The sequence below is a fragment of the Podarcis muralis genome, chromosome 12 (genome assembly GCF_964188315.1).
Source record: "Podarcis muralis chromosome 12, rPodMur119.hap1.1, whole genome shotgun sequence".
Lineage (NCBI taxonomy): Eukaryota > Metazoa > Chordata > Lepidosauria > Squamata > Lacertidae > Podarcis > Podarcis muralis.
In genome coordinates, this window is record NC_135666.1 from 30,348,551 (window position 1) to 30,636,908 (window position 288,358).

A 288,358-nucleotide genomic window follows, 5' to 3' on the forward strand; every position below is an offset into this window, starting at 1 on the left:
ATCCAGCAAGCCTCTTCTTCTCTTCTGGCAAGGAAGGACCAGTTGCCCACCACCTGCTATTATGAAGGATTTTATGAAGCTTTTTTGCCTGTTTCATAACAGCCACAAAACCGAGCCATAACATAAAGCAAGGGAGAGGATAGAGAAGCTTCCTTGGCGTGGCACTGTGCTCTGGTTGCAGATGAGCAAGCCACTGCAGCAGCTTAGGGTGATACATTGGGTCGTTGTGGCTTCCATTGTCATTTAACTCAATGAAGCGAAATCGGCATAAAGTCGCAATTCCAAGGAGACACAGTAGGGAGTAAGCCCCATTGAACTCAGGCTGGGTTTACTTCTCTCGGTAAACATGGTGGGATTGAGCTGTCAGTTGTACCGTTTTACTTCATTGGGTTGTGGATCGGGCTGCCTCTTATTACAAAATAAAACGGTATATTCTTGGTCTTCTTAGGTGGTAAATGCTAATTGTGTAGTAGATTAAAGAGGCGGCAAGAGGGCACAGCTTGTATAATGATATCACACTTACAACCTTCTCTTAGGTATGCAGATTTCCCTGCACAGAACCATAGAATTGCAGAGTTGGAAGGGACCTGAGGGTCATCAAGTCCAACCCCCTGCAATGCAGGAATCTTTTTGTCCAACGTGGGTCTTGAACCCCTGACCCTGAGATTGAATGTCTCATGATCTACCAAGTGAGCCATCCCATATGCTCTAGATAAAAGTTGCTTGTTCAACAGGCGATACACCTGGTAGTCATCTTTGATGATAGGATAGGCCTGGTTTGGGAGCTCCAGCTGGTGCAGAATGACGCAACCAGACTGCCATTGGGGGCGCATGGCCAACAGAGAATGTGGCACCATTGTTAAAACATCTGTACTGGCTACCCATCTACTGGTAGTATTGTGGTTTCCTTAATTGTATACAGTTTTATTATATACATAAAGCAAACAGCAGCTTTGCTGTTTGCTTTATGTATATATTATTGTGAGCTGCTTTGAACTCAACATTTGTTGTTGGAAAAGTGGAATACAAATATTAAATCAACATCAAACCAAAATCCTGTGGGAGTGAGTTCCATAGTTTACCTAAATGCTGAGTGAAGAAGTACTTCCTTTTATCTGTTTGGAATCTTGTTCAGATTTGTTAGATGTCCATGTGTTCCAGAATTATGAGAGAGGGCAACAAAACTTTTCTCTATCTACTTTCTCCATGCCATGCATAATTCCATAAACTTCTAACATGTCACCTCTTTCTTAACTAAAAAGTCCCAGATTCTGAAACCTTTCTTCAGAACATTGTCACTCCATTCCCTTTATCATTTTGGCTGTTCTTTTCTGAACCTTTTCCAACCTCACAATACCCTTTTTGAGGTGAAGCAACCAGAACTGTGGACAGTATTCCAAATACACTTGTACCATAGATTAGTATAACAGCCTTATGATGCCATCGGTCTTGTTTTCAATTCCTTTCCCAATGATCCCCAGCATGGAATTTGCCTTTCTCACAGCTGCTACACTCTGGGATCAGCATCTCCATTGAGCTATCTGCTACAATGCCAGAGTCCCACTTCTGGTCAGTCATGAGTCACAACCAGCTCAGACCCCATGAGCACTTTTTTTTGCCCATTAGAACAGGGCACTTGGGTGGGACTACAGCAAGCCCTATTACCTTTTCAGCTTCTGACGCCTCTTCTTCCCAGTCTTCTGCCTCTGACCACTCATAGTAGTCCTACCACCATCACTCTGAGCCTTTCCCCCTTCATGGTTCCCCAGCTGGTTCTTCTCGCCACTCTTCTGCGTCCAACCAGTCCATAACATCTCCTTGCTTACAACCATTCAAACATAAGCACAGTCAAGGTCAGTCTCATCCTCCTTAATTTCACCATTGCCTTGATAAAACACAACATGGAGAAGGGTGGGGACAAAAACAGCATTAGTTGGGTTTACCTATCATTGACACCACCTCTGCCTGACATTGGCTTCATCTACTCTTGTCCTCCCTGCCTTCACCCAATGGGCAGCAGTCTCCACTGGTGGTCAAGCATCCACTTTGCATGCTGAAGGCCCCTCATATCTCCAGGAATGGTTGGGACAGACCTTTGCCTAAAACCCTAGAGAGACATTGCTGTAGGCACTGCTGTAAATGGACCCATTGTCTAATTCCAAGGCAACTTCCAAATCTCCTCTGACCCTCCTGTCCTTCTGTGCTAAGATATAAGACACTTTCCATTTAAACTTGCATTTCTTCAGTAATAGAGGCAGACTCCAGGGTTTTTTTTGCTCACTTCCCAAGATTGTTTCCCCCCCCCCCCCCACAAAAGGATAGGAATGAAAAGTTACTCTAGATTTTCACACAACTTAACTTCCCAGCTGCTTCATTGTTGTGATTCTCCCTTGAAGTCAATGAAGCTAAACTGATTTAAATCTGGTCTGTAGTTCTGAATTATACAGATTGTCTCATTCCCCCTTCTTTTTGAGCTCACTTCAGAGACCAATTTAAATCAGAATGCCTGGAACGATATAGGCACACTTCAGCAGTCCATTGCAATCACTGAAGCTTACTTCCAAGTAAACACCCCTGCTCTCCAATTCCAAAGCTAGGCAAACACATTTTTTAAAAAGGGTTTCCAAAAGGCATCTCCGTTTTCTCCATTGGAGGGGGAAATGGCATGGGTGATATGGCACACATCTCTTCATTTAAATCCGAGGTGTGGAACCTGCAGCCTTCTGATTGTTGGACTCTAGCTCCCATCAGCCCCAGCCCAATGACCAATGGCTAGGGATGATGGGAGTTGTAGTCCAGCGTTGCAACTGAACATCTTCAATGCATAAGGCATTCAGGTGGACCAGGAGACCTCATCCAGCCTGCCAAACTTTCCCTGGCGGCCCACTTTGCGGGGATGAGTAGATTTATTGCCCTTTTCACCATAGCACTGGGCTGGGCAGAGACGTTTCTGCCCAGTCCAGCGCTATGATGGGGATGCAGATAATCCCTCCCACTCCACCATGATATCACGTTAACGGATGGAGTGGGGGAAGGGACATTTGTCATTCTCCCTGCTAGAGTGCTTCAGCAGCAGAGTGGAGAAGAGGGAGATGGAGAGGAAATTTGCTTTCCACTCCAGCACCCTAATGGGAAGGGACACTTTTCCTGCATGCAGGTACCATTGCCTGCCTGCATGTGCACAATTGTCTGTCTGTCCATCTGTGCATGCGTGCATTGTGTGTGTGAGGCTGAGTGTGGGTCACTCACACCCACTTTGACAATCTCTTTTTTGCTCTGGCCGTACCCACGGTTGGCTTGTCAAAGGGTTGGGCAAGAGCAAATGTGGTCCTTGCGGGTGGGGGGTGTTGGCCACTTCTGATTCAAATAGAATTCTGTGCTTGCCTTAACAATCCTGTGCATGTGATGTTAAGAGAGCCAGGAAGATGTGAGGGTTACAGTGGGGGACGAGGACTGAAGAGACCCAGGTTCAAATGACTACGCCATGGTGATCTCTGGGGTGACCATGGGCCAGGCACCAGTTCCATGTCTAACCCACCTCATCAGGTTGTTGCGAATATAGAAGGAAGGAAGATTTTGGTGTGCTACCACAATTATTCAAAACACTATGTTTCTGGTGGCATGTCAAAAGCTGAATTCAGTGCCTGGGTATAGCATGTACACAACCTGTCTGACACTGGCTGACACAATTAAAAGGATTGTATTTTACTTTTAAATCAATGACAAGCAGCCTACGCTTTTCTCACCATGAGGCAATGTCTGGCAACAATTCAGGTCAACAGCCAGTTTGAAATTGTGCCAAGAGCCATTTGACTCCTATTGCACCATTGGATGATTAAGAATTTTTCAGCTTTCATTCGACTCAATTTTCTAGTCCTCGTGGTTTGTTCAATAAGATTAAAAGTGCAAGGAAATATTTGCTAAAAAGAAACATAGACACAATACAGAGCTATTGAAAATGGTCCTAGGAGAATGCATACAAATCACTCTAAGTACCCAGGGAAATGTCCATGTAAATATAATATTAATCACTACAATATTTTACTGCAGGGGTGGAAACCTGTGGCAGGGAATTCCAGTATTGAAGGTGTGGACTAGACAAGATCCCTTCTAACTCTAGGAATCTAAATAGGACCTTTAAAATGTTGCCTTGTGGAATGCTCCTGTTCTGGGTTCCAGCCACTCCATTCCATGGCCCCTCCCCAGCAGTCAGCCAGCCAGCATTTAGGGACCACTGAGCATGCTCAGTCCGCATGTGGCTGCTTTGGGAGAGTTCCCTCTCCCTTTTTTGTTTTTCTTCCACTCCTATAGCTCAGTCAGTAGAGCATGAGACTCTTAACCTCAGGGTTGTGGGTTTGAGCCCTAGACTGGACAAAACAACCACCACCTCCAAGGGAGTGGATGACCCTCGTGATCCCTTCCAACTCTACAATTCTATGATCTAATAAATATTTTTTTGTACTTCTGCAAAAGCCTTGGGTTCCCTCGAAGCTGCTGATACAGTACCTCATTCTTGTGTGTGACCGTTCTGGCCACATGAGCAGTGACATCATGACCTGAACTTTGGAAATAGTAGGAATGATGGCTTATTTTATCAACTTGACTTCCTGTCATTGATCAGTGACTCTTACTTTTTCCCAAGGAGAGGGAAGTTCATCTACCCTTTAGTGGTGAGGGATATTAGCTTGGCCATTACCCAGGGCTCTTAGGAACATGAAATAGACAAGGCTGGAGCTTGACTGTACAAATTAAGTTGTTTTCTGGTGGGTTCAGGGCGCCAGAATAGGGGGTTCCACACTCAAGGCTGAGAAAAGTCCCCATCATGGCCTTCATCCTGGTCACATCCAGATTCCAGCACAGTTTATCTTAAAGGCCTTTAAATCACCAATCAGCGTTTTTTTATTACAATGTTCTGAAGCAAGGCCTCTGAGTTGAAACAATATTTTAGAGATTAGTATCAAAATGTCAAGCGGAGGTATTAATCACCCCGACGTGTTCCAAGGGAGCAGGTACTTGGCAGGACAAATGAAGTCCTTTTCTTTTCTGCTAGAGCATTCATGGGATGACTGTCTCCTGGTTTCCTCCTTTGGAAGATGATAAATCACAGCCTTCATCAACAAGTAATGAGAGGAGGCTGAGACTCGGCTTGTTAGACTTTACCCAAGCAAATGCCAGACTCCCACAGCTTCAAAGGCTGGGACTCTGGTTTTTAACAAAATTATTGTGATTATTTCAAAGGCCAAGGATTGCCCTTTTCCCTTCCCCACTCCCCCTCACTCTGAAGCCGTTTTGTCCCACCAGCAGGTATGAAAGATCATGATAATAAGAAAGCAGGTACCTCTCATTCCAGGCATCAAGGATGAAGATAGTCAGATGCAGTGCAGGGTGATGATGTATGTCCCGGGTAAAGATTATCTATCATCTATCTATCTATCATCTATCTATCATCTATCTATCTATCTATCTATCTATCTATCTATCTATCTATCTATCATCTATCTATCTATCTATCTATCTATCTATCTATCTATCTATCTATCTATCTACAGATCCACAACATATATTTAAAGCCCATCCAATTTACACCAAATGCACATGACTTTTCCTCCAAAGGATTCCTGGGAACTGTAGTCTGTCAAGTATGCTGGGAATTGTAGCTCGGTGAGAGGGAAACTGCAGTTCCCAGGATTCTTTGGGGGGAAGTCGTGTGCTTTAAACTCATGGCTGCCTACAAACCATGCATTTACAGCACATGGCTTCTCCCAAGGATCTCAATGAGCTACAGTTCCCAGACTCTTAACAAACTACAGTTCCCAAGTTCCTCTGGGGAAGTCATGTGCTTTAAATGTATGCACATGTATGTAAATGTATGTAGGACCTATTTTGCTAAGGCAAAGGTGGCCAGTCCATGAAGCTCCAGTTTTGGTCATCCACCAACCCCAACAAGCATGGTCAACATCCAGGGGGTGGGAACTGTAGTCTATCAACTCTGGAAGGGCCACAGGTTCCTCAGCCCAGCCCCAGGATGATGCAGCTCTTCCAGGTCTCAGGCAGAGATCACCTGCAACCCAGTGTTAGGCAGAGTTGCCCATAATTGGACCTAGGCTTTTATATGCACACCCCAGGGATATTCTAGATCGCTTTTATTCTGGGATAGTCCCATGGTGAGTGGGAAAAACCATCTGAGCAGATGTACACAAGTCAGACATTTTAATAATAATAATAATAATAATAATAATAATAATAATAATAATGGGAAAGAGCCAAAAATGAGAGCTGCCTGAAAAACACAACAATCTAAATATTGGGTTTTACAATGCTTTCTAGGCAAGGTTTTCTGTTTGTTTTAGAAAGAGCAGTGGGATTTTGTGTAGCCGAACAGCAAGTGTGTGATTTATTAGGTCTTTCTGGCCACTTAGCTGATATCCAATATGCACCCGGCTACAACAAACACCCAGTGCAATCTTATACATTTCGGCTCGGAAGTCCCACCTGAGTTCAGTGGTACTAACTCTTGAGTAACTATAGGTAACAATCTGTGACAAGCCTGGGGCATGGGCATGTTAGGGGCGGCAGGCTTTTTGTTAGGGGGGGCAGAACCTCGGTTTGCTATGTATTTTTATTGATTTTTATTGATTTAGGGGGGAGCAGCTGCCCCCCTGCCCCCCTTGGCTACGTCCATGTCTTCGGGAGTGGAAAAGAGAGATAAACATCCCTCCAAAATCAAGATGTGACATCCACACTCATAGATTAATGGCTTCTTACCAGCTTTCCCTCTCTCACAAACACTTTTTACTTATGAATTACAACCCATAATCACTAATCATTTTTTAAAAACCCCCACCTGATGCATAGACATACACTTACAGTGAATATATTTGAGGGATTACTCTATAGTACAGGACTCCAGAATGGTGCTATGGGAGAACTGATGTGTGGTACGCTATCTTAAGTTTGAGACTCCTTTAAACAGCCTCCCCCCCAAAGGCATTGACTGGTGATTCCATAAACTACGGAACTCCTTCCCACAAGATGGCCACCAGTTCCGATGTCTTTGAAAGAGGATTGAACAAATTCACGGAGAAGTTTGTCAGAGGCTACTAGCCATGATGTCGGAGGCAGTCAATGCTTCTGAATACCAGCTGCTGGAAGGGGGAGAGTCTTGTGTTCGAGTCCTGCTTGAGGGTTTAGTAGGGACATATGGGTGCCCACTATGAGAACAGGACGCTGGACCAGAGGGGCCGTGGGCGTGATCCAGCTTGGGGAGAGGTGTGTATATACTGGGCAAGGAGAGAGGGTTTATTTTTCATTCCATTCTTTCAGTGCTCTTCCATGGCTTCAACGCTCTTCTCTGACTGAAGCCAGGGTTATCATCTCCCTGGCTTGAGCGGAGCACAGAAGCAGGCGAGGTAATGATTCCGAAGTAACTAACGCGGAGTTAAAGCGAGTTAGGGGAGGCCTCTGAGCCCGCCGGAGGAGTGTGCTATAGGGAGGGCAGCGAGACACATCCGTGCCCTCAGAAATCCAAATTCCCAAGTGCGCACTCCGTCCGTCCCCCCAGTCTCTCAATTCCCGCCCCGCCCTGGAAAAAAAGGCAGTCCCTCTGTCTCGGAAGAGACGGCATCTCTCTCTCTCTCTCTCTCTCTCTCTCTCTCTCTCTCTCTCTCTCTCTCTCTCTCTCTCTCTCTCCTCTCCTGGCCCTGTAACCCAACTTCTCTTATCTCGGGTGCCAGACTTCACGCCCCATTTCTCCAGCCATCTCGCAGCCCCTGCAGTCATCTCCAGGAAACCATCGGAAGGCATCAAGCTCCTCTTTCAAGTGCTTTATTATTTGTGCGGGAGCCAAGGGCGACGTCATTATTCATATTCATGGGATATTAATTGCTATTGAAGAAGAAGAGGAAGGAAGGAAGGAAGGAAAGCCGGAGCCTGGACGGGGTGTGTGTGTGTGTTTATGTGCGCGTTGAAGAGTGGAAAGCGACGCAAACTCTCCTGCTGTCTTTCTTTCTCCCTCTCCCTCCTTCCTGCCAGGGCGTCCTTTTCCTCCTCCCTCCGCAGCCGCGGAGCTCCGCGTGCGGAGGGAGCCCCCTAGCGGCAGGGCAGCGCGCCGCAGCGCGCCTTGGCACGGCTCTGATTCGTCGCCCGCCAGCCAGCCAGCCAGCCGGTCGGACTTGGAGAGGCTGGGACGCGGCTGCCTCTCTCGCAAGTCTCGCCGATTCTTCTTCTTTTCTCTCTCGCTCCTCCTCGCAGCTGGAATGACTCTCGGACAGCGCTCGAGGCGGCTTTTCGGCGCTTCTCCTCCTCCAGCGCCGGCCTCCTTCTGCAGCCTCGCTTTGCCCTGGAAGGGATGATCGGCCGAGGGCTTTGCAGCTGGGCTGCTTGATCCCTTGTCCAAAGTTTAAAAGAAGAAGGAGGCAACAAGGAGCAGCTCCCGCTTAGCCAAGAAGTCCTTCTTCTTATTTTTTTGCAAGAGACAAATCGCTCGGCACGCCCGGACTGCCTCTGTGCCAAGACAGAGACGCTAGGAAGCGGTCGTGCGCTCCGGGCCGCCTTCTTCTCCTCCCTCCTTGGCGAAGTTTCCTGCCGCCGTGCCCGTCCGCGGGGCGCCTCCCTTGCGCAGGCTGGCTCCGCGGGGGCGCCTGTTTCCGCGGGACCCCGCTGGCCACAGCATGGAGCAGCAGCAGCAGCAGCCGCGCCGAGGCGGGGATCCTCGCGCAGCCCTGGGCGCTGCTGCCGAGACCCTGTAGCTTGCTTGCTTCCCTCTCTCCTCGCCTCGCCGCTCCTCTTCCCATGGACTATTGCCAGAGATCGGCGCCTGCTTTCGGACCCTCCATGCAGTAGGTAGCCCCCTCTACTCTTGTTTTTGTGGGTGGTGGGGAGGAAGGAAATCGGATCTGATTTTCCTTCCCTTTTTTTTGTTGGGAAGGAAACGAGGGGCTCCGCCGTGGGTTGAGGGCGAGCTGGCGGAGGCAGAGACGGGAGTTGGGAGACGGGCGAGGGATCTGTGCGCGCGCGCGTTTGCGCGGAGACGGGGCGCGGGAAGGAGGCGTATGTGCGCGCCCGAGCACCCCTTGGCACCTCTGGGGCACCTTTAGCCTGGAGCCTGGATCTGGGGCTTGATCCGAGACCTAAACTAAGCTCCATCCCTCGCCCCCTCCGCCTTTACTTTCCACGCGCCTGGCTGCGTGTGAGTCTCTCTCTCTCTCTGATATCTGGGGTGGCTGCGCTGGCGATGATGCACCAGCCGTCCCCATCTTCCTTACAAGAATAAGCAGTCAGCTCTGGACCCCCACCCCGCCCCTGCCCAGTCCTGTCATTCCGCACCTCCCTTGCTCCGGAGTCACTCCGCAGCTTAGGGGTAGTAGCTTGGTCCGCGCGGCGCGAAGCCCTTCTCACCCCGCCCTCTGCCCTGTAAATGGATTAACTCTGATCTGAGTCCTTCATCGCTCAGCGCCCCCCCCCCCACTTCCCTGCCCTCTCCGGGTCCGTGTGTGTGTGTCTGTGTCGCGCCCCTCCCTCTGCTCTCTCTCTCCCCCCCCCCCACCTCGAAGCCCTCACCTCGCGTTTTGCGGTCATGGAGTCTATAATTTCCTTTTTGGTCTAGGCTGGCGCGAGCTCTCCTGGTTCTATAAAGTGGATGTCAGGTGGATCTATGTTCCTGGAGGAACAAAGAGCAAGCGAAGGCAACGCTGTGGAAGTTTGAGCTGGGAGGATGCAGCCTGTGTACTGGTACGCGGTGCTTCTGTTGCAACCGGCACTCTACCTGGTAAGTTTTGCAAGGAGCCTCCCTCCCTCCCGCTTTCTCTCTCCCCCCCGCCCCGCACACTAACTTGGGCTGGTTTGGGTGGAGGGCAGAAGAACCCCGAGCAAAGGCCTTGCGGCTCGCCTCACTTATTCACGAGTAGACCCACTGGCTCCAGCCCTACCGAGCCAAAGGGTGGAGAGGCTGTCTTGAGAGACTCCTTCCAGCTTTCTCCCCTCGTCTCCGTCTCCCGTGGGGTGTGTTTTCCCATTTTTTATTCATTTGTTGGTGGACGGAGTGCGCGTTTTGGGTGACTGTGGGTTCGACGGAAGTTTGGCAACCTTACTGTAGGCGTGCGAGAAGGTGAGAAGATCAATTCAAGGACGTTGCCACAGCGTCTCTTGGAAAGCTTGACGAGCGGGGCTTGGCAGGGGTGGTTAGGAGAGAGAACTCCGGCAAAACTTTTTTCTTCCACGATCTACCCAATTGGAGCTCCATCCGTTCATACGGGAGACCAAGCCGGCGGTCTAAAAAAAAAAAAAAAAAAGAGTCCAGTGTAGACAGCAAGGTGTAATACCCGGGGTCTCCCTTTGACACCCGCTAGAGCTAGTTCAAATCCGCGAGGGACCCCTCCTGCCCGATCATAAACTCTGTAAAGTGACAACTTGGGCTATGTCGTGGGTATCTCACCTCCTCTATCTGTCTAGCTCCTTGTGACCCCTGGTGGGTGGGGGGGTCAGTTGGTGCGTCCCCAAGGTGTCTTCAGCACTCCACGGGACAGGAGGGGAAGTTTTTGGTGGCGCCGGCGATCCAGGTGATGAGAGGAGGGGATCGCTCTCACGGTCACTGTTGTGCCAGCACACGCACACCCTTTAGGGGGCTTTTCCGTCATGCACAGGTGTCAACACCCAGGTATAGACACCACCTAGCACTTACCGCACTCCCCCCCCCCCCGGGCCGCGTAAAACCAAACCACCTAAATGCCACTGAATCAGTCCCGTGGCACAAACAGATGACCAGAGGGGACGCGAAACCACACGACCTGGGATCTTTTCCTCCTGGGATCCAGCTCACAACGATCCACAGATAAACACAGAGACCGTCATCTGCTTTCTGAGCAAGGGGATCGAGAGTGACCGGCTTTCAGGTTGGAAAAACGGTCTAGGATCAGGCCGGACGGGGAATAATGAAAAAGAAGCGCCTGGTGCTGGCTGAAAAAAATGGTGTGGTTCTACAAGCATACAAACCTTGAAAACCAACCGGGGCAACTCGTTTTTTGTTTTTTTTTACCCTCTCTGTAAGAAGCCTCTTCCTTGCGCTGTTGGCCTGCGGTTGCAGCTCTTGGCCGCTGGAGGGCGCTGCGCGCCAGTCTCAGCCCCGCTCAGGACACCTTGGGGGGGGGGGGAAGCAGGTGAACGCAGGGGCAGCCCTTGCAGACGGGAACAAGCGCTCTGGCGTGCCATCGCCTGCTGTAACACTGCCTTCCCCCTACAAATGGACCGGAGCCACAGTTTAGAAGTCAAGAAGTCTTGGGGATTTATTTATTTTTAAGAAGAAGAAAATTGTTCTGGTTTCTAGTCATTCTGATTCTGACCCCCCCCACCCCCCAAAATAGAGGTGAGGATGGAGGCCCCTCTAAGATCCGCATAACGATGTCAATAATTAACCCCCCCCCCCATGTTGTTTGGGGGCCAGCGACCCAGGAAGCCTTGACAGGCTACGCATCCTTGAAAGGGTCGTTCGGTCACCTGGGGGGGGGGGATGTTGTGTGTGCGCCTGGCGCCATTGCACCGCTCTCTGATTTATTTATTTTTAAATAGGTGGGGGCCAGAGAACTCCGACACACGTAATCTCTCTCATCCAGGCGCAAGATCAATAAGCTGCGTGGTTCTCTCCCCCTCTTCCTCCTCCCGCCCTGGGTTTGTTGGCACTTAAACTCTTTCCCACTCATGGCAACAACGGCGCGGGATTTATTCTAATGCGCGGCAGGCTGAAAACAAGCGCATTAATTCTCCTTTAATTGTAAACTGGGAGCATTTGAAAACCATTCAGTGTGCAAATTATGCTGATTCAATTACCGTTTAGTTACAGACTTCATTACCTGAATGCCTTCTCTCCCCCCCCCCCCCCACCAACCAGGATTTGGCAAGCGGGGGAAAGAAGAGGAAGGGAAAGAAAGAGTTTTCAAAACAATGCGAAATGTGACTGAATGCAAATTGAAAATCAGCAACAGTTTAGGGCGGTTGTCAGCTGAGAGAGGGCTTCGTATAGGATTCGGCAGGCTGATCTACGACTTTGTTTGCAAGTCGATATAGTAGCCCGTTGATACTTGCTCTGCATATTCCTTGAGTTTTCCTAGGGACTAACTATCCTGTGCTAAACCTGATATTAGCCGTCAACCGCGAAGCTTTGATTTAAAGCTTTAATCAACCACAGGAACAGGTGTTAGGTTTTGCTTCTTCCTAGATGGATCTATAGGGTGGCAGGATAGGACCGCCTTGTAGAATTGAAGCCAGATGGAGTGAGGGAGGCGAAAACGGAGAGATCCGTTTTCATAGAGAATCGGTTTACGCTTGGGACGTATAAACACAGCGTAGATGGAACAGGATCCCAAATCTGTGTTTCTGGGGGATTCGGGCGATAGGAATACTTTTTCTTTCTTTTTTTAAAGAATACGTTTACCTCTCAGTAGCAGGACGTGGGAGAAGCTAGTCTGGATCTCACCGTTCCCCACCTCTGTCAACTGCATTGCAACCACACTGCAGTCAGTCGGTGCGACGCCCGTGCTTTTGTATTTAGTGTGGACAGGAATCCGGGCCACTCCGCCTGGCAATGGCAAGAGGTCACCGCTGAAACAGACGGAACTCAAATGACTAGGAATGTGTGGACAGGCCTGGTGGATGATATGGATTCAGTTAAACCCAAGAATGCTTTTGTCAGTGACTCTCCGGATCGCTGCTGTCCTTCTTAGATTGTTTAAAGGGAATTCACGAAACGGTCCCAGTTCAACAAGCTTTAAGGTTTCTTTGGCCTACTCGCGATTCTCTCGATATCTGCTTGGACCTGTTTGGGGCTTAAAACATATTTCTGATTTCTTTATACAATTGGGCGATAGGAACCCCAAGAGTATGCTGAGTAGCTGAGCTGTTTATCTTAGGGCCTCCCCCACCCCTTAAACCGATTTTCTTCCTATGGGTTTTTGGAGTCTACCCCCTCCCCCCAGTTTTAAAAATGCCAAAGAACTTATGCAGCAAACATGCCTGTATATGAACACAGACGGTCATATATATTGTGGTTGACCTTGACGCTTCCAGTGGTGGAAGAGAATGAGATGGATTATTGGAGCGCTGGAATAATTCCTAAACGGCAACTGGAGTCTGATGTCATTTCTGGACATTTTCCAGTAGAGTCCTAGAATGGAACTTGTGTGTGATGTATATAGTAGCTATAAATAGATCTATGCGCTCCATACCCTGATATGTGATAATATAATGTAGGTTCTATATACAGCTCACAGGTTAAGGTATAGAACGGTTTATAGAGAGACATTCAGAGAGAGCATGACAACACATCATATACTATCTGTTTCATATATGAAACGCACACACATGTATCTATTTGCAATGTGTGGCTGTATAAAATGTGCCTGTACATCTACAATGCTATATTATCTGTCCCAGACACACTACTCGAAATTATACGTTTAAGCATCCTAGTATGTGGCACGTTTTTACTGGAAGAGAAATCCCTCTGACTTCAATGGGACTTGCCGTCAAGTCAATCTACACAGGACCGCTGGCTAAACTCAGGATTGCTTCCAAGCTGATTTTAAACTCTTTCATATGTATCCCAAACACAAGAAGCAAATTTCTGTGAAACCGGTTGGACTTTTTCATTAATATTATTGCTTTAAATCTATGCGTTCGCATCGCTGATCTGAGTGGGATTTAAACCGGCGCGCTGGCTTGTGTGAACTAGGCTGTTGGCGATGTTTTGGTTTAGAGCGATCAATATGCTTCAGAAGCATTGTGTGTGTCTGTGGCAGCTACTCCCCTCTTTTTTTTCTTCCTTGAAGGGGTGAGGGAGGAGGCAAAGGAAAGCGGAGGCCGTAGCTGAGAACATTTCTCTCCGGGATGGGCTCCAAGTCTGGCCAAAGGTGCGGGCGGCGCTATCCCTCCTATTTTGACACTTGCCGGTTACTCCAGAAATCATCTTGTTAAGAGCGGGTCAAAACAGCGAGATCGCTTCTCTTGCCAATGGCACAAGAATAACTTGCTTTCTGTACTACATATTTGGGACGGGAAGGCCCACATTTTCGGAGAATTGCATGCAAATATTTAAAGCACCGGGGCGTGCTTTTCCATCGCACATTTGGCGCGGGGTGGCCTTAGGAGTCGGTTGACACAACACTTGTTTTGTTCTAGATGTCCAGTGCGGTCGTGTGAATGAACCGCGGATTTTTAAAAAACCCTGGTCGTGCCAAGCCACCCAAACCGACCTCTTCGCTCGATAAACCCCTGATCTCGCAAAGATTTCTCTCCAGAGCTAATTGTTCACAGGAAGGCGCGAAAGGACAGGTGGAAGTTGGGTGGGTGAGTGGAGGAAGACCATTTGATCTGTCTTTCATTTCCTCTCTCCTACATTTAGTTTAGGCCGTGTATCTACCACTCTCGAACCTTGAAGCAACGTACCCTGTCGGGGTAAATTGCATTTATTACTGTACTTAGGAGTGCGCGCCTGTGCGTCCAAGGCTGAATTACTCCACAGCTTGATTCAAAGCCCAATGAAGCCAGCGACACCCCTGTTTCAGCTCCATGCTCAAATTCTGAGCTGTCATCCCCAACATGACTTGGCGGTAGACAGTTTCGCTGTGTATCCCACACCTTTGCTTGGAATTAAACCCTATGGACTTCAAGTGAAACTTCTGAGTAAGTGCGTTTAGCACCGCACCTATCATACATATTTAGGAACACCAAAACTCCGTTTAGCTCTCATGGTTGGACTCGAAGACCTCAAGGCCACCCAACGGGACGTCCATCCCAGAACCTGGTCTTTCCTGGGTGACGGATGGGTTTGCATAGGAGAGAGGCAGAGGGAGGGAGGAATGGAAAGGGAGGGAGGAAGAGGTTTCTGATCCAGAATCATAAACTGGTGTAAGAAACGGGAGGAAATGTGCATTCTTGAAAACACTCGACTGTATTAGGTTATTGACTATTCCACATATCTGTATGAGTCTCTCTCTCTCTCTCTCTCTCTCTCTCTCTCTCTCTCTCTCTCTCTCTCTGTGTGTGTGTGTGTGTGTAACACCAGGCAGCATCGTGTACCTTCTTCTATATGAATTGCGAAGATTACCCAGCTTACCTGTTTAACCTCAGGGTTTGAATGAAGTGTACATACGTATTCCTGATTCATGCCGTTTTGGGATGGCCTGTTGCTAAAGCAAGGTGCATGTTGTGCTGTGAGAGACAAGCCGAGGGCTGGTGGTGGTGTCACTCAGAATGCCTTAAGACTCGCGACTGCCTCTATTACCTGCTCCCCAGCTGCAGATTCTAGTGTTGGTGTCGCTCTGTTCAGTCTGGCCTCTGTTCAGTCTGGTCATTTTTTTCTTCCTGGTAAACGTCAACCTAAGGGCGAAATGTGCCCATCCTTCCTCCTTCTTCCAAGCTAGGTAAGCAGCTCCCTCAGACTGCAGGGAGACCATCCCCAACCAGGCAAGCATTGTCCTCCACTAACCATTCTTTACACGGGTTTTCAAAGGGTTTTTCTGTTCTTTCTTGGCGCTGAAAGCATTTGGCTATTACTGGCTTGTTTCCCCCGCTCTTCCTTCTTATTGAAGCGATTTGCTGTACTTTGCAGGTGGAAAAAGAAAGATCAAAACAACTCGTGGCGCTGCTTGTATATTGGGCATCTCACACAACACGGTGGCAACAATTTGTTTTCATTTATTTGTGTTGGGAAGTTTGGGGCGAAAGAAAGAAAGAAAGAAAGAAAGAAAGAAAGAAAGAAAGAAAGAAAGACGCAGCTTAAATTCTCTAGGAGCAGAAATCTCCTAGGAAGACTCTTGAGTTTGAACAATGTAGCAACAGGAGACAGGCATGCGTATGTAGAAAATGATCTGTCTAGGACTATGGGTACATGGTGATTGCGTATTCCTACATATACAACACGTGCACACGAGCTATTTAGACTCAACACATGCTGTAGGATACAGGTTGTCTTATATCTAAACTGATCAATATACTCTTTCTGTATCCTCTCAATGTCTTGCTTTTATACCAGGAAATCCATGTAAATTCTCACAATCAACAGAACCACCCCAGCACGCTCTCGCCGTCTCTTTTTGAGGATAAATTGGAGCATTTTCTTTGAGTTTTATTTCTTTGGGGTCTTATTTACGTCTTCTTATTCACCTTATTTCACCCCCTCTTCTGAATCAAGCGGTTTATCGTAAATATGCAGTGAGACTGTGGGATATATATATATAATATCAGGGTGGACCAACTTCCACCATCGCATAGGCCCATTGATTCCAACGGAGCCTACTCCTAAGTAAAACTCCAAGCGGCTCGAGCCTTGATAAGGTTACTTGGTGGAAGCAAGCCCCACGGTGTTCGGTGTGGGGCTTACTCCCGAATTAGTTCCCGGGATACTGCAGCCGAAGACCAGCCGATGTTATCTCTGTTAACACCCACCTTTTAAAAATGGGGCCTGGGGACGGAAGGTTAGTTTTCCAGGTGTGTTAACATCGCCTCTTTCTCTTCTAAATCAGCACAGACTCGGGTACCTGAAGGAGCACTGAGGCGAACTGGGCTAGCCCCCCTCTCTATCCCGCCCCCACAACCATTTTGAATGTTCAGAGAGGGGTCCCTACTTCTACAGAGACAGCAGCTCCATCTAAGTGATTAGCTAAATCTTCCGAGCTAGGAGTAATGAGAAGCTCATTTCAGCCCTTGTGTAGCCCGCCTTGCCTCTAGACTGAATATTATTATTATTATTATTATTATTATTATTATTATTAATAGAAAAGCCAGTTTCCTTATTAGCGATGGCAGTCAGAGGCTAAGCAGGTTAGTCACCCCCTTGCTGGGAATCGCCAATTTCGCAAGCTCTGTCCCCCACCCCGTTTAGGATCTCTTGTTCCGTCCTTCCTTCCTCCTAGTAGTAGTTTGGGCGAATCTCGCCGGGTGATTTGCCAGCCAGTTTAACTCACAACCGGCTCTTGTAAGTCAGCATTTAAAGCACCCCCCTGGGTGCTTGGTAAATAGGACTTGAGCCATTTTTTATGCGGCAGATTGACATGTTGACGACTCTGCTTGGAGGAAGCTTCTTCCTCCTCGCTCCCCCCTCTTTTTTTTTTTTTTGCAAAAGCTTGGCAAGCACTTCATCAAGGATAAAAAGGTTCTGCCGTAAGGATGTCACTCAATTTATTGTGAAAGTCGAATGAATTACGTTTAATGAAAGTGCTCCCCCGATGAATATTACCAGCCATTTCCTGAGTTGGCTCTGTCAGATTGATGGGAGGAAATGCCAGGCGGCCTCCCTGCCTCCACTACCACCAAGATCTCCAGCCACAATGACGGACGCGAGCTAATCGAGGGCTGCTGCTTCTATTACGCATAGGATCGAGAGGGCGGAGGATTCCCAATACGATGCGCAAGTTAACAAGGCGACGTTCCATTTCGCCTCCATTAGAGCTTCGATCCTGCCCATCGTCAGTCGTTGCACCAACTTCCGTGGGACTGTTTTGCTTCTGGGTGAATATATGAGGTTGTGGAAATTCTATGCTTGCTGACACTTCCAGCCAGCCAGCCAACCCAATCTATAAACCGGGATTTGGCACCTCCCCTCTCCAATTTTTTTTTTTTTTTTGAGAAGTTCTACCGAAGACATCTGGCAGGTTCAGAGTACACAGTGGCACTCGCTTCCCGATAAACTTAGCCTGTATGCAGCGATGCCTGGCTCAAGTACGCAAGGTGGGAAGGCACGCTCTATGTGAGAGCGGAGTAAACACAGGCCAGTCTAAGGTAGAGGGTTTGAATGTGTGGCTGGCTTCCCCAGAAGTTCTCAAGCGTTGGCGTCTTATCTCACTAAGTACTGCAAAAGGCCCGTCCACATATAAATCGCCCGAATACATTGATTTAATCGGAACGAGCTCCCATAGTGGGCCTTTCACAAACCATGGGACTTGCTCCCGTGTAAATGCGGAGAAAATCGAGCTTGCACATCCCATTGACTTCACAATGGTTGACGCATTGGTCCTGGTAGTTCTGGCTTGTAGTTATTGGGAATAGAGCTCCAAGCCAATGTATGGAGATGGAGATGATTGTCCTATTGGCTTCTATGGACTTTTCTCTCTCAAACATTCCCTCCCTTGATATGAGGTCCCTTCACTCCTTTTACTTGAATGTAGCCCTCCCACTTCAACAAGGATTGAAGCCCAAATTGCGTCTGCTTATCCGAGTTGTGAATAAGACCAAATATTCCTTTGGGATTTCACACTTAGGAGTGAGTCCCATTGTGGACGGTTGGATTTACTTCTGAGTAAACCTGCACAGAATTGGGCGGCACAGGTCTTAAAACATGCTAGTTTTCCTGGGCCTATTTCCATTTTGTCTGATGTATGCGGGCACTGAGAGTGTCAATACTTTTCTTTCATGGAAGTGTGTTCAGCACTGTAGCCTTCTTAGACATAGAAACACCCCAGTCCTACTTAAGTAAAATGCTTAGGTTTGCTGCTTTACTTGGAAGTACGGTAAGATCTACTGAAATCCATGGCACTTGCTTTCAACTATGCATAATCTGCGTAATGAGTTTAAACCGGGCATTGCTGCTTAACAGGTTTGTTGCTTTGTTTGCTACTGAACCTTCTGTAAAACAGAAAGAAAGAAAGAAAGAAAGAAAGAAAGAGCGCGCTTTCCCACCGGGATATCGTTGCCGGTGTGATGCAATGCCGCAATAGTTTAGGGTGAAATCTTGAGTACCCTTATTCGGAGCTCTGATGAATAATGCCCAAAGGTTTTGCTTCCTCGCAACACATGAACACCCCAAGCCTAAATCAATTTACTTGGAAGTAAGTCCTATTGTAACCAAGGGAATTTACTTCCATTTGAAGAAGTTAGGCTTCGGATAACTGCGTGCTTCTGAAAATCAAGTTCCACTGGAACTTTTTCACTAACGCTCCATGCGAGTTATGTGTTCAAACGATTGTTGCGTTAGATTCCATCACCACAAAAGGGAAGAAAACGAAGGAAGGAAGGAAGGAAGGGAGGGAGGGAGGGAGGGAGGGAGGGAGGGAGGGAGGAAGGGAGAAGTCCTAGCAGGGATCCATACTAGTATTACAATTCAGCTAGCTGCTCGAACTGGGATTTCCAGTATCCTCAGTGTCAAAGCTTAGAGAGAGGCTGTTCCTTTTTCTGTCCCAACCTTTCGGGGTTTCCCGAGATCTTAAGTGAGGCAGAAAAAGGTATCCACTCTCCGAAGTGACACCCGCTTAGACTTAACATGCTGAGAGTTACTGGTACTGAAGTCTGCCCTCTCCCCACCTCTCCTTCTCTTTCCCAAAGGGGCTGGCTCAAACCACAACCCTCTTAAGAGCGGCACACAAAACTTCCAAGCCAAATAAGCTACTCTGCTTTTTACCAGATGGGGGAGTGTCGAACGCAAGGGTAGTCAATGGTGCCGTGTAAATCACAGTTCTTTGTTAGGAACACCTGACTACAGAACCCAGGAACCAATGGATGATTCTTAAACGGAACGTATCATTCTTTACTCATAGTATTAAAGAGATCAGCTAATCAACCACTGCTGTTCATTCCAAGTCTTTCTTTACTCTTCTTACTCTTTATTTTCTGCCCTTTATTGAGCGAGAGGAATAGCTTTCTCCAATCTTTATATCTCTTTTTTTCTTTCTTTCTCATAGAACCTAATATTCAGAACCAACTCTTTTTTCCAGACCTGTACAAACTATTTGTTCAGGTAGTGGGCTTAAATATATGTTCTTCAGGTTTATTGCTGTGCGTGTGCCTACAGAACTTGTCTCGAGAAGACTTTCCACTGAAACTCTGAACTCTTTTGACTGCTTGAAGACAAGTGTATGTTGCCTTCTCATCTATAAAGAGTGAACACCTTATCCGCAGAGGAACGCCTCTTTTTAAATGTTCCATTTTTTGTAGTCTTGGATAGGTTTCCACAAAAGGCGATTTCCTTTACCCAGCGTCGCTTCAGAGTTACAAAACAGGTGTCTCATGTGTACGCAAGCTTTTGAGTTGTGCAGATCTCTTCGTCATTTCTTACAAACACCTAGCTCGGAGTAACCTGGCAGGTTGACGGCTCTTGTACTAAAATTATGTGGGTTTTGTGTTTTATTGGTTTTTTTAAAAAAAACCTATTCCAGGTTTTAGTCACCAACACTATATCAAAGGTAGACTCTTTGCTATGCATATCTTTAGCCAGTCAGTTCCAGTCATTTATGCTGTATTAGCATGCCGAGTTTTCAGGCAGAGATGGAAATGGATATTTCTCTTAGCACCTGGGAGGGACAAGAGAAGTCACCCTATAGGTTTGAAATATACTGTAGTATATTTTCCTTAGTTTTGCTACATTGACAACTTCTTATCTTTCCTTGTATTCGGATTATGTTAAAGCAGTTGGGGCAGAGCTTTAAAAAAATTGTCTTAAGGTGGTGGAGCAATGGTTCAGAAGTTCAGAAAGTCCGTTCTCCTGCTCCTAGCCACTCTGGTGTACCTCGCCTCTTTTTTGCTTTTCTGATGGAACTAAGCAACAATGCTCACAGAATGGCTATTTTCAGGACCTTGGAGAGCTCCACGCGCAACACAGCTCCACACGCCCTGACAGGAGTTCGTTTCATCTTTAGGACCCTGGACAGCATCTAACAGTTCTTGAACGGCCACAGTAGTGACCTACCCATTCAAGCTCTCCCTCAGCGACATTTGCGGTAGAGACCTTTGCAGTAACCTTTCATGTTCATGGCGCTTTCTAGCTCACCGCGTAGTAACTCCAGGCGAGTTAACAAAGCAGCCCTCCAGCGCCCGACCTCTCGCTTCGGAAACAAAGAAGGCGAATAACTGAGATTGATGTCTCATTAGCGATCGATGCTATTTTATGTGAAGCGAATGGAATAATAATAATAATAATAATAATAATAATAATAATAATAATAATAATAAGAAGGAAGCCTTAAGGAAGCTTCCCCCCAACTCCCCCCACTCTAACAGAAACCCTTCCTTTTTTGAACGTCTTTTGGGCAACAGAGCAGGATTTTCTCTCTAAATAAGGGAGATAGCTGGGTGCCTGCAGCCTCCACCCACCATTTGGTAATGGCACTTCTCAGTTTAAGTTACGTTGCTTTCCAGAACCAAAAGGGAGACTGTAATTCACACGTAATGGAAGAGAAAACTCTCTGGGGAACAGGATTTGTGCATTTGCTCTTTCCTGACTAACCGGCTCCTCTTAAAAGCAGATGGGCGAGAAACAAGGTTGACTACTTGCTATGAAAAGCGCCTCCGTTGAAAGGATCCGGCGCGAATAGAAAGGTGGGGGGACTTAATATTTATTATGGACTGGAGGACAGCGTCACACTGTTAGGAATGGTGAGAAGTGTAGGTTCCTTTTATCTTTTTTATGTTTTGACAGATTTTTTTATTTTTAACAAAAAAAACTTTAATACGTTGAAAAAATTCACCTGGAAGTTTATTGACAGTGAAATATTCACCGAAGTCTACACACACACACACACACACACACACAGTATTCGATCACTTGCACCAACGAAAGTCGATGAATGACCCTCCTGGTGACCTCTTCCTAAGCCAACCTGTCTCTTGACCCAGTCCTTAATAACAGCTGTTAATAAATTAATTATCCCACCCCAGCATTTAAAAACACAAACAAACAAACAAACAAACAGGAATGCAAGAACTCTCATTTGATTCTTAGCCAAGCCCTTGGGATTGTGCCATAAGGATACTATTTGTAATGGGCTAGCCATACTGATCGGCGCAAACAAGCAAACAAACCAACCCCGAGCCCATTTATGTGTTTGCCCAATTAACTTAAACATAAGCGATAGTTTTTTTGGCGTTCCTACGAGCTTCGCCTTCCTCGGTTAAGTAAGAGATAATCATTGACTTTGCCCCTCGATGGCATAAATCCCCACTTAATATTGACAGAGCTGTCCCCCAGGGTTTTGCTCGCGGAGAAGCGGTTGTCGATAAAACACAGGAAAGTTGACAAGGAAGGTGTAACTGCATGAGTGATGGGAAGCCTTACAAGAAAGAGCGGTGGTGGGAATAGATTGGGCCGCGCTTTAAATCAGGCTTATTCAAAGACCCACGAAGAATACGTAGGAGAGCTTTTTTTGGGGTGGGGGGGTGGGGGTAGCGCGGAGCCAGGCGAAGCTGGCGCCGAGTGTCTGCTTAAACACTTTAGCACCTTGCTGATTCATGGATCCGGGAGGTGAAGGAACAGCTGGGGACGCAGCCTCGATGCTCAAGGCCTGTGTCTCCGCCGTCGACTCTGGGTACATCTCTATCTTTGAAACGGGGAGAACAGCGGCTTCCGTAGCCGAGATGGCTGTCGTGAGGCTCAACGCCTCGAAAGTCGCCACGCGGTTTACTGATTCAGTAAGATTTTTATGTACTTATTATTCCTTTTTATATATTAAAAATGTTTTATCCTCTTATCACTCCTCCCCCAAACCCAGGGTGTTTTACATTACAGGATCTGTAAGTCAGGCCTGCGAACTTGAATAAAATATTGGGGGGGGGGGGGGGGAAGAGTAAGTGTCACCCTGCATAATGGATCACAAGAAAGGGCTCACCCATACCATTTGAATGTCAATGCCCATCAACTTTTTTTTTGGGGGGGGAGGCCCCCTCAAATATTTTATGGAGGGGGCCAAAGGGACCACGGCCCCTGGGAGTTGGCTCCTATGTGTAACGTTGTCTTCACAACAACCTTGCGAGGTAGGTTAGGCCGCGGAGGCACAAGCTAACTCAGCCAGCTACAGGGCTGAGAGGGCTTTAAACTGCGGGGGGTCTCCTTGGGTCTGGTTCGACCTCCTGACCCCCAGCTGACTGTGATTCCACTAGTTTTAATCATGACCACTAGTTTTAATGCGCATCATTTTAGATACCAGGAGCATACATAGCCTATACGAAGACATTGGTCCCGACCTGTCCTTATAGGTTTGCAACACAATGGATGGGGGCGAAGGTAAGATCTGAACCCGGCTCTTCTGCGCGCTTTATCTAGCGAACCAAACTCCTCTGGCCTCGCCATCAATCTTCTGTTTGCCTTAGTACGTACTCAAAGCGCCATCCCCCCCCCCCCCCCGCTGCTATTATCCAGGGAGAGACTTGGCGTCGCCAGTTAAGTCTCCGTCCTCTCCTCCGGTCCTTTCTCCCCCCGGAAGGCAGTTAGCTTTGCCTTGTCGCGTTATCTGCTGGCAGGTTCTGGATCCACTCGTAGATTGTCTTTCTCGTTGATGAGGCCTGTCACTTAACCGGGGGGGGGGCGGCGGCGGGACGAGCTTTCTTCAATTGCTCCACTACAGGCTGGTTGCCCACTTCTTATTAGCAGCGTGCGCTAGATGGTTGGCTAAGCCCTCCACGCACAAAGGCGACCCCCGCCGCCGCCAGTCCGTCGTTTGCATATGTGTAAAAGGGCAGAAAACAATGAGAGAGACTGCTGCATCGCTCGCGTTGGAGTCCTCTGCATCAAATGGCAAAGCCGTTTGGCTCCTCCATATTCCAGGCTCAATGAATTGCAACGATTATTGAAGAACAAAAGCTCGGGCGACTCGCCTTCCCCGCTTCTTTTCCTGCTGAACTTTAAAAGTCATTCTAATGCAAATATTTCTGCATTATTCCGCCTGCCTGTTTCCCTAAAAGCTCGCTTGGGGAGGGGAGGAATCTTGGACTCCGTTCTTCATTTGAGCATCACATCCGCTGTGAAATAGATAGCCAGGCCTCACCGGCACAGGAAGCACATTTCTTGGGGAGGTGGCGGTGGCAATGGGAGTTGTTTGGTGGCTCTGAAATTTAAGACAGGAACTCAAACTTTCTTGCGGATAAACTGCAAGGGCTTGAAAAGAAACTCTTCATTGTGCTGAATCTGTGTCCAAAGGTAAATGGAAATTAGGATAGGGGTTCTGGATTACTTCTGGCAAGAGGACAGCAGGTGTACCTCCTTTTCAATCAGCTGCTGTGTTTTGGATTCTGCTGTTACGTTTCTATTAATTTTATATTGACCATCTCTTTCTATGGAAGCGCCATTGGATCTTTATTTCCAAGGGGGAATCTGGGCCAAGCGCCTGGGAAAGCCTCTCCCCCTTCCCAAAGATCCTAGGCCTTTTCCTTTAGGCACAAGGGTTGAGTGGTGAGTGCTGTTGCACTCAGGTTTTCTTGCAGGCTTCTCAAAGGAATCTGGCTGGCCACTGTGAGAACAGGATGCTGGATTAGACGGGTTATTGGTCTGATCCAGCACAGGCTCTTCTTACAACCACATATTAATCTATCCCAGGGCATGGTCTGGAGATAAATCTGTACCTGACCAGATGCTTAGTTCTGGAGTGGGTGGCAATTTGCCTGGATTCTTGTATGCAGCAAGGTGAGAGATGGCAGATGTGATAATAGTCCTCCATAATAGGCTTGTATTCAGTACTGGATTTACCTATAAGCTAAACAAGCTATAGCTTAGGGCCCCACTCTCTTGGGGCCCCCAAAAAATTAAAGAAAAAAACACATTTGTAAAATATAAGATAAAAAACAAATAAAATAAAACCTACATGCAGCAACAGTGTTTTGTGTTGTGTAGGCTCCTATGATGTAAGTCATGGGCCCCGCCTGCTAGCCTGCTCCCTAAAATATCACTGGTTCCCTCATTTCTATATATATAGGGTGCCTGCATTCTGCATGGACTGGTTGCATGGCAACATGGGCAAATGGCTTTAGATACCTATTAGGTCCATACATTACTATATAGCATATATTCAACACAAAAAACAGTGGCAATTTGTTGTTGACAAAGGACAGCTGGACATATAAAGGGCCTCATTACCTTCAGTAGCTTAGGGCCTCCTCAAACCTAAATCCGGCCCTGCTTGTATTCAGTGCTGGTCATAGTCAGAGCAGACCCACTGAAATTAGTGGACAACTAACAAATTAATTTCCATAGGTTTACTCAGCTTATAGCTTAGTTCTTAGCTGGATACAACCCTGTGGAACACCTTCCTCTCCAAATAGGATTTGGAGTTTTCGCCAGGGCTTTTGGTTGAATATTTATCTCCTCTGCACTTGGCATTTTAATTTGTACTTGACGCTGGGGATTGTTTGATGCAGGTTTTAACCATGTAGTATGATATTCATTTCATAGAATTTTAGAAACATAGAATTGTAGAGTTGGAAGGTGCCCTGAGGATCATCTAGTCCAACCCCCTGCAATGTAGAAATATGCAGCTGTCCCAAACAGAGGTCGAACCTGCAACCTTGGCGTCATCAGCACTATGCTCCAACTTCAGAATGTTTTGATTGTTGCAAAAACTGCGGCAAAAACTTGTTGGGGAGGCGTATTGCCTGAAAACCTAAGAAATAATAAATAAGACAAGATGATGCAGCTACTTTGCTGAAGTCCAGCAGATCTGAGCTTGGATGGGAGACCATTAAGGAAGTCAGTGTATATTGCCTTTGATGGCCTTTGGAGTTTAAAAACATCAGAAAAACCAAAGCTGTGCTCTGAAATGGAATCTCTTTTACCACTCCTTGCTAAAATGAAACAACAGTATAGTTAATTTCTATCCTTTTTAAAAAATGTGGAACTTGTTTTTATTATCTAGGAAGCAGGCTGCTATTGTCAATCTGTTTATCATCATATGTAGTTTTAAAAGCCACTCTTGATTGAACTGTTTGCCCATCAACTCTTCTGTTAAGCTATCTTGTCAAGAAATGCTGCCACAGGCCTCCAGGTATATAAAAAAGCTGGCGTAAAGTTAATGGACTGCCTTATATATTTACAATCTCAACCATAGTGCCAGAACTCTTTTCAGAGCAATATATGTATTTAAAATAGGTGCAATATAAAAGTTGCATATTCAGGTTTGCCACTCAATCAACAGCCATAAAAACAACGTTGTCAAGTGTTAAATATCAGACTGTGTGTAATTTCACAATCATTTACCCAAGTTGTTCATAGCGTATTGCTGTTCTGTAACTTGTCAAAATTATTTTAAAAATACATTTATGCAGGAAATCATGAGCATATTAATATGTATCTTATAGTGATAATTATAACCTACTGTAGTTTGGTGGTTTTTTTTTTTTAAATGAGGAATACAACTGTTGACTTAATGAATCTTATGGATGTACTTTGGCATGAAGCAAAGCAAATACATTGTTAGAGTAAAAAGTGGGGAGGGAAAGAACACAAGGCTGATCAAGACACCATTTTCACATATGGGTTCAGTTTTGCAAACCAGGCCACATAATGAGCACCATAATATAAACGTCAGCTCAGTTCACAGAACTGGCTTATACCTACAAAACACACTGAGTTATTTGATTTTCCAAGATCTTTTGTTTCAACTCTCCAACATCAGAAAGTCCCACTGCATACGTTGGTGTGGGTAAGAATGTGGGATGGGAAAGGTTAGGATTAAGGAAGTAGCTGGACAGGCAAGTGTCACATTCTAAATTTTTGTCCGTAATTAAATGCTGGTGCAAAGAGTTGTGGCTTAGAAAGTGAGTGACATTGCTACTGCTACTAATACACTACACCATGTCCATGGGCCAGTTGATACAGCTAGTTGCTCCTCCTATACTGTATAACAGTTTTCAGGAGTGTGTAGAACTACCAGTGGACTCATGACCTGGCTGAGTTCAATTGGAAGAACCAATTGTATGATGCCTTAGACTTCAGGCGGGTTGCAAGCCTGCTAGCAGTCTTTTGTGCTCCGGAAGCCCATTGTGTGCAAGTTACGAACCCCATCATTGCCATAACACTGATGTTACAAAATGCAGAGCTGGGCTGGAGGATGATACTTCCCTTGCACCATCAAAAACTAGGATCTTTATATCAATGAGGGTTGAACCCACTGAGGAAACTCCACTGACCTTTCTGAAAGCAAAAATGGGTGGAGTGATAACAGGGGAGATCTGCTGCGGTATAAGTTTTGAACCCTTTGCTCACTAAGCCTCTGACAGTTGGGAGCACAGTATTGCAGTGGTTCCCACTTCTTCTAGAACGTCTGTTATCAGAAAGTAGCTGGGTGGGACTTCTGCTTACCCTAATGGCAAGTATGATGTGAGGTTCCTCAGGATTCCATCTTGTCCCCTATGCTATTTAATATATATAGAAACCACTGGGAGGTGTAATCTGGGGATTTGAAGTGTGGTGCTGCATGTATGAAGAGGACACCCATCTCTACATTGAGCTTTGTCTCCCCATTCCATGTGATTCAGGAGAAGCTGTACAAGTGCTGGACCAATGACTGGAAAAAGTGATGGTCTGAATGAGGGTCAACCAACTGAGACTGATTTATGATAAAATGGAAGTACTGTGGGTAAGTGGTAACTAGGGAGGTGTTCTGGATGGAGTAGCACACCCCCTGAAGGAACAGGTGCATAGCCTGGGGGTTCTCCTTAATCTGAAACTGACAGTAGAGACCTAGATGCCATAAGTGACAAGGAGCACCCATATTCAGCTCTGGTTGGGTCACTAGCTACAATCATTCCTGGACAGGGATAACATGACTTCAGTAGCCCACACTCTCATAACAGATTAGAGAACTGGGCCAAAACAAACAAGATGAACTTTAACAGGGAGAAATGTAAAGTATTGCACTTGGGCAAAAAAAATGAGAGGCACAAATACAAGATGGGTGACACCTGGCTTGAGAGCAGTACATGTGAAAAGGATCTAGGAGTCTTGGTTGACCACAAACTTGACATGAGCCAACAGTGTGACGCGGCAGCTAAAAAAGCCAATGCAATTCTGGGCTGCATCAATAGGAGTATAGCATCTAGATCAAGGGAAGTAATAGTGCCACTGTATTCTGCTCTGGTCAGACCTCACCTGGAGTACTGTGTCCAGTTCTGGGCACCACAGTTCAAGAAGGACACTGACAAACTGGAACGTGTCCAGAGGAGGGCAACCAAAATGGTCAAAGGCCTGGAAACGATGCCTTATGAGGAACGGCTAAGGGAGCTGGGCATGTTTAGCCTGGAGAAGAGGAGGTTAAGGGGTGATATGATAGCCATGTTCAAATATATAAAAGGATGTCATATAGAGGAGGGAGAAAGGTTGTTTTCTGCTGCTCCAGAGAAGCGGACACGGAGCAATGGATCCAAACTACAAGAAAGAAGATTCCACCTAAACATTAGGAAGAACTTCCTGACAGTAAGAGCTGTTCAACAGTGGAATTTGCTGCCAAGGAGTGTGGTGGAGTCTCCTTCTTTGGAGGTCTTTAAGCAGAGGCTTGACAACCATATGTCAGGAGTGCTCTGATGGTGTTTCCTGCTTGGCAGGGGGTTGGACTCGATGGCCCTTGTGGTCTATTCCAACTCTATGATTCTATGATTCTATAACTTTTGAACTATTGCAGTGTGCTTGACATGGGCTATCCTAGGGGATGGTGTGGAAGCTGCACCATCAGAATGCTGCTGCCTGGTTATTTGGGGCAGATGGGATTATATAGTACTGGATGCTTGTATGTTATCGGGCTCAATTCAAGGTGTTGGTTCTAGTGTTCAAAGCCGCAAACAACTAAGGCCAGAATACTTTATCACCTCTCTCAATACTTGCTGGCCCATGGTTTGAGATCAGCTGGAGAAGCCCTCCTTCTGGTCCCATCAATGGGCATGGTCTGTAGAGTGGTGACACAAGGCAAGAGCTTCTCTGTGGTGCATCTCCATTGTGGAAGCCCCTCCTGGGGAATGCCAGTTTTCTCCTGCTTTGACAGTTTTTTGAAAAAATATCAATTGAAGATGTGTTTATTTATGCGAGCCTTTGGCACATACCCCTGCCCGAAGCCCAGTCGTGTCCGACTCTAGGGTTGTGCGCTCATCTCACTCTAGAGGCCGGGAGCCGGCGCCTAGTGAGTCCTCTAGTGAGGACACTTCCAGGTCACGTGGCCAGCATGACGAAGCTGCTCTGGTGAGCCAGCACCAGCGCAGCACACGGAAACGCCGTTTACCTTCCCGCTATAAAGCGGTACCTATTTATCTACTTGCACCCGGGGGTGCTTTCGAACTGCTAGGTGGGCAGGAGCTGGGACCGAAGGACGGGAGCTCACCCCGCCGCGGGGATTCGAGCCACCGACCATGCGATCAGCAAGTCCTAGGCACTGAGGTTTTACCCACAGCGCCACCCGCGTCCCCTTTGGCACATAGTGGATTTTATCTGCTCAGGTGTTTTCGTTATTTGTTGTGTCTGCTATTTTATGTCTTTGTTTGTAATTTGCTGTTTCATGCCCTTGAGTTTTTGATATAGGTTCCTAGCTACTGATTCAATTATGATTTTATCATGATTGTATTTTTGCAGTTGTTTTTAGCTACCCTAGACTCTTAAGGGAGGAAGGGGGGAATAGGATGATGATGATGATTAAATAGTCATAGTTTTATGGCATCACTGAGCCTAAAAGGAAACAGTTGTTCACTAATGTGGATACAGAATTTATAACATAAGGCCTGGGCAGTTCATTACTGCACCAGTAATGTCTGCAAAAATGGGGGGTAGTGGGACTACATTGGGGAAAACCACATGTTTTCTTTCCATGCAAGCAGTCCCAGAGTGACTTTAACACACCATGTGATTCTTTCACCATGATTCTTTCATACAGAAATCGAAGTGACTGCTCCACTACAGTGATAACATATGACTTTGGTTTTGGAGGTTAGTAAGTGTTGGCGCTGTGGGTAAAAGCCTCAGCGCCTAGGGCTTGCTGATCGAAAGGTTGGCAGTTCGAATCCCCGCGGCGGGGTGAGCTCCCATTGCTCAGTCCCAGCGCCTGCCAACCTAGCAGTTCGAAAGCACCCCCGGGTGCAAGTAGATAAATAGGGACCGCTTTCTAGTGGGAAGGTAAACGGCGTTCCGTGTGTTGCGCTGGCTCGCCATATGCAGCTTTGTCATGCTGGCCACGTGACCCGGAAGTGTCTTCGGACAGCGCTGGCCCCTGGCCTCTTGAGTGAGATGGGCGTACAACCCCAGAGTCTGGCAAGACTGGCCCGTACGGGCAGGGGTACCTTTCCCTTTACCTTTAAGTGTTAGAATTAGGTCTGTGTCTTAGATTTATTTATATACGCCCAAAGGTTGTTCTTTCATTTTCTGCTTTGAATTTCAAGGAGCGATCTGTGAAGTTAATTACTTTGCAGCTTACGCAACATAATATATTAAAATGTAATCCAGAAAGATGCACCATAGAACTTCACTTTATAGCATGGCTTGGAGGATGTGCTCACTTCAAGCTAAAACCCCCCCCCTCAAATGCTATTTATATAGTATTTATGCTGGCATGTATAGTGAAGTTTACCTGGGAGATTTGCAATGAGTTTAAATAATTAGGTCACTCAGATAGCTGAGATTTAGATACAGGGGTTTCTGCTGTACGTCTTTGATTAGTGTGCAGATTTTCAGTGCTGCAATTAGGCAATTTTAGACTCTGGACTTAATGACCTTATGCACCCACCTCCTTTAGATGTTAATGTGCATTACTTCACTTCAAAATGTGAAAAGCCAGCCCTGCTGTATTTTAGGGTCCCATTGCTCTTTCTACTAGGGGGGGCCTGGACTTCTGAGCTGATGGCACCACTGTTTATTTTGCCATGCGTCATAAAGCATGATGTGGGTCTTCTATGGAGGCATCAGCTCCTCCCTGGCCCATTCCTACCTCGTGTGTTGTTCGTTGTGATTGTCATTGGAAATGGAATTATGACTTCCAAATCACCCTCATCCTCCAATAAGCCATGCTAGACTGTGTGTGTAGTAGAAAATAGGTAGGCAGGCAACCATGGCTGCTAACATACAATGCATAATCCACAAGAGAAAGCTAGATAATACATTTCACACTTTCACAAATAAACCCGTTGGCCAAAATATCAATGTGCAGGCATCATTCCCTTGTTTTTGAGTGTCACCATTTTTAAGCCCATCTCTGATATACCAGTCTTCCATTTTGGATTTACATAGTAAAGGTAAAGGTACCCCTGCCCATACAGGCCAGTCTTGACAGACTCTGGGGTTGTGCGCCCATCTCACTTAAGAGGCCAGGGGCCAGCGCTGTCCGGAGACACTTCCGGGTCACGTGGCCAGCGTGACGAAGCTGCTCTGGCGAGCCAGCGCAGCAGACGGAACGCCATTTACCTTCCCGCTGGTAAGCAGTCCCTATTTATCTACTTGCACCCGGGGGTGCTTTCGAACTGCTAGGTTGGCAGGCGCTGGGACTGAACGACGGGAGCGCACCCTGCTGCGGGGATTCGAACCGCCGACCATACGATCGGCAAGTCCTAGGCGCTGAGGTTTTACCCACAATACAGGCTTATTTAGAGGAAAGTGTACAAAGTGGGCCTAAAAAGTTGAAATGCTTCCACCAACAGATCTGCTAAAAGGCTCGGCTGTTGTAATCTCAGGCTGAGGCCCGATTGATTTCTCAGTAGTTGATTGTTCCCATTGTTAAACTTCTTTGCTGTTTTGCGGTGCATTTGGTGTGAGAGCTCTATAGGTGGTGTTTGACTTTAGGGGGTGCATTCACTTGCACAGCCCATCATTTGCTGCTGCAGCCATGACCAAAAGAACAGGGGCATCCTATTGAACCCTTTGTGCATGCGTGTGAAATCTAGCCCATGTTGGCTCTGTTAAGTCCCTGCACAGGTGCTTTTTTCCCCGCTCGAAGTTTGTGTGTGCCTTTTTAGTTTAATGCAACTGACGCAGCCATTTGTATGTATGTAACCTGAAGCGTCTGTAACCCGAGGTACCACTGTAATAGTAATTTTATTATTTATACCCCACCCATCTGACTGGGTTGTCCCAGCCACCCTGGGTGGCTTCCAACATATATAAAAACATAATAAAACATTAAACATTAAAAGACTTCCCAATACAGGGCTGCCTTCAGATGTCTTCTAAAGGTTGTATAGTTACCAGTAGTGGAGCAACTGGGGGGCACCATGGGCAGCACTGGAGTTGCAGGGCACCCCAGCCTCTGCCTCCTTCCTGGTCGCCCTCCAGCTGAGGGGGAGGCAGCGGGCGGACTTCCTGCAGACTCTGTACTGCGCGCTCTGGCCCAGCTTGTCCTGCCCAGTGGGTGCTAGCCCCGCCCATGGCAGCTCGCCCTGCCCCTGTGCGCTGCACACATGCAGGGCACACACATTGTCCCGGGCACCCAAGTGGTTAGCTATGCCACTGATAGTAACTTATCTCCTTGGCTCGGGGTCGCATAACTCCATACCCCCAACATTTCTCTGATGAAAATAGGGACGTCCAGTGCTATTTTTCTAGAAAGAACAACAAACTTCTCCCTTGTTCTCTGAGAATGGAACTGGTGCCCACCTGATGGGCGTCAGAACTGAGCTCCAGTGAGCTCTGGCTGAAATAAAGCTAAGGAAAAGTGGGACATTCTAGGATCAAATCAGAAACTCGGATGACTTCTGGAAATCTGGGACTGTCCCTGGAAAATAGGGACACTGCATCCATTCAAATTAAAGCAGATGGTTTCAGAGATCATTGTTTGATGTACCTATGACCTCCTACATACATGCACATAGAATGACACAAAAGCCACTTCATGGGTGGGCAGTGTAAATGAAGTAGTAGTGTTGGTGGACTGAGTCATGTAGATCTTTCCAACTTAATCAGTACAGTGGTACCTCGGGTTACAGACGCTTCAGGTTACAGACTCTGCTAACCCAGAAATAGCACCTCGGCTTAAGAACTTTGCTTCAGGATGAGAACAGAAATTGTGTGGTGGCGGTGGTGTGGTTTGTCGGCAGTGGGAGGCCCCATTAGCTAAAGTGGTACCTCAGGTTAAGAACAGTTTCAGGTTAAGAACGGACCTCTGGAACGAATTAAGTTCTTAACCCGAGGTACCACTGTATTCCAAAAACATTCAGAGGCCCAGTCAAAATCCAAATAGAGCAGGTGTCTGGAACCTTTGCCCCAGATGTTGCTGAAGTACAGTCCGCATTAGCCCCATGAGCATGGGCAACAGTCAGGGGTGAGGGGAGATGAAGTTCAGATACACCTGGTGGACCAAATGTTCCCCACATTTGAAGCAGAGATAGGTCTAGCATGCGATGAATGGACATGTAGGGATTCCTCTCCAGCTAGAGAAGAAAATTAGAGACTCACTGTCACTAGATAAACTCCAAATGCATTGGCAGAGGGATGGAGATAGCCTTGCTTCATTGTAGTCTTGTACTGTGTATGACCTTGAAAAAGCTTAGCTGTGCCTTAGGGGGTAAAAATTTAAGTATTCCTTGCTGAAGCAGTCTCATCTTTCAGCTTTATGTGGATTTAAAAATGTAAATAAAATTGCTCGTGGTAAATGGTATACATGAAGGTCACACTTACATCCGCCGTAAAAAGATTCAAACATAACCATTTGATCCATCAGTGGTTCAGCAGACAATAAGGCCATTCTCTTGGTTTCTAGTAATCTATTTTTAAGCGCTTTATGGGCCAATATTTATGTGCCTGCTTCCCAGTTTGGGAAATAAGAAATCCAAAATAAACCTTTAAGAACTTCATTGTGGATGTATTTATAGCCCGGCTTGCCAGCGTGTCAAGCAGTGAACTTTTTAAAATGCCAGGCCTTTTCGGATTACATTTTCTTAGTTGCAAAAATGGCAGTACAGAATATTTGCAGAGATAGGAGGAGCAGCAGCCTTTGAAAGATTTTGAGCATTCTCTAGTAGACTTGAAAAGGAAGAAAAGCTTCAGTGTGCCTATAATTCTTTATTCTCTCTGCAGCAGGTTAGACACTCTGGCTGTGCCATTCTCTTCTGTTACCTGGCAAAAGCAAAATATTTCCACAGGTAGCATCTACAACATGTTCCTTAACTGGATCACATGGTAGCTGAGGAAATGATTCCATGGATGTTTTAGGACTTTAGGGGATATAGTGTTGCTTTTCGTCTCTTACATGATCAGCTGATAGACCGAGAGGATACTCCAGGGTAGATTGCACACACTTGTTGTGGGCAAGATCCCATTTATTTATTTCATTCGGGTTTAAATGACCAGAGTCCCTTGATGATTAAACACACACACATACACATGATCTGTAACAAAAGGGTACAGTGTGGTGTGCTTAGGCAGCCAGCCATGGCCCCCTCCAGGATACTCAACCCCCCCCCCCATCTTTCTGTTTTTCATTTCTCTTTTCCAACATTCTGTTGAACCTGAGCTTCATCACTCTGCATTTGACTGTGGGCTTTTAGGGGGGTTGCCCCTTAGTTTTTTTGGTTTTTAAAAAGATTTTTGTGCCCCCCCAAAACTCTCACTTTCTCTGTGTTCTCTCTCCTTACTCAACTCCTTTCTGTTTTCTGCTTCTTTCTTTTCTCTGTCTTTTTCCTTCTCTACCAGCCAGTGCAATTTTTCTCCTCTACTTTTTGAATTGGCCTTGTTCTCTCAGCAGGCAGTTTTAGTAAGTGGCCTTACCTTTACAGATTCGATTTCTGCTCCCCCTTCTTTTCTCTGCATGATTACACAGTTTGTAGTCTTGCTGGTTTTCTTGGGGTGTGTGTATTCTCTCATTGTTATCTGCAAAACTCGGGGTTCCTCTTCTGCCTGGCTGGTTCTCTTTTGGTTATATAACTACCAGCACATACCCCCTAAGTTCTCTATTAGAAGGAATGGTGAGAATCAACGTTTCATAGAGGATCAATATGTTTGCGGTAATTTTTTTTAAAAAAACTTGTATCAACTTACCAGCTTTAAGGCTCATAAGGTGGAAAAGAGAAATGTGGAGCAAATAGAGAAGGAAGCTTGGGCTTAGTTTCTTGAGCAATCAAAAAGGAGAAGAAGATCAATAATAGAATTGTAGAATTGGAAGGTACCATGAGGGCCACCTAGTTTAGCCCCCTGCAATGCATGCCGTGATCCAAATCAGCATGGGATTATAATGTGTACAAAGTGCCCACAAATCTCTACCACCTGCACAGAGCTCATCACAGTGCTGGAGAGAATGGGGAAACCTATTCTAATAGGAATGGTTTTTTGTGTGAAAGTGTGCATATCAGAGAGAAGGTCTTCGAGTTTTGACATGGGCCACACCTTCAAAGATCTCCCCATGCAGAGCCTGTAACAGTAAAGTCCTTGCATGAAGACTGTTCTACCTCAATTAGGAAATTTGCATCAGCCACTTGCTTAGAGTTGAGCGATGTTCCATTCTGGCAAATGAAGAGACAATCTATCAACGTGAATATCAGTCAATATAAAAGGAGATCTGTAACGTATACAACTAGGAACATTTCACCCACAATTAACAATAGGCAAGTTCAAAAAGGGAAATTTAAATGGAGTTGGAAGCATCTACTAGAGACTGAAGCAGCATGGGGCAGAAATGCCATGAAAAGGGGCATTGATTCTTTCCACTAATGATTTCTTTTTAAATGGATTTTTCTCTCTTCTCTTTATTTCATTTCACATTGATGCTTTTACATACTATTACGTGATTTTGCAGCTGACTTCTCCAGAATCAAGCACGTTGTATTTTCAACCAGGGAAGTCGTCTTCTTCTTTGGCGATCACTCGTAGCCGAATAAGATTGTCTTCCAGGAACACGGTTTGAACAGTGAGTCTGTAAGTGACTGTGGAGGTCAATTCTGGATCCACAAGTCCTTCCAGAGTGGAGACAAGTAGACTAGTATGGAAGAAGGTTAGGTAGATGATGCAAAAGGAAAATAGGGTTTCATGCCCCCTCCCCCCACAATCTCTGAGCGGTGTGACATTCCACAGGTGCTCGGTGCTTACCCAGGGTCTGTGTTTCCTTTGGAAATGAGGCACAGCAGAGACTGTGGTGTCTTTCTGATATATGGTTTATTTACACACATTTATCCTATGCAGTGATGGAGCATATGCCTGTGATGCCTGGGGCAGGTGCACGGGGCGCCCCTCTGTGGGGAACAGGGCTTGGAGGGCGCCCTCCTGGATGCCACAGTTTAGGGTAGGAGAAGGGCAGGGAAGCTGCTGCCCACCCTCCCGCTGCTCTCCACCACTGGGTCAGGCCTGACCTGGCGGCTGAGGCAGAGCTGCTGCCTGCAGCTGGGCGTGCGCAGCCGCAGCTGAGGTGGGATGCTCTCCACCAGGTGTGAGGTGCCTCACAGCTAAGGAGGGTGGGTGGCAGCATTGCCACTGACTCTCTTGCTCTCTGCTATTGGGTCAAACCTGACCAGGCGAAGGAGCCGCTGCGGTGAGGCACACCTCACCACGGCTGAGGAAGGTCAGAAGTGGTAGAGTTCTGCCTCCAGGCGTGAGGTGTGCTGTGGCCAAGGAGGGTGGGTGGCGGTGCCTGACCCGGGGGGGCGGAGCTGCACCAGGCACAAGTGCTGCAGTCAAGGCACAGCTCATTCTGGCACTGAGCCAGGCTTTGATGAAGAAGCCTGCTGTGGGGGACACCTGTTTGGGCCCCCTCTCAAAATTGTGCCCAGGGTCATGCCCCACCCAGCACCTCCCACGCTATGCCTCTGATTCTATGATTCTATAAAGAATCATGAGAACCTGAGCCTAGATGGAGGGGTGACATCCTTACATTGCCAGCAGGCCCTGTCTCTCTCATAGTGGCCATGGGGGATCCCAAACTGTGGGAACCCATGGTGCCCTGACCCCTCCCTTTCTCCAGTTTTCAAACTGCTTGCAAAACACGCCTGTCCTTTCCACCTTGCATCATTGCCCACTGCAATTCTGACTCCCCTCCCAACTCTCGCATTGTATTTTGCTCATTCTCCGAAGTATAGGGCACTTAGTATTAGCCTTGCTGTTGGCTTATCTCCCTGCCTTTGCTCCCTGCTAATGGCCTATCTTGTGGACGCGGGTGGCGCTGTGGTCTAAAGCACAGAGCCTAGGGCTTGCCAATCAGAAGGCCGGTGGTTCGAATCCCTGTGATGGGGTGAGCTCCCGTTGTTTGGTCCCAGCTCCTGCCCACCTAGCAGTTCGAAAGCATGTCAAGTGCAAGTAGATAAATAGGTACCGCTCCGGCGGGAAGGTAAACGGCATTTCTGTGCGCTGCTCTGGTTCGCAGAAGCAGCTTAGTCATGCTGGCCACATGACCCGGAAGCTGTCTGCGGACAAATGCTGGCTCCCTCAGCCTATAGAGCGAGATGAGCACTGCAACCTCAGAGTCATCTGCGACTGGACCTAATGGTCAGGGGTACCTTTACCTTTACCTTTAATGGCCCATCTTAGTGGGCATTATCAGGCTGGCTGTTGTTATTTCCAAACCTTGCTAGATGCAGAGATTTAGAGGTTGGCTTAAATTCTAACTCTTTTCTGTTTCCAGGAATTTAGGGGAGCCTTGCAACCCACAAATCCATAACAGTAGCCTTAGGTTAGAAATGTTCATTCTGCCATCAGACTTTAATAGTAGACTATTCCCCTTAGCCATAATTGGTCAAGACTGCAGATTGTCGCTATACTGTGCTTTATCTCTCTGAGTAGCTGTTCCAGACTGGTCTTCAGAAATCTTTAAACTTGACCCAGACCCCTTCGACTCTTCTTTCATCTAGGATTCTGAAGCACAGCAATTAGGAGGGTGCATTCTGCTGATGCAAAGGAATCCTGGCTGGGAGTTGCTCTTAATTAATTAACTCTGCAAAAGGGTCAGAAGAACACAGGATTCATTCCTATTTAAAAGTGAGGAACCTCAAGGAAGCAAGCACCTTTGGGAATATTTTTCTACATTCACCTACATGGGTCAGAGTAGTCATATGGCTTCAGGTCCTACATGGAAGGATTCCGGGCTTTTGCAGTGCAAATCAGCTATTCAGTGAACACAAAACTGTGCAAGATTAATGTTTATGATGGTTGCTAATCACATTCACATCCTCAGTGTAGCATACATATTTTGCTTTTTTAAACCGCTTCCCTTGTCACAACAGCCTGTGAAATAGGTTAGGCTGAGAAATTGTAACAGGCCCAAGAACTGATGAGCTTTATGACTTTGACAGGATTTGAACCTAAATTTCTAAAGTTTGCATACAGTGGATTGGCTCAATTCAGATGTCACAACAAGCGATGGGGTTTAAAACCCACACCATTGTTTGACTTTCCAAATATATAACAAGCAAACCATGGTTTAGGGTTATTTGACTGCTTCCGTTTTATGTCTTCATAGCATTCAGCTCCATAAATTTACAAGCTCATTCATGTATCCATTTTACAGCAATATCTGGAGACAGAGCGATGGCCACAGCTATGGTTTAAAAACTCAGACATCACAATAGACCATAGTTAGCATAAACCACTATGATTTGCAAATCTACTTCAAACTATAGTTTCTGATTCTAGTTAATCAACTGACAGCAAACCTCAGTTTAGATAGGATAACAAACCATGGTTACATTTTCTTCATGGTGGTTTGGTGTGAAGTTGGAACATCATAATCACAAAACCACATTGGATTGGGCCAGAGTGCCCCATCTGTTTCATGGGCAGCTTCCTCTGTTTGATTTTAATATGGTGCAAATGCTTTCACACTAACATCAGTGGATGCAGGAAGGGTTAAGCAGCCTCCTGCTTGGTACTTCTCTCAGGCAAATCAAACTCTCTTTAGCTGCTCTGCAGTGATGTAATGGTTGTCAGATTCTCAATATGCCATTGAAAGCGTGGCTTAGTTAGGCCTTCAAAAAAGGTTTAAGGCGCGTGACATAAGTCACGGACAGTTCCCATTTTAGTGCCATCAACAATGCCTGCTCATAACTTGTGTCAGGATTTGTGTCCCTTTCCTCCCGCCTCGATTTTTGAAAGTAGACATGGCTGGCAAAGCTACAGAAAGAATTACCAAACACACTGGCTCAGGGGAATGCTTAATCTGACTACCAGGCTGCCTGTTCGCAGCGGAGAGCAAAGCTTCTCTTCTCAGGCAAACAGTTTGAACAGTTTTGTAAGCCTTTGTAAGCCTCTCTGTGCAGCAAGGAAGGTGTCACAAGGCAAGAGCCTCACTCCCCCCCCACCCCCATTGGCTCACAAAACTGTAAAGATGGTTAACAATCACAATGCCTGTGAAAAGGAAAGTGGGAGGAAATTGGTGTCTTAACAGCATCTGGATTGGAAGCACCCTTAGTTTTGGAATCTGAATGCAAGCGGAACATTTCGTACGTTATGGATGCTGTATCTATATTAGCAGGAGTGTAGTGGAGCTGGAATGTGTGTAGTGTTTATGTACTGAAGTTCTCTCCCTGGGCCAGCAGGGGGATACTGTAGATAGTTATGCAAATAAGGGATCGAAAGTGACGTTCAGTGATTGGATAGTTTTAGAAAATTGTTACAGTTACGTTGTACTGGAGCTCTATATAAGCAGGCTGACTGAACCCTTCTGTTCAGTTCTGTTCTGGCCTGTGAATAAACAAGAGCTGTTTGAAGAATCTCTGTGTCGTCTGATATGTTCACCCACAACTTAACATGTAGAGCACAGTTCTGGTACTGCTTTCATAGTAGCAGTAACTACTTTCACTGGTAGAGCTAAGAACCTGGAAGTTGCCTTGCTGGACATCTGGTCCATCTAACTCAGTATTGTCTACACAATGGCTCTCCAGGGTTTCAGGCAAGGATGTCTCCTATGATCTCAGGAAATAGGGCTGGGGAAGATCTCTAGAGTCTCTACCAGAGATCATGGAGAAGTGCCACCTCCAATCAGAGCTGCTGATACTGGGCTAGATGGACCAGTGATTTGCCTTAGTGTAAGAGACATTCACCAGCTCTTGAAAGTGGCAATTTACTAGAGCATCTATCTTCATTTAACTAATTTCTTTACTTTTCACTTTCTGTTTAAACTTTACAAAATCTTTAATGTAAATTTAATGCCACTCTCTGACAGCAACAGAGAGAGTCTGTGTTTATTCACTGACCTACAGGTTAAAAGCTCTGTGGCAAATTACCAGCCTCAAACACCATGCCTCTCAGCTTAGTATTTATATTCACTGCCATTTTCTGAGAGTGCTGTGGGAATTCTGGAAGCCATGCAATTCCATTTTCAAAAAAAAGCTTTGCTTATTTTTCAAGCCTATACAGCTTCTTAAAGATGTGACCTTTTGCTACAACAAATTTTCAGAAGGGGGAAAAAAATACACCCTTGTTTTATTTTTGCAGCATTTCCCTTTCAATGAGAAATGTCATTAAATAGACAAGTGCAAATATAAATTAAGAAAGATTACTGGACTGAACCAAAGTCTGTTTGCATCATCTTCTTATCCATGTTTATTCAGAAGTCCTGTTGAGTTCAATGTGGCTTACTTGTCTCAAGTAAGAGTTCACTGTAAGATCACATCCACAGCATACATTAACAACGCTCATATCTTTAACAGTCATGCCTACCCCAAATCTTTTCCCCCTATGGATGCTATGTTATATGAAATATTAATGCAGTACAGTGGTACCTCAGGTTACAGATGCTTCAGGTTACAGACTCCGTTAACCCAGAAATAGTACCTCGGGTTAAGAACTTTGCTTCAGGATGAGAACAGAAATCGCGCGGTGGGGCAGTGGGAGGCCCCATTACTAAAGTGGTGCTCCAGGTTAAGAACAGTTTCAGGTTAAGAACGGACCTCCAGAATGAATTAAGTTCTTAACCCGAGGTACCACTGTATATAATTCTCCCTTTCCCCTCTATAGTGTGTGTGTGTGTGTATATACATATACATATGCTGTAAGTAGCTTGGAGACCTTTAGGTGACAAGCGACTAATAAGTCTAATAAATGAAAATGAAATTACACGAAGTGTGGTTTGTTCAGGGTGCTGACCACACAGAACTACAATTCCCAGCACCCTCAACAAATTCTAGCTCCCATAATTACCCATGACTGTTAAAGTAGTATAAGAATCTCTTTGATCCTTGCCATTCCTGGCTTTTGAATTCTATTAGAGGGGGACTGGGCATGTGGATCTAGGAGCTACCGGGGCCTTCTGTTTCAGTCCTTGGGGTTTGGGCTGTGGGGGTTCCCCAAGGTTCTGTTTTGTCCCTCATGCTGCTTAAGATTTACATGAAACCATTGGGAGAAGCCATCTGGAGCTTTGGGCCAAATTCTACCAATATGACACTCAGCTTTACCTCTCTTTCCCATCTACTCATCCCATGGAGGCTGTTGAATTTCTTAACTGGTGCCTGGAGGCAGCCCTGGGATGGATGGGAGTAAACAAGCTCAAACTTAATCCAGACAAGGTGGAGGTGCTGTTGGTTGGCAATGGGATGCTGTGGGTGTAGGTTTGCAACTGGTCTTGCACTCACCTTGAAAGTCATTGCTCACAGCTTGGGAGTGCTTCTGTACACAGTAGGGACTGGGGAGGTTCAGGTGGCCAGAGGTGATTTTGGCCAATTTTTATGGACTCACCAGCTATGATCCTGCCTGGAAAGAATGGACCTCACCTCAGTTATCCATGCATTAGTGACATCCAGACTGGAATACTGTCTAATGATCACCACCAATGTGGATGGCTTTCAAAGAGGATTAGACAAATTCCTGGAGGAGAAGTCTGTCGATGTCTACTAGCCATGATGGAGACAATGTTCTGCCCTCCATGGTTGGAGGTAATATGCTTCTGAATACCAGCTACTGTAAACTGGAGAGGAGGGTGCTCTTGTGCTGAGGCCCTGCTTGCAGGCTTCCCATAGGTATCTTGTTGGCCACTGTGGGAACAGGATGTTGGACTAGATGGTGTGATGTTAACATAAGAGAGAGTGCTGGAGGGAAATAGTTAAACAGGTTGCCCAGTCAGGACCCGGTGTGTGTGTGTGTGTGTGTGTGTGTGTGTGTGTGTGTGTGGAGTCAGTGGGACTATAAAACCAGTTCTGGGAAGAGTTTGCTGGTGGGTAGTTGGTTGGATTTAGTGGGTTGGCTGGTTGGGAAAGGCAGCTGGTAATAGAGAGACGTGGGTGGCGCTGTGGGTAAAAGCCTCAGCGCCTAGGGCTTGCTGATCGAAAGGTCGGCGGTTCGAATCCCCGCGGCGGGGTGCGCTCCCGCTGCTCAGTCCCAGCGCCTGCCAACCTAGCAGTTCGAAAGCACCCTCAGGTGCAAGTAGATAAATAGGGACCGCTTACCAGCGGGAAGGTAAACGGCGTTCCGTGTGCTGCGCTGGCTCGCCAGATGCAGCTTGTCACGCTGGTCACATGACCCAGAAGTGTCTCCGGACAGCGCTGGCCCCCGGCCTCTTAAGTGAGATGGGCGCACAACCCTAGAGTCTGTCAAGACTGGCCCGTACGGGCAGGGGTACCTTTACCTTTACCTTTAATAGAGAGACAGGGCAGTGGGTTCTTGAATGTGGGGAGGTAGAAGAGATAGAGAGAGGAAAATAAGACTAAGAAAGTGAAGAGCAACAACGTTTGGAATGCTGTAAAAGTTTTGTTTGTGTCTGAAATAAAATACACTCTTCTTTATTAATTGAGAAGCTGACTGAAACTGAAGTGATTTTACCAGGGAGGACCTGGGTTGGTGGCAGCGGATTAGTGGTGTACGGGTCAATAGTCCGTGAGACGACCAGGGGCTCCGTACGAACGCCACAGATGGGCCATTGGCCTGATCCAGCAGGCTCTTCTTACATTCTTAGGTATCGTGGGGCTGCCTTTAAAAATGGTCCAATAACTACAACTGGTAGAAAATGCTGCTGCCCTGCTGAAGCCAGGAAGCCAGAACGTATTACACCTTTATTATTTCAGTTGCACTGGCTGCACAGTGTGTTTTTGGGACCATTCTAGAGTGCTAGTGATATCCTTTAAAGCACTAAATGGTTTGGGACCAGGCTACCTAAAGACTCATAACCTTACACACGAAGAAAATGACTCCCATCTTTGATACTAACTTTTGGTTGTTTGACCTCCTTGGTCATGGGCTCAGGAAACACATAGACACCGGGTATGAACTGCACAATTTTGTTCCAGGACCTTACTTGTCATTGGTCTAGTATCAATGGATTTTAGTTATTTTCCATAGATTCATCACATTTTTTAAAATAAAAAAATCTGTCTAAGCTGGTGTGCATCACATCTTGTGCTAGTGTATTCCATCAGCTAATTATGCATGGGGGGGGGGGAGAGAGTACCTTCTATAAATCATGCAGAAATGCAAATGCAGATCTGAACCACTGATTTTTTAAATGAAAAGTCTCCTGTAAAATATGAGTGTGCCTTTTATCATTTACAGCATGCTGTACAGTAGAATGAATGTGCATTTCGTACTTGGATAGCCAGATCCTGGCAAAATGGCATTTCGTGAGAAGTGGCACTGCAGGCTGCATTATTGCACATTCTTCTCTGCTATGTCTCTATGTGTGTGCACATGATAAGGAGCTGTGGCAGATCCCAGTGCTCTGGCAGATGTACCTTTGAATTATACACGATATGCCCTTACATTGCGTGTGTATGTATACCATGTATAAATGAAAAAAGAGTATGGTGAGTAGAGCATGCACAATGGGAGTCTTGGCGTTTCAGAAAAAAATGGTTCCATGTTAAGCCCAGATGGTGGGTGTGCCATAATGGTGAAGGATTAGGTGAAGATCCATCTGAACTCTCATGACTTTATCCTCCTAGGAAGACAAAGTTGGCGCTATTTCTGTAGCATGTGAATGGATGTGTTTATATGAGTCAGGTGCTGCTGTAATTTTGTTGGGTCTCCTCTCACGGGATCAAACACTTGCTTGCTACTCCCAGGTTCAGTTAAGATTTTTCTTTTGCTGTAGTTGTGGTGTGGCAGCTGGTTCCTAGTGGCCTCTTTGCACTCGATAGTGGTAATTTAGACGCCTGAAAGATTGTGGGTAGGGTGGGTCCTTTTGGTATGGATCCTTCCCATTTGAGCGTTCTTCTTCTTTCTTCTTTGGCGATCACTCGTAGCCGAGTAAGATTGTCTTCCAAAACAGGGTTTTAGCAGTGAGTCTGTAAGTGACTGTGGAGGCCAATTCTGGATCCACATGTCCTTCCACAGTGGGGACATAGTTTTCCAGACAGGAGTTGATCATGGTGAGGGTTTGCCAAGTGTGCCTTCCTCTTAGCACGTTTCTCCCTTTAGTCCTGAGTTTGAGCGTCTTCAAAGCCCACAACACGTTTGGGAAAGGCTGTTCTCCAATTGGAGCGCTCACAGGCCTGTGTTTCCCAGTTGTCGGTGTTTATACATTTTTTAAAGATTTGCCTTGAGAGAGTCTTTAAAACTCTTTTGTTGACCACTAGCACTACGCTTTCCATTTTAAAGTTTGGAATAGAGTAGTTGCTTTGGAAGACGATAATCAGGTATCTGTACAACATGACCAGGCCAAGAAAGTTGATGTTGAAGAACCACTGCTTTGATCACTACACTCCAATCAGGTGCTGATTGGGTGGGAAGAGCCCATGTGATGGATCATGTTACATTTCCAGGAGAGGGGCAAAGTCAAGGGGAAAGGACTCCCATGCGGATGCAGTAACAAAGAAGACTCCCTTGGTTCTAGAGCAGGGGATTTAATGTTGAGTGAACATAGAAAACCTGGTTTCAAACCTCTGCCAGCTGATGAAGATTGTTCAGTGCTCTTCGTCAAGTCACTACCTAAGCAGCAACTTCTTAATCATGCTTTCCAATAACTAAAAACATAGGATCTTGTAATGAAGGCAGGGTAACAAATCCATTCATTCTTTTAATAAAAAAATAAAACGGCAGAGAGAAATATGATATATGGATTCTTAACGCATTGTGGAAACATAGCCTTCATATTTTAAATGAGGTTTCTGATTGTTGGGGCTAGGATTAATGCAGTAAAAATGTCTTCAATGCATTTTTCTTCTTAATGAAACAACGAGGGAAAGAGAATTAGCGATATTTATCTTGTGTGCAATTTCAGTGATTCCACAAATGGAAACAAAATACCTTTTTGTGGAGACTATTGAAGAGGTGGCAAGACTGTTTATATTCCAATCATCTAACATTCCTAGGGATGAATCACAGTAATAAAACACACAAAAATAATTGGATTATTCAATAAGGCAATTGCCGTTTCATCAAGAATGACAAAATAAATAAATAAATAGAAACCCTTGAGTTCTTTGGGGTTAGAAAATGTGTCTGAACCTTAGGACTTGTGCCAGTCTTATATTGCCAGTGGGGCTTCCTAGACTGTTGAACTTCCTAGAATAGACTTTCCAATTGTATAGCAGGAAGACTGTGACCAGGTGTACTCTGGTGTGGACAATGAGTAAGGTCATCTTCATAACATACATTTAAAGCACTATGATGCCACTTTGAAGAGTCGTGGCTTTTCCTGGAGCATCCTGGGATGTGTAGGTAAGGGTGCTGAGAGTTGCTAGGAGACCCCTGTTCCCTTCACAGAGCTATAATTCCCAGAGTTCCCGGTGAAGAGGAATTGATTCCTAAACCACATTGGGAATTATAGCTCTGGGAATCTCCTCACAATTCTCAACACCCTTAACAAAAGACACCTTTCAGAATTCTTTATGGGGAAGCCGTGATTGTTTAAAGTGGTATCATAGTTGTTGGCATCTGTCTGTCTCGGGAGACAATGGAGGAGTGTGCCTTTGGGGGTGAGGTCAAGCTGTTGGCAGGTTGCAGCACCTGCTGTGGTTGTAGAGACTGATATGGGAGAGACATGTTTTGTTGCAGATGGGGCAGATGAAGGTGTCCAGTTGTGCTGCTGCAGATGCACCATGGCATTTCTTCTCTCTGTGCTCCTCCCAGTGGTCATTTCTCTTCTGGTCATTGCTGTGGAAACACACCATAGTGCTTGGATACACATATCATAGTGCTTTCAGTGTACGGTGTATTTAATGTATTTGAATGGGATAGCTCAGTTGATTAGAGCATGGTGCCGATAATGCCAAGGTCGCAGGTTTGATTCCTGTATGGGACAGCTGCATATTCCTGCATTGCAGAGAGTTGGTGTGCTGGTCCCGAGGGTTAACCATGTGGCGAGGTCCGAGTCCAGTCCAAGGTCAAGGGTGCGGGATGGAGGCTGTCCGTCAAAGCTGAAGTGGGGTCCAAGGCAGGGAGTCGGGTGAGGTCAGGAATTCTGGCAGGAGAGCAGGACAGGGTGCAGGCAGGAACAGGCTACCAACAATGTCGCTCCCGCAACCTGGGACTGGGCTGGCTGGCTTTTATCTGCCCTGAGGCATAGGGCGGCCCCGGTCCACAGGTGACTCGCCTCTCCTGGCCTGGAGGCGAGCCCTCCTCCTGTGGGAACTTAGTTCTCTCTGCCCTGAGCCTCTGCAGCTCAGGAGAGGCTGGAGGGTTACCAGACCCAGAGGCAACCTCAGCTTCCCCTAAGGGGGCTGAGAGTGGAGCACCTGCAGGCAATGGGTCCTCCATCACCTCAGGAGCCAGAGCAGACTCAGCTGGTGCCTGCACCTGAGGATCCAGCACAGGTGAGGACCCTTCAGGCTCATGCCCCAGCCCCGGCTCAGCTGGTTCTGGAGGCGGGGACTCCTGTGCAGGCTGGGATTCCTCAGGTTCAGCCTCCGAGTCTGAATCCCAGGCCATCACAGTTGGACTAGATGATCCTCAGAGTCCCTTCCAATTCTACAATTCTATGGAATATGGCCTTAGATGGATCAATGGTCAATGATCTGACTAAGTTTTTTTATAAATAATTTTTATTGAATGATTTTATGTTACAAAAAACATTACAACCATACTACCACAAAATATAATTGAGAAATAAAAATTACATACATCAGTATTTTGTTTGTTATTTGTTATTTACCGTCTGACTAAGTTTAAGGCAACTTCCTATGTTTATCATCTTTATCATGTTGTGACTTAGAGGTCTGAAACACAAGCTCTGTTATTTCATTATTTATTGGAATTATTTATAAGCCACCCAATTAACTGTGTCCTCTGGGCAGTTCACAAAATCTAAACATCAATAAAACACAAATACAATCAAAGCTAAAAACAATTGATATAGAACAAACTGTACTGGCACAAAGATCTCATAAAATCCTTTAAAAACTGTCATGAGGCAGCAGAAGATAATAAAACGATAAAAACAGCATACGTATCAAAACACCATTTGTTGATTATATAGAAGAGCTGGGAGAATAAAGAGGTCTTCAGCTAGTACCCAAAATATTCTAAATCACATTGGAATGCCTCATGGAAAGCAATTCATGAATGAAATAAAGAACAATAATGAATAATAATGGGTTACAACCCGGTTTTTCTCAGAGCAGACCTACTTAAATGAATGGACCCCTGTCCATTTTCAATGCCTTTGCTCTGAGTAGGACCTCATCCACACTATTCCTTTAAAGCAGCACCATGCCAATTTAAGCAGTGATGCCTTCCTTGCAAAGAATCCTGGGAACTGTAGTTTGTTAAGGGTGCTGAAAGTTGTTAAGAGACCCATATTCCACACACAGAGCTACAATTGTCACCATGGCTTTAAAAGTCATAGAATTTCAGAGCTGGAAACATGGGCATCACCAAGGGGGGAAGCTGCCCCCCCCCAAATCAAGAGATCAAGTAAAACAATAGAAATACTTAACTAGTTAAGGTAAAGGCAAAAGGTAAAGGACCCCTGGATGATTAAATCCAGTCAAAGGCGACTATGGGGTGGGGCACTCATCTCGTTCTTTCTTTCTTTCTTTCTTTCTTTCTTTCTTTCTTTCTTTCTTTCTTTCTTTCTTTCTTTCTTTCCAATCTCTTATATCATATGACACATTTCATATAGCATATCTCATATAACATATACATATCCACAGACAGCTTTCCGGATCATGTGTGGCCAGCATGACTAAACTGCTTCTGGCACAATGGAACACTGTGACGGAAGCCAGAGCGCATGGAAACCCTGTTTACCTTCCCGCCACAGTGGTACCTATTTATCTACTTGCACTGGTGTGCTTTTGAACTGCTAGGTTGGCAGGAGCTGGGACAGAGCAACGGGAGCTCACTCCGTTGTGGGGATTCAAACCGCCGACCTTCCATCCAGCAAGCCCAAGAAGCTCAGTGGTTTAGACCACAGCCTCACCTGTGTCCCTAAATACTTAACTAACTGACCAATCACATCGGTTTTGCCCTGGCTACGCCCATGGCTGGAAGGTACCCCAAGGTTCATCTAGTCCAATCCCCTGCAATGCACAAATCCTGCCCACAGCTGTCCCTGAGGAAACTCAAACTACCAACTTTCTGGTTAACAGCCAGACACACTGACCTATTGCACCACAGGGACCTCAATAAATCCCTCTTTCCAAAGAACTCTCAGAATTGTATCTCTCTGTGGGAAATAGGGGCCTTCTAACAATTCCCAGGACTCATAAGAAACTACAGTTCCCATGATTCCTTGAGGGAAGCCGCGACTGTATGATGCTGTTTAAAATGTATAGTGCAGATGGGACCTCGGCCAGGGATTGGGTGCAACCCAACAACATCTCTGGACAGGGCATTCCATAACTAGGGTGCCACCACGAAAAAGGCCCTTCCGCTGGCAGCCACCTCAGTTCGTTGGGTGCAGAAACCTGAATAATAGTTTCACTGCTCTTTGGATCCTAGCCAAAGAAGTGATACAGAAATTTGTCTTTTGTTCTGGCAGCCTTTCAGAACCTAAGAGCCCTGGCCCCATGTTTTGGACCACAACTCCCATTATCCTTGGCCACTGAACATGGTTCCTGGGGCTGATGGGAGTTGGCAATCCAAGCACCAGGTTGGGAAAAGCTTTATTACAGAATTTAAACATGGGCTTTCCCCCCCAGCCGAAACGCATCAGAACTCATTTCCAGCACTTCTCAGGTGGGTGCCATTGCTATTATAAGAGAACGAGGGAGGTGTTCACGATGAGTTCAGGCACCTCTTTTTCTAGAAAAGTAGCACTGGTCTTATGCACAGTAGTTTTTCTCGAAATCCCCGGAGACAGGGTTAGAAGAGCCCAGGATACTTTGCACCAGAAGAAACAAGCTGGAACTTGGAGGGTCATATGTCCACTCTTAGCATCACCTTCCTGAAACAAACCAAATGAGAAAAATCGGCATTGATCGCAACATTCTGGCGCGAGCGAGCCGTTCTCCCCGGCCGTATTAATGTCATGCTGATTTTTTCATTTATTTCCTAAAGCCGCGTGGCTCCCCTACCATGTCGAAAGCCCTAATAAATAAATAACGAAGCATTAAACGGCTCAGTGTGTGCCGGGAAACACCAATCTTTTTCCTTTTCCTTTTTTTAAAAAAACCGGAACCTTTCCAACCTGCCCTCGGTGGCTCTGCCCTGAGCCGATAGCAGAGACAGGTTGGCCCCTCAACTACAGCTTCCTCCCTCTGCTCTCCCTGTCTGGGACCGAGCTCTCCTGGAGAATTAATTACAATAAAGAAGGTCTCTCAGCCCCGAAGGCCTCCTCTCAGGTCACGGTTCGGCTCTTCGGCAAAGCAGGGTGGAAATGCTTGCACTTCGGCAGCCTGCAGGTCTGTTGACACATAGATAGATGGGGTCTAATTTCCAGCCTCGTGCTACAATCTCCCCTAAGCCTCCGAATTTTCCACTTTAGCAGAGGGCATAGGTAAAGTTTGCCATGGCAGGCTACGCTGCATGATTTCCATCGTGACAGCCTTGGTTTGTTTCTCCACATTGCGCATCTCCCGATGACAGATGCTATGAACACATCACAGCATTTCCTTATCAAAATGTGGGTTTTAAATAATATTTTTTGACGCGGGGGTCTGGTTGCTTGGTCATCATATCAAATTGCTTGTCAGCGTGTTGTTGTTGTTGTTTTTTGAGAGCCCTCTGTTTGCAGTGGTGAGATGGATGCCTTTGAGTGGAAAAGAGATCTGCACGTTTCACTGCTGGACAGGCTCTCACTGTGCTGAAGTGAATGGCAGATTTTCTTACCACTTCCTTCTAGGGAAGGAAATTCAGTGGGGAAGGGATGTAGCTCAATGGCAGAGCATCTGCTGTGCAGGCAGAAGGCTTCAGGTTCAATTCCCTGCAGCTCCATGTAGGCCTGGGGGTGTCCCCAGTCCGATGTCCTGACATGCTGCTTCCAGTCAGTGTAGACAATGTGGAGGGAAATGGACCAGTAGTCTGCTTCCTTCGTTCTTAAGTGTTGTTCCTTAGGAGCGGCCACCGAGACCACTGGTCCTTAAAGACCTACATTGGCTCCCAGTATGTTTCCGAGCACAATTCAAAGTGTTGATGCTGACCTTTAAAGCCCTAAATGGCCTCGGCCCAGTATACCTGAAGGAGCATCTCCACACCCATCGTTCTACCTGGACACTGAGGACCAGCAGTGAGGGCCGTCTGGCGGTCCCCTCACTCCAAGAAGCAAAGCTACAGGGAACCAGGCAGAGGGCCTTCTTGGTAGTGGCACCCACCCTGTGGAACACCCTCCCATCAGATGTCAAGGAAAGAAAAAACTATCCGACTTTTAGAAGAGATCTGAAGGCAGCCTTGTTTAGGGAAGTTTTTAATATTTGATGTTTTATTGTGCTTTTCATATTCTGTTATGAGTGCCCAGAGTGGCTAGGGAAACCCAACCAGATGGACGGGGTATGTATGTATGTATGTATGTATGTATGTATGTATGTATAAATAAATAAATAAATATTATGTTCAGGGATACAGGTTAGACAGGGGTAAAACCCCAGTACCACTTGTTGGGGAATAGCACTAGAAGAGACCTCCGCTGGACTTCCGTGTCTGGGCAGAACGATGGAGGTGGAGACGCTCCTTCAGGTATACTGGGATGAGGCTGTGTAGGGCTTTAAAGGACAGCACCAACACTTTGAACTGTACTCGGAAATGTACTGGGACCTGCTTATGGGCAGTGGTGGACTTTGTGGTCTCAAATTTCAGCAGCACCCAGTGAGATGGCAAATTTCAGTGCCCCCGCCTCTTGCCTTCCATTCTGCATCCCGTTAAAGTTCCATTCTTCCATTCCATTATAGTTGTGGTGACCCCTTGTGGTGCTCCCAAGGCTCCACACCCAGTGCAACCAAACGGATTGCATTCCCCTAAATCTGCCTCTGCCTAAGGTGCATGTAAGGCTCAGTATACTGTTCTATGTGAAACAACTGATTTGATGCAATAGAGCTCATATTATGTACTCCCCATTTGCTTCAGTGGGGGAAAATAAAGTGGCACGCACCTACTAGTGGCCAGGAAATGAACTGCAACGCTCAGTTCTAACAACAACCTTTCGCATATGTGGCGATTCTACAGGGCATAGATTCCAAATGAGGGAGCTGAATTAACTTTAGTGAGATTCTTTGTTACATTTTAGGTGCTGGTCCAAGATTTTGCAGAACCTTTTCCACACCCACCCACCTCTCTGTCTGCCTGTATACATGGCTCCAAGGAGACCATTCAGTATTAAAATCCGTAACTCTGAAGGAGAATGGTTTTGTAGCTGTTGAAATTTCATTTTGTTAGGTGGACATGAAGAGCTCTGTGTAAAGAATCACCCTCTAGAGGGGATTTGCAGTGAATGGCAAGCAAGTCTATTAGGATGAAAAGCCAGAATGATACTACATATTTTTGAACTGCATTCACTTGTGCCTTATCTACTGCCTGCATGATTCTAGAGTGAGAAAGGGACTGGGGCAAAGTAGCTTTTGAGATGGGCATTAAGAGATTCCTACATGTATTGTGAAAGGATGCTTATGTCAGACTCAATATCCCATCCCCACCCCCCTGCTCCAAGTACTGTAATTCTCCTTCCCACTTTGTCATTTGGGACCATAGCTTTTGTGCATGCGAACGGCTCCAGGTTCAATCAAAAGATCTTTGATAAAAAGACTGGGAGAGACTTCTTGCCTGGTTGCGTTGGAAAGCTGTTGCCAGGCAGAGTAGACTCTGCTGGCTGTATGGACCAGTGGGCTTAGGATAAGGGGCAAAAAATAATAATCATACTATGCAGTTCTTCAAAATAGTGTCCAATTTTATTTGGAAGGAAAAGCAACTGGGGACCCACAAACCATTTCCCTCCCCCACCCCCACAACCCAGCTGCTATTCTCCCCCCCAAAAGGTACAGTTTTATGGTAGTATTGCACCTTTGTGGTCAAACTTGAGTGAGGGCATTGGGTAGGAAACTGGTGCAGAACCCTGATCCATATTGAGAGCACATCTGTGCGGCTCCCTTTCCTCTGAAATAAAAGTTGACAGCTTAAGTGTGCTGAAAAGCATGTCTAATGCAGCAAATAGGGTACCTTCATGTCTATGAGTGGACAAACTGGAATATTTTTCTTTTTAACCAGTCAGCAACCAGATAACTCATATGGTTAGAGCATGGTGCTGATAATGTCAAAGTTGCAGGTGGTTGTTGGACTCCAACTCCCATCAACCCTCATTAGCATGGTGAGTGGTTGGAGCTGATGAGAATTGTAGTCCAACAACTTCCAGAGGCCATGGGTTCTTCATTCCCATGGAGAAATAGAGAATGGAGAAAGAACAATCAATTCAAGCCATCTCTCTGATCCCTTCACATAAACTGGTAACCTAAAGATGGAGGCCAAGAAGTGTGGGAAGAAATCGTAGCTCTGAAAACTGAGCTCCAAGGGTAGTGAGATATCTATTCATAACAGTAATACCTTCTGATTTCCAAAGCATGTGAATAATAAAATCCTAAAACTGTCAAATTCAGCTTTTCTTTTTTTTTATTAAAAAAGTTCCTATGAGTGTTCTGAGCTTAAACACTTGCGTCTAGAATTGACTAATCACAGGATATTTTGTGGAAGACATGAATTACAGCCTGTCATTCTTGGTAATCAGGATTTATTACTGAATCACACAGCAAATTTGGTGACACATTAGATGATATATATTTTTTACATCCTATAAAGATGGATGCTACTTATTCTACTTGAGTTACATATCTATAATTTCTGAAAATTCTAGAATATTTTGCTGTATTTTTCAAAGTTCTAGTGTAGAACTCAGACTTCAAACAAACAAACAAACAAATCTAGGAAAGTAAAGGAACTTGTGAAACTTCCAGATGTTTTGGGACCCCAGCTCCCATCAGCTCCAGCTGGCATGTCCAATGGCCAGGCCAATGGACACACAGTAAAACTACTAGCTATGGAGATCACTCTGGTCCTGTTTTTGAGCTTCTCATATAGGTTTGGTTGGCCACTTAAGAACAGGATGCTGGGACAGATAGGCCACTGTTCTTTATGATGATGGGAGTGCTAGTCCAACAACATCTAGAGGGCCACAGGTTCCCCACCCCTGTCCTATAGGAAGGGTCAAAGTTCAGTGGGAGAGCACATGTTTTGCATGCAAAATGTTCCAGTTCCAGGGTTTTGCATCTCCAGCTAGGGCTTTGAAAGACTCCTCTCTGAAACCACTGTCAGTGGAGGATGTACTAAGCAAGGTGGACCAATTGTCTGACTTCGACTAGGGCAGCTTCTTTGTCACCTTCCTCATCTCAGTGCTGGGGAAGGTCCCAGCTTCCATCCCCAGCATCTCCAGGTATGGATGGAAATGTTCCCTTTCCAAAATCCATTATTGTAAACCATACTGTGCTAGGTGGACCAATGGTTTGACTCAGCCTTCTATGCTCCTATCTGTAACAGGAGCCTGCCTGGCTAATAAAGGGAGTAGAGGTTTCAACTGGTCCCTACTCAAGGGAAAAACAGACTGATCAGAAATCCAACCAGATGAAGTCTCTTGGGCATCTCCAAAAGAAAATGAAAGTGCAGAGAGTGCATTTAACTGTTCTCTTTATCACGTGCTGCCACTGAGGAAAACCTTGCAGGACCTGGCAAAGCAGTCATAATACAGTCCCTGGATCCTGCAAGGTTTGAACCCTCTTGTAGGATTAGTTCCAGTCTTCACAATACATGCAGTAATCATAGGGTAGCACTTGACTACCTGAAAACACACCCTAATTTTACTTGTGTTCTTTTAGGGAGGAAATGTAGCACATAACTGTCCCCCTGAGCCTGACCAAACAAGTTAATTTAAAACAGTAGATTTCATTCAACCTTTATAGGAAGAGCAATCCAATTTCACATTTCGCAATCATAAAACAAAAACAGCCCTCCTCCCCTAATTTATATCCCTTTAGGAGAGGGTGATAATTGTGGTGGTTTGAAACTGTTTAACAAACGGGATTAATTGAAGCTGATTGTTTAGGTTTATACAGCACATCAAAGAACAGAAGAGGCAGACATTTTAGTTAGGGCTTAAGGAAGAATGATTGTTGAAAGGCATTTAATAAGGTATGATATGCCCACATTCTGATTTACAGTTCCCCTTGTGTCTTTCTTTATGCTGTCTTAACTTGGTGTGAATTACATAGTCTATAATTATTATTTTATTTTATTATAAAAGTTAAAAAGAAAGAAAATAGTTCAGTAACCCAGACTTGTGAATCAGCACTCTGCCAGCACATCCAAAGGGAAAGCTGTACTAATCTCTGGTAAATGGAACAATACAAGAAAGAGACAGAGTGCCCTGGGACTCTTGCAAGCAGCTAGGACAAGCGACAGATCCATCTTCAAAGATGACCAAGCCTATAGCGCTGGATGCCAATGTGCTAAGCTTAAAATGAGAGGAGAAAAGGTGGGATGGGAATTCTGGCAAGAGGAACATCGGTGCCTTTGGGCCGGCTTCCTCACCAGAGCAGAAACCACAGCACATCACCAGACTATGTTTAGTATAGGATATAGCTTGAAGGTGTGTGATGCAATCACCGTGCTGAAGCTAAGCAGGTCTGCGTCTGGGAGACCCCTGGGGAGAAGCCAATGCACTAGTCTACACTAGTGGCCACAATTGTGGAAACCTTTTGGGAAAAGTGTATTTCTGTGGCTTGATGGCTCATAACACCACTTTTCTTTGGGAGTGATACCATAAAATTATATATCAATGGAAAGATAATTGAATGATGAATGTAATGCAACAAAGTTTGTTCAAGTATCTGTATTCTATCAAATGTTATAGCCAAATAACAAGAAACAGGAAGCATCCCTCATTTGAATGTAGCCAATGAGCATGAGTGTTTAGAGAGCCAATCAGGTGTTATGAGCCATCAAACCTCGGAGATACACTTTCCCCAAAAGTTTTCCATAATTTTAGCCACTAGTGTAATTGAGCTCCAGGTGGGATACAAAGAGGATATAAAAAACTTGGTGTAAGCTGCAAGAAAATGTTGTAGCATGGAGTGCTGCTATTCAGAGCTCTAGCATTTCCATTGCATCCCCACCCCCAACAACAAGTCAGCACTCCATGCGCTCTGAACATGATCAGTCTAGAATAGTCTGTTTTGTTTCCACACCCACCCCTGGGTCCATCACCTGCAAACCTCAGAGTTCCTTGAAGACTAGTGATACCTTCTGCTAGTGCATGAAGGCTGCCATTTTGGCTTCATAAGCAACAGTGCTCAGAGTCTGAAAACTGGAAACTGAAGTTAAACTGATAAATATAATAGTTCTTAGACTTGCAACACTATGGCTAGGGATGTGGTGTTCAATCCATGATTCTGTGATTGTACTTCTTCCAAATTGGGTATTGCTCACAACTCTGGGATTTAATATTGATGGACAGCCCATTTCTGAGTTGAAGCATGGCTTTGCAATCAACCCAGCATAGTTTTATTGCATATGCAATGTTGATAGAACGTGGTTAGAGGCATCTGATGACACAGGGCAACTTCTGAAATGATACTTTTGTTTAATGTAATTTAGAGCAGCCTTTCTCAACCTTGGGTCCCCAGATGTTGCTGGACTACAACTCCCATCATCCCTAGCTAGCAGGACTAGTGGTCAGGGATGATGGGAGTTGTCCCATCTGGGGACACAAGGTTGAGAAAGGTTGAATTAGAGTGACACTTGGCACTTCTTCTGTAGGATGGGTGGGATTGTTGACAATTGTTTGCTGCTCTTTCGTATTAATAAGTGAATCCCCCCCCCCACAAAACACAAATTTGGTACTGGGAACAGAATTTGGCATCCTAATAAAAGGGGCGCTTCTAGATTTTAAGGGCTGATAAGCTATCCTTGAAAGTACATGTCCATTGCCTAGTAAAATCTCTAAAGTGCAAGAGGGTCTGAGTAGGTTTTCATGTGGTCAGAGGCAGCTAGGGCTTTAGTGCCCAGGATTGTACCTTACCCTCCCAATTGGCCATGGAAGGCTTAAAGCTGGTCAGGAACCTAGACAAGAACTTTATTGTTTCCTTCCATGTAGAAACAAAAACAGGAAGCTCCTGACTCCTTGCAGACAAAATTAAGTCCAGTGCCAACTAGTGGCCAGACTATAGAGTGACATCATCCCCACACTACTGCCCAGCAGAGGCAGTAAAACTTATGCAGCGCAAGTCAAAATATGCACATGTACTTGATTTTCATATTTTATTTGGGTTGCAGAATTAAGCTTTTCTTTGTCAGCTCTGAACCTGGGCTTTTAAGGCACAGCATATGCCTTTTTTATCTTCAGAGTACACCTGCTCTGACGATACCTGTTTCCATAGTTAATTTCCTAGACACAATGAATGTTTTTTTCTCTTGAAAGCAGCTGAGTGGGTCTATGCCAAAAGCAGAAATGCCTCTGCTTAATTCAATGTTACTGCACTGATAAAAAGAAAAGAAATCAAAGCCCCCTTCCCCCATGCCTGGTCTCTTTTAAGTTAACTGAAAGAACAGCACTGCCCACCCCCACTCCCCAACAACTGTAACTCACAGATCTGAGAAATAACCTTGCTGCTTATTACATATGTAAATCTGAGCACTCCTGGTAACTGTGTCATCGTTTTCTTGAGTCACGTGCATCTTTGGCTGCGCTGGGATTCTCAGGTGGGACTTGGGAGTGGAAGTTCTCCCTTTGGGAATGCACAGGAATGGTTGCAACTATGCCAGGCTCGCAAAATAATTCATAGCTGATGTATGGGATTTGATGCATCGTGCGAACACCAGGGGACATTTTGTGGCATCCAAACATGTATCCTGTGTAACTGTCCTCAGAAACCGGCCCCTTGGGTGGTGGGAGGTAACAAAGAAACTAAACCAATTAATGAGAAAGCTGTACCAGAAATAGGACATCTGTGAGAATGTTAGTAGGCTTCTCGGGATATTTCAGCTCTCGAGGGTAATCAAGAAGGCAGGGCAGTGACTGAGGAGCTTAACTGTTTTTTTCCATTGACCTAGAACAGTGAGAACTGAGGGTAACAGACTTACAGTGGGGTTATCCTTTTGAATGCAGTGAAAGCGGGGTACCAGTCAGAGTCAGAGCGATTAGTCTTCAAGGCATCGTAGAATTAAACCCTGAGATCAAGACTACTACATGGCAATATCTCTAAACAGTGGTACAAAATATTAGGGCCATTAAACACAAGGTGCCATTTATCAATCAAAATTACTGCCGTCTCAGAGGATTTGTCAATGGTGAATGGGGAAAAGATATGATCAGATCAGGCTGTTCTTAACACCTAACATTTCACAAGCTGCAGGCTGTAATTGTCACACATCTTTTTGGGGGCTCCTGAGGGTTTCTGGCGCCTCTCACATAATGCAACTAATCCACACCTAATGACCCACCTAAGTGGTACTCAGGATATCACTCAAGAAATCACTCAAGATATCCCTCAAGCAATTAAGGAACAAAAGAAGAAAAGGCACACTAGCCTGGGAACTTCCTCTCTGCCCAGTACATTGGAGGCCACACCTCCTCAACAGTATTTATAGGAACTCAAACACTGAGATCCTGCTCTGTTCCAGTAACAAGAAGCCGAAAGCACCAGCCTGAAGATGACGAGTGAGACCTCGTCGAAACGTCGCCTAGACACCCCAACTTTTACACGGGAAGATACCCGAGGACACCAAAACCTGCATTCCTGTACCCGTGAAAATCTACGAAAGCATATATATATATATATATAGTGTGTGTGTGTGTGTATGAAACACTCACCCACACCCACACCCACACTGTATAGCTTAGATCCTACCTATGTCACCCAATTTCCACTTGGTTGGCTCCAGACTTGGTCATGTTTAGAGCACACCTATGGACATCAATGAGACATAAGTTAGTCCTGGTGAACTGTCATGTGCATTTATTGATTATATCCATATAAACTGGCTGTTGTGGGATTCTCATGCATATGTCATGTGCATATATTGATTATATCCATATAAACTGGCTGTTGTGGTCAGCAGGAGTTAGACTCCAGCTGAAACTGCACAAGTGTGATCCCAGCCTCATCACGGAGGTCTTCAGGGGAGTCGCTGTCCATGGTCTCCCATGGCTCAGATGCACAGCTCCCATCTACTAGCCATTCATTCAGTATCACAGGCCCAATTTTATGGAACTCCCTTCCAGTTGTGGTCAGAAGTCCCTACTGGACTTCTAGCACCTACTATATATTTTCTTGTTCCAGCAGCCATCTTTAGAGTTAGGGCCTAGCTGGCCCAGGCTAGCTGGGAGGCCAACCTTGGCATGTTCCCCTACCAAAATCACAGCAAGAGCCTCCGATTTGGCTAGGATCCTGTGCCGGAATGTGATTAGCATGAGAGTTAATCCAGCCCTGGCTTCAATGGCAACTTTCTCTCTGATTCTGAAGGAGAAAGAACATTTCTGCAGCATTAATCGAGCACATCAGACCTTCAGGAAGAGTGACATTGCTCACATCAACCTCTCCTTAAGATGCTGCAAAATGAACATCCGCTGTCTCCTGTGACATCTCCTCTTCTTGAGCTCCTTCCAGACTGCGATTGTCCACGTCATGACTAATTCTTGCTTGTCTACTGATGAGAGAGAGAGAGAGAGAGAGAGAGAGAGAGAGAGAGAGAGAGAGAGAGAGAGAGGAAGAGACAATAAAGGCAGGATTCTGTAAGAACAAGGGTCATTAGTCACAACAGAACCACATTCATCTAAGGAAGGCATGGAATTAAAGAGAGATGCTGAATGAATCAGGCAACTGTCTGGAGCAAAAACTTGGCAACCCTAACTGAGGAAAGCAAAGACTGCCCATAAAACAAGCAGCAGATATTGCTGCCCTGAGGCAGTCAAACTCTACTCTTCTTCAGTTCATATATTTCCCTCTGTAGTTCTAAGGGGCTTCAGAGTGACAGGCAGCATCAGGGGTGGTGGTAGCTATTATTATTTACTTTTATTGTACACTGGCTGGAAGAGAGTGGTGAGGAGGCCACATCTGTGGTGCACCCACAATTAAAACGCAAGTTGTTCCTAAGAGGCTACCATCGCACATATGAGGAGAGAGAATGTGAAGCACTTTGGACCCTTGAAAGCAGCTGTTGCAGAGTCCTCAAGGTATGAGGAACCAAGAAGCTGCTCAGAGAAGCCATTGTTTGAAAATGTTTTACATGACAGTCTCACATGGAGAAACAAATGACTCAACTAACCCAGCATCCTATTTCTGAGGGGGTGGCAGCCTGATGCCTGTTTGAGAGCCACACCCTCTCTGTCCTGAAAGCTCTTCTCCCAAAGAGCTACAAATTCCTAATGGAAGAGTTCTCCTCTGTGTTATAAATGTAAATATATCTGTACACATATCTGAAAAGCTGGTGCAGTGTAGTGTTTATTGTGGTGGACTGGGACCAGCAAGCTCACTTAGTAGCTTTGGGTGAATCTGTATCCCTCAACCTAATCTACACCACAGGGTTGCAGATGACATTCATGTGCACCAAATGTTCATCTCATGCTTGTGGGAAGGCAGTTCATAGAATCATAGACTTGTAGAGTTGGAAGGGACCCTGAGGACTGTCTAGTCCATCCTTCTGCAGTGCAGGAATATGCAGCTGTCCCATATGGGGATCAAACCTGCAACCTTGGCATTATCAGTACCACACTCTAACCAACTGAGTTATCCAGGCCCTGCCACCGCCATTGTATCCCAGTGCAGTGACTACCTAAGGCAATGGTGAACTGGGACATTTCTAGATATCTCTTTACTACTCAGCATATAAAATAGCAAAGTTGTGTATATTTTAAGACTTGAAAGCATATACAGAATAAAATACCGGGAGGAGGAAGCAGTTAGGTGAGACAGAGGCTCTGTCACTGAACTACAGACCCTCCTGTACGTGGTGAAGGGAGCGAGGCTAATGAGCCTGAGCATTGATTTAGGGTACTCCCAGTTGACTTGTTCATTGAACATTTTTTCTGGTTTGGTTGCAGGGAGATATGATGACACTGGCTATATAATGAACATTCATTCTGATGTGCTTGCGGGGAGGTTGGATCATCAAAGCCAATGGCATTTCCTCATCACTTTCCTTACTGCAACAAGTCCAGTCTTCTGGGGAAGTGTCTCTGTTGTGCAAGAGCTCCCTATCAACTACAATTGTGCAACCTGCATTTGCTAGTTGGTAGAGCATGAGACTCTTAATCTCAGGGTCATAAGTTTGAGCCCCACGTTGGGCAAATGATTCTACAATTCTATGAATCCCACCTGAAAATAGTGACAGTCTGGATGTGCCCTTAGGGCTCATCCATGCTGTTTCTTGAGTCATACAGTAGTATCTCTGGTTATTAACTTAATTCGTTCCAGAGGTCCGTTCTTAAGCAGAAACTGTTCATAACCTAAGGTACCACTTTAGCTAATGGGGTCTCCTGCTGCCACTGCACGATTTCTGTTCTCATCCTGAAGTAAAGTTCTTAACCCGAGGAACTACTTCTGGGTTAGCGGAGTCTGTAACCCGAAGTGTTTGTAACCCGAGGTGTTTCTAAACCAAGGTACCACTGTATTTTGATTGTATTGTGTACCAATTAATTCTCCCGGGTCTGAGTGCTTTTGTTGTTGTTCTGCTGCTGTGTCCTGTTAAAATCTAATGTTACCCTCTGATGTTACCTTTTCATTGAATGCTGTGGCTTTAGAGGCTCTCATTCTGATCAAGTGGCTTCAGTTCACGTGCAGAAAATCCGTACAAGTGGAGTCTCTTCTAGTTATGTCAGCATCGTGAAATGCACAGTGAAATCGTATCTACAGAATATTTCTCAACAGGGAGGGGAACCGGACAGCCTCTGCTAGCTTGATGTATTATTGTATGTTCACCAGTTTGAATGGATGCTTAGGAGCATAGTCTCTTAAGTGGCAATGAATCAGTGCTGAAACAGAAAATGCCCTCATTCAGTGCAATGCATTGTTATGGCGTTCTGCATTTTCAGCGGCGATGTTTTGTCTGAGAATGCCTCTGCTAAGTTGAAGCAGCTGCACAGCAGTTTTGCAGCACTTAGGTGTCATTCCTGTGCTCACTGCTTTCACTCAGGTGAACTTGCTGCTTCATCATCTCAAGGAGTCTAGAGCTAGCTGAGCTGAAAGATGAGCTAAGCAGTGATTCATTAAGATCCCACCAAGGGCCGGCCCTGCCTTAAGACAGAGGGATCCTCCACACTTCCATCTGTCTCAGGATTTCTAGTCACAGGTCTGAGAGGTTTGTGTTGTTTTGTCGCACCACTTTCCCTTGCAAAACCCACAGTTTACTTCTGAATTAGTTGGGTTTTCTGTGTATTGACATTTGTTCTGATTCAGCAGCATACAGTGGGTTTTTCTGGAGAAAGCTGTGGGTCAAAACAGTGGACCCAAAACTGGACCATGGTTAGAAATCAGAGGGCAAATGGAATAAACTGTGGGACAAAGGCAGGTATGGTTGAGCCCAGAGTGAGGCAGATGTCTCAGGTAGGAATGGTGGACCCATCAAAACCTGGTCTCAGTTCTCAGAGAAGAGGGGATGAAGTTTCTCCCACTCAGGGCTGTCTTTAGGGGTGGGTGAACTGGCCTTGGGCATTGACCTGAGCTCATTTCCCCCCACCCCCATGTACAGACCTAGGGTGGCAAAAAACAAGTGTCTGTACCAAGCTGGGTGTGTTTGTGTGCCAAGCTGAGACAAAAAAAGGGCAAAAGACTCCTGGACAGTTAAGTCCAGTCAAATGCAACTATGGGGTGCAGCGCTCATCTCGCTTCAGGCCAAGGGAGCCGACGTTTGTCCACAGACAGCTTTCTGGGTCATGTGGTCAGCATGACTAAACCGCTAGTGGCACACGGAGGACCGTGATGGAAACCAGAGCGCACGGAAATGCTGTTTACCTTCCCGCCGGTGTTATATGGTCTTGGCGGCCACTCCCAGTCACCAGTCTAGCTGCCGCATTCTGGATTAATTGTAGTTTCAGAATCACCTTCAAAGGTAGTCCCACATGGAGCGCATTGCAGTAGTCCAAGCGAGAGATAACCAGAGCATGCACCACTCTGGCGAGACAGTCCGCGGGCAGGTAGGGTCTCAGCCTGCGTACCAGGTGGAGCTGATGAACAGCTGCCCTGGATACAGAACTGACCTGCGCCTCCATGGACAGCTGTGAGTCCAGAATGACTCCCAGGCTGCGCACCTGGTCCTTCAGGGGCACAGTTACCCCATTCAGGACCAGGGAGTGTTCCATACCTGCCTACCTCTTGTCCCCCCAAAACCGTACTTCTGTCTTGTCAGGATTCAACCTCAATCTGTTAGCCACCATCCATCCTCCAACCGCCTCCAGACACTCACACAGGACCTTCACCGCCTTCACTGGTACTCACTTCTTTCTTTTGCTGTGCATGGTAACCCTTTTTTTTGGTAAATAATTTTTATTAATTTTCAATTACAGTTGTACCTTGGAAGTTGAACAGGATCTGTTCCAGAAGTCTGTTTGACTTCCAAAATATCTGACTTCCAAAGCACAGTTTCTGATTGGTTGCAGGAAGCTGCGGAAGCCACATTGGACGTTCAGTTTCCAAAAGAACATTCGAAAACTGGAACACTCACTTCTGTTTTTTGATCGTTCGGGAGCCGGAACATTCGACTCCCAAGGCATTCGGGAGCCGAGGTATGACTGTACTAAAATCCAACATAAACCACATTTTATCAATCTCAAATTACAATTCAAATTCAAAAATATAGCAATTATAAAGCCAATTATACACTATGTGGGGCCTCCTGTGTGTTAGATTTCAAGGTGAAATGGTTTTATTTCATCCTGTTTTCGAAATCTTAATTAATCCAATTACATTCAGTCTTGATCTTAATCCCTTGCATGGCAGCCATTTTGTGCTGGCAGCCACAACACTTTTATCATGGTCATCCCTTATATTTTTTTTAACCCAAAAAGCACAGTTTGCTGTGTCTAGCTGCCCTAGTCCTGCTCCTCCTCCACAGCATGCATTCACTGAGCACATGAAGAATTTGTCTAAAAAAGGGCTTTAGTGGAGTCTTTTTCTAGGTACATTAGCACCAATGTTTCAGTTAATGGCCAAGAGGGAAAATGGAATGCAGGATAAATGGTTTCAAGATGGCTCCTATTGTGCTAATGCCTCATTTTCTGTTTAATTGTTTACCTGCTAGGGAGCATTCTAAGGATACAGGGGGGAGGGGAGAGGAACTCTGAATACTGATGCCAGTCACTCATACAAACCAAATTTTAATAAGGCACACAGAAAAGACTAGAAATGGGGGGCAAAAAATGGGGTGTGTGTGTGATTTACTAGGGAAAGGCGTGAGCTGCTTTGAGACAAATGGTGAAAAGCGGAATCTAAACTTTAATAATAATAATAGTAATAATTGGAGATGGATAAATAGGAACAGCTGGAGTGTGTGGTGTACCTTTTAAAACATCTGTATTATAGGTTGTGGAATAGCAGTGGCAATTATGGTTTGGGAGTGGGTACTGGGGCTGTCACCCACCCCTGGGATGTGTCTAGGGCACTCACAATCTCATTAGCCTAGAATGTGAATTCAGATTAATTACTCTGCTTTCATTTAATTTCCAATTTAATGGGGCACTTCAGAGTTTTAACAGCAATTTTTTGTTGTTGTTTCAAGGGGTTAATACTTGGACTGCCAGCAGAAGCTGTTTTTGGTCTTGAGTACTTTGAAGGCTGCATCAACATAGTCTCTGAATTTAGTCTGCAGTGGAAATGCCTGATCAATCCAGATTTTTACATTTTAGCAGACACCAGTCTCCATCACAGCATTAGAGAAGTCAATAGTTAGTGGACATCTCATTAAGCACTTCACACAGGCATGCTGTGACTATTTTGGATCGCATATCACAGTTCCAGCTGACAGTCGAGATCCAATTAAAAAGTAAATGAATTCTCATAAATTGTTGCTACATGGTTTGGAGTTTTATTCTTCCGCCGTTTGGTTTCTCTCTCTCCACCCCACCCTCCATTTCTCGCTTTAATTAAGTACTTACGAATATGAAAAGCCTCCTCCCCTATACATTTATTTGGAAGTAAGTCCTGTTGATTTTAGCGGAACATTCGTCTGAGCAAATGCTGCAGGATTAGAGGCTATGACCGCTTTTGGAAAGCTCTTGGTTAGATTTCAGCTCCAGCTGAATGAATAACTCTGATCTCTCAGCATGCTAACTGCTTTTGACTGGTCCTCATTGTCAAAACGGAGCATTGTGCTGGTCTCTGGGGACAGAAAAGAAGAAAGAATTAAGGAAAGAAAGAAAGAGAAAATATCCATATGAAAACTGTGCTGGAATCTTTCAACTTACAATGTATCTGTAATATGCATTTATTACACTGCTGCCAACGTGATTAGTGAATGAGCACAAATGTTGGCTAAATCAGTCTTGGAAAACTAGAGTTACAAATGATTAACACAAATATATTTATTAAACTCATTTTGTTCCTTGTTTTGTTAATTGCAGCTAATGCCTGCCCTTTCTAGCCTCAATGCATACATTTGAGGCTTGCTTCGGAAATCTCATTGCCGTAAAGGCAGTCTCCCCCAAAGTGGTGCCTTCCAGATGTTTTGGACTACAACTCCCATCAGACCAGCTGGCATGGCTATGCTGGCAGGGGCTGATGGGAATCTGAAGGTGGGAGAACCCAGAGGTGGTCTTCAGAGGGTGATCTTAACATATGGGTAGGTTCATGCAGGAAAGCGTGGTATCCCAAGCAATGTAGGGTTTTACTACAACACAAGGTTGGGGAAATGTGGCCTTCCAGATGTTGTTGGACTCCCATCAGCCCCAGTTAGCAGAGCCAATAAAATGATAAGGAATGCCTGGGAGTTGGAGTCCAACAACATCTGGAGGGCCACATGTTAGCCACCCTTTCTGTAATACTTAGCAGCATTCCTTTTCACTGTGCTTTTCACCAGCACAGCTGAAGATCTTGAGCGGTCTTCAAAGGCAGTCTCACCTGCAGCATAGTGCAGTAGTCAAAGTGCAGTAGACAAACCTAAACATTACTATACCTGAAGGGGCGTCTCCACCCCCATCGTTCAGGCTGAGGTTCAGTTCCGAAGGCCTTTTGGTGGTTCCCTCCCTGCGAGAAGTGAGGTTGCAGGAAACCAGGCAGAGGGCCTTCTGGGTAGAGGCACACGCCCTGTGGAACGCCCTCCCATCAGATGTCAAGGAAATAAACAAATATCCAACTTTTAGAAGACATCTGAAGGCAGCCCTGTTTAGGGAAGTTTTTGATGATTGATGTTTTATCGTGTTTTTAATATTCTGTTGGGATCTGCCCAGAGTAGCTGGGGAAACCCAGCCAGATGGGCGGAGTATAAATAATAAATTATTATTATTAAATTATTATTACTAGAGCATGAGCAACGCTTTCCAGGTAACATCTGCCTGGGTTAGTCAGCCAGGATTGAAAGCTCTCCCTGGCTCAAGACAGGATTCACAGCCAATGCTTCCCTTTTTATATCCCTTATCCAGCCACGTTTCTCTCATGGCATAAAGGTTATCCACATGAAACTACTATAAGTCACCTGCCCTTATAGCTGGGTTAGAGGAAGCTCCCATAGGCCATTTTACCATCTGGCTGAGTTACATGATACTTCTGCAGGTCATTTATCCACATGATTGCTTCAGAAAATAAAAAGAGTAAGCTTGGTTTATGCGCACCTCTCTGCAGAGGTCACTGTATCATAATTAGGGTGGCAGCTTTCATGGCACCTCCTGTTCTATGTTAGTGTGAAATGTAAGTAGCTGCAAGATAGATTAATGCAGAATGGATACCACAAAAATAGAGGGCCTTTAGCTCTGGTTGTTACAATCACATCTGGGAAGACAGGACCATATTTTCCCGTCTACAAGATCCCCCCATGTATAAGACACCCCCTATTTTTGGGGACTCTGATTTAAGAAAATGGGGGGGGAGATGGCCCCCATGTATAAGACGCCCCCCAAATTTTGGACATTTGTTAAGGGGAAAAAACCTAGTCTTATACATGGAAAAATACGGTATTTTACAGGACATAGTGGCCAGGGGTGGCTCCACCTTTGTAGTAGTAGTAGTAGTAGTAGTAGTAATAATAACAACAATAATAAATTTTTATTGGTTATATGCCCCAGCCACTCTGAACGACTCCTAACAAAATATTAAAAACACAATAAAACACCAACCATTAAAAACTTCCTTGTACAGGGCTGTCTTCAGATGTCTTCTAAAAGTCGTGTAGTTGTTTATCTCCTTGACATCTGTTGGGAGGGCATTCCACAGGGCGGGCGCCACTACCAAGAAGACCCTCTGACTGGTTCTCTGTAACTTCACTTATCGCAGTGAGGGAACCGCCAGAAGGCCCTCAGAGGTGGACCTCAGTGTCCGAGCTGACCAATGAGGGGTGTAGGTCCCTTGGGCAAAATACGCTCTTCCTTTGTTGATGACAGTGGCGGTCCTTGGTGCCTCAAATTTCAGCGGCGTCCTGTGTGGCATCAAAATCTGGTGCCCCCACCTCTCGTATCCTGTTGGATGTCATAGCTGCAGTGCCCCTGAGGCTCAGCACTTAGTGTGACCAAACTGGTAGTTCACCACAAAATCCGCCTTTGTTGGCTGGCTTACATACAACAAACATAAGGAACACAGGGAGCTGCCTTGTATTGGCTCATCTATTTCTTTATTGTTGCCACAGTCTCCATGATTTCAGACAGGGGTCTCTCCCAGCCCTTCTTGGAGATGCTGGGGCCTCCTGAATGTCCTAACAAGGAACTCCAAGCTTTGCAGAAGTAGAAAAAGAAATAAAAACACAAGTAGCAAATCACCAACCCATTGAAAACAACAACAAAAGGACTGAGCATGTTCTGTGACCACTATGGGCCACAGAATGTCAGCAAATGGAAAACTGAGAGGGGAAAGTGAATTGGCGTCCTTGAGCCTCACATAGCATCCCCGAAGAAGCCATGGTTTGATGGCTTGAGCCCTGAGTAGGAGCAGAGCTGCCAGAGGCGAGGCTATACTGCAGCACTTCATTGCAGGCCCCACTTATATACCAGGCATACTGAGGTGGCCTTGCTGCCCGAAGCTGGTGAATCTCTGTGATACTTGAACTCAAGGAGTCACAGGCAGTGAATCTGTGCCGACTAAATTACTGACGGGCAGCGGCTTCTATGTACTCTGGGAAGCGAAAAGCAAACTCTGACAACTGGCTGCAAAGGGCAGCTTCTTGACAACTATTGTCAATCTTTATTTAATCTACCTTGCTCATCTATTGTGTGAACTTGCAGCTCATGTATTGTGTGACTGGGGGGGGGGGGGAACACCACGATTCACCAGGCTGTGTACATTATAGAGAACAAGCTTTTTTTCAATCAGTCCTGGGAAATTAAGGCCATATTTTTCTGGTGATTTGCTGGATTTACACACACACACACACACACACACACACACACACACACACACCCCAGGTCAGATATTCGCATTATGATGCTGCCAGTGTGGTTGTCACTCTCCAGTTTTTTGTTTTTTTTTAACGCTCCATGGTCAGCGTCTTTTATCTGCTGTGCCCTTCAATTACTGACAGAAACTGCACATGAGTGCTCTGAGCAGAAATGTTCCATTTGTAAATCACCATACAATGATGAAGCGAGCACAGCTACTGTGACCAGAGCTTAATGAGATATGGTAGGGTGGTCCATTGACATTGATGGAGATTTCTGAACTTCTGGCTTAAGTAGTTTTGCAGTGTCTAAAAAGACTGCAGTGTTATTAGCAAATACATGTATCGGAGCAAAGAGAATTTTACTTTCACTGGAGACAGAATGTGGAATTTTTGTGGATGTTGTCGTTTCAACCATGATTTGCCACCCAAAAGAAGATATATGTCTGTTGTGCGTGTGTGCACACACCTATGTGTAATATGAGCTGAAGATTCATTTATGTATCATTTATTCAATCTGAGTAGTACAGTATATCCATTCTCAGGTAGACCATGAAAAACAAATATGAAAATGCTTATCTTCCACCTGACACAATTTCTGCCCTTAAAGTGGATGGGGGGGAAGCAACCCCCCCTATAAAATAGGTCATCAGTAAATTAAGCACATAAAGATCAGAGGTGAGATAATGAGCTCATTTGCATGAGAGGCAGGATTTGTTTAAAACTTTGCAACATTAACTAGGAGTGGATTCCCCATTTAAATGGAGCAATCTGAATTAATGACTTTAAATCAAAAGGCAACCCCTTTTTCATCAACTCACAATTAATCTCTAGATAACTCTGCAACGTTCATGCAGTCAGCATTTTTATTTATTTTTTACTTTGCATCTGCTAGAAGTGAAGTTTGGAGATGGTCATGCCGGGTCACTGTTCAGCTACCCAGATGTTTTTATTCTTAGCAGCTTGAATGAGTCTGAGTAAATGGTACTTTTAAGAGATTTTGATGAAACTGGGAAGGGGTTGTAGACCTAAAGCGGAAGTATTGATGGTTGGCTTGCCAACCAGTTGAGCCTGCTCAAAAAGCTATTTTTCTTTCCGCTGGCACAGCACGAATCACAGCGCTGTGTAAACAAAGTTTGTCTTCTAAAACAGGAGGGACAGAAACAAGAGTAGCTGGGCGAGTCCTTGTGCTGCGTGGCTCACGGTTAATTACTCTGCAGCCCTTTCATTTCTCGGTAATGTCAATGGCAAATCCTCATATAGGATGCAGTGTACAAAACAAAGCAAAAATTAAAAATGGGGAGATGGAATCCACGGAAGCTTGGATAATTCACAGTATTTTCATGTAGGGATGGAAATTCACCTTGCTTGAAGCCCCGAGGAACTACCAGGCAATGTGGACAGCCCTGAGCAACATAGACCAATGGTTGGATGACCCAGAATTCTAATGTTTCTGTAAGTTTTGAAGAGGCATTTAAATGTTATTATTGCCTCTGCTTCCCAAATTCCATGAGAGAGAGGTTACACAGAATGCAGGAGGAGGAAAAGAATAGGTAGATATAGTGCTCCCCCCGGGGTACTCAAGGATATGCAGTACCGGCACCCCTCTCTCTTTCATTTAAAAGTATGACATTTACTGTAACAAGTTCATCGCAAATACCGGCACCTATTTTTCTAGGAAAAAAGCACTGGGTAGATGGATGGGTTGAAGCTTGGACTGGAAGTTCTCCCTGTCATGGACATATTTACACTCCAACGCTTTGCACAGATGGACCTCAGTTAGACGTCTTAATAGTAGTAGTAGTAGTAGTAGTAATAATAATAATAATAATAATAATAATAATAATAATAATAATAATAATACCCCACCCATCTGGCTGGGTTTCCCTAGCCACTCTGGGCAGCTCCAAATAGAATATTAAAACACGATAAAATGTCAAACAAAGCTTTATTGTGGAAATGAGAGTTGAGACCAGTTCATCTGATGCAAGTGACCTCCAGTTCATGAAGGTTTCTGCTGTGATAAATGTTTTGGCCTTCAAGATGCCACAAGGCACTCTCTCTCTCTCTCTCTCTCTCTGGTTTTGCTGCAGCAGACTCACCCAGCCACCCCTCTAGAAATGGTTCCCCTCTGGATATGGGTAATATCAATGCTGCCAGCCAAGGATGAAAGAGCTCAATTGATGTTCTTTCTTTTCTACTCCAGGGGGGTATTAAAAGCAGTGGTGTAGTGGAGCAGGAACACATGGTGAAGGTGGGGAGGAGAATCATCATCATCATCATCATCATCATCATCATCATCATCATCGTCATAAATTATTTATACCCCACCCATCTGGCTGGGTTTCCTCAAGTCATTCTCGGCAACTCCCAAGAGAATTAAAGACACAATAAAAAAATCAGGCATTAAAAACTTCCCTAAACAGGGCTGCCTTCAGAAGTCTTCTAAAAGCTAGGTAGTTGTTTATTTCCTTGGGATCTGATGGAAGGGCGTTCCACAGGGTGGGCGCCACTACTGAGAAGGCCCTCTGCCTGGTTCCCTGCAACCTCACTTCTCGCAGTGAGGGAACTACCAGAAGCCCCTCAGCGCTGGACCTAGGTGTCCGGGCTGAATGATGGGGTTGGAGATGCTCCTTCAGGTATACTGGGCCGAGGCTGTTTAGGGCTTTAAAGGTCAGTGCCAACACTTTGAATTGTGCTCGGAAACATACTGGGAGCCAATGAAGGTCTTTCAGGACTGGTGTTATATGGACTTGGCAGCTACTCCCAGTCACCAGTCTAGCTGCCGCATTCTGGATTAGTTGTAGTTTCCGGGTCACCTTCAAAGGTAGCCCCACATAGAGTGCATTGCAGTAGTTAACTGTGTAGAACCACCTTGCCCAGGAATCAGCATTTCATTTTGACTGGAATCTGGCAAACATATAGCCAAAGAATAGCATGTTAGTGTTGGAAGGTTCTCTTCTACAAGTCTTCCTGAAATTAATGGTAACTGCTCAACAGTTGCTACTTGGTAGATACAAAATCTCCCACAAGTATCTCCTACACAGATTTACAGCAGAAGCCTCTGCATGCCTATGCGGAAGTATGCTCCATTGAATTCAATGAGGCTTACTGTCAGATAAGTCTTTATAGGATTGCGGCCTTAGGAGCTGTAAAATCACAAAGGCATTATGAGTCAGCAGTGTAATGATGTGCCACAAAAGAGCGAGTCCTGTTTTAAGTTTGAGTTAAAGGAGCAGAGCATTATTTCTGTCATATCAAACGCAAGTTCCCATGTCTTGGAAATAGCATTTTCAAGATCAATAATTGGCAGTTGTTTACATTTGGGGGTACTTCTGCAAGACTATTTAACTAAGTGAAAATGTAAGGTAGGGGGATCACCTTGTGACAGCAAGTTTCTGCCACATGAATGTGGAACTGTATGCTGTATGTAAGCGATGGAGGGGAAGATTTGGACAGAGGCGTAGGAAAGTCAGGTGGTATCCGGTGCGGAAAATTTCTTGTCACCCCCCATTGATTTTTATTTTTTTTTTGGCCTGCAAAAATGGTTTTACGTTATTTCATATTTTCTTACAAAGCAATGTGGATTCTGGGCCTCTGATAACAAGTAGGTGACTATGGACAGATACTTAAATCTACAGGATGGATTGTGTTTTGGCTTGTTTTATTTTATTTATATTTATTGTTTATTTATTTAATAAAATTTATTTTAAAAAACCTGCAAAGTGGTTTACCAAAACAAAAAACAAACAAAAAACCCCCCACAGGAGTAAAATCAAGAAAAATCAGCTGCGCAGGGGGCAGGGTGAAGGCAAGGCAAGGCCTAATCTACTTGGCCTAGTCTCATTTTCTTCACATAGGCCGACTTTCCAGGACCCATGAAGCCCAGTGGAGGGTAGGGGAGTAGGGTAGTTCATAAAAAAACTTTTTTTTTTTAAAAACTGCCTGCTCCAAAGGTCTTATCTTACTAAACTAGGGATTATATAGCTATATCTGAAATTTCATGCATATCAGTTAATATCTTGACCCTGCTCCACTGAATTGAAATTTCAGCCTTCACGACATAGGAAAACAGCCAAGTAAACAGCTATTTTCATGGAGGAGGGTCAAGATGTTAACTGATATGCATGAAATTTCATATATAGCTATATAATCCCTAGTGTAGTAAGATAAGACCTTCGGAGCAGGCATTTTCAAAATAAAGATTTTTATGAACCGCCCTAGTAGGGCAGTAATTGTTCCTTGATAATTTGTCACCCCCCTCCATGATGGCACCTGGGGCAGACCGCTCCCCTGCCCCCCTTTCCTAAGCCACTGGATTTGGAAAGAGGCAAGTGAGCAGTTTGCCACCTTCTGTTATTTCCCTACACCTCTTGGCTCAAACCCTTAGCAATTCGCAAGAGCTTTGTCCCCATAGCTGTTGCCTGATCTGCAGCTGCAGGAAATGCTCAGGATTTAACGTACCACAAGGAAGGACATTTCGTCAATGGCATTTGCACTTTTCAGATACAAAACTGAGGGCAAAGTCCAACCATCTGATCCAATGCAAATGAGGGAAGAGATGAGTTTGGGTTTTACCGTGAATCCAGTGGGACCTGACGAACGCTCCCCTGAGTGATTGTTTTATTCCTGTGCGCCTTCCATTTCGCATTCAATTTAACCAGCCAAATAAACAAAGCATAATCTCGTTTGGTGCATACCTCAGTGCTGGCACTTGCACAGCACCTAATGTGCCAGCTGCTTCTTTGTTTATTTCTTCTTGCTGTATTAATGGATTACACATCACTCTCATTACTTAGTGAAAGGACAAAAAAGAACGCTCTGGATGTGCGGATGGGGAAATGGTGTGGCATGGTAGGGAGAGCAGAAGATAAGGAGCTTGGATGTCTGTGTTCGGCAGGTGTATTTTTGTTTTAAAAAGAATATGTACTCTTGCCTGTATGCAAGCCCAGGGAGGGATGTCCACTATATTTTGTTTATGTGTGCAGGTGCTGTTTAAATTCTGCCTTCACAAAGACCTCCATCACAAAGAATGCTAGATGCCCCAGCATGGGAGCCAACTCCCAGGGACCGAGGTCCCTGTGGCCCCCCCAATAAAATATTTGAGGGGGCTGCCCCCTCAAAGTTAATGGGCATTGGCATTCAAATGGTGTGCGTGCACCATGTCATGCATGTGCTTGATTATATCTCCAATATTTTATTCATATTGGTCCCCCAATATTTTATTCAAGTTGACAGCATGCACCCCATCTTTTTCACATTCAAGCAGTAGAGGCTGTTTCATGAGTGCATATGGGACCCTCAACCTGCCTGCCATCTCACTTACAAACAGTCTGGGGGGCAGCACTGCCTGTGAGCTTGCTCCTCCTTCAGTCTCAGCATTGTCCTTGCAGAACTCGGCAGGGAGAAGGACTGGGGCAAGGACAGAACTGGCTGTGCCTGTCATCGGCTCTGATTCCACATGATGTTGGACTCCATGCCTTCCGCTACCAGCCATGATGACTCTGCCTCCGTAGTCAGTAATGCTTTTGAATAACAGCTGCTGGAAACCATAAAGGGACAGAATGCTCTTGTGCTCAGATCCTACTTGATGGTTTCCCATAGGCTTCTAGGTGGCCACTGCTAGAACAAAATGATGGATTAGATGTGCCATTGACCTGACCCATCAGGCTCTTCTTATATTCTTACACCTTACCTCATGGATGCTGGTCACCACTGCATCCTAGGCAGACCCAGAGTTTGGAAAGTTGATTTATGAAAGCAGCTAGTTCCAGCTCAAGTTCAACATGTCCATAAAGGAACAAGTTCCATTTTCGCTTTACAAAACAAGCTAGTTTGGTTTATATTGAATTCACGGTTCCATTCATGTTCATCCAAATGATCCTCAGCAATTTTTTTACAATCTGCTGTGCTGAAGACTACAAAACCCCCATCAACACACACACACACACACACACACATACACACACACACACACACACACACACAGGAATGTGAATTGTTTAATGTATTTCCCCCAACAATGATGACCTTTAAGCTTGAAGACCCAAAAAGTCTATAGAGTAAAACACACACCTGAAAGAGCATGAATTTGAAGATGAACTAGAAATCATTCAAAGTTCTACCTGAAAGTGAATTCTGATTTGTACATTATTGGGAATGATGCGGCAGCGCATGCAACCAGCACCACTGTCATGGATCCCAAGAGCTTACATCTTCTCATGTGGCTAGGGAAAACCACGTGGATGTCTTCTATCCTGGAAGCACATGGCCCATTAGTGGTATGTGCTGTCAGAGTGGAACAAAACCACCTAATCTACTCTAAACAGGCGGGGCAAAAGTTGTAAACATTTCCCAGAGAAGCATGACCTAAGAGCTATCATGGATGAGAACAACCACATCACTGCAGTTAATGGTTGAACGGGACTAATGTCTCCTTGCTTATTTCTCCTTATCCCACTATACAGTATTAGTAGTGGTAGTTTTTAATGTCCTTTTCTTATTTCCCCTCTATTTTCTGTTTAGGTCTCTGGAGTCAATGTGGAATGACACATTTTCCAATTAGAAAGGAAAAAGGTAGTGGATGGAAAGGGTATCTTCCCTTCCTCCACTCCTGCAGCAAGGCCACTGCCCTGCCTTACATGAGGATGAGCTATCATGCCTCTCGCTCTGGTTTGGGACTAGCACTCTCATCTCTAGAGAGCCAGCGTACTATAGTAGTTAGAGCCAGCCTTTCTCAACCTTGGGTCCCCAGCTGTTGTTGGACTACAACTCCCATCAACCCTGATCACTGGCCCTGCCAGCTAGGGATGATGGGGACCCATGTTTGAGAAAGGCTGCGTTAGTGTGTAAAGCTAAGACCTGGGTAGTAGACTAGGTCAATCCTTCAAAATCAAAGTTACCTGAATTTTGTGATGCCGTTCTCCAATGAGTGTTTACAATAATGCATATATTAGAGAGGAATCGCCAATCAGCTTCAGTCCATACCTGCTCCTTTGAAAGTCTTCAGTTTTTCTTATGATACATTTCTACAGTGTTTTAATTTTTTAATTTTTTTAAAAAATCATGGTGGCAAGAGATTATCAGTCTTAAGGAGAGGAAGCGTTTAGCTCATTCTAGCGCTTGACAACTGAAGCTGTGCAATTTCGTCACATGTGCCCCACCGTCTAACTCTTTAATATTTAAATGGACCCAGCTCATGAATAAATATCAGCAGGCTTGCGATTAAACATTTATGAGCTGATTATTTGCAAAACACCTAAGAACGACTCTCCACCCTATACGTTACACAGGAAATGCAGGAAAACATGCATGTAGGTGTGTGAACACGAGGCAAAGGGGCTTTCAAAAGGAAAAGAAGCGAAAAGAAGCATTATTGCCATTGTTTGTTACTGGCTTCTCTCCCCCAGACTGCATGCTTTACTGCTTATTATAATATGAAAAGATTATCTTACTAGGGTAATGGACAATAAATTTTTTGTAATTCATCCTAATAAGCATGAATGGTAACCCGCATGCCTTGGACATTTCCATCCAGGCATAATTTATCCCTATCTTTGGCGGCAAAAACAGTGCAGATCTCTTAACTGAGTCCCTGACAGATGGTTTAAGCTTCGCTCCCCCCCTTTGCAGGATTCCATTTCCAATCATTTTGCCCATATTGCAAAATTGGCCTTGAAAAAGGGTAAAGAGTTGTTATGCTGCATTAACATCCCTCCTGAATTGCTCGCTGTGAAGGGCACGAGAAAAAACCAAGGAAATCAAAAGAGGAATGCTTTTTAAAGTGTGCCTTTGAAAGTTACAAATGTTCAACACATTGAGGATTGTAGATTATATCACAATTTTCCATTTACATTTGAATGCTGCCACATTAAGGGCAGTAATGAAAACACAAACACCCCTCGGTACCTTGGTTCATAAGCCACTTGGATGGCATTCATAATACCAGGGAAAAAATGCTAAAAATTGCTGTAATTTGGGAAGGCTTCCTATAGTCTTAAAATCCTGCTGTTCAGCTCCACCGCTGGTTCTCAGATGAACAGAGATTTTTGTGGAGGCTTTCAAGTTTTTCCCCCCTTTCCCTTTTTGCTACCAGCTCATATAATGAAAGCACTCCGATATCTGCATTCATTTTCCGAGGAACATGAATTGATCACATTCACCATGCCATTCCCCCCCCCCATTTTTCTTTTGCAGCTTCAGCTGACTGACTTCTTCATATAAAAGTGCTGTTCTTTTCTTCTCGTCGCCTTTTAGTTTATGATCAAAATCAATGAGGACTGAAGCTTTCAACAGCCATCTATAAAATGCAATTACTGTATACAACACACAGTAAAACTCCTGTGGTGTATATGTTGAGACATAATTTATGCCACTTACCTCCAGAGTGGTATTGATCTTCCTGGCCGAATGTCTTACAAAAGGGCCCTTGAGTGTAAGCTCAAGGAAATATGTGGTTATTGGGATTGATCTCAAATTTGATTAATAATGAGCTATTGCCTGAACTCTGCTCTCTTCAACATTGTGTGTGTGTGTGTGTGTGTGTGTGTGTGAGAGAGAGAGAGAGAGAGAGAGAGAGAGAGAGAGACCTGACCATATGCCTTTGATTTTGTTTTTCTACATGGATGCCATATGGTGGGATGACTGCTGTCACCGTTCTGCCATTGTTGCATCCTCACCGATGGAAGTCGGTGGAATGCTTGATGGATGGAAATGGAAGGGACATGTCAAGACCCCTTTTCTCACCACAGTTGGCAGCTAAGCAATCTTGGGTGGGATGGTTTGCATGTCCTTTAACAAAAGCACAGGACTTTAAGGTGCTCCTAGTTTCACATAGCTCAAAACAAAAGGCAGAACCTAAGTGTACTGGATTGTCCTTGTGCTCTGACAGTGACTGGTTGAGCTGGTGTGATAGCTTAGAATGTTTCAGTTGCTCAGGAAACAAAGTAGTGCCCAGTCCAGCTTCTATGAGGGAAGGAAAAGCTGTCAGTTTGACTAGAATTAAAACATCACACAGGATGACCCAGGAACATGAAGTGACACTGGGAGTTAGGGAAACTTAAGGAGCAAGTAGAGACAGTCCCTTTTTTCTGGGGTGGACACAGGGGTACGCACACCCCTAAACAGTTTGTGAATCTAAGTTTGGCCTCATTGAGGGGCAGTATTTCAATAGGAGTAGGCAAATGAGAGGACCCTATTTTATTTTTTAAAAGCACTGAGTAGAGGCAAGAAGAAACAAAGGAAGGATGCAGAGTAGGCAATGGACTGTGAAAGAGGAACCCAAAGGCTAAAGAGCAAGGCTTGAGATAAAAGGTCAAAGACTTAGGAAACTGAGGCAAGACAGGAAGAGCTGAGCAGGGAGTTCTAGAGCAATTTCACAGCACTTAAAGATGGGGAAGAATTGGGAGGGAAGGTGGGAGATAGAGAGAGGAGTCCTACAGGGGTGAGGGGGTGCTTAAGGAAGAGAGTCAAAGTGGGCAGTGGTCTCAAAAGCAGGAACCAGAGAAAACAATGGGTGGTGGGAAAAGGGAAGTGAAGGAAGGAGGTAGCAAGTTTTGAGACAATGAGGGTCTATGACTATTGGTAGAGGAACCCCCCCCCCCCATGATAGGTAACAGAAGAAGCTAAGATGCTAGGTTGCTGCATCTAGACTCTAACTGGGAAATCCTACCAGTAACCCCAGCTTCTTCTGTCATTGTAGCATTGTGCTTGATGATCCTATGAGTAATGAGCTAAACTGATTTAGTTTGCCAGCTAAAGCAACATTTTTTTTACATGCCATTCAAGGGCAGCAAAATACCTGTTATTTAATTTATTTTTATACTTTTTAGCAGCAGTGGGATACTCTAGTTTCCCGTTCCAAATGTATTGAGCCAATGTTGGAAGCCTTTGACCCATCAGGGAATTCAGTGGAGGCCTCAGCTAGGAAGAGCACTGGGGTAACTGAGAAAAGGTTTTACCTGGTACGTCAAGCTTAGGTGGTAGGAATGTGTTAGGAGATCCAGTGTGGTGTAGTGGTTAAGAGCGGTAGACTCGTAATCTGGTGAACCGGGTTCGCTTCCCCGCTCCTCCACATGCAGCTGCTGGGTGACCTTGGGCTAGTCACACTTCTCTGAAGTCTCTCAGCCCCACTCACCTCACAGAGTGTTTGTTGTGGGGGAGGAAGGGAAAGGAGAATGTTAGCTGCTTTGAGACTCCTTCGGGTAGTGATAAAGCGGGATATCAAATCTAAACTCTTCTAGGGGAAGAATACTGAGTCACCTTTCTCAACCTGGTACTCTCCAAATTTTGGATACCAATGGACCACCAGGGAATATTTTATAGGCAGGATCAGGCCCACGGGTTCACCCCCTCAGTTTGAAATGAGGGGCAGAGCTATTGAATACATTCATGCATTTTGTATTCAATATGTTCAATGCTGAACTCCAACTCCCATCTTCCCTGACCCATGGTCATGGTGGCTGAGGCTTATGGGAGTTGGAGTACAGCAATATCAGGAGGGCACCAAGTTGGGGGAAGGTTATTTTAGACAGAAGTGAGGCAGAGCTACTACACTACCTTCTCAGCAGGTGGGTCCCTGTTGCTTACTGGGATGGAGAAAGGGAGGATTGAGGTGACGGGGAGGACATTAAAGTGTGAACGTTCACATGTAAAGGATAGCAAATGTGCAATAGATTTACCACCCCCGGTGTTTCATTGTTAGACAATTGACTTACATGACAGGCAGGAATATTCTGAGATAAGATTTCAGGAGAAATCTACAGTTATTGAACGCAAATTCACCTGCAGCCTCCATGGCAAGGATGATTGCAGTGTTGAGGTTCTATTGTCCAAAAGTGACAAAGAGAGAGGATGTTTTAGTTAGATACCTTTTTGAAATTCTAGTCGTGGAGGAATCGCTGAGCAATGAAACATTTTATTTGCAAAGAACAAACCTCTATTACTTGATCTCTCAGTACCTAGTCTTAGGTAAATTCTTCAAATAAAAGACTGCGGGGCAAAGTCACTAAGCTGACAGTTTCCATTTCAAAGTCCATGTTCCCTGGGATTTCTGGACAACTGGTGGTAATTTGCTGTATTGTGTGGGAAAATACTGTGTATTAAAAAAGAGTGAGGGTTCCAGGGGAGGCCAATTCACTTTGGTCATGGTCTCACGGAGTTGGTTAAACCTCGCCCTTATACAATTATGCCTTACGCTTCAGTCTTGTTGTGAATGTAATGCTCCTATTGGGATTTGAAATTAATTGCCTATTGTGAACACATTACAGCTGACAAACATTACAGCATGGTCAAGAGTGCAATAAAAACAACACAATTTGGAAATGAAAAAGGTTAGGCTTCCTTTTTATTTTAAAAATAATCTATTCATTTTAGGAGAAAAGTCATTGGTGATATAATTTAGACATTTTTTTCTGAAAGAAATGGCAAGGATATTTTCTTCTTCCTCTACCTCTTCTTTATTACTACAGAAATGTCAGATATTTCGTTTAAGGGTTTATGCTAGCTTGTAAGAATGGGCTGTATTGGCAGGCAGTGCAAATCAAGGGATGGGAATAAAGATGGAGTGTGATTTTAGAGTTTTAATTGGATAATGAATGGTCCAGCTCTTGGGCCTGAATCCAAAACCATGTGAAACATGGGGCAGAGACACATTGACACAGAGCATGGTGAGACAGAGGCTTATTTTCATTGAAAAGCAGTTGTGTGTTGAGACCTTTAAACCTCCCCCCTGAAATAAATTCAGACAAGACTCAAATTTGGGTTTGGTTTTTGGCAGAATTTAGGCCACAACTTTATTGATAACAGCAAGTGACTGGTTGCATAGGCTCTGGTTCGACTAGCTCCCTGACCCAGGGCACCAGCATAGATCAGCCTTCGATAAGCGGAAAGCCGGGAGCAGGCTATCTCCACCACCCAAATGCCCCCCCTGGACTCAGGCACGGGCACAACCCTCTCACAGGGTTGACCAAACCATCGAGTCCCTGGATTCCTTTAACGGAATACCCTTCACATAGGGATGGTGAGAGCGTTCTCCCATCCCTATCACCTGAACCAGAGCCTACCCGCAACCTTACAAGTTGTGACGATTTGCTACGCGGCAGGTGAAACCCAAATGGCACCAGCGAATCATCCGAATGGGGTAAATTCCTGCCGTGCCCCTGTACCGATGACAGACGACACACGACGGCATAGCAAGGTCAAGCGCACAAGCCCTAAATATAGGGAGAGTTGGGCGGGTGTTCTGATGCACGCACCAAAAGAGGAAGCGCTGGGTCATGTGCATAGGTATATATAGGTCCCTTGATCCGTTTAGCCTGTGTCCCATTGGTCTGATTGAACCCTGCATCAAGAGACCTACCAATCGGGTGTTGTGGCTATCCAAACGTACCCACCCACAACACAGGGTTAGGCTGCCAGGTCCCACCGAAACACGTGCCCTCTTTAAGGGAGGACCTGATCTCTTTCATATCACATGGAAGATTGCTTTTGAGGAAAGTTTCAAATGAAGGTTGTAAGTTAGTATTCTGGTCCACTGTGTCCACTGAGCTAGGCCAAGCTTCCTGCTGTCAATCTAAACAGGGGCAGACTTGGGTAATATGCCTCATGCCATACCCTCCAACATTTCTCCTTTTTGTTTAATTTTTTAAAAAATCATTTTTATTTGATTTATAACATAAATGTATAGCAAAACCACATACATATCCATATAAAGAGATTTCTCTGAATCTTGAGACTTTCCCCCATCCCCTCCATGGGTCCTATTGTCAACGTTTTCAACTGCATATGATTTCATAATCTATATTTTATATCTATCCATATTGTCCATAGTATTTGTTATGTTACAAGTGAGATTAAAATTCTGCTAATGTTTTCAACTGCTTACAGTGGTCTCCTAAATAAATTATAATTTCCCCCCATTATTTCTTGAAGTTTTTGTCTTCTCGGTCCCTGTTTTGCCATTTCAGCGTAGTCCAACATTTCTCCATAAAAATAGGAATGTTCTATTCCATAATAATAATAATTTTATTATTTATACCCCGCCCATCTGACTGTGTTGTCCCAGCCACACTGGGCGGATTCCGACATACATAAAACATAATAAAACTATATAGGGCTGCCTTCAGATGTCTTCTAAAGGTTGTATAGTTACTTACCACCTTGGCTCAGGGGTTGCATAACTTCACACCCGCCAACATTTTGTGGATGAAAATAGGGATGTCCTAAGGAAAAGCCAGACATTCCAGGATCAAATCAGAAACTGGGATGGCTTCTGTAAATCCAGGACTGTCCCTGGAAAATAGGGACACTTGGAGGGCCTGTTATGCAAGCCCATAATTTGACACACACACACCCAGCCCTTGCACTGCCTTCCCAAAACTGAGGGGGAACGGTGGGATATAAATGTAATAATAAAGAAATAAAAAATGTCCCCTAGCTCTGTGGTAGGTTTTTCCATGCAGTAGCATCTTTGAGAACAGTTCACATGGAAAAATGAAAAAACAAAAACAAAAAAAACCTCTGAGTCCAAAGGAATCTGTGTGTGAATTCCATCATTATGAAGCCAGAAGTGAAGCAAATTCGATGCAATCTGCTCCTTTCCCATTCTTACTACAGGATACCTTTCTGTGGTATACATTTCCCCCCAGCATGTGTGTGGTGAGGAGATTCAGCATAATAAAAATTGGGAACAAAGCTACAGAAATGAGTATTATAAACTCCTCAGCCCTCAGAAATAGCAGCTTGTTAGGGTCAGATGAAAATTTGCTGGCATGTATAAATTAGGGGTAGATTTGCATAAGCAATAAAGCCGTCTGTGATACCTATACTTATTGTCTTAAATAACTTGGAAATTGGTCTAAAATTACCTCAGGGATAAAGGAAAAGACAGCTTGACTGCCTTTCAAGATGAAAATATGCTAAAGGCGAAAATCATTAGAAATCTCCCAGAAGCCCCAAAGAGTCTCAAGGAGGACTTGTTCTGGCGACTCCGAGGGCAATTTCTGACATTTGCTTTTTCTTTGAACAAGCACCTGTCAGCTCATGTGTATTTTAAAATTCTGTCAGCCAAGTATGTTTACTGCCCTCGAATCACACAATTCACCCCGCTGCAGTTATCTTGTCAGTGTCACTGCACTGAGGTTGCGTGACATCGTTTGCCATTCTCCCGGCCTTTGTCTTCTGAATTCGTGTTCAAAACGAACCAGAGCCCACTCGCTTTGGCCTCACAGCTTGGAGAGCGAGAGTGCATGCATGGGAGGAAAGATCGCAGGCAAACGGATGCTTATGCCATGTGATGTGTGTGTGTGTGTGTGTGTGTTGCATCAAAGGTGACTCGGAATAAGAGTGTTTGGCCCCTTAAATCTGTATTAAGGAATCAGGACAAAAATGACACTTGCTGCAAGCTCTCTAATTTGCATTCAGCTTCTTTTCTGGATAATCTCCTTGACCCATATATCCCCATCCAGCTGCTTCTATCTGCAGAATTTGCACTTTTGCAACTGCCACATAAGGTCTGTGCCACCCTTGCAATGAATGGATTCTTCCGTGTGGCAGCACCAACTTTCTGGAGCTCCCTGCCCAGTAATATGAGGCAGGAACCTTCGGTATATTGTTTTGCACACCTGCTAAAAACTTATTTGCTTAGGCAAACCTATCCAGACATGTAATTTTAACGTGTAATTTCATTTCATTTCATTACCTCTATTTTTAAAAGAGTGCTCATTTTACTAATATTTTGGTAAACTTTAGGTCAACTTGTGTCTAATGTTTGCCTTTATCCATATTTTTTATGAGTTGAGTAATTTATATTGTTTTATGCAGGCATAGGCAAACTCTGGCCTTCCAGATGTTTGGGACTACAATTCCCATCATCCCTGACCACTGGTCCTGTTAGCTAGGGATGATGGGAATTGTAGTCCCAAACATCTGGAAGGCCGGAGTTTGCTTATGCCTGGTTTTATGTAAACTGCTTAGAGGTTTCAGATGATTAAGCAGTATATAAATCCTGTTAAGCAAATGATCTTAAAGAGACAATATTGCACTTCCTCCCCCTGCGGAGCCTTTGTATTTATTTCACTCTAGGGCATCCTTCCTCCAAGAAGCCTCAGCTCATAAAAACGGTTCCCTCTTTCCCAGCTTGATCCTCATAACAATTCTCTGAAGTCAGTTAGGCTGAAAGATGGTGACGGAGTCCCACCCCCAGTGGTGCAGTGATCATGGATGGTGGTGGGGTGGGCAAAGATGTTATTATTTCTGCAGCAAGGGAGCTTTTTAGCTCCCGTATGTGCCAAAGCGAAGCATTTGGGAGCACTGAAAACACAAGGCGCTTCAGTTTCAAGATGATGGTGTGCAAGTTCTTCTATGTACAATGGAAAAAATGAGTCACTCCAAATGAAGTTACTGTATGTGCATAGAAAATAGCAGATCTAGTCAAAAGGCCGCACATATCACATAGTGATATTCATTAATTGTTGCAATGCATTCTTTACTATTATTAAAATATCATGGAATCATAGAATATTAGATTTGGAAGGGACCCAAGGGTCATCTAGTTCAACCCCCCGCAATGCAGGATTCTTGCATCCATGGCAGATGGCCACCCAACCTCTGCTTAAAAACCTCCAAAGAAGGAGAGTCCACCACCTCTCTTGGGAATCTGTTCCACTGCTTAGGGTCAGAAAACTTTTCGAATGTTTAGTCAGAATCTCCTTTCTTGTAACTTAAAGCTATTGGTTCAAGTCCTACCCTCCAGAGCAGGAGAAAACAAGCTTGTTCCCTCTTCTATGTGACAGCCGTTAAGATATTTGAAGATGGCTACCATAACTCCTCTCAGTCTCCTCTTTTCCAGGCAAAACATACCCAGCTCCTTCAAGCACTTCTCTTAAGGCTTAATTTCCATTTCTTCTTCTTCTTCTTCTTCTTCTTCTTCTTCTTCTTCTTCTTCTTCTTCTTCTTCTTCTTCTTCTTCTTCGTGTTGTTGTTGTTAAATTATATGATTATTGTATAACCTTAGAAGGTTATATAATCTTTGAAGCGGTGTAGCTGTGTGGTGGTGGATGAAACTTCCATAAATGCACTACTAAATTTGCCACTAAACTACTCTCTCTGTCTCCCCCATTACCGTACAACACTGACTTAGTAAAATTGCAACTAGCAGAGATGTTATTTAAGAAGAGCGTGGGAGAAAGAAGCCTTTTCTCCTCCCTTTCTCTGTTTCAGATCTCATCTGATTATTCATCAGGAGCCTCTGTATTTTTGGTTTAACTTGCTCTGTTTTAGACACAGTCTATTATTATGATAAATAATCAAATGGGCCTCTGTACTTCCCAGGAAAGGCAAGCCTACAGTGCCTTTTGCTTTAAAAATAACCCTTGTTGCATATGCAGTTCTTTGTTTCCATTGGTTTATATATAAAACTAGGAAACCCATCCTTTAACTTAAAGGAGTTTGGAGCTTCTAGGGATGTCCATATATTCCATGCAGGGTTTGACCCTGCAACAGGCAGGGGAATGTTTTGGAAGTCTGGTCCTGAGCCAGGGCAGAGGCTACACAAGAGGTCAGGCACTAATGCCACTGCTTAGGAAATCAAACCCTGCATGAGACCGGCCTGTCATATCCATAGTTTGACAGCTGCCAAACTGGATCCCAAAGTGACCGTGTTGGGTTGACTTCTTTCGAAGGAGATGACAGAGACATGGCCTTAGGGGGAGCATTGTGGCAGCCTTCCAATTACAGAAGTATGAGGAAAACTAAGCTGATACTGAGGCAGTATTTGAGTCAGCGCCACCGGACTCCCAATCCATGCACTGACAGCAGCTGCATTTGTATATCTCTTATGGCTTTCAGTTGAAGGAAGGAATAATCTCTAAAACAGATCTCCTGCCATTCTAGCCAAGTTTTCATTTCAGGGAGCCTTCTGTTTAACAGGTCGGTCCTATCAAAGACAGCAAAAGAGCCTTGTGGCACCCTTAAAGGTGGCAGACACTTCTTATGGTGGAAGCTTTATGGTGGAAACGAGAGTTGAGACCAGTTCATCTGATGCAAGTGACCTCCAGTTCATGAAGGTTTCTGCTATGATAAATGTTTTGGCCTTCAAGATGCCACAAGGCGTTCTCTCTCTCTCTCTCTCTCTCTTTGGTTTTGCTGCAGCAGACTCACCCAGCCACCCCTCTAGAAATGGTTCCCCTCTGGATATGGGTAATATCAATGCTGCCAGCCAAGGATGAAAGAGCTCAATTGATGTTCTTTCTTTTCTACTCCAGGGGGGGATTAAAAGCAGTGGTGTAGTGGAGCAGGAACACATGGTGAAGGTGGGGAGGAGAATCATCATCATCATCATCATCATAAATTATTTATACCCCGCCCATCTGGCTGGGTTTCCTCAATTCACTCTGGGCAACTCCCAAGAGAATTAAAGACACAATAAAAAAATCAGGCATTAAAAACTTCCCTAAACAGGGCTGCCTTCAGATGTCTTCTAAAAGTCAGATAGTTGTTTATTTCCTTGACATCTCATGGGAGGGCGTTCCACAGGGTGGGCGCCATTACCGAGAAGGCCCTCTGCCTGGTTCCCTGTAACCTCACTTCTCACAGTGAGGAAACTGCCAGAAGGCCCTCGGAGCTGGACCTCATTGTCCAGGCTGAACAATGGGGGTGGAGATGCTCCTTCAGGTATACTGGGCTGAGACTGTTTAGGACTTTAAAGGTCAGCACCAACACTTTGAATTGTGCTTGGAAATGTACTGGGAGCCAATGAAGGTCTTTCAGGACCAGTGTTATATCGTCTTGGCCGCCACTCCCAGTGACCATTCTAGCTGCCACATTCTGGATTAGAATGGAGCTCTAGTGCTTTTTTCACAGTAGGAGCTGTGACATAATTTGCTGGAGCAGTCTTTGCCAGGGTTGGTTGAAGCCTGATGGTTGATGGGGAGGACAGGATTGGGCTGGCACATTATCATTTTGTTAGGTGGGCTAGACTTAGACAGTGACTGACCCAAAGTTCCCATTGAGGTAAACTTGGTGTAAATGTATCAGCAGTGACACCAGATCTTGGTCTTATGAGGCTCTCATCCTCTCAAGATCAGGAAATGTTTGTGTGTGGGGAATGGGAAAAGAACTTTGTAAGTCTAGGATGGATCTGGACCAGGTAAACATTCTGATTTCCAATTGTCAGGCACATTGAAAATCTCAAGATGTTCCATCTGCTTACAGGTGACAATTACTACCTGCAGAAGATAAAAAAGAGGAGATTTTGGAAATGTCTCTGTAGATCTAGGGACTATTGTATAATTCTGCTTTATTACATGCCTCGAAAAACTAGTTCCATCCACAAGCAAAATGAACGAGGCCTCCTGAACTGTTCATCACACATCAGAAAGAGGCAAGAGGGGCTGATAGCCTTTGGCCTTTATTAGCCTCAATGGCAGGCGAGAGCCTTCAGACTTATTACAAGAACAAGCCCTATAATTGCAGTGGCAATAAAGTATGTTTTTGATAGGATGAAACCTAACACACAGGAGGGCATTTATTTCAGTTATGCAAAGAATGGAGATGGGAAGCTAAAAAGATACTCACAACACATGATTTGAGAAGTGTCCGCTTATATGAATACAGGAAAGGGTTATCAACATGATCAAAGGAGAAAAGCTAAAGCTTTGGGGTCTTCTTTTTGTTGTTGTTCGGGGGAAAAATATCTAAAGGGACATGATAGTGTTTATAAAATTACACACATGGGATGATATCCTCCTAAGTCATGCTTAAAATCAAATCTTGTCACTTTATTCCTGTGATTTTCTGGGTTAAGTGGGTTGCAAACAGACCCCCCCCCCCCCCGGAATCAAATAGCACAGAAATGATCACTAAACATGTGTTATACAGTGGTGCCTTGCAAGACGAAATTAATCCGTTCCGCGAGTCTCTTCGTCTTGCGGTTTTTTTCGTCTTGCGAAGCACGGCTATTAGCGGCTTAGCGGCTATTAGCGGCTTAGCGGCTATTAACGGCTTAGCGGCTATTAACGGCTTAGCGGCTTTAAGAAAAAGGAAACAAACTCGCAAGAACTCGCAAGATGTTTCGTCTTGCTAAGCAAGCCCATAGGGAAATTCGTCTTGCGAAGCACCTCAAAAAACGGAAAACTCTTTTGTCTAGCGAGTTTTTCGTCTTGCGAGGCATTCGTCTTGCGGGGCACCACTGTATTCTATTAGTTTTCCAGCAATGGTTTTAAGACATGTGAAAGCTCAATATACAGTGGTACCTCGGGTTACATACGCTTCAGGTTACATACGCTTCAGGTTACAGACTCCGCTAACCCAGAAATAGTTCCTCGGGTTAAGAACTTTGCTTCAGGATGAGAACAGAAATTGTGCTCCGGCGGCACGGCAGCGGCAGGAGGCCCCATTAGCTAAAGTGGTGCTTCAGGTTAAGAACAGTTTCAGGTTAAGAACGGACCGTCGGAATGAATTAAGTACTTAACCTGAGGTACCACTGTAATGCAGAAATTAACAGGGAAATGGAATAAACAGACATGTGAATGCAGCACTGGTTTACACCGACAGTGACTCACCAGGGGACATTGCCAGACTTACCTAGAGCTGCTAGCAATTGAATCTGGGACCCTCTGTAAAGCAGACACTCTACCACTGAGTGAGGTGAGCACATTGTGCGTGTGGCAGTTGCCGCGGAATATTGAGGGGCCCCGGTCCCCTCCTTGAAAATTGGGGTGGGGGTTGGCGCCCTTGCCTCTAAATGTTTCGGTTCAACCTTGCCCAGAGCTGCGGGCAAAGCTTTCCTTACTGAAGATCTTGGTCTTAGATTTGCCCACCTCACACATTTGAATGTACTGTACTGAGATGACTAAGCTGATATTAAGTTAACAAAGCCCAGCAAGCAGATTGCAACATACATTTGGCTTGAAAGCTCATTTCCCTGGATCCTTTTGAGGCAGCGCTATCGGAAAGCAGCTGGTGAGCTTTATCCACAATAAGAAATCTGGAGGTGGTTTCCTCATGGCTGGATCAGCCTCTAAGTAGTAATGAAACCCTGAGCAAATAGGAAAAAAGAAAACCCACCACGATTTGCATTTTTAAGCCCAGCACCAGTCCGATCTGCTGGTACAGTGAGCAGGGAGGAAGTGTTCACTGAGTTTCTCTAATTCTAATTAGACATTTTGTTCGGGGTTACATAAGGAAAGGAGGAGGAGGAGGAAGGAAAAATACATGTGGTGTGTTATTCGCAGCTCATTTTCCTCCAACCTAGACTGATATAATTGGCATCATAGAGTTGGTGTAGAGTGGTGGTTGAAATATTAAGATTAAAATGTACTAATCATACATGTGGCTGTCACCAAAGCATACTAAGAATGTAGTTTGCCCATCACAGCAGCCTTTACAAACTGAAGTTCCTAGGAACTTTCCTTTGGGCACAAGCCCTTGATGGAATACATGCATAAACACAGATTTTGAAACAGCAAAAACACTGACTAAAGAATCTTTGGGTAGGGAGAACTCTCTGCAGAAAGGATTAAACTCTTATGACTCTAGCTTCTGGCTTGGAAAACTGTCAGTGTGCCAGAGGATTTTTAAAAACCAGGACCTCAGAACTTGACGGTGTTACGGCGATGCATTGACAGGTGGTGAAGAGTACTCAAGCCAGACAAAGACATCTGCTGTTGATGTCAATACTACAATAGTCAGTCTGTAAGCAATAAAGCACAAGGCAGAAATTGCTCTTTGACTAGAGAAAGGAGAGTGTCGGGGATCTGTAAAATATGATGTGAAATCTGAAGGCATTGAGTAACAGGGTTTAGGCAACAGGAGACAACATGTAATCTAAACACTCCGTATAATAAGCTGGAAAAGTATAATGTGAGTTTTGCCCCTTGGACTGAAAGTGCTTATAACAGTTTTTTTTTTAAATATGTACTAGAATTTTATGTGGAATTTCTGGGCATAATAATAATATATCTTGAAATTGCACATATCAATGTCAAATCACAGCATCTGATATGATGGGGGTATGAAGGAGCTGAGTGGGCTTGTGCAGAAATCTTGGTAGTCTGCTTCAGTGTTCTCCAAGCTGGTGCCCTCCAGATGTTTTTGGACTATCAGCTGCAGCCAACCTAGCCAATGGTCAGGGATGATGAGAATTGTAGTTAAGCAATATCTGGAGGTGAACACCTTGGCTACTCCAGTATATAGGATATCAGAGACTCATGAAATAAATAAGGGATATGTAGTCCCATCCAAGGACTTTCCAGGGCTCCGTCCTGTATACTAACATTCATGTATTTCTGGAGAGGAAAAGGGGTTAGAACTTGGAAAGACTGGAGTTGGAGGAAGGAATATAGCTCAGTGAAAGAGCCCATTGTTTTGCATGTAGAAGGTCCCAAATGGGAAAAAATGCTTCTTGAAACCCTGGAAATCATTGCCAGGCAGTTTAGGTGGTGCTGAGCTAGACGGCTCTATGGTCTGACTTGGGATAAGGCAGTGTCTTATGTTCCTGTAAAGTCCATTTGTTTGATTAGGGAAATTACAAGTAAATGGCGGTCAACGACCAGAACATATCTGGTGACACCTGGGGAAGGCGAGAGCCATTTTTTGCAAAGAGATCTCTCCCTTTCCACCCAGTGTGAAGTATAATGCAGTTTTGGTCTATGTATGAAATGACAGTCGGAGACAGAGAGAAAAAGAAAGAGAAAGTGAACAAAATTTTAGTTCTGGAAGACAAAGGACATTTTTGGAGTTGCCTAGGCTTCTTTTCCAGGGCAAGGGATTTGCTCTCTGTAGCAGTGTTAAGCTATGTATGCTCACATTGCATGTTTGCAAATAAATCCAATTATTAGAAAATACTATAATTCTCCACCCTTTCCCAAAGAGGCCAAATCCAGGGAAGAGTCTGCCCCTGGGATGTCTCTTCACTTGGGGCAGTGGGACATGGGATGGAATGGAATTGTGTAACAATATTAAGTTCCTGCTTTGGGAAGAGTGTTCAAACGTTAAATAAATTCTCATTCTTTATTTTCTACATGGTAGAACCCGGTTGAAATATGACCTTGGATAGCATGTATTTTGAGGATAGCTCTTACTGGGTTTTTTTGGCAGGTGGAGATGGGGAGGAGGTGCAGCGACGGTGATCCCTTCCAAATCTCACGGACCAATAGCACCAAAGGGAGAAGTCACTTTCCTCAGTTCTCTAGATTTATGACTGGCTCGCTTCTTTGTTAAAGAAGGAAGGGTATCATTAACTGGCTGACATCTAAATTACTGGCCATTTGAGAACACCTCGTGGAGACGAATGAACGCAGCATCCAAGAGACATCTCTGTATCAATCACACTCAGTTCACATTTTTTGAGTTCAATCTGCAGCCGTGACAGCTACAAATTTGCTTTGAAAAAATAAAATGAAATGAAATAAACAAAAGCTGAGACTCTGGAGAACAAGATAGCCACTTTAGAGAAGTGCCAGCATGCCACAATCTATGCAAATGTCTGATTTGAAAGGAGGAAGGATTTTGCTATTGCAAAGCAGAAACAGGAGTTTCTATCCTGACAAAGATACCCTTTCAGTAGGGTGCAAAAAGATTCATTTCCTGATATTCTGTGGAAAGGCTGCTGTCTGCCGGTGTCTGAGGAGAGGGGCAGGGGAAACTATGTGTTGTATTAATGATGCACAGCTGTCATCAAAACCAGCAACCTCACCTTGAATAATTTCCCTTAACGATCATGTGCTTCCCTGCTCCATTGTGTTATCAATGGCTGGTGTTGCCAGGTGATGAGGAAACGCATAGTGTAATGTTGTATCCAATGCAGGACTAAGTTAAAGCCACTTAGCAGTACACTTATTCTGACGGTGAACATTTTTGCACCCATGGAGCATCTTTATGAAAGACAATGAATAAGAAGGCTGTTGGCTGGTTGCACCATAGATTTTACAATCTGTTGTGCATGCATGGATCTCTCCAGATAAATTGAAATGGTAGGTGGCCAAGCAAAGTATGGTAGAAAGAGTTGTAGCTCAGTGGTGGAGCATCCCCTGCCATCTCCAAGTAGTGCTGGAGGAGCAGCTGCTGGTCAGTGTAGGCAATAATGAACTAGATGAATCAATGGCTTGACTCAGTATAAGACAACCTTCTATGTCCCTAAAGTGAAAGAGAGGGGAAGGGGCAGATGGTGTCAGGACTTGGGCCCCATCAGTCAGCTTTTAACAATACAGTGATACCCCTCCGGAAAGGTTCTTTCACATAGAATCATAGAATCATAGAATCATAGAATCATAGAGTTGGAAGAGACCACAAGGGCCATCGAGTCCAACCCCCTGCCAAGCAGGAAACACCATCAGACCACTCCTGACATATGGTTGTCAAGCCTCTGCTTAAAGACCTCCAAAGAAGGAGACTCCACCACACTCCTTGGCAGCAAATTCCACTGTCGAACAGCTCTTACTGTCAGGAAGTTCTTCCTAATGTTTAGGTGGAATCTTCTTTCTTGTAGTTTGGATCCATTGCTCCGTGTCCGCTTCTCTGGAGCAGCAGAAAACAGCCTTTCTCCCTCCTCTATGTGACATCCTTTTATATATTTGAACATGGCTATCATATCACCCCTTAACCTCCTCTTCTCCAGGCTAAACATGCCCAGCTCCCTTAGCCGTTCCTCATAAGGCATCATTTCCAGGCCTTTGACCATTTTGGTTGCCCTCCTCTGGACACGTTCCAGTTTGTCAGTGTCCTTCTTGAACTGTGGTGCCCAGAACTGGACACAGTACTCCAGGTGAGGTCTGACCAGAGCAGAATACAGTGGCACTATTACTTCCCTTGATCTAGATGCTATACTCCTATTGATGAGGCCCAGAATTGCATTGGCTTTTTTAGCTGCCGCGTCACACTGTTGGCTCATGTCAAGTTTGTGGTCAACCAAGACTCCTAGATCCTTTTCACATGTACTGCTCTCAAGCCAGGTGTCACCCATCTTGTATTTGTGCCTCTCATTTTTTTTGCCCAAGTGCAATACTTTACATTTCTCCCTGTTAAAATTCATCTTGTTTGTTTTGGCCCAGTTCTCTAATCTGTCAAGGTCGTTTTGAAGTGTGATCCTGTCCTCTGGGGTGTTAGCCACCCCTCCCAGTTTGGTGTCATCTGCAAATTTGATCAGGATGCCCTTGAGTCCATCATCCAAGTCGTTGATAAAGATGTTGAATAAGACCGGGCCCAAGACAGAACCCTGTGGCACCCCACTAGTCACTCTTCTCCAGGATGAGTGCCATAGGGAATTTTCTTTGGTGGTATTTTATCAGATTGCTGTAGATTTTCATATGGCAAAGTGGCTGTATCTCCCCTCTTCATTTTCTCTGATGGGGAAATCATTATAATTACTACCTGAGATGCCAGTTGCCTTCAACACTGTTTGGAATGCTATGATGGAAGCCTGCTATATTTGGACCTGAGACATATTTCTTCAGCATATGTTGACATTTTGTGCACGAGGTTATTGAATTTCCAAAGTGGCATGTTTTCCAACACGGGACATCTGTGCTGAGAGACAATGTTTGTGAAGTGTAAACATAAATTTAATTGAATGTGCAATAAATATATTGATGTAGCAATGCTTTTTCACATTAAAAATAATGAGTCACAGCCCTGCTCACCCTACTTCACATCAATTAGCTGCTTTTTTCCAACACGTCTTCTATGCCCAACATACATCTTGAGTACATGTGCTAAAGCTAGGGTTTCCAATGTTGAAGGCATTTTTTCACAGTTTCTGTTTTCTTATTCCTTAGTTTGCTGCATAAAATAACTTCTTCACGCAGCACATAGTTAAACTATGGATCTCACTATCAACAGGAGGCAGTGATGGCCACCAACTTAGAATTTTTTAAGAGAGGATTGGACAAATCCTCATAGAGGAAGTCAAATGTTCTGAAGCTACAATGCAAACTGTTTGTTCTGTGAAGTAGGGCACCCACTGAGAAGATAAATCAACTCATTGAGTAGGGAAGACCAACATTTTAACCTGATAACAACTTGATGGATAGAACTGAATCATGCAAAGCACGGTGCATAAAGTTAAGATTTGCAATGAAAATCCATAGCATTAAATTTCAAAGGAGCAGGAATCATTTAAACATTCCGCCTCTTTTCTTATTGATCCTGATGGTTTCCTCAATTATTTCTCACCCTTGAAAGGAGATGGGTGGTCAGTAGGCACCTACCCTTTCTTCTCAGAGATCCATGGCTTCCAGAAGCTGAAGTGAATTGGTGCTGACAATAGCCCTAATCATGGATTAGTCATGATGATTAGACGCTTGAGTTAAACCACCCACCAAGACACCGGTCCTGTTCAACTCAGTTAAGTTTTCTTGACAATTAAAAATTCTGTTTTTAGTACTGTTTTTCTTGTAAGCACCGTTGTGGGTGTCCCTGGCCTAAAAGGCAAGGTAGACATGTTTCGAATGGCTTTTCATTTCGTTCTATTTATTTCATAAAAAATATACACTGCTTGATTGTAAAAACAACAACAACACACCCCTCCAAGTGGTTTATTTAGTGCACACAAGAGTTGAGTGGGCAACATCAAGAATATCTATTAAATATCCTCACTCCCAGTGGCCTCTAGAACTGACTACAAATGTGCAAGATCTTTCCAGTGTGCCAGTGTGGTGTAGTGGTTAAGAGCGGTAGACTCATAATCTGGGGAACCGGGTTCGCGTCCCCGCTCCTCTACATGCAGCTGCTGGGTGACTTTGGGCTAGTCACACTTCTCTGAAGTCTCTCAGCCTCACTCACCTCACAGAGTGTTTGTTGTGGGGGAGGAAGGGAAAGGAGAATGTTAGCCGCTTTGAGACTCCTTCGGGCAGTGATAAAGCGGGATATCAAATCCAAACTCTTCTTCTTCTATTATACCTGTTGCTTTGTATTATAACTGTAAGCTGTAGAATGGCTTACATGCTTGCAAACACTAATGCACTGAGAATTTATGGATGAGGCACTGTGAAAGTGAAATATAGTCCCCCCCAATCAATAGGTTAATTAAAGGTCTATTTTGTAAAATGCATGTGCAGGCACACCCTCCCCCTCTCACAGTTCTATATTATTGATTATTTTCACAGTTACAGCACAACCAATGGTACATATCAAGCATTTCAGAGATGCAATGATTTCATTCATATGCAAGAAGGAACATATACCAACATTTTAGATACTATTCCTCACCCCCTCATCTAATCCCAGGCAGCAAAGCAAACTGGCAGCACTTAACATGATTATATCAACTTCTCACACAGGTTCACTTCTAGCCAAGGGAGCTGATGTGAAGAGTCAATTCGCCAGGGCTAATTATACTGATGGAGGAAAAGTTGCCTTTCTTTTGTGCTTCCTGTGGATAAAAGCCCTGTTTTGCACACTCTCTGGTTTTACCCCAAAAGACTGCACAGAAAGGTTAGGAGTCTTTGATGCAATTTAATGACAATAATGTTGATGGCACAGGCTTCATTAGCTGATGCTGTGATCAGGTATTAAGCATGAGTACCTCTATGGCTTTCTGTATAATTTAACCACAAATGGTCCCTTGCTGAGTTCCTGTTCCTATGGCAGTTTGTGCCCTCGGCGTCTAGTAAGGCCCAAAGCCAATGTTACTGATGTGGCATGGTGACCACTTTGCTGTGGCCCAATAACATGCAGAACTAAGAATGCTTGCACATGGGGATCTTGCGTGTGGTTCAGGCAAATTGCCCTGTATTCCCACAGCTGCACTATTCCAAGGAAGGAGCATGGGTGTGAAGCCATGCTCAGTTACTAGGCTGGATAAGTTAATGGCAGATCCTAAAGAGCACATTTGTGATCAAAATGGTTACGGAGCTATAGCTACATCTGTATTTTAGCTTGGTTTCTAGGGAGGATGAGGATGCTGGTGTAGTAATGGTATCATTCACGCAACTGTATCAATGTGGAACCAGGCAGAGGGTCTTCTGGGTAGTGGCGCCCACCTTGTGCAACGCCCTCCTGTCAAATGTCAAGGAAATAATCAACACTCTGACTTTTAGAAGACATCTGAAGGCAGCCCTGTACAGTGGCACCCTGGGTTACAGACGCTTCAGGTTACAGACTCCGCTAACCCAGAAATAGTACCTCGGGTTAAGAACTTTGCTTCAGGATGAGAACAGAAATCACGTGGCGGTGGTGCAGTGGCAGCGGGAAGCCCCATTAGCTAAAGTGGTACCTCAGGTTAAGAACAATTCCAGGTTAAGAATGGACCTCCAGAATGAATTAAGTTCTTAACCCGAGGTACCACTGTATAGGGAAGTTTTTAAATGTCTGATGGTTTCTTAATTATTTGGAAGCTGCCCAGAGTGACTGGGGCAACCCAGTCAGATGGGTGGGGTATAAACAGCAGCAGCAGCAACAACGACAACATAATGCACCTGTCCATTAAGTTATGAACCAAAGGCTGCATTCTGGGTGCTGTTGCCTCCAGAAGTGATGTGGGTGTTGAATGAACAGGGCATAAGAACAAAAGCAACGTTATTTTATCAAGAGTTATTTGTATTCAGAAAGTTGTTGTTATTGTTGTTATATTAATTTAAACACGTTCATATGCTGCTTGCTGAAACAAACAAACAAATAAACCCCTCAGGGGGTTGTACAAGGAAATATGGGAACAAAAATAAATTATAACCCCAAATTACAACCCATTAAAAACCAAAGTGCATGAATAACAAGTAGCGAAAACAAGTCAATAAAAGTCATCACTAAAAACTGGCTGATAACAAGACCAGCAAATGCTTCAGTGAATGGGCAAGGCTTTAAAAAGTGCCCCAAAGAGGGCTATGTTTGACCTCCATTGTCAGAGGCAGTGCACTTCTGAATGTCAGTTTCTGTGAACTGCAAGTGGGGAGAGTTCTGTTGTGTTCAGGCCCTGTTTGCTTGCTTCCTATGGGCATCTGGTTGGCCTCTGTGAGAACAGGATGTTGCACCAGATGGGTCATTGGCCGGATCCTGCACGGCTCTTATGTTCCTATGATATCATGGGTGGTTTTTGTTCTACCCCAGGGGGTGGAACCAAGATGTCAGAAAGTTCAGTGTATCATGAAATACTTTGAAACTTTTCAGTTTGGTACTTTTTACCAGGATTATTGATGAAATTATCTGTATTCCTAGTGGCATGTAAAAGAAAAGATAGACATGCTTTTTATGGTTTCTCTTCCTTGTTAGTTTTTACGTCTGATCGTATTCAGCCAGGAAAAGTGTTTTCTTACTTCTTTTGTATTTGCAGTTCATGTTTGTTCATTAAACATGAAAAGAAATCCAATCCAATCTATAGTTACAAAAAGAGAAAATGAGGGGAACCAGAGTAGTAGATTGTAGTTTATTGTATCTGTGTTAAAATGTTAATTGTATGATTATAGTTCCAAACTCCCATTTCCTATCTTGGGAACTGACGTCTGGCTTTGCTGCAGAGATGAAGCAGAGAAAAAGCAAAGGTGTCTCTCAATGCCTGCAACTAGCTCCTATTCTTAAATTGGTGGTATTTGTCTTTTATCAGAATCTGCCCATCTTGAAATATGAGATTGGGAAATGTCAGCGGCTATATTTTCCCCCATGGCTGGAGAAATCTCTTTCTCATGTAATGCTGCCCTCATGAAATAAATAAATAGTGAGCAACTCTGCTAAGTTTCTCCAGAAACACACACACACACACACACACACACACACACACACACACACACACACTTAAACCTTTTTTCAAGTGGGGTAAAATCAACCCAGAGTGCACATTTCATTTGCACAGAGGTAGACCTACAAGATATGGCAAGATGGTGGCTGTATGTGCACCATGCATTTAATGTACATACCCCCAAGAATCCTGGGAACTGTAGTTTACCCCTCACTGAGCTATACTTTCCTGTACCTTTAACAAACTACAATTCCCAGCATTCTTGGGGTTGTGCGATTTAAATGTGATTTAAATGTATGGGTTGAACACAGCCTCTGCCCCCAAATTTCAGTCACTTACCATTTACAGTTGTATTTTTGTACACAAAAAGAACCTGGGATGACAATGATGACAACAATATTTCAACTAGTATGTTGAGTTTTGCCATTGGTGTGCCTTTTATTTTAGTTTTAGCCCAGCCCTTGTTAATGTATTGGGGTTAAAAGCGGGGGGCATGCGCTTTTTCAGGCAAAAAAACTGATCCAGGGCAGCAGGCACGACTTTGTGTTGTGTTGTTTTACTTCCCTGAGATGCCCTGGAATTTGCCTGGAGGTAGTAAGTGTCAGTTTCATTGTCTCTGTTTAAGAATTAATGCATCCTGGTAAAACAAAACAAAACAATGATAGCCATGCGGCTTTTCAAACAAAATGTGGGACCCCTCAATATATTATTCTCATTGTGGTTTCATGATTATTTGTGCTCGTGATGGTATCATGGCTGTTTATACATGACCCCACTTTTCAATGATAATTTGAGGTTATATGTTAGTGATTAAGTTTTAATTTATATATTTTTAACTGTTGCTATATCTGTAGTGTCCCTGTTATACCTAATTGCAAATTCAAATGTATCCCTATCGTGTTTTATGACTTCATTGATATTGTATGTGAGCTGGAACTGGTCTGTGACCGAAATAATAGGTTCAATTCAATTCAATTCAATTCAATATGGTTTGTACCACCTAAAATGTCAGGGTGGACATCCTGCTTCATGTCTAAGCAATGCACATCCAGTAACATCCTGCTAGAATCCTGTAATTTTTCATACTGCAAATGTTCCAGGGTTGTTGTTTTTGTCTGTCTGTCCTTTGCTGCACTGTACTGCAGCAGCACCCCAGCCGACATCAATAATGTGGTCACACTGAGGAAACGTCAAACAACAAATAATAAAGTGAAGTGAAGGGCAGATGGCCCAGTAGAAACATACCACTATTGTGCTATTATTATGCCAATAACCTGTTGCTGGATACATCTGCGAAGCAAACACCAGTTTGGAGGGGGGGCCCTGATGTAGAGAACAGACTTAACATGGGCAAGAAGTGGGAGTAAGAAACAGAAGGAAGCTGTCGTTCTAATTTCTACCAGATTGTGGGGATAGTCTGAAAAACAATTTACTGGTAGAACGCATGTATTGCCTGCTAAGGTCTTAAGACAGACTTTCCTTCTGCTTCAAATACAGTATTTTCAAAAACAATCAATCCTTGGCATCTGCCCAGGTAGAATGAGAAAAGGCTTGTCTGGAACCCCGAGGAACCACCAACAGTCAGTATAGACCAGGCAGAGGCAAACTCTGCCCTCCAGATGTTTTGGGACTACAACTCCTATTATCCCTAGTTAACAGGACCAGTAGTCAGGGATGATGGGAACTGTAGTCCCAAAACATCTGGAGGGCCAAGTTTGCCTATGCATGGTATAGGCAATACTGAACTCAGCTTTATGGGCCAAAGGTCTAATTTAGATAATGCTTGGAAGATATGCCTTAAGAAAAAGTTTGGTGGGCTACGATTGGGTAGTTAGCACTGGAAACCATCTGGAAGATTTGCTTTTTTTGTTCTTTGACTGCCAGCTGGCAGAAGAGCATTTGCTGAAGAAAAAAGTGGCAGGAGATTAAGGCTTTGTATCAGCCCATCGGCTGCCAACTGGGAGACGGATTTGCAAAGGGACATGGAGCCCCTGTGGGAAAAGACAGGGATAGTGAAAGTGTCTGACAGCAGAGGAGGGAAACTCAGAATTGTTCTACCGCTTCAAAGGCAGATTTCTTGAGCAGAAGTAGTTCACAGATAAAATTCTCCAGAGGAGCATAAAAGTCTTGGCATCTGTACTCTGTTTTGGGAACGAGCCTATCTGTGTTGCCTAATGAATCAGGAATCAAAACCTTGGCTTGCATTACTGTGATGATTCCTTATCCCGCTAGAGTCTCTTATCAAAATGTGGTCTCATTAAGTTCAAGTGGCACTTTTCGACTTACCATTTAAAATGTGTTGAACTAACTTAGAGGAAATGAAATCTAATTGCTTCAAAATTCCAGCTAAGTTCACGCGGCAGCCGAGAGATTTGACCAAGATTTTCTCTATTATGCTTACAAAATGAGCGTGCAACGTTGAGCTGGGTCAGCTATTCCTTTTGCTGGCTGGTGCTTGTTCACAAAAATGCTTTCAGAGGTGGAGACTCACAGAACTTAGTGGATCAAGTTCTGTAGGCAGATGGAGTTCCAAATCAGCAAAGTACCTTACTAGCTTTGGCTAATGAGACTGTGATAGCTCTCTCTGGACCAGGACAGCCTGACCACTGTCATCCATGTGCTGATAACTTCCCCAATCTCTGTGTGGCTGCCCTTTCAGTTGGCCTGGAAGCTGCAGCTAGTGCTCAATGCCTAGGGCAGAATCATGTTACACTCCTGCTGAAGAATTGGACTGGCTGTCATTTAGCTACTAGGCTAAATTCAAGCTGGTGTACAAAGCCTTAATCACTTGAGGGCCAGACTACCTAAAACAGGGGTTGCTGTGGTCCTTCAACCACCAGTGGTCCATGAGCTTCATTGAGGTGGCCCATAGACATCCTGGTTTTTAAAATTGTATTTTATGGCTACTTTTATCTCTTGTATTTTACTGTGTTATCTGAATTCTATGGGATACAAATTGTAGTCTAATAAGGGTTGACACGGTGCTAATGCATTGGCAGGAGCACTGGATTAGTTCCAGTGGTGCATTTACCCCTCGCCAACCTCCTTGGCACCTTCACACTTCCCCTCTCCCTCCTGGTTAGCAACAGTGACTCACCTGCTGGGAAGCTAGCATAGTAGTTCTCCCCCTGCCACTTCTGATCAAGGGGTTGGAACAACTCCCGTATGCAAAGAAGGGTTGCAACCAGTGCTATTTTTCTAGGGAAAATGGTGCTGGAACTCACCACAAACACCTCCTTTGTTCTCTTAGAATGGAAATGGCACCTACCAGAGAGGTGCCAGAACTGAGTTCCAGCAAGTTCTGGCTGAAAAAAAGCCCTGGTTGCAACATTTGGGGCTTTTTAGTTTAGAGAAATGGTGAGCAAGGGGGAACACGACAGAGTTGAGTTGTAGAAGATAAGGCAAGGCGTGAAGAAAGTGGAGAAAGAGCTGTTTTTCCATGCTCATAGTTCTAGTACTCAGGGCCATTCAATGAAGCCAAATGTAAGTCAATTTGGTACAGCCCTAGTGGATTCTAAACTATGGTTAGCACAAACCATTGTTTGATGTGATGTCTGGATCAAGCAATTAATATCTGCATTAGTGAAGAACATTTCAAAATGGAGCTGCATTATTGCGAAGTTATTCCAGGTTGTGGGCTGAATGCCAATGCCAATGGACTTTCCTATGATGTACAAGAAGTCTCTCTCTCTCTCTCTCTCTCTCTCTCTCTCTCTCTCTCTCTCTCTCACTTTAGAAGGCTAATAAAAAGTATGTTGGCTATATCAACTTTTTGACTTGTCCCATGCAGTACTTTAAACACTGCTCACAAGGAGAATGAAGCTGCAAGATTTAGCCTGTTTCGTCTCTTGAAAATACAACAATTTGAAACTGCCATTGTCTATGAGCACTAAATCTGTTTTGCGTAAATCCCATGATTTGCAGAAGAATGAAACCTCAGTAAACTGGAGAAGGAATAATGATTTGTGGAGCTCTACAGGAGGTCTTAATCCCAAGTCCAACTGTAATACCACTCACTGTTTCATAAATTGTGTCCCTATGCATTTATCCCAGCAAAAGCCAATAGTTAGTATCTAATTATAGAGGCCCAACATGGTTCACACACTGAGGTTTCCAAGCAGGACTGTTACCAAATGAAAGGAATCAGCTGAAACCCTGTACAGAATATAATTTTCTCCCACCTGGTTTCAAATGGCATTAGCAGAACAAATCAGATATTGAGGTGAAAGATAAACATTTCTGAGACATGGGTCTCAAAACGTGCATAACATCAAGCACAATACAAAAAAATAGCATTTTGCTATATAATCTATAAATCCCATCTCCAATTCTCCTCAAAATTGTCTTATAGTTCTTAACATGACCAGATCCCATTGATAATAACAGAACTAACTTTTGCATTGATGTAGCAGGAAATGGTATTATTATTATTATTATTATTATTATTATTATTAGAGAAACTTTTCTTGAACTAAGGAAACTTTGCAGCTGTTCAGGTTATAGAACGGAGTTACAATTTTCAAGGAACAGCTTATTGTATTGTTGCATCAGCTAAGCTCTGATTGCTGTAATAATCCCATAATGATATATTAACCAACTTTGCCTGGGCTTCAATTTCAGGATTTGTTTTAACTATCTAACATTTTTGGAGAAAAGAACCCAAACTCTTGTTTTAGGAAGAAGAGGGAAATCTGGGCCTATTAATGTTTAAACTGTACTTGGAATTAGCTCAGGAGGAACAGGGTCCTGCAATTATAAAAAGGCAGCAATCACAGCGGGACAAAAGACAACCCCATGCAGTCATTTTTCAATACTTCGGAAAGAAAAAGGAACCGAATAAATAAAGGCAACAATCCAACTGGCAGCAGTGGCAAAGAGGCTGCTTGTGTGTAGGGCAGTCATGGAGAAATGAGGAGCTTCCACAGATGTGTGAGTGGAAGAGAGATGCACAGCACAGAGAGAAGCTATGGAGAGTCAAATAAGATGGCCGATCACATCAAAACAGTGTCCCTGCTGTATCCTTCTGGTACAGCTCTGTGAAAGGGAGAACAGTTTCCTTTTCATTAAGGCTAGGCACTGAAGCTGAAATAAGCTTGTGGAGAGCCAGGAGTTCTGTTTCATTTGGAAGCGGTTTAGGTCAGGAAAGGAAGGGCTTGGACTTTCACGTGGTGGAAACTTTGGGGTGAACTTCAGTGTCAGATTGGCCTTAGGTTTGGGCAGAACCTTGAGCAAGAAACCCACAATTGCCCCCTTCAGCCACTTGCATGCGTGCATGTGAAAGACCTGTCCTTTTCCTAGAGATAATACGCTGCTTATTCATTGCTGCACTGGTGCTGTGGTCTAAACCACTGAGCATCCTGGGCTTGCTGATCGGAAGGTCGGCGGTTCGAATCCCCGTGACAGAGTGAGCTCCCGTTGCTCTGTCCCAGCTCCTGCCAACCTAGCAGTTCGAAAGCATGCCAGTGTAAGTAGATAAATGGGTACTGCTGTAGCGGGAAGGTAAACAGTGTTTCTGTGCGCTCTGGCACTTGTCACGGTCCTCCGTGTCCCAGTAGTGGTTTAGTCATGCTGGCCACATGACCCAGAAAACTGTCTGTGGACAAACGACAGCTTCCTCGGCCTGAAAGTGAGATGAGCAGCGCAACCCCATAGTCACCTTTGACTGGACTTAACCATCCAGGGGTCCTTTACCTTTACCTTTATAATATTATTATTATTATTATTATTATTATTATTATTATTATTATTACCACCATGCCCTTTCCCCAGACCAGGACTCAAGGTGGCTTACACAAGTGAAAAGAATGTGGATAAAACATAAATCTGAAAATGTATAGAAAAGAATAGTTAATTAAACTATAATGGAATTAAAACAATATAAAAGCAAATTATTAAACTACAGATAGTAGAAACAGCACAGCAGTATTAAGATGCAATTCCTAACCCCCCCCCCAAACAGTCAGTTCTCCAAAGCGTGTGAGAATAAAACAGACTTCACCTGCTGGCAGAAGGACAACAAGGAGAGACAACAGTCTTACTTCTCCAGCATTGGGGAAGCTAGTGCCCTCTAGTGGTTGCTCCCATCACCTCTTGACCACATGGCCAATGGTCAAGCACAGGTGTGGCCAAACTTGGCCCTCCAGATGTTTTGGGACTACAATTCCCATCATCCCTGACCACTGGTCCTGTTAGCTAGGGATGATGGGAGTTGTAGTCCCAAAACATCTGGAGGGCCACGTTTGGCCATGCCTGGTCAAGCATGATAGGAGTTGACATCCAGGAATATCTGGAGTGCCATAGCTTTTCCAAGAGCTCTGTGCCACAGCAGCCACAGAAATGTGAGCTCCTATGGAAAGGTGAGATATTAACTATAGAATCATAGAATTGTAGAGTTGGAAATAACACCAACTGCCATCTAGTCCAACCCCCTGCAATAGAGGAATCCACCAGTCATTTGAGAGGCATGTCTCAGGTAATTATAGTCTGGATTTGTCACCTATCCCTACTTTAATTCAGAAGCAGATCTATTTGTGTAAAATCAGCACGCAAATTTAAATAATAATGCTAAATAAATAAACTTTATGGTTCTTTTACTCTTGCCTACTGCAACCTGGTGCCTTCCAGATGTTTTGGACCACAACTCCTTTTAGCCCTAGCTAGCTGGTCCGTACAGTAAAAGCTATGGTTTTCCCAGTAGTGATGTATGGAAGTGAAAGCTGGACCATAAAGAAGGCTGATCGCCGAAGAATTGATGCTTTTGAATTATTGTACTGGAGGAGACTCTTGAGAGTCCCATGGACTGCAAGAAGATCAAGCCTATCCATTCTTAAGGAAATCAGCCCTTAGTGCTCACTGGAAGGACAGATCGTGAAGCTGAGGCTCCAATACTTTGGCCACCTCATGAGAAGTGAAGACTCCCTGGAAAAGACCCTGATGTTGGGAAAGATGGAGGGCACAAGGAGAAGGGGACGACAGAGGACGAGATGGTTGGACAGTGTTCTCGAAGCTACCAGCATGAGTTTGACCAAACTGCGGGAGGCAGTGGAAGACAGGAGTGCCTCTGGTCCATGGGGTCACGAAGAGTCGGACACGACTAAACGACTAAACAACAACAGCTGGGTCAACTGTTAGTATTAGCAGTATCTCAGTGGTAGAGCATCTTCTCTGTTCCTGGTTCAATTCTCAGCATCTCCAGGAAGGGCCGCCTGAAATCCTGGAGAGCTGTTCCCAGTCAATGTAAGCAACACTGAATTAGATGGACCAATGGTCTGACTCTGTATAAGGCAGCTTCTGACATTCCTTATGTTGGGAGTCCTAGTCCACAGTATCTGGTGTGCAGCAGCTTGGGGAAACCTGCCTTACTCCTTCTGAAGAATATGCTACAACAACAGCTTTCTTTCAACCCCATGAAGATAACCTGCCTCTCCTCACTGGTCCATTGCCAGGGATGTGTTTGCATGTCACTCACCATTATTTCCAGTGGTGTACTGTACCGTCATACAGAAGCCATCTGATTCTGTAGATAAACAGCATTATTTGTTTTGTACTTATTATTTGATCACTTACTGCTATGGCCCCTTTCTTTTCATGCTTTCAAGGTCTGAAATGTATTATATATATATATCAGAGGTAGGTGAGAAATCAATAAAACATTCAAATGCAAACATCTCAAAGTACAAAAAGAGAACTTCAAACAGAGAGGTGAGGATGTTGTGAGAAGCGATTGTTACAATACACTTTAAAAATGTCTGTTGGGTTCCTCGAGAACTATGGATTGGTGGAGATATGCATCCAGTCTCTTTCTTCTGCTTCTGGCACTTAGAATAAGTTTCAGGGCACATTATGCTTTGTTCAAGTAACTGGGAAACATAGTTGTATTGTTGGAAAACTAAGTGGGGAGTCCTTTATATATAGTTCTCCAAAAGACAGAAAAGCTTGATGCAGAACCAAAGCCATTTCTCTTTGTGTACAAAAATGGAGTGTAGCATTCCATCGTCCGGAAGCTATCTGATTTTGTAGATAAATAGCGAAGAGTCATACAACCAACCTGGTGGGAACAGTAAATATCAGAATTAAAGATAAAGAAAACACCTGCTTTTTTTTTGCTGTAAACTGGGTGGGGGTGGAGGATGCTCTGTATAGATTGGAATGGTTTTGTTTTGATTCACCGCAGCAAACTCATTGAAGGTTGCTGTCATATTGCTTTTGCCTTCCCTTCTGAAGGATATCCTTTAGACAGACATGTAGGGGAAGGAGCCTGTATTGAGACGACAGGAGATAGGATTTCAACACGAGCCACTGAGATTTGTGAGACTAGAGATGATACCCAGAAAAAGGCTGAGATGCAACCAGAAGGTTGAAAAGACATTTGGATTGTTGTGGCAGAAATTTGCTTTAAGCACATTCCAACCCTCTTCAATTTCAATCAAGCACCTGGACAAGGTGGCTGGCTGGTTATATAGATCCTATGCAATGGTTATCTTTGTGGGATGGCAGATTTTCCCCTTTCATGCCAGGACCTCCCATCATCCCAAATTACGGAAGGGGACAAAAATGCAAAACTCAGCATCGGTCATTGAATCAAAACCCCCATTGACCTGAGTTATTCATTGTAGGTGTTGTGACAGTAGACAATAGTGACATAGATAACTAGTTTTGAGAGGCAGGAGCCTTATGAGATATTTAAAGGACCATTTGGTCCTTCAACCAACCAATCAGTCACTGTTTACAGTAGAAAATTTGCCCTAAACGTCCTTGGCTCAGTATATCTGAAGGAGTGTCTCCACCTCCATCATTCAGCCTGAGATCCAGCACCAAGGGCCTTCTGGCGGTTCCCTTACTGCGAGAAGTGAAGTAGCAGGGAACCAGGCAGAGGGCTTTCTCAGTAGTGGCGCCCAGCCCGGGAACGCCCTCCCATCAGATGTCAAGGAAATAAACAACTATCTGACTTTTAGAAGACATCTGAGGGCAGCCCTGTTTAGGGAACAGGAAGCCGCCCAGAGTGGCTGGGGAAACCAGATGGGCGGGGTATAAATAATAAATTATTATTTCACTGGCCTGGCTTAACATTCTCTATCTGCCAGTGCAAGGGCTGTTCTGTGTGCTAAACTTATGTATTTTCTCACCTATCATTTTAATAATTGTCGGCTATCTGGAAATGGAAAAAAGAAATCTCTCCTACTACCAAAAGTGGAAAAGATGGTGGGAAAGCTTTGCTTTCATATCTTCATCTGCATATATTGTAATTTTGACTTTTGAACGGAGCAGCATTGATAGAGACATCAATGAAGATGAATAAATATTGAACTGCACAAAATCAGTTAGAAAGATTTCCCTTCTTCCCCAACCTCTTACTTAAGACAAGGCAGAAAAAATAGCTTTTATCCATTCTGTTGATAATCGTTTCCCCTTCAATGGTTTTTCAGCTATAGTCAATATTTAGAAACTGACACTTTTTTCCCACCCTAGGACTTAAGACCAGGATTGCTAGCTTTGGAAATTTTGTTTCTGTGAGCTCTGCTCTCGCTCTCTCTCTCTCTCTCTCTCTCTCTCTCTCTCTCTCTCTCTCTCTGTGTGTGTTTGGGGTTTGGGGTTTCAGTCTATTCTGATGTTTTGGTAACTCTCACAAAGGCCACAAAGCTGGTGAAATGGTGCAGGGGAAAGTGGCCCTAGGTAGGGAGAGAGAAGAAATTCAACCCCATTTGCATTAAAAGGCAAACCTACCTGCTTTGAAGTTCCCAAAACAATACACAGCCACCCTTTGAAATTCACGCTCCCCTGAATTTTGCAATGTGATTCTGCATCCAAGCAAATGTGTGCCAACATGCCATATAATGAATATTATATAAAATGAATATTATTGGGGAAATGACAAAAATGCATTATAGTAGGCAGAAATGCTTTACAAAAACATGTATATTTGGATAAATCCACATTAAATGTTGATGAATTATTGGGATTTTTTTAAATAAAAAAAATTGCAAACAGATATGGAAATGTGGAGAACTGAAGTTCAGTAAAATGAAAAACAGAGAGAAATCAGGACTGATAGATTGACCCTTTCCTAGCAGATAGGAGACTGCTCTTTGGTTCCAGTGACTGAAACCAACAGAAGAGGATTCTGAACCCAACATACTTTATGTCTTCAGCACATAGGATTTCTTTAAATTGCTAGCATGGGACATTTGTGTACAAGAGCTGGATTGGGTCCATGGCATGAGATGGAAGTAATGTTACCGTAGTCCCTCATCCCCGCTGTGGTACCAATCCAAATTGGAACTCACACACCAGTTATTTGTAAAGGGAGGTAAGCTCAGTAGCGAAGTTCCCTTTTGCATGGATGTCATCCAAATTATGTGGTAAATGTTTGTAAAACCTCAGACTCTAGAAAACATATATTTTACCACCTTGTTTTCAAACTGAATACTGCATTTAGAGGAAGGATGGGCTATAATTATGCTGTAAGTTATCAAACAAACAGCACATGCGAAATGAGATCAGATACCTTATTTTGGAGGAGAACGCTGGTGTAAAATGAATGCATTTTTGTTGGAAACAGCCTTGAGGTAAAATGTGGGATCTTATAGCACAGATGTGCACATCCCTACTTCAAATCATGCTTTTTAATTTTCAGTGTCCCAGTGGGACACAAGCCATAGCTGTTCATCACATCAAGCCGTAGTGAAGCTTCCTTGTCTGAACCGAGCCAAGGAGTAAAATAATAATGTTTATTAGATAAGAAGTTAGCTTTCACTTGCTTCAATAGCTCATAAGGACATTTATATGGAGAGGTCAGTGATATGCAATTCTATCTAAATTTAACTATATTATTGGTGAAAAGCTTAATAAATGAATAGCCCTGCTATTCGATACATGAATAACTGCACACCTTATTTACTGATGAGTACACTTACAGCTGCCATGTGTTATCCAATCTTCAATTACTATGTAAGGATTAATTATATACCAGCGAATATTGTGCCACCAACTCCTGGTTTTATTGTGAGATCCAGTACCTGGATGAATCTAATAACTGCAACATAAAGTTCATTATCTTTAAACTTATCACCATGTTGATCTTTGCTAACTTTTGAAATAGGAGGAGGTGGTTGTGAGGAAGGTGGGTGGTTCTCACAGAACATCTACCTTGCATGGAGTGCAGGAAATGAGATTTTCATTATTATTCTGCAGATTCATAAAGTTCCTATCATGCCCTTCAAATAAGCAGGAGGCTCCTGCAAGAGTGGACCTGAATGCAACTGCCCATATTCTGCCTGTTAAAAATATATAATTAAAAATGGCTCGTTCTTGTGAACATGATTAGCTTGCCTCCTTGTTCATTGCCTTGGTATAGGGTTGTTTATAATAGAGCTGGTGCTTTATACATGTCTGCCCCAAAGTAAGCTCCATTGGGACCTACTCTGAGGACAATAGCACAGGAAGCTTACTCTGAGGACAGTAGCACAGGGAGCCAGGATGATACACCCCTGATGTTGCTAGACCACAACTCCCACCATCCCAGGTTATTGGCCATGCTGGCTGGGGTCCATGAGAGTAGTTGTTCAGCAATATTTGGAGGGCACCACGTTGGCTATCTCTGGTGTGTGGGTTTGCAGCTTACGTATCAGTTCACATAAGCAAAGGCTCAAAGGGTTTTATTTCCTTAATCTGCATCCCACTGGGAGCATTGATAGTTTGTACTCAAACCCATTTTCATGCAGGAGGTTTTCTCATTAGTTGCTCTGCTGTTGTTTCTCAGTATGTATGTATGAAAGCTACAAATACAGTCAAGTCACATCATCAACACATTTTACTTGTGTGAATTCAATTTTATGCACTTGGCTGCAGCTCCATTTCAGCCTTTTTCTTCTGCCTGTGTCTCTCTCTGCCTGCCTCCCACCTCCTTCAAGTCACTCACATGTGGAAGATTGAGGTTAGCCAGTGGAAACGCTTTCCCCTCCCCTCCCCAGTCAGGAAAAAGGTAATTTTGGCTAAATGCAATTTGCTCATATACCCACAATCTTCAGAACTAAAGCCTAATAATAATAATAATAATAATAATAATAATAATAATAATACTGTAATAATAATAACCCACCTATCTGGCTGGGTTTCCCCAGCCACTCTGTATTATGTGACTCACCTGTATATGTATCTTACTATCCTATATTTGTGTAAGTATGTCATGATGTTACAGCTTGTGTGGTTGCTGACAGATGGGACTGCCACCTGGGTGGAAATGGAGGGAAAGTCTTTCTACCCTTCATATCGCAGGCAAAATGGGTGAGCAAAGGAGAGAATGAAAGTCTTTTCTTGGGCTTCTCTCAGTGGTGGCTGGTCCAAGGTAAAGGGGGAGGGGGTTGATGAGAGCCGAGGGTTGTTGGTGAGGTCCAAGGGAAGGGAGCTGGCAGCTGGGTGAGGTCTAAGGGGAGGGAATCAGAGGTTGGCAGGGGGTGAGGGCAGGGCCGTCTTAAGCATATCGGGCGCTGTGGTACAAAGCTCCCTCTGGCACCCCCCTTTTCCCAGAGTTTTTTTTAGGGAGGACAGCACCCCTGGCAGGGCTGGAGGAGGCGGGCAGTGGCTGGAGGCGAAGAGGCGGAAGCTGGACGCTGTACCTCCCGGCTCAGCTGGCTGCTTCATGCCACGGTGGCCATGGCAGATGGAGGCTCTGGGCATGGCGCTGCTTCGGCGTGGCATGGTGGAGGCCGGAGAGGGTGGCGAGCTGATGCCGGGAGGCGCTGCTTCCAGCCTCCGCCTCTTCCCTGGCGCCCTCCAGAACTTGGCGCCCTGCGCTACTAGCCTCTATGGGTAAGATGCCCCTGGGTGAGGGGCAGGTGAGGATGGGGGAGTAGGTGGGATTGCTGAGCAAAGTGAGCAGGTGCACAGCCCATATTATGTATGTGTGTACATTTGAATAGAGGTGACTTATGCTATGACCATTGGTACATTTAGTTCAGTATTGTCTACACTGACTGGCAGTCTTTCCTAGTCCTTTCTGGAGATGTTGAGAATTGAAACTGGGACCTTCTGTGTGCAAAGCATGTGCTAGAGCTCCTTGGCATATAATACATATCTATATGCATATTATTTTAAATACAGAACTGGAGGTCTAATCACACCCTACCATAATGCAACACAGGGCATATTTGAAGAAGCAGTTGTTTGGCTTGGCTTTGCTTTAGAGATCCTATCTGGAAAATGCAATATCTGATGCAGGCAAATTATGATGCCTAATGCTGTGTGGTAGCAGTAGGAGTCAATCGTTGTGGTTTGTGTCTGATTTTAGTGGGTGAATGTTGTGTATCTCTGCTGATCCTGCTGTTTGAGCCTGCTGATTTGATTATAAACTTGATGCATTGTATTTGATTTGTGTTCTTCTCTGGTTGTATTTTAACATGTCATTTGCTGCTTTATGGACCAAAGTGCAGAATACAAAGAAATAATAATAATAATAATAATAATAATAATAATAGCAGCAATGCTGTAACTTGTCACTACTGTGGTACCTCGGGTTACATACACTTCAGGTTACATACGCTTCAGGTTACAGACTCCGCTAACTCAGAAATAGTGCTTCAGGTTAAGAACTTTGCTTCAGGATGAGAACAGAAATCATGCTCCAGCGACGCGGCAGCAGCAGGAGGCCCCATTAGCTGAAGTGGTGCTTCATGTTAAGAACAGTTTCAGGTTAAGAACGGACCTCCGGAACGAATTAAGTACTTAACCCGAGGTACCACTGTATTAGCAGTTGGTGTTAGAAGGAATAGTGTGTGCCGCTGTGCATTCACAGGTTCCTGTTTGATGTGCTACATGTCTGAGGCATTTTCTCACTGGTCCCTTTCCAGATAACTAGTCACAGAAAGTGAACCACAAAGAATGATTTTCTAAAACACACCCTAATTGTCATTTTCATGGCATTATATGCCCACAGTATCTCAAAACTTTCTACAGTTTGCATGTGGCCAGAACATTTACCAGTGTAAATAGTTCTGTCACTTGGTATTTGGCCATTCAATTTGCTAATGGCTTAGTATAATGCAACAATATATTGAAGCCTGCATTCCCAAGAAATGCAAAAAAAGACCCCATAGATGGTCAACTTCTAGAAGACGCCAGCTTGGGAAAGGTGGCTAGACCCCATCACTTGGAAGCAAGTCCCCCTTTGAATTCAGTGATGTTTACTCCCACGTAACCATGCATAAGGCGGATGGAGGTTTCCTTAATTTAGACATCCTTGTGCTCCTTAATACTCCTTTCATTACAAAAGCATTTTGTGCCCTCCAAAAAGTAAAAAAATAAAAACCTGGGTAATCGGATTTCAGCTGGGTCTGGGCTGATAATGATTGAGATAGTGGCAAGTGCAGAGTTGTCAGAGAGTAGTACAAAATCCAGGGGAATGAAGAAAAGAAGGAAATAGACAGTGATTGGAAGGACAGAGATAATAGGATGCCTTAGGCCAGTTGTAACTCACATGGACCTAATGTGTGTGTGTGTGGAGGGAGGGGAGAAGAATGTCTTAAAACCAGGGGGAGCAGGAAATGGGAGGCAGAGAGCCAAATGAAACAAGTCTCACTTGAAGTATTTTTGCCATTTGTTTTCTGAAGTAGTGTGACCTTTACTATGAAATCATCCGCCAGCCTGCTGTGGAACCAGCATCCCTGGGCTCGCCTCTACCAGAAAGCCATGGATATTTCATGCTGGATCAGGCACTTAATGCATTATCTAATACATAACATAAGGCATGCAAACTGTCACCACTAGCCCTTCCTTTCCCCCTCCCTCTCTTGCAGATCTTTGCTAAGGTTAATGCTTTTGTAAATGAATGTCATTGTTCTGATGAATTCCCCACGAAGCTAAACAATTCCGTCGCTCCTTTGTTATGGTACTCTTGTTTTATCCCACTTCTAAAGCTCAACACGAAGCGAGTTCACATGCTCTTCTTTCTCATAAGAGATCAAAGATAAATGGAAGGAACCGTTCAGCAAGGCACAAACTCTGGACCTGTGTTCACGGTTTACAAAAGCAAACACCTGACATGTAGCTGCCACAAAGATGCGCTTTTAAAAGAGAACATTTCATGCAATCTGCTGTGCTGCTTAATGTAGGTCTTGGGTTCTGAAAGCTATGACACCCTTGCTACTCCCGATGATCTTTTAGACCAATGGATTCCAAACCTCTTCTGTGGGATCTGCACAGGCTGCCTATAGGTTTAAGGTGTTAAGTCTAACATACAAAGCCTTCAACAACTTGGGACCTAGATACTTGGTGGAATACCTCTCCTCATATCATTGACCCAGGCCTTGAGGTTAGTGGAGGTGTATTGCCCCACTGTGGGTGTAGCTCCCTGTGTGGTGATGTGGAACATGGCCCTCTCTGTTGTGGCTGGAATTTCTATGCCCTGGAGGCATAGATGGCCGCAACATGGTTTGGATTCCATCACCTGGTGTTCTCCAAAGCCTTTGGAGCATTTGATGAGGGTGCTCTGAGCTTGGGTTTTTCTGTTCTGCAGCATTCACTGTTTTCTGAGGTTGTGCTTGATAATATAAAGGTAAAGGACCCCTGGATGGTTAAGTCCAGTCAAAGGTGACTGTGGGGTTGTGGTGCTCATCTCGCTTTCAGGTCAAGGGAGTCGGCATTTGTCCACAGACAGCTTTCTGGGTCATGTGGCCAGCATGACTAAACCGCTTCTGGCACAACAGAACACTGTGACGAAAACCAGAGCACACAGAAATGCCATTTACCTTCCTGCCTCAGCGGTACCTATTTATCTATTTGCACTGGTGTGCTTTTGAACTGCTAGGTTGGCAGGAGCTGGGACAGAGCAATGGAAGCTCACTCTGTTGTGGGGATTCAAACCGCTGACCTTCTGATTGGGAAGCCCAAGAGGTTCAGTTGTTTAGACCGCAGTGCCACCCACATCCCCGTGTTGATTTATTGGCCACTTTAAGAGCAGGATCCTGGACTAGATGGGGCATTGGCCTGAAACAGCAGGACTCTTCTTATATTCTTCTGTTTTTATTTGTTAAATCACTTTGAGATGTTTCATAGACAGCAATTGATAAATGATTTATTTTATTTTTTAATTATTTTTAATTATTTTTTCATTAATAACAATCCAATGGAGGCCACCTTAATACAATGCCAAATCACAATACAATCAAAAGAGCCAATTAAACAATTTCAAATTAAACATTTTTGGATGACTTCCCATGTTCCGGCTATCAGGGGTTGATGTTATTCCTTGATCCTGCGCCAATTTTCTTAATTAATCCAAGTTCCACAATTCCGATCTTAATCCTTTGTTCTAGCAGCCACTGATATGATGACTTTCTACTGCATTTAATAAATCCAAATCCATTAACTTGCAGAGGGACTTTATATCCTGTAGCTATGTGAAATATTTGTTTACCTTCTTCATTTCCTTCATGTTGTAATCAGTCAATTTTCTTCAACATTGCCCCTCCTTCGAAAGCTCATTTCTAGGTGTGTCACAGCTCCATTTTGCCTCTCTGAAACCAAAAGCAGAAAGAAGTCCGGCCGCGACTTCTGGCTTACTTTCAGTGTTTATATCCTTATTTCTTCTAATGAGCTGGTGTCTCACCAAAACCATCATAAATCAGAACTAGAGCTCTCTTTAGTTGGCAATGTTAACAAATCATCACAGTATTTCACACAGTCTATTCTTTCAAGCACTCCGTAAAGAAAATTATAAGTTTTTGTTGAATCCCTCTTGCATTCCATATATAGTTGTAATCCATTAGTAATTTCCTTCCATTATTAATTGGTTCTTTTCAGTGAAGGTTTGCTGATTCCTAGCACAGCAAAAATAATGTATAAAGAGAACAAAGGCTCCCTTCACTTACGTAGCATTCCAAGTATGATGACCAGAGTCCTCTTCAAATCAAAACCTTGGCACTCAGTGGCTGATTCATTTTGCAGGTTATCGTTCTCCTTCTTCCCAAACACGTCTGTTTCTTAAGTCCAAATACAGATACATCTTAAAATAAACAGAGATATCTCCGCTCATGGCTACTGCATCGAGGAGTTTCCAATACGTGCAGTGCTATGCCCTCTGTGTCCCTGCCCCACATTCCATTGGAACAAGAAGCAGCTATCGAACCATCTGTGAGAGAAAGCTCTCCCCTCCTGACCGGGGTAGGTGGAGCTTGCAAGGATAATGACTCCCAAATTATCCTTGATTAACCGCACGGCTGGCATCCGCTACCATGGGATCGGCAGTTCGCCATGGCGGCTGCGCCAGAAGGCCATAAACAATTTTTAAAATAAACTAAACTAAAAATCTGGTACTGGAAGCCAAGAGCGTCTGGGTACAGAAGCCCCACGGTCTTGTAGTTGTATGCGAAGGACCAGTGGTGGATGGTACCCATTGAGACTGGTATGGCAGAAGGTGGTGAGCTCAACAGTAAGTGGCACCAGAGCCAATGGCAGGCAGAGTCAACTAATTCTGCCTTTGCTGCTATCTTCCTCTCTGCTGAGTTCTACAAGGGCAACACTGGGACTATGGAGGAGGAAGATGATAGGCAGTGCTATCTCCTTGGTTGCTTGTATGTAAGAAGGCAAGCAAGTGGAGGATGGCTGAGGGCAGACTGAGGTTGGGGAAGGGTTGTAGCTCAGTGGCAGAACATCTGATTTGCAGGCAGAAGATCCCAGGTTCGATCCCTGGCATCTCTAGATAGGATTGCTGCTCCCTGAAACCCTAGAGAGCTCCTGCCAGTCAGTGTAGACAATACAGAGCTAGATGGACCAAGAGTCTGACTCACAATAAGGCAGCTTTCTATGTTCCTATGGTGGGACAGTGCCATAGTTACCCTTGTGGAGCAGTTTCCACTGAGAAGGACTCTTGGTTTCATGTTAGGAGATACAGTGGTACCTCGGGTTAAGTACTTAATTCGTTCCCGAGGTCCGTTCTTAACCTGAAACTGTTCTTAACCTGAAGCACCACTTTAGCTAATGGGGCCTCCCGCTGCCACTGCGCCGCCGGAGCATGATTTCTGTTCTCATCCTGAAGAAAAGTTCTTAACCAGAAGCACTATTTTTGGGTTAGCGGAGTCTGTAACCTGAAGCGTATGTAACCTGAAGCATATGTAACCCGAGGTACCACTGTATTTGCTTGAACAGGAAAACTGATGTTAGAATGACACTACAGCCCACAACTTCTTACCTCCGTGGGAAAATTAGGTCTCAGGCAGGGGTGTGATTTTGAAAGCAGCCAGCTCCCCGCCACTGGAGTGGCACAACCTGATAAGCGGACGACCTCATCTCAGAGACTGAAACTAACCCCTTCGCTTATCTTCCTAGCCATTCAGTTGAGAAATAGGCAATTTGCTGCCCTCAAATTCCCGAGTCGAGGAATGGTGTCACATTTTTGTGCTTCCAAAATTTCTTCCAGTACCTACAAATATTTTTTCACATATGGCTCACAAAAAAATTGAAAAAAATGGCTAAGCTTCTGGAAGTCAGCCTGTGATGATTACATACCCTGCCAATCCCAGGAGAAATAGACCAATAATAGTCCTGCACAATTACAACTGCCAGGAAAGAAAGAGGAGAGAGCGAGAGCAGCCAGCAACCTCCAATATAATGAGGCACACCAGTTTCCTGGTCGTATTATAAAATAACCCTTGAGGAAAGAGAAGCAAGAGCCGCCACCAACAGCATCCATAGTGCAGGAAAACTGAAATCACATGTATTGATTTGTGTGATGCTAAGTGATATTATGTGAATGCTCTGATAATGGGCAAATCCACAAACTTGTTGGGCTGAAGTGTTGTCTAACTGAAGGCATTTGGACAGAGGCAGTTTTAAAGGGGGGGGGGGAATGGAAGTGTTTTAGTGGTTGCGAGACACCTGTGTGCACAAACAAAGGTTGTGTTTGGGTAGCACAAGAAACTATGGTTTGCCATGGTGGAACGAGCCTAGTCTTCCCCTGTGTGGCAGAATTCTTTCTCCCCCTTCTCCCTTCAGTGTGGCTGTGAGGAGGATACCAGAGGTTACTAAAGCATCCAGTTTTAAGTATCCACAGTTTTGTGTTATGTTCAAACTCTAAATCGTGGTTAACCTTTTTCCATGGCTTGACTGAAACAACCCAGCTTTTTAACCTGCATCTTGAAGTTGGCTTGTTCCACATAAGCCATAGTGAAGATTAAACTCTGTTGGCCAGGTTCTGGTGATAAGGCGAGCTGCAGTTTATAAAAGCAGCAGCAGCAGCAGCTTCCAAACTCCTCCTTGAGGACATGGCAGAAGAAGAGGATGGAGCCTGGGTGAAGCTAGGTTCATTCTCATAATGATAAATCATGCTTTATCTTGATGTCCGAACACAGCCAATGTGTTTGTATGTGTGTCTCTTCCCTTTTGGCAGCAGTCCATTGCATCACATGGAATGTTATTCTGGAAGACCTCTCAGCTTTGCCAAGCAGCTTTCTCTGGTGTATAGGGAGCTGTCAATGGAACAGGGAGGCTAAAAAGTCCCAAATCTCAGCCTTTGCCATAAAAGGATTAAAGCAGTTAGCCACAAAGTTTCAGGGAAGAGACATGAGAAGCAGCACAATCAGTGTTTGGCAATGGCTATGCCCTTCTATAGTTGAGTCTCAGTTCCACTATTATTTGGGGGGTGGGGTGGGAAGGGAAGACAAATTCATAACACCTATGTACTACAAAAGTATTAAATGGAATCTACTCATCATGGGATGTGGGTGGCGCTGTGGGTTAAACCACAGAGCCTAGGACTTGCCGATCAGAAGGTTGGCGGTTCGAATCCCCGCAACTGGGTGAGCTGAGAGCACCAGTGGTCCAGTGACACAGGGCCAACGCTGGTACAATATTTTTAACTGATCAGGTCTGTATCACTGATACCTGGGTGGATGAGCAGGGTGGAGTTGGTCTTGCCCTGCTGTGCCCATCAGGGCAGACAAGAGTCAAGGAGGGGGAGCTGCTGTAGTCTATAGAAATTCCACCTCTCTCCAGGCTCTCTCTCCAACGGGGTTGGATGGGATATAGAGTGTGTGCTCTTGGCAATGGGCAATTGGGACTAATTAGGATTCTGCTGGTTTACCACCTGCCTCACTGCCCAGCAGTCTCCCTGCCTGAGCTGTCTCAGAGGCAGTGTTCAGTTCTCCCAGACTGCTGGTTTTGGGGGACTTCAACATCCTTGCTGAGGTGACTGGATCTGGGGTGGCTCAAATTTTCATGATGAGTAAAGGTAAAGATAAAGGGACCCCTGACCATTAGGTCCAGTCGTGGCAGACTCTGGGGTTGCGGCACTCATCTTGCTTTATTGGCTGAGGGAGCTGGCGTACAGCTTTTGGGTCATGTGGCCAGCAGGATTAAGCCGCTTCTGGCGAACCAGAGCAGCGCACGGAAACGCCATTTACCTTCCCGCCGGATCAGTACCTATTTATCTACTTGCACTTTGACATGCTTTCAAACTGCTAGGTTGGCAGGAGCAGGGACCGAGCAATGGGAGCTCACCCCGTCGTGGGGATTCGAACCACTGACCTTCTGATCGGCAAGTCCCAGGCTCTGTGGTTTAACCCACAGCACCACCCTGCCTGCCAATTACAAGGGCCAATTATTTTTTTTAGCAGTGATTCCTGCACTTCAGGGGGTTGGACTAGATCTTTTTTGGGGTCCCTTCTAACTCTACAGTTCCATGTTTCTATGATTCCTACAGCTGATATCTTGTATACAGATATATGCTGAGATCTTACATAGGTATATATTTTTAAAAAGCTTTTAGAATCTATTCCTTTGGGTATATTTGGATACCTCCCCCCCATCTAATTACATGTAGCCCCTACAACTTTCAATATATTATGATAATCATATGGGAAGAAGTTTTTTTGGTCTGGCAGGCGAATAGTCTTTTAAAGATAGTGATAAGTGATTGAAACAAGCACCAACAACACTCTGAAGACATTTTTTTGTGTTTGTAACTATTTTTAGTGTACATCACTCCTCCAGAGCCCTCGGCAATGCAGGCAAAATGCCAGACTTGGCAATCTTTTGAGGTTTTTTAATGTGCCAGGTTCTGGCTGTATCACATTTTTTAAAAAAACAAAAACAAAAAACCCAGACTTGTTTTCTCAGCCTTAGTAAATTGATCCAGATTTGAGCATGACTATGAAATCTAAAGAGACCCACGAGACTGGTATTGAAAAGTTGCCACAAAAGCTGGAAAGTGTTGATGGTTGTTCCTTTCTTTCGCGACTCTTTATCACAGTAACGGGTGAATGAAGAGCAGCTTAGTTTCTGCTCTGGTGTCCTTTTCCATAAGAATATGCCGGTATCAGGTTCCAAGTGCGTAATGCGTTTCTGCTATTCTGCTACACTCATACAAATGAAATGAAAAGACACCACAAAATGCACGAAGAATTCCAAGAGAAAGTCCGCGCTGAGATTTAACATGCAAAGTCACTTTCGCCTTTCACATGCGCAAAATTTCCTATGCCTTGGGTGATTACTTTTAAGTCTATAAGTATGCAGCGCATTGGGAGTACAATGGAGACCATTATAACTTTTAATATCCTGGCTTTGGGGCATGTAAATTCCTTGGCACAATGCTGCGTTATCATCTTTGAAGGCATAATGCCCTTGCTTTAAATACATAAATAAAAATAAAAAGGGATAACCTTGAACTAGCCAATGGCACACAGCCATAAAAAGACCTGTGATTACTATTGCAACTTTGAAGAAGTTTGCAAACTCCCAGTCATGTCCAAAATGTAGCTGTGCCTCAAATTAACAGAGGAATGCAAAAAGAGCTCTGTTGAATCAGGCCAAAGGCCTATCTAGTTTATTCATTTATCCGACAGTGGAGGCAGAATGTAGCCACCATGGCTTGGCGCCAGGTGAGCCTTGCTAGGGAGAGCATTCCACAAATGATAAGCCACCACAAAAAAAGGCCTATTCTTGTGTTGCAACCCTCCAGACCTCTTGTGGAGGGGACACATGAAGAAGGGCCTCAGATGATGAACACAGGCCTTGAAGTATTACAGTCGTGAGCCACTGAAGGCTTTATAGATCAAAACCAGTACTTTGAATTGGGCCTCAAAACCAAATGACAGCCAGTGCAGTCGATCCAGGATTGGTGTTATATGTTTAAACCAGAGCTTTCATGTTGGTGACACACTTTTTAGACATGCATCATTTCTTGACATAGTACCGTATTGGCCTGAATAGAAACCTCACTTTTTCCCCAAATTCTGACCGTGAAAAGTTAAAGTGCGGCTTATATTTGCGACCTTACGGTATGCAGCCAGGAGTGCGGGGCAAACAGCGCCAGGAGTACGGGAAAGCAGTGCCTGCACCATGCGTCATCTGCCGTCCTCTCCCCCAAGGGAGAGAGAGCAAGGAAGGGGAAAGGCCAACAGTAACGCAGTGCAGCTCTCCCCCCTCCCCATCCAGTATGCAGCCAGGAGCAGCGAAGAATGGAGCGGCTTATATTCGGGTATTTTTTTCTCTCCCCCCCTCCAATTTTTAAAGTGCGGTTCATATTCGGGTGCAGCTTATATTCGGGTCAATACGGTAATTCTGTTTTCCTAGCAAACCGGAGGTTATACTATAGTAACCTCTTTTCAGGAGGAGGGCGGGGAGTGTTTGCACGACACACCTACACACTGCAGCCGACACACAAATGTGTCGTGACACAGTTTGGAAAGCTCTAGTTTAAAGCATTGTGCCCTGGTGAGCAACCTGGCCGCTGAATTCTGCACCAGCTGAAGTTTCGGAACTGTATTCGGAAGTAGTCCCGTGTATTAAGCATTGCAACAATTCTCAGCATCCCATAACAAACTACAGTGCCCAGAATTCTTAGAGGGGATGGGAAATGTATTTTGAACGGGCTTTGAAGGTATAGTCAGTATCTACAGACCCTTAGTCACATTTAACAACAGGCATTCTGATTTCTGCTCTATGGCAATAGCGGAATCGAAACAGAGGAATGGGAATGGGAAATCATTTAGAAAAAGTCATGTGATTTTAAATGCTTGGAAGCATTTTCTTAAAACATGCACAACCTGGGGCTAAGCACAACCATTTCTTATTAAGCATCATCCCCCAAACAGTGTTAACTCCAGGTGATTTATTCTTCAGCATGCTTCTTTCATGTTGCCTATATAAAAGCAGTATCACATTATCACTTGTAGAGGGGAGAAATCTTATCTTAAAAAAAATCTCTGTGGATGTGTGTGTTCGTAGGAAATAATGTAATAACTGAGAAATTTTTCATTTAAAAATGGCCTGTGGAGTCAATTAGAGGCAATCTGAAATGCTTTGAAAATAAAACACAGAAACTTAAATATGTATGAGGTTTCAAATCATTAAGGACCAGAAACAGCCTGGTGATAAATACTGGAGACATAGGGGTATGGCAGGACTGTTTCTTGTCTTTGAAATATGGGGAAGAACTACCAGCAAGGATTAAGGGCTGCACCATACATTACAAAGAAGAAGGAACCTCTTTAAAGTTTATCATATGTATATCTACTCAGAAGCAAACTCCATTGTGTTCATCTGGGGTTAATCCCAGAAAAGTGTATATAGTCGTACCTTAGAAGTCTAACGGAATTCCTTCTAGAAGTCCGTTCGACTCCCAAAACCAAATTTCAGCTTCCGATTGGCTGCAGGAAGTTCCTGCAGCCAATCAGAAGCCCCGGAAGCCCCATCGGATATTCGGGTTCCAAAAGAACATTAGCAAACTGGAACACTCACTTCTGGGTTTACGAGTTTGGGAGCCAAAATGTCTGAGTTCCAAGGAGTTTGGGATCCAAGGTACCACTGTATAAGATGGCAACCTATTTGCTTCCCTGTAAGTGCCACTGAGGGACACGGGTGGCACTGTGGATTAAACCACAGAGCCTAAGACTTGCCGATCAGAAGGTCAGCGGTTCGAATCCCCGTGATAGGGTGAGCTCCTGTTGCTCGGTCCCTGCTCCTGCCAACCTAGCAGTTCAAAAGCACGTCAAAGTGCAAGTAAATAAATAGGTACCACTCTGGTGGGAAGGTAAATGGCATTTCCGTGCGCTGCTCTGGTTCGCCAGAAGTGGCTTAGTCATGCTGGCCACATGACCCGGAAGCTGTATGCCACCTCCCTCGTCCAATAAAGCGAGATGAGCGCCGCAACCCCAGAGTCGGCCACGACTGGACCTAATGGTCAGGGGTCCCTTTACCTTTACCTTTAAGTGCCACTGAACTCAGTGGAAGTTACTTCTGAATGGACCCATATAGGATATAACTGTTGTGCCCCAATCCCATCACAAAGAGGCACCTAAGGGAACAGGCTTTGGCTGAAGTGGATGCAGCTGTCTGTCTGAAAATGCATGCCTCTGAGTTGCAGCAGACCTAATCCTGCTAATCTAAAAGAAGAGATTCTCCTTTCTCACCCAGGAGGTAATGAATCTTATGTCATAAACTTTCACCTGCAGTTTTGTTTTTTTATAAGAACATTTCTTAAAAAAACAATAACCTGCTGCTTAATTAACTGGGGCATCTTTCTGCTTGACATTTTTTTTTAAAAAAATGATTAAAAGAAGCAATTAGATGTCTGCAGCCCTAAAAAAAAATCCAATCCTCAATGTTTCCCGGTGCTGCTGACTGACATGACCAGGATCAAAAACCCCATTTTTTTTTTGCAGAGTTCATAGGCAAGTGAGCCATAAACTAAAGATGCAACTGTTCAGTTATTTTCCTCCAAGCATCCAAAGCTTTATATTTCAAATAAATCCATCCAGCAGCGCAGAGCTATGAACAGCGGGGCACGTGTATTTCCTAGCTACTTGATCTCTGTGCTGTGCCTCACCATTTCCCTTTTAATTTGGCTTTGCAAAATGCAAGGACACTCAGTGAATGAATCACATATTCCATAGGCTCCCAGTGATTGCCCAGATGCACCATTCATCTTGCCAAGATTCCTGGGACTTACAATCACCTGCAGTGTTCAGAAACATGGTGCCTGTGTAGCTTTTCTTTCCTTCATTAGCCCGTTTGTTGGAGATGACGTAAGCCAGCCCCATTCTCTACTGCCAGAAAAAAGAGAGAAAGAAAAGAAGAAGGATGAATGTACATCTAGGATATTCTTTCATGAATTTGACATGAGCGGCTGATCATAAGTAAATAACTAACTTGCCAATGGCTTTTTTTTGTATTTTAAGCTTGCTTTTATTGCACATTTCTGTGCACCGCATAGAATGAATTATTCTATTAGTACAGAACCATCCCTCTTAACATCATATGTAGAATCGGTGTAGTACAGTGTTTAGAGTGCTGGGTTCAAATTCCTGCTCAGTCACAAACCTGCTCTGGGCGCAAGTTGAGGTCTCTCTGCCTTACCTACCTCTGAAGGTAGACACTCTATTTTATGCATAGCATGCATAGGGTTGCCAGACATCCAGGGCTAAGCTGGAGTCTCCAGGTTTTCCCCACCCCCCCAGTGGCAGATAGAGGGCTTGGAAAAGAAGAAAAGTCTATACATGCTGCTTACAAGCTCCAACCCGTTAGGGGCTGGTTGCAAATTGTTGCATAGACTCTTGGGCTGGGGGCAGGAGGCGGGGAGGGTTAAAAGCAGTGTTTTTCTTTAAAAATGTTTGGGGTACTCTCATTTTGACTCAAGAAAACCACCATTTTATAGTTCAAATTGGGAAAAATAAATACAGTAAATGGACAAAAGTACAAAGATTCACAAAATGTTTTATGGGTATGCGTACCCCTGAGTTCCCCCCATAAAAAAGCACTGGTTAGAAATTAAATGCAGCATAATTAACACTGGTTGACAAGAGCAGTTCACAAGTATAGAGACAACCATTTTAGCTAAGGTTTCTATCCTAATTCCCAACCAGTGACATATTTGCAAATTTGTAAGACGTGTTTTTTATTTGAATGACATGCTCTCAGCAACTGTGGTTAATACTTAAAGTATATGCCTAAGGACATCACCAAGGGGTACATCCCGTGACATCACATCACCAGGGGCCACCTCTAGGTCTCAGGTTTGGGCCTTGTAATCTCAGGGTCTGGATTGCTCTTGTCCTGGCGACCCTAAATTGACAGGTCTCTCCATCGCTCCCCTTGGCCTCTTCCCATTTTCTACTGTGCTCTCCCATAAGCCGGGGATGGGCTGAATAACAAATTCTCTCCCCTGTTTGGTCTTGCTTGCAGGAAATCATAGGTCTGTCCTGTGCCATTGCAAGCTGTTTCATCCAGTTGTGTCCCATTGGACACGTTTTATGCAAAATTGTATATAGAATATACACATTTCAATGCATTCCTCAATAAAATATGGATCTTGTATGCAACTTTTATGTAAAATGTACACCAAAAATGCATTGCAAAATTCAGAGAAGTCTGCAATCTGACCTGGAGCTGTGCTCTGATCTGCAAGCAAGTTTGAGAACATTTGATCAGGCCAGTTCATCGAGAACCAAAGAAGACCAAGCAAACTCCTTCCCCATCTTTAGGCTAAAATAGGAAGGAGATTTCTGTGAGATGACACTTGGTATCATACTACAAGCACTATTACTGATAGGGGAAGCGTTTTGTTGGAAAGCACCTGGTGAGAGGGTGTGTTGACTGCATCAGGAGCAGTTCTGATCTTGCAGGATTTCCTTGTAGCATGAAACAACAGAGTGGTAGAGTCTATTGGTTTTGTTGAGATGAAAATGAGAATTTGGCCTTACATGGAGAATATAGCAGGGTTGGGGAACCAGTGGTCTTCCAGATGTTGTTGCACTCCATCTTCCACCAGCCTCATCCAGTATGGTGAATGGTCAGGGAGGATGGGAATTATGGTCCAGCAGCAACTGAAAAGTAGCGGTTTTCCCATCCCCGACTTAAAGGTTGAAAGTATGAATAAGGTACCAGATAACCCTCACTATCCTCTCATCTTTTGCACATTCAAGAACTTTGCAAATACTGTGTATGATCTCCCATTGGTGGGTACAGCACCTACACATGTACAGTTGTGAAAACTTAGAATGACAGAGATGGAAGAAGTCATCTAAGTCCACCCCATCCCCTGCCAAAAGCAGGAAATCTAGTCCATGGGGCTCTTTTCAAACCCTTTGATGGATACAGGAGATTGGAGATTAGGACAACTGATGTCATATCCGCCCCCTTCCAACATGTTTAAGTCTATACATTTAGAAGTTGTGAACAGAGCTTCAGTCCTGTGGGAGGTGTATGGGGCCAGGATCTGAGCACTCCCAAGATTTAAGGTCCTGTGCTTTCAGTTAAGAAGTAAGGTAAAGGTAAAGGGACCCCTGACCATTAGGTCCAGTCATGGCCAACTCTGGGGTTGCGGCGCTCATCTCGCTTTACTGGCTGAGGGAGCCGGCGTACAGCTTCCGGGTCATGTGGCCAGCATGACTAAGCTGCTTCTGGTGAACCAGAGCAGCGCACGGAAACGTCGTTTACCTTCCTGGCGGAGCGGTACCTATTTATCTACTTGCACTTTGACGTGCTTTCGAACTGCTAGGTTGGCAGGAGCAGGGACCGAGCAATGGGAGCTCACCCCGTCGGGGGGATTCGAACCGCCAACCTTCTGATCGGCAAGTCCTAGGGTCCGTGGTTTAACCCACAGCTCCACCCGTGTCCCCAGTTAAGAAGTACCTTTTAATAAAATGCATATATCCTATTTATGCTCATGCATACATCCTATTTCGGCCCATGAATATTCAGGCCCTTTAGATACTCCCTTCTCTCAGGGCTTCACGGAAGGTCTGCAGAGGAGGTGCTAATTCCCATTAGGTTGATGTTAAGTGAAAACAGCATGAAGTGTCTTCTGATTTTGGCAGCACTGCCTGTTATTACCATTTTGACTTTCCAAAGAAATCTGTTAGTTATTTTCACTTGGTTTTTTTAAAAAAAACACACACATCCACACTGCTCTCCAATGTGTTACTAATTTGAATCGGAATTCTGAATGCCTGTATGTAAAGTTGGGCCTAAAATAAATGCCGGCTTAATCTTGTATAGAGCAATAATTGCAGGTGCCTTTTGCAGCATTTAGCCTGATTGCAGCTTTAATCTCTTCCATGCGCAGCTGTGGTGAAGTGCATGCTGTTTGTGTACGTTTTTTTGTCTCCATGCTGGAGGGTCGCTTCTAAGTTTATCGCTGCCATTGTGCTGAAGATTATCAGGCAGCACATGGAATGTTGGCAGCATCAGCGGATTCTTAAATGCGTTCTTGTGGTCCCTTCACAAGAAAGCGGGGAAGGCCATACCTCAGTGGTAAAGCATCTTCTATCCATGCAGAAGTTCCCAGGTTCAAGCCTTGGCATCACCAGGTATGGCTGGAAAAGACTCTGTCTGAAACCCTGGAGAGCTACTGTTGGTCAATGTGGACCAAGGTTTCCCAAACTTGGATTTCCAGGTGTTTTTGGATTACAACTCCCATCAAGCCTAGCTCGCAGGACCAGTGGTCAGGGATGATGGGAACTGTAGTCCAAAAACAGCTAGAAACCCAACTTTGGGAAAACCCTGGTGTAGACAATACCAATTGGTCAAACCCAATTGGTTAAACCTATTTGGTCTAACTCAGTATAAGGCAGCATCCTATGCTTCTAAACAAATGACTAGGTTGTGATCGGTATACTAATCTTTCCCATTTCTTGTGTCCTAAAATAGACTTATTTCCCCCCCAGGGTGAAGGATCTTCACCCCTGCTCCCCTCAAGGAGCCACAGTTCCCAGAGTTCCCTGGGAAGTGGGATTGATTGTAAAACTACTCTAGGAACTGTAGCCATGTGAGTGGAATAGGTATCTCTTAACAGCTCTCAGCATCCTTAACAAAGTACAGTTCCCAGGATTCTTTGGGGGAAGACATGACACTGGTCCTAAAAGACCTACATTGGCTCCCAGTACCATTCCGAGCACAATTCAAAGTGTTGGTGCTGACCTTTAAAGCCCTAAACTGCTTTGGCCCAGCATACCTGAAGTAGCTTCTCCACCCCATTGTTCAGCCCGGAAACTGAGGTCCAGCACCGAGGGCCTTCTGGCAGTTCCTTCACTGTGAGAAGTAAGGTTACAGGGAACCAGGCAGAGGGCCTTCTCGGTAGTGGCGCCCACCCTGTGGAATGCCCTCCCATCAGATGTCAAGGAAATAAACAACTATCTGACTTTTAGAAGACATCTGGGCAGCCCTGTTTAGGGAAGTTTTTAATGTTTGATATTTTATCGCTTATTATTATTATTATTATTATTATTATTATTATTATTATTATTATTATTATTATTCTGTTGAGAGCCACCCAGAATGGCTGGGGAAACCCAGCCATATGGGTGAGGTATAAATATATTATTATTATTATTATTATTATTATTATTATTATTATTATTATTATTTCAAGGTGATATTAAAGTGCTTTAAACGTAAGTTGGAGGTGTGCAGTGAGTCATTGTAGACAATAGTGAGGTAGATGGACCAATGGTATTGAAGCACAAAGCGAAGAAAGGCGTTCATAAACCAGGTGGAGGAATGCTAGGAAAGAAACAATTTGAGGAAGGGCCATAATTCAGTGGCAGAACTTCTTCCTTGCATGCAAAAGTTCCCATGTTCAATCCCATTGGCATCTCCATGTAGGGCTGGGAGAGTCTCATGCCTGAAACCCTGGAAAATGCCCATAGTCAGTGTAGACAATACTGAGCTGGATGGAGCAATGGTCCTGCACAATATAAGGCAGCATTGTGAGCTCCCAATTCCTCTGACTGCATCAAAGGGGTCCAGGTCTAATATACTTCAAATGTGGTTTCTCTGCCTGCAAGAGGCTTCTTGTTATATTTTGTTTTCAGTAATGTCTCCCCTCATTATTTATTACTGGCCAATATAGCACTCTAAATAGAATATGTTAAACTTTATTGTTGTTCTGCACTTGGAATTGTTTTATCTGTGTGACTGCTGCTAACGACTCCCTTTAGGCAAAAGACATTCAGAGCGTTTTGGGAAGGCAGGCTATAAGGATGACCTCATCGAATCATGGAGTTGGAAGAGACCCTGGGGACCATCTAGTCCAACCCCCTGAAATGCAGGGATATGCAGCTGGATCGAACCTGCAACCTTGGTGTTGTCAGCACCACAGCCCAACCCACTGAGCTAACCAGCTTTCATTTTGATGTTGATGACCCTTTTCTGACATTGAAGAATGGTTCAGGGGTGAACCACTGGTCAATATTGAATCAACTTGAGAACTGTATGTTACTGAGCTGAATTTTATCTCTCTCCAGGTATTGGGCCCTGTCTCTTTCAGCCATACATGCACGGAAATGGGGTATTATGCTACTCATTGAATAAAGAATTATAAATGATTTATTTACCATTAAGAAATAGTCAGATCATAACCAAAAGTGCACCTAAGTGCTTATATAGGCATAATCGTAAAATCATAGAATTGTAGAGTTGGAAGGAGCCATGAGGGTCATCTAGGGTCATCTAGGGATTTTTAAAATATAACAACAACAACAACAACAACAACAACAACAACAACAACAACAACGACAACAACAACCTCACACTGGTGGTATCCAATGCTAGCCCTGCTCAGAGTAGACCCAGATACATTCATAGACATGACTAAGTTGGACTCGTTAATTTCAATGGATCTGCTCTGAGTAGGACAGCTGAGCAGAACCCATAGGTTCTCTGCATTTGACTTTATGTCGATATATTCTTTGAGTAGGAAATTAGGAAGGCATTTAGACTTTTGAGTAACACAGAATAAGAATGGGTTGTTGCCACATATAACAAAATGTCACTGAAAGGGGATTAACATTTTGAATTTTGACAACCACTTCTAATTATATGGGAGTTCTAGTGAAGTCCAGACAGACATGTCTTTTAATTGGATGAGTCCCTTATATCACTTTTGGAGACAGTACTGTTGGCTTTCTGTCATATTTGATGGGTCAAAGCCAATTTAAGGATAAGGCCTTTTTCATTTTTGTTTTTGCTTTGCTACCACAGATTTCACAGAAAGAATTAATTTTCAAGATTCGCAATATATACAACAGGCATGTGACCCTCAGAATGTCATTGGACTCTTATAACTATCACCCCCAATACTGCTCCCATATGCCTTATACTACTGGAGTATTGAAGTATTAATTGAAGTTTGCATGCTACACATTGTCTGAGACCATAAAGTCCTGGCTAAAAGTAAACACGGATGAAAGATCTTACATTCAGTGAAAAACCAATGGCTGAAGGAGGAGGAAGTTTAAAAAGTTTAAAAGGTGATAACAGGCGCTATTCTTTTTCTGTTCTTTCTTCTTGTTTTTTCTCTTTCACTGATGTAAATTATAATGACGTTAAAGGTGTATAGTTGGAATGTCAATGGGATGAATGATAAGGGAAAAAGGAACCGAATTGAGCATATCTTGAAGAAGGAAAGTCTGGACGTCATTTGTCTCCAAGAGACACATATAGCGAGGAAGCACAAAAGAATTCTGATTAATCAAAGATTAGGGAACGAATTCACATCCTCAGATCGGAGTAAAAAAAGGGGGGTGGTCATTTATATAAACAAACAAATTGAAGCGAAACACCTTTTTAAGGATGAAGAAGGAAGGATCTCAGTAGTACAAATAAAATGGCAGGGAGAAATGATAATAATAGTGGGTATATACGCGCCCAATGAGAATAAGTCTGAATTTTATGGGGGGTTGGAAGCAAAACTATTGGAGTATGCCGACCAGAAAATTATACTACTAGGAGATATGAATGGCGTGGTGTCGTTAGAATCGGACAGATTGAGGGATTCAAAAGGTAAAGAAGGGAAGTTACCTAGAACCTTTTTCTCCCTGGTTCAAAACTGTAATTTAGTAGATATCTGGAGATTTAAACATCCCTTAGAAAAGCAATATACCTTCCATTCAGAACCCAACGATTCAACATCGAGACTAGACCAGATATGGATCTCAAAAGAACTTGTCCCAAGATCTGCACGGGTGGAGATTCAGGTTAGAACAATCTCAGATCATAATTCAATTAAGATGGAATTGAAAGGGCAGGAAAGCAGACCCAATAGATGGAAACTGAAGGATTACCTGCTGGATGACCAAGAGGTAGTAGAAAAAGCTCAAAAGAGATTAAAAGAGTATTTCGAAGATAATTTAGGCAGCAATATAAAACCAAGGGTGGTGTGGGACGCAGGTAAGGCGGTGATGCGGGGATTCTTCATTCAACAGAGCGCAATTAAAAATAAAAAAAGAGAAAAAGGGGAAAAAGAAATTATACAGCAACTAGCAGAGAATGAACAGAAACTAACTCAAAACCCAAAAAACAAGAAAGTAAAAGAGAATATAAAAGTTCTACAATCCCAATATACAATGCTGATAAACAGAGAGATAGAATGGAAAATCAAAAGACTGAGACAGAGAAACTTTGAATATGCTAACAAAACTGGGAAATTATTAGCCTGGCAACTGAAGAAGAGAAAGGAACAGAATACCATAAATAGGATAGTGGTGGAAGGAGAAGAGATAAACAAACCTAAAGAAATAAGAAGAGCCTTCTTGGACTTCTATGGAGGCCTCTTCAGGAACACAGAAAAGAGTAAGATAAGAAAAATAGAGAGATATTTAACATCCAAGAACATCATTAAGATCCCCACAGTGGACAAAGGAAAATTAAATGCCCCAATTAAGACAGAGGAAATAAAAGAAATCATATCAGATCTAAAAAATGGGAAAGCTCCAGGCCCAGATGGGTTTACCAACAGATACTATAAAGAGATGGAATCGGTTTTGCTGAATCCATTACAGGAAGTAATGAACAAAATTCTAAAGGAAAGAGAAATACCAGAGACGTGGAAGGAGGCACTGATCACATTAATCCCAAAGCAAGATTCAGACTTAGAACAAATTAAAAATTACAGGCCGATTTCCTTACTAAATGTAGACTACAAGATCTTTACGGGAGTCCTGGCAAGAAGATTCAAAACTATTTTGGTAAAAAACATCCATAAAGACCAAGCTGGCTTCTTGCCGGGCAGGCAGATTAAAGACAATATAAGGAATATTATAAACATCATAGAATATCTAACAGAAAGATGCGACAAACAAGGTGCACTGTTATTCGTAGACGCTGAGAAAGCGTTTGATAACGTAAACTGGGAATTCCTGTTGAAGCACATGGATCACATGGAAGTAGGCACTGAATTTCTTAATGGGATAAAAGCTATTTATACGGAACAAAAAGCAAGACTGATAATAAACGGGGTGGAAACGGAAGAAATAACAGTATCCAAAGGAATAAGACAGGGATGCCCACTGTCCCCACTGGTATTTATAATGATACTAGAGGTTTTGCTAAATTCCATCAGAGATAATAAAGAAATTAAAGGAATCAGGGTTGGTCAGCATGAACACAAAATTAAAGCTTTCGCAGACGATCTGGTTGTAACAATGGAAGACCCACTGGGCTCAATAAAAGAGGTACTCAGAGAATTTGAACAATTTGGGGAAGTTGCGGGCTTTAAGTTAAACAAAAGGAAAACAAAAATACTAGCTAAGAATATGCAGGCAGATAAGATTGAGGAATTACAGAAAGAAACAGGAATAGATACGACAAAGAAGGTGAAATATTTAGGGGTATGGGTAACGCCAAAAAACATAGACCTTTACAAAAACAACTACGAACCAGTATGGAAAGGAGTTAAAAAAGATATAGAAGTGTGGGGTCGGCTCAGATTATCTTTTTGGGGAAGGATAGACACAATCAAAATGTCGGTGCTACCAAGAATTTTATTTCTCTTCCAAAACATTCCAATTATAAAAGGTACAAAGATATTTAGAATCTGGCATAGAGAGATCTCTAAATTCATCTGGCAGGGGAGGAAGCCGAGAGTTAAGTTTAAACTATTGACAGATACGAAAGAAAGGGGAGGCTTCGCCCTGCCCGATCTGAAACTTTATTACGAGGCATCGTGCCTATGCTGGGTCAAAACATGGATAAAATTGGAAGACAGGGAAGTGTTAGACTTGGAGGGGCACGATAATCGCTTCGGATGGCATGCCTACCTATGGCATGGGCGAAAGAAGGGCCATAAGGGATTTGAAAATCACATATTTAGGGGTCCCCTGATGGAGGTATGGGAAAGATATAAGGATATGCTAGAACCTAAAACACCCCAATGGCTATCTCCATTAGAGGTTATGGCTGTCAAAAAGATTAATATGAGGGACAAATGGGCAACTTATGAGCATCTGGTAATGAAGGTGGAAGGAAAGTGGAAAATGAGGCCATATGACCAGGTCAAATCCCAAGTATATGATTGGCTACACTACCACCAGATAAATGACATGTTTAGAAAAGACGTTAAAGACAAAGGATACGCCGATAAAAATTCCAGATTCCAAACTGAGATCCTGGGGGATAATACAAAAATCTTATCTAAAATGTATAAGCAATTACTGGAATGGAACTTAGCTGACGAGGAGGTCAAGGTGGTAATGACACACTGGGCCAGAGACTTTGGTCGCAATATTTATTTTGAAGAGTGGGAAAAACTTTGGAAACAACATCTTAAATTTACAGCCTGTGTGTTACTTAAAGAGAATCTAATGAAAATGTTTTACCGTTGGTATTTGACCCCGGTCAAATTAGCTAAAATGTACGGATCCTGCAACAAATGTTGGAAATGCAAGGATAGGGAGGGGACTTTCTACCACATGTGGTGGGAATGCCAAAAGATCAAAGGGTTCTGGGAGAGTGTATACAATGAAATGAAGAAAATGTTAAGATACACCTTTGTTAAAAAACCCGAGGCGTTCCTACTAGGCTTGGTAGGAACAGAAATAAAGAAAAAGGATTACAAACTGTTTCAATATGCTACAACGGCAGCAAGGGTCCTGATAGCTAAGAATTGGAAACAAGAGAGTTTACCAACAATGGAGGAATGGAGATCCAAATTATTAGAATATGTGGAGATGGATAGGATGACAGGTAAAATTAGATATACAAAAGATCAGAGGTTTGTCAAAAGTTGGGAAAGTTTTACGAAATATCTGGAAAACTTAACGGATGAACAGATAACACTGGCGGGTTATAAAGGTGCTCTGTAAAAAGTAAGGGTAATGCCAAAGGAAAACAGATGAACGAGAATAACTTGCGGCATTACAAACAAGGAAATGCGGATGTATAGTTTAATGTTACTTTGGAAGATTCGTGGAATGACAGAAGGAAGTCTTATCTTTTTCTTTTTGTGAACAACATGAATACTGACTCATTTGTTTTGTGTTTTATATTCTGAAATTCAATAAAAATTAGGCAGAAAAAAAAAAAACCAATGGCTGAAAGCAAATATGCTATGTATTAATTCAGAAATGTGTATTCTCTCCATTAGGGTCATAGTGACTTCTGGAGCAGCAGAAGTATAATAATATTGTTGTAACATGGCTTATTTGTATTGATGCTGACATTATGCATAAACAGTGGGATTCAATAGGAAGAAATTATGCATGAAACCAATACGTATGTCAATAAATAAAACAAGATTAATTTAGTAGTGTAATCAAGCAATCTTCAATAGAATAGGTATTCATTTTAATCTAGTTTAAATAAGCAGTGTATCTGTCACGCTACGGCTAGATTTATGAATTCCGTGTTATCAATTTTTCCTTCTAAATCAATGATAACAACCCTGATTAATACATTTTAAGTACTGCAGAGGCTGAGTGTATGGAGTGCACTTCTCTATCTTCCTGGTGCTTTAAGTGTTGTGTTTACAGTCTCTTTTATTACTTTTGACTGTATGTTGAGGTGACTATTTTGCTTGCTGCTTTTATTTATGATCCACCAGATCTTTCTGGAATAATAGTTCTTGGGGTTATAAATTTCATAAGAACCTCCTTCACACCTGGCTGTGTTCATTCTTCAATCACTGCTGCACCTCCTTTGTTGAACGTAGCTTCCTTGGATGAGGACAGTATATTGAATTATTGTCCTCTTTCCAAATTGCCTTTGCAGAGATGACAGTGAAACTGCATTGTTGCAACATTTTACCAATAATAACCTCCAAAAGTAAACACAATCTGAATGATACACCTCGGGCAGAAATTTGGCACCACTGCAGCAACAAAGTGCCCCTTGAAGTCATCTCTAAAGAATTTATTTTTGTCATTGATGACTTTAGAAACTTTGTTGCACTTAGTATTTGCTTCATTGGAACAGACAGTCTTCTTTGTTAGAGTTCATTAGAATTCTAGAATAGCCCTGATCAGGCCAAAGACTCATCTAGTCCAGTATTCTGCTTTCACAGAGACCAACCTATGAGAAGCCCACAAGCAAGACATGAAGATAATAGCAAACTCCTACTTGTGTTCCGGTGTATGTAGGGTGTTAGGGGAAGGATCTTACTTCTGGTGGAAGACATGTTGCGCACTTTCTCAGGTAGCTTGTCCAGCTTTGGTCCCCACCCCCAGGCACTCAGTCAGCACGTGACAGCAGCCACACCCCAGGAAATGCCTTTGACTAAACCTGGTGAGGGTAGCTGATGGGTCTCAAACCCTCAGTGAGTTAGGAACTAGCCTTGCATGTGAAGACAGGCTCATCTCTTGTATCTAAGTCCCCCATCACAACACTCTTCACTTTGCTAAGAAGTTGCATGTGCATTGTATCCATGGCATACTATTCAGCAGGGATCTGTAGATTGCTTCTTCTTTTAGATCAGGGGTAGTCAACCTTTTTATACCTACTGCCTACTAATGAATCTTTCTTGATGGTAAAATTTCCTTACTGCCCACCAGCGCTTGATGGAAGGAGGATTCAGCTTGTGCCGTAGAACCCCCTACTGCCCACCTAGACTCCTGAAACGCCCACTAGTGGGCAGTAGGGACCAGGTTGACAACCCCTGTTTTAGACGGAGCCATCATGGGCAACACTGTTTCACAGCACATGCCCATTTATGCATCAAAATTTTATTTGTGAGTAAAGGCACAAAGGGTTGCAGTTTGGAAATGGATATCGTGTAGTTATCATTATCTGAATTTGAATCCAATGGGGGAAAATCTTGCATCTGCTGCAACAAATATAGAATATGTATTTAGGAGTTTAGTGATGTATGATTTTCCACAGATTAATTTATTTGCAGGTGTTCAGCCAACCAATATGCATATACTTGTAAAGAAAAAAAAATGGAACGAAAAGGAAAAATCTTTATGGGAACTTACAGAAAATGCCTTTAAAAAGATAAAGCCTATAGGCTTCTCCAAATAGCTATAAGATAATGTTTTTGAAAAAGGCAGTAGTAATTTGTGAAAGATTAAAGACATTTTTGCTTTTATAGCTGGAGAAGACTGTGAACTGTTTGATATAATTGTTATTCAGCCTTTGTTTTTGAACTCTAAAGTTTGGCTTCTGTTTTGTTCTGTATTTCTGAAGGATATATTTGTGATAATCCATGTGCTGGCAGAAAGACATTTGTTTTTTTGGAAAATTAATTAGATCATATTTGAATATTCATATCACTCTCTTGCATTGAAGGGATAAAAATAGTTTCTGCTGATTGCCTGGGGAGTTAGGGATGACCTAACATGGCTCAATTTTAAAGAAAAAATATACACAACAAAACAATCCTTTTACCCTTTCACACATTCATTGTGCAACCTACTATTAGAATATGATGAAACTTCCTTTGATGTTTCCTCTTATGTACTTCTGTGCCAGATCTGTGAAATCTCAGACCTGTGGCTGAATGTGGCCCTTCCACGTCAGAGGAAGTAAATACCCCTGAACGCCACTTGCAGAAACCACAGCAGAGGAGAGTGTAGCAGAGGAGAGGTTTTCCCTGGCATCAGGTTGGCCTGGTCTAGCCGGCTCTTCTGTTCCTAACATAATGCATTTTCCCCATGCTATTTTCACTAATACAGTCGTACCTCGGAAGTCAAACAGAATCCGTTCCGGAAGTCCATTCGACTTCTGAAATGTTTGACTTCCAATGCACGGCTTCTGATCGGCTGCAGGAAATTCCTGCAGCCAATTGGAAGCCGTGGAAGCCCTATTGGACGTTCAAAGAACATTTGAAAACCAGGACACTCACTTCCAGTTTTCGAACGTTCGGGAGCCGGAACGTTCGACTCCCAAGGTGTTTGAGAGCCGAGGTACAACTTTATATGCATATATACTTTAATATATTTATTTTTATACGAATGACTTGGCTGGAGAACTGCATTGCAAAATTTGGAGAAGCTTGAATTTCAAAGGACGGCTGTGTTCTCGGTTCAAATTTTGTTTTGGAAAGCGCAAATTTTGCAGGGTCATCTATAAATGCGAACTGAACTGAATTTCACCTCTGTTCCTCTTGCATGTAAAATGTGAGCACCCCCATTGCTCACATCCACCAGGGTAAACAGGACTGCGAACACACAAGCGATTACACTAAAATGATGCTCTCTCCCCTTTCCTTCTTAAGTAGCACTCTCTGCTTCAAGTTAGTATTTGGCCAACAACCCTGGAAGCAATTTTTAATTATGAAAGTCAATTAATGTTTTCATTTCAGCTACAGCAGGTGTACAAACAGCTTAATGTCAAAATTCTCATCAACTCCACGCTGCTGCGTACAGAGGGAGCAGAAACTCAAAACTCCTTGAAACAAATTGGCACAGGAGCTGTTTATTTAGAGCAGATTCCTAGGTGTCAGAATAAATAGTGTGTGGGCTTGGTTTTGTTTTGTTTTGTGATATAAGGAGTAGCTCTCTGTCTTAATTTCAATAACCGTTGTACTGACATTTCCACCTGCCTGACATGTAATCGAGTATACAAAGGCTGGGGCTATTTAAATTAGGAAGGTTTTCTACCTATTCTCTGCCTTTGCCTCTCTGCCTCCCCCCTGTAAAGCAGGAATTTCAGTTTGTAGTTAATGTGGGCATGGACCAAAGCCCTCTAAAGAATAGTGGGAGTCTTCCATTGGCTGTAAATGGACACTGAGTCAGGTTATTGATGAATACCCAGGGCAGAGGAATAGGATTCATGTGTTACACCCATCCCAAAACTAATCTTGGAAAATGTACTCAATGTGTTTAATTTTCAGCCTTCATATAACTGATTCCAGCAGTAGCACTGAATTCTATGCACATAAAGTAATGGCTGCTGTGCAATGGCACTTCTTAGCAATCCCCCTTTTTATTGTTTACATATTGCCAAAAAGGCTTCTAAGTGGTTTCCAACGATAAATCCATACATAATTAAAATGCGCCATAACAGTTTCAGCATTAAAGCACCCTTTATTAAAACACAGAACAAGCTAGTTAAAACACACACACTAAAAAAAGAGGACAGTTAAAACGATAAAATCAGAAGTTCTGATTCAGGGGAAAGTTTGCTTTAAATAGGTGTGTCTTCAGGAGCTGATAGTGATGCGGATAGTGATGGAGCCCCTTGTCTTTCAGCAGGGAAGGCATTCTACAACTAGGGCATTCCACAACTAGTGAAAAAGCCTGCCTCCATATTACTACAAGCAGATTATAATCGGGCCATGGCAAGACTAAGCAGGTTCCATTTGCTGATCATAATGCCCTTATTGGGCAAGGAGGAAGAAGATTTTTTGTTTTGTTTTTTAGATAACCTGGTCTAAAGTTATTTAGGGCTTGGTATTAGCAGAACCTTAAAACTGTCTTGGTGGCCAATAGGTAGCCAGAGCAGATTCCTCAGTACTGGCACAATATGTGCCTGATAAGGAGCACCACTCGTCAGCCAGACATTCTGCACCAGTTGCAATGGAAGTCCAATGCAAAGTGTATTGGAATAGTCCAGGCATGAGGTTACCAACACATGTGTCACAGTGGCCAATATTATCCTGGGTGAGAAAAGGACGCAGTTGACATGCTTGCTGAAGCTGGTAGTAGGCGCTATTTGTCACAGAGACCATCTGGGCCTCCATAGACAAAAGATGATTTCAGGAGCCCCCTTAAAGTGTGCAAAATCATTTTAAGCTTGAAATACCTATTCTCTGTTCCTCTCTAAGGAACCTGAGCATGATTAGTTAATGCATTCTGCTATAAAACCTCTAAAGCAGATCCCCCAAGGCAACAAAACATCTGCATAAAACTCAAAATGTTGCAGAGAATGAGGAATGGGGCTTTGAAACCTCTGACATTGTCAGCAGTTTTCTGGGGAAGCTTCATAACACAAAATATAAGTAGTTCTGCATCTCTTGTAGATTGTTGAGCCATTATCAGGATTATGATCTGTCTTGTGTTGCTGGCACTAGGTTAAATTGAGAGTCCCAAATGTGTGCTAGGTGCCGCATCCACTTAATATTAAAAATGTGTATATATTTTTTTTCTTTGTGATATTCCATTGCTTAGTAGCTTCCATTGCTTAGTAGAAACTTTGGCAAAAAAAGAAAAAGAAGTACAGTGGTACCTTGGTTTACGAACTTAATCAGTTCCGGAAATTCGTTCTTAAACCAAAGCGTTCTTAAACCAAGGTGTGCTTTCCCATAGCAGCAGGGGACTCAATTTACACTCAACAGGAAGCGGAACACATTCTGCTTCCAAGGCAAAGTTCACAAACCAAAACACCTACTTCCGGGTTTGCAGCGTTCTTAATCCAAGTTGTTCATAAACGAAGCTGATCTTAAACCAAGGTACCACTGTATTGTGCTTAAGTGAAGTCAGAGGCAGAAATAGCGACTAAGCTAAATTCCTTTCCAGACTTCCTTCCTTTTGTTTTCCAAAGCTCAATATCTCCTTTGGCTGAATAATGAGAAGAAAGGAAAGCAAGCAAGCAAGCAAGCAAGAAAATAAAATGTGCTGTATGAGGGAATTCTGGTAGAATTCTAAAACTTCTTATTCAATCAATTATTTTCAGCTTTTTGTGACAGGGATGGGGAATCTGTGGCCCTCCAGTTGTTGCTGGACTACAACTCCCACATTCCATGGTCTTTAGCCACCCTTGTTACAGCTGGTGGGGGTTGTAGTCCCACAATGCCTGGAAGGTCACAGGATTCCCATCTCTGATCTAGGATGAAGGAGTTTTTAAATACCCAGCATTGTGGCATTTAAATAGAATTCTGTAATTCTGAGGATATTTAGAAACGTGTGTGTGTGTGTGTGTGTGTGTGTGTGTGGATAATTCTCCATAGTGAAATAAGGTCACCCCAAATAATTAAGACTTTTAAACCCCCTTTCTGCTGACTTTTGGAATGAAGCTACGCTATGCAAGGATTGGCAAAGCCTATCCTTTCACAGCTGGCACAATGCCTACTTATTTCACCAAATAGGTCTCATTAGTATTGCTTGGCTGCTACAGCCCCAACCTCTCTGTCTCCTTCCCTCTGTAAAATGTACTATAATTCCTCCCTTGTTCTCAACTATTCTCAATAATGATTTCTTTCCCTGGCCTTGTTTCCGTTTAAACACCAGAATTGCAGCACCTGAGCCTGACAGAAGTGTGGATTTGCTTCAGGTTGTTCAAATCTGTGTTTGTTTTCCATAGAGGCACTGAAGCATTTAGTACCTGAAGCGGATATTATATAGCAAGGAAGGTGAACCTGCAGCTGTCTAGATTAGGCTGGACTCCCCCCTCCTATCAACCATAGCCAATGTGGACAGAGATGATGGGATTTATAACCCATCAACATGTGATGGGCCACACCTTCCCTTCCACAGCCCACAAATTTCTTTACTCTTTTTTCAGTATGGCAATTCACAGAATCACAGAATTGTAGAGTTGGAAGGGACCCTGAGAGTCATCTAGTCCAATCTCATTTGTTTAAAGTGTTGCGCGCAGATCCAGCTGTCCAGATATCTGAATCTGTGGTGTGTCCACATCAAGCTTTGGGTACCAGTTCTGGGTGTTTGGATAAGCAGATTTCCCACATGACAAGTGTCTGGATAGCAGGGCCTTGTGTGAGCAAATAAGCCAGGAGACCCAAGGGCAGATATGATCTTGAGAGGATGGTGCCCACCTGCCTCAAGACACACACCTCCCCCCGCCCCACCTGGCATTTTATTCCCTCTCAGTGGCCCCTTGCAGCCTCATTGGAAATTTCCAAAGGCTATGAAACCACACGTAAGAGTTTACAAGGAAAGAAGAAAACTAATTGTTGTGCAAAGCTCTGCTTGACTAGCAAAATTCACCTCTGCAGGGAAGGGCAGAGAGGTGTATGGAGACATTGGCAGCCGCACCATCCTGCCCGCTATGACACTGTGTATGTCAATCTGTGATAATGGGCTGTATGGACAACTGCCCTCCTGCTCTGCTCTGATGACGCACAGCTTATAGGATTCAACCGTAAATGACCATTTGTTTATCAAGGGCACTATACTGTTTTGAGCGGCTTGTGAATGGTGCTGGTAATAGTCCTAATCTAGAGACACACACTGGGTAATCTGTGCATGGAGTGATGATGACGATGATTGTTGCTGTTACTGCAGTGTCCAGGTGATAATCCCATTCCTTCCAACTGGCCTAGTCAACTGGTGCCCATGTTTTCGTACCTGGGAAACATTGGAGAGACCTTGGCGAAAATGGTCTTTTGTGTGTTCCCACACTTTTGAAAGATTTCCCTTGCTTCACAACAGCAGCACCCTGTAACTGGTCTTTCAGATAGTGATAGATGTTCCTGAATGTGTTTGAGCTGCAGTGAGTCTATAACAAGCCCAACCAGATCCATTGTGAGATGGATGGTTATTTCCTGCCTCCAGGTTCAGAGGCACTGTATACCATTTGCTGGAAACTGCAAGAAGGGAGAATACTCTTGTGCCCGGCTGCTGCTTAGAGGTTTCCCAGAGACATCTGTTTGGCCACTGTGAGTATAGGATGCTGGACTAGATGGGCCATTGGCCTGATCCAACAGACTTTTCTTATGTTCCTGGGTATTTATGACTACATCATATGCTCTTAGACCCTGGACACATACTCTAGGGAGTTCCTATCAATGGAAAAACAAGTCAGAGGGCAAGCAATTCAAGAACCCCACATTATGTCAGAAGTGGTTGTAAAAAACCCTCTTTTCCATGTTTAAAAAGTTGTTTGCAGTGTGGATGTGCACAAACACACACACACCAGGGTAGGAAATGTCTAGACATAAGAAGTGGCAGTAAAGAACCGAGCTCTATAAGTGAGGCAACATATGTATATAAAGAGATTTCCTGGAATAGGAACTGTTGACTGGAGTAGTTAAATGCATGCATGGCCTTATTGAAACCAATGAAATAAATGTAGCCCTGGTGCTTTTCTTACCCCTGTGCTCTGTGCACTGTGTCAGGCCATGAGCATTGCGACACTCTGCTGGCGGCTGGCAGGGGCACATTTATGACCTGTTTCCCATTGGCCAGATCATCCTAGAATAACACCATCAACAGCTAGGCAAGGACAGAAGTCAAGTTATCTGAAAGAAAGCACAGCTGTTTGGTGATACTGCACAGTGTGACACTGGTTTATTGAAGACGCTTCCCTGTGAATATTAATGAACAATGCCTGCTTTGTTTTGATGATGACAATATATGCATGAGGGTGGCTTTTTTTGGCTATTATTAGCCAGACTTTTTCCAAAACAGCTTAATTCTTTATTGTGGGGCATTGTATTATCCTTTCCCTGATGGAGAAGGGCTCATTGACATAGAGTACCAGTTCAGCATGTAAATGTCTCAGGTTCAGCTTCTGCCAACTTCAGATAAGACTAAGAGAAAATCTTACCTGAAACTCTAGACAGTTGCTGCCAGTCTGTGCAGACAATATTAAGCTAGATGGATCAATGGTCTGACTTAGTACATCTCCTTTTGGTCCTGTATTGAGAATATTGGAAGAAAAGCAAACCATTTTTCCTGTTGAAGGCCAGAATTCCATGAAGGTAATGGGGGCAGCATGCAGGTAGGCAGGGCCACATACAATAGGCTACCTGGCTTCCATTTTTACCATGGCTACCTCAGAGTAGATTTCCCAGTCCTAGGCAGGTCTACTTAGAAGTAAACCCCACTGAGTTTGATGGAGTACCACAAACCAGCTACTGTCCATGAAAATAAATAAAAGCAATTGCTTTGCTTTCTGATTTTATTGTGGTGTACATATATAAATCCTGAGAAGGAAGGAAGGAGAAGAAATGGACAGGAAGGAAGGCATGTGGATGGGATGGAAGAACAGGGCAGCTTCAGGAGACATCAGGGGCCATATAAAATGAGATCAGGGGCCACATTCAGCCCCCCCCCCGATTGTGTTGTAAAAGAAGCTCCAGTTGGGATGTGTTAATATGAAGATTTACAAAGGCAATTGCTAAAATAGTGGCAATTTGCTAGATAGTATTTCTCTCCCACATTTGTTCCAGTGGTTAGGAGAGTTGGAAAACTGTTGATGTTTGGGTTGGAGAACCGTTGTGGGTATAGTCTTAAGAATGCTGGATCTCAACCCAGGATTCTAGGTACTGCTAGGCTATAAATCTGGTTAGGTGGCTTTGGAAAAGCTGTTTTCATTCCATTTAGCCTACCTCACAAGGGTTTTCTGAAGCTTGCTCACTTCCCCAGCTTGGTGCTTGGACAACAGCTTCCACCATCCCATTCCATTGAGCATGATAACTGGGCTGATGGGAATTGTAATCTGGGGGAGAGCTGGAGAGACACCAGGTTCAGGGAGGCAGGCTAGATTGTCACTCTGAGCTCTTTGGAGAAGGGATGGGATATAATTTTTAAAAATTGCATAAAGATAGTGTGAGGAAGGAAGACACACATCAAACGCATGCTAGTGCCAATAATAGCTTTTATGCCTTCTTTTAAAAGGCAAACTGAAACAACAGATATGACAAGGGGATTATGTTAAGGGTCTGGGAATGTCAGCTGTGTCACTCAGAGAAGCATTATGTCTACTGGAAAAGCAAAACTGCTCCCCCCCATCCTCAATGAAAGACAGCTCTGTGCTGTATGAGTTGTATCATGGCCTGCCTTTTCAAAGTGTTTTGCATATATTCCCAGTCTTTTCATTTCAGCTGCAGTTCACCTTTAACCACCAGCTTGTGCCATTCTCAAGTTTGAACTCTAATGCAGCTGGAGAGCAAGTTTTATTAGGCTCTCGGTCGAGATGCTTTTGCAGATGTCTGCTGAGATGGTTTGTATTTTTGTAAACAGTGGATGACTCCTCGGCATTAAGAGAGTGACCCTGTGTTTACTGCAAGAGCTGCACACAGTAAATGTGGCTGTTCTCCACCCAAAAAAGTGACAGGAGCCTATTTGCAATTGATTTACAGTGATGCAGCATCTGTGAATTGAGACGATGAATCTTGCCAGGGAAAATAAATTCAGAAGCTAGCCAAGAATGAATATCCAAGGCAATTTTCTTATCCTCGGAGTACAAGGGTACCTGAAAATCAAGGAAACAAGCAAACCCTGATTGAAATGATTGATAAAGAAACATGTGTGGCAGTTATCTTGGGCAAATAAAAGTCCTCTGTTGGCTATCTTGACAAACCTTCAGTTCTTCAGAAAATCCTTACCCTTTCCCTTACCATAGCACCCAAGGGCAACATTTGGTATACCAGATCACATCAAGATACAGTTATATTACTGGGAATATATCCATAGTTATATACAAAACAACACCAACCAAACCCAATAGTTGGCAGCATCTACTGCAGCAGTAGGCAATATGCCCACCAAATGTTGCTGGACTCCAGCTCCCATCAACCACAGCCAGCATAGCCAATGGTCAGAGGGATGGGAGGTGGGGTCCAACAAAATCTTGAGGCCACCACATAGGCTATCCCTGATCTACCAGGTTAAAGTGCAGTTGGGTGCTTTTATGCTAACAGAAAAGAGGTGGCGGTTTGGGTTTAGAGAGTCAGTGTGGTGTAGTAGTTAGATCTAGGAGCTGGGAGACCAGGGTTCAAATCCACACTCTGCCATGAAACTCACTGGGCACCTTGAGTAGGAAAAGAACCATGTATGCCACCTTGAGCTCCTTGGAGGAAAGATGGGATATAAATGTGGCAAAGAAATGAAGATAAGGAAATCTCACTTTGCCAACTTCCAATCTCTGGTGGATCAACTCTTCTTAAGAGCAAGTGTAGCCTTTCTCATCAGCTTGACTGGGAAAACCAAGATGTTAATTATGTGTTATATTAGCTTAGTTAGAATCCCCTTCACAAATGACAGCACACAAATTTATTCAGTGCTTTTTTCCTGCAAAAAAAAAAAAAGTTTGTACAGTATATTGCACAACCAGTCACACTGCTTTCCCGACGGGCAGTGGCTAAATGTAAGATGTGAATAATAAACTCGAGCAGAAATGATCTGGATTAGAAATGACCACAACTTTATTGATAACTGATATAGGTGATTTTTTGGCTCAAACGTTGGGTGTTCTAGGCCCGCCCACCCACCCACCCCCTGACCAAAAAATCAGTTATTTGATTTTAAAAAGGTAAGAGAACTCAGTTCCCTTGAGTTCCTGCTCAAAACCCCCTCTGGATTTACATATGGTATGCTTTCTGTTCATTCCCCTGGAATCTATGGGAGGTGTTGTAAAATGGTTTAAATAATAGATATAGATTTGTGGTGGGGTGTTGTATCCAATGGTGTCCCTCCACTAATGGGAACTTGTTGTCTTGAAAGAGGCTTTGTTCAGTGGAACAGCAAAACAAAGCAATTTTTCCACACTCACCCCTCCCTGTACCATCTATTCCTAGTCAGGGGTAAAATCCAAGTCTGCTCAATGAAATCTTGCTCCTTAGAAATAAAAGCATTTCAGAGGATTATATGTAATTCCTCAAAGCTTGACATGATCTTCATGACAGCATGTAGTATTGAACCACCCTTGAAATCTTGCGCAATACAGTCGGAAGGAGCCACATATAGGCTGCCTTTCTGCTCTGACACTTCCATGGAGTGTTGAAAAGAAGATGAGACTATTACATATTTATAGCCGAAGAACCCTGGATTGTGTTTATTTCTTTGATAGGATAATGGGATGCCATGCAACAAATCCAGCTTTTCTCAAATCAATAGTACCACTAGTAGAATAACATTGCTGGCGCTTAGAAAGACCAGCAATGTATTTTCTTGCTATGGAAAGATATTTGATTTGTGGGTACCTTTAGTCATGTCAACACTGCCCTTGTGTGCATTAATTGTTACCTACTCAGGTAAGCATTCATGACAGGAATCTAATAGCATTAGAGCTATACTGTCTGTGTTATCAATTCCCTCACAAACTGTTGTGTATGTGAAGCCACAAGAGGATGGGGAATAATTGGGTATGATTGTGGCATAGTTATCACTGGTGAGTGTGATAATGATTTGCGCTTGTGCTTGTCACACAGCAGTTTCCAGGATACTGCAGATGTCTCTTCTTTTTGGGATAAATAAGAAACAGCTGTGTTCTCAGATACCATTGTGTGGTAACTATTATGGGTAGTAGATATTGACTTTCTAAACAGCAGCTAGCGTTAAGAGTCTCCTTTATCCCTTTAATCCATTTAAAACCTTACCAGCACTCATTTACCAAATAAAACCTGGTAGTTTCACCTCACAGGAGATTCCGAAGACATTCGCAAACATGCCGTCTAGTTGGGAACCTTTCAAAATCATCATTGCTCGGACTTCAAAAAATGAACTATAATTACTTCCCAATTTGAATGGGATGCACAATGGGATGCCTCTGTGGTCAATATCTCAGATAAAAACCCAGAATCCATTGATCTGTACCTAGGAGCAGCAGATATACAAATGTAAGAATGTTGCATCCATATTGGGCCATCCATCGGCAACAGGGGTAGAAAAGGCGTATTGAGATTGTGCCTTCTCAGCAATCTTGGTGTCCAGCTCAGGGTTGAGATCTAGGAAAAGAGAGTGATGGACAGGCAGTTGGGAGATCCGGATTCAAATCCGCAGTCAATCACAAAGCTCACTAGGTGATCCTGAACCAATCGTTGTCTCTTAGCCTAAACTACCTCACAGGGTTGTTGTGAGGGCAAAAAGGGAACAGGGAGAACCACTTTAGACTCCTTGGAGGAAAAGTGGGATACAAATGTAAAATATAAACTAATCCAGATGGTAAGTGAGTTATTATGCTAGCTCTAACTTAGGTAGCATTTTCTTTGAACTGTAGCATTCAGAACTGAAAACCAAATCCATTTATATTTAGGGCAGTAATTTGCAGCTTTGGTTCACCTTTAAAGCTGAACATACATCAAGGGGGGAAAGCAGTCAACCACATTTATCCTGTTGGTATCAGCTGCCTCATCTGCTGATTTTAAAATAATGATATGATTCAGCAAACTGCAAGTGGAAATAACAAAGGGGCTCAGTCTAACTTGATCTCACCACTGCCTCGGGCGATAATTATTAGATACAGAGAGGGACATGAAATAGCCATTGAAAGGAAGAAAGGAGATGCAACACTGATCCAAATAGGTAAGTTTAATTAAATCAGAAATGCATACAGACAAATGACAATTAACACCGCCCACATGAATATTCCCCTTCGCCCATCAGCGATTGCAAGAAAGCTATTGTAATAAAGTACAATAGGAAATCAAGTCAGACAGTAATTCACAGAAATACTTCAATGAGGTCTGCCCCGGGGGAAGTGACATAAACAACTGTAACAAAGCATATCATCATAGATAAATGCAAACCTCTCCCCAGTGGTACAGCAATACATAGCACTATCCATCTCAGGCACCACCAATGATTTTAGTAACTGTTTACCACTTTGGTAGTATTTAGTATTAAAAATGATTTGTTCTCCTGAAATCAGTAATTGCCATAACTGCCCTCTTAAAGTGCATTATTCATAAGCTCACTTTAGGATCCGAGATGGCACCTTGCTTAAGGAATTGAATTTATTATTGTTCAGGGATTTTCAAATACATTCGCCTGTGTTCAAAGCCCAGTCCTCTTTCTGTTGGACTGCATAGGCTGTTCCTGAATCTGTAGACTCGTATAGAAGGGAATGGAACCAAAGGCTGCCTAATTGCAGCCAAAGCTATGAAGCATATTCCTCAGATGAAAATAAGGACATTTCTCACTCCTCACCCAACTGACCCTCCTCAACACCTCCCCCACTTTTGTCCTCCCTGTAGAGCATTTCATATCAAAAGAAGGGTGAGTGCCGCTACCACGAAACACCTGCCCTCCACTGTTCTGATAAAACCCCTTAATCCCGATTTTATTTTATTTTGCTCTTTGGTAGTGCAGAATCCAGAGGCCAGGTTGCTCACTGGAGCAAGACGGTTTGAGCATATCAAACCGATCCTGGTCCAGCTGCACTGGCTACCAATTAGTTTCTGGGCCCAATTCAAAGTGCTGGTTTTGACCTATAAAACCTTCAACGGCTCAGGACTGCAATATCTCAAGGACCGCCTCTTTCCATATGAACCTACCCAGACCCTGAGATCATCTTCTGAGGCCTTTCTTCATGTGCCGCCTCATCGAGAGGTCTGGAGGGTGGCAACATGAGAACGGGCCTTCTCTGCAGTGTCTCCCCATTTGTGGAATGCTCTCCCCTAGAAAGTTCACCTGGCACCTTCATTATGTACCTTTAGGCACCAGGCAAAAATGTTCCTTTTCAACCAGGCCTTTGGTTGATCTTATTGACATCCAACACCCTTTTAGAATGTGGCTTTTTGCAGGGACGGTTACAGTGGTACCCTGGTTAAGAACTTAATTCGTTCCGGAGGTCCGTTCTTAACCTGAAACTGTTCTTAACCTGAGGTACCACTTTAGCTAATGGGGCCTCCCGCTGCTGCCGCGACACTGCCGCACCACTTCTGTTCTCATCCTGAAGCAAAGTTCTTAACCCGAGGTACTATTTCTGGGTTAACGGAGTCTGTAACCTGAAGTGTCTGTAACCTGAAGCGTCTGTAACCCGAGGTACCACTGTATTGGGTTACTACTTTTGGTTTGATTTTATATGTTGTGGTCTTGTTGTGAACCACCCTGAGACCTCCAGGTATATGGTGATGTATAAGTTGAAATAATAATAATAATAATAATAATAACAATAATAATAATAATAATGGAAACACACACACCAATAAATAAATTTTAGAAATGAGCAAGATTAGACATGGGTACACAAAGCATTAAAAAAAGAAGAAGACCCCTTGAGGTCTTCTCTGCTTCCCTTTTCGTTGCACGCAGGGTGGTCCTGCCCGCTGCCTGCCCCTCCAAGGTGGCGTGTCATGTAGGGCTGGCACGTAGGGCTGGGCCTCATTGGCAGGAACCTCTCCTCCTCCTTTCCCGCTCTCCAGCAGCTGCTACAAGCTGCTGAAGAGAATTCCGTGCCTCTCCCAGCCATGGGACCCCTTCTGAAATAAGCCATAAGCCTTTTCTGCATCAAAAAAGTTCTACCACAAATGCAGCACAGTAGATGCTACAGCAAAGGGCAACACGATACCACAGTAAAATGGATATCCGGGGCCTTAGTGAAAAATTGATAACAGAGCAAAACCTAATCTTTAAAAATGGGACCCATAACTTGTTCCAATATAACATTTAGAATGGAAATAAAAGTTAGATTGGTAGGGAGGCATGAGACCGGTGTCTCTATTATGAAGCAGTCTCCGTTTATTTATTGGATGTTTTAAGTTTGCTCTGCTATTGTGCCTTATAGCTAGTAGTATCCTTGGCTGAATTTCCTTCTTGCTTACATTTTTAAAAGTCATGATAAAGCCCTGAATAAAACTCATACAGCTTATGGGCTTTTATTGGAAGTTAAAGCGCTCTTCAAGCGGCTTGACATTTTATGGCTTCTGTTTTTACGTCTCCCTCTCTGAAAATGAAGGCCACCGATGTGTGCATTTTGTGTTCTGGAACAGGGTCGTCACAGTCCACCTTGTTTTGTGATGGCACACCCGTGGCTGGAGGAGAGAGATATGGCCACTTGTTCATGTAGAAACATGGCAGAGATGAACCGTGAAAGGTTGTGCTTTATAGGACAGCACATTCTGAACTTCCCTTCCCCATCCCTCAACTCGCATGAGCAAATCCTTCAAAAGCCCCATGTAAATGGACCGTAACTTTTGGATTTGGTCTCCAGAAATGTGTATCAGCTATTTCGGTTCATTCCCTCCCCCTTAATATGCTTTCATTTTTTATTATTATTTCCCACCTCTACTCAAAGCGAATAAGTATTAGAATGCATCCTCACAATATCTTAATATCAGCTGTTGTTGCCTCGATTTTCTCCGGTGGTTTAAATTATCCTTCATGCCAGCTCGGGAGGTCATTTCCTGCCAAGTCAGAACACTGGTGCAGGTGAAAGAGCAAGTCTGTGTGTCAGGGGAGAGATTGAAATTGATACTGAGATGAAACACATTGAAAGTGATAGAAGTGATTAAAGTAGAAAGAATCAGGACATAGTGCCCCCACTCAAAACAATATCATCTGCAAGATTTATACTACGGTGGTACCTCGGGTTAAGTACTTAATTCGTTCCGGAGGTCCGCTCTTAACCTGAAACTGTTCTTAACCTGAAGCACCACTTTAGCTAATGGGGCCTCCCGCCGGAGCACGATTTCTGTTCTCATCCTGAAGCAAAGTTCTTAACCCGCGGTACTATTTATGGGTTAGCGCAATCTGTAACCTGAAGCGTATGTAACCTGAAGCATATGTAACCCGAGGTACCACTGTATGTCTTGCAAACATAAAATCTTCACAACTAAAGAGCTGCACTACAAGGAATTGTTGGGCTATGTATAAAGGAAACTGGCATAGAATAGAACCCCAATTTTGAACAGAGAAGCTATGAGGGCTTAAAAGGGGGATTAGTCATTAAAGTACCGTATTGGCCTGAATATAAGCCACACTTTTCCCCCTCCAAATTCCTACTGTGAAAAGTTAAAGTGCAGCTTAAATTCACTACCTTACAAAAATTGGCTTTTACGATATCGCTGCTGAAACAGACATATGGTAAAATGGAATGGGTGGAATTTTAAGGGAGCGGCTTCTATTCGGGTATTGTCTCTCCCCCCCCCCCTTGAATTTTAAAGGTGAGGCTTATATTTGGGTGTAGCTTATATTCGAGCCAATACGGTACTTTGCTCGGATCCTGCTTGTTGGACTAGATGGATGATTGGCTTGACCCAGCAGGCTCGTCATATGTTCTTGGTTCTTAATTCTTTAAAATTTTGAATTTTGCTGTTATAATGACCAAGTTAACACATTAGGGTCAGCGCATTGTTTTGAAAAATGCTTCACCCTATAATCTCTTTTAAAGAAAAAGCAGCTGTTTGGGGACCCAATCGAGTGCTTCACTCTTGATCTGGATTGGGGCCCTGAGTTGGTTTCCTGTTGAAAATACTCTCCCCCTGTGCGCGCCCCCCCCAACTTACATTCACACAGTTCCCAAATGAGCTGCTTGCACTAAGTCAGGACTTGGGTCTCTGTGTGTGTAGGAACATCTGCTTGATCCAGTGGCCCTCTTCTTCACAGGTAAGTTCTATGCACGGAGAACACCTGAACGGTTGTATCTTTATACCTGTAGTCTCTTTTCAAGTTTTGCCAAGAAGCTCGAGGTGTTGTGCTGAACATAGTTCTCCCCCCTTAATTTTATATTCACAACAACCCAGTGGGCTGGGCTGAGAGATGATGGCCGGTCCAAGGCCACCCAGTGAGCTTCATGGTCAAGTGAAGGACTAGAAACCTGGTCTCCCAGGTCCTAGCCAGACACTCAAACCTTGCTGGAATAATGCACCATGTATGAATGGTGCTGTTTTGGCTACATGAGAATCCACACTGGGGAATGAATGAGTTCTTTTTAAGGTGTCATGAATTGCAGGTGGACTAGAATTTCTCTGTAGTCACGTCTTGGAGGACCCGGGCAACCTGATTCATAACTAACTTCTTGAAATGAAATCCATTTAGATCAACTGATGTCCAAGAGACCAAGCAGGCTTAAACCCAAAAGCATCAGCCTCCCTGAATTTTGGATCAGGCTGAAATTAAGCAATTCTGAAAAGGAGACTCCAAACACCATAGCAACAAGTAGTCCATAAAGGAGGATACTACAGTAATTTATTGACAGGCGCTCTAGACATTAATCTAATGATTTACCTCAATGTTCACAAAAGAAGATGCGGGACAGATGCTGGAAACAGACAGAAATTTCCCTTGAGAGGAAGAAGAAATACTGAGGGAAATCAGGATCATGCCAGAACAGATGATCAGGATATTAGATTGTCTGAAGATTAACAAAGCTCCAGGGCCAGATGGAATCTATCCCGGAATTCTGAAGTGGGAAGAAAAGATAAGAGATATGCAGAACCATTGGGGTGTGGTGGATGGATTGTGGGGTAAGAGGGTGAGAAGGTATTTTTAAAAATCTGTATAAAGTATTTAAGGGAATGAGAAAAGGTCTGGGAATTAGGTTTTATATGCCTCATTTCTGCAGTAAGTAAGTGATCGTGAGTGCTAATCATCAGGCTCTTGCAAGGAGCCATGATTTAATTAAGGTCAGCATGGATTCATAAAGGGAGATTTCTTTAATATTATAATTGGTAGAAGAAAGCAAATTAAAAGCTGGTTGTGTGGAAGACACAGGCATAATTAACATAGAACTCTGTGCACATAGTCTTTAAAGGGTAAATCTTTTAACACAAAAATCTGTGCTGCTGCTGTTGTGGTAATCTGATTTTAAGAAGAACCACACCCCACCCTGGTCAGATAATTCAGGAATTCGCAATGGCTCAAACCCAGGCTACATAGTAACAGGCAGCGAGGTAGTCACAAAAATCTCCCAGCAAAGCATACAACCACATATTTTATTAGAAGAATGAAAAGAAAAACTAAAGATAAGTTTCAAACCAGTGCTTGAAGGAAGGCATTTATTATTATTTACTACCATTACGACTAAACAACAACAACTACCATTTGAAGACAAATCAATCACATACCCGCCAACATCCCAGTGATGCAAATTGGGACACGACCCGGCCCCCCAACACACTTAAAATCAGCCTCCCCACCAACACCTACCCACCGCTTTGCAGCTACACCCAACCTCCTCAGTGATCCCCATTCTCACCAGACACCTCAACGGACGCCTTGCCCCTCTCAGCCCCCCCCCAATCGGCTCCCTCCTCCTTCAGGGCTCCCCACTCCCTCCCTGCACCCTCCTACTGACAAGCCCTTACACACTGTCACCCATTGCTGCTGCTTCATTTTTTTGACCCGGCCCCCTCCCCCCCAACACACACACACACACACGATGAGAACTGCGGTGACTCTGATCCTGCCATTTAGTTTATTTCCATTCGATGTACTTCCAGAAGCCAGTACTGCTTCCGGAATTAGGAAGAGGAGGGGGCAGTGCATGGCTGGATGGCAAGAGTGTAACTTTGTGCGGAATTGCAGCCTTTAAACACTTTTATGAGAAGCAAGTTGTAATGATAATAGTGATGATCTTGCTTGAGGACCAAGGGTCCTCCTGTACCTTACTCTTAGGGCCAAAATAAACAGGGGTTTTGAATCAAAAGCAACTTGAACATTGGTCTTAGAGCATATGTGCAACCTTCAAAGAGCCATTCATTTCTTTTCTATTATTATTATTATTATTATTATTATTATTATTATTATTATTATTATTTTCATTCCATTAAGGTAACCAGAGCTTTCCAGAGTGTCATAAAGGACAAGTTTCCACCTTCAGCAGCTGGCAGTTTGAATTGTGACAGAAGGGATGCAGTAAGAGAGAAGGGAAGGGAGATGCAAGGGAAGGGAGAGAAAGAAAAACAGGAAGCTACTTTGACCGAGTCAAACCAATGACCCATCTAGCTTAGCATTGTCCACACAGACTGGCAGCGGCTCTCCAGGGTTGCCAGGCTGGAGTTTCTCCCAGGCTTACTTGGAGGTAGCAGGGATTGAACCTGGGACCTTCTGCATGCAAAACAGATGCTCTACCAATGAGATCAGTGGACTAGTCCTTTCCCTGATGAAAGTATGCAGTATATACACATGCATGTGCCTCATTCCCGTAAAATATATTTGGTCTTCATTTGGGTTTTGAAGGGGGAGTGGGGAGGTAGGAAAGAGGCCCTGGAAAAGGAAAGATGTGACTATCTGCTATTTTGCAAGCAGCCTGTGAAATTTGTAGCGGCTGAATTAGGCCACTGACCACTTTCACACCTAACAATAGGTCAAGGACCTTGGCTAAATAAACCAAGCTATGATTTTCAGATATCTCTCTCTCTATCTCTCTCTCTCTATCTCTACAGTCATACCTCGGGTTACAGACGCTTCAGGTTATGTTTCTTTGGGTTGTGGACCGCCGAAACCTGGACGTACCGGAACGGGTTACTTCCGGGTTTTGGCAGTCATGCATGCACAGAAGTGCCAAATCATGCTTTGCGCATGTGCAGAAGAGCTGAATCGCAACCCGCGCATGCGCAGACGTGCAGACACGGGTTGCGAACACTGCGGGTTGTGAGCATGCATCCCGCACGGATCACGTTCGCAACCTGAGCGTCCACTGTAGCTATATCTATCTACCTTTGAAAATCATAGCTTGGTTTATTTGGTTTACACACACACACACACACACACACACACACACACACACTCAATCCCTCTTCCCAGAGAACTCTTGGAATTGTAGCTCTGTGAGGGGAATAGAGGTCTCTTAACAGCTCTTTGCACTCTTAACAAACTACAGTTCCCAGGATTCTTTGAGGAAAGCCATGACTGTTCAAGTGGTATAATAGTGCTTTCAGCAAGGATGCTAATAATGCATTTGAATTCTTTTTCCAGCATGCATCACATCCCTTTTGAAATAATAGTCTCCATAACTATGACAACTTAAGCAGGTCAGCCTGATGGACATATTCTATCATGCATCCTTGGACAGCAGTGATTTTAAATATTATTGGCTGCTTATGACCTCTTTTGCTGTACAAACATGGCTTCCCGCTCCTCTTCCTCAGTCCAGAACTATGCCATCTTATAAAACCATGTGTAGGGAATTTTTCTGAACACAAAACGATTTGATGTGGGCAGATGGCTTGTATTTGGGCAAATGCATACACTGCAAAACTTGGGCTAAGTTGCTAAGTTTTAGGGCAGAGAGTGGAGGACATCGTCTTGCCGTTATAGTGGAATCCTTGTTGGGGGCAAATTCTGTGTCATCATATGGCTCTACTCCCAGGAAACTGATTAGGGGAATTGTGCAAAAAAAAATCAGCCAAGGTATTGTGCACATTTGCTCTAGTAACATGTGATGAATGAGCACATGTTCTGATCTGCAGACGAATGGTAATAAATCAAAGAGTGAGTACTGGGAGAGTGAGCGAGTAAGAGAACATTTTAACCCACAGATGCTTTGTACAATCTCAGAAATTCAGACGAGCAAATTGCTTATCCAGTTAATTTACAGCTACTGTAGAAGCAATGAATTCTTCTTCTTCTAGTTCTTCAAATCTGAGTAATGCCTTACTGGCTAAACTGCCTGAAAAACACTAATTAGGATCTTGAGGAGAAGCTGGAGCTTTGTGTAACCCTCATCTCTCCTCAGAATGCTTAACAGCAATAAAGGGAGCATGCAGTGGGGGAAAGACATCAACACAAGTATTGAATACCAGTCAGAGGACATTATTCAACTGTTGCATATATACGGTAAAAAAACACCAAACCCTTCAACTTGAGAAACTAGGCATTTGTCTATGTCACTTTTAAACATGCACTATATTAAACTTAATTGCAGAGGAGGGCATCCTTATAAAATATACATAGTTCAATAATTCTTACAAAGCAAACACTGGAATATACTGGAAACAAAACTGATACCCAGATAGAGCAAACTTTTTGTCACTAAACAACTGTAGTGTTATTTTAGACTTGGAATGGGTGACTCTCTCAATTTTGGCTTCTCATTTTGCCAATCTTAAGTTCAGTTCTCCACATTTCTACATTAGCTTCCATTTTTTTCCAAAAATGCTCGTGAATATTCACCAGCATTTTAATGCAAATTTCTCCCAAAAGACACATGTTTGTATGCAGTTTTTCCTATTATACACATTTTTGCAAAGTAAGTTTCCCAGATAAGATGCATTTTTATATGCTATTTTCACTAAGATATGCATTTTAATGGACACTTTATTCCAATATATGCATTTTTATACACATTACTAGGCTGGAGAGCTGCATTGCAAACTTCAGAGAAGTGTGAATTTTTGAAGGATGGTGGGGTTACAGTTTGTGTGATGCTTTGGAAAGTGTGAAATTGGTAGGTTCACCTTTAAATGAAAACTAAATTAAATGTTCTTCCCCATCCTTACCTGAGATTTTGGGAGGACTGTCTGGAATCAGAAAGTGCCAGAACAACAGCAACCCCAACAAGCAAGAGGAAGATCCCATGCTATATAAATATGTTGAAGGAACTATGCAGAAGACAGGATATGAATAAGAGACCAAACAAGACCCTAGCCCAGCCACTGAGTCTCTCAGTTATGCCAGTCTTGAGCTGCCCTAGTGAAAAATGACAGAACATCCTGCACTGCTTTTGACACAAACCAGCAGGGTTTGGGAAGTGGTGGTAGATCTGCCATGTTGCTCCTCCCCCCTTGCAACCCCACTCAGGGCTGCTCTGCTAATTTATACAGGGCTGGCCCAATACATTTTGGCACCTGAGGCAAACCACAAAATAGCACCCCCCATTTCCAACAGGAAAGAAGGGATGAGTGAAGATCTATATAAGGAACAAGGGGGAATAAATACCTACAGCAGGATCCTGCTGCCCCTGTGGATCCTGCTACCTGAGGCAGTCTTCTCACCTTGCCTCATGGGTGGGCTGGCCCTGCATTTATTGCTCACTATTCTTCCAAGGAGCTCATCATGGCAAATATTTTTTTTTTTAAATAAATTTTTATTAGTTTTTCATAAGTAAAAAAGAAACAAAGCAAAAACATAAACAAACACAAAATCGACTTCCCCGTACCACCCCTTTTCTGCATTCTTGTTTCAAGATTTTTCAGCAACCCTTTCGCAATAAACTTGTTTATATTTCATAAATTTAACTTCCATAAGTTATTAATACAACTGTAGTTCTTTATCTCTTATTACCCTGAGCCCCTAATTTTCCAAATTACAACAGTTTTTAAGATAAACTTTGAATTTGTTCCAATCTTCATCCACCGCCTCTTTCCCCCGGTCTCGAATTCTGCCGGTCATCTCTGCCAGTCCCATATAGTCAATCACCTTCGTCTGCCATTCTTCCAACGTGGGTAAATCTTGCGTCTTCCAATACTTTGCTAAAAGGATTCTTGCTGCTGTTGTGGCATACATAAAAAATGTCCTATCCTTCTTTGGCACCATTTGGCCCACCATGCCTCATCATGGCAAATAAGGTGGTTCCCCCAATGCATCCTGTTGTACCTCAGAAGAACCTGGTGAGATGGACTAGATTACGAAATGAGCTTCCAGAATGGGTGGGAATCTATTATATCCAGGTTGGGGTGTGTGTAGAATATGCAACCTCCCAAATATTTGTTAGACTACAGCCAGTGATATAAGGAAGTCATGAAACCTTTCCCCACTCAGTAGCCAAATGCACTGTTTGCACTTATAACAGTGCCCCAGCACTGGATTTTTAAGGAAAAACTGAATTGGAGTGGGTGGTTTACAATGGAAAAGAGGTGAATTTGTGTGGAGGTGGTGTTCCTTAATTCACTGGCCACTTCTCCAAATTCCTTTCTTCCCTCTCCTTTTGTTCATGGCACTCCAAATGTATATCTTCAAGGGCAAACCCACCTTTGGAAATCAGGGGTGAGTTAAAAACGACATGTGTTTGTGTGATTGTGAGCAGAGAAATGATGACAAGGAAAAGCCCCTCAGAACAGAGTTTCCTGGGTAAAAGAAGATGGCCTCCACTCTCCCCTGCTCAAAGTTTACTCCACTCTGAAATATTGGCAAAACAAAACCAGACAATTTTGAGGTAGATGAATTGGCTGAGAAATAGTCCTTGTCTATTTGGTCCACCCATAGCAGTGTGAGTTTCACTCCTTAATGAATAATGTTTCCCATCGTTTTATAATTTTCAGATCTGCCAAAAGTCAGGATACCTTCTCTACTTTAGCACTTGTCAGAATACATTGCCCCATGGGGGGGGGGGGAACCTCATGCTAGGGTAATTTGACCACTTCTATGAGCTTAAAAGCAATGTTACAGCTGGAATTCTAGATCAGCCATCACCAAATTGGCTGCCTTCAGATGTTTTGGCTGGGTGGCACTTATAGGGATTGTAGTCCGAAACAGCTAGAGGGCACCAGGTTGGCATAGACTGCTTTAGATCTAGAACTTGCATGGCCATTGTCTTGAATATCTGCTGTCTGTTGACCAAAACAACAATGGAAAAGTATTCACCATTCAATACCAGGGAGTTAATAATATGCATAACATGACAAGATGCATTCTGCTTTGACTCTTGTTCCATCATCAGCATAACCAGCAATGTTTTCATGCCAGAAATAATATTGTAGGTGTTGGCTGATGTACAAAGAAGAAAGAATACCATTTAATTTGCAGATCTCAATTTGCACAGCTAGCGGGTGGGAAGGCCTTGTTTAGATTTGTCAACAAAAAAAGCTGACATAAAGGCACTGATGAGAAATATGGAATGCCAGAATGCGTACTACTTTGTACAGGCAATTTGCTAACCAGAACATCCTTGTTGTTTCCTTGTCTAGTGTTACGGTGTTGTTTATTTGCAAGTGGCTCCCCCAACCTCCGCTCTACACTTTTCTAAATGTAATTTTTCTCTTAGTCTCCTTCTTAAATGTGTTTTTCAGCTTTCCTGTTACTCTGTCCAAGTGAAAAATGACCCTTTCTCAATGATGTGATATTGGCAAAGAAACTCAAGCATTTATCTGCAGATAGCAATAAGTACTTTCGGAGACTTTTCTATTCTATTTCTTAATCTTGTATAGATTTACGGTGTGTTGGGCGTCTAGTGAGGAAGGGGGGGACCAACTAATTGAGGGCCTCAGTTCATAACAACATGCTTATTATTAGGTGATCACTTAATTAGATTTTTTACTTTATTCCAAATACACAAGTACTTGTGTTATAACATTGTGTGCTGCCTTGACTGGCATTTAAATGATAAACCAAGAATAAGAAATAGAAGGCCAGCATTGTTGAGGGAGGTAGCTTACATAATCAGCCCTAAAATTACTTATATAGATAGGGGAAAGAGTCCTGAATTGTGCAAGTAAATGTAGTAAGGCTATGAGAGAAGTCATATCTAGGGATCTTGATATTTATTTATTTTAACACAGGATGTTCATGCCACAACAGTCCAATTTGGACATGTTGAGCTCATCTACACTTCTTCTTGACCTGTATTTTGATCATATTGTGCACCAATTAATTCTTCTCAGTCCAAGAATTGAAACTCTCTTCAGATTTCCCGCTCATTTGATAAGATCCGATTTGGTGGGCATAGGCACTGAGTAAGGGGGTGAGGGGCCAAGCCCCCAATATTTCCTATGAAAGGGCTGGGCCCCCCAAAGTTCCCCACTGGCTGTGTGTGCCATGGGGCATGCTTGTGTCATGTTTACAAGCAGTATCCACACAACTCATCAGCATGCCCCATAGTGTGTGTGAGTGAGGTCAGCATGCTGTGGGGTGTGCGCACATGGCTTGCTGACAGTGCATAGTCCCAGGCCCCCCTCAATCATGGGGGCAAGGTGGCACACATGTCAATGGGCAAGATCAGATTTTTGCAAGAGACTGCTACAGAACAACAAGATAAACTCCCAGACCTGGAGGGAATTAATTGATACAGAACACAATCAAAATAGATGTCTAACGGAAGTGTAGTTGAGCCCTGAGTTTATTCGTGTGAGTGAATCTCATGGTGGGGGGAGGGGACTGACTTGCTCTGCCCCTCTGCCAGATCACTTTTCTTGTAAACAGTGCCCCTCGCAAGCTGAAAAACAAACATGTGCAAGTGAGAATGCGATTTGCAATCCTGAATAATTTCTATACTGCTTAATATATAAAATCCCTCTCTAAGTGGTGTACAGAAATACAGTAGTACCTCTGGTTGCGGACTCTGGTTTCACTGCACACAGGTGGTGTAGTGACAATAAAGGTTTATTATTATTATTATTAGTAGTAGTAGTAGTAGTAGTAGTAGGGACGCGGGTGGCGCTGTGGGTAAAAGCCTCAGCGCCTAGGGCTTGCCGATCGAAAGTTCGGCGGTTCGAATCCCCGCGGCGGGGTGCGCTCCCGTTTTTCGGTCCCAGCGCCTGCCAACCTAGCAGTTCGAAAGCACCCCCGGGTGCAAGTAGATAAATAGGGACCGCTTTCTAGCGGGAAGGTAAACGGCGTTTCCGTGTGCGGCGCTGTCTCCGGACAGCGCTGGCCCCCGGCCTCTTGAGTGAGATGAGCGCACAACCCTAGAGTCTGGCAAGACTGGCCCGTATGGGCAGGGGTACCTTTACCTTTACCTTTTAGTAGTAGTAGTAGTAGTATCATCTGTTCCGGAGCTCCGGTCAGATCCCGAGGTTTCCACAACCGGAGGGACCGCTTCTGTGCATGCACGCACGGTGAAACCTGGAAAAATACCTCCGGGTTTGCCACGTATGTATCCCAAAGGATATGTAATCAGAGGTGAATGTAAGTAGAGGTACCACTGTAAAGAACAACAAATATTACAAAAATACAGTTAACATATAGAAACATTGCACTAAGACATTGTTCATACATACCCCCACCCCTCCACTTGCACTTCCTTCTCCAGTCTCTGCCCCCTTCTCCTCCAGTGGCTTTGCATCCTCTCTTGGGTTACTGCCCATCTCCTCTCTAGTGACTTTACATATGAGGCATTACAGGGTTCATGTGGGTGCGTGTTTACATTCCGTATTTAGGAAATGAGTCTTGATTTGCAAAATTGATCTCACCAGCTGTCAAGGCTGAGGAATCTTGACTGTCGTGATTTCATGTATTCAGATTAGACCAGAACAAAGCTTTGAAATGACATGGGAAGAAATAATCTAACATCCACACAAAATAACTGGGAACAGGCTTTATTTCATTTGTGTGTATGTATGTAAGGCATATGTTTCCCAAAACCTCTTTTTTCTCCTATATGAGTGACCTATTTTAAAATTAAAATCTGAGGTTATTAAAGGTTTGAGCTTTGGGTTCCCAATTCTTTTCTTCTTCTATGTAAGCTCTGGTTTTTTGGTCTCTTAGCAAGAGACTTCCAGTGGGTTCGACCAAACAAAACAGAAGTCTTCACACAAATTTGAGTGGAGGGACTTGTTTCCAAAATAGAATCAACTTCTTCTACAAATCTCATTTAAATTTCCATGTGGTGAAGAGATTTTGCTATGCTATGCAGTCAGATCACTGGCACTGGTCAATATTATGGGCACAGCCATTATCCACTTTGGGGTATGTTAGACAATACCTTTCCCTGATCTGGCATTTATGCATAGAAAGAAGAAGAAGAGCATGCCTACTTACCCACCCATGTTCTCCTTCACACAGTATACTTCCTCACACAGCACACAGTTCCCACTATAGAATTCACTTCCATAAGATGCAGTGATGGCTACCAGTATGGATGGCTTTAAGATGGGGGTACCCAAATTCATGAAGGATAAGACTATCAATGGCTACTAGTCATGATGGTTATATACTGGTATCAGAGGCAGTATGTCTGTAAATAATAACCTCTGGAGAGCATGAGAGGGAAAGTGCCAGGATTCTATGACTGCTTAAAGTTGTATAATAGTTTTTTAAATGTATGCTAGATACAACCTGTACTTTTTGAAGAACAAATGTTCAAAAACTAGCTGTTCTTTAATATTGGCTACATATTAGTAGTTCTTCTCAAATACTTGAAAATTTCACTCCCCCCTGTTTCGACTGCATCTGCAGTCGTCAAATGAATCTTCCAACCTTGCCTTGCCGTGAAATGTGATGAGGTAAATTTTAAAATATTTCTCTTTTCATATAAAACTTTTCCTTCCTTCCTTCCTTCCTTCCTTCCTTCCTTCCTTCCTTCCTTCCTTCCTTCCTTCCTCTATTGAGTACTTCTAAAAAACAATGTGCCCCCCCCCCATTTTGGCCTTATCTGTATCATTTTAGTGCTTTTGTTTTATACCTCACATTTTTCTCCACTTTCTTTTTTTATTCCCTTCAAGCTTAGTTTATAGTCTCTGACGGGATTCTTTCTATGCTATCTGCCAAAACATCTGTTCCTTTCACGAATAAAAAAGCTTCCTTTCCAGAAGGTGTCATGCAGGTCTACAAAAAAACTACCACCCTTTCCTTTTTAAAAACACACGACTTTGCCAATGTTAGACTTGTGCTGAGAAGCTTTACAGCCTTCTCCTGTCATGTCTCATTTTTCCTTATACCGTATTCAATTTACCTAATTTTTTATTTTATTTTTTTGCTTGGGGGAGGGATGACTTTGCAGGGTTTGCATTAACAGCCTCACTCCATTTGAATGCCCAACTTGTATGATTCATACTTTCTATTTTTAATACTGGAACTATTCCCTGCACGGTTGATCAAAGCAGAATTTTTATGACTATTTTAAGTTTCATCATGAACTTGATGAATTGAATACAAGTTTCTAAATGCCAAGTGTTCTTATGATGGGGAGCTTTGGAGATTTCCATGCAAAAACTGGCTCCTGGGCAGTTTGTTTTATCCTTTGGACACTTGTTCCCCTTATTACACTCCTATTGCCATGACTCATGGGAAATATGTGGGCTGTACCATATTATTGCTCTACCATAGGAGTAGCTCATCAATGGCCCTCTAGATTTTCCAGTCCCACCAACCCTGACCATTGGCAATACTAGTTAGCATGGATGGGAGTTGGAGTCCAACAACAGGTGAAGGGTCATTTGTTCCTCATCCCTGCAATAAAATAATACCCACCAATATGTGACATTGTTGGTTTCCCACAGACATGGCCACTGTGAGAACAGGATGCTGGACTAGATAGGCCATTGGCCTGATCCAGCAGGCTTGTAATATGTTCTTGTAACATCACTATGCCCATATAACCCATTCAAGCATATTCACCATTAATTGCCTCCATAGTGGTAAGTTAATTCAGACTTCAATGACTATAAGACACTGTTCCCTTCAATTGTGCTCAGTGATTGCTTGAGTTAGTATACACTGAAAACCAGACAGGAAAAGAAAAAAAGTATTGTGATTAGGGAAAACAAAGGAGGGGCACTGGGGATAGTCATGTTTTTACCTGCAATTCTTCTTGAGTTTTACAGACTCTCGGGGGGACTTAAAGTCTTGTATTCAAAGCATGTGGCACCAAGAAGCTTTGCACAGCAGTCCACTCCAGGTCACAGGTAGCTGGTAGCTGGGTGATGTGTTTTGAACTTTTAGAAAGGCAATAAATAGCTTTTACAAGTACAGAAGCAGCATGGCCCGGGTGGCTCAGCTGGTTAGAGCATGGTGCTGATAATGTCAAGGTTGCAGGTTTGATCCCCATCTGGGACAAGTGCATATTCCTGCATCGCAGAGAGTTGGACTAGATGATCCTTCCATCTCTACAATCCTATGATTTCTATGGAAACCTCCAGGCTGCCTCAGTATGGAGTCATACTTGAATAGCGTATCTCTGGTCCTGAAGACCAGAGCCGCAGTTAAAAATGGCTGTAAGAACACAAGAAGAGCCTGCTGGCTCAGACCAATGCCCTAGCTAGTCCAGAAGCCTGTTTGCACAGTGGTCAACCAACCAGTTGCCCATGAGAAGCCCAAAGCAGGACTCGAGAGCAACAGCACTTTCCCCACTTGTGATTCCCAGCAAATGGCAATAAAAAGCAAACTGCCTCTGACAATGGAGGTAGGGCAGACTTGTCCAACATGACACCCTCCAGATGTGCCCATCAGCCCCAGTCAGTATGACTCATGGCCAGCATTACAGTCCAACATCATCTAGATGGCACCACATTGACTATTCCTTTCTTTATTGTTTTATTCATGCCAATTTACAAGTCTGTTTTTGCATCACTACCACTGTGGTGTATATACCGTAGTTTAATGTTGCCTTGTCTCAGTGTGGGCCATTATATATTTTCTTTAACTTGATTAGAGGAAAGTGTATTCATATACTGTGTCCTATGAATCTGTACTTCAGCTTAATAGCTCATAAGATCAGGTTATTGGGCATTTTTGTCTTTTCCTGTCAACAGTAAGAGAAGCTCCCTCTTTCTTTCATTGGCTTTTAAATTCCTTATAACAGATTGAGAATCCTAGAACGAACAATTCTCATGCTAGTGGGAATTAGGGAGGTAATAACAATATATTTCAGTATCAATGGGTATTGGCTAGAGATTCTGAGCCCATTTGCTGAATTTCTGCTTTTTTGTTTTAGCACTCCGTAGCTAAAGTCACTCCACTGAAATCAAGGAGCTGCATTTACAAATCTTTCCTAATGAGGCAGTGCTCCAAATAGCAGTGCCACCCCTCTCGTGACCAGTGCTGCAATCTGAGCCATAATTACACCATAAAGGTTCTTTGAGTGACATTGCAGAAATGTAATCTCAGGCAGTAAATTCACAGGTAAAACGCAGTCGTGGCACAGCCATTTCCATCCATCCACAAGCACATGCCTGATTTTAAACTTTGTCCTGGAGATGCATTACAAAACTTGATGTTTGGAGAAGTATCTTGCCCAGCTTTCCTCAGCTGGGTGTTGTTGGACTCCAGTTCCTATCAGCCCCAGCTAGCAAGGACAATGGTGATGGGAGTTGGAGTCTAAAAACATCAGGAGGGACCACCATGTTGGCTGCTTATTTTTTATTTTTTTTAAAATAAGCTCATTTACAATTGTCTGGTTGCTTACAATTTATGCTAAGAAGACTAACCCCCCCCATTAAAATAATCTAAAACAATGTAACCTAAGATGACACTGGAAGGGCAGATCCTGAAGCTGAGGCTCCAATACTTTGGCCACCTCAAGAGAAGACTCCCTGGAAAAGACCCTGATGTTGGGTAAGATTGAGGGTACAAGGAGAAGGGGACGGCAGAGGATGAGATGGTTGGACAGTGTTCTCAAAGCTACCAGCATGAGTTTGACCAAACTGCGGGAGGCAGTGGAAGACAGGAGGGCCTGGCGTGCTCTGGTTCATGGGGTCACGAAGAGTCGAACATGACTAAATGACTAAACAAGAAGAAGATGACCCTTTGGGTCCCTTCCAACTCTACAGGACTATGATTCTATAAAAGCCACAACATTTATTTATATATTTTAGATATTTTGTGCACAACCCTTCATCCGCTAGTGTTCTTTTTCCCTGTTAAGAGAGATGCATTTGAAAACCCCAACCCACTGAAGCCCAATAAGGAAACATCCAGGGACAAATTTTGCATTCACTGATCCCTGTCAATACATTTTATTTTCCCCACAGCCTTTAATGGTAAGCAAATGGGTGCCATTGAAGGGGACAACTGGAATGTGGGCTGAAACGATCCCCTCTTTTCTGATGCCCCCACTGGCCTCAGACTTTAAGACTCAAGAGTTTTCTTACTATAGTAGCATAGTTTTATTTAATTTTTTTTCCCCAAACACTGCTGATAATATTGGGCCAGTGTGAGGCATCATCTTCTCCTCTTCTCTGAATCTGGACTGATTTATCATACTTGCAAATTCAGAGGATAAACTGTGTGGTTGGTAATTAATTATTCAGTTTTGAAGGTTTTATAGAGATGTATGGTTTGGGAGGGAGAATGTTCCATCTAACACACATGCATGAGCGTAAGCCCCATTGATTTTGGTAGGCTTTTGCTGTGTGTAACCATGCTATGAATTCCAGTCATTATCTATTATATATTATCCTTTCAACATGAAATATTAATTGGGTTAGATTGGGTGTAACTGAAGCCCAGAAAGACTGTGAAGGGGATAGTAAATTTGATTGTTAATTGCATTTTTTCACGATTCTTTACTTTCTTTATAGGCAAGATGAAAACCAAGGGGGTCTTTTAGACATATAGATAAATAGATGGATGGATGGATTTACCCTAGTTGATGAAAAGAGAACAGGGCCAGCAGAATGCATTTCCAAGAGCGATGAAAAACAGCTTTCCTCTCACAAATTGTTTAACATTTACATTTTAATGTTGTTAAATGTATGAACATATTGGATGTTATTAGCAAGTACATTACTGCAGAGCGCAATTCTCTATTGCATTATAATGTGGTTTTATGACTTCCTCTCTTAGTTATCTTTTCTATCAGTATTTGGTACGGCCAAACAAATTAAGTTGGTTGGCGAAGGTTAATTTTCCTATTTGTGTTGTTGCATGGCCACTGAGCATAAACTTGCTTGTGAGACACACACACACACACACACACACAGAGAGAGAGAGAGAGAGAGAGAGAGAGAGAGAGAGAGAGAGAGAGAGAGAGATGTGTGCTGGCTTGGAAAAAGTGTCATGAAGACTCTGAACCAGAATGAAGCTCAAAACAGGTCTATATCCAGAACGACTCAAAAATAAACTATTTTTCAGATAACTAACACTCGAGAGGTGGTTTGATACTGAGGTGGGACTATTCTACATAGTGATATTAAATGCTATTCTGAGAATGAGGAGTGAATATACCTTTTCTTGAACCACAATCCTGCATGACAGGTATGGGGAACCTTTCCCCCACCCCCGATGTTACTGAACTACAAGCCCCATCAGCCCCAGCAAGCATGGACACTGTCCAGGGATGATGGGAATTGGAGCCCAGCAACATCTTGAGGATCAAAGGGCCCGCACACCAGCTATGTCACCTGGGGTGGGGGTTTCTTGCTGTTTGCAGCAATGTTCCCTCCCCTTTCCAGAAAAGGTCACCATGGCTCATTTGAGGCATGTAAATTTATGTTGCTGAGCCAGGAACTCACATCTTAGCTCTTCTTCCTATTTGCATTACAGTTTGCTTTCGTTCTTGAAGGAGACACAGACAAATCACTGAGGGCTGGTAACATGAATGTGGGTGGTAGGAGCAGAATGATGAGTGAAGCACAGATCACTACAATAAAGTACCAGTTTTTGAAAATCACCTGCCTATGCAGCATCTTGGTGCCATATGTATTGCTTAGCTTTCCTCTGGACCACATCAGCAAGGCTGAGAGTGGGGTCTTGTCATCTGAGCGGCCCAGGACCTCCATACACACTGCCTAGGCTTGCACCCCGGGGAGGTCAGTATGGTGTTGCTAACACTTCACTCGGAGGCGCACTCCATTTTCTCTCAAGACAGATAGATTCCAACAACAGCAGCAGGTGGGATATGGCAAATTTGTCATTCTCCACTCCTCAGGTCAGTTCTCCACTGTAATAATTATAGGGGTTGCTCGTGCGTAAGTTGCCGCCACTCCTGGCTAGGGTGCCTGGTTAAGCCTTTTCTGTCTGGACAGCCCTTCACTTCGTGGGTGTTTCAGTCACTAGCAGAATCCGTCAGTGGGCGTTTCTTAAACCTTTTCCAGCATAAAAGCTGTTTGACGGCAAGTCTCCTCCTACTCTCTCTGCGCGGAAGTCTTCTGCGCAGGGAGGGTGTGGGTAGCGGAGGACCCGTGCTCTCCTTGCTGGTCTCCAGCGAGGAGTCCTGGAGCCCCCTCGCCAATTCCCCCATCTGCCCCCCTTTATCCCTGGTGTTACGCTGATTTCCTTCCCCAGCTGATGAGCTGCCTCTCTCCCTGCTGGGCGCTTCTCCAGCATCGCTTGGGAGCCTTGCCTCCGCCTCCGGCTCCGATGTCAGTTCCCTGACATCCACATTTCAACATCAGTTTGCATTTTTAAGAAGTCCTCATGAAAGTTCATCAGCACTTTCGTGTGAATTTCTCCTAATAAACACATTTGGTGTGCAATTTCCCCTAGTACGTTCATTTTTTCTTGCATACTATTTTCACTAATAAACATATTTTTTTCTCACAGGTTAACCTAGTATATGTTTCTTTGTACACATTACTTGGCTGGTGAACCTCATTGCAAAATTTGGAGAAGTGCAAATGTGGAAGGATGTGTGTGTTTCAGTTTGTGTCTTGTTTCAGAAAGTGACAATTAGGTAGGCTTGCCTTTAAATATGAACTGAATTGAATTCTTCCTTTGTCCCTAACTGAACTGCCCTCTCTCTGTTGAACTGTGTCTTCTGGATTGCACAGGATGAACTGTGGGGAACTGGTTGAAAGATGTCCCCACCTTTAGGTGTTATAGCGTCGGGCAGAACCACTAACCTCAAGATAATGGGTGTGCATCTGGGCTGTTTAATATTTCCAAAGGAAGTGGGGATTCCCAGTCCTAAAACTGCAAATCAGCATCTACGGACTTTTGCAGATAGAACTTGACAACTCTGCATGCAGCCCAAAATGGATCTGAATATTTGAACAGCCTCCCTCAACTCCTGTGTCAATGCCCCAAGGCCCTTCTATTCATCTAGTTTAAATTAATGATCTCACTGATGGCACTAGCAATTGAACCAGAGCTCTCCTGAGCCAAGCACTTTCATACTGAATTTGATTAATTCTGATGACTATTAATTCTCACTGTTAATTAGGTAAGGTACTGCTGTAAAAAGAATATTGCATGTTGTGTAAAAGCAGTCGGCACATAACTGCAATGCCCTTCTTGTTGAACGTAAGCAGGATCTGGGTGCATCCGGGTTTTCTTCAGGTGTTTAGTGTGCAAGTGTGATGGATTTATCAAAACCTTCCTTCCTTCCTTCCTTCCTTCCTTCCTTCCTTCCTTCCTTCCTTCCTTCCTTCCTTTCCTTCCTTCCTTCCTTCCTTCCTTCCTTCCTTCCTTCCTTCCTTCCTTCCTTCCTTCCTTCCTTCCTCCCTTCCTTCCCTTCCTTCCTTCCTTCCTTCCTTCCTTCCTTCCTTGACTCAAGGCACAGCCGCATGACCCAGATCTGCGTACATTTTGCATATGCTCACTGATATGACTAGATGCCTCTGGGCAGACTGAAATGGTGGGCTGGCTGGGGTCTCACAAGTGCCACATTTTTCAATGCCCTCAGCCATCTTGTAAGCAAAGTCACTTTTAAAAGTTTTTCCAAAAAAGAAAAGAAAAAGAAAAAAAGGGAAGCAAAGGAATAAGAGATCTAGGATTCTGTACAATAACCAGAACCAAATGAGTTTCAGGTTCCATGGACCACCATCTAATTATACCCATTATTTAAAATCAATTCATAGAAGGTAAATGCATGTCCTTCACTTTGAAGTGCATTTCCAAGATGTTTCTATTGAAATAGAGCACATTCAGTAGAAACCACTTGGAACCTATTCAACAGAAACTGCTTGGAAACACTCTTTAAAGGCACTGTTGTCACCTGGCATCATAATGATGTCATCATGACGTCAGGTGATTGACAGATCAGTGGGCCCTCCCACCTGTCAAATTTGGCTCATGGTGCTTGTGGCGATAACGACCTCAGCACACCAGGTCAAAAAGTTTCCTCATCCCTGATGTATAGGAAAGAAAGCCTATCTCAGAAATTTCAGTCAGTAGGAGTAAGTATAGTAACTGGCACTTATACCTGCTTGCTCATCCATGGTTACAGTCAGTGCTGGATTTACGTATAAGCTAAACAAGCTATAGCTTAGGGCCCCACTCTCTTGGGGGCCCCAAAAAGAATTAAAGAAAAAACAACAACTGGATGTACATTTCCAAAATATAAGATAAAAAACAAAATAAAACCTATATACAGCAACAGTGTTTTGTGTTGTGTAGGCTTCTATGATGTAAGTAATGGGCCCCGCCTGTTAGCTTGCTCCCTAAAATACCACTGGTTTGCTCATTTCTATATACAGTGGTACCTTGGTTCTCAAAGTTAATCTGTTCTTAATTACCATATAGCATATATTCAACACAACAATTTGTTGTTGACAAAAGACAGCTGGACATATAGGGCCCCATTACCTTCAGTAGCTTAGGCCCTCATCAAACCTAAATCCGGCCCTGGTTACTGTATTTTTCCATGTATAAGATGCCCCATGTATAGGGACAACCCCTATTTTAAAAAAATCAAAAACTAAGCAAACAAAATCCTAAAATAGAAGTGAAAATCCGGACAATAAGTGGTGGGGGCAGAAAGGTGCAGAAGCTGTTCCCCCTCAGTGGCTGCTGCCGTTGCCTTCCCATGTAAGCGATAGGCAGGAGGCTCCCAAGCAGGATGCTGAGGCAGAGCACGGGGACGGGGTTTGAGGGGGAGAGAAAAAGTGCAAGTAGAGATAGTCAAGGTAGCTCTCGGCAGCGGGTGCTCTTGGTCTGGTGGTCGAGTTGGCAGGGGGCTGCAGGAGGCGAGCCAGTCCCCTCGTCTTATACACGAAAAAAATACGGTACTGATTGATTTGCATGTCTTGCCTTTCCTGGTTAAGAGCTTGAGCTATAAGCTGAAAGCCTCCATTTCACATCTCAGTTTAGCTTCGTGAACCCAGTGAACAGCCTTAGGCAAATCACTATTTGAGCCCTCAGTAATCTAAGATCATGTAGACCAGTGTTTCCCAACCGGTGTTCCGCGGCACACTACTGTGCCGCGAGACGTTGCCTGGTGTGCCGTGGGAGGGAGGCGGGCGAGTCGCACGGCGTCTCGGCGTCGGGCGGCAGCGAGCCCAGGAAGCGGCCCAGCCGGCCGGGGTCGCCCGCCTGCAGCAGCGCCTCGCACCCGCACGAGACCTGCTCCGCCGAGAAGCGGGCGAGCGCGGAGGATCGGGCGCGGCGGAGGCCAGCCCCGCGCTTGGAGAGGACGCAGCAGCCGTCGCCAAACCCGATCCTCCTCCTCCTGCTCCGCCGCTGTCCTCTGGCTCTCGGCTGGGAGGAGCCTGCGGCGACGGGGTGGGCGCCGAAGTTGGCCGAAGTTGGCAGAAGTTGGCGCGCCTCCTCGGCAGCGCCTTCGTCCTCCTCCTCCTGCCTCTGCTCTCCTCCGGCGGCGGGGGCGCGCCGCCCTCCCCGGCCGGGGGGCTCGGCGGGGCCCGCGGGGAAGGAGGCCATGTTCGCGGCGCGCGGGATCGCGGCCCCCCTCGCCCGCCTCCGGCCCGCTCCCCTCCCCCTGCGCGCTGCCCTAGCCGTGCGGGTCTCCTCCCCCTGCGCCGCCGTCCCCTTTCCACTTCCTAGGAGCCGCGGTCCGCCTACTGCCCCCGGGCCGCAGCGCAGCTCCCAGCCCGGGCTGGCCTCCGCCTCCTGGGACGCGCGCCCACCCCCGCGGCCCCCCAAACTTCGGAGCAACTCTCCAGACGCTTCTCCCCCGCCTCGGTCTCCCTCCTTTCCACTTCTCTTCCCCCCTTCCTTCCCTCTTTCTTTCTCTTTCTCTCCCACCCGCCTTTCCTTCTATTAACTTTCCTTTCCCCTCCCTTCGTCCTTCCTACTTTTACTCCTGGGCTCCTCCCCCCTTTGCGCAGCCACAAATCAATCTCTCTCTCTTTTTCCCCCTCTCTCTCTTCTTTGCTCAGACGCAAAAAAGCGCCGCTTTTTGGAAATCCGGACTGCTGTCCCCGCTGAAACGATACTTTAAAAAAGGAAGAACCCACTGGCTCTTATTTCTGTTTAAAGCAGTAGATCCCGAACTCTTTTGGCCCACTGCCCCCTTGGTTCCACATCCCCCAGTGTCCCCTATGCTTACTCTATAGAAAGCATTACAGGGGTTAACGCGGCTCGCTAAGGAAGATATTAATAGAATTCTGCATTTGGGGGGAGACCCTAACAGTCATCTACCATTACCTTCTATGCTGTTACTATTTTTTTTATTTTTTTTTACATAAGTAAAAAGTGACCTTTCCCCATCTGGCATGGTGGTGTGCCTCGAGATTTTTTTCATGACACAAGTGTGCCTTTGCCCAAAAAAGGTTGGGAAACACTGATGTAGACCACCTGACAAAATTGTTGCAAAACAAACCCAGAACATTTTGATTACTTCAAGTGATATGTAGGTGTACCAGGGTGTGTGTGTGTGTGTGTGTGTGTGTGTGTGTAATTGCCAAAGCGGTGAATAGATAAAATTGACAAATGAAATTATGTTCATAAAACAAGTACAAAATACACCACAAATCAGGGGATCAGTGTAGACAATGCTGAGCTAGATGGACCAATGGATTAACTCTGTAAAAGGCAGCTTCCTATGTTACTGTGTTCATAATGCCTCAACGCAGCTGGATCACATGCCATGAAAAGCTTGGTTGAACAGATGAGTTTTATGTAGTCAGCCAAACAGTGTGCATTTTGTTGCCTTCTTTTCCTTATCCATCTCCTCCTATTCTTGTTCAGTCCAGCTTACCCAGATGCTTACAAAAGCTGGTGTAAATTTTAATCTGTTTCAGTATTTTAACTTATTGTATGTTTCGAAGTATTGCAATTTCCCCCGATAATATGGTTTTAGCTCTTTGTAAACCACTTTGAGATTTTTTTATTTTTTATTTTACAATCAAGCAGTCTCTAAATTTTATGAAATAAAAATGTCAATAGAAAATTTAATTAAAACCAAAGAAGTGAATAAGAGCAAGCCCTCTCCCTCTTTGGAACCATCATGTGATGAATTCCTTTGGATCTAACTACAGCCCAGAACAGAGTCAGGTAGACTTACTATATAAGCTGTTTCTGAGTTTATTTAATAAGTAAAAACTGAGTATAAATCTTCAAAGAAACAAACAAAAGCTACACAACAGCACAAGGATTTCTGGTTTCATTTTGCCTCAATTTGGCATCCTTGGGCCTTATGTGTTCTTGTTGCAATGAAACCAAACCTAAAACCCATCACTCATAATATTGTAGTCACAATTTAGCATATATTTTAAAAGAAAACATCAGTGTGTTGTCTCTTACTCTGAGCAGAATGACTATTTTTGACTAGGTCTATATTATAACATAGGTTGCGGCTCATATGAAAAAGGGCATCTTAAACCAGTGGCATATGTAAAGTGGAACGCAGTGCAGATTTTGATTAAAATGTTGCTCAGTGGCCTTTCAGGCAAATTCTAGAATTATTTAATATTCTTTTCTGCACATATGCGGGAAATGGCACAGGCAATATTAATAAAAGAGGGCTTACAGGAGTGTAGAATCAGGACACCAGTTCCTTGACAAATGTTATTTACCTAGCTAGAGTTTCATTTCATCGCGAAGAGAACTCTGTGATGCCTATATTATGCAGAGGCCTTAAAACTCTGTTGGACATTTTTAACCCACTCTAATTTATTCCAGGAAACTTTAATCCCCTGCAGAATGGAACTGCTGTGATTTTTTCAAAAGTCATAATCATCTACCAAAGGCGGAGGGGTGGGGGTGGGGTGGGATGTGTAATGACGACATTGGCACTGGGCTTCAGGAGTTTAGTTTAAATTCATTCTAAAAATGTGAAGCAGAGGGCAAGAGTTAATCGGATATTTCATACAGTTAACATTTCAATCCTCCTCCAAATCTTTATAAATTTGCTTGCATCGCTGCCATTTATGGCATGTTCTGACTGTGCACTTGCCAGAATTCGAAGGCTAAACATTGCAAGAAAGCACTTCTGGGATATCTCTTCTGAGTCTCGTAACTCATTTAGTATTTGGATCACATCCTATCTGGTACCCTAATGGTGTAATGTGCGCTAAGTTGAAAGTAAAGTGAGATGCTTTGACATATCAGGCATGCTGTAACTCTGTTATCTGACAAGCTATTATAATAGACTCGACTAACAGAAAAAGAAGAAATAAAATAAGAAAGGAGCTTTCAGAAGAACTGCAACACAGTTCCCACACCAACCTTATTGGGATTGTGGGCCGATTTACAAACCATGAAAACTGTTGTGAGGAACAGGCACATAAATATACACACCCACCCACCCACACACCCAAGCACAGATTGCAGACTCTTATATTCACTACAACAAGACTAATTTCAGTGCAGAGAAGGGTCGGAGAGGGGACTCTGTGGGCACAAGGAAAGACATCTATGATCACATGCATGCCTGTGGGTTCTATGCTGGTGACCCTAGAAGGACTGCCTTCTTAAAGGTAAAGGTAAAGGGAACCCTGACCATTAGGTCCAGTCGTGTGCGACTCTGGGGTTGCGGCGCTCATCTCGCTTTACTGTCAGAGGGAGCCGGCGTACAACTTCTGGGTCATGTGGCCAGCATGACTAAGCCGCTTCTGGCGAACCAGAGCAGCGCATGGAAACGCCGTTTACCTTCCCGCCAGAGCGGTACCTATTTATCTACTCGCACTTTCATGTGCTTTCGAACTGCTAGGTTGACAGGAGTAGGGACCGAATAACGGGAGCTCACCCCATCGTGGAGATTCGAACCGCTGACTTTCTGATTGGCAAGTCCTAGGCTCTGTGGTTTAACCCACAGCGCCACCCGCATCCCACTGCCTTCTTAGATCAAACCAAAGACCATCTAATCCTGCATTGTTTCTCTTTCTCTCTCTCTCTCCCTCTCTCTCTCTCTCTCGTGGTACCTTGGTTCTCGAACTTAATCCATTCCGGAAGTCCGTTCGACTCCCAAAACCATTCGAAAACCAAGGCGTGGCTTTCGATTGGCTGCAGGAACTTCCTGCACTCAGTTGGAAGCCGTGGAAGCCATGTTGGATGTTCGGCTTCTGAAAAACGTTCACAATCCGGAACACTTACTTCCATGTTTGCGGCATTTGGGGGACCAATTTGTTTGACAACTAAGCCGTTTGGGAACCCAGGTACCACTGTATACACATAATAGTTTAATGAAGAGGGGAAAAGAGAGAAGAGAAAAGAATTAAAGTCAATAATATAAAATAAAAATAGTTATAAATAATAGTACTGTAATAATAATAAGAAAATCCAACATCAGTCCACAATAAGAACATAAGGAGCACTAGCACACAAATCTTAAATTAAACCTATAAATTAATATAAGCCCTGTATACAACATTAAAGCCTCACATCAAATATTACTGATCTGTAGAAAAGACTTTTATGACCTGAAAATAGAAACGATGCATGTCCTTTTGTAACCCAATAAAATCTTTAATAAAAACAACTACAAAAAAGCAATAGATTAATTAATACAAGCCCTCTAAATGTCCAGATAGGTATCCACACAGATTTAATGTGTTTGAAATATGTTCAAATGTAGCCAGGACTATGAGGTCCTCAGACCATTGTGTAATAGATGATGGGTTTTGTTCGTTCCAGGCCCAAAGTCTCTTAGCAACCATAAATGCATGCAAAATCCACGTTCGTTGTCCTGCTGTTAATCATCACACTACAGGAATATAATTTAAAAGTACAAGAACAGCTGCAAATATTAATGATTTCACAAATGCAAAACTGACATGGATAATAGCTTTAGACCAAAAAAGAATATATCCCTGGACATGCCCACATCATGTGCCACATCACATAAAGCTAATCGGGGGTGCCAACTTGAATAAAATATTGGGGGGAGGGGCCAGATAAGTCCCACCCCACATAATCGATCACGTGGTGCAACGCACACACACAATTTGAATGGCAATGCCCATCAACATGGGGGTGGGAGCTGGCCCCCTCAAATATTTTATGGGGGTGAAGGGACTTCGGCTCCTATGAGTTGGTTCCTATGAAGGTAATACTCTTCGCCCAGTAGGATATCTGATTAAAAGTATATATGCAGCATAGGAATGCAGAGTCCCTGTTTATATTGTCATGGCTAATAGATGTGGACAAATGGGGCCTGCAGAAGATTTGTAAACTGCCCCCCCCATCTGACTGGGTTGCCCCAACCACTCGGGGAGGATTCTTGCACATACAAAAATATAATAAAACATTAAAAACTACCTTCAGATGTCTTCTGAAGGTTGTATAGTTATTTATCTCCTTGATATCTGATGGGAAGGCGTTCTACAGGGAGGGTATGACTACTGAGAAGGCCTTCTGCCTGGTTCCTTGTAACCTCACTTCTTGCATTGAAGGAACCGCTAGACAGCCCTCGGAGCTGGATCTCAGTGTCTGGGTTGGATGACTGGGGTGGAGATGCTTTGTCAGGTATACAGGGCTGAGGATAAACCTATCTTCAAGGGATTTTTCAAATTCTTTTAAAAGACCTCCTGATCTGCATGCCCAAACTTGGCCCTCCAGATGTTTTGGGACTACAATTCCCATCATCCCTGACTGCTGGTCCTGTTAGCTAGGGATGATGGGAGCTGTAGTCCCACAACATCTGGAAGGCTGAGTTTGGGGATGTCTCCTTTAGTACATCCCATCGTAGTCAATTACGTGATGCATTAACATTTGCTATATGACTTCCAGACCTCCTGTATGGTTCTGTGGTGGATTTTAGCACTTCAACAATTTCAGTTCTTTATGAACTCTGGGAGTGACTTCTATGTAGCCTGGTGCTTTAATATTTGTCAAATTTGTGGTTATCATCATTGTCTCTATGTTCAGTGTTTGGGACTGTTCCTTCTGCAGCTAAAACAGCAGCACAAGAGGGAGGAGTCAGCAGGCTGGGGGGGGGGGAATGAATGTTTGCAGAAGTGCAACAAACCATAATGTGGTCCTCTTTGTGCCGGTGGCAAGAAAGTTCAGAAAGAGGGCAGAAAATTCCAGTGAATTGTAAGGGAGATTTGAAGGTCCAGATAGAAATACATTGTACTATATGTAGTCGTGGGGGTGCCCCATTTAGTCTCCCTTGCAATATATGGTTCTGATGGCTTATACAGAGGCTATGTGTTTGTGTGTTTTCTTTTAATCGTATTTGTACGGCTTTGTCATGGTTTTTGGCTAGTACAGTCATACCTTGGTTTTCGAACAGCTTAGTTCTCAAACGTTTGGCTCCCGAAAACCGAAAACCCAGAAGTGACTGCTCTGGTTTGCGAACTATTTTTGGAAGCTGAATGTCTGACAGGGCTTCTGCAGCTTCCGATTGGCTGCAGGAGCTTCCTGCAGCCAATCAGAAGCCACGCTTTGGTTTCTGCACATTTTGGAAGTTGAACGGACTCCATTCAACTTCCAAGGTACGACTGCACAATAAAATCTACTTTACTTTACTTTACTTTACTTTACTTTACTTTACTTTACTTTACTTTACTTTACTTTACTTTACTTTACTTTACTTTACCTTTTGGGGAGAAATATTCTAACCAGACAGGGAAGAAGGATCTCCAAGAAACAGCTTAATGAAATCTGAAAATGTTCATTGCAAACAGAATGCTGTTTGGGAGCGGGGAATTATTTTTATAAAAAAAAACTGGAGCAGGGGATGAAATGGTGTGACCAATAGCACTTCATGCTGTAACATTATGCTGCAGATCCTATTTGTTTTGAGCTTTTAAAATGCACTCCTTGAAACAATGTTTTAGATGTAGATCTTGTTCCAGAATCATCTGCTGTGAAGAGCAGTGGGAAGGATTCATTTGGCTTTTGTCTGCCAGTTCCCCACCATCCTTCAGTACACCTTTGTCATGTAACAATCTAGCCAGAGGAGCTTCTGTTCTGATGTAAGAAGACAAAAGCTCCTCTGCATGTGCTGGCAAGAGACAGCTCTCTTCTTTTTGGATTCTGACTCAAACCAATGCAGTAATGATACAGCTCTATAGTAACCTGGAAAGGCTGCAGGAAATCAAGACGCATTCTGGGCCTTTCTGGATTTCCTTCAAACCAATCTAATTTTCAGCCTGTGAAGTTTTAGTAGGCACTAGTTCGTATACATGACGGATGTCTTTGAGTATAAAACACCTCATGGGCTTTGACATAAATGAATGACTGAGCTTCCCCCTCAGGGGTCTCTGGGAAGAGACTAATACTCATGAAAAACACATCTAATGAAGTCAAGTGTCACTGCAGAAATGTCCCCAGCCTTTAAAAGCAGGTGACAGGGGTGTTCTCTTCAAGCTGAAGGAAACGAGGCAGACAGATCAATTCCCTAATCATGAAAATATACTCTGTCTTCTTAATATGCCCTTGGGCAAATTATGCCTCAGTCGAAACACTGGTCAGAAAAACAGACTATTGAGCAGCGATATTTCATTATTGACGAAACATAGGTCAACAAGTGAAAGAGCTGCTAGATCACCTTGGTTTCAGTAATTATTTTTGGAAACGCTTTCGAAACTGGCTGCCACCCTGATCCTGAATCATTCATAGAGGCTCACCAGGTGAATAATGGCAGCCTTCAGGGGGGACTCACACGCAGCCTGCTGTATCATGGGCAAATCACAATGCCCTTGCAATCAGTTATTACCAGAAATTGTTTGGGTCTCCCCCCCAATATGTATAGGCCATTTTTTTTCCACCACAAGATGGTTGCAAAGTGGTTTACACAATGATCGACACAATGATCCAGCCATCAAAAGCACAGGTGAAAACAGCATTCCGTAGACAGGCTTAGTGAATGTCTGCTGAAATAGAAAAGTCTCTTGTCGAGCACTTGAAATCCAGCAGGTAGGGGTACTGCCTGATCTAAGCTGGAGAAGAAGAAGAAGAAGAAGAAGAAGAAGAAGAAGAAGAAGAAGAAGAAGAAGAAGTAGTAGTAGTAGTGATGGACAAGTCCAGAGGTGTACACGGCAAGTGTAATGGACATGATTCTTATGTTGGTATAGTAGGCTACACTGCAGTTATGCAAAGGTTAGAGGCATTATCACAGTCCAAGCAGTAGCAGAGGATGTGGTGGAGCTCTGCCACTCACCAATTTCCCTGCTGGTGCTCACTTGAAGGCAGAGAAGGAGGAAAGAGGCGGTGGTGAGGTCAGCATGGTGCAAACTCACCAGCAGAGTCATTTTTTAAAATGCCACATTATGAAATATAAGAAGAAAAATAAAAAAGAGACTAGTGACAGACATGGGGCTCTTCAATTTCAGCAGTGCCCTGTGTGATGCTAAAATTTGGCATGTCCCCTGCTTCTTGCCCTCTGTTCTACAGCATTTTTGAGCCCGCAGCACAGCACCCAATGCAGCTGAACTGGTCAAGCTAGCCTAAAAAGAGACATGGACCCCCTAACCCCCCTCTCACTAACCTTTCCTCTAGTGACGACACAATCCAAATTAAAAACAATACAACCCTAACTCATCACACTTTTGACATTGCTGAAGGTTGCAAGAGAAAGAGGTCTGCTTTTTTTTGCAGCGGGATCCATTGCATACCGCCTGAAAGTGTAGTTGCAGTCAGAGCATTTTCAAAATCTTCATCTTATAACTGGGAGCTTGTTTGCACAAAGCGTAAAACGAGCCAGTGTTAAAATTAGCTTGCTAGGACTCCATCCTAGAACAGAGGAGACTTTGTTGCTTAATCCTGTGGCGCACAACACATTCAAACAGATGGCTTAGAAATGAGATTGAAGACCAAAGACCAAATATGTGCTGGGGGCGGGGGGGGGGGGGCAGAATTCACTGGCTAGCAGAAATCTCTGGTCCCCCCCCCCCTACAATTGCTGGGAATGGGATAGGGAACAGAGGCTAGTTAACTGCCCAGGTTCATATTCTGCTGACAAATTCAAGCATGATTGGCACATTTTCTCCCCTTTTGAAGCCACCTTCCTCCTAATTTGCTCTTGCTCCCAATATGCCGCTTAAGAATTATATTCTAAGTCTTCTCCCCTCTCTCCGTGACATCTTCATTGCTGCTTCATTAACTGGTGCACCATCAGTGCATTTCATTACAGCCTCTCTCCTCGCTCACTGTGCTGATCTCAAACACAGATACAAACCAGCTATCAAATGCTAGGCGGTATTTATCTTCCCTGCAATTCAAAAGAAGAGGAAATTGGCTAAATCATCCCAGGGGCAAACATACCCAGATTTGTCTCTTCCCATCTTCCTGCGCTCTTCAGCAGCTGGGGAGGATATTTAGTAAGGGCGGTTGTAGGTGTTTCTTTATTTTATTTTAAGGATTACAGATTTTGAGGGAGTCCACACAGCAGAGTATCCCTTTGGGAAAGAGGAATCTGATGTAAAGCAATTCTCAATGAAGCAGCCAGCTAAAAAACTGGGGGATGCTAGAAAAGGGAAAGAGCTCCCTGTCTGCTTCCAAAATGCCTTGGCATTTGCATAGAGTAGGAATCTTCAGGTCCCCCCCCCTTTTCTTTTAGTGGAGAGAAGTTGGTTAGAGTGGCAAGTAAGTGCCATTGTGCTCAGGCTTTGCTTGTGGGCTTCCCAAGGGCATCTGGCGGCCCACTGCCAGATCAACGCGCTAGACTAGAAGGAGCTGTGTTCGGATCCAGCACGGCTCTTCTTATGTTCTGATCAATTTCTACTAGTAATGATGACTATGACGCAGGTGGCGCTGTGGTCTAAACAACTGAGCCTCTTGGGCTTGCTGATTGGAAGGATGGCAGTTTGAATCCCCATGATAGGGTGAGCTCCCGTTGCTCTGTATCAGCTCCTGCAGTTCGAAAGCATACCAGTGCAAGTAGATAAATACAGTGGTACCTTGCAAGACGAATGCCTCGCAAGACGAAAAACTCGCAAGACGAAAGGGTTTTTGGTTTTTTGAGTTGCTTCGCAAGACGAATTTCCCTATGGGCTTGCTTCGTAAGACGAAAACGTCTTGCAAGTTTGTTTCCTTTTTCTTAAAACCGTTAATACCGTGCTTCGCAAGACGAAAAATTTGCAAGACGAAAAAACTCGCAGAACGAATTAATTTCGTCTTGCGAGGCACCAGTGTAGGTACCACTGCGGCCGGAAGGAAAACAGGGTTTCCGTGCGCTCTGGTTTCCATCACGGTGTTCCGTTGTGCCAGAAGCAGTTTAGTCATGCTGGCCACATTATCTGGAAAGCTGTCTGTGGACAAATGCCGGCTCCCTCAGACTGAATCGAGATGAGTGCCACAACCCCATAGTCGTCTTTGACTGGACTTAACCGTCCAGGGGTCCTTTACCGTTACTGTTTTACTATGATGTATTGGGGAGTTTTTAATGTTTTATGCTTTCTTATGTTTATATGTGTTGGAAGCTATCCAGAGTGACTGGGACAACCCAGCCAGATGGGTGTGATATAAAACAACAACAACAACAACAACAACAACAACGCATTATAGGCAGTGTGTCTCTGCATGCTTATTGTAGGGAAGTGCAAGAGGGGACAGCAAGTTTCTGACCTGTCTTTTTTAAAGTCCTCATGAAAATTAATTTTTATATGCAATTTCCCATAATATTTTTGTGTGTTATTTTACAAAAATAATATATGCATTTTAAGGCAAACTTTACACCTGGATATGCATTTTTCTGTGCCTTATTTGGCTGGAGAACTGCACTGCAAAATTCAAAGAAGGGCTGTGGTTTGAAGGCTGGCTATGTTTCGGTTCACATATTCTTTGGGGAAGTGCAAATTAGGTAGGTTTATCTTTAAATGTGAACTGAATGGAATTTCTCCCTCATCCCTAGATGGCCTGAATCATATGTTCTTTTGTCCTTAAGATAACAGGAGGGGATGGCAACTCAAAACTCCAGTGATGACACCTTCCCAATTCCCCAGGCCCTTTGAATGTACAGGCTCAGTCTGTAGCATTGGTTTCTGATTCCTAGAAACAATGATTAATATTATACTGAGCCACTGTGAAATTTTTGGAAGTAACAGTTGAGCTGTGGTGCTGTGAATGAATTGTCTTGGTATGAGGACTGTACTTCACCTCATCTTTCATGACCCGAATAAAATAATTTTCTTCTTCTTGTGGGTTCAGGTGTCGATTTGCTTCCCCTTTCAGATGTTATTGTGGCAAGCATGTTTTTTTTCTGGACCTAAGTGAGAAGGGGAAAAAAAGAGGAAAACCTTTACAAATAACAAATTTATTTATAAATTCTGCTAATACAGACTATATGACAACCTTTATTTAGCGTGGATGCTGTGCCAGAATCAGCACAGAACAGAGAGCACCCAGCATTAATCCCTACCCAAAGGATTTCAATCTACCTTCCATAGGCAAGGTGAGGTCAAGGACTTGACAAACACCCAATTCAGATGATAAGCTAAGGGTTCTGTATTATGGTTTATATCACAGGTGATCCTTCAGGTGGAACACAATTCTCACCACGCCTTTGAGTTACCTGTGATCTAAGCAGCGGATTACAATATTGTCTAAACTGGGCCAATGAGTTGTGGGGTGAATTGAGGGAAGTCAGGTGAAGGCTTTGCTAAAGCGTTTTAAAGAGGGTGATTGGCCTGAAGAAAAGAAAGCTGCAAGCTTTCTCAATATGGATTTGGAATGACCAGTAGTGTGTGTGAATGTATCCCATGTAGAAGAAATGCATAAAGGGAAAAATGCATTGCATTCTTTTTTGAGACCTACATAGCACTTAAACACATATCCCTACCTAAACGTATATTTTCCTTTATCTTACTTTCAGGTCACATGCGCAAATCTAACCAGTGGTGGAAAATCAGAACTTCTAAAATCAGGTGGTTCCAAATCCACGCTAAAGCACATATGGACAGAGAGTAGCAAAGACTTATCCATCAGCCGGCTGCTATCACAGACTTTCCATGGCAAAGAGAACGATACGGATTTGAGCCTGCGGTATGATGCCCCAGAAACGTATTCCGAGCAAGATCTCTGGGAATGGCTGAGGAACTCCACAGACCTTCAAGAGCCTCGCCCCAGAGCAAAGAGACGGCCCATTGTCAAGACTGGGAAGTTTAAGAAAATGTTTGGCTGGGGCGATTTTCATTCCAACATCAAGACAGTCAAGTTAAACCTGTTGATAACTGGGAAAATAGTGGATCATGGCAATGGGACGTTTAGCGTTTACTTCAGGCATAATTCCACTGGCCAAGGGAATGTATCTGTGAGCTTGGTGCCCCCGACTAAAATTGTGGAGTTTGACTTGGCACAACAGACAGTGATTGATGCCAAAGATTCCAAGTCCTTTAACTGCCGCATTGAGTACGAGAAGGTCGACAAAGCCACCAAGAACACCCTCTGCAACTACGACCCTTCAAAAACATGTTATCAGGAGCAGACCCAAAGTCACGTCTCCTGGCTCTGCTCCAAACCGTTTAAAGTAATCTGTATTTACATTTCCTTTTATAGTACAGATTATAAACTAGTACAGAAGGTGTGTCCCGATTACAACTACCACAGTGACACGCCTTACTTCCCTTCAGGTTGAAGTGGGCCACGCCTCTGAGACTGGACCCTGTGGAGTAAATAAATAAATACACAAATAAAACAACGCTAATTTTAAACAAAAATATGGGGGGAAATATGAAAGAGGTCACACGACAGGGCTGTTACCTCAAAGAAGAAGGCCACATCTCTTGCCTGGAATGTGTCTACACTCTGCTGCTGATGTCAACTGGCTGCAAATATCTTAGCGGAAACCAGTCTAATGTCATTTCTGCCCAGTCAGTTCCATGTATATCAGTCCAGTTGTAAATCACTGTGGATTTTAAATGATACCACACACAATTTCTCTCTCTCTCTTTGTCTTTCTCTTTCTCCCTCTTTGCAGCTTGCAGATCTATCAAGATTCCTGTTAAGAGGGCATTCATTGTCTGATATATGATGTTTCAGGATAACCTATCATCGAGCAAAAAGGATTAACTAGACAGAGGATGTTTTGTTTTTGTTTTTCCACAGACTGTTATGGAAATCTTCTTTTACGGTCCTGAATACATGATAATCAATAATCCCCATTCATACATCCTATCACTTGGAGTAGCTGTACTGGTAAATAATATTGTAGGAGTAAAATGCTTGTTAAAACAGGGGTTGGGTGGGAAATGTGTGTGTTTAGAGCTCAGTATTCCTCTTTATATGAACACAACAAAGTATATTGACTTTTCTTCAGCACCCAGTGGGCACATTCAAGGTGGTGTTAGGTGGGCCTTTTTTGGTGAAGGGAGCCTGTTGAACTAATAAAGATGAGCAAACATTTGGAATTTACATGTGAACAGAAAGTTACGATTTTGTAGTTTGGTGGTCATCACTCAACTGAGATACTCTCCAATTGCCATATAGGAAGGAGAATGCCTGATAGGTAACATGTAAGTTGTAAGTGTCCATCTTATCTTTATAACACAATATTGTAACAAACAAACAAACAAACAAACAAACAAACAAACAAACAATATCCTAGTCTTCATTTGTATGAATGGTTTGTATTGTACATAGTTTAACCTGTGTTATTTGAGCTGCTTATTAATATTAACTTGTAATTGTCTCTCTGCTTGTTATTGGTTAAAAACAAGGAAATGAGGAATTCATTTTATCAATGTAGCTGTAAACTCCATTTAAGATGACAGAATTATGTACAAAGCATTTATTCAGCTAAAGTATTGTTGAAAGCTATACAACTTACAACATTTACAATCTGTCTGTATTTAGATCTTTTGTTTCCAGGTGAAAACAATTGAAATGTACATAAAAAAAATAAAACACTTGAATTCGAGTTTCAATATGCACTCTGTAGATGGTGGTTTACAATAGTGCTGACAGGCAGAAGATACATGGATGGTGGTGGCACCTTCAGTCGCAAAAGTTGCTCCATCCAGACCAGATTCTTTATCATATGTAATGGCGACCACTTTTCAATGCAGAAAGAAGTGTACAATTCCTATCTTATTTATCAACAGAACAACTCCATGAACAAGGTAGCTAGAACCCCATGGATAGGTTAGATGGGAACCTGATGGGCAGGTTAATGTGGTGGTGGTAGACCTGTGCATCAGAGAGTAAGGTTATTACCAATTTCCAATAAAGTAGAGGAGATGGGATTTTAAAGGGCAGCATGGGTAGATCTGTGAGTCTCCTGTCTTTTCTTTCCTCCTTCCACTGCTTCTCCCTGGAGTTTTGATGCACCTCCAATATCTAGGGCTTGCCGATCAGAAAGTCGGCGGTTCGAATCCCCCTGACGGGGTGAGCTCCCATTGCTCGGTCCCTGCTCCTGCCCACCTAGCAGTTCAAAAGCACATCAAAGTGCAAGTAGATAAATAGGTACTGCTCCTGTGGGAAGGTAAACGGCATTTCCATGCGCTGCTCTGGTTCGCCAGAAGCGGCTTACTCATGCTGGCCACATGACCCGGAAGCTGTAAGCCTGCTCCCTCGGCCAGTAAAGCAAGATGAGCGCCGCAACCTCAGAGTCATCCACGACTGGATCTAATGGTCAGGGATACCTTTAGCTTTACTAAGGAAAAAAACCACACACACCCTGAAGCTTCATGTGAAGAATGCATGTAGGGAATGCTCTCACATTGTCCATGCTGCTCTTTATATCGGTGTCCAGAAACAGGCCCATCTGGTAGTTTCTGACATATGGCCCATGACACTAAAAGATCCAGGTTGCCCTGATTCTCACATGCAATCAGTGTCAGGGAAGCCCTTTGAACATGGAACCCCCTGGAAGTGGCTCCATACTGTTGATATGTTAGTGGAGAGCCACACAGTACATGTGACTTTGGACAGACAACAACACACCACATGAAATAAAAATAAAATGTGGTTATATGATGAGGGTAGTTGAGCAATACATGTGCGCACACACATTCCCATCTATTTATCACATTTGTTTTTCATGCTTCTTTGTAGGAGCTTGCACTGATATCATGGTTGCCCACTTTTATATTTACAGCAACCAGATTGAGGGGTGATGGATTGCCCAAAGTCTCCCCATGAGCTTCACAGCTGATTTGAATGTAGGTATTAGGAGCCCAAGTCCACCACTTTCATGCTTACTTAAGATGGAATTTAGACATGTATGCATTACACTGAGAAGATTCTTGGTTCATCTAGTTCAGGAATAATGTCCTCAAACTGGTGGCCATTTTCTAAGGCCACCATTTCCTCCAGTCCTATTAACTTGAGATCCATTTAACTGATGACGCTACCAGGGATCAAACCTGTGCTCTACTGGTGACAAGGAGCCTAGCTTTATCGTGCATAAAATGTCCTGCAGCTGATAGCAATAAATGGAGTTTTTTTGGGGGGAGGGAACCACCCGTGCATAGTTTGTGCAGTTTATTCATTCTCAGATTTATACTGACTTATTGAAGAACAAGAAACAACAGCAGGGTTCCACAACAGTATAATTTGTAGCCCAAACACACACACTGACACATGCACACACATACAACCAGATAGCTTTGAACTCTGGGGAGGAAATGTATTAAAACTGAAACTAGAATACAACAGGTCCTGCTCATTCATGTTGGGGCTTGGAGAAGATCTTCATTTTCTAATATCAGTGGGAGGGATGGAGGGCTCTTATGGACAGATGCACATTAAGTCCAAACTTGGGTGGCAAAGTGTGCCTTGAAAAATCAAGCCATTAGCAGCCAGTTGACATCAGCTTTGAACTGCAAGTACTCAAAATTTACTTCTGATGGCACACCTTTCCATTGTCTCTCTAGACAGACGGATGCCAACAACTGATGTTTTCATAGACAATGCTATGGAACAGTTATTCACCCGCACCCTGACAATATATGGCCCATGACATCATCCAGAAGGAGGGCTTCCCTGATACAAGTTGAGTTCGAATCCCATAAGTACTTCTATTGCTCTGAAGCACAGTCATCCATAGACTTTGACTGACTAGGCAGAGAAGAGAGCAACAGCCCTAGGAGATAGTATGAATTAAGCGATCATGCTATTGCAAACAGAAACCCATTGTTTTAAGAGCTGTTTGAGTGTGCACACACACATATGTACCGTATATGTATATGTGCATAAGAGAGATGTGTGCCTCTAGTTTTAACCCAGATATGAAACTGTGCCTACATATCAAAAAGTGAAATTCCAGGCTATTTGGATATTTATTGGAATCTTGTTTCCAACATTTCCTCACAAAGCTTGAAATACTTTCACAACATCAGTACTATAAAAATTATAAAGTGAGGTTTTAAAAATGATTTTAGTAGCCAAACCAAGGCCAAACCAAGATTTTAGCTTCCTCCCTGTTTTATTCCAATGCTACATTCTGAGACTGGTAGATTCCAGACCAAGCAAAATAGACGCCACTCACACCCAAGACATATCTGGATCTGGTTCTATGGATTTTTTTTTTTTTAATAATCTGACTAAAGAGGCTTGTATCTCAGAGGGCAGTAATTCAGGCAGGGGATACGCTATCTGTGAATCAAATATGCTCATTATTTCGCCTTCCAAATGCATTTGCATGATTAGACAAATCATATTTTTCTGGACATAATAATCTGATTGTTGATGTTATTTTTGTAGCAATTGTCTTGCACTGTGTTGGAATTCAATTAGCAAGAGCGGTGTACTAATAAGTTTTTTAAATCATGTATATTTATTTTTCATTTTGCTTGTCTGGTTCCTTGCTGCAGTTTGGGTTATTTTAAAATATAGTTTCCCTTGCTTAGACTTTTGCATAGTCGTTTGGTCATCAGAACCGCAAATCTGAAGTCTCCAGTAAGACTAAATTGGACAGGAGATTTTATGAGTCCTGAATAAAATGATGGATTGAGTATAGACGCTTTTTGCATTCAAGAGCCCACTGTAAAGTCCTCTCTCTTGTGAACTCTGATTCTGGATGCTTTTCAAGTTAAATATACAGAAGGAAAATCCCTGCATTTTATATTGGTCTTAGACTCATACAGCAACAGAACTAGAATGGACCAAAATATCATCTTGACGGTCCAAGTATTGGCCAATCTTCACTTTGTCAACAATCATGCAACCTTAACATTTTCTAATTTGTGACATGAATACCTTTTCATATCTCTCTAGACTTGCTTCGTATTGTTCCAAATTGTATTTCTGAAAGAGAATAAAAAGATGGGTGTCTGTATTGGAATGATCATCAACACTAACCCTTTGCTTTGATTTTCCATTCTTCTTGCAGCCCAATCCTAATCACGTTTCCTTGAAAGTAAGTTGTGTACTAAGTTCAACAGGACTTACTTTGTACTAGAGCTTCTGTTTAGATCATTGAACAAGTGCAGGAGACCTTACCAAATATTTCACGTAAATCCTAACACAATCTAGCATGCTTGTTTTTCAGCATAGCCTTAAGAAGTTTATGATTTGTAATACTTTAGAGCCATGACTAGAAATCCATGGATTTGGGTAGACTTCCTTGTTCCAAATATTGTGTTTGTTAAAAGCAAATAGAAGTAGAGGACTGCTACAACATATAGCTACCGTCATTTCTTAGGTTTGTTCTTTCTTTCCCATGATGTTATTTGTATTATCTCACCATGTCACAGAATTAAAGTTCTCCGTTGGGTTCATAATATTGCCATGTGTTATGTGCTAAATATTTTCTTGAGTGTTTATTGTAACTGATGGCATGAGCCTCTGTATCTTTTTGAGTATGTAGACTTGTGTTATATAGTCATAACCAGAGGCCCATGTTACCACTATAGCCTAATGCTCATTACAGCAAATGAAAAATACTATGAGCTTTTTTCCAGATAGCTTACATACCAGCAGAATTACAGTGCGGAAGAGAAAGAAGTATAGAGGATTCGAATCTTGAACACACCATAGACATAAATCTACTCAGTTATACTCACAATTCCTTGTATAATATGAAGGCAACTGATATGTGAACATTGCTTGTCTTTCCGGAATAAATAAAACAATGTTTTGCAGAAGACTTGTTACTTCTGTTCCATTTTTTAAAATAAGTAATCAACATGCAAAGGATCTAGTTCATAGCTGTCAACTTACAGATTTGAAAATAAGGGACCAGCAGCCTTGAAAATAAGGGACCAGCAGCAAAATAAGGGACCTGCAGCCTCACCTGTTCCAGGCACTCCAGTCTTCCTGTCCTCCTGCAATCTGGTCAAACTCATGCTGGGTAGCTTCGAGAACACTGTCCAACCAACTTTGTAACCAGAGGTTCAACTGAATAGAATCTGAATCACATGCACCACAAGGCCTATGCAGCCTCAACTTAAGATGGCTCCCCGGCCTGGCTTTGCACTGCAAAGTTTGCAGCAGCATGTGCAACAAAATGGCGTCCAACATTCAAAAAACCCCTCAGCTTGCATTAACTAGCCACACACAAGGCATGCAAGCTCCACCCCTCAGTCATTCTTAGACTTCTTATTGGGTGAGCAACACAGCCAAGCAACACAGTTGGAGCCTCCCTCCTCCCTGGCTGGCAGGGAGGGAGGGAGAGGAGCTGCTTCCTTTGAAATTTAAGGGACATCATTTAAGGGACATTTAAGGGACATCCATCAATAAGGGACAGCAGCGGGACATGGCACTGGAATAAGGGACTGTCCCTTCAAATAAGGGACACTTGACAGCTATGCTAGTTCTTGTGACAAAAATATCAATGGATTTACAGAATCTGTCACCCTCACATAACATAAACATATTCCATTTTCTGGTGTGTTCGACCACATTTGAGCATTTATCAAGTCATTCTTCTCAAACCACATTTTCCAGCAACATGTGTACCTGTGTAGAACTACTGGTAAACCTGTTGAATTGCTGCTTCCTTCAGAGGCAGTTACTGCTTTCCTGCTACGGTTGTTTAGTGCGTTGAAATCACTATGGTTTGCTATATCTGGGGTAGCTAACAAGTTCCATAGATTCATTGCAAGCAATGGACTTTGAACATGGCCACCAAGAAGTAATCCAGAACAAGCAAGAGAATATGTCCACTAGCCAGTGCTTCATGTATTCCAAAAATAAAATAAGAAAGAAAGAAGAGTCAAGGTAGCCAATGAGTTTAAAAAATCTATGACTTACATAAAACAAATCTAAAATGATACTGTTTTTAAAGTTTATAGTTGTTTTGTGTGTGTCATAGGTTTATATTTAACCTGAATTTTTAAAAATAGATTGATCAATCAATCAATCAATCAATCCATGCTGCACCAGTATAAAGTGCTCATGTAACTTTACAAGGTATTGCAAGACAGAGTTTCTTCCTGAAGAATGGGAAAGCAGAGAAAACAGAAGAGGTTACACATATACAGGCAACCCTTCTCAGCATGGTAGCTTGTCAAAAACACACTCTAACCAAGTGAAGAACAAGGAAGCCATAAAGTCTCAGCGCCTAGGGCTTGCCGATCGAAATGTCGGCGGTTCGAATCCCTGCGGCGGGGTGCGCTCCCGTCGTTCGGTCCCAGCACCTGCCAACCTAGCAGTTCGAAAGCACCCCCGGGTGCAAGTAGATAAATAGGGACCGCTTACAAGCGGGAAGGTAAACGGCGTTTCTGTGTGCGGCTCTGGCTCGCCAGAGCAGTGATGTCACGCTGGCCACATGACCCGGAAGTGTCTCCGGACAGCGCTGGCCCCCGGCCTCTTGAGTGAGATGGGCGCACAACCCTAGAGTCTGGCAAGACTGGCCTGTATGGGCAGAGGTACCTTTACCTTTACATCAGCTGGTCATTGTAGTTCAGGAACATTTGGAGGGCCATAGGTTCCCCATCCCTGCACTCAATGGTTAGATCACAGGTAGCCAACAAGGCACCCTCCACATGTTGTTGGAGGCTAGCTCCCATCATCCTTGCTGTTATGCAGGCTGATGGGGGTTAGAACCAACAACATCTGGACGGCGCCATACCTCAAGGACCATCTCTCCCCATATGAACCTAACTCAGACCCCATGATCCTCATCTGAGGCCCTTCTCTGTGTGCCTCTTCCACTAGAGGACTGGAGGGCAGCAATGCAAGAACAACCCTTTTCTGTAGTGGTACCTCGCTTGTGGAATGCTCTCTCCAGGAAGGCTTGCCTGGCACTCTCATTATAAATCTTTAGGCAAAAACATTCCTCTTCTCCCAGGCCTTTGGCTAATTAAACAATCTATGGCCTTTTAAACTCGGGGAGAGAGGGTATTGTTTTTGTTTGTTATTATGGTATGTATCTTTGTGTTTTTATATTGTAACCTGCCCTGTGATCTTTGGATGAAGGGCAGTATATAAATTTTAATGATGATGATGATGATGATGATGATGATGATGATGATACACCTGAGGCATTATTGAGTTAAGGGCACTCTTTGGGTTTGCCAGTCCAACTTGGCTTGAGGGGTTCAGGGGGTGGGTCTCAGGCTTGGCACACATGATTGTGTGAACCCCAGACTGGCAGGGTCACATTGTGCTTGTCAAGTCACATATGCAAAGCAAGGAGAGAGTTGTTCTCAATCCTTTGTTATGAAGCTGCCTTTAGATACGACCTGGGGGTGGGGGGAGGAATCTTTCCTCTTGCTATAGGGACTATAATTTGATTGACTTTATTGATTGAATTTATTTTTCAGATCCTCTGTGTTATATATTTAATATATATATATAACATTTTCTCCCTATTCTGTGTTGTGAGTCTTTGTTTGTGGGCATGTTGGCAAGAAACATACCTGTGATATGTCTATGAGTTATCTAGGCAAAAAAGTCAGATACATCAACAGTGTAATAATCCTAGATGCATGTCTGCTCAGACCTATCTCCCACTGAATTCAGTGGGCTTTATTTCTAGGTGTGCATGGGATTGCAGCCTAAATGTGTACCCACCCTCCCTGGATAAAGCAGAATGGCTTGTCCCAGAAAGATTTAATAAGACAGGTACTTAGGAAAGATGGTAGCAATGCAGAGAGCCCAGGGGCTGGTTTGTTGCCCAGCCTGCATCCCCTCTACACCCATGATTGACTGGTGCTCCATCTTGTCATCAATGGCAACACTGCATTTCCAACATCTCCTGGCAATGTTATGCATTAATGGACCAGTGGGATAGCTCTTATCCAATAGACATGGTAGTGGTGGGAAATGTCAAATAAGTGAACTGTCATTCAATAGATACAGAATGTACAGCTGTAACATCATTGGGTTTGTGACTGCTATTAAGTAAAAATATGCTACCTTTCTTTAAATGCTCACGAGCTGTTTCATGGCAATGAGCTTTGGATGAGCCAAAACAGGGAATAAATGCAACCATTTAAAAATAAACCCTTTTCTACTCTATCATTATTCTTTCAAATTATAGAATATTGTTTATGTACCTTGTTGTCCCTCATGGAACGCAATTTGGTGCACCTGATATGCGAAATTCACACGTGGGACTGTGGGAATATGCTGGAGACATACACAGAGATGGTGGCTAATATATCAGGTCATGAGGCTTTAAATAATATGCACGCTTTACAGCTGGTCCTAAGAACAAAAAAAAATTATACATATTTATTGCTGCACTGTGAAACTCTTTCCCATAGATACCTTTCTTCAAATAGATGATTGTTTATTATGAACATACTTGCCTTGGCATTCCAAATAGCACCTTTTTGTTCATATTTATGAGAGATAGAGATCTATGTTAGAAAGACAGAAATAGAATATACGGCTGAAAAGCTGTTTTGTCACCCAAGTCCCTTAGCAAAATCCTTCTCCGTGTGATGATCATTAAAAGAGAAATAATGATTTACTTCCAAAAGGAAAAAGCGAACCCACTGAATATAAATTCAAAAGCTTTGCCCAAGTGTTTATTACTGTGAGAGTTCCTGCTATCGCACACAGCCTCTGCCCATTTTCTCACTGCAGTCTGCACCCCACATACTTCCTTCCAGAAGTTTTTTTCTGGGCTGGGCGTGCACGGGGCAGGGAATGATCCTTGCACAAATGCAGCATTGCATACAACCCCATCTCTCTCTCTCTCGCTCTGCCCCCAGGAAGGCAAGCTGTTTAAGTAGTAGATAAACTTACAGCAGACATGTGTAAGAGGCTCCCGACTTTTTGTTATGAAAAGCAGTCACAGGAGGATGCAAGTGGAGGCATAAGAACAGTGGTGTAGGCAGGGCACCCATGGGGGCAACACCTCTTCAGCTTCTACAGTCCAAGGCAGCTGCTTAACCCACCTCATTGGCAGGCTGGCCCTAATATGTGTGTGATTTACTTGCTATCCTGATGTTTTTCAAGTAAGCTAAACCTCTAATCAAAGAGTTGGGAACCTCAGGCATGCAGCCCTCCACTCCTCTCTCATTGACCTTCAGGACTCTCCTATGCCCCACCCCTGTGAAGTGGCTACACTACCCCTGTGAAGTGGCTACACTTCACACCCTCCTTGAATACTTTTTCTTGGCAAGAATGTGTCCTTTGATAATTTCATTCGCTTACCTGGACAGGGGATAGAGAGAGATGTGTGTAGTGGTACCTAGCCTATTGTGCAAAGGTAATATTTACACCTGTTGCTCTGCCCACTCTTGACTCTGGCACCCACCCAGCACTGGGACATGACAACCACCCCCACTAGAAAGTTGCATGGAAGGTGTTCAAAGGGGTTCCTCATCTCTGATCTAACCTATCTTGTTCCACAGGCTCTTTTGGCCTCCAATATGGTATGCAATACAGTACAAGATGCTGTTTCTTCACAACATTAGTTATTGTGTTGAAAGGAGGTTTCTGTGTCTCACTTTTCAGAATCCAGCTAAGGAGAACCCTCACCCAACTCACAGAGGGCTGATTATGCGTTAGATTTGGGAGGCTGAATCCATTCACCACAAGTGGGTCTAGACCAGAGATGGGGAACCTGTGGCCCTCAAGATGCTGGACTCCAGCTCCCATCAGCCTCAGCCAGCATAGCCCATGGTCAGGTATGATGGGAGCTGGAGCAACAGCTAGAGAGCCACAGATTCCCCATTCTTTGTCTAGAGCAGGTATGTTGATCGTGTGATCCTTATCTTTGGCTCTCCCTCCCCCCAAAAAGCTCAGCAAAGGTCAATCCAATGCGTAGATCACGGGCAGGGCAGGCTGGAGGCCTGGGCAGGCTGGGTCGTCCTCTTATATACCTGCTGGGATTGACAAGGCATCTGACCCTCACCTGAATCTCGTAGCTCTCCTGACTAGTGCTTTGGTCTGCAGTCACAGTGTGGAACTAAAGGATGAGATTGCCCACCAGATACCAGGCACTCTACTATTCAATACTAGCACTCTAGTAATCAATTTTAATCTAGAATTTAAATTCTCAAAACTTTCTTATTTGTTATTTCGAGCAAGTAAACTACTGCTCTCACTTCATTACAAACAGTATTTCTACCTGCAACACATTTGAGCAAACCTGCTCCTATTCCTTTCACAGATATTTTGTTGCCATTGCAACTGTAGCTGCCTCTCATTAGTTATCATTTAACTCTTGGGGAAAATGATTAGCATCACACGTCATGTGAATGGAAGTTGCCGAACCAGTTAACCAACTAGAGGGATTACTGTTAATAGCACCAGTTTTCCTATAACTTGATATTGCTGGATAGTTTTGATGAACTGCAAAAGCATTTTTAGTTTGCTTTTTGTTGCCACCCTGGAACTTTTCTTTATTAGTGCCACTTTGTTTTGTATGATTCCTTGCAGCAGCACTGGGGAGAGGGCAGGCTGGTGAAGCCCCCTAGATTTAGAGGCCTGAGTTGCCCTGCCCTCGCATGAAGTCTTGGGTTTGCAATTTTGGGAGAGGAGAGACTGCTCACTGGGGAGTGGGAGGGCTGGTGAGGCCCCCTAGATTTAGAGGCCCTAGGCTTCAGCCTACTTAGCCTATACATAAATCATAAATACATACACAAATCTGGCACTGCTCAAGAGGTGATAGTTAAGTGAACTTTAACAATACAATGTTTCAAGACCACAAAGGTAACCAATACCATGACTTCCCCAAAGGACATCTTGCTGTTTGAAGGCATTGCCTATGTGCAGTTGTTTGGTTGGTGACACTAATTTTCACTTAGCTTGTTTTTTGTTTTGCTTTGGTTTCCTTCAATAGCCTGTGGTTTGGCTCATGTCTGAAGTACCTGTGCCTATTAACTTTTTCACTGCATTTGCTCTCTGGTATGGATTGGACAGCTTGGTCTTTGTTGAGCTGATAGGGGTCCAACTTTTTGACAAAAGCCCAACTTACAAGACACTTCACTGCTCCTTTTAAGTGAACTAGATATTTATTTATTATCTCCAGTGCCATTTTCTAGAAAAAGAGGTGCCAGAACTCACTATGAACACCTCCCTAGTTTTCTTATAATGACAATAGTGCCCACCTGAGAGGTGTCTGAACTGAGTTCCGGCGAGTTCCGGCTGAAAAACACACCCTGATATGCATATGAACTGACCTTGACCCTGCAATCATATTCTAAGGCCTATTGTATTGTATTGTATTGTATTGTATTGTATTGTATTGTATTGTATTGTATTGTACAGTGGTACCTCGGGTTAAGTACTTAATTCGTTCCGGAGGTCCGTTCTTAACCTGAAACTGTTCTTAACCTGAGGTACCACTTTAGCTAAAGGGGGACTCCTGCTGCCGCCACGCCGCCAGAGCACGATTTCTGTTCTCATCCTGAAGCAAAGTTCTTAACCTGATGTAATATTTCTGAGTTAGCGGAATCTGTAACCTGAAGCGTACGTAACCCGAGGTACCACTGTATTGTATTGATTTATATACTGCCCTTCATCGTAAGATCTGAAGGTGGTTCACAAACCCTTATTAGTGTGCCTCCTCCGTGAGAGGTCTGGAGGGTGGCAACACCAAAGTGGGCCTTTTCTATGGTGGCTCCCTCCTTGTGGAATGCTCTCCCCAGGCAGGCTTGTCTTGTGCCTTTGTCCCCTATTCAGGCGTCAGCAAAAATCCCCATTCCTCTTCTTTCAGGCCTTTGGCTAATTAAACAATCTACAGTGGTACCTCGGGTTAAGAACTTAATTCATTCCAGAGGTCCGTTCTTAACCTGAAACAGTTCTTTACCTGAAGCAGTGGCGTAGCGTGGGGGGGCCGGCCGCACCGGGCGCAACATCTGGGGTTAGGGCAAATCCACAGGTTAGGGGGCGCAAATCCACGGGTTAGGGGGCGCAAATTACTTGCCTTGCCCCGGGTGCTGACAACCCACGCTACGCCACTGACCTGAAGCATCACTTTAGTTAATGGGGCCTCCCGCTGCCTCCAGAGTACAATTTCTGTTCTCATCCTGAAGCAAAGTTCTTAACCTAAGGTACTATTCCTGAGTTAGCAGAGTCTGTAACCTGAAGCATCTGTAAGCCAAGGTACCACTGTCTGGCCTTTTAAACTGCGGGGGTTATTTTGATTGTTATTATGGTATGCATTTTTGTGTTGTTATATTGTCAACTGCCCTGTGATCTTTGGATGAAGGGTGGTATAGAAATTTAATAAATAATAATAATAGCATTTATTTTGAATCAAATGCATCTGATTTCAATATCATTCTTAGGAACGAAACCCAAATCCAGACCTTCGGTATGAATTAAGCTGCTGATGCAAGCTGTATGTTTTTTTTTTCATTTGAGAGATATTGGTGATGTGCTTAGCAATTAATAAGAGCAACCTTGCAGCTGACAATACACATTCATTTCAACAACTTATTTAGTCATTTAGTGCAACAGACCAGCGTGGTCTCAAATAGCGCCATCTGGTGACTTCAAAGACATTTTCTAGGCTATGAAGGGATATAGAAAGTGAAGTGTATGCCATTTCCTGCCCTATCCTAGCACCTCTGCTTTAGCCCAAGAGTACTCAAATATGCTATACTATACTTTGAGAGAGAGAGAGAAATCATATACCTGCTATCAGACATGCTATCTTTATTTACGATGACAGACAGAAGCTGCATGAATGGATAAGCAACTCCTATATCTATGAACTGCTGGACAGTTATGGTTCACTGCGTGCTTGAGTTATACTTGGGCAATTTGGCACATATCATGTAGAAAATGCAGTAAACTGCTCGCTCATGATTTTGCTGAGATTTTTGCGAAGCTGTCATTCTTATTTTCGGCCTTCACTCGACTGAGATTAAACATCTCGTCTATTCCCTTCTCCATCCTTCTGCAACCACCGCTGCTAAATTTCTAGATGTGCTTGGGGAGTCGAAATCAACATAATAGCTACAAATTCACCCATCCCGTGGGTTTGTCTAGACAACTGCAATGATTTTAAACAAAATGAAATGATTTCTTTTTTGGGGGAGGGTAAGCCTAATCAAGTCAGGAGGTTGCTTATTGTGTATTTGACAATGTCTCTGTTTTTAATAGGATCAGAACAGACTGTCAGCAAAGGAATATACTGCCCATTGATAAAAGTGTTGCTAGCTTTCCTACAGATTACTTATGACGGTAGTCTTTCCTCTCCTTTTCCTTTTTTTCTTTTTTTGGCTTCCAGCTTTTCTCTTTGCACTGAAAATCATCTTTACAAAACACATTGCAGTTCATTTCACACTGTGTTAATTGTGTAACACACTGTAACTATTACCTCTACCAGTCACAATTGCTTGTCTAATGGAAAATGATGAATTTAACAAGGAATTATGAGATCTGTTTGATCTTGGAATGAACATGTGGCTAATGATGCCTGTTGGTTGAAACACACTTCTCTTATGCCATTTTTTTTAAAGGAACTGAACAGGAGAAATATAAAATAAATCAGAACAGTAACTGCTCATTTTCAACTTACTGAAGAAATGTTTCCCAGGCAGGTCGACTTAGAGCCAATTCAAACATTCAGGGGGAAAGCATATGGTACAACCAACCCAAGCCTGGACCACCATAACATGCTCGTAAGGATGGCCTTTTTCCAAGTTCTCCCACATCACAATATCCCCTGTGTGGCATTTAATTTGACAACAGCAGCTCATTGATTTTAGAATTGTAATTCTAAGGTCTCCCAAATCCACCTCTATGATTTCTGAGCTGCTAAACAAATCCTTCAGCAGGCAGAGAGTATGAGACCTCTGCCAGCAAAATCTACTATGACATCCAATCAGCCATGCACTGTGAGACGGTGGAGGGAAGGGATATAGTTCAGTAGCAGTACATATTTTACATGCAGAAAGTCCGAGGCTCAGTCTTGGCAGAACGATGCGGGTGGAGACACTCCTTCAGGTATACTGGGCTGAGGCCATTTAGGGCAGGGGTCGGCAAAGTTTTTGTGGCTTGGGCCGGTTCACGGTCCTGCAGACGCCACGGTGGGCTGGAGTGCTATTTCTGGTGCACCTTCTGGCTCAAAAGAGGCATGCACAACTTCCCATTGGCTTCCTGCAGCCAATGGGAAGCCAGCCAGCGTCACAGAAGGTGGTCCCCGCTCTGCTCCATGCTGGTTTAGTGCTGTGCACAGGAGCCAACCGAGAGGGCTGTGGGGGTCCCTGAGCAGACGGCAGGGGTCCATGGGCCGGTTAAATGACCCCCATGGGCCATTTGTGACCCATGGGCCTTAGGTTGCTGACCCCTAGTTTAGGGCTTTAAAAGTCAGCACCAACACTTTGAATTGTGCTCAGAAACGTACTGGGAGCCAATGTAGGTCTTTCAGGACCAGTGTTATACGGTCTCAGCAGCCACTCCCAGTCACCTCTCTCTTAGATTAAGGTCTACCAGAATTGCATGCTGAGCACACTGCTTTATGGAAGTGAGTCGTGGGCAACTTACACCCACCATGAGCAATGCCTCAATGCCTTCCATATGCGCTGTTGGACACCACATGGTAGGACAGGGTTTGAAACAAAGATGTGCTCTCCCAAGCCCACATTTCCAGCATGATCACACTTCTGTCTCAGCGGGGAGTTGGCTTCAAGCATACCAAGATGTCTGCAAATGTGACATGAAGACTGACAACATTAACCCCACCATTTGGGAGACAGACAGTCAGGTTGTGTGTCCACAGAAGTGACCAGAGGAAGAATGACCACTGGGAGGAGTGCAGAGAAAATAAATACCATGGTGCACCTGTAGCAGCAAAATTGTACTCATTCATCTGCTCCACCTACAAGAAAAGAAGTCTCTACCACCACAGCAAGGGATGCGGGTGGCGCTGTGGGTTAAACCACAGAGCCTAGGACTTGCCGATCAGAAGGTCGGTGGTTCGAATCCCCGCAACGGGGTGAGCTCCCGTTGCTCGGTCCCTGCTCCTGCCAACCTAGCAGTTCGAAAGCACGTCAAAGTACAAGTAGATAAATAGGTACTGCTCTGGCGGGAAGATAAATGGTGTTTCCATGTGCTGCTCTGGTTCGCCAGAAGCGGCTTAGTCATGCTGGCCACATGACTCGGAAGTGCTGTAACCCCAGAGTCGGTCACGACTGGACCTAATGGTCAGGGGTCCCTTTCCCTTTACCACCACAGCAAGGGTCTGTAGCTCTCCAATAGTTTACTTTACCCCTAAAGGCACACTCTTCCAATGTGTCCTGAGACAGACAGAGACCAACAACTCTCTCTTTGTCAAGCCAATCCCCACTCCAAGTCACTTCTCAGGAGCTCTAACAAGCTGCATATATAACTACCTGATAGCACTCGGTTATCTCCTGTTCTGCTACTTGATTTGAATTCATCTTTAGTGCAAATCCATGACCTCTCTCATCTTGCCCCATGTTTTCAGACTCATGTAGATGATAAATCTTGCTCGGGAAAGATTCCTTAGTTTCCAACTTTACAACGCTTTTCAAAAAGCAGATGTGCAAGCCACTTGAATTTCATCATATTGTCACCCCAATCTCTGGTCAGTGGGAGACTCCATGGGTTACAACACTAACCCCGGGTTGAGTTTCCTTGAAATGAAGGTCAGTGGAGCCTGTGGTGTCTTTAGGATATATGGTTTTATTTAAATATATATACAACCTGAGCATAGGATGGAAGGACTCATGGCATCGACACTCCATCAGATCTTGCTTCTCCATTAGGTTTTCAGAGAAGTCTCCAAAACTCTAGCTTTGGATTCATTACACTGAGGCTGGATCTAGACACATCAAAAAATGTTTCAGGAAAACACGTTGTAAAACTCATAATGGGAAATCACATTGCCGAAAGACAGAACTCCGTAACGCCATCTGGTGTCACACTTATAACACATTTAAAACACTTTTTCTTTACTAATGTAGCTGAGTCCTGAGAGAGTCAAGCAGTCTGTGTCTCATTAGTCTAAACTCACAGACCTAAGCTACTGAAGGTATCGGGGCCCTTTATGTGTCCAGCTGTTCTTTGTCAACAACAAATTGTTGCTGTTTTTTGTGTTGAATATATGCTATATGGTAATGTATGGACCTAATAGGTATCTAAGGGACGCGGGTGGCGCTGTGGGTTAAAGCCTCAGCGCCTAGGACTTGCTGATCGAAAGGTCGGAGGTTCGAATCCCCGCGGCGGGGTGTGCTCCCGTTGCTCGGTCCCAGCGCCTGCCAACCTAGCAGTTCGAAAGCACCTTCAGGTGCAAGTAGATAAATAGGGACCGCTTACGAGCAGGAAGGTAAACGGCGTTCTGTGTGCTGCGCTGGCTCGCCAGATGCAGCTTGTCACGCTGGCCACGTGACCCGGAAGTGTCTGCGGACAGCGCTGGCTCACGGCCTATTGAGTGAGATGAGTGCACAACCCTAGAGTCTGGCAAGACTGGCCCGTACGGGCAGGGGTACCTTTACCTTTTTAATAGGTATCTAAAGCCATTTGCACACAACAGATAGGGGCCTACACAACACAAATCACTGTTGCTGTATGTAGGTTTTATTTTATTTTATTTGTTTTTATCTTATATTTTGGAAATGTACATCCAGTTGTTTTTTCCTCTAATTTTTTTGGGGGGCCCCAAGAGAGTGGGGCCCTAAGCTATAGCTTGTTTAGCTTATACATAAATCTGGCACTGCTCACAGTCTAGCATCCCCAATCTTATAACAGTTTATTTTAATATTCAAAGAGTTATGTACTGCTTCTCCTACCCCTTTTTGTGTGGTGCACTACACAGGAGACACTAAGTGATTTTGCTTTTCTGTTTTTCCCACCACAACGTGTTGTAATATCTGAAGCTACTCACACGCTGTGTTCTCTACAGAGGGAGAGTAAAAAACAATATTCACAGGTATTCTCCAGCTTCCACTAGGAACAAACTCAGCGTCTTATGAATGAACTTCAAAGGTTTGTATGCAATGTAGTGCTAATTGAAAGCAAGTTAGTGGGGAACTTGTTCCACCTGCACATTTATTTTATGTCATTTCATAAAATTCATATACCCCTTGATGTGTAAGGGAGAAAAAAAACTTCAAATGTGGAAGCTGATCTCAAGAGGTTCTATCAGTGAACAGCTTGCCATTATATGTACAATTTGTATATTTCTGTCTTAAGCTCTTGAGTCCACCTGCAGATCTCTTGTGTTGGATGTCTGCTAGCACATGGGTGCTAGTAGATTGACAGCATTGGTTACAACCCAAACTGCTTCATCTTCAATCCATTAGAATTGAGCCCAAAGCCTCTACTAACAGTCAGACATAGTAACAGCAACAAGGATTCTTCAACTACAAGGCTCCTTCTTTCCTGGGATGCAATGATGGTGGTGGAGCTAGAAGGCATTGGTTCAGGACTCTCCACATTGTTTCTACAGTGTGAGGGGAGAATGACTGAAATGGACCGCCTTCTTTGAGTGGAGTTTACTATATTCAGTAACAGCCTTCTTCCTCACTGTCCTTCATTGGAAGAGCTGCCTGGTCAAAGTATAGTTTAAAGATTTTTTTTTTTAACCCTTAAGATTGGAGAGCAGGGCTTTTCAAATTGCCTTTAACATTTTGCAGCTGGGCAGCTGACTGAACAGACACAGAGGTCACATGGTCACAGTCATAATAATAATAATAATAATAATAATAATAATAATAATAATAATAATAATAATAATATATTTATACCCCCGCCACTCTGGGCGGCTCCCAACAGGAAATTAAAAACACGATAAAACATCAAACATTAAAAACTTCCCTAAACAGGGCTGCCTTCAGATGTCTTCTAAAAGTCAGATAGGAAGATAGGAATCTGGCTTATACCATATCATACCATCAGTCCATCTATCTCAATAGTATTATTGAGATTTATTATTTTTATTATGTCAGACGAGGGTCTCTCCTAGCCCTACCTAAAGATGCTGGGGACTGAACCTGGAATCTTCTGCATCCAAAAGTGTTATATCCCTTCCCTACTATGGTGAAATGTATTTCTATTTCAAAATTTGTGTAAATTAGTATATGCAGAGTTTATGCCAACTGAAATACCTCTTTTGTCCTCATTTTTGTTGACATGTATTCTTGTTTTCCACAGTGCAAAAGTGTCCACTTTCTTCCTCACACAACATCAGTCATATTTTCTTTAACCAGCTGATGAAGTAAGGGGTCCTCATGGTGGGGTCACCTTCAGTTAGTGTCATACAATGAAATTAGATGCTCAATAGATGTGAGACTATTATGTCATCGACTAAATATAAAAGGCAGAGCTTAATCCATCAAAGGAAACTTTTCCATTCTATCTGAAATTGGTATTGTTGTGGAATTTGTATCTCATTGACTGCATTGGACTTGGGATTCATTACTTCAGAGAGAACGCTGGGAAAAATATCATTTCAATGCTTAATAGAATTTTTTGTGTGGCAGTTTAGATTTCCCCCTCCCTTTTGTGACATTGTTATTTATTTAGCTTATATGATGGAACACTGATAAATTGGACTCCGCTCATATTCTTCATTACCTTGAGTTGAATTACAATGTTTAAATCTCACAGCGAGTGCAAGCAAAACTGAAGAGATTACATCTTTTGATAAGATTAGAAGCCCCTCATGTAAGTTAATATTAAAATTGACTCCAAATATAATCAAGGATTTGTCCAGCTATCTTTAATTGATCTGCTATAGAAGGATAGAGAAAATGCAGATGGCATAGCAGTAACATGACAAATCAAAGGAATAATGTAAAATGAAGCAGTAAAACAAAATGACATTTGTGCCTATCATATTATATGTTGGCTCACCTGGAGAGAAGATATTGCTTGTTGTTATTGAACGCCGAACTGAAACAATAACTTCCCAGAGCAACTTATCCTGGGTCAAAGAAAGATTAGCTTCTAGCCTGATCCTTCTACGCTGCTACAACAAAGCCAAGAAATGGATGCTGAGACCAGGGTCAGAAACTCAAGGCCCAATGGGAGCTGATTCATTAGGGCAAATGAGGCACTGCCCCATGAACCTTAGTCTGCCCTTAGCCAGCCCTCACCTGCCTGTTTTCCAACTTACAGCCAGTCCAGGAGGAAGCCCTGGGTGTCTGCTTCCTCATCATAAATCTCAGTGTTGCCCTTGTAGAACTCATAAGGGAAGAAGATGAAGACAAAACTAGATCCAGTTGGCTCTGCTTGTCATTGGCTCTGGTCCCACGTACTGTTGTTTCCCCCTGCCTTCTGCCCTCCAAGTCCCAATTGGCACCAGGCATCACTGACTCAACCTTTCACCTCATAATTGGAGGAAGCCTTGTAGGCCAATCCAGGGCTAGAGGTTCTTTTGTCAAACATTAGATCACTTGTTCTACTGCATGCATGTCCAACCGGTCAATCGCAATCTACTGGTTGATCACGGGGTGTTCCTGGTTGATCGTGTGATGCTGATTGTTCTCCCCTCCCCAAAAAGCTCAACAACTCTGGTCAATCCAATGGGTAGATCACTGCCAGTTTTTTTAAATAGTGGGACGTGCCTGTTCTACAGGAAAGAATTGTGTACAGTTTCCATCTGTGGAACTCCCTTCCACTCAAGGTTCACCTGGCTCCATTTCTGATGATTGCAAAATGAATATAAAATCTGGTTTTCACCCCTCCTCTTTTAACTGATGCTATTTATTATATCTTATATTTTACAGTTATGATTTTCATTTTGCTGCCATTTTACAATTTGGATCAGGAATGCTATGTCAAGGCTGCACTTTTAGTTGATCATGACTCTCTTTTTTATGAAATAAAGAAAATAAAATTAAAGAAAGAAAGTTAAAACATGGTCAGCTGCAGCATAATTTCCTTGAGCTCGAGCTGGAAGGGGGATGGAGAGCTCTCTCTGTGCTTATGTAGAAACCTCTAACGCTTGCATGACTAGAATGCAGTCTAGGGTACAAATGCAGGAGTCACATCCATTGGGCTGTCCACATATCTGTGCCTGCTCACAACTGGTCTGCATCCCCCGAAAGGTTTAAAGGGTTTAAAAAGTTTATCCACCCCGCATTCCTCACTCCTGCCCATTCTAACATGAATACATGAGTCTCTGGAGAGGTTGCTGAGGTACAATAAGACTATGTTTTGGGACCAGTTATTATAAGCAGATAGGCTGAGGACAATACCTGAACTCACTTTAACCTCTCATTTATTGACACCTCCAAGAGAAGGAATTAGAGGTTGAAAGAAGCTGCAACCTTTTATTTCCATATTTTATCCAGGGATCAACTGAACTTGTAAATGCTCGTGATATATGTCCACATGGACATGGCAATGATGAAACATTGGCTCTTTCTACAGAGGTAAAGAGCTCACCACAGCATTAGTAGTATTAGTATTAGTAATAAGAATAAGAATATCATCTCCTCCAAGGCGTTCAGTTGAAAGTGATCTGATTTCTTCATGAGACACTGGTGACAGTAAAATTTATAGTGATTGCCCTTAAAAGAAGGGCCACACTGATGCTCTGGGTTTTAAACAGTATAAGTTTTAATTTGATTTGTCAATTATTTGCTCAGTTGCCTTTATATATGTTGGTACTTCATACATAAACTGCAATGGTGGGAAGCCATTAAAATATATCTATCTGACTTCTATCCATCTATCTAAACTGATGCAATAGATCTTTCATGTGCACTCATGAAATTTTTCCATTTGGTGCATGAGTCCTGACCATGGGTAGGCAAACTAAGGCCCGGGGGCCGGATCCGGCCCAATCGCCTTCTAAATCTGGCCCACGGACAGTCCGGAAATCAGCATGTTTTTACATGAGTAGAATGTGCCCTTTTATTTAAAATGCATCTCTGGGTTATTTGTGGGGCATAGGAATTCGTTCATTCCCCCCACCAAAATATAGTCGTCGTCCCCAAGGTCTGAGGGACAGTGGACTGGCCCACCGCTGAAAAAGTTTGCTGACCCCTGGTCCTGACAATGCTGCTGCACATGTCCCACTAGATTATAACCTGCACATGAGATGAAGACAGGGCCTAAAAATATCACTTGGGATTCTGCCACATGCCATTACAGTTTCCTTTTAAAATCCCTTTTTATTAAAAGCCAAATTATTGAAATTTCACTATACTGAAGCAAACAGCATTCAACCCACTGATTATCAAAATATTGTGGATGCCTCAATATCATTTGGATGAATGTGATTCTACAGCAGTTTGTCTCTTAGAATTATCATTATCGCCACATCTGACTATGAAGTTCATCACCATTTTTTTGCTTTTAAATAGCACCACTCATCTTCTTTGTGTTAATTTAGCACTTTCCCATTGTTCATCTAAGGATTGATGGAGTATTTTGAGATGCAACTACATGGAAATTGTCATTTTGAATTGTCATATCAATGCCAGATGTCATTTCACATTTATTTTATTACTGAAAGGGTGGAATGAACAGCCATTTAAGTCAAAACAAGCTTAAAATTGTTGGTTCGTTTGGGACTGTCAATCAGAAGAGTATTTCTGTCCTCCCCCCCATTTGCTCCAGCACTATTTCTGGAGAAATGCAGACAGTTAGAAGTGAAGCTCAGTTTGATATATGAAAGGAAAAAATGACCACCATGGGAGCAAACTGATGACTAAGGGTAGCCCGCTAAGTTCTGCTCAGAGTAGATTCATTGAAAGACACAGACCTAAGCATGTCTGTTAGTTTCAAATGGTCTTCTCTGAATAGAACTACAGTGGCACCTCTAGTTACAAACTTATTTCATTCTGGAGGTCCATTCTTAACCTGAAACTGTTCTTAACTAGAGGCGTGCTTTTGCTAATGGGGCCTCTTGCTGCAGCTGTGCCGCCGGCACACGATTTCCGTTCTCATCCTGGGGCAAAGTTCTCAACTCGATGTAACTCTTTCAGGTTAGCGGAGTTTGTAACCTGAGGCATTTGTAACTCAAGGTAGTTCTGGAAACAGAGGCGGTTTTTGGGTAACAAGACTGGTTCAGCCATACCGGGCGCTGTGCTACAGGGGGCGCCGCAACAATGATGTAGAGTGGAGTGTGAGAGGTGGGGAGAGGCACAGAATTTTAGCATAGCACAGGGCGCCACTGAAATTTGAAAGTCTGCCATTGCTGGGTAAAGCCCTGCGGTTTAAATGAGCACTTAGCAGAGATCTAAAGTACCAGTTAGCATGCATTGAAGCTGGAGGATGACAACAAAGACTGATAGTATGTGCTGGTTCCAGTGCCAGCCGAAGATAATTGGCTGCTTAAAGCAGAACCCCAGGCACTACCTACCCTTGTATGGGCCAACATTCCTTGCATCGTTTAGACATCTATTACACAAATTGACCTACTTTAATCTCATGGATGGGACTTATTTGTGTATCCATTCTAGGCCCAATAGTTTCAGGCCTATAAAGGTAAAGGTAAAGGGACCCCTGACCGTTAGGTCCAGTCGTGGCCGACTCTGGGGTTGTGGCACTCATCTCGCTTTATTGGCCGAGACAGCCGGCGTACAGCTTCCGGGTCATGTGGCCAGCATGACTAAGCCACTTCTGGCAAACCAGAGCAGCGCACGGAAACGCCGTTTACCTTCCCACCAGAGTGGTACCTATTTATCTACTTGCACTTTGATGTGCTTTCGAACTGCTAGGTTGGCAGGATTCAGGCCTATATCAGTTATTTAAAAACAAAAATTGTGTATTTAAATTGTCCACCTAGCCTCCTAAAACACACACTTTGTACACATTTTCCCCACAAACATGTTTCTGTATGAATATTCTTTAGCTGAGGGCTCTGTCAGAACATTCAGAGAAGTGCCCAGATTATTGCATTGTGATGCATGTATTAGCCCAAAGCTTATGCATTTGCTGCGCTCTCCGAATCATGATGTTTTAACCTCAGAAACACACAGGTATTACTCATAGCTTGCTCTGTAACATTAGCTGATGATGCTGTTGGTTCCTGCCATCATATAATCAAAATTCAGCCAAACTGGGGAAAGAGATTTGCATGAGATATAATGAAGCCAGATTTCCCCTCCAGTAAGAAAATGGAGGACCAGGCTCTAGAGTGGACTGGAAATAAAGCCATAGTGTGCATAAAAGAATGAGATCATTAGGTCAAGTCCTTCAATCAGCTAGGCTGTTTTTCAGATCCAGGCTAACTCAGTGACAAAAGTACATAGTTGCTCTTCAATCATGCCTCAAGCCTTCAAACCTCTTGATCACTAGAAACTTGGAATAGCTTTTCATAATTTATGCAACCACACTGCAACAGTCTGCCTTACAAAAGATACAAGAAAAGGAAGTGTATATATGGAAATAAAACAAAACTGGGGACATTTCCTTATTTCATAGCTTTTTTTGTTTTTTATTTAAAAAACACACTTGGAATAGGTGCCAATTAATTACTACATGCTTAAAAACTATTGCATGCCTTAAAGCAACAAGTGTATCTGTCTATTTCCATAGAAGGATTGCTGAGTTGATTTGAGCCCTTAATATATTATTTGATTGCACATGGCATCTCAGCAATTATAATTTAACAAAAGTTGCTTATCGACTCTACGTTTTTTAATTTAACAACTTCTGAGTCTCCCTCAGCATGGAATTATTCAGTCTAAAACTTCTCCGGCTTTCTTCAAGATCACAGTATTAAAGCCAATAGAAGCCAGAGGAGCCTCAAAACCTTATCTCTGTCAGGGATGCAGAGTAATTTAATTCAGCTTTTTCTGGGTCCGCGATCTCACTCTGGTCACATTACTCATGTGGGATTTTAGGACCTGGAAGATGGTGTCCTGGATTTGGACCACATTGTGTTGGAGGGTATGTAGTTGAAGTCCCCTGTTACTACAATATCTCCTCGTCTGGATGCTCCTTTGATTTCATTCTTCATCTCAAGATTTCCCTTAGCATTCATCCCCAGTATCAAATCACTCTTGAAACTTGGTATCACCACCCACCATGATTCTGTAGAGGAAGTCTAGATTGCTGGACTCAATGCTCTTTTTGATGCAGGGCCGGATTTAGGTTTGATGAGGCCCTAAGCTACTGAAGGTAATGGGGCCCTTTATATGTCCAGCTGTCCTTTGTCAACAACAAATTGTCACTGTTTTTTGTGTTGAATATATGCTATATGGTAATTTAAGTATCTAAAGCCATTTGCACATAACAAAATATGTATTTTATCCAAGTAATTGTTGAATTACTTAAGAAGAAGTATATTAATAGTGAAATAATTATCAAGCTTGGTTTTGGAATGCTTTGGTTTTGGAACAGACTTCCAGAACGGATTAAGTTTGAGAACCAAGGTACCACTGTATATAGAAATGAGCAAACCAGTGACATTTTAGGGAGCAGGCTATAGGCGGGGCCCATTACTTACATAATAGGAGCCTACACAACACAAAACACTGTTGCTGTATGTAGGTTTTATTTTATTTGTTTTTTTATCTTATATTTTGGAAATGTACATCCAGGTTTTTTTCCTTTAAAATTTTTTGGGGGCCCCAAAGAGAGTGGGGCCCTAAGCTATAGCTTGTTTAGCTTATACGTAAATCCGGCACTGTTTTGATGTACAGAGCAACACCACCTCCAGTACATCATTCATTGGCCTCCCAATAGAGGCCAATGAAGGTAAACGTGCGCCATTGGTTCTCTGTGTTCCATCAGATTTCCATTATGCTCACTATATCAATGTATCCTCTAGTTTAAGACCAATCACTTGCATTAGCTTTTAGACACTTGTGTACAGTCTCCCCCTTGAGTGTCTTTGGCACTTGCACTTCAACCTTCAGTGCTTTAGTGTCTCTGAATATCTTCCTGTATCCCTGCACTCATATTGCCTAGTTCTACACCTCCCCCCAGCAAGTTATCATTTTCTATCAAGTGGGGAGAGTCATTTTGAGCTGGACCCTTCTCAACACCTGTCAACATTCAACAGGATATTTGGATATTTGGGTTGTGGCAAGGCAACACTTGAAACAGCGCAGTCTACTGCTGCAATTTGTCTTGAATCACAAATCCCCCAAGAACAGGGACTCAGAATATTTCTCGTAAGTGCTTAAGAACTTCCATTTCTCAGGTACAACAAGCTTAAGCAAAACCTTGAAACATGATTTCCCTGTACCTTGAAGGCACAGCAACAAGGAAATAAATTTAAAGAAGAAAGCATTAATTATTTTTAAAATCACATCATCTGTAAGCCAATCTCATGATTAAAGTTGTCTGACTTGATCATTCTCGAACAATTTAAGGTTGGCAACTCTGCACCAGGGACTATTTCAGCGCTAGATTTTAATTTGAAAGAAATCTGTTTAGCCATTTGTTTTAATTAGAAGACCATTAAGGAAAAGTAGATAGGAGTTTAAGATGCATTTACTACCAGGCTAGTGATCTGTGAACCAAAAATTCTTTTACCAGCACTGATATGATAAATTGTAACAGCTCCCATAAGGCCATTTTAGGATGAGGCTCTTGAGGGTTTCAACTTATCTTTGGAGGGGGCCAGAGTGTGCTGTGGTTCTGAGAGGTTAAAGCAACTATAATCTATCTATCATCTATCTATCTATCTATCTATCTATCTATCTATCATCTATCATCTATCTTCTATCATCTATCTATCTATCATCTATCATCTATCTATCATCTATCATCTATCTATCATCTATCATCTATCTATCTATCTATCTATCTATCTATCTATCTATCTATCTATCTATCTATCATCTATCTATCATCTATCTATCATCTATCTATCTATCTATCTATCTATCTATCTATCTATCTATCATCTATCTATCTATCTATCTATCATCTATCATCATCATTATCTATCTATCATCTATCTATCTCTCTATCTATCATCTATCTATCATCTATCTATATCTATCTATCTATCTATCTATCTATCTATCTATCTATCTATCTATCATCTATCTATCTATCTATCATCTATCTATATCAATCAATCAATCAATCAATCATCTATCTATCATCTATCTATCTATCTATCTATCTATCTATCATCATCTATCTATCTATCTATCTATCTATCTATCTATATCTATCTATCTATCATCTATCTATCATCTATCTATCTATCTATCTATCTATCTATCTATCTATCTATCATCTATCTATCTATCTATCTATCTATCTATCTATCATCATCATCTATCATCTATCATCTATCATCTATCATCTATCTATCTATCTATCTATCTATCTATCTATCTATCTATCTATCATCTATCTATCTATCATCTATCTATCTAATCTATCTATCATCTATCTTCTAAACATTTTGTAAATCTTTGTACTTTTGTCCATTTACTGTATTTATTTTTCCCAATTTGAACTATAAAATGGTGATTTTCTCGAGTCAAAATGAGAGTACCCCCTAAACATTTTTAAAGAAAAAAGCACTGCATCTATCATCTATCTATATTTGGTGTTAGCATACTATGTAGGTTCAATTTTTTAAAAATAATAAAGACCAATGACAAAGATGCAGATTATAGGTCAGTGGAAAGCACCAGCTTTACATGATGAAGGTCCCATGTTCCGTCCTTGACATGTACAGTTAAAGTAGGCTTAGGAAACCTGTGGTCCTCCAGAGATTGTTGGACTTCAACCCCTAGCATTCCTGAACACTGGCCATGCTAGATGGGGCCAATAGGAGTTGGAGTCTAGCAATAGCTGGAGGGCCACCAGTTCTCCTCCCTGAGTTAAAGGAACAGGTAGAGGTGACATGAAAGACATGTGGCTGGGAAACCAGAGGCCTTCCTTTTGGGCATTGTTGGCCAAATGGTGTCAAAAAAGGATAGAACTTTCTTTATGTATGCAGTAACAGCAGCAAGAATACTCATCGCAAAACATTGGAAGACACAAGATTTGCCCACCCTGGAAGAATGGCAGATGCAACTGATAGACTATATGGAATTGGCAGAAATGACTGGCAGAATCCGAGACCTAGGAAAAGAGCTAGTGGAAGAGGACTGGAAGAAATTTAAAGACTATTTGCAAAAGTATTGTAAATTGTATGAATGTTAGAATGATGCAAGATATAAAGATAATATGGCATTAGTGACATAGCTGAAAGGAGTATGCAAAAAGAATAAGAACAAAGGTGAAGTTAGAATAAGGTTATGTCTTACTTAAATAACTGATAATAAAGGGAAAAATTTGGAGACATAATGGTTGAAATGTATAATACAAAATAAGATTTGAAAGAGGGTGAAGTATTGCTGAACAAGATTTTGTAAAGGGGAACACAGAAAAGGGAGATGTGAGGAAGTCTGGAAGGAGGGTTATGAAAATAATATCTAAGAAATTGGTTTTTTATGTTTTTTTTCCCATTTTTTCATGTCTTTTTTCTATTTTGTATGGGGGTTTTTTTACTGTACTTTTTTCGTTTTTGGTTTTTTTTTATTGATTGTGATGGTGTTTTTTCTTTTTGGTTGTGAATGTGAAGTCTGTTTTATTGTTTAAAAACTTTAATAAATATCTTTTAAAAAAGAAAGAAAGAAAGAAAGAAAGAAAGAAAGAAAGAAAGAAAGAAAGAAAGAAAGAAAGAAAGACATGTGGCTGGGACTCTGGAGTAGACCATGCTGGGCTAAATGGGAAAATAGTGCAAGCTAGTATAAGGCAGATTCCTAACACCTGGTGCCAGTTAGCAGTCTAGCAGCTGTTATTCTGAAAGAACTACAGTTTCCCAACTATCTCCAGAGGCAGCCTCATGTGTTGCATATTACAGAAGTCTACACCAGAAATCTGTGAAAATGCTGGCTAGACTCATGGGCATTAGCCTACTAAAATCCATGGATGACAGAATGCACATTCTGTGGGCATCTATGAGCCCATTCTTACAATTTCCTTTTTTGGTCCTTGATGAATGAACGCAGCATCTAGACAGCCTCCAATGGTAGTTTTGTATTTTTCAGTGGAAGCTTCCAATTAAACAATTTCTAGCATGTTAAGAGCATTTCTGATCTCTCTTGGCTGATCCTGCATCCTGCCATCAACGTATTGTTGCTTAGACGCCAGTCAGGGGGCAATCCATTGTGTTTAAATTGTTGGCCATCGCTGGCTCCTTGTTTTTAAATTGACGTCTTGACAGCAGGAGGCCATTTCAAAACCACTGGCGAGCTCTTTGCTCCTCATAACCACTGCTGTGCTCAACTAAGTGAGAGTGGCAGCTGAGCAACATTTTGAATGGCTGACAGAATTTGAGCCACCTTAGTGGTTCCATCTCATGCTGTCCCCAACAATCTCCCCAACCTTTCTGTCAGGATGGCCTCTGCTACAGATTGCAAAATTATAATACTAAACAAGGTGAAATAGAAATATTTCTGAATGGAAATCCTTAGCAGAAATATGTACACAAGCATTTCTTTCTGGATGCTAGGCATAGCTGTCAATTGTATGCTTTCGTCTCATCATGTGAAAATGTTATTTATTGTATGTTTGTTGTGTATAGAGTTGCTCGTAAGATATGCACAGGAGGGATTTTGCTGTTGGATCTCACAGTTCAATGAAACTGTGTGCCCCCCCCACTTGTGATGGACAACCTCGTGTTGGGTATTTTGGGTTGTAGCTAACTGAATGCTGCTCAGAATCAACCTAAATTGGTCATGTATTTTAATTTCAGTGTGCTTACTCTGAGTAGAACAAGTTGGAATAGGCAACAGTAATTAATTCCTTCATGTGAAACTGATTTCTTTAATGGCACACAGGAGTCCTAAACATTATACAGTGTATGATTTTTTTAAAAAATACAGTGGTACCTCGGGTTAAGCACTTAATTCGTTCCGGAGGTCCGTACTTACCCTGAAACTGTTCTTAACCTGAAGCACCACTTTAGCTAATGGGGCCTCCTGCTGCTGCCGCGCCGCCGGAGCACGATTTCTGTTGTCATCCTGAAGCAAAGTTCTTAACCTGAAGCTCTTTTTCTGGGTTAGCAGAGTCTGTAACCTGAAGCGTATGTAAACTGAAGCGTATGTAACCCAAGGTACCACTGTACTTTTCAAAGTCAGAAACATACTTCTTAAGACCCATCTCACACGTTATTTTTTAAGATGGACCTGTAAAACATGTGCTGCTGCTACATTTGATTTATAAATCACTTTTCATCAAAAAATCACTGTGCTTCACAATACCTACCTAAGAAAACAATAGCATTGCATTCAACAAAAGGTAACTATCTACCATCCACAAAGCCAGCATTTATGTGAACCTCACATTCAGAAATAGGTGTCATGTAGCTCCAAAAGACAGCTGTGTGTTTTGGCCAAATACACGAAGGAAAGCCCACTGCCACAGTGTCCTTTCTCTTGTCAGATCAAGATGAGCAGGTGACAGCACAGGTTGCAAGGTTTTTAGCTGGGGCAATTAGAATAAGATCCACTATTTCACTATTGATTCAAACCCCTAAAATGTATTTTATATAATTGACTTTTTAAAATTCTTTGTATATCATACTGTTGTTTTATTGCTATGGCCAATGGCTGGCGCAAATAAAGATTCAGTCATTCATTCAAGCTGATGATATAAGGATCTGGGGTAACTCCTTTCCCTTAAAGCTGTTGAATAATCCCATTGTTAGGGTAACAAGGAAGCAATAGGGTTGCCATACGTCTGGAATTTCGCAGACATAGCTGGTATTCAGCCCTTGTTAGCAGTGTCGGGGTGGAAATCGCAGAAGTGTCCGAAAAAATGTGGACGTATGGCAGCCCATGCCGGAAGTGCAGATTTTGGCGAATTTCATTAAAAATAGCTCAAAAACTCCCTTTTTTGAGATTTTGCATAAAAAGTTCATCAACTATGGGCAAGACTCAAAAAAGCTTTTTGAAATATGGCAACCCTAGAAAGCAATTTTCACTTACAAAACAACCATACACCCTTCTAGATCTTGGGCCTATACCATGACATAGCAAAAATCCTCAGTTTATGCTCTCTTTGGTTAAATGAAGGATCACTATAACTATATACTATAAATAGAGCTGAAGCATGCATGTTGCTTATCATTAGCTATTAGCTGATAAGATTGCTTATTTTCTATTTAGTTAATTAAATGAAGGATTAGGTTCATTAATGAGATGCCATACTTCTACAAGCATTCCATGGAAGTGTTTTGATTTCTCTATTAAACCTTTTAATTTCTTGGAACTTCAGCTAATTTGATCCTGATTCTAGCAAAGTTTCTACAAGTGGTGGTGCTGCAGTAAATTAAATGGGGCTCCCCCCCCCAAGAGCACTTACACATGCACAAACATTCACATGATGGGGTCATATGATGAGAGCCAGTGTGGTGTAGTGGTTAAGAGCGGTAGTCTCGTAATCTGGGGAACCGGGTTCGCGTCTCCGCTCCTCCACATGCAGCTGCTGGGTGACCTTGGGCCAGTCACACTTCCTTGAAGTCTCTCAGCCCCACTCACCTCACAGAGTGTTTGTTGTGGGGGAGGAAGGGAAAGGAGAATGTTAGCCGCTTTGAGACTCCTTAAAGGGAGTGAAAGACGAGATATCAAATCCAAACTCTTCTTCTTCATAACGGAATGCCGATTTATTCTGATAGCCATATTAGGAAAAAAAGATCTTGGGATTATACATGACTACATCCTAGCATAGAACTGTTAAAATAAATAGACAAGTTAGTAATAACTGAGTTCGGAATAACTAACAGCCACTGATTTCAATGGGACTCCTCTGAGTATGACTTCGTTGAAAACAACTGTAGGACACTTTGTTCACACAAAAATGATGACATTGATTCAGATATGTAAGATGGGTCTGCCTGTACTTTTTTGTACATGGATCTATGTTTAATATCAGCCCGTCATTTTATATTTCACAGTGTAAATTGATTTGCAGATGACATGACCTTAGACTGACATAAGCTGCAGCTGACTTCAGGCCAGTAAAAAACAACAGCAGCCGCTGCTTCACAGGCATCAAGGAATGCAGAATCTAGGAATTGGGTTGAAGTCACTGAGTTTGGGAAATATGTAATGTTGCCTCAGGTGGATGAGTTTTTTAAAAACACATACTGTTTTCTATTGTTTAAAAGGCAGGTTCTGCAGTTTGGAAAACTGATTGGTGTGATTTTATTATATATCAAAGTGAGGGATGGATGGATCCACTTCTTTCTGTTCTGTGTCATTTTCACATTAAGTGACTCATAGATCTGCTCCATTTAATTTCCTGCAGATTTGAAAGAATTTACATGGGGGGATCACATTTTAATTGTCTGCATTTGGTACACATTCCCCCCTAAAATACACATTTCAGATTGATTTCCAATGCATTTCCACCCAAAATATTTATTCCGTACAATATTGTTGAAGTGCACCACAAAATTCACAGAACTGCATAATCTGCTTGATGGACATGTTCCAATTTGCATATCAGATCTGGTGAATTGCCTTGCTTCATTTTCAAATGCAGGCCAGACAAATTTCTCTTCCATCCCTGCTTGAAATGTAGAGCTCAGTAAGAAATGACGATGTCTTATCTGGATCCTCAGAAATGCTCTTCTGAATAAACAATTGATGATTATTCTGTACCATTTTTCTCAAGAATCTTATGAGTGAAAATTATGTTGAGGGCCATTGATATTATTATTATTATTATTATTATTATTATTATTATTATTATTATTATTATTATTTATACCCCCCCATCTGGCTGGGTTTCCCCAGCCACTCTGGGCGGCTTACAGCATATCTTAAAACAAAATAACAACATAGCGTGTTCTCCAATAAATGAGAGCACGTGTTGCGGTGTGGGCCACCGGGCCAGGCCTCTTGTTGCTAGGCAGGTTAATAGTTGTTGCCTGGCATTGTGATTGGATAACCGGGTTGCTGGGGCAAATTGTATGTTGCAAATTGGGTGGGTAGGACCATAGTCTTTAAATATTGGTGCACTCTGGTTTCTCTTTCTCTTTGCAGAGTGCATCGGATCACCCGCCCGCCCGCCTGCCCTCTTTTCCGGATGACCTTGCTTTGCCTGTCATGGGGTCGTCTGCCTTGGCGCAGGGGCTTAGTAGGAATTTTGCCATTTGGTGATTGGCTGTGCCATTTGGTTTTTGCCTACTACTCAGCAATTCGTCACAACTTGTAAGGTTGCGGTTAGGCATTGGTTATAATATGCTGGTGGTGGAGGGGTCAGGATAGGCTGTGCCTGCCCCTCCTATTGCGCTGAAGGGAATTCCATTAAAGGAATCCTGGGGCTTGCCACGATTTTGTCCAATCTGTGTCATGGGACCAGGGCCGCCCAATCCCTGTCATGAGACCAGGGCCGGCAAGCTTTCGGGGAGCTGCTGGGGTGAGCGGCGTGGGTCCGACGCTTAGCTCAAATGACCCCCAACTTTGACTTTCCCTTCTACTGGTTACCAATCGGACCTCGGGATGTCAGTTCTGTCCCAGGTGGCGGGACAGATACTCATAACCAATGTCTAAACAACCACTCACTGATTTTGTATTTTAATAAAGTTGTGGCCAAAATAGTGCCCAAAAACCAAAACTAAAATTACGTGTTATGTGTGAAGTTATTTGAGGGGTGGCCTGGGGACCTACACACACAACAAGTGTTAAAAACTTCCCAATACAAGGCTGCCTTCAGAACGTAACATGTTTCCAACACAGACACAGTACCATTATCTTCTGGGAGGAAGTCAAGCATGATTCACCACATGGCTGTTCAGGGCTACATGGGGAATTTCCATCCCTGACCATTGATAATTCCAGGGCCAGGAATAGCTAATGCTGCTTGGAATAAATCTATGTGATGAGGAAGATTAACATGGCAAGCAGTGCTAGACATTAACTTGCAGTCAAACCTCATCATTATTTTGATATCTCTTACATTTTAAGAAGAATTTCTAGTAGCCAAGAGACTTTGTTTTTCCAAGCCCCATATAGAGGCATGGGGTTCAGGATACCCATATTTCCCATTAGTAATTATATCCTTGGCTAATACTCAAAGAGGTTAGAAAATTACTTAAAAATTAGTGGCCTTAAAAGTGCACCATCAATTGCATTCTGGATGACATTTCAGTCTAGCACTATATTTATACCCCCATCTGAATTTAAGTTTTTTGCTATATAGTATTTTAAGTTTAATCAAAAGTCAACTTAGAAAGGCCATTCTGCCTAAGGGATATTTTTCCATTAAGTATTTTGACATATTGGTGGCCTTGAGGGATTATTGGTTTTTGAAGAAATATTAGCAGCTGGAAATTTGCATTTTAATACAGTTCTCCTCAACTACTCAAGCAATTTTATTTTTAAGACCTGTGACAAGCTTCAAAGCCTTAGTTCTAAAGTAATCTCATCAAGTAGCAGCTAACATAATTTTATTACAAATGGCTAAGTTTGCTAATAGCATTCCATTTTTAAAGTCCTGTTTCAGGTGTCTGTGAAATCAATACAAAAAACTTTGCAACCTGTTTTTAAATATTAGAATTGCTAATTTGACTAACCTGAGAGGAAAATTTATGTTAAAAGAAAATGCCACAGGAATGCTCTCTTTCAAAAGGAAAGAAACTTAAGAGTTTTTTTTAAATAAACAATTTTTGTTTGTGATCAGCTTTTATTTCTCTTAATAGAAGGTGAAGTTGTTTTAGCATGAATAGGGCATCTTCCCCCCTCAATTGGACAATAGTTCAATTCTGTCCAAGTCCAGTTCTGAAATTTGAAGCCAATTGACATAATTGTGAGTTGAGTGCATTGTAAGCCAACCACCCCTCCCCCTTTGTGAGGAATCTTATTTCCTTACAAGTCCCTTAAACCTATATCAATTTCTGCCAGGGTTTATGTGCATTGTACTTTCCTATACCCCTGGATTCAGTTCAATTAATTGGGAGCCAATGCAAATCATGCCACCTGAAACATGGTTGGTTATGTCACTATTGGGCCTCCTAGGGAGCATGCAGGCCAGTTAAGGATGAGGGATGGATGAGAAATACTTTCCCCCCCACATTTAAAGGCACACATACATAATTTGCACTTTCAGAAACAGTACAAGAACTAAATCATAGCCATCCTTCGGCACACACACGTCTCTGAATTTTGCAAAGCAGTTCAAAATGTGTACAAAACCACATATAATGTGGCAAAGTGTCCATAAAATGCATATATTAGTGAGAAGAACATACAAAGATGACTCGTTTTAGGAAATGTTGCCTTCCACAAAGATGTGTATAGTATGAAAAATTGCACACGGTTATGAGAAATTTCCATTTAAAGGCTGGTGCGTTTTCATGAGGAGCCTTTTTTTTTAAAAAAAAAATGAAAACTATTATGAAAATGTGGACAACTGAACTTAAGATAGGAGAAATGAGAAATGGAAAGAACCCAAAATTGACAATCACCCATCCCTACAAGGCTCTTAGTTCTAGAGGGCCATCCTTTATCAATGTTTCTCTCCCAAATGCGGTAGACTGATGATTAGAAACAGCTGCCGGTAGAAGATAATACTGGTCCTAAAAGATCTACATTGGCTCCCAGTACATTTCCAAGCACAATTCAAAATGTTGGTGCTGACCTTTAAAGCCCTACATGGCCTCTGCCCTGCATATCTGAAGGAGCATTTCCACCCACATAGTCCAACCCAGACACTAAGGTCTGGCTCCAAGGGCCTTATGGCGATTTTTTCAATGTGAGAAGTGAAGTCATAGGGAACCAGGCAGAGCACACCTTCTTGGTTGTGGCGCCCACCCTGTGGAACGCCCTCGCATCAGATGTCAAGGAAATAAACAACTATGCAACATTTAGAAGACACCTGGAGGCAGTCCTGTATAGGGAAGTTTTTAATGTTTGATGTTTGACTATGGTTTTATAATTATTTATTTATAATAAATAATAATAATAATAATAATAATAATAATAATAATAATAATAATAATAATAATAGTAACAACAACAACAATTCCTCCTTTGCAGGAATGTGTGGGTGGAAAGGAAGTAACTGGGTGGAAGGGCTTTTTAGCAGCTGTGAATAATAATAATAATAATAGTAATAAATGTTATTTGTATCCCCCCTCCCCGGCTGAGGCCAGGCTCAGAGTGACTAACATCATAAAAAACCACACAATATGCATAAAAACAGACATCAATTAATTAAAATACATCTTAAAATTAATTCAGACAAGTTAAAATCTGGGCAGGTGGCAATTATCAGGTTGGAATTGAGAGTGGTTAATACTTGCCAGGACCAACTGTTTCCATACAAGGACCTGTGAGCGGGTTGGGGGCCTCCTTTGTTTTATACAAAGGAACCAGATCTTTATGAACCAGATCATTCTGAGTGAGTCAGAAATTCAAGGGAACCAGATCTGTTTGGTAACATGGCACAGATCCAAACCGAGGAAGTTCATATTTTGAGTCAGAAAGGACAACAACTGACATTTTGTCCAGGGGAGGAGACTAACTGGGCAACACAGCATCCTTCCGATTGTATTTCTCAGAGTTTTGAGATGCCTGATACAATTCACCCACTGGCATTGACCAGATGGTTTGGGAACCATTTTGTAGCTCAGAAGGCACAGGTGGGCACTCTCTGCATATATTGATATATATTTTTTTTTTGGGGGGGGGAAGGAAGCCTTTCAGAATGTGGACAGGCACCAGCATGAAAGAGGAAACCAAGTGTAAGCACCTTGCCCCCCCCTCCCTTGATGTCCCTCTGAACGTCTAGACATTAGGGCAGTGTTTCCCAACCTTTTTTGGGCAAAGGCACACTTGTTTCATGAAAAAAATCTCGAGGCACACCACCATTACAGCCCCGTGACGTCAGCGCGCAGCGTCACGCCGGGAGGGACATGAATTGCTAGCAAATTACATAATCACCTCCTTGAGGGCTGGCTCATCTTCTCCGAAGGCAGAACCCCATTAATTAACAGCACAGACTCACACCATAGCCAAGACGAGGGGGGAAAACCTCAGTCATGCACAGTCATGCACATGTGGGGGCTAAATGAGGACGAAGACCGGGCAGAGAGCAGGGTTCAAATCACCCCACCTGGCCAGGACAATCCCTGGGTGCTCCCTTGGGCCACTCGCCTGACCCACCTCGCAGGGCTGTTGTTGCGAGGATAACACGGGGAGAACCACGCGCGCCCCCGGGAGCTCCTTGGAGGAGAAAGCGATGAATGCAATGCACGAAATATATGAGAGGCGACCAGGTTTTGCAGGTGAGGGCCCCCCGCCAGCCTCCGCTTCCAACACCCGGCGCAACGACGCCAAAGTTTCCCCCCGGGCTCGGCTCGGGGAGCAGCGCTGCTCCCCCCCGGCTCCCCTTCGCCCTCCTGGCTCTCTCTGCCGCCCACTGGGGACCCCACTCACCTGCCAAGTCCGGAGCGCCGGTGGAAGTTGCATGCATGCATGCAGGGCGCCGCGTTGCCATTGCATTGCACTGCACTCCATGCAACGCCTGCACGCATGCATTACCTTGCACGCCCGCCAAGGGGTCTCCCCGCGGTCCGATGCGTCCCCTCCGGCGCGGATGCAGCATTGCAAAAATAAACACCCCCCGACGCAGCCCTACCTGGGGGGCAGCCTCCGCCTCCGCCGCTCCGCCTCCGCGGGGATCCCCGGCCTCCATCCTGCCGCCCGATCTCCGCGGGGGCACAGGCAGGCTGCGCGGGGTCTGCGCGGAAGAGCCCCTGCCCGCCCGGCCGCCGCCGCCGCACTCATTCCATGGCCGGGAGAAGAGCGCTTCAAACAAAACGCCCGGCCCGCCAGGCCACGCTGGGAAACGTAGTTCGCGCACCCCGCGCGGGCGCGGAGCCCAAGGGCGAGGGGACTACGGATCCCGGCAGCCCCCGCGCCGGGGACGGAGGGGGAGAGGCCGGGTGCAGGGATGGAGGGACGGGTGGGCGAGCGAGTGAGTGAGTGGCAGCCGCCAAGCCTTGGCCGAGAGCCAGGAAGGGCCTCCCCGGAGGAGGAGGAGGAGGAGGGAGGCGCAGAGCGGGAGGGAGGGAGGGAACCCCAGGGGTCATCTAGTGACGGCGCCCCAATCGAAAATTTGACTTTAAAAAAAAAAATCTTTCAATTTTTTAATTTTTCCCGCGGCACACCAGGCAACATCTCGCGGCACACTAGTGTGCCCCGGAACAGTGGTTGGGAAACACTGCATTAGGGGTAGGGCCACAAGATGTGTGAATGTCGGGGGCACGAGGTTCTGCAACATCCTCCTCAAGGAGGGAGCCTTTGCAAACACACTGAGGGTGTTTAAATACTCCTTGGTCACACCAGGGCAAGGCACAGGTGAGTTCTGCTTGCATCAGTGCAAGGCACAGAAGCATTTTGTATTTGCAGTAGATTACTGCCTGACAAAAAGGGTACACACTGCTGTGTGCGCACATTTCTGACAAAGCCCACAGAGCTGTTGTGCTCGTCTGACAGTTACACAAAGCAAAAACACAAAGAGGAAGCTCCTTCTGGATTAGGAGGGAGCTGGGGGGTGGCAGGACATGAAGTAGGTGTTAGGAACTATGACTTAATTATTTCTGAAGTGGGAAGAGTGATGGGGGTTTTGTATACGGATAACATGATTAAGTTGCAGTTTATATTGATTTGATAGATTTATACTAAGAATGAGATTACAGCATCAACTTGTAGGAAGCTTTTGTAATAGTGCATCGACTAAAGATTGGTTGGAGATAACAAGTAATGTTTCAAAAGGTAATTGGATCAAATTAATCCCTAGTGCAACTTGAGTATATTTAATAAGGGGATAAGCGGTGCAATAGTTCAGACAACAATTGTCTTCAAAAAAAGAATGACTTGCGCCTCAGTCAAAGCCTTTCCAAGATAACACCGTAAACATTTGCGGCAGTCGGATCTACAACTTGGGATGGAGGAGGAATTCACTTTGCATTCGAAGCTACCTAATTCACATTTTCCAAAGCAATATGCAAACAAAAGCAGGGTTATCCTTTGAAATTCACACTTTCTCTGAATTTTGCAATGTGTGTAAAAAGTGTCTATTAGGGGAAAGTATGCATGAACATGCATTCAGTAGTGAAGATAATATAAAAATGCATTATATTGGGGGGGTATATGGTAGGGAAAAATTGCACTAAAATGATGACAAATTTTCATGTTCAAATAAATAAATAAATAAATAAATAAATAAATAAGGGGAACTGAAGACTGGAAACAGAAGTAACAGAGAGAAACAGAAACTGAGAGATTTGTCCCTTCCTAGCTGGACTGGGTCTGGTGGGTTGTGGTAGTCACGCTGGCCCACCCATGCAGCCCCAATTGCCCCACCTCTGACTCCTCAAAGTATGCAGCCACCCTGGTATCAGGAAGGCTGCTCTGCCCCACTACACTTGCTGCTAGTGCAGACGATAAAATACAATTTAAAACCATAAAATGCCACAAAGATCTCAAAACAATACTAAAACCAAGAGGACCAACTCTCATCCAGAATAATATAAAATTATCGAAATCTCGCCACCTGATTTTTGAAATGTGGTTTCTGTTGGGGAGAAGAATCATTGTCAGACTATTCTCCTCTTGTTCGTGTTCCTCAGCAAATGGTATTCAGAGGCACACTAGCTCTGATACTCGGGGTAATATGTAGCTCTTGTGGCTAATAATAATAATTTATTTATACCCCGCCCATCTGGGTGGGTTTCCCCAGCCACTCTGGGCGGCTTCCAACAAAATGTTAAAAATACAATAAAACATTTAGTCAATAAAACAGTAGTCAATTATATAGCCTTAAAGGTAAAGGTAGGGACGCGGGTGGCGCTGTGGGTTAAACCACAGAGCTTAGGACTTGCCAATCAAAAGGTTGGTGGTTTGAATCCCCGCAACGGGGTGAGCTCCTGTTGCTCGGTACCTGCTCCTGCCAACCTAGCAGTTCGAAAGCACGTCAAAGTGCAAGTAGATAAATAGGTACCACTCCGGTGGGAAGGTAAACGGTGTTTCCGTGCGCTGCTCTGGTTCGCCAGAAGTGGCTTAGTCATGCTGGCCACATGACCCGGAAGCTGTACGCCAGCTCCCTCGGCCAATAAAGCGAGATGAGCGCCGCAACCACAGAGTCGGTCACGACTGGACCTAATGGTCAGGGGTCCCTTTACCTTTACCTTAAAAGTAAAGGTAAAGGGACCCCTGACAATTAAGTCCAGTCGCAAATGACTCTGGGGTTGTGGTGCTCATCTCACTCTATCGGCCGAGGGAGCTGGCGTTTGTCTCCTTCCGCAGACAGTTTTTCCGGGTCATGTGGCCAGTATGACTAAGCCGCTTCTGGTGAAACCAGAGCAGTGCACGGAAACACCATTTACCTTCCTGCTGAAGCGGTAACTATTTATCTACGTGCACTGCATGCTTTGGAACTGCTAAGTTGGCAGGAACAAGGACTAAGGAATGGGAGCTCACCCCGTCCCGGGGATTCGAACCGCTGACCTTTCGATTGGCAAGCCGAAGTGGCACAGTGGTTTAACCCACAGCGCCTCCTGCCATCTCTGAATTTGTCTAATCCCCTTTTGAAGTCATCATCCAAGTTGGCAGACATCATTGCATCTTGTGATAGTGAATTACATAATTTAACTCCGTGCTGTGTGAAGAAGTTGATTGATCCTGAATCTTTGGTTGATCCTGAATCTTTCATTGTTCAAATATTATGAAAGGGTATTATAATATATGGTTTGCACTAAAGGATGGATGGACGTATGTTCAGTGGAATGCATACAGTCCAATGACTCATTGGTCATTCTTTGTATATGTGCATGGAAAAGGAAGAGGATGTCCCACTTTCTTCTGTAGATATTTCATTCAGTTCCTTTTGACGCATTTGCTTAACACAGTGCAGTGACTTGTTGCCCCTTTCCCCATAGGTCATTTAAATGTGAGAAATATACATAACTTGCCACTTGGTAAGAATCATGTGTTGATTCAGACACCACAGGAAAATAAAGCACAGTGTTCTGACATCCGAATGAAGCCGGAGGCTGAAACTTTATTAGCTTTATTAGCATAATGATAATCAAGGAGATGCAGAACAGCTACCCTGCCCAAACCCAAGCTTGTCATGTAGTAGGATTAATTTTGACCGCATGCCTCAATGTAGTAATTAAAAGAAGGGATTATTTAAGAATCGACCATAAGCAAAATTAAAGACATGTGCAAATAGCCTCTTGAAATTCTCCACCCTAATTGCGGACCGTGAAGTTTCACCGTTTCAACAAATTTCTCTAAGTGGAGGAGAAATTTACCAACAGCTTCTTTCTTTTCCTGCTAAAATGATGAAGATGGTTGTTATTATTTGCTGTCACCACAACTGGTAGCAGTAGCAACTGTGTTGGTGACCCGGCTACCATTTTGAATCCTCCATAATGCCTCAAAGCAAGATTTAGCCCAAGACAATAGTGTATATCTATGTGTGAATGGCAGCTGCCACAAAAATGGTGGACAGTATTCAGAGAAAATCTGGCAAAGAGGCCTTCTATTTCTTGCTGGATTGAGAAGTCAAAAAATCTCAGGCATTTTATCAGGGGGAAAAAAATCTTTTGAAAATTTTAAGTGTGGTTCTAGTTTAAAAGTAAATGCTCAGCAACTAATTAAAGGTAAAGGTAAAGGTACCCCTGATCGTTAAGGTCCAGTCACGGACGACTTTGGGGTTGCAGCGTTCATCTTGCTCTATAGGCCGAGGGAGCCGACGTTTGTCCGCAGACAGCTTCCGGGTCATGTGGCCAGCATGACTAAGCCGCTTCTGGTGAACCAGAGCAGCGCACGGAAACGCCGTTTACCTTCCCGCTGGAGCGGTACCTTTTTATCTACTTGCACTTTGATGTGCTTTCAAACTGCTAGGTGGGCAGGAGCAGGGACCGAACAATGGGAGCTCACCCCGTTGTGGGGATTCGAACCGCCAACCTTCCGATCGGCAAGCCCTAGGCTCTGTGGTTTAGATCACAGCACCACCCGCGTCTCTCAGCAACTAAATACTTATTGTCAAAAAGGCACCCCTAGCACCTTGGCACCATTTACTAGAACAAAAGACCTCAATGCTTACTGGTTTGCCTCAGGCAGCAAAACATCTTGGGCTGGCTCTGTCAGGAACAAGCTGGAGGAGGGTCCAAGGATTTTAGCCAGGGAATCTGTCTCAGTCTGGGATCTTCTGCATGCAAGGCAGATGCCCTTCCCTATTGTTGTCATGTTCACGATGTGGGGAATTTGGACTGTGTTCACTTAGCCACCAGAACATGATTTGTTATTGGGATTTTTCCAGGTTTTCCAAAAGTACTTAAACTACAGTTTGCTCTTTTGAATTCACAGTCTCTGTCCTTGGCATTCTCTCATCATCAGAAGCACCACCTGGCTGTCCTCTCAGGGCCATTTCCTGGAGATGCTCTGTAATTGAGCAGAAGTGGAAATAAATTCCCGCTTTCCAGAATGCCCTCTGCAGTGAGAAGAGCTGCCTTAGTTTTGCCATTACCTTCAGGACGACGTGGGCTGCTGCTGCTATGTGGCGAAAGGTATAATTGTGTGCAAATGACAAATTCTTTGATCTCCTAAAAGCCACTCAAATGCAGTGAGACTTTATGGCTTTTTTTTTTTTTAACAGGTTGAGTCTAAACTTTCATTTCTCTAGGCAAAATGGTCTGCACATTCTTCAGGAGTATCAGCTTCCGATGTGTTTTATTTCTCTGTTTCCCCAGAAAACACTGGCTTGGCTTTGTAGCCTGAACACGCATGAGTGTTCTCAGTGATTAGGTAGGAGGAAAGGCTCTGTTTTTGAAATGAGCCCTGTTAAAGAATATTGCTGCTGTGGGACATTCTGACTGCATGTTTATGCTGTAGTCCAGATGTGTCTTGCATTCTGTCATTTTTCTGCCGTCGGGATTGATATCCCAGGCAAACATGATCCAGCCTCTGTTAGGTATAGACAGAGTTATTCATGTCTATGGGGTGGGGGTCTTATCAGGATAAGGAATGGAGGAGAAATTCAGTCCAGTCAACATTTAAAGGCAGGAATCAGCAAACTTTTTCAGCAAGGGGGCCAGTCCACTGTCCCTCAGATCTTGTAGGGGAGCTGGACTATATTTTGAAGAAGAAAAATGAACGAATTCCTATGCCCCACAAATAACCCAGAGATGCATTTTAAATAAAAGCACACATTCTACTCATGTAAAAACACCAGGCAGGCCCCACAAATAACCCAGAGATGCATTTTTAAAAAAGGACACATTCTACTCATGTAAAAACACGCTGATTCCTGGACCCTCTGTGGGCTGGATTTAGAAGGTGATTGGGCCAGATCCACCCCCTGGGCCTTAGTTTACCTATCCATGTTTAAAGGCAAACTTCTTTAATTTGTACTTCCTGAAACAATATAGCTGAAATGCAACCATCCTTTGAAATTCTCTGAATTTTGCAATGCAGTTCTCCAGTCAAGCAATGTGTTAAAAAACACATTTACTAGGGAAAAACATGACACAAATGCAGATTTTTTTGGGGGGGGGACAGCATGCAGAATGCATTGAATTAGGGGAGATTGCTTGCAAAAATGTGTATATTGTGAAAATTTGCATTAAAAATATGGATAGTAGGATAAATTTGCTCTAAGTTTCATATGAATTTTCATGACAACTTTAAAAATGAACAATCACAAACATATGTGGAAGGGTGCAGAACCAAACTTAAAGATTGGAAAAATGAGAAACTGACAGATTCACCTGTCCCTAATTCTAATATTTGTTTTGTCAAGAGTGGTCCTTAAACAACCACTGAGTATAGGGTTGGAGCTGGAAACCAAGGGTCAGAAGCCAGGATTAACAAATAGATACTTGCAAGCCAGGCAGCAGGACCTGGGAATTAGATATGGCAGCTGCTGCTGTTGACTGAGCAAAGTCCAAGCCTGACTTCCTTCCAAATCAGAGCAAGTCAATAGATGGCCTGTGTGAGCAGAACCACTGTGATGTCTAGGAATTTCCCGGGGAGAACTCCAGCTTGCTATGTCTTGGAACTTCCAGGGGACGCTGCTGGCTGTGGTACCAGTGGCTCAGGCAATGGGGAAACCCTACCCTTACCCCACTCCCAACAAATGCATCCAAGGAAAAGGAAGGGGCTTTAGATATGGGTGGGGGATAGCAATCACATCACACATTTGCAAGAAAAAAATCAAGGGAACTGAATTTCCCAAATGGCGAAGATACCTGCCAAACAATAATGAGCTCTGTTGGGTGCAATGGTCACTTGCCCATGTAAGTCAATGGGAACTTAATTGCAAGTAAGGAAGTTAACATTTAAGAACTTCTGCACAAGTTTCTCCAAAGCTCTGAGTTCCATGCTTGCTGAAGAGTGGCCCACATATGTTCAAAATCTTGCTTGGCAATCCAAGCCATGAAAATATTCTTGGGAAATTGTGTTTGAATCGCAATACAGCCTATTATAAGTTAGACAAATTCGTATGCTGAAATAGGAAATCACACATTTTGGTTATATCACTTTTGCACAGTAAGATCTCACTAATCATGTTGAATTTCAGTGTTTACGGTTAAGCTGGTATGCAGTACTTTAAGCTTTTATTAGCTAATATTTAACAGATACTCCCCCCCCCATGTTTATTTTTTGTATCTTTGCCAACTATAAGCCTTCAGTGCAGGGAGAGACAGAGAGGGAGCACATAATATGGGACTAACATATTGTATTAGGAAATCTTGAATTGATCAGGAAGACCTATGGGTCATATGGAACATTTTGAAAAAATACCTGGAGCGAAAGGGTAGTTGCTCAAAAGTTACTGTGGGAAGATGGTTGCAACCCCCTCAAAAAAACCAACAACTGTGAAAATAGTGTTTGAATAATTTCTCAGCTTAAGGCTACAGTTGCTGACCTTATTATTATCATTCACTCCATAGCCTACTGTAAGATTGATTCCGTTGTTCAGATGGGCCAACTTTAGAGAATTTAAAAGACACAGAAAATGTCAAACATGTGCTATAGGAGCACAAAAAATTGCACGGGCTGCAGCTTTTATTATTGAGTTCTGGTTCAGTATGGTGATAACAACGTTGCCCTACTGCCTCTCAACAAAGACTGTTGCATTGACTTCCAGAATGGCATCACTGATTACTGAAGCTCAGCAGAAACTGTGACCAAACTTGCTATTCTTTACATCTCAGATCCCTTGCCTCGTTGGTATATGGGAAAAGCAATTAAGATCCTATGACCTGCAATCTTATGGCCCCTGTCAGGTTCCAGGTTCCACTGGATGCTTCTGATCTTGCTTTCTAAGGCCTGAGAGAGTGTTTCAGCCTCAGAAAGTTGAACTCCAATGTCAGATTCCCCCTCTACTCTATTCCTGCAGCCTACTAGCCAAGTGCAGAAAGGTAAAATTTAAATTAGACCCTCTCAGGTGTCAGGGTTAGCAGAGGGGGCCCTCTTCATAGTTTTGACACCCACAGAAGTTCAGTGTGTGAGAGTGTGTGGTCTAGAAGAGGGCATTCTCCGTGCCAACAACTACATTGTGGAATTCCCTCCCCACAGAGACACATCTGACTTCTTCACAATACAGCTTTCAGTGAATTACTCTGGCCTTTGACACGTGAGGTGTGTGTTTTCAGGACACACCCTATTCCTGTGACTTTAATGTGCTTCAATTGTTTTTAATTCTGAATTTTAAATTGTGGCAACCTTAGCCTGGTGCCTGCTGGTCACTGGTGGGTAATATTTTTTTACAACAAATCTACAACTACAGGGAACTGCCATCAGTACTGGAGGGAGAGCGCGGAGCCCAGAGGGATTCCAGAGGGCGTCAAGGGATCGGGAGAAGCAGCCCATCTTCTGGGGAAGAGAATCAGTGTAGCACCAGTGGAGAAGGGGGGCTGGTGGGGGAAGTGGCGAGGCGATCCCATGACTCCTTGCCTGGGACCAGCGGAGAGACTAGAGGTCCTCCGTTGCCCACGCCCTCCCTGCGCAGGAGGCTTCCGCGCAGAGAGGGTAGGCGGAGACTAGGCGTCAAAGAACTTCTTTGCTGGAAGAAGTTTAAGAAACACCCACTCACGGATTCTGCCAGCGATTGAGTCAGCCACGGACGAGTGGCTGTCCAGACAGAGGAGGTTCACTTTGGCAGCCCTGCCAGGTGTTTGCACCCAGCCAGGAAGATAGGCACCTGCTTACGCACGAGCAACCCCCTTAGGAACCATTACAGGAAGCTGCTTTCTACTAAATCAGACTTTTGGTCCATCTAGTTCAGTATCGTTTCCTCTGACAGGCAATGGCTTTCCTGGGCTTTATGCTCAAACTTTTCCAAGCCCTGCCTGGAGACACCAGGAACTAAACCTCAGGGCCAGCCCAAGACATTTTGGCACCTGAGGCAAACCAAAAAATGCCTCTGCACCTAGCCATGGAAGAAGAAGTGAATGAAGAATGACATCAAGAACAGTTGGGAGGAGTGGATCTGCATCAGGAACAAGGGCAGTGCCTTCTATTCACAAGAGGCTGCTGTAAAGGCAGGGAGGCTGCCATGGAGGCAGCAACAATATTCCTTGGAGACTGAACCTGCTGCCCCTGTGGATTTTGCTGCCCAAGGAAGTCACCTCACCTTGCCTCATGGGTGCACCGGCCCTGATGAACCTGGTACCTTCTGCATGCAGGACTGAGCTATGCAGGGCTTCTACCACTGAGCTATGGTCCTTCACCTACAGCCCTTCACCTTTTTAAAAAACAAACAAACAAACAAACAAACAAACACTTCAAGTTATCTATTTTTAATAGCATTATCAGTTGCTTCTCAGAACCCAACCACATTTCAGTCTTAGCAGAGTTCCAGTCCAATCCCAAAAGGGCAGCGTTGGGATTGTGGCTTTTCATTCTTTGCATTGAGCATGTAACTATGAATGATTCATAGCACTTCTTGCTCTGTGACAGTTTCATTATGAAAAGTTTATTCAATTATCAATAGTGTGCCCTACTCCATTAAGAAAATCATATTGTGATATTGACTATAACTTGTGAATGAAGTTGTCAGTGTCAAGACAATCCACTTGGAATCCCAAACATCTGTTTCATTAAGCTGATGGACTTGGCTATTGACATGTTTAATGCAATATATTTTTTCCCTGAGGGCATATTGGCAGTTTCTTCTCCATCCATTTAAACCTGTTTGACATTACTAGTACATACAAATGTATATTCTTTCCTGTTGATGTCTATGGTCTAGTTATATTTTAGGAGTATTGCTAAATTAGGATAGGGTGCCCACTGCAATGAAGTAGATTAATTTACCTCAAAGCCATTTCCTATTATATATGCATGACAAGAAACAACAATGATCATGACATGTAAATTATATCTGGACGTTCCAAGTAATGGCATTTATTATCTTCTGTTAATGTTAGTTGTTTCCAGTTTGCCTAAGCACATTAAAAACGTATTAGGATATTATGCAAACACTTAACATTAACATATTTTACAGCATATTTCTTTCTTTCTTTTTTTTTAAAAAAATCCATTTTAGATTAAAATCCATTACTGCTGGGGATGTTTTATTATCTTTGAATAATACAAATTGATTTCTGAAGTATAAGGTAGAAAAGTTCAAAGGAAGATTAGAAGATAATAATAATAATAATAATAATAATAATAATGCACTCATGTGCATTATTATTGTCAACCTCCCACAGACATCTGGTTGGCCATTATGAGAACAGAAAAGGTGGACTAGATAGGTCTTTAATCTGCTCTAGAAGGCGTTTCTTACATTCGTCTCTGTGTGTTTGTTTGTCTGGGTACATTCATTTTTAGACTTATCATATATTTGCTGCTGTTATTATAAGCAATTGTGACATATACAAAAGATGACAAATATGAATTTTTCTCAGTCATTTAAGTGACTTGATTCCAGAATTAAATGAGAATGTTTGACTATCGTGACAATTTAAGATGTTGTCGTCCTGTTATATCCTCTTCCCCTGTCTTTTTTACTTTAACCTTGTTTATACTCCTGATGATTATGGTATAATACCAGTTCATTAATATCACAGCAGACCTATAGTGAAGAATAATTACATCAATAATAAAAGTGATAAAAATGTTTAATGGCATATATTTTATTTCTTGATACTGTATAACATGCATACTTTCCTTACCCATTGTTGGTAAGGAGGCATCGGGGCAGATGAAGATTTGCCTAGCCTTTTGCTTGAACAGCCTTTGGAACAAATTGTATATTTTTACCTGAATTGAAACAGCCATCTATTTATTTTTAGCCCAGCTTAGAAGAAGGGAGTCACTTGTTCAGCAACGAATTTAGGGTTAACATGATGCTTTGCTTGACTACATTTATCCTTATTAAATCCTCCCTCCTTTCAGTGACTTTCTTTGATTAATGTTGCTACCTCTGTTTGATGTTTTGCCTCAAGGTTGTAACTATTTTATTAAACGTAATGCCGTTTAAGTATGTTAGATCGATCCACTCTTCTAAATCAAAACTGTTATAAAATTTTACAAAGAGCTAAGAGGAGGACCTTTTAGGCAATACTAGTTGATGCATAGCTCTATTCAGGGTGTAAATATAGAAATAACTTTGTGTTCACTATATTGCTCTGTAATTGGGGATTTTGTTGTCTTAAAATAATTTCCTTTGAGGCTGAGGCAGGGTATACTAGCATTTTCGGAAGTGTTTGTACACCAGCTATTAGGTTGGAAGGTTGTTTTTTTTAAACAACAGCAATTTCACTGTTTTTCAACATTGTTATAGCAGTAAGTCCACATAATATAACCTTCAGAAGGCTGTAATTTTTGTTTGTTTGATTTTGCTTCTAGTTGGTCTTGTATTGAGCAGCATAGGAATTTCAGGAGAATGCAGTGGACATAAATGAAAGTTGGGGTATATTATAGGCCTAAACTACTCCTCTAACAGCTGGTTTCTATGAAGATTACATTAAATTTTAGACTAGGAAGCACGTTTGGATTTTTGAGAAAGTGCTGCAGGTGCATGTAACAAAATGGCTGCCTTGGGGCCATTACATAAAGCAGAATGGCTGCCACATTTAAAATAGCAGAAAAAGGGACCACAAAATGGGTCAGGTGTGCACCTCATAAGCCCCACCCCACCAATGAAAAAAGGCACTTTCATCAGCCACCACTGCAGTTACTCACAGAGAGAAGCTCTTTGAAATCATCTGTTTAGGGGGAAAGGGAACATGAGTGTCTAGTCCTGGCATTCAATGAAATGTGGGCATCTTCAGCGTAGAAGAGGCTGAGGCTGTTGGAACACAAAATGAGCAGGAAGAGCAGACCATCTCTTGTGCATTGTGGATTTTTGAGGGGATATTTACCAGACATTTTGTAGGGCGCCATAGCAATTGCACCAGTGGCTGCCATGTTGGTGACCCCTGCTTTACACAGTATTGGAATTTTGTAAAATATCCCCCAGTTTCTGTTTGTGAACTAAAAAGAATGATGATTATGTTGGGATAGACCTCCCCTGAAAAACCCTTAGACATTTTTTCAATCATATCTGGTGCCATCATTTTACTGGTGAAGCAGAATCAGTGATTGCGGGCAAATGAGATAATTGAGAATGAGGCCTAGCGAGGCCACATTGCTTCATAGCTAACAGTAGAACCATGCCTATTCAGAAATAAGTCTCATTGAATCCAATGGGGCTTACTCCCAGAGAAGTGAGGCTAAGATTGCCTAATTAGTCAGGAGTGATCCTACTCAATCAGGGGATTAAGCAATGAACAAGAATATGTCAAAGTCAGATGAATATATGATGGTGGTGATGATGATGATGATCAAAAGCCTGGGCTTTTGATAAGTCGTACCCTGCTCACATCACAGGGTTTTAATATTTACTCAGAAGCGTGGTAGTGAATCCACTCAGCACCACTTTACTAAGGGGTGAAATCTACAGAGCAGTAGAACTGGAAGTCCTATAACCTAAGCCTAAAACTTTGTACGGCATCTTAGTCTTAATGTAGGCATGCAGATAATGAAACTCCTAATGGAGTTTCATTAACTTATGTTCTTTAATGCCCTGGAGTGTCCTGGTTTTGAAAATCCTATAATCCCGAGAATTTTCATTAATGCAATTGGCACACCTACCTGCATCTCCTTCAGTGAACTTACAAGAGAGCCCAATTTTACAAATCCCACTTAAACTTTTATAATGGGATCACATTGAGGAATCCACAGTCTATTACACCTGCACTAAAGAAAAAGAAGAGTTAAACTAAACTGAAAAATTAATAATCCGTTAAATATCAGCCAAAACAAATATGGATTTTGCTGTCATTAAAGGAGTGCGTTGAAGCATTCCCAGTGGCCCTCATGTAATGTTATAAAATTAGAAGTTAAGAAGTGATTGTCTCTAAAAAGCGACAGTATTCGGGCTTTGAAATCAGTGGGAGATCTATTTCCTCAGAAGAAATTTGACTGTTAAAAAACTGTAAGTAGGGTTACTATAAGCATTTGATAATTAATAATGACACACACTGATGAAGATCTGTAGGTGGTCTCACAAAGGCTGTGAAAGATGCTTTGGTCAGCCACACTGCAGCTGTAGGAATGCTCAAGGAGCATTGAAATGAAGACACTGAAGAGGCAGAGGACGTGGGAATGTAACATAAGAAGAGCCTGCTAGCTTAGGCCAATGCCCATCTAGTCGTCGTCCCCCCCAGCATCCTGTTTTCACAGTATCCAACCAGAATCCTATAAGAAGCCTGAAAACAGGACTTTCTGGTGGGCAGTGTTGTGACCAGGCATTGGGCCTCACAGTGATCTGGCTGGGGGTGGAGATCGGCCCCCTCATCATCGCCTCCCAGCCATGTCACCAGTGCTGGGTGGGGCCCTGCCCAGGGCCGGCCCCGCTGTCCAATCAGCGTTGGCGGGCGGCGTGGCCATGGGAAATTTAAACTGTAGTGTGGCTGGCGACCGTCCTCCCACATCCTTCGCAGAGCCATCAGCAGTGCTATTTTTCTAGAAAAAGAGGTGCCAGAACTCACCATGAACACCTCACTTATTCTCTTATAATGGCAATGACGCACACCTGAGAGGTGCCAGAACTGAGTTCTGTTGAGTTCTGGCTGAGTAGAAGCCTGTTGTATAACATCAACAGGGGAAGCCACAACAGCACTTTGTAGCTGCTAACAGGTCAGCATAACACACCATAGCTGCTAGAAGGAGGTTTGTATGAATTGATGACTAGTGAGGTCTTAAACATGTTAGGAGTATCCATAAAGAGGCTATTGCCGGATCTTAGGTGGGTTGTGCCTCTGATACTACAACCATTATATTGTTGAACCTCCCCAATCTTCAGGTACTGAGAGACTCCATAGGTTCCAGCTTAGCCAGAGTTTGCTTTTATTGGAATAAAGGTTGATGGAGACTGTTGTGTCATTAGGACATATGGTTTTATTTATACATATATACAACCTGAGCATAGGATGGAGGGGCTCACAGCATTAACAATTCAATAGATCCTTTCCCCCCAATAGGTTTCCAAGAAAGCCTCAAGCCACAGCATTGGGTCCAGCACAGAGCAAGACAGGTCTCTGTGTCTCCAGCTTCCAGCATCAGCCAAAAGCTTTTGGACATACTGCACCCATTGGCCAATTGTTCCTCCTCCTAGGATGACATGGCATGCAGGCAGGTGGAGTGAGGAAAGGTTCACCCATTTGTCTCTATGGCAACAGAACCGTCACTTCATACATGTAAATGCCAAGACGTGGCTAGTCAACTAAGGCCATTATCTTACAAAGAGACTAGTCTGCTTGGTTTAAAAGGTTTCTTCTTATAGATTCTAAACTCACAGATCTACAGGTATCCAAATTCCAAAAGTATAACACTATATAGAGAAAGAGGTAGTGTGACAAGGAGGAAAGAGAGAAGAAACTAAAAGTATGCATCTACTACAAATGTATACAAATATGGTGGATTTCTGCTGCTCCAGAGAAGCGGACACGGAGCAATGGATCCAAACTACAAGAAAGAAGATTCCACCTAAACATTAGGAAGAACTTCCTGACAGTAAGAGCTGTTCGACAGTGGAATTTGCTGCCAAGGAGTGTGGTGGAGTCTCCTTCTTTGGAGGTCTTTAAGCAGAGGCTTGACAACCATATGTCAGGAGTGCTCTGATGGTGTTTCCTGCTTGGCAGGGGGTTGGACTCGATGGCCCTTGTGGTCTCTTCCAACTCTATGATTCTATGATTCTAACTGTCATGGCTTCACCCAAAACAATCCTAGAATGTCCCGCTTTTCCTTAGGACGTCCCTATTTCCACTGGAGAAATTTTAGAGCGTATGGAGTTATTCAACTCCCGAGTTGTCTGAAGGCAATTCTTTATAGCGAAATTGTTGTTTTTAATGTTTAATGTTTTATTATGTTTGTATATATGTTGGAAGCTGCTCAGAGTGGGTGGGGAAACCCAGGAAGATATGTGAGGTATAACTAGTAAAATCATCATTATTGAATGGGACATCCTTATTTTTATTGGAGAAATGTTGGAGGGTATGTTGGAATATATCTTCCTTGTTGTCATAGAATATGTTTTGGATTCCGTACAACTATATTAGCATCATTAAAAAGCGCAAACTAGAAATAATAAGCTGAAGACAGTTCCTTAAAAATAACAACGCACTAGATAAGGATGTTTGGTGATGCTTTTAAGCCAGATAAATTAGGTTATGGCAGAACAACTAAATTTCCACCATTAAACAAAAGAATGCTATGTAATTAGGTGCGGCACAATGGAAGTGTAACCATCTTTAATATTTGCCGAGTGCATGCAAGCCTTTCAGCCTTCATTAAACCGAATTCCATTGGAACACGTGAATAATGGGATTAATATAGCTACCAGCACAGCTAGGTCAGCTGGCAATAGATCAATCCAGAAACGTGAAGCATATTAAAAGGATTATAGATTAGCAATTAGATGGCTTTTTCATGAGCAAGGAATAGTTCCTCAAGCTTTGCCAAAGGTTAACAGAGATAGGATGTCGATTTTCCCAGTTTATAATCCAGCGCGAGTCTTAAGTGAGGGAAGTGGTGGGACTTTTAATGTGAGGCAAGGCAAACAAAGCGGTGCAGCCCTTGCAATCAATGAAGCACACAAGTTTGGCACAGAATACAGGAAACGAAGAGTATTACTTGTAAGGATGCACCTGTTCTACACCCCCCCTAGCTTTTTAAGGAGGAAGCACGGCTTTTGGAATAAATTTTAAAATTCCTGGTGATGAATAGGATCTGGTCAGGAGGACGGGGAAATCCTGAGCTCCTCCAGCCTCAACGGACTTCCTGTCAATCACCTGATATTGCCATGGTGCCAAGTGACTTGACTTCAAAGGAAAGAATTTGAATGTTCCGATTCTTTTACTTTGCTGATGTGGCTTTAATGCAAGCTGCGTCTGCAAAGGAAGATTCCACCCCTCTTGCAATCCAGCTATGGCTGCAAAGGGAATAAAGGAAAACTTAGAAGCACTCTTAGAGTGGTGGGTGATAGGAAAAGGTGCCAACATTTTAAAGCTTTTTGATACAAAGGAAGAATATGGAGCACACTTAAACTGGGTTCCAGATTCTTCTTCAGTTTTGCTGTGGCTTGAGATTTCAAGCCCTGGATACACCTGATGTCATATATGATTTTATTTTACCTTAAAGGTAAAGGTAAAGGGACCCCTGACCATTAGGTCCAGTTGTGGCTGACTCTGGGGTTACGGCGCTCATCTCGCTTTATTGGCTGAGGGAGCTGGTGTACAGCATGTGGCCAGCATGACTAAGCCGCTTCTGGCGAACCAGAGCAGCACACGGAAATGCTGTTTACCTTCCCGCCAGAGCGGTACCTGTTTATCTACTTGCACTTTGACATGCTTTCGAACTGCTAGCTTGGCAGGAGCAGGGACCGAGCAACAGGAGCTCACCCCGTTGCGGGGATTCGAACTGCCGACCTTCTGATCGGTAAGTCCTAGGCTCTGTGGTTTAACCCACAGCGCCACCAGCGTCGGTATTTTATTTTATTTACCTTACCTGGTATCACATATGACTTCAGGCCCAGGGAAGATGGGCGTGGTTCACCCAGAATGAGCTGTTGAACCAACCTCTGAGGCACTGAAAGCCTAATGAGGTTCATAGGCCAGAGGTTCCCCAACACTCTTTTAAGTTCTGGTAAAGTCTCTAAAATAAGGAACAGGATGATCCACACCATAGCAACAGCAAGCAACTTCTATGAGTAAGCCCATCAAGAGATTTTTGGCTGACTAATCAGTTGTGTAGAATTATGCATAAATGAAAAAAAACAAACCCCAAATACAGCTATGAATTCATCTTCTCCCTGGAAGTAGGGAAATGGTATCATTAGTTATAATATTAGTAATTTTTTTCTGACGCGATCCTTCCATAATTATACCTTACAATGCTTAAGAAATGGCAAAAGCTTCATTTTGGGGGTGAGACATCTTGCTTTCTCAAATCTGGTTGCTACTGCTATAATTATTACTTTTGACTTTGATACAAATATACAGGAAATTCTAAAAAGTAGAGAATCTTTTTTTTTTGTATAGTCAGATTTTGACAGCTGCTTTGATATGACTGACAAGGGGTGAAGTGTTTTTGATGCAATATGACAGCAGCAGACACAGCGTTCATTAAATCATTTGTTAGAAAATGCCATTGCATTAGATTTCAAATAGGTTCATTCACTTCAGTGTACAAGAGAACTTTCAAATATTAGAACTGTTTTTGTCTTCCTTGGGCTAGCAATTGACTTTGCCAGCTAAATATACTTACACAGTGATTTCCTTGACTTTCCAATCAAGTCCATTTTGACCATCAGTCATACAATTTTACAGCTGTTGCTGCCATTGGGGGCCTTTTCAGATTATGAAAAACCTACAGGTTTCCCCCTTTCTTGCATTCAAATCTAAGGTTACCATATTTTTTTCAATGAATCCGGGGACATTTTAAATAAATAAATAAATAAATAAATAAATAAATAAATAAATACTACACATTCAGGATGCTGATGCTGCAGAGATGGCGGTGGAAGAGGGGTGGCACCCGTTTTGACCTCAACCGCCACGTTTCCCCTTCCTCTGAGGCTTCTATCTCCTTTCTCCATGAGCCTGGGTAGCCCCTGAGTTGTTGGTTCTTCGGTGGTGGTGGTGGGGAAGCAGTGTGTGGTGGGTCAGGCATGGAAGGCGGAGAAGGAGGGCCCAGAGCGGTGGCGACAGCAAGGCTCGGGCAGCGCAATGCCTCCCTTCCCATTGGAGCAGCCCCAATCCCATTCCTACTTGCGTGCAAGCAGGAGGGGGGTGAGGATCCCTCAGCTGGGAAGGGAGGCTTCCCGTTGCCTAACTGAGAAATCCCTGCCCCCTCCTGCTTGCACGCAAGCTCTGATAGAAGAGTTTGGATTTGATATACTGCTTTATCACTACCCGAAGGAGTCTCAAAACGGCTAACAATCTCCTTTCCCTTCCTCCCCCACAACAAACACTCTGTGAGGTAGTGGGGCTGAGAGACTTCAGAGAAGTGTGACTAGCCCAAGGTCACCCAGCAGCTGCATGTGGAGGAGCGGGGAAGCGAACCTGGTTCCCCAGATTATGAATCTACCACTCTTAACCACTACACCACACTGGCCTCCCTTCACAATTGAGAGATCCCTGCCCCACTCCTGTTTGCAAGCAAGAAGGAATTGGGAGGCTGCTCCGATAGGCAGCATGAAGCCTCCCTTCACAGCTTAGTTGCTGGGGTCAGGGAAGGTGGAGGTAGCCCGGAAGCTGCATCTTCCGGCCCCCCTCCTTCCCAATGCCCCTTAAATCTGCTGGGGAGGGTTGGGGGAACCCCCAGAACAGGTTTAGGAGATTTGCAAGTGGGGTGCAAGGAGAGGAGAGTCCCATTGCACAAGCAGACCTCATTTCTCACTTGCATACCCAACTCAGTGCAACTTTACAGTAAAACAGAACCAAAAATGATTAAATAAAAATACAATTTATCTTCCTTCTTACAGTGGTCTGTAAAAAGCATCTTCTTCGATATATACTGTTCTTTTGCTTCTGATCTGATTCACTTTTGAATTTGTAGCCACCTGCATATCACTGCATTTATCTTATTTTCTGGTTTTCTCAACAATGATCATTCTTTATTCACCTTGTCTTGTAATTGCCTTTTTCCTGCATTCTGATTTATTGACACTGTTCAGGACTGGCAAAATGTGAGCTATTTATTGTCTATTGACTGGGCATTGTACAGTGCTATAGACATTTTAACTGCCTCACTGAGTATTGTGTTGCATCCACTTTTTACTGTTTCTTTGCACATTGATTGGGTGAGCCTCACAACAGTGTTGGCTGCCACAGACATATCTCCTCTGCAAAGTCATCAGTGGGAGCTTCCCTTGAAATTCAAACCAACAACTAGGGATGGACGGAGCAGCTGCTTCAATCTCGTTTTAGTCTTGGTGGTGCTCAATCACTGATATATTCTGTCCCATTTTGTGCACATTTTTTTAAAAAAAGGAATGCAGTAATGGTCCACATTCAAATCATATGCATTTTGTATGCACTTGTTACATAACAGATGCACTTTTTAATGTAAAATATACACTTTTCAATGCACTTCTATGCATTCATCTGGATAAAACACATCTTGGATGCATTATTTTTTTAACATAAAATGTGTATTTTTGCACACACTTTCCCTGTACCAGAATTGCATTGCAACATCCAGAGGTGTGTGTAATTGAACTGGGAGTTGCCTTCTGATCTTCAAGTAAGTTTAAGAGTGCCAGATCAGAAAGAAAGAGGAAAATGTAGTGTGTTAGATCAGGACACTCCACGGCAAAAAGCAGACCAAACAATTTCCTCCCCATCTCCAAAATAAAGCTATCTTTGATTTTAATAAAAAAAAATAAAAATGAACGAATACAATATATGCCTCTGTCCCAGGCATAAGTCAGTGTTCTGACCTAGATTCTTGATGGGATAGAACTTCATGCCATGCCTAGGCTGAAAAGACAACTTATAACATACTACACCACACTACACCTTCAGCAGTGTAGCTGCTCACCAGCGACTTTATAAGCACCTTCTTCCTGGGACTGAAAAATAGAGATTGTTATCAGGCTTGAAAAGAATGTCTGAAGGCCTGTGTTTCACTAGGGGGGGTTCACAAGTCGTGCAGGCCTTAAGGCACAAAGTATTTTCTTCTAGCAGGGCACCGAAATGGTTGCCTTGGAATCATTCCTTTCTGGGTGCTGCTGCTGCTGTTTCTTCACGCAAGCAAATGTGCCTTTATTTCCATTCTTCCCAATGCCCCTGCATTCTTATTGCTCGCTTCCATTGATTTATACTTTCCCAGCTGCTGCTTTTTGAACATATCTTGACAAAGCCTAAATAACAAATGAGTGACGGTGTTCTGGGAGCAAAAACTTCACCAGATGCTCTTCTGTAGATAGGCTGCGTATTTCCAACCATCTCCTTATTTCACATTGTTGATTTACCAGCAGTTGGTTCAGCGTATTACACCCCTAGGGAAGTGTACTCCTCCTCCCCCATCACTCCGTGCCTTTCTCTCTCTCTCTCTCTCTCTCTCTTTGTCTTCTCCAGAGTAATACAGTGCCCAAGGCACTTGTGTGCCGTTTAGATTTGTAAGCCTCAGCATAACATAATGAGATGGCAGTGAGTTTTATTTGGTGGTGTAAGGGAGTATTCTGTCAGAAGCGTGTCTTCAGGACGAGAATTTCTCTGCTTATCTTTCAGGCAAAATGCATGCATTTCTGATCAAGCATTTGTGAGAAAGTTTGGCACCCAGAGGCTAAACCCTTCTACCTGGTGCCGGAATTGTCCAATCCCACCTTCTCTCTTTATTGAGTCACATCTTCGCCATAATTTTAAAGGACATTCAAGGCACACTGTTCCCCCCCCCCCCCAAGGATCCTGGGAAATGTGGTTTGTTAAGGGCACTTAGACTTTGCATAAAGCACTTCCTATTTTGGGGAAAATATTGGGGGTCAATACCCAATACTCTGTAGGTATAGGGAGTGGGTGACACTGTGGTCTAAACCATTGAGCCTCTTGAGCTTGCTGATTGGAAGGTCAGAGGTTCAAATCCGTTCGAGGGGTTAAGCTCCCTGTTCTCTATCCCAGCTTTTGCCAACCTAGCAGTTCAAATAAATCAAATCCAAATCCAAAACCAAAACCAAAACCAAAACCAAATCCAAATCCAAATCCAAATCCAAATCCAAATCCAAATCCAAATCCAAATCCAAATCCAATCAAATACCTTTATTGGCATCACAGTATAAAACATTTCGAGTCACTGGGATAATTAAAGGACCAGGGTGAAGCTGTTGAGGGTCATAAGGTCACACTGTGATCATGTGCACTTAGACATTCTGTTTTGCCTTGTCTGTTCCCCGAAAGGATGGATCGTTGGGAAACCTTTCGGGTAAGACTGTGACTAAAAAGGAGGCTACTAAAGAAGCAATATCTTTGTCCCGATCTGCCAGGAGAAACCTCATTTGACTTCTTCTCAGAGTTATAGGCCGGAAGTCCAACATTTTGCTCGGCATCAGTTGGCGAGGTCTGCTGTGTAAAGAGCAGTCTAAGAGAATGTGGTCCATTGAATCAGGTACTCCTTGGTTGCAGGCACACAAACAGGCTTGATATGGGGCATGTGAGAATCTGCCTTTGGTCACTGCAGAAGGGAAAGCATTTAATCTTGCGAGCATAAAGGCTCTCCGATGGGAGAGTAGTAGTAGATCCTTTAAATATTTGGCACAGCCAACCTAGCACTTTGAAAGCATACCAGCACGAGCAGATAAATAGGTACCACTGCAGCAGGAAGGTAAACGGTGTTTCTGTGCGCTCTGGCTTCCGTCATGGTGTTATGTTGTGCCAGAAGCGGTTTAGTCATGCTGGCCACATGACCCGGAAAGCTGTCTGTGGACAAATGTTGGCTCCCTCGGCCTGAAGCGAGATGAGCACTGCACCCCATTGTCACCTTTGACTGGACTTAACCATCTAGCGGTCCTTTACCTTTACTTTTTACCCTGTGGATTCAGGCTAGATGGCCAATAAGAGCCAGTCTCCAATTGTCAGCAAAACAGGACATTTATTTAGGCATTGCAGCTGCGACACAACCTCCACCAGCAAGTAGTTGAAGGGGGGCACACCAAATATGAAAAAAGAGAAAGAAATCCATAAATATTTGCAAGCAAAGGGGGGCAGTTATGTACTTACTTCTACAAGCTTCCACTGTTTTAATCACAATGTCATTCTGTCCTTCATGGTTCTCTTACAAACACAACCGTCACATTCGAACCTTCACTTACTCAGCCCTTCTCACACACATTTGGGCTTTTAATTTTATTATTTATACAATTTTGATGATACTGTCCTCTTCCAGGTCTCCTCTTCACAGGTGGTCAATGGACCAGCAGCACAGCAATGAACTCCCCCATACTGAGTTTGCCACCTCTGAAGTACTTATGTATGCAACTCACAGTAGAAGTCAGGGGCATCTTGTAGTGAGCTTCACCACCCATCAAAGGTGTTCATCCTCCTTACCCAATGTCTGAAACCCACATGGTGAGTTATACCAAATATAAATGACTTTCACAAGCCCACAGCCACTGTTTAATCTAAGGTGAAGGTAGCGCAGGGTTCTTAGACATTGCAACATTATTCTTTTTTCCAAAGACCATTGCATCTCGCACAAAGAATGCATAATGTATCGCTTAATTTCATTATTTTAGAGAAAGTGGCATATCATCATAATTATGTTGCTCATATTCCCCAATTAGTGCACTGTAGACCCTCGATTTATATTCCCAGGCATTGAGATCGATGATTGTAGATTTCAACCATTACCTGCATTTAGAGAACAGAAATGGAGATACACAGGAGATATTCTCAAAGTGTTATACATGCCAGAAAATTCAAATGAAACGGGGAGATAATTATAGAAGAAGACTTTTGTCTTTTCTAAGTCTTCAAAATGCACTGCATCTGTTCACTCTAGAAACATTGCACCCTGTAAAGAAGGTGGTTTTCATTACAATGGTACCTCGGGTTAAGAACTTAATTTGTTTTGGAGGTCCGTTCTTAACCTGAAACTGTTCTTAACCTGAGCTACCACTTTAGCTAATGGGGCCTCCCGCTGCTGCCGCTGTGCCACCGCCGTGCAATTTCTGTTCTCATCCTGAAGCAAAGTTCTTAACCCAAGGTACTATTAACTGGTGGGCAGTTTTGCGTGATCGCCTGCAGCCCCCCCCCCGTAGACTACTAGACCCCCAGCAAGGTAGCTGGCTTCGCCGCCACTGCCAAGCTGGATACCTGGAGGTTCCCACCTAACCTCGTCAATTAGCCAATCCTGGCTGGGGGGGGGGCATTGCCAAGGGATTTGGCCAGGTAGAATTAGGACTGCCCACACTCACAACAGAGGGTGTAGCTTACCTGTTGGTTTGGATAACCCTGATGTTTCCCAGATCTCCAGCTGAGAATTTAATAGAGTTAAATCATCTGAGAATTTAATAGAGTTGTGGCCAATTTTAATCCCATAACATGTTGTCAGGTGTCATTATTCCTCCCAGGGGTCACCTGGGGCTTGGGGGGGGGTCTCCGCCTGTCCACGCAACAGAAGTGTGAGCCATTTTAAAAGGAATAGGAGCTTGGGAAAACATGGTCAGGATCATGCTTTAAGTGATTTTGAGATGTCTTCTGAATTCGTTGCACTATGGATGGATCCAGGTGTCATATTCTTAGATTGCTTCCGAAATGCTACCAACCTTGATGCTGGTTCTGCCAAGTGAGCCTATTATCATTTGGAAGGCTAGCAATGTTTGTCCTGTCTCCTCCTGCGTCAGACGTGTCAAAATAATCTCAATCATTTATCATTTTTCTTGTTTATTTGCACACTAGAAATGTCAGCTCTGCCTTTGGAGAGAGGTGGGAGGGGAGAGGCTTTGTTATTTAGCAAACACTTTAGATTTGTCATCAGCAGAGAAAAATAAAGTTTCCCAAAATGGAAGAAAGGAATTTTTGGTGCTTCAAAACCCTGGAATTGGCTGGCCCTAGCTATACTGGTTGTTTCCATACCAGGAAAATTCCCAGCATGACTTTGGAACCTTATGACCACCTAATGACCTCTTGCTCCCTTGTTTGCTTGATTGCTGGACCCCTCTTTTAATTAGCATCTCGCTTTGATGAATGGGGTTCTTTTATTGCATATTTTAATTATGGCTTTTCTATTTTAACCTTTTAAAGGGTGTTCTTTCATTGTGTGTTTCAGTGAGGAATTTTTACACAGCAACACTTGGGCAACTGTTCTTTACACTTTCGCAAACCACTTAGAAGTCTGTTTTAAAATGAAATTGGACAAATAAACAAAGAACCGTGGCAAATTCAGAAGTTCAGTAATAGCCATAGAATAAATGCAGGCCCAACTTTGTGGAGTTGGTCTCATTGGACACCTGTCATGGCCCACATCCCAGATGGTGGGGGGACTGGAGACATCCCCTCAAGCCCCTCCTCCTTGCTGACACTGCTTGACTCCTTGTCCCCTCTGGGCAAGTGAGCAGTGAGAGATACAAGGAGAAGATTCTGCTCACCTTAGCCTTGCTAGATGCATGACTGTGTGGAATGGGCCTAAAGGTAGAAGACGAGTACGTGGGCAAGCAGTGGTAGAACCATATAGTTGTTGTTGTTTAGTTGTTGAGTTGTGTCCAACTCTTCGTGGACCAGAGCACGCCAGGCACTTCTGTCTTCCACTGCCTCCCGCAGTTTGGTCAAACTCATGCTGGTAGCTTCGAGAACACTGTCCAACCATCTTGTCCTCTATCGTCCCCTTCTCCTTGTGCCCTCAATATTTCCCAACATCAGGGTCTTTTCTAGCACCATATAGTACGTAAGCCCTATTAGGGAGAGTGGCCCAGTGAAAGGATTTTGTCAATGGGCCCAGAAAGGGGCATCTCCTATACAGTGGAAGCTTGGTTCTCAAACGTCTCTGTTGATGAACAATTCGGAACCCGAACGCCGACAACCTGGAAGTGATTGCTTCCATTTTCAAACGTGCCTCGGAAGTCGAATGGCTTCTGAGGCACGTTTCCCCACTTTTTCAGTGAATGGATTTTGCCGACTGCCCTTGGATCTTTGGTTTCTGAACGTTTCAGAAGTCGAACAGTCTTCCAGAACAGATTACATTTGAAAACCAAGGTTCCATTGTACAACTTCCATTAATCTATTACTTTGCTGCTGGAATTGTTCGGCATTCAGGAGACTTTAACGCAGAGCCCTCTAGATGCTGATGGTCTCCCATTAGTCCCACCCAAGCATGGCCACCAGTCAGCTATGATGGAAGTAGTCCAAAAACATCTGGAGAGCTGCAGGTTTCCTCATCCCTGCTTCAACCCCCTGTATAAGGAGAGCATATCAACTTCAAGTTGGTGTATCCATCGCTACACTTCTAGTCAATGGGCTGTAGAGGTGCTGGGAGTTTTACATGGCGCTGCGCTCATGCACTGTGTTGGGAAGAGAAGATGCAGCAGGTTACATGGCATGAACTTGGCATTTCAGCCATCACTGCATGCTGCTTGCTACCCTGCTTGCATTGGAGCCACCTGGAGTTCTCCAACCCATTTACAAAAAGTGCTTCTATCATAGGAAAACATGCATAAGAATTAATATGTATCTGAAGAAGTGTGCATGCACACGAAAGCTCATACCAAGAACTAACTTAGTTCTTTCCATCTAGGCAAGCGTGTATAGGATTGCAGCCTCGGTTACATTCCTTAGGCTTGGTTACAGGCTCAGTTGCAGCAGGACATGGGAATGTAGTTAGGCCTATGCTGCTACAATGTTTTACTTTAAAGCAAAATCTCAGGACAGGCTGGGAAGCTCTGCTCCAGCAACATGCCCACTACCTTCCAAAGATGTGCATTTTAATTTTTTTGATAATCGCACCTAAGTGAACTCTCAAGTGTTCATACTCAGTTCCTTGCACACTCCCTTCAGAGATTTAGACAGATAAAGGCCTTACAATTTCCATTTATTATCTTTGGCCTTTGTGCATTCTGATGAGGGTATAATTACAGCTGTATGCTTTGTGTATGGGGCGAATTTCAATTCTGATTTTATTTTTATTTTATTTTTTTAAAAAAAGCTTTAATCTCCGAGATGTTGATAAGGATATTAAACCCTTGCTGTGTTGCCTCTTTGTGCTTGAGTCCTGATAGGACGTCATGATGGGCTTGGTCTTCCATGCCTTAAGGGCTTATCATTAGGAGCAGCTGACAGCTTTCTCTGTTGGAGCTTTACTTTTGCAGCAACACAGGAGGAAGAAAAGGGTGGAGAGAGGAAGTGAATTCTGAGCCTTTGCAGATGGGAATGGAGTGGCAATTATGGGCCACTTCTCTGAGACAAGTGTGGCAAAAGCTGGGGGCTTCATTGTAAGGTCTTTTAGATGATTGCAGGAAATAATAGTGCAAAGGGGGCTGCTTCTACTTACTCTCTCTCTCTCTGTCTCTCTCTCTCTCGCCTTTCAATAGGAGACTTTTATTTGGGGCGGGGGATGTGCAGTTATTAAGCGCAGCATGGAGACAATCTGTAACAGGGATCTTCATCAATCAGATTAACTACTTTCCAAGATGAAAGTAGACGATGCACAGTGTGAGCCCAAGAAGATATTTATCAAAAGCCATATTAATAACCACTTTTAGCCTTCCCCTGACAGTTTCATCTTAGCTTCCATGTTTAACATTTGAGTATCATATGTTTTTGTCAGGATGAGGCTGCTAAGAGCATCAATTAATTAATTCCTCTGAAGTGTGGTTTGGAAAGGTAATAAAGTAACATTCCCTTAGGCCAGCACTGTTACTGGTAAGCAACATTCTGGCAGTATACCATTCCTTCCTTTGGAACAAAAAATTCAGAGTGTCAGGTTGTTTCTGCCTTGCAAACACAGAGTAGAGTCGGTTTGGTTTTAACGACATTGCTAACTGTAAGAGCATGAAAAGGTTTTGAAGGCAACAATTCTACAAGAAGACTGTGTGTCTGCTATAATTTTATAGATAGCTGATATATGCTTGTGTGTGGTTGCTTACATACATATGTTGCCTCTCTAGCAGCATAATAAAGACCATTTAGTAGCATAATAAAAAGGCAGAGACACAGTGTCTGAAATCAATGAACTATCAGTAGGATGTGCTCATTGCCAGTTCATTTCTGGGTCCAATTCAATGTTCTCTGATGTTCAAAGCCCTAATCCACTCAGGCTCCAAATATCTGAAAGACCAATTCCTTCCCTACAAACTCTCTTGGTTGTTAAGATCAGCAGAGAGGCCCTCATGGTACTTCCACCACCATCAAGTGTTGTTGTTTTTGGTTGGGGTGGGTGTGGAGGTCCAGAAGAGGGCATACTGTGTGGCAGCCCCTAAGCTGTGGAATTTTTTCACCACAGAATTCTGTGGTCTGGCACCTTCATTATGTAGTCTTTGTCATATGTTGAAGACACACCTCTTTACCCTGGCCTTTGACACCTAAGCACCCACCCTCTTATAATGGTTGGCCCCTTGGATGACAAGGGAATGAAAGGTGCAATAAAGGAGGAGAAGGAGATTGCAGAGAAGCTTAGTGAATCTGAAATATACTCGGGAGTCGAGTGTGAATTTCATGCTCTTTATTCAGCTCATAGTAGCAATGAATGAAACTTTCCCCAAAACGTCTAGCTATATGTACATTATTTACACAATGGGCCCCTCGTGATTGGCTAATTCTAGGCTGCTCCTGCAGGCCAATCAGGTTGCTGATTCACTTCATCCAGGAGCCTGATTGGCTGCTCCTGCAGGCCAATCAGGTCACTGATTCACTTTCACCTGCAGCTGGATTGGGTGCTCCTGTGGACCAATCAGACTGCTGCATTCTGGATCCTATTGTTCTAGGATTCAGCTCACAGCATAACAGAATCCTTTGCATTTGTATTCACAACTGAAGATTTAGAGCAGATCCCAGTGCCTGAACATATGCACCAGCTCCTAGTGAACAGAACATTTCAGCCCTCTCAATTTTTTGGGAGGGGTGCTGGGTCCTTTCAATGTTCAGAGGGCGTGTGGCTCTGCCCCCTGGTTCCTCGCAACGTCACACATATGATGTTGGGCCCCCACGATCACCTTGAGAAGATGGCACCTCTGCTTCAGCGGGTGGAAGTCTGAGGACCTTAGTGGTGAGATATGAAGTTTGAGACCTAATAGACAAAATAAAATCCGAATGCTCATTAAGAATCCCCTGTACAGTTAACTTAGTACAATGGTATAAATGTGCTTTGAACATTCAACAGAGTGCCCCTTTAAATATTCTACACAAATATTCTACACGCTACATTTCACAGGAGGGAGAAATGAGCTCTGTGGGGAAAACATGTGGGCTCAGACATAGTTGGGTTGATGTTGAAAGGGCTTCCTAAGGACTGGAAGCAGAAAGAGTCGCCATGACTTGGGAAAAAGAGAGAGACTTGCAAATATGCACCCACAGGACTTGCATCCCAGACCACACAACCTTCTGACGTGGTTATAGCAATATTCCTTTACCCACCGGGAGGCTGAAATGGATGGGGAAATATTAGTGAGGATACAAGCAAAGCATCTAAGGAAAATAAGCAAAGACAGAAGGTGTTAAACAATCTAAATTCTATAAATACCTAAAATACATGAGATGCAGCACACTTCCCTTTCAAAATCTTAGATTGTTTGGATGAAGCATTTTGGATTGGAGACAGTTGTACTTGGATATTTAAAACTCAATTGGTCTAGCTTTGAATTATTTACACCTCTCTCTACTGAACAGTTTAAGCTAAGTGTAAGTGAATTAGACAGCATTTCGGTGTAATTTAAGGGCGGGGGAGGGGGAGGGGAAGCCAAAATCCGGCATGGGGACTTGCAGGAACGTGAGAAGATTCCTTAACTGCCAAGCCGAACCACCAGCTGAGGTCCTTTCATTTGCATTCAGAGGTGATAAAGTATCCAGCATGAGGGAGGATTATGGTACTGAAAGGTCTTAAGGCACAGACTGAGTCTACAAAGAGGTAAAGAACATAAAATGTGCTAAGAATTTGGAAGAAAGTAAGCTGCAGTCTGATCAGCATCAGTGAATCAAAAGCTTCTCAGTCATCTCAGGGCCAAACCAGATAATATATTATTTCCCTTTCTCTTCCTCTCTCCCTCTCTCCCTCCCTCTGTGTGTGTTTAAAAGCAAGTGGGGTGGGGGGGGGAAGCTGACCGATACTGGAACCATAATTCAGGGGTCAGCAAGGTTTATCTTGCCTGGGCTGGAACGGTCCCACGGAGATCCCTTTGTGGGCCAGTTCGTGTGCACGCCCGTGATTTTCAGCATCTGCGCAGATGTGATTTTTGGCATTTGTGCATGTGCAGATGCGATTTTCGGCACCGTAGAAGTGAGTCCCTGCTCTGGTTTAGCGCAGCGCATGAGCAGGCAGCTTGGTTCGGGAGTGGCTCATGGGCCGGTCAAATGACCTCTGTGGGCCGCTACCGGCCCATGGGCCTTAGGTTGCTGACGCCTGCCATAATTGAAGGGTTAGGGAGGTATTTAACCCTTTCTCACTTGCTATGGTCCTGATTTGGGTTGGTGTCCCACAACTCCAACATGTGCATAGGAAAAAGCACCTGCTCACTTCAGTGAGAGTCGTCCCAAACAAAATGCAGCACGTGGAGCCCAATCCGGTTTGTGACCATGGGGAGGGATAGAGGATTAAAGGCTCCCTACCCACACAGCTAGGGACGCGGGTGGCGCTGTGGGTAAAAGCCTCAGCGCCTAGGGCTTGCCGATCGAAAGGTCGGCGGTTCGAATCCCCACAGCGGGGTGCGCTCCTGTTGCTCGGTCCCAGCGCCTGCCAACCTAGCAGTTCGAAAGCACCCCCGGGTGCAAGTAGATAAATAGGGACTGCTTACTAGCGGGAAGGTAAACGGCGTTTCCGTGTGCGGCTCTGGCTCGCCAGAGCAGCGATGTCACGCTGGCCACGTGACCCGGAAGTGTCTCCGGACAGCGCTGGCCCCCGGCCTCTTGAGTGAGATGGGCGCACAACCCTAGAGTCTGTCAAGACTGGCCCGTACGGTCAGGGGTACCTTTACCCACACAGTTGGGTCCTGGTCAAAATTGCGTCCTCTCCCCCATGTTGCTGATCTGTTCTTAAAAGTTCTGCACATAAGGAAACAGAGCTAATGCATCATTTGGCCTCACCTTAAAATTCAGAGGCTAACCGACTGCGGGGGAAAGGATCTGTTATCCCTTATCCATGATGGATTGCATTTCCCTCTTTACAAAGCATAATATTTGTCAAAGTAAAATGATTGCAGATATTTTAATCTGCCATTTTTCTCATCGCGCTAAATACCTTTGCTTTACTGTTATTGACATCTAGATTTAAGCTGGACACCACTTGCATAGTGAGTTACTCAAATAAGGGAATTACTTTTGGCACTTTGGCTGCATGTAACCACCAAATAATTGCTAGAATTCCCATGGAGATTTCAGTCTTGATCCTGTATTGCTAACTAAACATTCATCCTTCTTCTTCTTACAGATTCCTTTAGGGTTGCAGTTGATGACTAAACACACTGTGGAAATAGGTATGCATAGAAAATAGTGAGGGATGCACAGCCAGTTAAGTTCTCTCAAAAGCCTTCCATATTGTCTCATTTCACACCGTAGAGTGGGGTTGCCTGCCGTAAGTTGTTCTCCAGTCCCAACTGATCCTGTTTGTGGTTACTGTCTGACCTTGCCATTCTGTGTCATTCTTGCAGGCCAGCAAAGCAAAAGGTGCTGTTTCTGTGATGCTTTGCTAGCAGAGAATAGCACAGAATGATTTGTTATGGGTCTGGACACAGCATCAAGAAGGTTAATCCCGCTACAAGCAACTAACTGTGGATGGGGAGCGAGTGAGGACTAGGTGATTCAGAGTCCAAACCTGGACTACATGTCTACCCTACTCAGTATGAATCTGAGATGCAGTGCTTAGCTCCTCCCCACACCAGCTTTCCCCCAGTTTCTGGGACGGGTAATGTTGTGTGGGGAGGAGCTAAGTCATGGGTTCTTCTCAAGTGGCCCAGGACTTTTGATGCTGGCTTCATGTTGCAGAAAGGAGCAATGCCACAATGCCACCTATTTCACCAGAACAATGCAAGAAAGAGTCCCTCATCAAACAGTTCCCCAGCCAATGGCTGTGTGTGTGTGTGTGTGTGTGTGTAGACTTCATGTCTCCTGCAGGTTTTTCAGATAACCTGAAGGAGATAAATGAAACATTATTTCTGGATAGTAAGCCTTTAAATATGTGGGCATCCTCCCCACACTCCAGAGCCTTCATTTCCAAATAAATAAGCTAGAAAGCAAGCATTTATTTTTTTAAAATAAAATAATGCATGCCAATGATATACAGTAAGCAGCTAGCAAATCTATTTAGCTTTCAGTACAGATTGGTGTAGGCCAGACTTCACCGGTGTGGGGGTCTTCCACCTCCTTGAAGTTTTGGACTAAAACTCTCGTCATCTCCATGGCCAGGAGTGATGAGAGTTGGAGCTGAAGAACATATTGAGGGCACCAGGCTGACTAAAGTTGTCCTAGCCTCTGGTACGAAGCAGCCAGTTTGCAGGCATAGCAGACAAAATAGCCAAGACAAAATGGCAGAAGACATGTGTGTGCCAAAATGAATCTTGCATGATTCAAGAGATCCAGCTGAGGTTGTGTGAAGAGACAAGCCAATTAACCTCAATTTGCTTCTGCAGTCTTACAGTCCGTATTGCAAGCCTGAATAATATTATTGGTTCTTTTTACTGCATGACTTACATCCAGTTTATCAGGCAACATAAAATGATAATTGAATAAGCGAAGATGCAGAGGTTATTGCGATGAATGGGGTGCTTTTGTATCAATTTCAGAGGGATTTGCACAGGACAAGTGGCTGCACCCTCATTGTACCCACACCTGGAACAAAGGGGCGAGACACTTATCATTGGATTAACTAGCCCAACAATTTTATTATCATTATCATTCAATAGAAATGGAGATGTGCAACAAGTGTCCAGGAACCCTGTGATGCAGGAACTGCCTGCTGACTTTCCTTTCCATGTAAATGAGGGCAATCCTGACCCAGCCCTCTAACTGTGTGCCAACTACCTCCCCCCCCACACACCCTGGAGTACCTTTTCAGGTGTTGAGGGAGGCCTTCATGACTCATTCCCCTAGTAGAATGCCAAAACTCTGAGTGTATGAGCCAGGCTAGGCCTAGAACGGTTTGATGAAAACCTTTCTTTTTCAGCAGTCCTTGTAAGTTGTATTATGCCTGTTTATGGAACTTATGGGGTTTCCCCAGGAAAATGAAGGACGTGTGTTTTGTATCCCGTTGGCATAGGGAACAAAAATGGGGGGTGAGGAGAGTCAGTTGGAGTGAGTGAGAAATGTCCCTATTTTAATCTTGGAGGGGTTGGAGGGTATGTATAAGTGGTTTCGGATATACCCTAAATCTTTTGACATCCTATTCTTAAATCTGCATTGTACACCATTATTCCAATTTATAGCACAAAGAATTGATGCTTTTGAATTATGGTGCTTGAGGGTCTCATGGACTGCAAGAAGATCAAACCTATCCATTCTGAAGGAAATCAGCCCTGAGTGCTGACTGAAAGGACAGATCATGAAGCTGAGGCTCCAATACTTTGGTCACCTCATGAGAAGAGAAGACTCCCTGGAAAAGACCCTCATGTTGGGAAAGATTGAGGGCACAAGGAGAAGAAGACGACAGAGGACGAGATGGTTGGACGGTGTTCTCGAAGCTACTAACATGAGTTGGACCAAACTGCGGGAGGCAGTGGAAGACAGGAGTGCCTGGCGTGCTCTGGTCCATGGGGTCAAGAAGAGTTGGACACAACTAAATGACTGAACAACAACAACAACTTGTACGATAATGCAAGCATATATCTAAGATGGGTGCATTGCACACAAATATATTGAGTGTTGCAGCTTCTACCTATTATGACAACTTTTTGTGTTGGAGGGGGGGCTGTTGGCCAATGCTTGTTTTTTATTGATTCTAATAGAATTATGAACACTTTAGAGATTACTTTTTGGTTTGTCACTTAACATAATGGGTGCAGGGTGGACCATATCCATAATTGAGACCAGTGGACTTTATAAACACACTACAGTGATGGCAGGAGAGCCCAGTGATATCACTTGGCTGTGAACCTTTTTACATGGAGGAGTCAATCAGCCTATACTCCCGAGATGCACAATTATAGAGCCATCTGGTTGATGAAAATTTTTAGTGCTTAATTACTAAGAAGACAAGGCCTAGTCAAAGGCAGTTTTGGAGTTTAACTGAGTTCAAAAAATTTGGAAAACAATATCAATTAAATTTGAGTGGGTTGTTCAAATTCAGAGCACCTGCCGCTATCATTGGGGGGGGGCATGATTTATCTGAAAGACTGGGTGGTGGGAGGGGGGAAATAGTCTGCAAGGAAACACAATTTTTCATAGTTCTGATAGAAAGTTTTATCATTTCAATAAATCACATTCAGCGAAGATACATTTTAACCCAAAATGTTCCATCTTTTATTTTTGTTTATTACCTTCTGTGGCAGAAAAGGCACTTGAAAAGCACAAGACTAATATAATCTCTGCATCTGTATATTATGACTGAGAAGCACTAGAAGCTAGTTACCTAACCTTCTGATCCTAACTATATGTCTTCAGTTCAATGGAATTTTCTTCCACATTATGACTCCTTGATGCCTGTGTGGTGTAGTGTGTCTGTTCCCATTCTTTTCTCCATATAGCAGAGCTAAGGAACCCGCGGCCCTCCAGAAGTTGCTAAACTATAACTTCCATCATATTTGACCATTGACCATGTCTAGGACTGATGGAAACTGGAACCCAACAACATCTGGGAATCCCAGCCTTGCCAAATAGAACTATACTGTACATACATATTTGAAAGCTATGCCTGCTGATATCCTTGCTCCTAAACTTTCAGTACAAACAGAAGGGTGTAATGTAGTCCTTTGACTAGTCTCTTGGAAAAGCACCATGGTAAAAAAAGATTGTTCTGACTGATTGCACCAGATTGGATTGTGTGATGAGAAGACACACTAAGGCTCGGTATGTTTGGCAACGGGACTGGATGGGGGAGGGGGAAAAACTTTCCTTTCTCTTCTCTATGTGATTAATCAAGAATCCCCCCCCCCAAGTCACAAGTCAGAAATGCCGTTTAAATGACTTAAGCTGTGGATTTAAGACTGTGTGGAGATAAATTTCTAACCAAAGCATGTTTCAAGAAGATTGTGAAAAGTATAAGAGCTTTGGAATGACACAGCAAAAAATATCGTCGCCATCTTGGCAAGTTCTGTCGAAAGGCTTATGTCTGGGAGGAGGAACAGATCTGTTTTCATATTGTGGGTGAGCCTCCTCAGAGGGACTAAAGTGCGACAGATTTGCGAGATTAATGATGGAAAGAGTGCTGTTATTTATGAAAGTGATGATATATGGAAACCATCTTGATATGATGACTGGACGAATGGAAAAATTCACACAGGATTATAATTGGTGTTTACCTGGTTAAGGAGATTATCAGGAGATCATAAAGAAAAAAAGAAAAATATACGAACAGGATGAGATGTGGAAACAGCAAGATAAGACTGGATAGAATTATGAACATTATTTGGACAGATTTGTGGATATTAACGCAGCAGCAAGATGATGATCGGAATCCCCCTTCGGAACTTGAAATATGGGTCACCCCAACAAAAATTTAAAATTCGGCTTTGTAATTCGGAATTTATGTGATGTGATTTGATTGGTTGGTTAATAAAAATTATTTAAAAAACAACAACAGATTGGATTGTGTGTTTTTCATGAGCTCGTTGAAAAACCTATTCAGCCTATGCATGATCAATATTATTTTATTCATCTCAAAGTCCTGAAAAGTGGGTGGAGCAGAACAAAACAGAAGACTAATGCACTTTCCAAGCAATATGTGGCACATTTTATCAGAGAAGGCATGTCTCCTAATGGCTTTGCTTATTATGAAAGGCTTGGGCCAACAATTTAAATAGCCGAATCTGAGCGCTTTGAAATAAAATAAGCCATTTTCTCCAGTGCTCTTTGGAAACAAAATCCAGGTTAGAAAGGGGCAGCAGTCCAATTAGATGTTTCCTCCTTAATCCCCACCCCACTTTTTTTTTTCCAGGCCATAAACTTGGTTTCAAGGTCTGTGTCTAATTTAAAAAAATAATCAGGTGTGCTGGTTAAGTAATTTAATGCTATCATTAACAGAAGAGAGTGTTTTTCTCTCCTTGTTCTAAATTGTTTTCTACCTGATCTGATGTTACAGAAGAAAGAAAGTCTTGGCAGGTTGCATGGCTTATACTTTATTGTACACTGGAGAAGGGGAGATGGGTTTTTCTAAAAATTATAGGCTTGAAAAAGGAGGTCTGGTGCCTTTGAAGCTTATATCTCTTCTCAATTTTTTTGTTACCACACATTTCTTTCATGCTACAGAGGAAGTAAACAGCATTTGCCACATTTAGTATAGCCCAGTGAAGTAAATGGCACCACTAAATCCAATATTTGCATTCAATGTGCTGGCCTGGGCCTATAGTCATGGGTTATGGGACTTGTAGTCCAGCAAAATCTGCAAGGCACTGCATCAGCTCCCCCTGCATTAAGCTACAGTACTTGAGGGAGGAAATTAATGCGCATATGCACAGCATTTTAAGTTGGTGTTGCTTTTATTTTTACCCTTTTTTATTTTTGTAAGCCAACTTGGAATTCAATTTGATGAAAGGATGCATGTGTGAAGCACAAAATGCACAAACACATAAACAATAGGTTCTAGATCATGGGTAGGCAAACTAAGGCCCAGGGGCCGGATCCAGCCCAATCACCTTCTAAATCCAGCCCACGGACGGTCCGGGAATCAGAGTGTTTTTACATAAGTAGAATGTGTACATTTCTTTAAAATGCATCTCTGGATTATTTGTGGGGCATAGGAATTCATTCTTCTTCTTTTTTTCAAAATATAGTCTGGCCCCCCACAAGGTCTGAGGGACATTGGACCGGCCCCCTGCTGAAAAAGTTTGCTGACCCCTGTTCTAGATGCTGAACATTCTATGAAAGCACTAAGAAGCCACATACACGGTGCTACAAAGAATTCTACTGACTTTCTTGTGCCACAGATATTTTGTAACAATCAAGTGATTTATTAGTGATTTACAAATGCCACCTACCTTTCTTAAATGCTGCAAACAGAAGTGCTTTTGCAATGGGAATTGGTGGGGACTACCATTGCAAAATAAGCCATGCGCAGGTGTTAAAACTCTCAGCATCTGTTTTGCACCTTGGACTTGCGAGTGCTTGTAGGCAGCAGAAAGTGATAAATGATTTCCCTTTATCCATGTAATGTGACAGCTTCAAAGGCCAGACAAGGAGCCAGGTTTGGAAGACAGATGAACAGAACATCTAGCAGAACATCCAGCAAATGATGAACAAGTGTGCTTCTGGTTGCCATCTGGTGGATCCTGAACAAAAAGAGAGGATTTCTTCTTTTGATAATGGAAATCAGCAGCAAGGAAGAAACATATCCAACTGTTTAGATGGGCATTTCAGCTATACATACCTTTCATTGCCAGTTCAGATAGATAGAGTGTACTTTTCCTAGCAATGGTTGGATTGGTCTGTTTCCTGTCTGTGCCACTTTCCCAGGTGATCACTGTTCTTTGCACTCCATTGTTTCAATAATCTGATTTTTTTTGGGGGGGGGGGGAGAACTGTGTGGACATTGCTTTTATACTGTATATATACACATTTTATCTCAAAACAGACATTTTTAATGCTTTTGAGACAAGCAATGCTTCAGAAGATTCAGGAAGTGGAAAAAGCAGTGGATAACTGGCCTGCAGATTTGTATGGGAGCTACACATCAGGTCAGCTGGCTTTGGAATTCACACAGATGGAACTCTTCAAGCATCCCTAACTTTTCAGTCTGATGTTTTTCTATGAAGCTGCCATGCACTGAGTCAGAGTATCAGTCCAGTCTCCTCTGATGGGCCATGACTCTTCAGGATCTCAAGGAGTGGTTATTCCCAGTTCTGTTACATACTTCAACTAGAGATACCAGAAGATGGCGACTTCCGGCAGGGCGCGGATCCGGATGCAGGCGAGGGTTTGTCTCTCCGGAGAGAGCTCTAGCTTTTCGACCGATTTTGGGAATTTTTGAGGGCGACAAAATTCCCGATAACCCCCTGGAGGGTATCCAGAGGTCTAGGTGCCCAGCAGCGCCGAGGTGCCGTTCGTCTGGTCGTCAGGTAGCCTTTGTATAAAGGCGAAGAGAGCGACGGAACGGGCGGCGGTTAATTGGGCAGCCATTACAGCGGCGAATTAGCGAAGCCCCGAGCCTGCAGGCTAAGCGCCTTGCTTTCGATACAAAGAAACTCAGATACGGAGAAGGAGTGCTGGAAACAACGGAGGGGAGAGATAAGGAAGTATCTGAGCAGAAAGAAAAACAATCGAATTCAACGTCAGTTTGTCTTCAGCGGGATAAAACGCAAAGGGATTTGCAGAGCCGAAGGAGAAAGTAAGTTGCTGCTAGCGGTTACAGTGTCCGTCCCCTACATTGTTTCATTCAGAAACCAAAACCTCTCCCCGATTACAAAGGGGAAGGGGATACAATCGAGGGAGGGCAGAGAAGTGCGGCATAAGGAAGAAACCCAGTCGTTATTGCAACGGAGACAGTGAGCTATAGAAATTAGACTATAAAGAGGACACAGGAGAATTCTGTTAAGGGGATTCCTACTAAGACTTTTGAGAGACGATAGACTTAGTGGCTATTAAGAAAAACTCCGGGGGAAAGGGAAGAAAACCACACGCTGGATACTCTGGACACTCTCCGGACATTCTGAATTATGGTATCGCCGTTTCGGAGCACCCTTTACCTGTGACGTTCGTTAAGTCATTTATTTTTCCTTTCTGGATATAACATTGGGGCCAAGGCAAGAGGTAGGAGCGGGGGAAGAACAACGGCAATCTAGGTAATTAGGAGTGACTAACTTACCAATTTACCAATTACCTAAGAACTCTGTTTGGCAAAGCGAAAGGACTGACTCCTCCCGGTGGACTGAATTAACTAGTGCACCTTAATTTTGGAAAAGACTATTCTGAACCCAGACTTTCATAGGTTAAGTGGTTGTTAAAGAGTCGAATGGTGGTAAGAAGAGGGTAATTAGGATATCATTTTGAAGGGAACCCAACTAATTCACTTAATTACCTCTGATAGGAGGGGAAAACATTGAAGTATACTGTATAAGATCAAGTATTGTGAGAATTGTAAAGAAGTGGGGTATGGTGGTCTTCTTTTATTTTTGGGTAAAGTGATATTTGTCATCATAGACTGTTAATATATAAGAAGCTGTATGATATCCCGGGAGGTTAACACCCATTGGGGGTCAACTGAAAGGGGAATAGTCTAACTATAAGGAATATACTTAACGGTATAAGGGACCTTCTGAAGCTTAAAGACAATGTCACATACTCAAAAGAAAGGGGCGGAGGGAGGTACCCCAACTGACAGAAGAGCTTCAAAGCAAGAATCAGAATTTAAAACAGAAATATTAAAGATGTTTGCAGAAATAAGACAAAGCGAAAAAAACCTGGAAACAAAACTGGAACAGGTAGACAATAAAATTGGAAAAATGGATAGAAAGATGGAAGAGACAGTAAAGGAACTAAAAGGACAGATTAAAGAGGTTTCAAAAAGAGTAGATGAGGGATTAAAAAAGACAAAACAGGAAATGAAAGAAATGAAGCGAGAAGAAGAAAGAATGAGGAATGAGATAGTAGAGTTAAATAAAATACAGGAAGAAATTAAAGATTCCATCGCAATGAATGATCTAAAACAGAGAGAGACTAACTTAAGACTGAGGCAAATCCCAGAAGTCCAAAATGAGAATATAAAAGAAAGATTAGTAAAGGAAATAGCACAGTGGATGGAAGTGGAAGAAGAAGACGTGGCAAGGACAATTATAAATGCGTACAGAATGAAAATAAAAACAAATAAAGCCAGGAAATTTCCAGGGGACTGTTTAGTTACTTTTAAAGACAGGGAGATGAGGAACCTGGTCCTGCAAAGAAACAGGGAAAAAAGATTGTATATTGACGGACATTACATAATCATATTTAAAGACATTCCCATAAGGCTGCTAAAGCGGAGAGAATCCTATAAACCACTAGTGCAATTACTTAAAAAAAACAGGATAGACTTCCGATGGGAATTTCCCGAAGGGGTCTCTTTCTTTTATAAAGGAGTTAAAAGAAGACTGACTAGCCCTGAGGAAATAGGAAAGTTCACAAGAAGATATAAAGAGCTTCAGTCGGGGGAGGAAGAGTCGAAAGGTGCAGAAGGGGGAATTAAATTGAGGGAAGAATTAGAATCAGAATTGGGCGAAGAGGAAGACCAGAGTAGAGGAGAAATAGAAGAAGACGAAGAGGAGGAAGAAAGAGAAGAGATAGAAAAACTATAGAGCAACACTTAATTTAGAGAAACACTTAAAATAACATGTCTTTAAAATTATGGAACTGGAATGTTAACGGAATGAATGATAAGAAAAAACGTAATGGAATTGAACGTGTCTTAAAAAAGAAAAACCTAGACATCATATGCCTCCAAGAAACCCACGTGGCTAGCAAACACAAGAAAATTCTGATTAATAAGAGGTTAGGGAATGAGTTTATCTCTTCGGATAAAAAGAAAAAAAGAGGAGTGGTACTATATATTAAAAACAACATTGAATCACACCAATTATTTAAGGATGAGGAAGGGAGAATAATTGCAGTTCGTATTAAATGGCAAGGCGAAACGTTGATAATAGTGGGAGTCTATGCTCCAAACGGAAATAAAACAGAATTTTTCAGACTATTGGAAGAGAGATTATTTGATTATGTGGATCAAAAAATTATAATAATGGGGGATATGAATGGGGTGGTCTCAACGGAGATAGACAGACTAAGGAAAACTAAGTCAGAGGGAGGGAAATTACCCAAGACATTTTTTGAAATGGTCAAGAACTTGAACTTGGTAGATATATGGAGGTTGAGACACCCCTTGGAGAAACAATTTACATTCCATTCTGAACCGAACCAATCGATGTCTAGGCTAGATCAAATTTGGATATCAAACGAATTAACAATTAGAATTACAAAAATTGAAATACAGGCTAAAGTTATCTCCGACCATAATCCCATAATAATGGAAATGAAGGGAGGAGAAGGACGATCTTTTAGATGGAGACTAAATGATAACCTATGGGACGATCAAAAATTTGTGGAAAAGATTCGGACGAAATTATTTGAATACTTTACAGATAATTTAGACAAAGGGGTAAAAATAAATGTGGTATGGGATGCGAGTAAGGCCGTCATGAGGGGCCTGCTTATTCAACAAAACGTATGGAAAAGAAATAACAAAGAAAAAAGAACTAAGGAGATTTTGAGACAGATTATGGATTATGAAAAAAAATTAATTAAAAACCCAAATAATGAGACGATACTCCAGGAAATAAAGTCCCTCCAAACTCAATTTGCCATGTTAATAAACAAGGAGGTTGAGTGGAATATTAAAAGACTAAGGCAGAAAAGCTTCGAATTCGCGAATAAGTCAGGAAAATGGCTAGCATGGCAAGTCAAAAGAAGAAAGGAACAAAATACAATTAATAAAATACAAGTAAATGGAGAAGAGATCACTGAACCAAAAGGAATTAGAAGAGGATTTGTGGATTTTTATGAGCAACTATATAGGAGTAAGGATAGGAACAACAATAGGAAAATAGAAAGATATTTAAAAGAGAAAACGGTGAGGAAGATTTCGACAGAGCAGAGAGAAAGGTTAAATGCCCCCATCTCCAGAGAAGAGGTGCAAGAAGTGATAAGGGAACTAAAAAGAGGGAAAGCCCCGGGCCCAGACGGGTTTACTTCGAGTTATTATAAAGAAATGAAAGATATATTGACGGGCCCTTTAGTTGAGGTGATGAATAATACCCTAAAGGAAAAAGAGATCCCAAGTACCTGGAAGGAGGCTTTTATCACAATAATTCCTAAACAAGATGCTGATCCAACTCAAGTAAAAAATTATAGACCCATTTCTTTATTAAATACAGATTATAAGATATTTGCCGGTATCCTAGCAAAAAGGTTTAAAAAGATATTAGTAAAGATAATTCATGAGGACCAAGCGGGCTTCCTACCGGGAAGGCAAATAAAAAACAACACAAGAAGTATAATTAATATAATAGAATATCTATCGGATAGATATGATAAACCGGCTAGCCTAATCTTTGTAGATGCGGAGAAGGCTTTCGATAACGTGGCCTGGGATTTTATGTTGAGAAACTTGGAAATCATGGAAGTGGGTCAAGAATTCTGGAATGGTATAAAGGCAATTTACACAGAACAGAAGGCGAAGCTGATAATAAACAACGTTATAACAGAAGATATAAAAATATCCAAAGGGACAAGGCAGGGTTGTCCGCTTTCGCCGCTGCTATTCATAGCTGTTCTGGAGGTACTACTAAATGCAATAAGGAATAATAAACAAATTAAGGGAGTATCGTTAGGCTCAAATGAATATAAAGTTAAAGCATATGCTGATGACGTGGTCTTAACGGTGGAAGAACCCATAGACAGTATAAAGGGAATTTTGGAGGAGATGGAGGAATTTGGAAAGTTAGCAGGATTCAAACTGAATAAGAGTAAGACAAAAATGATAGTTAAAAACCTGGATCATGACAAGATAGAATTATTACAGCAACAAACAGGAATTGAAGTAGTCAAAAAAGTAAAATATTTAGGACTCTGGCTCACCAACAAAAATATCGACCTATACCAAAATAACTACACCCCGGTGTGGAATGGAATTAAGAAAAATTTGGAGGTTTGGGCCAGGATGAAATTATCATTATGGGGAAGAATATCCATGGTCAAAATGATGATACTCCCTAAAATGTTATTTTTATTTCAAACGATCCCCATAATAAAAGGCACAAAAAATTTTAAAGAATGGCAAAGGGCGATCTCTAGATATGTCTGGGAAGGAAAGAAGCCCAGAATTAAGTTTAAGGTATTAACAGATATTACTGAAAGAGGGGGCTTCGCCCTACCAGACATGAGATTGTACTACGAGGCCGCATGCCTCAGCTGGATAAAAGAGTGGATAAAGTTGGAAGATACAGAACTGTTAGATCTGGAAGGGTATACGAACAAATTTGGATGGCATGCGTACTTGTGGAGGGATAAGACAAGAGTACATAAGGGATTTTGTAGCCATATCTTTAAAGGACCTCTGATAGAAGTTTGGAATAGATATAAGAACATACTAGAACCAAAAACCCCACACTGGTTAGCCCCGGTGGAGTTGATAAGTGTAAAGAAAGTAAATATGGGGAAAAAATGGGGTAGGTATGAAGAAATGGTATCGAAGGAAGGAGGGAAGTGGAAAGTTAAACCATATGAGCAGGTAAAAACATATACATATGATTGGTTGAGCTACTTTCAGATAAATGAAATATTTAAAAAGGAGGTGAAAGAGAGGGGCTATGAAGAAAAGGCATCGAAATTTCAGAGAGAGATTATAGATAATGATCGGAAAAATCTGTCAAATATGTATAAAATATTGTTAGAATGGAACATGAAAGATGAGAAAGTTAAAACGGTGATGACTCAGTGGACAAAAGACTTCGGCTATGACATACAACTAGAAAATTGGGAAAAACTGTGGAGAGTGAATATAAAATTTACAGCATGTGTGTTATTGAGGGAGAATATGTTAAAAATGTTATATAGATGGTACATAACACCCGCAAAACTAGCCAAGATGTATAAAACAGACAACAAATGTTGGAAATGTAGACAGAAAGAAGGGACGTTTTATCACCTATGGTGGGAATGCGAGAAAGTTAAAAGCTTCTGGGAGGAAGTTTATAATGAAATCAAAAAGATATTATGCTACACCTTTGTAAAGAAGCCCGAAGCCTTTTTATTAGGTATGGTGGGAAAAGATATCAAAAGAAAGGATTGTAAAATCTTCCAGTATGCGGTAACAGCAGCCAGAATTGTGGTAGCGCAGAAATGGAAGCAGGAAGAAGGCCCAACGTCTGCAGAGTGGAGGTTAAAACTGACGGAATATGCGGAGTTAGACAGATTAACAGGGAAAATCAGATATATTAAGGATCAAAAATTTATAGATGACTGGGGAAAGTTTGCGGATTACCTGGAGAACAAATGTTCAGTAAATATAACGCTAGTAGGTTTCAAAGAGGCACTGTAAAGCACTAATAAGTATTGCTTATGGGAAATAATGTACGAAAGGGGGTATTAATGGCAATATGAAAGAGTGGATTGCGCGATAAAGATGCAAACGCGAATGAATGTCAAGGACGTTGAAGGAAGTCCAAAAATATGAGATGTACGATATATGGATATAATGTATATAGATGGAACATCAATAAATTGTTTTTAAAACGCAAAAAAAAAAAAAAAATAAAAAAAAATAAAAAAGAGATACCAGAAGATGAACCAGGAACCTTTTGCATGCAAAATGTATGATCTACCCTAAGCAATGCCCTCTCACCACTATGGCCTTCATGAGATAATCGCTGCAAAATACGCTGGTGGTGTTGTGCTCTAAACCACAGAGTCTAGGGCTTGCCGATCGGCGGTTCCAATTTCCATGATGGGATGAGCTCCCGTTGCTTGGTCCCTGCTCCTGCTAACCTAGTAGTTTGAAAGCAAGTCAAAGTGCAAGTAGATAAATAGGTACCACTCCGGCGGGAAGGTAAACAGCGTTTCCGTGTGCTGCTCTGGTTCGGCTTAGTCATGCTGGCCACATGACCCAGAAGCTGTACACCAGCTCCCTCAGCCAGTAAAGTGAGATGAGCGCTAGCAACCCCAGAGTCATCCTCGACTGGACCTAATGGTCAGGGGTCCCTTTACCTTTACCTTTACCTTTATAGCAGAAGCATACAGATAAAATTAGAAAGTAAACAAGGTTCATGGAACAGAAATGGGGGAGGGGAAACCAATGTCCTAGAAAACAGCACAGAGGTTGGTGGTTATTGCCAATCCTTATTTCAGCCTCACCTATGTCAGCCAGTATATATTGAGCTAAATGACTCTTCCTAGGTCAACTTCGCCTTTATGCTTCTATTTTTAATCAGCCCCTTTTCTGTCATCAAACAGATGCAATAAACAAGCTTGCAGGTAAGTGCAGTAAGACTGAACAGTCCAATGAATGAGCAGATGAGTTTTGAATGCATCGTTGCTTTGTATGCCTAGGAACTACAGCATGGTGTATTAATTCATACCTTTGCCCTGGGATAGAAAAACTGTGGCCCTCCAGATGTTGTGGGATTCCAGCTCCCATCATCCGTGACCCCTGGTCATGCTGGCTGGGGTTGTTGGGAGCCAAAGTTGAACAACACCAACCTAGTGGTATAGGCACTGCATAGGACAGCGTGCTACCAAATAAAAAACAAGGATCATGAATCTATTTTTAGTCAAACATGTTTCCATTTATCTTTTATGATTCCCAACCATCTGTCTCTACCTCACGTGCTATTATTGGCTCTGTAATCAGGCATATTGTACAGAGTCAACAAACTTCTTATTTGCAACTGTGTTGATAAAGAAAGAAACAAGTTCATCCACGATGTCGTGTTTATATATGCACTTCTGGCATCCTGGCATAATATTCACTTCAAATCTTTTGCCGTCATAATTTACTGAGCATCCTAATAATCTTTTGCACTGACTCTAACAAGGTTCTGACCTAAATCCTCCTGTGTTCCACATCATTTCCTTCTGGAGATTAGTGGGCCATGCTGAAGAGTAAATGAGTTGTAAGGTCAAGAGATCTTTACTGAGAGACAACTACTGTATTCCTGTTAGCTATGATTGCATCTTCCCACAGCACCTTAATCACTATATGACAAATCCCCATCAGAGCTTCATAAATTAATGTGAGTTATTTTAATTAAGGCAATATGTTGTCCTGCTATAGGAATATTAACAAAACACCGACCCGTACAACAATAAATAACTCTTAGAGGAGCAGAGGGCTGAAAAGTTCATCACTGCCCCATCAATGGAGATTGAATCTGAGATTTACATCTGGACACAAATCTTGTCTCAATATGTATGTCATAATGGAAGCGGTTGCAAAATTAATTCATGCACTTGTCCCTCCAGTGTATTTCAGCTTCCTGAAATACAGTAAAATTTAGGTCCTTACATGAACGTCACACATTAAAAATATCTATCTAAATGTCAGAAAGTTCAGCAGTGTTGCTCGATTTTACGCTGTAAGTGGGTTGCTTTACTGTACAAACCAAGTGCTATGTGAAGTGCCATGCATTATGGGGCACATGGGAAAGGCTACAGCTCAGTGGCTTTTCAGGCACATGGTGCCAGGTTCAATACCTGGTGTCTCCATGCAAGGCTGGGACAAATTCCTGCAAGACCGTGGCGAGCCGTTGCTGGGCAGTGGTATACCTGAGCTAGGTATACCAATGGTCTGACTCATTATAAGGCCGCTTACTATGACCCCAATAATTACAGGGCCCTTCCACATTGGTTGTTCATTTTGTGTGTGTGTGTAGTTACAGTGGTACCTCGCAAGCTGAATACCTCTTAAGACAAAAAACTTGCAAGATGAAAGGGTTTTTTGTTTTTTGAGCTGCTTCGCAAGACGATTTTCCCTATGGGCTTGCTTCGCAAGACGGAAACGTCTTGCAAGTTTGTTTCCTTTTTCTTAACACCGTTAATACAGTTGCGACTTGACTTCGAGGAGCAACTCATAGCACGCGGTGTGGTAGCCTTTTTTGAGGTTTTTAAAGCTTTTTGAGGTTTTTGAAGCTTTTCCAAAACTTTCCCGACACCGTGCTTCGCAAGACGAAAAAACCCGCAAGACGACAAAACTCGCGGAACGAATTAATTTCGTCTTGCGAGGCACCACTGTATTCTGAAATCATTGCATATAATTAACACAATAACAGTGCATTTATACTGCTTCGTTCACACACCATTGCATTTTATCCATACCCAGCAAGTGTCCCAGAAAAAAATGGGACATCCCATCCCCCCCCCCCACGATGGCACGATGGTGCAATTTTGCACCATGATTTCATCCTGAAAAAAGCACTTGGGCCGGGGAAGCAATCTGGCTCGGGGTCCCCAAAATGCGTGTTTGAGAGCATGGCCCTGAAAATGGTGCATCTTTTGGGCTCCACGATCTTGCGTGAGTCACATGTGGGAGCACAAACAGAAGATGCATCGCAGTTTGGGGACTCAGCATGTTGCAGGGTATGCTTATCAATGCTTCTGCGATCCTTGCAACAAAAATGGATACAACAACAACAAAACGAACTGGAACATTTTCAGTCTCAAAAGTTACAGGATTCCAGCAGGAAGTTACAGGGCATGAAGGAGTATGTCCACCCTGAAACTTTAGCAGGTGCAAAAGGCATTGAAAATGGGACCACGTATAACCATCCTGGTACCATCATGAACACAAATAATCCAGAATACACCATGAAAAATATGTCCAGAGTGGCCCACAGTTCACAGTATGTCAACGTACTAAATTATAACAAGCCATGGGGGATAAAAGCTAAAGGAAAAATGCTTGAAATCTTGAGCTGAGCAATGAGAATTCTTTATTAAATTGACTAAATATTCATTCATAGAAATAGATGTTGACTTTTAGGATCAATCCAAACAAGTGAAATCTCTTCATGCTGTCAGACTTCTTGAAGATCCAATAAGCTTGCAAAACAATTCCACTGACCACATCCACTACAATATCAATTTTTCATTCAAGCTTGTTCCAGCCCATGTTTGCTTTAAGGATTATAGATACAGACACAACTGATGTGAGAATCAAAAAACCCAAGTGTAGGTCAAATGACGATTTAAGTAACTAAACCGTTGCATCTCCATGTCTATCAAGCTTTTTTTAAATAATCTGTGAACTCAGACAGCCAGATATTCTTGTGCAGTAGTCCTTACATAATCCATTAAAAAGGCAGATCTGATATTGACTTTAAAGATGGAATGAGTTGCATGTGCATGTGAATATGATTTCAATGATTAGGATTCAGAAGAGAGCCTCCTGAAATTGATTTTGAAATTTAGAATGCCAAGCATGATAGTGGATACATTGCTGAAATGCTTAAGAAAGGGAAAGGAAAAAGCAGAAGCTGATTTGCTGACAACACAAAAAGACAAGTGAAGTAGAGATAACAGAAGTGACACCCTCCTCGTCCCCCCACCCAATTCAACTACTTTAAAGTTACACGCTGATGAGCGCTTTATCTAACAATTCACTGCTACAAAAGCAAATCTGTTGTAGGAGACTATTTCACAGGGATGCTTCCCGTACTATTATTAGGCATATAGGAAGCTGCCATATTGAGTCAGATTGGTGGTCCATCTAACTCAATATAGTCTACACTGACTAGCTGCAGGTATTGCCAGGTATTAAAGTCTGACCACCCTCCTAAGAATATCCAGAATGAGGAATCATAGAATCATAGAATCATAGAATCATAGAATCATAGAATCATAGAATCATAGAGTTGGAAGAGACCACAAGGGCCATCGAGTCCAACCCCCTGCCAAGCAGGAAACACCATCAGAGCACTCCTGACATATGGTTGTCAAGCCTCTGCTTAAAGACCTCCAAAGAAGGAGACTCCACCACACTCCTTGGCAGCAAATTCCACTGTCGAACAGCTCTTACTGTCAGGAAGTTCTTCCTAATGTTTAGGTGGAATCTTCTTTCTTGTAGTTTGGATCCATTGCTCCGTGTCCGCTTCTCTGGAGCAGCAGAAAACAACCTTTCTCCCTCCTCTATGTGACATCCTTTTATATATTTGTACATGGCTATCATATCACCCCATAACCTCCTCTTCTCCAGACTAAACATGCCCAGCTCCCTTAGCCGTTCCTCATAAGGCATCGTTTCCAGGCCTTTGACCATTTTGGTTGCCCTCCTCTGGACACGTTCGAGTTTGTCAGTGTCCTTCTTGAACTGTGGTGCCCAGAACTGGACACATTACTCCAGGTGAGGTCTGACCAGAGCAGAATACAGTGGCACTATTACTTCCCTTGATCTAGATGCTATACTCCTATTGATGAGGCCCAGAATTGCATTGGCTTTTTTAGCTGCCGTGTCACATTGTTGGCTCATGTCAAGTTTGTGGTCAACCAAGACTCCTAGATCCTTTTCACATGTACTGCTCTCAAGCCAGGTGTCCCCCATCTTGTATTTGTGCCTCTCATTTTTTTTGCCCAAGTGCAATACTTTACATTTCTCCCTGTTAAAATTCATCTTGTTTGTTTTGGCCCAGTTCTCTAATCTGTCAAGGTCGTTTTGAAGTGTGATCCTGTCCTCTGGGGTGTTAGTCACCCCTCCCAGTTTGGTGTCATCTGCAAATTTGATCAGGATGCCCTTGAGTCCATCATCCAAGTCGTTGATAAAGATGTTGAATAAGACCGGGCCCAAGACAGAACCCTGTGGCACCCCACTAGTCACTCTTCTCCAGGATGAAGAGGAACCATTGATGAGCACCCTTTGGGTTCGGTCAGTCAGCCAGTTACAAATCCACTGAGTGGTAGCATAGTCAAGACCGCATTTTACCAGCTTCTTTACAAGAATATCATGGGGCACCTTGTCAAATGCCTTGCTGAAATCAAGGTAGACTACATCCACTGCGTTCCCTTCATCTACCAGGCTTGTAATTCTGTCAAAAAACGAGATCAGGTTAGTCTGACATGACTTATTTTTCAGAAATCCATGCTGACTATTGGTGATCACAGCATTCCTTTCTAGGTGCTCACAGACTGTTTGCTTAATGATCTGCTCCAGAATCTTCCCTGGTATTGATGTCAGACTGACTGGGCGGTAATTATTTGGGTCCTCTCTTTTCCCCTTTTTGAAAATAGGGACAACATTTGCCCTCCTCCAGTCTGCGGGGACTTCGCCTGTTCTCCAGGAATTCTCAAAGATGACTGCCAGTGGTTCTGAAATCACATCTGCCAGTTCTTTTAATACTCTTGGATGCAGTTCATCTGGCCCTGGAGACTTGAATACATCTAGACTAGCCAAGTATTCTTGTACTATCTCCTTAGTTATTCTGGGTTGTGTTTCCTCTGCTGAATCATTTGCTCCAAATTCTTCAGGTCGGGCATTGTTTTCTTTATCGGAGAAGACTGAGGCAAAGAAAGCATTGAGGAGTTCAGCCCTTTCTGTGTCCCCTGTTTGCATTTCACCATCTTCTCCTCTGAGTGACCCCACGGTTTCTTTGTTCTTCCTTTTGCTACGAACATACCCATAAAAGCCTTTTTTGTTGCTTTTAACCTCTCTAGCAAGCCTGAGTTCATTTTGTGCTTTAGCTTTTCTGACTTTGTGTCTACACGTGCTGGCTATTTGTTTGAATTCCTCTTTGGTGGTTTCCCCCCTTTTCCATTTTTTGTACACATCCTTTTTTAATCTTAACTCAGTTAAAAGTTCTTTAGATAGCCACCCTGGCTTCTTTAGGCACCTTCCATGTTTCCGTCTCATTGGTATTGCCTGAAGTTGTGCTTTTACTATCTCCCTCTTAACAAACTCCCAGCCATCTTGAGCTCCCTTTCCTTTTAGTATTACTGTCCATGGGATCTCACCCAGCACTTCCCTAAGCTTTATGAAGTCGGCTTTCTTAAAGTCGAGAAATTGAGTCCTAGTATGCTTGGCTGCTCCTTTCCGCTGTATAGTAAACTTCAGAAGAGCATGATCACTCGCGCCTAATGATCCTTCCACTTCTACCCCACTAACCAGGTCATCAACATTGGTTAGGACCAGATCTAAAATGGCTGTTCCTCTTGTTGCTTCTCCCACTTTCTGGACAATGAAGTTGTCTGCAAGGGCAGTGAGGAATCTGTTTGACCTTATGCTCTTGGCTGAGTTTGACATCCAACAAATATCAGGGTAATTGAAGTCCCCCATTACTACTATCTCCCTTCCTTTTGCATGCTTGGCCATCTGTTCCAGGAAGGCATCATCTATGTCCTCCGTTTGGCTTGGGGATCTATAGTAAACTCCCACAATGAGGTCACTGTTATTCTTCTCTCCCTTAATTTTCACCCAAATGCTCTCACTTTGGCTTTGAGGTTCTAAATCTTGGATCTCTTCACAGGTATACACATCCCTGACATATAACGCCACTCCTCCTCCTTTCTTGTCTGGTCTGTTTCTTTGAAATAGATTGTATCCCTCCATTATTACATTCCAATCGTGGGATTTATCCCACCAGGTTTCAGTGATTCCTATTATGTCATAATTAGTTTGCTGTACCAGGAGCTCAAGCTCATCTTGTTTATTTCCCATGCTTTGCGCATTAGTGTACAGACATTGAAGTCCATTAATCATTCCCCCGTGTCTCTTATTTAAGGATTTTTTCCTCCCACCACTAGGTCTGCATGCTCTTTGCTCCATTCGGTCTATGACATTTGGATGATCATCTTCATCAATTGATAGACTCCTACCTTCAGGAGCACTGTCTCCCTCCCCCACATTAGTCAGTTTAAAGCCCTCCTGATGAGGTTTCTGAGATTTTTTGCAAAAACATTCCTCCCAACCGTTGTGAGGTGCAGCCCATCGCTTGCCAGAAGTCCATCTTCAAGAAACTGCAGTCCGTGATCTAAGAATCCAAACCGTTCCTGTTTACACCATTTGCGAAGACAGTTGTTCACTTCCACTATTTTTCCCTCTCTCCCTGGGCCACGTCGTTCAACTGGGAGGACAGATGAGATGACAATTTGTGCATTTAATTGCTTCAATTTCCTGCCCAGAGCCTCGTAATCTCTTTTGATCTTCTGGAGGCTATTGCTTGCAGTGTCATTGGTTCCCACATGAACCAAGAGGAAGGGGTATTTGTCAGTGGGTTTTATGATTCCTTGCAGTCGTTCAGTTACATCTTGGATCTTAGCCCCGGGGAGACAGCACACTTCCCGAGACATCTTGTCAGGCCCACAGATCACTGCTTCTGTTCCCCTCAGTAGGGAATCCCCTATCACCACCACACGCCTCCTCTTAGGTCTGGTCGGGGTTCTTCTGTGAGCTGTCCGTTCCAAGGTCGCCTGGACATTCCCTGAGGACTGCCTTTGCTGCTCGTCTTCATATACCTGATCGACTGTAATGAGGGAGAGATCCTCAAATGGAGTCTGCTCTTCGTCTTCCATGGTAGGGGAAAGGACCTCAAAGCGATTGCGTATTTCTAAACAATCAGAGCGAACCCTGGGCCTCCTACTTCTTCGAGTCACGTTTCTCCATATATCTGGCTCCTGTGTTGGTGAACTAGCCACCTTCTCAGGGGAGTCCCCTGTCTCTTCCTTGGTGGAGACGGTGTGCTCTGTTGCTTCCAAGAAGAGTTCCAGGTCTCTAATTCTTTGGAGCGTAGCTACACGTTCCTCCAGTTGCTGGACTTTGTCTTTTAAGAGGGCAATCAACATGCAATTGCTGCAGGTAAAGCTGCCTGCAACCTTTGGCAAGATGGCAAACATTGCGCAGGAACCACAGGCGACTGCAGCTGTTCCCTCACCCTCCATCTTGAGAACGTGTCGTTGGGGGTGACTACAGTGGTCCTCTATCATTAAAAGTGTGGAGATAGGACAAATAAATCCCCCCCAAAAAACCTAGGTCTCCCCCAACAAATGTTTGAGACTAGCTCCCCTAAATCTAAAATATGGATCAAACTGCGTGCGCCGCTAGGCGCGCGCCGCTGCCCTAAAACTCTGATAAGCTCCTCCCACAGCTAATCACCTACCTCAACAGAAGCCCTGCCCCCTCTGACCTTTGCACAGAGAGAGCAGCTAAACAGCCACAAGAAACTCACACAAGAAAACCCTTTTTGTTCCTTCTTCAGCTGCTGCCCTAAAACTCTGATAAGCTCCTCCCACAGCTAATCACCTACCTCAACAGAAGCCCTGCCCCCTCTGACCTTTGCACAGAGAGAGCAGCTAAACAGCCACAAGAAACTCACACAAGAAAACCCTTTTTGTTCCTTCTTCAGCTGCTGCCCTAAAACTCTGATAAGCTCCTCCCACAGCTAATCACCTACCTCAACAGAAGCCCTGCCCCCTCTGACCTTTGCACAAAGAGAGCAGCTAAACAGCCACAAGAAACTCACACAAGAAAACCCTTTTTGTTCCTTCTTCAGCTGCTGCCCTAAAACTCTGATAAGCTCCTCCCACAGCTAATCACCTACCTCAACAGAAGCCCTGCCCCCTCTGACCTTTGCACAAAGAGAGCAGCTAAACAGCCACAAGAAACTCACACAAGAAAACCCTTTTTGTTCCTTCTTCAGCTGCTGCCCTAAAACTCTGATGTTGAAGCCCAGGGTGAAGAGCCTGGAGCCAGGAGTTGAAGCCCAGGGTGAAGAGCCAGAATTAAGAAGGCAAGCAGTTGCCGACAACTGGACCCATCCTCAACCTTTTCTCCTGGAGCTGGGCATGTTTAGCCTGGAGAAGAGGAGGTTAAGGGGTGATATGATAGCCATGTTCAAATATATAAAAGGATGTCATATAGAGGAGGGAGAAAGGTTGTTTTCTGCTGCTCCAGAGAAGCGGACACGGAGCAATGGATCCAAACTACAAGAAAGAAGATTCCACCTAAACATTAGGAAGAACTTCCTGACAGTAAGAGCTGTTCAACAGTGGAATTTGCTGCCAAGGAGTGTGGTGGAGTCTCCTTCTTTGGAGGTCTTTAAGCAGAGGCTTGACAACCATATGTCAGGAGTGCTCTGATGGTGTTTCCTGCTTGGCAGGGGGTTGGACTCGATGGCCCTTGTGGTCTATTCCAACTCTATGATTCTATGATTCTATGATTCTATCCTATTCTAACATTTCAATTACCCCTTTCCCTCAGCATGTTCTTCCCACCTCTTTCTATGGGGCAAAATGGTCCATGCTAGGCATGTGACATTAAGAGCATCACTGCATTCCATGCATCTCTGCATGCGATGTGCACATTTCTTTAAAAAATTGTAAATAGCAACTGGGACTGTTTTGGGCAACTGATGATTATCAAGACCACAGCAGGCAAGGAGTGGGAGATTAACTGTTGCTGCAGTCCTGACCAAAAACAACAATCCCTCCTCTGAAGCTGCAATTTGCAGAAGAAGGAAAAATCCCATTGGTGCCCAAGGGAGCAGCAGGCACTATTCTCAAATAGCAGCTTCAGAGAAGGTGATTTCATCAGGGGAGCAAAGAGTTAACCCCCCCCCAGCTAATGTGTCCATGATAATGATCATATTCCACCCTCCACATAATGCCTACCTACATTTGATATGCAGGGTGGTGTTTAACACCATATCAAGGTTAACCCTAAGAGGCAGACAGGCATTATAAAACTGGTTTAAAAGCAAAAATGACTTCTGCCAGCTCAGCCAGTCTCTCACCAGCAGCCACCAATGCAACCTACTCCTCTGACCTACTGAATGTGGCAGGTATCACTGCCAGCAGATCCTGGCAGAAAGTCTGCAAACAAGGGCTTTTTAGGGCAGGTAGGGAAGAGGGCTGAGCCATCCTGCAATCAAGCTGATCTCACAGCACATGCCAGCCAACATCAGGCTGGCTCACCTTGAGCTCATCTGATATTTCACCCCTTCCACCACTGCTGCCATTAGTGGTCAAGCTAAGGATGTTTCCTGGTAAACCGGGACACCCCATTTTTGGGGGGAGGGGGATTTTGGGTGCCGCGATGGGCTGCAGTCTTGCACAGCACCCCAAAACATGTGCGAGAGCCTTGAAAAAGACATGTCTTTGGGGCTCTATGATCTCACAAAGGTTGTGTGACTCACGTGGGAGCACAGGTGGGAAGCCGTGTGTCCCGGTTTTGGACTCAACATGTTGAAGGGTATGTGGCAGAGCCTTGGCGGTGGCAATGGAAAGTCAGGATTGCTCTGTTAGTGTCAGATGAATAACTGACTGCCACTGAGTATGACATTAACACTAGAGGTGCAAAGAGGTGCAATCAGTGGCGTAGCGTGGGTTGCCAGCACCCGGGGCAAGGCAAGTAATTTGCGCCCCCTAACCCGTGGATTTGCGCCCCCTAACCTGTGGATTTGCCCTAACCCCAGATGTTGCGCCCGGTGCGGCCGGCCCCCCCTGCACCCCCCACGCTACGCCACTGGGTGCAATGATATAGACCACAAGGAAGAAGCTTCTCCAGACGCCTGATTACTACAGAGAGCATCATAGGCAGGCCAAGGTGTCATTACTTATTTTCTATTATTAAAGGTGCAGAAGCTCTGCCATGCATATTACATTTGTTAGCCCTGGTAGGAGTGAAGAGGACACCAGCATCAAAGCAGTTAAAAGGCCGGGGGGGGGGGGAGGCTGAGCACAAAGGCCTCCTGTCCTCTGTTTTTTAATGACACAAAAAAGTTAGAAAACCTCATTGAAATGCCTTGTCTACATTGTTACTTCTGCCATGTCACTCCCTGAGAAGTGGGATTAAATAAGAACAAAAAGCTAATTAGCAGCTCCATCAAGATGTGCACATGCCCGACTAACAACATTATTTAGAAACAGTCACCTTCGTTCCTATTGACTGACTCTTTTCTGTTTTCAGCTGTCCCCAATTGCTGCTTGTGGTATCACATCTGGGTCAATCTCATGATCCAACTGAAAGCACAACCCAACGCACAAAGTTAAATAAATCTCTGCTAACTTTATCTGGGATCTCTGTATGCCAATAACAGTTGTGGCTGTTTCAAGATGTTGATGGGAACCCATTCTATAGTCATCCACCAATTTTCTGATTCACAAATTAAGTGACTATTTCTTCCCTTAGGCACCCATGTGGCTGCTTTCTCAGAAATAGCCCTTCTGCAGAAACTTCCATTTCAATTCTCTGCTTGCCAGCAACATAAGAAAGCCCTTCTCCTTTTGACATCTACCAAAGGCACTCTGGACAAACAGAATTCCTCTGTTCTATTTAAAGTTGATCATGGTTAGTGATTTGAGAAGTGACCTTGTTGCAATTCAGAACTGGATATGATTTGAAAGCCCAGTTGAATGAAAACTTGGGGGAAATGTTTTCCTGTATGCCGAGCTTTCAAATCATGCCTGAGTTTTAGTGCATGCAGATTACTGAGCTGTGCCTTTAAAATGTGCCATTTTTAGGGCAATATTTCTTCCCCATCACTTTGTACCACAAATTCATACACCAGGAGAAGTGGTCCTGTGGCTGCTGTCATGTGCTTTGTTTATAGGCTGAGAGACATGGAGTAATGAAAGGTTCATTGAATGTGCAAAGATGTTGCATAATGTCATATGAATTTAACTGTGTTTTCAGGTCAACTGTAAGAGAAGGAAGAGGTGGAGGGAGGAGGAGGAGGAAGAAGAAAAGAAGCAGGAAGAGGTGGCAGAGAAGGAATAGATGAAGAAGGAGTAGATGATGGTTTAACAATCCCTCCTCACAGGAAACTCTTAGAATTGTAGCTCTGGGAAAGTGAATAGGGGACTTTGAACAACTCTCAACACCTTTAACAAACTGCAGCTCCCAGAATACACTGGGAGAAGCCGTGACTGTTTAAAATGGGACCAGAGTGCTTTAAATATATGGTGTGAATATGGTATTGGTTTTTATAGCTGAAAGGTGGAGGATTTCAGTTGCCCACAACTGCCAGCAAGGATGGAAGATGGGCTGAGAGAGCTCATTCTGTGCGTCGTGGCTGTTAGAACGCAGGAGGCTATTTCAAACAATGTCAAATTCTTAATGGACACTAGTATGACGGTAGCTACATAATCATAACAATTTGATGAATTCCCCATTTGCGATTCAGGAGAGAAGTGAGAGAGTTGTCACACTGCTTGAACCTGACACTTGGGTGCGATGCAATTTCCAAGAAGAGACTTCTTCTGTCACATGTGTTGATCAGTCTCATTCCCCTCTATTAAAGCTGACAGTTCTAAATAAAAAGCTTTTACGCAAATGTTAATCACGATGAAAAGGTGGACGGTAATACAAAGGGCTATATATCCTGTCAATAATGAAAGCGGGACTGACATATAGAATGATAGTCTGGGTTTGCACAGAATAATATACTCCATATTTGGTGCAGCACTCTTTATCCAAGGGTTTAAAAATAAAAACACCATGAGCTTGTTCCTGCTTTTGTGTGTGACTGATGTTACTGTATTAAATATTCATTGACAAGGCACTTTTTTCTGTAATCTGCACAGATCCTGCCAAATCTATGGCTGTGCACATGGGAAGGGATCCTAGAAGGCAGGGATAGCTAATCTGTGGTCTTCAGGATGCTTTGGGTCTACCAGCCCTTTAACTTATTAAAGCTTTAAAAAGAATGTCATATGGTGCACAGATACGCCGTTTACCTTCCTGCCACAGCGGTACCTATTTATCTACTTGAACTGGTGTGCTTTCAAACTGCTAGGTTGGCAGAAGCTGGGTCAGAGCAACGGGAGCTCACTCTGCTGCAGGAATTCAAACTGCTGACCTGCCAATCAGCAAGCCCAAGAGGCTCAGTAGTTTAGACCACAGCACCACCCACGTCCCAGCAGCTAGCATTCAGTGATATAAAGCCACTGACAAGGGAGGTAGAACATAAACGTATGAGCTGGATCAGTAGCAAACCATTGTCTCAAGGTCCCGCAGGTGGGGACTCCATCCCCAAATTTCCAGTGATAAGTCAACATGGTCCTTTGGCATTTGTGGCAATTAATCCCCATCGCCACAGAAAGCAGGAACTCTAGAATCTAAGGGCAGATCTACACTCATGGTTTTTAACGCTAAAAAAAGAGTTAAGAAATGGTTCTGGTAACCATATAGTCATATGACATTCTTTTTAAAGCTTTAATAAGTTATACAGTGGTACCTCAGGTTACATACGCTTCAGGTTACAGACTCCGCTAGCCCAGAAATATTACCTCGGGTTAAGAACTTTGCTTCAGGATGGGAACAGAAATTGTGTGGTGGCAGTGCGGCAGCAGCGGGAGGCCCCATTAGCTAAAGTGGTGCTTCAGGTTAAGAACAGTTTCAGGTTAAGAACGAACCTCCAGAACAAATTAAGTTCTTAACCCGAGGTTTGTGTACTCTTTTACACAAACATGTGCACGTGTATAGATACAGCTTGTACTTCTGTTCAGTGTAACATGAGGGGAAAAAACCCTTATGCCAGATAGCAAGTTATGGGAGGACAGCGGCATATCCCCCTTGGTGTTTGTCTTAAAATGTTGTTGGACTCCAGCTTCCATCATCCCTAGCCACCATTATCATTGATGAGAGAAGATGGGAGATGTAGTCCCATCAACAGCTGGAGGGCCACATGCTCCCCATCCCTGCCATAACAGATTATCGTCTACATCTATTGCAATAATCCCTATAAGCATAGGAATTTGTTTGTTGAAAAAGGAAATGTGAAAGGGATATATAAAGAGTTGTTTATAATGAATTTATAAAGGCCACACAGTTTGTACAAAGCAGACAACTTTCAGTCATGTTTCTGACTCAGAAAGGACATGCAGCAACACCTAAAGGAGAGGAAGTTTAGTTTTCCCTAATGTGCTCTGCAGTCTGAAAGAAATTCATATCAGCAGGGAATAGCTATCTTATCATATTACGGTAACTTCAAATTTTAGCTTGTTTGGATATGGTTTCAACCTAGCTATTACTTAATGGGATAATGCTATATATCATACCTATGCTGTCATCAGAGAGTTGTTTATGAAATGTGCACCGATATAAAATCTCTCCAGCATTGTCAGTGTTATGAAATATGGCTGAGATTTGGATTTTTTAAAAAATAAAATAAAATAAAACAGGAACAGACTTAGTTCACCGTGAAAACAATGCAAAATCAGAACAAAAGAGGCAGAACAAATCTCATTTCCAATACCCTTCCATTATTGATTGTGTGTGTTTAGAGCAGTGGCACACTTTGGGCTTTCAAATTTCAGCAGCACCCTGTGCAATGCCAAAACTCAGAGCACCCTGCCTCTCGCCTTCCATTCTATATCATTGTTGCGGTCCTGCTGTGGTGCCCTCTTGGCACAGTGCCAGGTGCAGGTGAACCGGTCGCACACCCCTAAATCTGCCTCTGCTTAGAGTCTCTCTGGATGATTCCCAGAAGTTATAAGTGAGTGGAACCCACCTGCAAAGTTTTAGGGCATACTGAGTTAGGCTTTGGCCATTCATCTGAGCTCAGTACAGTGGTACCTCAGGTTAAGTACTTAATTCGTTCCGGAGGTCCGTACTTAACTTGAAACTGTTCTTAACCTGAAGCACCACTTTAGCTAATGGGGCCTCCTGCTGCTGCTGCTGCGCTGCAGGAGCACGATTTCTGTTCTCATCCTGAAGCAAAGTTCTTAACCTGAAGCACTATTTCTGGGTTAGTGGAGTCTGTAACTTGAGGTGTATGTAACCTGAAGCGTATGTAACCCGAGGTACCACTGTATTGTCTATGCCAGGGGTGTCCAAACTTTTTTCAAAGAGGGCCAGATTTGATGAAGTGAATATGTGTGAGGGCCAACCAAAGTTGTTGACCTTTTTTTAGGATTTCACAGTCACAGAATACTTTTCATATACCCCTTTTGGCTCAGATCACAGGCAGCGCTGAGGGAGAGACGAACGGTGGGCGAGAGTGAGAGATGACCGGAGCACGACAGCGCAAGCCAAATGGTGGACAGGAGAGAAGGCCAAATGCTGGCCACCTGTAAGAACTGGCAGATGGACGGGATACAGAGGCGTGCGCATGCAAGAGCTGACGGGTGGACGGGACCTAGAGCCGCACACAGGGCGCCAGCGCGAGCACGCAACCAACAGGGATAGGGAGGAGGGTGCATGTGCAAGATGACAGCTGGACGGGTCCTTGAGCCGCACGCAGGGCACATACGTGAGCCGGCCAACTACCAGGGTAAAGAGCAAGGCGCATGCGCAAACCAACGAATGTCCGGTACCAAGAGCCGCATGGTGAGTGGCTGCTAGAGCCGACTGGCGGGTGGGTTAGCAAGCTACAGCGAATAACCGCCCAGTGGAACCACTGCCGACGCCCACACCCAGGAAAGAAACTGCCGGTGGGGCCAGATTAAACCGACCAGTGGGCCGGATTTGGTCCCCGGGCTGGACTTCGGACATGCCTGATCTATGCTGACTGGCAGAGGCTCTCCAAGCAGGGAGTCTTTTCTAGCCCTAACTGGAGATGCAAGTGACTGAACCTGGGATAATTGTCTGCATGCAAATCAGATGTTCACCTCTGAGTTCCAGCCAAAGCAGTGCCCTCCATATTTTGGACAATTCCCATCCTCCCTGATCATTGGCTGTGCTGGCTGGGAAATGCTGTCCAAAACATTTGTAGGACAATATGTCGGCTCACCTTGATATAGAGTTTCATCTCCCAAATTCCTTCCCTGGAAGCAGAACAACCAGACTTCTATACTTCCTCCTAGAATCTGTCCTGCCCTTCCAGTCTAGTATCAAGCCCCATCTGCACTATACATTTAAAGCTGGATCATACCACTTTAAAGAGTTGTGGCTTCCCCCCACCCCCAAAATCCTGGGAAGTGTAGTTTGTTAAGGCCACTGAGAGCTAACATCTAATCTCCCCACAGAGCTACAACTTCCAGGATGGTTGAACGGTCAATCCTTCTTCCCAGGGAACTCTGCAAACTGTAGCTCTTTGAGTGGAATATGGGTCTCCCTACTACTCTCAGCACCCTTAACAAACTACAGTTCCCAGGAACCTATGACTGTTTGAAGTGGCAAGATATGCTTTAAATGTATTATGCAGATGGGGTCTAAGTCCCAGGGTGGACTGTCAGTAGCCAGTGATTAACTCTGGTCATTCTGAAAAATTGTATGAATTCCAATTAGAGGAAGGAATGCAAAGAGATTTAGTTCAATACTGTACATAGATGCTCAGCAAAACAAAACCACCAACTCAACGCCCTCCCCACATTTATCTATTTTATAATGTAATGCACTGACCACTGGGAAACACTGGCCTGCGAGCGCTCCAACTGGAGAACAGCCTTTACCAAAGGTGTCATGGGCTTTGAAGACACTCAAACTCAGGATGCAAAGGAGAAACATCTAAGAGGAAGGCACGCTTGGCAAATCCACACCGTGATCAGCTCCCACCTGGAAACCAATATCCCCACTGTGGAAGGACGTGTGGATCCAGAATTGGCCTCCACAGTCACTTATGGACTCATTGTTAAAACCATGTTTATGGAAGACAATCTTACTTGGCTACAAGTGATAGCCGAAGAAGAAGAAGAAGAAGAAGAAGAAGAAGAAGAAGCAGCAGCAGCAGCAGCATGGTCTGACACAGTTTACGGTTCCCCACTTGTTTTCTTTACTGATATAACAACCATGTCACAAAACAATAAAATTATATTATTTAAAGCACCACCACCTTCATCTTATTAAACATATATAAACCTTAACCAATGGACCCCAAGCAGGTGATAGGGGAAGTAATATTGACTTTGGGGCCTGATCTTATTAATTGTGGTGAGACTGTCAGAACTCCTTATAACCTGTTTCATCATTTTTACTTGCAATCTTGGACTATATCCAGATTCAGATTTAATGCATTAGGAAAGGGAGGCCAGTTTGAAACCCACCATTCCTGTGTATTCAAAGTAAAAAAAAAGAAAGAAAAAAAGAATGTTTACTTTCTCTTTTGTAGGCAGAAATGTCCATTAAGTGGTTTTTTAAAAAAAAACTACTACAACAAAAATACATAGGTGTTTCAATCTTAGCTGTGGTGGATTATCAACCATATGCAAAGGCACAGCAGTTGACTGGCTTCAGAGGCGTATTTCTTTCACAGTTTTCTTGTTCTAAAACTCAAAAGAAATCATTTAAGACCCAGTTGGTTGTCATCCTTTTGAATAGATCATAAAGTGGTGCTAGGGACTGGAGGGGGGGGGTTGTAGTTTCTGCAATGAAAGCTTTCCCTTAGATAAGTTGAAAAGGGTTGTAATTATTTTACAAATACCATCTCAAGTCCGCTGTGTATGTGTATTTTCCGCGAACAAATGGCACATAAAATACCAAAGAAAGATATGGAAATGCAAAATGATGCATTTAAACTGCATTTGGAATCATCCTCAACAAGTCCCGGTTGTTGAATTGATTGGATCTTCTTATCAGGGGAAGAAATTGGACTCTACGATGCTATCAGCAGCCTCCCACCCCAATCTGATTATTTTTTATAATCCTGACAGTGATTGATTCTGAGTAATTATCTTAGAAAAGGAATTAGATTAGAAAACAATATTCTGGATTATCAAACTCCAGTCCATTATTGTAATTAGTTTCTTTCTAGAATGTATGATGCTATCATGTTTATACAGCTTAAGAGTGAATTATTCACAAGCAGGCTATTTGACTTTCCCTAGATAGGGAAAATGGATTAACCAAGGACATTGTAAGAGACATTAAAGCTGCACTCCTGTACACATTTACCTGGGAGTAAGTCCAATTGAACTCTAGGGTTCAATGCATAGGGTTGTGTTGTAAAGGTATAGGGGTTTTTAAATCTCATTGGCACTAATATTATTTTATCGATGTTCATATTTTTTTCCTTGCAAATGAAAATTACTCATAGAAAATTGTATACTTTCTTTAGAATGTAACTAACACCCAATCACAAATATTCCCTTTCTGAGGAAGGTGATTGGAACTGGGTTGTGGTGGAACAACTGCAGATATTCCAGGATGAAACTGATTACAGTCGTACCTCGTTTTGCAGCCCTAACCCTCCGGATGTTTTGAGCCTACAATTCCCATCATCCCTGACCACTGGTCCTGCTAGCTAGGGATCATGGGAGTTGTAGGCCAAAAACATCTGGAGGGCCGAGGTTGAGGAAGCCTGATCTATATACATCAATTGGGAGCAGTCATTAGGTTAGGAGTTTTGGAGCAAGGTGTCAATGACACATTTTAAATTCCTAAATTCATACACATAATGGGAAGCTGATATGAGGATCCTAAAACCCTGCTTCTTATTCATTTGATGATTCATCCCCAGAACAGACTGTATAACCTGGGTTGTTTTTTTGAATGCACACATAAAACAAACAAAAATGAGCCCTTGTAGATGGATAAGCTGTAATCTACTCTTAAGTATTTACTTTTACTGAATGTCAAATGAGACACCTGCTGGAAATTCCCGTTTGACTACCAATTTCTATTGTTTTGCAACCTGGAAATAAGTTGAGAAATGTCTCTCCAATTCAAAACTAATACCCAAGATTTTGAAAAGGGATAAGAGGCCAAAATTATGGTAATCCTTTGTTGAACATTTACCCCATCCTTTGTCCAAGTGAAGATATAGAGAAGGGATGTGCACTGGATTGAGTCAATTGGAGTCAACCTGGGGTTCAGCTGGATTGTGTTGAGGCAGCGCTGGAGCACTCCAGGTCATATTGGGTCCATTGAGTGATCCAGGGCTGTCAAAAGGTGTGTGTATGTGCCTGTCTCTTACTCCCATCCTTTGACTGTATGACAGTACAAGGTCCCTGAATCAGCATGAGGTTTGGATCTGGACTGGGTTTGCCTATCTCAGCTACTATCAAGGCAGCTCCAAAATGCCAGATCAAACCCTGAAAATGCCAGATCAAACCCCTGAACAGCCCTAAATTATGATTAAATATCTCCCCCGCCAACCCAGCCACACAACAACTATGTGAGATGGGATAGACTGAGCAATAGTGCTTGGCCCAAGGTCAGTCAATGGGCTTAATGTCTGAGCAGCAATTTAAAACTGGATTGTTCTAGTCCTAGTCCAACACCTTCAACCATTTGAATATCCTAATATCCTACAGCTTTTTAAATGTATCTGAGGGAAGGTGGGGGTGGGGTGAGGTTATTGTTTTGTCGGTTTGGTTCAGTTATTTATCTTGTATTTTATTCTGTGAACTGCCCTGGGATCTTTGGACGAAGGGTGGTATATAAATTTATTAAATAAATAAACCACTTCATCTCAAATGGCTGTGAAGCAAAACTATGCTTCAATTCCGGCAATTTTAGTTTCTCACACTTCCTCATTGCTCCAGTCTTGAGTTCACTTCACCTAAATTCTGCATCAACTGATGATTTTCTTGGAAGGATGCATATGTATTTAAGGGGCATGTATTTTTATTTTGTACAATTTTAGATTGCAACCCTGAGGATGGGGACTCTCGTATTTGTACTAAATGGCTCTGGGAGCCTTTTTTTGGCTGAAGAGTGGGATTTTACAAAGTGAGGATGATACACAGCCCCATTTAACCTTGTTGGGATTCCCCCCCCCCCCCCCGTATGTGCAAGCGATCCTGAAAAGTCAACTAAACTAGATCTTAAACTTTTATTTTACTTTAAAAACCCTTGGCTTTGTACTGCCAGCCCTTCGTACCTGGCCTCATGCCTATTTCACTAATTATTACTATCCTATTTGGATGATTGGAGGCTTCATTTCCATTTCCTACTAAATTCAGCTATGCCGCATGCAAATGTCATTAAAATGTCATTTTATATAAAATAAATCTTTACATAAAATAATGACGGCATACCATCAGCACTTGACGTTGTATTGGATGTGATCCTGGCCACACCCATCCAACTTCAGAGGTCAACATGAATAAAAGTTCCAGATATAGGTAGGTAGCTGTGTTGGTCTGCCGTAGTCAAAACAAAATAAATAAACACTTTTATTCATAAGAAAGTCCTTCCAGTAGCACTTTAGAGACCAACTAAGTGTGTTATTGGTATGAGCTTTCATGTGCATGTATCTGAAGAAGTGTGCATGCACACGAAAGCTCATACCAATAACAAACTTAGTTGGTCTCTAAGGTGCTGCTGGAAGGATTTTTTTTATGAATAAAAGTGTTTCACAAACTCCCCCATACTTGGCTCCTTGGCTCCCTGTCAAGAACAAGCTATCTCCCATCCATCAGGTCTAGAGAACCTCCCACTCACAGGGTCTCAGTCTTATCAGGATTGAATTTCAGTTTGTTGACTCTCATCCAGTCCATTACTGAGGCAAGACAATGGTTCAAATCCCCTCTTGGTTATAGAGCTGGCTAGGTAGCCTTATGCAAAACTGTTTCCCCCTCAAGACATGCAATATTTTCCCAACCTGACCCACCACGCAAGCTTGTTGCAACTTGGGGGTAGCAAAAGGAGCTAATACCATGTACATCACAGAAAAGCAATGTGGGGAAATGGTTGGGATATCAGTGTAATCAGAGAAACAATGTCAGCTTGTCTTTTCCGTAGCCAACGGTAGCGTTTAAAACTTTAATTTAATATTGTGAAATAAGCTTGGAAGATACAGTTGAAAGTTATTAAAGTCACTGTGTCGTCGATAACCTCTGGTCTCAGACGAGCCAAATATATGAGCATGTGGTTAAACAGCCACTTGGATCTACAGCCAGTGAGCAAATGTTAAAGCGGAAATAAAACTTTTGTTCAAATCCTGTCTGTCCTCATTGTTTGGTCGCTGCAGGCTATATGACAACCCTATAAGGTATTATTATCCTCATGCTGCTACGGGCAAGGCTGAAAGTAAGGGGCAGTAACTTGCATGAGGTACCTATTATTGTGTTTTGGCTCACAGCTTACCTCTGAATTGCTATGGTAGATAAAACTGTCAGATCTTGCTCTAGAACAGGCATGAACAAACTGTTTTGGGACTACAATTCCCATCATCCCTGACCACTGGTCCTGTTAGCTAGGGATGATGGGAGTTGTAGTCCCAAAACAGCTGGAGGGCCAAGTTTGGCCATGGCTGCTCTGGAATATAGCACAGTATGCTGAAAAGAGGTTATATGATGTGTTAGGGCAGTTAGTCACTGCTGAGAAGGCCGATTCTGGTGTTGCCACCCTCTGGACCTCTCGTGCAGGAGGCACACAATGAAGGGTCTCAGAAGATGATCTCAGGGCCTCCATATGGAGACAGGCAGTCCTTAAGGTATCTAGATCACCATTGTCTGCGCTAAATTTCAGCAGTTCTCTCCCAGACCTCCCTGGAAATGTGGGGAATTATCCATAGCCCTTCTTCACGCTAAGCAGATGCTTCCCCCCACAACTGAACATTTGGTAGTTTACTATGCCTGAACAACATGAAGGCTCCATTTCAGGTGCTTATTATGGGAGCAGTGCTCCTTACGCATGCAGATTTCTCACAGGGTCCACACAGTGTAGTTGCCCTTACATTAGGGAAGAATGCTTTGCAAAAATGTGTGTATTAGGCAAAATCACATTGAAAATGTGTATATTAAGAGAAATTTGCAGTAAGTAAAATGCTGATGAGTTTTCATGAGGAGTTTAACCTTTTCTCTCTTTTTTTTGCAAACTGAACTGGACATGTAGAGAACCGAATTTAAGCTTGGAAAAAGTGAAAAAGTGAAGTTGACGGATTCAACCATTCCTCACGCCAATCCTGAACCAGTCTTTTACCTACCTATAGTCCCAAAGCTATGAACAAAAGTAGCTCCGCAGTTGACCAGCTTTTCGGCATAATTCAAAGCACTTTCAGCTCCTGCACTGTGCTTTGCCATCTTTCTTGGCAGTCTTCTGTAGCTCTGCGCTAAACCTACATTTTCATTCAGATGCAGCTGAATTTTTTGAAGTTCTGTCTGCGATTGTTTTAATGATTAAGACAGAGCCAATGCCTGAAATGAACGGGGGGTTGTAATCTGCTGCCATGATTAAGGCAACTTATCTGTTCTTAAATGTTTTTCTCTGGGGCTTAATATACTTATACAAACAGTATCTACCAAATTACCCCCATTTGTTTCCCGGCTCTCTTAAGTGTGCTTGCACTATGATGCATGCATTTTTTGGTGCTGGAACCTGTATGCCCTTGTAAGAAACACAGCCCCTTTAATAACCATAGCTCTGTTAGCTCTGTTATCTGGATACTTTCTAATTTCTCCTCTTTTGTTTGGGCAAATCTAATTTCTGAAAGCAGGCAAATGTTCATTGATTTCAGCTGTACAGGGTATGCTTAAGTAATTGTTTAACATCTTGTCTATTTTCTTATCCCCTGTTGCTTTAACTCAGTACTAATCATTCTTGAGAAGGTGACTTTGTAACTTTTGCCATTTGCTACAAACTAACAACATTTCCATATCAATTATTTTAAGTGCAGAACCTAGCCTCAGACCTGGCACTAGGGAAGGAGAAGGGAGAATTGCCAGGGGCTCACAAAGCACATGCTAAGCTATGTAAAGGGATGTCTAAGTTAGTTCCAAGGAACAACCAGGAGTCCTGACTGCACCTTTGCAGCTGTGCCTTCTACTGCCTGTCCCTGACAATAACATGGGGTAGGTGGCTGTGGCTTGGGAAGAAAGTAGGAACCCTTGTTAGGCCTTGTTGAGAGCCAGTGTGGTGTAGTGGTTAAGAGCGGTAGTCTCGTATTCTGGGGAACCGGGTTCACGTCTTCACTCCTCCACATGCAGCTGCTGGGTGACCTTGGGCTAGTCATACTTCTTTGAAGTCTCTCAGCCCCACTCACCTCACAGGGTGTTTGTTGTGGGGGAGGAAGGGAAAGGAGAATGTTAGCCGCTTTGAGACTCCTTAAAGGGAGTGAAAGGCAGGATATCAAATCCAAACTCCTCTTCTTCTTCTTCTAATCAGACCCAGAGCTAAGAGGTTCCCTATGCCTGAACTGGTGAAACATCCTACTCAAAACATCCTTCTGCGCTCTGCTGGGTGGTTCATTTCAACTGAGAAGAGAAAGGATGTAGCTCCAACAGAGCTGGCACTGACCTAATTCCAAGCTGATTTCAAACTTTGGAGAAGCTGGGCTCAGCTCATGATTGACTGGGAGTCTCAAACTTTGAACAATCCAACTCAGAACTTCAGTAGCATCATTAGGCCTACATAGAAATGAATGGGGCAGAAACCTGTCTAATTCATGCTCTCTGAAACAATACATGAACCAGGAGTGCCAACTTGAATAAAATATTGGGGAAGCCAGGGAAGCCCCACCCAGCATAATTGATCACATTATGCAGTGCCCATACACTGTTTGAATGGCAATGCGCATTAACTTTTTTGGGGGACAACCGCCTCAAATATTTTAGGGGGCAAAGTCCCCCAGGCCCCTAGGAATTGAATCCTATGACATGAACTGAAACACAGCCCCTCTTCAATATTTGCACTTCTCTGAATTTTGCAACGAAATTCGCCAACAAAATTTTCCAGTACAAGAATGTTTATACTAAGCCAAACTGTGCACATATTTACTGAAAATAACAGACAAAGGTGATTATATTAGGGAAACTGCAAAGGTCAATGTTGGAGAAAGACAACTGGGCTAGATGGATCTGAGTTTGATTAATTCTTTTGTTGCTCTAAAATAGAATATACCAGTGATGCTTCATGAATCATATTTTTCTACCAGATATAAGTAAACATTTTAAAATGATGGGTTTTCTCTCTTCTGGCATATGGTGTGACTTGCTTCAGTTTTATTAGGCCAGACTTGAATGAGCTAGAATTCTGTACTGCTTACTATAAAGATGTATAAAGATCCACTAAAGTACAGTGTCCAGATGAAGGAAAGTATGGTGCCACTCTGTTCTTCCTTGGTCAGACCCCACCTGATGTACTTTGTGTCCAGTTCAGGGCACCACAGTTTCAGAAGGATTTTCACAAGCTGGAGCATGCGCAGAGGTGGGTGACCAAGATGATAATGGCTTATGGGTTTTATAATGCAGCTTTAAACCAAATGACAAAATAATTCACATTTTTATAGCTAAAACAAAAAGTCACCAAAGATTAAATCAGTTCTGTCTAATCCAGAGGATTATCTTGAGACCAAAAGGTCTTTTGATACTGTTTGTCTTGTTTCATAACCCTTCATTCAAAATGCATGATCTACCCCCTCCTCCTTCTCGGCAAGGAGGCTCTTTTAATGATAATCATAAATGGATGATTGTGAGATTTAAAAAGCGGTAGGGTATACAAAATGAAAAATGAAAGGCGTAATGCCAGAAACGCTATTCTGGAGGAATGTGGAGATGATCCAAAACAAACTAGGAGAACCTCAAACACATTTACCTGGACATTAAACCCCGTTCAATTTATTCAGAACTTGCTGTTGGTTAAGGCTAACCCCACGTGCCCTTGAAAAGGAGTCTGGGGACTTCGGACTGTGTAGACCCATTTTATTGCTTAGCCCACCTACCCAATATTTAATGGTTTTCCACCAGGCAGAGTTCAAAGACAAAATGGGGCATTCCAAGGGCAGGGGAAGGTCTACGTCAGCTGGCACATGGTTGGGCCTGATCTTCTCCCCCATCATCACCTTGCATAGCTAGGCTGAATATATGGAGGTGGCTCAACCTCTCTGTAAAGCCAGCCAAGCAAGGGTGGGAGGTATGGATTTCTCTGCAAGGAGGCTCACTCTGCAAGGAGGCTCACAATTCTTTTTAGTAAGGTGAACGTTTTAGTGCATTCAAAGTGCAGTTATATAACATTGCATTTACATTAATATGTTTTCATAGTAAACTAAACTATGCAGCATGCTTTATCGATCTAATCCAAAGTTAGAACTGTCCAGAAGATACGAGCTTTGATCAAATCACATTGAAGTAACTGGGATGTAAATGTTCAACTGTGCATGTTAGCACTATTGATTCCAATGGAAATGTTTATTAGCACGCTAATATTGTTATTGTGTCTGTAAAATATGTAATTGTGCATTACTTGTAAGCGTCTTGGTAGGGTTTATGTCCTGGAATAAATAAATAAAAAGGTCCTTTTTCATATTGAAATTTTGCTGGATTGTGTTCAATTAGTTTTTGGAAAGCCTTTCATGGGATTAGTATCAATCTATTTATAAGGAAACATTTCAACATAAAGGGAAATAAGAACTTTTATGTCATGTTTATTTACATCTGACAGTGATTTAACAATTTTGAAAAGGACAGCATGGGAGCTACGAACAGACTGTGTGTTTCTGTTGACTTTAAATAAGTTTGATTGCACTGCCTGCCTGATGGCTCTGTGCTGGCACAAAGCAGAATGTTCACTTTTAAAACACACACACTGTTTCGTCCCCCCTTCATTATTCCCATTCTAAGAGTTCATAAATATTGGCAGGGAGATGAAGGGTTTTTGTTTGTTTTGTTTTGTTTTTAACTATTTTTTTAAAGAGCAAAGAACAATACATTAACCTGAATTCATTAGCCAACATTTCATTAACCACTTGTTTCAGCCATCACCATTAGAGTTGTTTTAAACAAAACCAAAGTATTATTTTGGCTGGGAGAGATGAAAAGAACAAGAGAGACAGAAGTCCTTGTGAATGTTCACTAGATGGTGACAACTTGGACAGGGCAGAGGAGAAACTTCTATTCGGGACAGTTTCATTGTATATTTTAATCGTGGATATTTATATTTTATTGTTTTAATAGGATCGTTTTGATTCATTTTAAAATTATGGATGTTTATATTTTAAGGCAAAGTGACTTTAAGATCAAAAATGGAGAGAAGGCACTTTGCTGAAGAACTCCTCAAAGCTGGAGCCAATCTTGTTACCTCTACATGTAAACCTCTACAGTGTCAGAATGCAACATCATGGAACAACCCAGTCTGCTTGCTTTACAAGAGATGGGTTGACAATCGTTGATGCTATAATTATTTCCTTGTCTTTCATTTACCCTCAGAGCACTTGGACCTCCATGGTTTGGCTTTTCTTTCTCCTTTCCACCATGCACATCCTGAAAAACTCTCCCTTCCCCTCCAGCTTTTGACTTGTCCACACCTCCTAGTCAACTAAACCCTCAGAGAGACCAGGCCCGATCTTTTGAAAATGAAAAGCAGCAGTCTTTATGAGCTTAACCCTAATAAAAATAAAAAAAGCCATGGCAAATGATAGTTTGGAATGATTTGGGGTTCAGCAGGTCCTGTTCATAAGCAGCACATCTCAAAATGGAATCAGAAGCCCAGCAGAATAGTTCTGTGTATCTTTGCTGAAATTCTACTGCTTTAGAAAGTAATTAGGATCTTAATCTTATGGGGAATTAGGAATGCCTAAACCCAGTGCCCAGATAAGGCTTGAAGGCAGGATGGGGAACCTATAACCTTCCAGTTGTTGTTGGATTACAACTTGCACCATCCCTGGCCCTTGGCCATGCTGTGTGGGGCTGATGACAGATGGAGTCCAACTCCATCCGGAGGGCTTCAAATTCCCAAACCCTGCTGTAGGGAACGCAGATGGGAAGAGCTGATGACATTGCTCCACAAGCAAATATAAGATGACACTTTATTTGTAGCAGAAGCATAGGATCAGGCTTCCTATAAGGATAATGGAATATTTTCAGTTTTACAATGCATTTGATGTCTTCTAAATCTTAGCGACTGAATAAAAAACCAACACACTGTCCAAAGCTCATTGACACTATGGACTCAGCTATATTGGCAAAGAAAAAGTGCTTTATATGTGTTGTTTATGCATTCTAACTCTGTGACACCAGATGGCACTGTGGAGTTCCGTTTTTGCTAACCCGATTTCCCATACAAAGTTTGCAACGCGTTTAACTGAAATGCTTCTTTGATGTGTCGAGATCCAGCCTATATGTGTGGCAGGATCTTGATCACTGCAGCTGGCCACATCCCTGCCACAAATGGCCCTGCCCTCTCAGCATGGTCAACCACCATGCACGGCAGAGTATATCTGTAAAATGACCTACAAGCATAGATCACAGGCTTCAGGTATGTGAGCAGTCTACCAGGAAAATGTATGTTTTAGATGCTTTCAGTCTATTTTATTTTGATTTATTTAATTGTAGGGTTTCTCACCCACCCTTCAGCATAAGGTTCCAGCACGGGTTGCAACCATTAAAAACACAATATTAAAAGGAGTTAAAACTGGGCAGACAGGGCATCTAATTATTGGAGGCCAGACACGCAGAAGGATGGAGACGGGCAAGACTGGCGTGATCTCTTGCATCTACATTTTGAGCATATTCTGATTGTCTTGCACATGGTTCATTATAAAGCAACCCTGAGATAGCCTAAGTCGTGGCAAAGTAGTTCACAAGAAAACATGATGCAAGTAATACAAGGCAATGAAAGCAATTCAGATGGTTATACCAATTTATACTGACTCTTATTCCCAGAAGAGCTGGCGCATAAATAGACTGGCTCTGTGGTTAGATGCTAGAGGAAATTCAGTTAGTCTTATTGTTCCCCGGGGACTGGAGTACGCAGCTCATCCTTGTGTGTATACCAGGATGTTAAGAAGATGCTAATGAAACCACCTTAAAATGTCAATCACAGTAAATAAATCATCATGTTTATAAATGCAGTTTAATTCCATATGCTGTTTAACGGAAGTGGTGCAAAGGTGTACAACAAATATCTGAGCAACCCTGGTAGAAAAGGGGACATCACTCTCTTGTTTTAAAGCATTAGGACAAAAGCTTCCCTTCCCCCTTCCTTCTTTGTCGAAATATGATATTGACTGTCAACATACATAACAAAGCCGTATAAAATATGCCTTCCGATTTCTTTGATGGCACAATTGTAGCACATTTTAAAG

General features: G+C 43.3%; 1 protein-coding gene across 3 annotated transcripts; it reads left to right on the forward strand.

Annotated features, from left to right (window-relative positions):
* Positions 1 to 7,662: 7,662 nt before the first annotated feature.
* NXPH1 (neurexophilin 1) lies at positions 7,663 to 183,954 on the forward strand. Of its 3 annotated transcripts, none has more exons than XM_028750916.2 (3): positions 7,663 to 8,841; positions 9,605 to 9,766; positions 179,298 to 183,954. In XM_028750916.2, exons 2-3 carry the CDS (start codon positions 9,713 to 9,715, stop codon positions 180,057 to 180,059), a joined length of 816 nt encoding a protein of 271 aa, XP_028606749.1. In that variant the 5' UTR covers positions 7,663 to 8,841; positions 9,605 to 9,712; the 3' UTR covers positions 180,060 to 183,954. The 3 variants fall into 3 exon arrangements, with proteins under 3 accessions (XP_028606749.1, XP_028606747.1, XP_028606750.1); XM_028750914.2 differs by having other exon boundaries at positions 7,663 to 8,837; XM_028750917.2 differs by lacking the exon at positions 7,663 to 8,841 and adding an exon at positions 8,991 to 9,187.
* The last annotated feature ends 104,404 nt before the right edge of the window (positions 183,955 to 288,358 follow it).

Bases quoted from the DNA above. Each gene is read 5' to 3' on its own strand.
- NXPH1 (XM_028750916.2), top strand. From the start codon at position 9,713: ATGCAGCCTGTGTACTGGTACGCGGTGCTTCTGTTGCAACCGGCACTC. The intron at 9,767-179,297 runs GTAAGTTTTGCA...TCTTACTTTCAG, and splicing joins TGCAACCGGCACTCTACCTG to GTCACATGCGCAAATCTAAC.